Here is a 243,793-nt window from a genome sequence, read left to right on the forward strand (position 1 = left end):
CCAAGAGACTCTTGTCTCCAGTTAACCAGCAAAATGGCAGAAGTAGAACTGTGGCTCAAGTGGAAGGAAGAGCACTAGCCTTGAGCAAAGAAGCTGAGGGACAGCGCGGTCAGCAGTTCAAGCCCCAGTAGTGGCACATACACACACACACACACACACACACACACACACACACACACACACACACACACACACACACACACACACACACGCGCGCGCGCGCGCGCGCGCGCACAAAATGTGAAAGAACATTTCAACAGAAAAAGGAGTTTATAAAAGTCACCAAAAGCACATCCTGGAGACTGAAAAAATCAGCACCCGAGTTATAGATAATAGAAATAGCCAAGATAAACCAGACAGCAGCCTATACACAGAGCCCAGTGCAAAGCAATAGGGTGACACGTGTAGACACCACAGGGGCTATGGCAGGGCAGAGAGGGGGAGGAAGAGAGGGGAGGGGAAGGAGGGAGCGAAGCAATGCTTGAAGGAATAACAGCCTCATTTCTCTAAATCTCATTGTTGTGGCTGCTCAAGAGACTAGTGGATTAAGGGCTGGCGGCAGCTGGTAGAAGCGGTCGTCTGGGGGAGCGGAGGCTGGGTTGGCTCTGCGTGGATGAATGCATTTGTCCACTGCTGCATTGGTGATCTGGTGAAATGATCGGAAGGCGATGGAACCTTCAGGGCCGGCTCGGGTGAGGGGCTGCATCGCTGCGGGCTTGTCCTTGGAGGTGTAGCTTGCCCAAGACCCTCGCTCTTGCTTCCTCCATCTCCCTTTAAATCGCTCTCTCAATCTCTGTCCTGTTTCTCTCCATTTCTCTTGTGCTATCTTTCTGTGTTTCTGTCTGTCTGTCTCTGTCTCCTTCCCAGCAGCTATGAGGTGAGCAGCCTCTGCCTCAACTCAGGCCAAAAGTAAAGCCGGCAACCCCGGACGGAAGCTCTGAAACCCGGAGCCCAAACACATCCTTCTCCTTTAAGTCGTCTTTCTCAGACATGCTGACACCGCGATGAAAAGTCAGACACACTTAGGGGAGACCGCGGCCCACAGACCTTAAATCCAAGCTGTAAACAATCATACTTAGGTGCGTTATAGTCAAACTGTAAATGAAGCCACAATTAAACAATTATCATTAGCAAATGATTCTAAGCATTACAGAGGCCTGAGTGAATGGTCATCAGTATCACTAGTATACAGACATTAAACACAATCTTCCACAGAAGCAAGCCTCTGGTAAAGAAAGCACCAGTTCCTGTGTCAGCTATTACCACATGGTGCCGCGTAAGGGACTGTGTGTGTAAGGGAGTGTGTAAGGGGGTATGTGTAAGGGACTTGTGCATAAGGGAATATGTGTGCAAGGAAGTGTGCATATAGGGAGTGTGTGTAAGGGAGTGTGCATGTAAGGGCATGTATAGGGCCCACCAGGTGAACTCAGCTCCCTCTTCAATGATTCCCTACAGAGCAGGGCAAATTTAGTGTTTGTTGAATTTCTTTTCAATATTTGGCATAAAAAACCATTCTGCCATGCTCACCAGTGCAGACCCCATAATCTGAGCAAAAGTGGAAAATAGGTGTGTGTGTGTGTGTGTGTGTGTGTGTGCGTGTGTGTGTGTGTGCGTGCGTGCATGTGTGTGTGTGTGTGCGTGTGTGCGTGTGCATGTGTGTGTGTGCGTGCGTGTGCGTGTGTGCGCGCGTGTGTGTGTGCATGTGTGTGTGTGCGTGCGTGTGTGTGTGTGTGTGTGTGTGTGTGTGTGTGTATGTGCTGGTCCTGGGGCTTGAACTCAGAGCCTGGGCATATCCCTGAGCTTTTGCTAGTGCTCTACCACTTGAGCCACAGCTTTACTTACAGATTTTTGCTGGTTCATTGGAGATAAGAGTCTCACAGACTTTCCTGCCTGGGCTGGCTTTGAACCACGATCCTCAGCTCTCAGCCTTTTGAGTAGCCAGATTGCAGGCGTGAGCCATCTGCATCCAGCAGACAGACTTTTTATACTTGACCACCAGGGACAGAGCAGGCAGCAGGTGCTATTTTATGAGAGGGAAGAGAACTGGCCGAGAGTAACCTCGCTCCTCCCTGCTTCTGAAGAAACAGTTAAATAAGCAATCTGTCACCACGTGGCTGAATCACACTCATCTGAAACGATTTTCCTTGTAGCTCAAGATGGGAAAGCAGAAACGGAACCACTGCTCGTGGTTTGGGGTTGCTTTGCATGTCTGTAGGGGGAAGGTTGGGACTCTGCCGCCCCCCGCCCCAGGATCTCCTTCTCTGTAGGATTGCGCAGTGCTGGAACTCAGAGCAGAGGCTCTTGGTGACAGCAGGCCTCCAGGGTGTGTTTACTCCTGTCTGTGCCTGAATCACTGACAAGAGCTGTTTTAGTAAATATATATGTAGCAGAGAAGAAGTGTAAGCAGCTGGCTGTGGGCCAAGGAAATGAAAGTCAGGAGGACTCATTTTGGGTTTCAACATGGGCGTAAGATCTGCGACTTATAATCAGCCAACAACACACAAGGGGTGCTTCGGAAGACGACACTGGGCACCGCGCCGGGGCTGCTTCAGCACTGCAGCCTCGGTGGCCTCCACAGAGTCTCCGCCTCAGGCCTGGCCAGGCGGGCAGCCGGGATCCATGTGAAAGCGGATGTTCCTACCTCACTGCAGGGCCGAAGTCTCAGCCTGGGCCCGGGGCTCCCCAGAGGAGGGGTGAGCTAGCTAGAGGCACACGGGGGACATGAGTCTCTCATCCTCTGCCCTCTCTCCCCTGTCCCTTTGGGATCCACCCTTCAGGTACATCCTGGGGACGCGATCGCTCAGGCTGGGGCCTCTGGCCACCTCGTCTGATGGTCTCCGCCCGCGGTGGCGCTGCTGCCGCCCCTCTCTTGGACATTGGTTCCAGGTGGCAGGAGTGTGGATCCCAGCTGGGTGCCAGCCCTGGGGATGGCACCTGGGCAGGGGTTCATCTGGGGTCTCAGCGATTGAGTCTACGGGCTAAGGTCTCACCCAGGGCCCTCTGGCTTCCCAGCCTGGGCTGCTTCCAGAGACTTATGTGGGCCAGTGACAATGTCTATGCAAATCTGATGGCCCAAGCATCCGTCGAAGGCGTCTCCCTGGTGAACAGTGATGCTGTCAAGCTGAGCTGGCGGTCCGGGAGTTCCGCGTGTATGTATCCATCCGTGTGTTCCTTGCTGAATGACCTTCAGCACAGAAAGCAAAGCATCGCAAAGCCATTTGTGTGTGGGGGGCGTGGGGTGAGCGGTGAAGCACTGGATGGCAGGAAGGGCGAAGATGAGGATGGGGACGGGCAAGGCTCTCCTCCTCCTCTTCCTCTTCCTCTCCTCTCAGCTGCCAGTAATCTAAATTCCTGCCTTCCTCCTCAGTAGGCACAGGATGCTGTTTTTAGTCCCCCTGGCTGGTAGAGCAAGGCTTTGGGTGAGCAGGGCCTGGCCTGGACCGCACAGTTAGTACAGCCATCTCCTCACCACCCTCTGCAAAGCACACACACAAGTCTGGGGCGGGGAGCAAGGCTTCCTGCCTTCCCTTTGATTGCTTGGGCTTGTGGGCCACCTTCCCCGCCTATTCCCTTACGTAGATTGCCTCTTCTGAGTCATCTGTGGACGGAGGAATGGGCCGCCCTCACTCGACCCAGTTGGCAATTAACCAGAGAGTCGCCAAGACCCCCTTGCTCAGCGGCCCGCTGCTCGGGTCCCAGATGGCCCCATGTCCACCAGCCTGGCTCAGGACTCTCCCATGACGCTTAGACATTCACCTTTGGGATTTGAGGCAAATGGAGAGCCATGCGTGGTTTTTGGAACAAGGTGCATCCTTTCCCCTGTGTCTCCCGTGGTGACCCCTTGCACAACTGAAGCCCAAGGTCCCAACCATAATATTGACATTGGCAAGCAGGGAGACGCAGATCCGAGCCCACAGCTGCCTCCTCTTCCCGGTTACAGCCTCGTCCTCTCCCCTTCCACCCCAGCCTTCCCCCCTCACATGGCCCCGTTTGTGTAACTTCATCATTTCAAGAATGTGACTGCACACAACCCCCAGAGCTTGCTTTTCCAGGAGAATATTCTGGAGATTTGTTCAGGTTGCTGCACATTCTTCACAGTTTTCTTGCTTGCTTGCTAAGTAGTATTCCATGCCACAGATCACAGATTGTTCTAGTTGAAGGCCACCTGGATGTTTCCCAATCTTGGGTTACCACGTGCTTTGGAGCTCCGCGTGCAGGTTGCTGTGGATGGACATCTCTGTGTCTCTGGAATCTGCGCTGTGGAGTGAGTGCTGTGGCAATGCACCGTGGGGTGCTATCCAGGCTGTGCCTTTTATATCTCCAGCCACGTGTGAGAGGTCTGGCTTTTCCACACCCTCACATCTGCTGTTGTGGAACTTGGTGTTGCCACTGTGTTATTATTGTAGCATTTGAGCAGGTGTGTAGTGTTACCTCATTATGCCTTTCATTGGCATTCCTGTACCTGCTAGCCGGATGGGTGTCCTCTGACATGCCTGTTGGTTATCTCAGTGAAATGTTTCTTCATGCTTGGTGCCTCTTTTTTAAGTGAGGTTAACTTTTTTAAAACAGTTATGCTTTGAAAACCTTTCACTGTACCCAGTCCAACATGATGCTGGCATAACACTTTCTCCTGAATAGTATCTGACTTTGTCATCTTCTGAACAGATCCTTCTCAGAGTCAATAGTTTACAGTTTGATGTAGTTCAGTTTATCAATTTTCATTTCATGGATGATGCTTTCTTTAAGAACTTGTCTACCCCTAGATCTTTTTTCTTCTATTTTTTTCAAGACTTACTGCTTGGCTTTTGAACCCATGATCCATTTCTGCATACGCTGTGAGACTAAAGCTCTGAACCCATGATCCATTTCTGCATACGCTGTGAGACTCAGGCTCAGGTTCTTTTTGTCTTTTTTCTTTCCCCTATGGATATCTAATTATTTCAGCACCAGTGCCTTTCATCCAGTGATCTGTCCTTGTACCTTTGTCACAAATCATTTGACAGAGAGCTGGGGCATGACTCAAATGTTAGAGCCCCTGCCTAGCAAGCACACGGCCCTCAGTTCAAACTCCAGTATTGTTTCCCCATTCCCACGGGGAAGAAATCCCATGGGCACATTTGCATGCAAATGACTCGGTTTTTGGTTCTGTTCCATTGATCTTTGTGTCTTTCTTTCTGACAAGATCAAAAAACCTTGACAAAACTTATCAAAAAATGTTAACAAAAGTTATTTCTATAACAAGTTTCAGGGGGAGGTGCCAATCTTGGGGCTTGAACTTTGGGTCTGAGCGCTGTCCCTGAGCTTCTTTTTCTCAAGGCTAGCACTCTACCACTTGAGCCAGAGCTCCACTTCCAGTATTTTTGGTAGTTTTAGTGGAGATAACAGTCTCACAGCCTTTTCTTCCCCAGCTGGCTTTGAACCACGATCCTCAGATCTCAGCCTCCTGAGTAGCTAGGATGACAGGCGTGAGCCACCACCACCTGGCTGAAAAAAAAAATCTTACAAACTAATTTTCCCTTCTTTTCCATTTGCCAAATTTGTCTTAACTACCCCAAGTCCTTTGTCTTTTCTACAATATAGGCTAGTCCAAGAACTAGGACTGCTGTGCCTGGCTTCTTAGCCAGAAGGAAAGAGCCCTCTCTGGGGCCAGGAGGGTCCTGCAGCTCCGAAAGGCGTTGGGGTGTAAGTGCAGAAGCAGCGCGGTGGACGGGAGGCTGGCTGGCTCGTGTGGGATGTGGTCCAGGGGGCTATGTCCAGGAGTCCCGGCCGATTCCCTCTAAGGAAAAGTAGACAGAGCAGCCCGTGGCTACTGTTATTTTCTAAAGTGAACCTTTCATGGAGGTGGCAGGATGGTTTAATTACGTGTGGTAAGGAGGCCTCCAGGAATTTTCCGGTGTCTGTGAATGTCTGAGACATCACCCTAATAGTCAGCTTGAAGGTCATTCATTTGCAGATGGCATTTCCTCTTTCTTCCTTTGAAGACACAGTGAGGAACTCTATCCCAGTCATCCTGGGTTCATGTTAGCAGAGCTCAGCAGAAACGATCTGTTTATGTCACTTCCCTGGTCTCTTCCCAGCTTAGTTTGTGAAATATTGACTTGCTCTTGTTGTTGTTGTTGTTGCTGTTGTTATTGGTCATGGGGCTTGAACTCTGGGCACTGTCCCTCAGCTCTTCAGCTCAAAGCAAACAGTCTATCACTTGAGCCACGGCACCACTTCTGGTTTTCTGGTGGTTTATTGGAGATAAGAGTCCTACAGACTTCCTGCCTGGGCTGGCTTTGAACCATGATCCTCAGATCTCACCCTCCTTCACATTTTTTTTTTCTTTCTGAAAACATTCCTTTGTTAACTGCATCTTCTCATCTCGACCTTCTGGGCTCTTCCCTCTGCTCCCCTCTGTACCTCACAGCCCTGGGCTGCCATCCTGGAAGCCTAACCCTGTGCTGGGGACTGAGGGGAGCCCCCACCCCCCCAGTGCAATGACATGGGGGGCATGCAGTTGTACCCCAATCAAGTTCGGCTCCTGACTGCAGACGGCAGAGCTTTGGGTTGTCAAAGGCCAGAGCCAGGCAAACACCTCTCCAGGCTCTGGAGAAAGAGGCGTTAGACTGCTAGCGCTCCTGTGTCATGCTGCCAACGGCTACCTCAACACTGTCCAGTGCGAACCGCAGACAGAGCAACAGGGGAAGCGAAAAGGGGGGATTCATTTCCCAAAGGAAATTTCGAACACACTACTAGGAGCGGGGGAGAAGGGATAGGGTACAGCACACAGAAGCTCATGGGACAGGCGACGCCCGGCACTGTCAGATCACTTGACTGGTCACACAGAAATCCCCTCTTGCTCTGCATTCTCTGTCTCCTCTCCTGAAGGTGCGGCTTGCCCCTGGAGCAAGTAGGGATTCCTGAGGCTGCCCAGCAGTCGTGTTCCCCAGAGCCATCCTCTCTCCATGAGAAGTCTGGGGATTCAAATCCTCTCTCTAGTCAGCCTTCCTGTCCAGCATGTTCAAGGTTCCCCTGGGCTCCTGGGCCTGACACCAGACAGCAGCTTTCAGAATACAGATTTCCCCCATCGGAGCTAGTTAGTGTAAAACTGGGGTGACCCGTTTTACACCCTCTCCTTCTAACCTCAGAGCACCTGCTTTCCTCTCTTGACTTGAGGGGGCCACTTGGCCACAGTCACCAGCTTGCCAGTGTGCTACCCAGGGACCTGCCCCCTTGGCAGGGGAGAAGACAGACAGACAGAGAGGGGCTCTGTAACCAGGAAGCAGGTGGCAAGGGTGTCTTGTCGCTATGGTTATCAGGACACCGCCACACTTACATATAATGAGGCCTTCTGCAGACGCCAAGCCACCAGATGAGAGAGTTCCCGGGTGTCATCCCTTATATAGCTGTGCTAAAATGCCTTCTGTCTGCAAAAAAAGAGCCTTTCCTTCATTTAGGGAAGGGGGAGGGCTGGGCCGCAAGGGTCCAGCACAGGGCTGCTCGGCCCTGTACTTGAAGCACAGCAGAGCTGCCAGTGGGGTGCTCAGTGTGTGCGTACGTGTCTCCCCAGGCTGGAGGTGGGGTTGGAGCAGGAGGGCAGTGGTGGTGGTGATGGTGGTGATGGTCATGGTGTGCTGGCCCGAGACTGGCCTTCGGCCTGAGCACTGTTCGTTTTCTGTTGCAGTTTTTTCCTGTGTTGTTGCTCAAGGCCGGCTCTCCACCACTGGAGCCACCGTCCCCGCTGGCTTTTCTGGTTAATTGTAGACAAGATTCGCATCGACTTTCTTGCCCAGGCTGGATTAGAACCGTGATCCTCAGCGCTCAGCGGGTGGGGGAGCCACCGTGCCCGAGTCATTAACTTCGATCTGGCCTGCTGGGCCCAACAACCAGGAGGACAAGGAAAAGAGTCCACCTGTTCGACCCCTGCCCTCCCTCTCCGTCCAGCTCCGATTTCAAGGCTGCCCCAAGGCGGGAGCCGCTGTGCTCCAAGCGGGCCGCCCAGCGGCTCGCCAGGCCCTCCCGGACCCGCACCCGCGAGGTCGGGGCGTCCGGCGGTGCGCAGGCCGGTGGCCGCGGGCGGGGTCCGCGGAGCGCGCGGCTCCCGCAGGAGCAAAACAAGAGCACGCGCACCTGCCCGCGCCCCGCCCCGGCCCCGCCCCCTGGGCGCCGGCCAATCGCAGGGCGGGGCGGCCGGGGCGGGGCGGGGCGCGCTCCAGCACATCCTGAGCCGGAGCGCAGTCCGCGCCCGGCACCGCGGCAGAGCCCGCAGCGAACGCAGCCTCGGCCCGCCGCCCGCCGCCCGCCGCCCGCCGCCGCCCGCCGCCCGCCGCCGCCCGCCGCCCGCCGCCGCCGCCCCCGGGGCATGGCCTGTCTGATGGCCGCCTTCTCGGTCGGCACCGCCATGGTCAGTGAGCGCCGCTTCCACCGCGGGGCTGGGCTTTGCGTTCCGGGGGTGCGGGAACGCGCCGAGACCCGCCCGCGGGGCCGCACCGGGGGAGAGCGGCCGGGCTCGGGTCACCTGGCGCTCGGGCGCGGGGCGGGCGCGGGGCCTGGGGAGCGCCGGGCACCGGCGGAGGAACGAGAGGCGGAGCCGGCCCGCGCCCCGGCGGGGTGCGAGGGCTGGAGGGGCGGCGGGTCCCGATGCTCGGGGGTCCGTCCGCCCCGCGCGCCGCCGCCCGCACCATGCGGCGAGTGCCCGTCCGGGCTGGACCCCGGGGCCGGCGGACCCCGGTCCGGCCCCGGGCCCGGCCCGCGCATCGCCGGGTCGGTGCCCCGAGCCCCGCGAGCCCTTCCCGCAGCGCCGGGCGCGCGCGGGGCTCCCCGCCCTCCGCTCGTCTTCATTTTTAGCATCCTGTATCCAGCCAGCGGGGCTCGCGGCGTTTGACCGACAGTTACCTCTTGCCTTGAGCTCAGCTTGGCGCGCATGCGCCGCGGGGACAACTGCATCCTCTGATTCCAAACAGGTTACTGTAGCGCATTCCGCGCGGCCAGCCCTTATGTAATGATCTCGTGTGTAAACCCACAGCGTGTGGCGAACACGCGTGAAGGTGGCTGGCTGCGGGGGGGGCCGGGCCGGGCTGGGAGACCCCGCACCCAACCGCCCCCTCTCCCATGCACGAGAAGCGGGGAGGGTGTCACTCTTCCCTTTCATCTAGTTGGGCATTTGGGTAACAACGCTGCCGGTGGGAAGTGCACATCATGGATGTGTGTGGCAACTAGAGGAAGTGTGGGATCTTCTAGGCACTTGAGTGCTTAGAGGCTAGGTGCTTGGGTACTTAGAGTCTAGGTGCTTGGGTACTGAAGAGTCCTTCAGAGCTGCACAGGTGACCTGTACGTGTGGAGAATGAATCGGGACGTTTTTAGATACAGATATTTTCATACTGATTTTTTAAAATGTCATGTTATGGTTTGACAAAGCCCCAGAGCGCTTGCCTGTCCTCACGTGGAGATTGCTAATGCTCATCCTGGGGTCTGGGGGCAAGGGGGGGGGGAGTGTATTTCTCCCCTCCCTGAAAGCATAGAGCTTTTCATTTAAAATTTTCTGTCTGCAGCCAGACCACCCAGTCCACACCCATCTTGTTTGGTTTGCGGCTGGGCAGGCTGCCCTGCGCTTAGTACCTGATTGTAGCAGGACCGGAGATCAGCCAGGGTGTCAGGTGCTCCTGGCTTCAGAGATAAACAGGGTTTGAGGTTTTGTTTTAGGGCTGGGGGCGTGTGGCTCAAGTGATAGAGTACGTGCCTGGCAAGCTCAGGGTCCTGAGTTCAAACCCCAGTACCATCGATTAAAAATAAAGTTCTATACAAGTTACAAACAAAGAGCTCTTGAGAAAGTCCCAGAATCTCGGGCTTTGCTTTCTCCTCACCTTCCCCATCTGAGGAGTGGCCGGTGCTGGCTGAGTGAGCTGAGCTAGGCTAGGGCCTTGAAAGGGGGATAGAGTGAGGGGTGGCATCTGGAGTCACCAGGCATGAGGAGACACGCGTGTGTCAGGTGCTCTCTGTGAGCTGCGGTGTTTGGAGCCTGGTGTATTCTGAGCAGCCGTTCGAGTGCAGCCTGCCCTCCCAGCTACACTTAGGGCCTGACACTTTGGCCATTTTTCCTGTGAACAGTCACCATGAGAGTTACGGGTCAGCCCCTTGTCCTGGGATGTGTCCAGGAGAGCAGGAGGTGCCATCGATGTGGGCACCAGGGCTGGTAACAGTGAGGCAGAGAAGAGGGAGAGCTGCGTGCCAGGCCACAGCTTCACCCCTTTCCTCCTTCCTCAGAGTGCTGAGAGTAAAACTTTCCTCCCAGAGCCTGCTGCTGCTGGAGAGGGTCTGCAGGCCCGGCACTGTGGAACTCACTGGAAAACATTCTCCTAGGGCCCTAGGCATGGTCCCAACTGGGTTTTCTGATGTATGACTTGCACTTACTAATGTGAAATGCACCAGGAATGAATTTACTGCTATCTGCATGTATTCTGCAGTGTCAAAAGTGTGTGTGTGTGTGTGTGTGTGTGTGTGTGTGTGTGTGTGTGTGTGTGTGTTGAGGGTGAGGGGGAGAGTATGTTAAAGTTAGCACCTCCGGAACCTAGGATAAACTGTGCAGAATAGGTGTTTGTTTCATTTTTAATGAGCTCAGGAGGCCATGCAAAAGCTTGCAGTAACCTACATTGCTGGCTACTCTCACCCAGAGACGTTTCCAGAGGGCTGGTCTACTTTGGAGTGACAGGCCACTGCCCTCATCACACAAGTTTGTGTGATTTTATTTATTGTTATATGTTTTTTATTGTAAAAATGGTGTACAGAAGGGTTACCATTACATGAGCAAGGTAATAAGTACATTTCCTATCAAGCATTGTTACCTCCTCCTTTGTTTTTCCCCTACCATCCCTTCCCTCCTATTCCCACCTCCACATTCCACTCCACCCTAAATTGTAAAGTTCATTTTTCAACATAGTGTCTTGTGCATCTCATTGTTCCAATGGGTCAACTTGAATCCCTATTTAAACATTTTGTTTTTTCCCTTCCCCTCCCCAAATTAGAGAAGTGTTTATACAAGATGCAGGGCACTGACCTCAAATACAGTGAAAACAGGGGTTATACCATGGGGGAGGAACATACAAAGAAACAAAAAATCACATGGTACTTTATAAATACATTAGAAACAATAGCAAGAAAGAAAAAACCACTTGTGTCCCTATCTTAGGGGTCATTTCGCTTAACATCATCTTATCTGGTCATATGTACATAGCTTTTGACCTTTTCTGCTTGTCCTAGACAGATACTAGTTATTGCAAATAAGGGGAACCATGGGACCTGTGTTTCTTTGGGCCTGGTTTACTTCACTTAATATAATTTATTTCGAATCTTTCCATTTCCTAACAAATGGGGTGATGTCATTCTTTCTGATGGAGGCATTTCATTAATTGGGTGAGGCTATGGGACACAGGTGCAGGAGTTGGGTTGTGCACATTGCTGTGTGGAGGGTGTTTGTGGGGGGCTCTGTGTAAGTTCTTCACTCCATTGTGGATTTTTGTACCACCCGTGATCCACGTGTAGCATGTGGAACTAAGCCGTGCTCGGGCTTTGCAGTCCATGGGTCTTGTGCTCCAGGGCAAACCTGGACCTGTCACTTCACGTGGGGGCTGAACCTGCCTGTGCTGTGTTGACATCTGACACAGCGCACATGTGCCGTGCCCACAGCATTCCACGCTGAATTCAGCCGAGTTTTACTCTGCACCTTTATTTTTAGTCACACAGATGAGTCAGGGATGAGGTTTTGATTTGATTAAGGTTTCAGAGGCAGGAGATGCCTAAGAGTTGTGCATGCATCCGTGTGTGGGCGTGTGTGTGTGTGTGTGTGTGTGTGTGTGTGTGTGTGTGTGTGTGTGTGTGGTATATGTTTGTGTGTGTCTTTTTTGGGCAGTACTGGGGTTTGACCTTGAGGCCTTGCCCTTGCTAGACAGGAGTTTTTCCACTTGAGCCATAACCCCCCCCCCAACCCTTTTGCTTTAGTTATTTTTCAGATGGGGCCTTTTCTTTTTGCCCAGGAGTGGCCTTAGACCAGAATCATTCCGCTTCTTCCTCTCACAGAGCTGGGATTACAGGCCAGCGGCCCTCCCCTGTCCCCAGCTCCTGTGTAATTTCTTTTTTCTTTTTTTTGGGGGGGTCCAGTTCATGGGGCCTGAATTCTGGGCCTGGGCGCTGTCCCTCAGCTCTTCAGCTCAAGGCTAGCGCTCTACCACTTGAGCCACAGCGCCACTTCCGGCTTTTTTTCTTTTTGCTTATGTGGTGCTGAGGAATCGAACTCAGGGCCTCATGCATGCAAGGCAAGCGCTCTACCACTGAGCCATCTTCCCAGCCCCTCCTGTATAATTTCTTAAATGCAAAACTACCTTTTCCATTACCAAGCCATCCAGAATTCCTCTTCCAACCTCATATTTGTATTTGAAGTCCCCAAGCTTAGATAGGTTTTGGAATCCTTAAATACCCCCAATGGAATACATGCCAGCTCTCCTTTAATTTCCTTCCATGCCATCTAGAGGACCTTCAAATCAGGGGAGTTGCTGGGGGTTGTGGGAATGTTTTTTGGCTATCCACTCTTTTATTTTTTTTATTTTTTATTTTTTTGGGTCCGGTCTGGGCCTGTGTGCTGTCCCTCAGTTCTTCAGCTCAAGGCTAGCGCTCTACCACTTGAGATACAGCACCACTTCCGTTTTTTTTTCTTTTTTGCTTATGTGGTGCTGAGGAATCAAACCCAGGGCCTCAGGCATGCAAGGCAAGCGCTCTACCACTGAGCCACCTTCCCAGCCCAATCCACTCTGTTTTAATTTGGGAGTTTTCAAGAAAAGAACAATAACTATAAATATCAAGCAAATACCTAGGTGACAAACCTTGAAGAACAAATGGCAGAAGCAGTGGCCGGCCCTGCGGTGGTCTGAGGGCCCCGGTGGTCTGGCATGGCGAGGTTAGGTTTCTCCAGTGCTGCGGGCTCTCAGCGTCCTGGCAGGGTGCCGCGGAAGGCCTGCACTTTGGCCACCTCAGGAAGCCCTCTTGCTTCTAGAGATGGCTAGAAAACTTCAGAATAGCGTTTGTCCCTCGGGCTCCTGCTGTGTTTAGAGGCCCCTGAGTTTATTGATTGGGTTAGGGTTGCCAAGCTATTAGAAAAACATATTCCTTTCTTTGCATAAATGAGTTTGGGTCTTGGCCCAACTGCTATCATTTGAGTCCCGGTGGAAGCTGTAAAAAGCCGAGGCTTGGGGCACAGGGTGTGGCTTAATGGTAGAAAGCTTGCTGGGCCTGCTTCTGGCCCCAGTAACTGCAAAAGAAAAAGAAAAATATGCTAGCTACAAACATTAGGTGCGCCTTGCTGAGCTGGGAATCTCAAGGTTTTTGTCATTTATTGTTTGAATGTTGGCTTTGGAAATTGTGCCTCAATTTCCTTGTCTGCATAGTAGGAAAAAATGAAACTTTTCAACTCCTCAGTGCTGTAATGAAGCTGAGGTTAGGGACTTGGGGAAAGTGGCAAAGATGAAGACCAATACCCGGGATGGGTGTTACTGTCTTGTGACATTGTAGAGGAAGTCCACAGGGACTACACAGAGAGCCCGTCTTACACAGGACATTGTCAGTTATCCATGCCGTAGCCTTGTCTCTCTTTATGATCGATTTTATGAGTGGACCATACAGAGAGGTAACTTTCCATGGTGACCAAGTGACTCATTTATTATGGTCTCGTGATTTGATTTTATGATTTCAAAGTAAGTCCTATAGGCCAGTGTATCATTTTGTCTCTGGTATCTTCTTTACTAGAGGAAAAAGTGGCCATTGGACATGACCAGCCCCACAGGGGCCAGGCTCCTCCCCTTCACGGCTCCAGTCTTCTGTAGCAAGTGTCCCTATTAATAATCGATGATTGAGTCAAATGGCAAGTTTCTGATGTTCTTTTCTCTCCACGTAACAATAACACATCTTGTTTTCTAGAATGCCAGCAGTTACTCTGCAGCGATGACGGAGCCCAAGTCGGTGTGCGTCTCGGTGGACGAGGTTGTCTCCAGTGGCATGGAGGAGGCCGAGACGGACCTTCTGAATGGACATTTAAAGAAAGTGGACAACAACCTCACGGAGGCCCAGCGCTTCTCCTCCCTGCCTCGGAGAGCAGCTGTGAACATTGAATTCAAGGACCTTTCCTACTCGGTTCCGGAAGGCCCGTGGTGGAGGAAGAAAGGTAGGTGGGAGGTTGCCTTGGTGGTTGAGCTAGGAGAAGCTAGCGAAGGAAGTGGAAGCGTTGTCTGGGGAAAATCTGGGTCTGGAAGTTGGGTTTCAGTGCTGTTGCTGTCTCAGCCAATGGGTTTAGTCCTTTGTATCTGACTTCTCCCCTCTGAAGTGGGCAGGGGGCATGGGATGAGCTCTGAAATTCCGGACTCTTATTGCACGGCCAGTATTCTGCCTTGGAAATAATCAGGGCCATCCATAGTTCAGATTTTGGATTTTTTATTTTTTAGATTTTTGGAATATTTGCACACCCATCATGTAGTATCTTGGAGATAGGACCCAAGTATAAACATAACTTACATCTGTGTTTCATGTTTATCTAACTTATAAACATGGTCTGCAGGTAAATGTATGCAGTGTTTTTAGTGTACCTGAATTTTGATTGTGGTGGATCACATGAGGTCAGGTAGAAGTTCCACTTGTGCAGAGATTTTGTATTTACCATTTCCAGTCAAGGGCTGGTGTTCAGGCAGTACAAACAGTTTCATGCAGATCATCCACAGGTCCGGCTTCTGGCCTGAACTCAGAGGTCCTCATTGGTGGATGCTGTGTGTTAGTTGATGTCAATCTTTCAAGATGCAACCATTTTCCAGCCAAAAGGAAGGCAGGTGCTGCCTCCCAAGTTTGAAGTGCTGAAAACCCAGCCAGGGTCCTGGTGCGGCCCTGTCATTTTTATGTGATCATAATGTAAGGACTCTTGGGAGAGTGGTGCTGGTGACCTGTTACAAAGAAGCTGTGTGACTTTAAGAATGGCGAAAGCGGAGGGGTGGAGCCTAAGGCACCACTAGAAAACCACGGGCTGCAGGCTTTGCACCCAGCCTGGAGTGTGTTGAAGGGGGCTGAGGACTGAGGACGGGCAGATTGAGTCGCTGAACAACTGTCTCTAGCTCTAGACTTTGCAGGCATGGAGCATCCATGCCTCCCTTGGCCAGGACTCATTCTTAGCCTCTTCTGCTTCTTTCTTTCTTTCCTCCCTCCCTTCCTTCCTCCCTCCCTCCCTCCCTCCCTCCCTTCCTTCTTTCCTTCCTTCCTTCCTCCCTCCCTCCCTCCCTCCCTCTTCCCTCCCTCCCTCCTTTTCTCTCTTCCTTCCTTCCTTCCTTCCTTCCTTCCTTCCCTCTTTCTTTCTTTCTTTCTTTCTTTCTTTCTTTCTTTCTTTCTTTCTTTCTTTCTTTCTTTCTCTTTCTTTCTTTTTTTCTTTCTTTCTCTCTTCCTTTCTCTCTTTCTCTCTTTCTGTCTCTCTTTCTCTCTTTCTCTCTTTCTCTTTTTTGTCAGTCAAGGGGCTTGAACTCTAGACCTGGGTGCTGTCCCTGAGCTCTTCAGCTCAAGGGTAGTGCTCTACCACTTGAGCTACAGGGCCACTTCCAGCTTTTTCTGTGATTAATTGGAGATAAGAGTCTCACAGACTTTCCTGCCTGGGCTGGCTTTGAACCTCTATCCTCAGCTCTCAGCCTCCTGAGTAGCTGGGATTATAGGCATGAGCCACTGGTGCCTGGCTTTTGTCTGCTTCTTTTGAGAACATTATTCTCTATCTCCCTCTGCTCCACGAGCATTCACTTAGTCCCGAGTGGAGGAGCTGGAGAGCATGGCAGACATCACCAAGAAATGCTGGGCTCTGAGAGGAATTAGTGACAGCCAAAGTGACAAGTGCCACTGGAAGACTGTCATTTTTGTTTTAGGTCTCTCAACTTAAATCCAGACTTGACTCTTCTTTCTTTTGTTGAAGAAAGCCATTGAAGATTCTTTTCATTTTTATCTCTTCTCTTCTTACTTTTTTTCTGTCTTCCTGAAGCAAGCAAAGCCTCTGAGATTGTTGGCTAAGTAGTCAGGTGTTGGTTGTAAACATACTTTTGTCACCTTGATAGTCTGATTCCTGGGACCTGGGGGCCAGGGCTTGTTGGGTGATTCTGCCTGTGTGTTTGCACAAGCAGGAACTGATCTGCCACTCTCAAGGGCTGATTGTGTAGCCCTGTTATCTGATACTTGGATTTTCAGAGCATGCCAACCTGTTTTGTTAAGAAAGAAATTCTGCACCAGGCTCAGGTTTGGGCCCATTCTCTGAACCCTGTTGGAATTTCAACCTAAGGACACAGCCTTTTCCTTCTCAACTGGAAAGAAGATTTTTACAGAAAAAGGTATCAAGTGGGTTTTATGTAGGCAAATTATGGCAAGCTGCGAGAGGCAGAGAGTGATGCGTGTCCTTCTGCCATGTGGCCTTAGAGCTGTCACGCGGGCCTCTGGGAGGAACATGGCTGCCGTGCTTGAAAACCTGGGCGCATCTACATGTGAAGCCGGGCACAGGAGGGGCTCTGCCAGTGTTGGCCAGCAGGAAGCATCACCGTGGTTCTCTAAGTGTTAAATGGGTCACCTTCACCACCAAACTCAGCCAGTAGGAGATGACTGTTTTGCTTTTGTTTTTGGTGCTGGCGATGAAACCCAGGGCCTCAGAACAGGGTAGGCCAGCCTCCACCACTGAGCTACCTCCCCAGCCCAGGCGATGGCTTCCTAGTGAGACCGGGCCACAAGTGTTCATTCTCATGTCTTCATGGACACTCGGCCAGGTAGCCACCAAGTAGACACTTGCCCTGTAGTAACCTCTCAGGCGGGAGAGGAATGGGAAACGGCCCTGCGGGACTGGCTTGTGACTCAGAGATGGTAGAGGATGACAGAGATGCTCAGCCTGGCGTGTCTCAGTTGTTAGTGTTCAGCCAGCGGGGCGTGATTTGCTGCCTGACTTCTTCCCCAGTTCTCTTCTTCCTCCACCACAAAGCTTCCTCCTGTGCCTTCTTCTCTTTCCGGGTCCTCCCATGTACCCTTTGTTCCTCGGTCCTATAGTTCAGAATCAACATGGCTTACCACTCCAGCATGAATGTAAGGTTGGAAAGAATTGTCACCTTCCTCTCAGTGAGTAGAAAGGAAACTGAGGCCGGGGGCCTGCTCAGGCTCCTGGCCTTGGGAGAGGCAGGCTGGGGAAAAGAGCAGCAAGTCTACCTCTGTGTGGCCTAACGCTGTGGCCAGGCTTTGCTTAGCACGCAGCCCCATGGGACTGCCTGGCGCAAGCAGCCGGCCGGAAACAGGGCTCTCGCCTGCGAGCTCCAGGGCCTGAGGCACTGTCTTAGCTGGCCACAGCCGGGGAAGCCTAGAGTTCCCCTGCGGAAGGGGTCTCCTACAGAGCCCTTCCCAACGCCCGCGGCTCTGTCATCAGCCGTGTGCTCAGTGCTGCATCCTGTTGACTCTGAACCTGCAGACCCATTTCCCGAATGAGAAATAAAGAATACATTAGGCCTGGACTCAGTCACAGGTCTCGGGCCTCCACCTCGGCCTCTACTCATGCTTGTCCACAAAGTCTCTTTCCTTTGCCACCCCCACATGGTCCCTTCCTTTTCCTGTTTTTGTTCTCTCCGTGGCTGGTGACGGTTTCAGGCCCTCTGCCGCCACCCCCCGCCCTGCACCGCTGGGCAGGGACTTGCTGAGCCAGAGGCCAAATCCCAGCGCCTCCTGGGTTTGTTTTTGCTCACGGTGATGATTTTAGTTCGGCTTCACATCCATGCGGTTCCAAGGTGACCTTCAGCGCAGGAGCGGCTCCTCTCATGCCTGATGTGTTTCGTTGTATCACGTTGTTTTCAGCTTGAGGTGTGGCGCTCACTGTGACCGTCACCGGGGCTGGACGCTGCCGCCCTGCCGGAAGGGAGCATGGAGTCAGCGAGGGAGGGAAGGGGTTTTCAGAGCACATGGTCCAACCGCTTCAGATTTTGGTGAAGGAAAAAGGAATCCAGGAGCCGAAGATTTGCTCAAGGACAAAGTCAACGCCAAGACCCAGCCACCACTTGCCATTATGAAGGCGCTGGCCTACCCCGGAAGGCTTTCCGCAGTTTCTCCCAGAACACACTGTGTGATCTTGACACTGTGCTGGGCTTTGTGAGATGATCCCATTATGAACACCTGTGTAATGATCTTAAGAAAGCAGACAAAAAACAACTTCACTGTCCTTAAAAGAAAGGAGATGAGGTGCTCAGAGTAGAAGTTTTAAGGAGATACGAGACGGATGCTTTAACCTTGATTGGAGTTACATCTTCACCATATGATTAATGATGTCTTTGGAGGAAAAACCAGATCATATAATAGATTCCTGGTAGAGAACATAATTGTGAAAGGAGCCGTTCTCTGGAGGAAAAGACACACCCCAAGGAAAATGTCACCGGCTTCTGATACAGTAATTACGCTCCCTCAAGGAATCCACTCACGTAGCCAGGTTGATGGACTCACGACTCAGAACAGTATCATTGCCCGTGACACAACAGAGCCTGTTGTGCCAGTGGGCTTCCTTGATTGCTTCCCGTCACCCCTCTCTTATTTGTGCCAGTGCTAGGGCTTGAACTCAGGGCCTGGGATGCTCTCGTTTAGCTGTTTATTTATTTATTGCTAACGTCTGGTGTTCTACCACGTGAGCCATAATTTCACTTCCAGCTTTTTAGTAGTTAACTGGAGATGAGTTTCATGGACTTTCCTGCTCAGACTGGCTTTGAACTGTGATCTTCAGCTCTTAGCCTCCTGAGTAGCTAGGATTATCGGTGTGAGCCGCTTGCTGCCTGGCTTCCGCAGCCCTCATCAAGGCAGCCCGTGTGCTCTATAAGGCAGATGTTGTGTTGGCACCGTGTTAGGACTTTGTTAAGAAGAGGGTCCGCAGCACAGAACTGATAGCGAGAGGAGGGTGAGGCGGGGTTTGTGCGGAGGCGGTGCTGGGCCCGCAGACATCCCGCGCCCTGGGCCCCTGTCAGCACTTGGGGGACTCCGTGCTTGTCCCGTCCCTAGCTCACTGGAGCCTTTTCCACTAATTTTCCAAGGTAAATGAGCCCATTGGCTCAGTTTCCTTGGCTCCTGGGGCTGATTCAGAAGAGATTCTGCCCACACGACCCGCAGAACCTCATGGCTTGAAGTTTGAAGACACTCCCTGGTCGTCGCAGTAGGGAAGTGGGGGCTGGGAACCAGGCCAGCCATGGTCAGTCACCAAGCCCCGAGGGGACACACACTGCACTGCCACACGGGTGCAGTAACTGCAGGTGGCCTTGGTCACTCTTCTCTCTCCCACCGGCCGGCTTCACACGCTTACCCTCACCTCAGGATGCACAGCGGAATTCCACACTCCTTTGCAGAGATGCTCCTGTCTCCTCAGTGGTGAAGGGAGCCTGGGGGTCAGGCCTGCCACCCACAGGTGACGCTGAGAAGTCAGATACACCGCCCCAAATGACCTGGTGGTGCCGTTCAAGTTGGCAGCAAAGGGTGATGCACCTGGAGCTTGCGAGCTGTTTCTTGACCGCTCTCAGTCAGTGCCCCACATGGCCGCAGGGATGGACGCATCACCCAGCCCTCCGGCCTCACCCGCCCAGAGCCAGGAAGGAGGTAAGCCCTCTGAGGAGAGGAGCTCCTGCCTCCAGTCATCTGACTGGTTTGTTTCTGGGCTCTAAAGAATGCCTTTGAACACCGTTCGCACCACGAGTGCTTTCTCTTCATTTCCATCACTGTTTCACCAAGCTGGTTCTCACAGGCGGGCTAAAGCGAATGGAATGTGCCGTTAGTAAATCCCTTTCAGGAAATCCACCAGGAGGACTGGATTCCAACCAAGTGCTGGGGCTTGATCCAGTCCACCGCAGTAGGGTCAGGAAGCCCAGAGAAGGCAGGTCACCGGTCTCCGCAGCACAGCGGTAGGCTCTCTGAGGGGCAGGCCGCTCAGCTTCGAAGGGGGAATTGTGATGCCCTAGAATGAAGCCTCACTTCCGAGCTCCTTGGGGACTGTCTTGCTAAGATGGCTTTCTTGTGGATCCAAAATGAAATTGCTTGCATTGCTTTAGCCTTGAGAGGAGTGTGGTGGCTCCTGTCTACTTGAAAAGGTTTCCTCTTCGGGGCTGGGGTGTTTCTAAGTGGGGCCCATGGTGAATTCAAAGGACTAGAGAGTTCCTTTCTTTCCTTAGAGCCAGTTCTTAGCTCCTTGGTATCTGGTCACCCTCAGGCACAGATGGGGCCTGAGAGTAGCACCGTGGGTGCTAAGGTCTGAGCCTCTGCCTCAGTGACCCCAGAAAAGGCTTTGAAACCACATGGTTCATCAACTCTCACAGGCTCAGGGGAGACAGGGCATGGGGCTCAGCGCTTGCTGGTTTACAGGGGACCTTTGCATCCGGGGCTCTGGCTCAGTTGGCACCTCTCCCTGGAGCCCACTGAATGGGAAGCCAATGCCATTACCCAGATCAGAGGTGTGTGTTTCTAATGCATCAGGTCCCCAGGTGGACAGCTTCTGCTGCCATGGGGTTGGTTGTGGGATCGCCTCTTCTCTTTCGTCCCCTCTGATTGGCAGGCCCTTTCTTCAGCATGCCGTCATGTTGCTGGCAGTGCTCGGTTCTTGGCCTCTGTTGCGCCACTCTGAGGGCTCGGTGTGTGTGTGTGTGTGTGTGTGTGTGTGTGTGTGTGCGTGTGTGTGCTCAGGGTGTGTGTGTGTGCGCGTGTGTGCGTGCTCGGGGTGTGTGTGTTTGTGTGTGTGTGCTCGGGGTGTGTGTGTGTGTGTGCATGTGTGCTCGGGGTGTGTGTGTGTGCGTGTGTGCTCGGGGTGTGTGTGTGTGTGCATGTGTGCGTGCTCGGGGTGTGTGTGTGTGTGTGTGTACTCGGGGTGTGTGTGTTTGTGTGTGTGTGCTCGGGGTGTGTGTGTTTGTGTGTGTGTGCTCGGGGTGTGTGTGTGTGTGTGTGTGTGTGTGTGTGCATGGCTGGCGTGCACCTGCCAGCCTACCTTTAGCACTTCAAAAGCAGGTTTGTATCTGGAAAACTGCACATTCTCCAACTGAAATCCTCCCTTTAAACCAGAACCTGATCCTTAAGTTCAAGAAATAAATACAGGTGACACTTTATTGAACATGAAACCATTTCTTTTGTTTATCACCTGGCAGGAAAAACATGTTAATAACCACACACCTGTTCCTTGTGAGTTCAGTTCTAGAATCAACAGATGGGCTTATTTAAGGAACAAAGGTGACCGTGTGGGTCAGCTGCGATGTGTTTAGAAAGACCATGCTGTCCACCATCCAGCTTTGTCACAAGGCCATAATGTCTGGCGGCTGCATGCTGGTGAGGCCTGTAAAGTGCTAGAGTGCTTGCCCTTGAATCAAGCATATCTGACGCTGGCATTTTTGCTCACGCACCTGCTAGACTCCTCACTGATCTCACCAGTAGCTTCACTGCGCACAGTACCAGCTCTGTTGTAGTCACCTTTATACATTTGAGAGGATGGCGTCCGTGTCAGATATAAGACATGCAGATTGACTTCAAGGCTTTGATTAGGACAAGGTGAGACCTCTATTTAGAGTTCAGATCTTGGAGCCAGCAGGAGCCTTAGCTGCCCAAGTGACTCCCACGCAGAGAGCAAGCCCTCTTGCTCCAGTCTCGGCTGTAGAGTACTTCAGCCTCCAGGAACCAAGACTCCTGGAAACAGGGCTTGCACAATACTTCTTAGAAAATGCTTGTGAGCTGCAATCTGAACTTAAGTAGTGTTCCTTAGCGGGCCTTAGTTTTACTTTCAGGACCTGGGCAGACGAGTAATCTTGGTGTAGAAATGAGCTCATAACTTGAGGGGTATTGAGGTAAAACCTAAGAACAACACAATAACCAAGTGCAGGAGAATCCGGGGCTGCTTTGAAAGGAGCGTGGAGTCAGTCATGCTTTGAATGGCACTGGGTGGGGAAGGCAGGGAGTGAGACTCCCTTCCAGCAGATTCTTCCTCTTCGGTTGTAAATGGGTAGGGGTGGAGCTCGATGGAAGAGCAGCCCATGAGTCACCTCCTCTGTTCCTGTACTGTCTTAAGGCAGCTTGGTACCACACCATGCCTCCAAAAGTCGCTTGCCCCCAGTACTTTTGGCAGGATTTCCATGGGGTTTCTCTGTTATACATCTTTCCTTCAACTTCTTTGGAGAGAAGTGTTTGGGTGTGTTTTTATTTGGGGGGGGGGTAATTAAAGCGGATGCTTACTGATCAGAGCTATTGCTTTAGCGCCCTGTCTGGATAAGCACTCAGGGGGCCCGTCTGCCCGCAGCCACCTTATCCAGGAGGAGGCCGCTGGCTCAGAGCCACTTTCTGGTCAAGGGCTTAGCTAGGAGCTTAGCTCTGTCTCTATGAAGCCCCCACGGAGGACTGGCCTCTGTAGTATTTCAGACCCATGTACAATGAGCTATGTTTAATTTTCCTTGTCCAGTTGATAAACCCAGGCTCTGATGGGGGAGGGAGGATGGGGGGAGAGGGGCCGGGGCTGCGGTGGAAGAAGCTGACACAAAGGTCTGTGTGTGCAGTGGAACTCTCTCATGAGCTTGGTCAGGGGACAGGTTTGGCTTCTGTCCGACGCTCAGAACCGCCTCCTCCACCTGGCTGGAGGCCGGCCTGCCTCTGCTCCCCTTGCGATGGTTATAGGGTCACAGGAGTCACTGCAGGCGCCATTCTCGACGGTGATCAGCACAGCTCCGGCAGGGGTTGCGGCTGCCGTCCCACTGGCAGCCCTCACCCGGCTTTAAATATTAAGTGGAAACCTTCTCAACCTCCCCTGGGCGGCCAGGTGCTGACGGATGTGTGCACAGCCGCCGGCCGCCCGGACGCACCTGCTCCGCCGCGGGTTCAGTTTGCTCTGACTTGGATCCGGCCGCAGGCTTAGCGGGGAAGCTGCCCGGGAAACTTCCCAAGCCTGGGGAACTCTAAATTCTGAATGACTGGAAGGGAGACCCAGCAACGGGCGGCGGGCGGCCCGCGCGCACGCGCTGCGCGATGCTCGCTAGCGCACCGCTCTCACCGAGGTTACTACCGGTCAATGCTCGCGAGTAACCTCGGGAGCGGGCGGCGCGCCGGGGCGGCGGCGCGCGCGACGCCATTGGCCGATCCTGCCGGGTTCTGTTGCTGAGGCTTTCGGAGGCGGATGCTGAGCTAGGAGCGGCTGGCCTGGTCCCGATGCGTGGCCCCCGGGCCTGCGGGTCCTGGGCCGAGCCCCTGCCTTCCCGGCAGCGGCCGCCCGCCTCGGGGGAGCGTCCGGGTGTGCCACGGCCCCTGCTCGGTGCGCGCTCCGGGAGTCCGGGTGTGCCAAGGCCCCTGCTCGGTGCGCGCTCACTTCCTCCACCCCAGGTCCAGCGTGCCCGGAAGGCGCGAGGACTGTGCTAAAATGGATCGGTGCATGGGGCGGCGGCCTCTCCATGCTGATGGCGATGCCGATGGCGATGCCCGGGCGCTCCTGGTCTCCGGTCCGCTCGGGAATGGCAGGATAGCAGGAGGCCCTGGAACGGCCATCGCACCGCCCTGGGCCCGTGGATCACGGGGTGGGGGACCCCGATGTCTCCTGAGATCGACTGAGAGGCAAAATGCAGTTCCACAGGACGGCTGCTCTCTGCCTCCTGGAGGAGCAGATCCAGGATGGGTTTGGGGGGACCCCGGTCCTAGCAGGCCCAGGACCCCGGGTGGCTGTGCAGGGCACAGCGGCCCGGGTTCTCGGGGGTCTTCGAGGAGCAGGCTCTAGGGCCGGCTCTGGAACCATGAGGTTTCTCTTTGAAACTAGTGCATGGCTCACAAGGCCGCCCTGAATCCAGACAGTGTCCCTGGGCTGCTGAGTCACCTCCGTCCGGGGCAAGGTCGAGTTGCCTCGGGACTGGAGATGTGTTTCTGCCCCGTGAGGTGTTGTGTGTAACAGTCGTAATAAATACCAAGCAGGGTTCCTATCCACTGGGCTCCTTCGGAATCTGTGGAAAGCCTGGGAGAAAGTGGGTCCTTACTGGGCCTTCCTGGGGACTGGGTCCCCCCCCCCACTGGCCCACTGCTGCCTTGCGTCCTTGCAGGCTCTGCCCAGCCTTTTTGAGTTCTGGACCAAATGCAGGGGGACCGCTTGGGGTTCATGATGTTCCCTGTTTGGGGTCTCAGTCGCCTTGGGAGACTGTCTCGTTTTCTGATCCTAGAGTTGGCACTTTTGCTAGCCTACAGAGATGACAGTTTTACAGTTCTCAAGTATAAACAGACTGAGCTGACACAGGACACATAGAGCCCCCTGGGGAGAGGGTGACTAGGATGCACTGAATCTTCTCATGTTTTCCTGAGGTTTTGCCAGGATGATGGGTGAGAATCCTCATGGCAAGAGGAAGTATTCATTTGGGACCACTTTCTGGTATTCCATCACTAAAGATGACACGATGCATATTGTTAACCTGGGAACCCTCCCTGTACAAGAGTCTCAGGGGAAGCGCAGCCTTTGCATTGATGTTCATATTTTAGCAGACTGCCCGGCCTCAATGGCTCAAGCCTGTAATTCTAGCTACTTGAGAGGAGATTGGGGGATCACAGTTTGGGCCAGATCAGGCAAAAAGGTCTCTAGACTGTATCTCAACTTAATGGCTGAATTCAGTGTGGTGTTGCTGTTACCCTCGCTGTGGGGCGGGGGAGAGCACAGTGGCTGGTTGTGGTGGCACACATCTGTCGCCTGGCAATGTGGAAAGCACAATCGGGACCACAGTCCCACTTGCCAGCGTCTGAAGTGAGACCCTACCTCAAAAAATAACCAGTAAGAGCGAGGCACTGGGCTGGCACTTGCAGTCCTCGACACTTAGGAGGTTGAGTTAAGAGGTTGTGTTTCAAGCTAGCTGGGGCAGAAAAGTCCTCAAGATTCAGCAAAATGCTGAAATGAGACATGGCTCAAGTGGTAGAGTGCCAACCGTGAGCAAGCAAGCTTTATGTGGGAGAGGGAGGTTCTGAGTTCAAGCTTTTGTACCAGGAAAAAAAATGCCACAGGACCTGTCAGAGTGGCTCACACAGTGCAGAACTTTCCTGGCTATTCCAGGGTCCTGGGTTCAAACCTCAGTACTGTTAAAAAAAAAAAAAAGGCGCCGGGTGCTGGTGGCTCACGCCTGTAATCTTAGCTACTCAGGAGGCTGAGATCTGAGGATCGCGGTTCAAAGCCAGCCCGGGCAGGAAAGACCGTGAGACTCCTATCTCCAATAAACCACCAGAAAACCGGAAGTGGCGCTGTAGCTCAAGTGGTAGAGCGCTCGCCTTGAGCTGAAGAGCTGAGGGACAGCGCCCAGGCCCAGAGTTCAAGCCCCACGACCAACAAAAAAAAAAAAAAAAAAAAAAAAAGGCAATAGAAGCTTACCGATTTCCTCTCTCTACAGAGCCACAAATGAGTCTGTCCAGAGAACAGCAGAATGAGCAGGGAGCCATCTAGCCTTGACTTACAGTTCTCTGTGTGCTCTGGGCCACACTCTGTGCTGAGCTGTTTGAGAGACAGGGGAGGAGTCTGTTGCCATCTCATCATCTTCTCTTTTCCTAGAAGCTTCCGTGCTTCTTAAGAACCATACCTACCTCTGCTCTGGATTGATAGGATCCTATTCTGGAAAGTTCCAGGGACTGAACCTGGCCAGCAGGGCTCTCCTGAGCTCTCCTTGCTGCTTTTTGAGGCCAAGTTTCTCCCCCCCCCCACTTCCCATGACTGAACCATCTGTTGCCAAAAGGGTTCATCTTCTCCCTCGAGTTTTCTTAACCTGTGCTCGGCCGCTTCCAGGAATGCAGCCTCCCACACTGGGGAAGGCTCTCCTACTTCTACCCTGACCCCACGGCCAGGAGGCTCCCAGAGCCCTTCCTGCTCCTCTGTCCCTATAACCAGCGCGTTGTCCTGTGCTGTTCTGGGCTTCTGCACATGCACTGTCAATTCTCCAGGCCCCCCATGCCTGGGCATCGCTGCCGGGGAGCCCAGCGGATAGCTCAGGAGACGCCTAGGAAAAGCAAGCTCCTGGGGACACAGGTTTCCATGATCATGCTGCCGTGTTGGTCCCATGAACCTTCTCTGATTCATCACCGTGGAGATGATTTTCAGGTGCCATTCTAATCAATGGCCAGACCCCTTCCTTCCAAGACCGTGTTGGGACATTAGGTGTGGAGGGGAGCCGGGATGGTTCTGGCTCAGTTGAGCTGCTTTTAGTGTGCATGTGTGGCAGCACTGGGGATTGAACTCAGTGCCTTATGTTTACTAGGCAGGTGCTCTACCATTTGAGCCATGCCTCCGGCCTCTGTTTACGTTGGGTTTTTTTTTTTACCATTTTTTTAAATTGTGAAAATACTGTACAGAGGGGTTACAATTATATGGGCAAGATACTGAGTACATTTCTTATCAAGCATTGTAGCCTCCTCCTTTGTTTCCCCTTCCCATCCCTTCGTATCCTCCCCCCCCCACCCCCTGTCCTCCCCACCAAAGTTGTAAAGTTCGTTTTTCGACTTGTTTACGTTGGGTATTTTTGAGGTAGGGTTTTGTGTCCTGGTCTGCGTGGACTGAGATTTCTCCTCTTTGTGCTCTCCCATGTCATTGAAGATGACAGACTTACCACCATGCCTAGTCATTGCTTGGAATGGAGTCTTGCGGAGCTTTTTGCCTGGGTCCCCTAGGTAGCTTGGGTTACAGGCCTGAGCTACCTGGCCCAGTTTGCCACCTGCATTTGAGTCCTGTCCCCACCAATAAACCTTGTGACCTTGGGCCTCCGTGTCTGCAGGGCAGCAGCGCTCGTAAGCATGCCAGTCCCAGAGGGTGCTGTGGGACAGCCAGGCCACCATTTACAAGGGTCACAGTAGTGACTACTGCGCGTCAGCGGTGTGGCTCAGATTTTGCTAAAGTGTTCCTGTTTACATTCTTAGCTTCCTTAAGGATTTTTCCTCTGACCATTACTGATAATGAGCAAATCAGCTCACTATTGATTAGCTGTGCACAGGGACTTGCTCTGCCTTCCCAGCAGTTCTGGGGTGAGGGGGTCCTCTCTGCTATTCTCTTGGGAGGGGTGGAGATAACGTGGCTGGGAATGGTGGGGTAACAACCCCCTGGCATTGGTTTCTAATCCTGATGCCCTGAGTTCTCTGTTCTCCCCAGCAAACATGGAACAGTTTTGCTGGAGTTGTTCTCTGAGATTTTCTAAGACCTATGCTGGTTTCTTTCTCATGGCTTTTATGAGGACTAAGCCAAGCCCCATTTCAGACATGCTGATAAACATCTTATGCCCTGACATGTACGACATGACACGGGTAACACCTTAGAACTTCTTGGAAGCCTTTGGAGAGCTTTTGGGTCACTGGATGATAAGTTTTGCCTCTTTAAGACTATTTATATTTCAGCATCGACATTAGTGAGTGGCTGGGTGGAAATTTCCACCATTGAAACCGAGCTCTGTTAGCAACTTTACACTTCAGAATTTGCCTCATGAGAGAGGTTAATGTAGGTCATTTTAGGAGGATGTGCGATTTTATCTGGCGCTGGGTATTTTAGTCTTGTGGCTGGATTTTCATGACGGATCATGAAGGGGGTTGTGCCCACAGCTCACTGGCGGCCTGTGGCAGGGACGGTGGCAGTCAGTCCCGGCGCTGGTGACCCTGGCTCAGCCTGGAGCAGAGGCCATGCGTGAATGCTCTTTCTGAACTTGCAAATGTTTACAGTAAATCCTGCATTCTCATGCATTTCCTTTGCAGTAATTCTAGATTAACATATAACAGAAAAAGGTCAAGATGAATTAATCTATACGCTGAGCTTTAAGTTCTCCTCCTCCTTCTCTTCTCTTTACCTACCTCCTTCTCTCCCCTCCTTTCTTCTTTTTCTTCCCCTCCTCTTTTCTTCCCTTTTCTCTTACCTCCCTCCTCCCTTCCCTTACTTTCCTTCTCTCCCTCTCTCTTTCTCAAATGGTACCAGGTACCGTTTAATAAAACCTGTCCAGGCAGAGGCAGCCAGGCATGGTACGGTGGGGGGGACATGAGCTCCAGAGTCCGGGTGCGGTTCGGCTTTCCACAAGCTAGCCCAGCACCTGAAGAGTCTCTGCCCTCCCTACGCACTTCATGTTGTTGGGTAGAATAGCTTGATGCCTGTGAAGCACTGAAGCATAGGTAGTGTTTAATAGCAGTAGCCACACTTCGTATGAGTACTGTATATAATAAAGTAATAATAATAGAATCACTACAATGGATGAAAGTGCTTTTGGTATCACTCTGAAAGCAAGTATGGAGCACGGTGTTGGTCTGAGAGGAAAGCAGAAAGGGCCAGGACAGAATGGACAGTGCATGTTGGCTCATTGTTCCCGGGACTTCGCAGGCCCTCATGTGTGCAGCCCCTGTGAGCATCCTATGGGAGGAGAGGAGTTTGGGACTTGCCCAGGGCCACAGATCTATGTGTGGCAGAGTCCTGAGTGACCCAGATGCTGCCTCCAGGGCCCCAAGCTGTCAGCCCCTAGGGCTGTGTCTTACCTTTGTGCATCTCTGTGTACAGACAGCATGCTCTTGGGATGGATCCCAGCTTGGATGAGACCTCCACCAGGCCTGGCTGCCCCTGCTGGCCCAGGGTGTCTGTCCTCCCTCCTCCTCTTCCCCCACCCTCCAATGTGGGCCTCCACAGCGAGCAGTTTACAGCGCTTAGCTGTATGCCTTTGTTGAGTGAAGTCTTCAGATCCTGGGGGCTGGGTGTGGCCTAAGGTCTAGATGAAAGCTCTTCTGGTCATTTGTGGGGGAAATGCCACAAATTCTGTACTCCAAATCAGAGTCACAGAGGGAGTGTGCTGTCATTTCATCTTCTGTCCTGGGGCCTGGCAGACTGCTGTACCCCTCCTAGCACTGGGACTCCGCGTGTGCTCAGCCTTGGCTTTGGGGCGCTTGGGTTAGGCAGTGGGTACAGCTGAGCCAGGACACCTGCAGTTCATGCCCCTCGTCCCATGTGAGCTACTTCCTTGTGATCACCGAAGAAACCTGACTTGGAGTTCAGAGTACCAAGGACCCCGAGGACCAAGCCCAGCCCAAGTGACCCCCACGTACCTCCTATCAGAGGTCATGAAGGATTCCCAGCGACCACCCCGGTCGACGGCCATCTTCAGTGATTGTGAAACAGGAATGTGCTGGATACCTTTGTGCCAGTGACTCAGAGTAGCTCCAGCAGGAAGAAAGCAGTGTCTCTGGGGACCATCTGGTGAGCGTGGGAGGCTGGCCATGGGTGGAGGCCCATGCTCGGGCGAGTACACACCTGCCACGGGCCCTGCCTTACTTGCTCACACTGGCAGGTGTGACCTTCAGCACCACCCACAGGAGCCAGGGCCCTGGCAGCAGGTCGGAGGTCCCCAGGGCGTGGACGGGTTCTAGGAGGAGTTCCGTTGTGGTGGATGGCTGCGATGGCAGCTCCAGCCTGGTGGTCTTCAGTCCTCTGGAGGGACTGCCCCCTGGGGCCAGGTGGTGTGACTGCCTCTCAGGACACTGGCTGAGGACTCGGTCAGCACCCGGCGGGCCGCCGCTCCCACAGCCCTTCCTCAGGACCACCACGCACAAGCGGAAACCCTTCTCCCCAAGACCACAGCAGGCTTGCCATGGCCAGAAGAGGGAAAACGCCCAGTGTGTTTCTGTTGGCAGTTAAAAACCCGAGGGGTTCATCATCTTCTAGGGCTTCTGTTAGAAATCCCGTGTGGTGCTGCTGCTACAGAGAGTCCAGAACAAGGACCTGGTTCTGAGACACATGGTGCATTTTAGTTAAAGCAAAGTTTTACAGGTGTGTGTGTCTTACCTTTTCCTATTTGTGTTTATGTGGTTGTACTGGACTTGAACCTGGGGCCTCAGCTTGCTAAGTAGACCTCTATCATTGAGCCATGCCTCCAGCACTCTTTCACACTGTTATTGAGATACAGTCTCCCTCTCTGCCTTGAGCAAATGCTGAGCAGGGGTAATGGAGATAAGTCTAGATGTGGTAGACGGGAGTCCTTGAGCCTCAGGTTGGGGCGTGCAGAGTTTGTCCTGAAAGGAGACCGTGGGTCCTGTCCAGAGAGAGCCAGGAGATGCTCACAGTCCACCACGGAGCCGCGGGGACGGATGGGCCAGGCAGAACCCTTCCACAGCGAGCCAGCCTGCAGGCTGACGCTCGTGCGCCAGGTAAACACAGGACCTGTGTATGTCCTTACGCCGTCTGTCTCAGGACATCGCGGGGGCCCAGGATGCGGGCTGGCCTGTGCGTCCCTCATCTCCTCGCAACCATGAGGCTGGGTTGTTGGAAATAGAACAGCCTTCAAGTGGCTGTCCCCACCCGACATGAAAGCGGTGACTCCACACCACGGCAGGGCTGCGTCCGGCCCTCATGTGGATGAGAAGAGCTGCTCGCTGCCCTTTTCCAGCTGGGAAAGCTTCTTAGTGTAAATCTGCAGGGAGAGTGATAAAGGCGCGCGCACGTGCGCACGGTCCGTCTGCCTCTGGGCACTCGCCAAAGCTGCACCTCCACGGGTGCCCATGCCGGATTTCTGTTTGCATTTCCTTTTTCTTCCAGAGTTTCAATTTGGGGTCACAACTGCTGCCACTGAACAGCAGTCCTGGCTTTCATTAACGAGAGCCAGGTTCTTGTCTGTCCGAGCGTGGGTGTATCAAGTGAGAATCAGCCAGACGGGCCAGCAGCCTGAAGGCACCGGCCAGCTCGGAGCTCAGCCTCCTGCAAGGTGTGCCGTGTGCCCGTCAGTGAGCCTTTGTGGGGATGGGACATGGGAGGGCTAGGAGTGACACCAGTGACACTGCCTGGCTCCCAGGAAGCCAGAAAGGAGATGCTCTGAGAGGTGACGCCATCTGTCCTGCTCCTCCACGGCCCTGGGAAAACTGGGAAACGGGGTCGTAACTGAGGCTCATGTGCTCTTTTCTCCCTGGGTTCCCTGGAAGCCATTTTTCTCTGGCTCTCTTGCAGCTATAAAGATGGTCAGAGCTCGCTGACCGCTGAAACCTTGCTGTTGGTGGGTAGGGCAGTGTGTGTGTGGGGGGAGAGGGGTATGGTCCGGCTGATGGCTTCCTGAGCAAAAACTCATGATGCGGAGAAGGGTCTCAGCCACCAGCACTGCTCCGGCCCCTGCAAATCGTCTGGTCACCTTGGAGAGGCAGGTAGAGTCCTCGTCCCTCCTCTTCATTCCAGTGCACAAGCGCACCCCTCACACCACAAAGGCTGGGAAGTGGCTGTCCGCAGGAAGGACACGTGGGATCCCTCAGACTGAACACAGACCAGAAAACCAACCCCCATCCTGCTTCTTCCTACACCTATGCCCTGCTTCCCTTCTGAATGCTGCCAGCGCTCCTCAGGAGAGGAAGGCCACGCATAGCCCACCTGGGCAGCCAGTCACTGTGGCCGTGTGTTCACTCAAGGGGATTCCAGACATCCCCTAGTGCCCACATGTCCTGGAATGTACAGGCCCGGTGAGCAGGCTTGATTTTCGTCGTGGGAAAGCTGACCTCACAGACATGGAGTGCTGGGAGCGGGGCTGGTGGGAATGGCACCGTATGCCCAATCGCCTCCCACGGGAGATGGTGGCAGGTCTACAGAAGGAGCCTTGGGCCGCTCCGAATTCCCTTCTCTACATCCAGGCAAACTTGAGTGCCAACACACCTCGCTGGGAAGCTTGGAAGAGGCCCATTTCAAACCTGGTCAACTCGCAGGCAGCTCAAGATGAAGGAAGAAAGGGGTGATAATCTCATCGCCCTGGGGCCTCCACTGGGGGCCACAGGGTTACTTGTGGTCACAGGTCCCTCTTGTTTGCTCACAATTATGTTTATGGCCTATTTAACTTACCCCCCCCCCCCCACAGGTTAGAGTCCTGAGCTGTCCCTGAGGCATTTGACATTTGCACAATCCTAAACAAAGGCCAGTTTCTCAGTGCCCAGATATCACCTGGTCCCCACCCAGCTTGCTGTGGGAGATAACACACCTTTCCTATGCAGCTAAAAAAACAAAACTCAAACCCTCCAGCGGGGCGCCAGTGGCTCATACTATAATCCTAGCTACTCAGGAGGCTGAGATCAGAGGATTGCGGTTCAAAGCCAGCCTGGGCAGGAAAGTCTGTGAGACTCTGATCTCCAATAAACAGGAAGTGGTTCTGTGGCTCAAGTGGTAGAGCGCTCGCCTTGAGCTGAAGAGCTGAGGGACAGCGCCCAGGCCCAGAGTTTAGGCCCCATGACCAACAACAAAAAATAAAAAATAAAAAAAACCCTCAATGTCCCACCTCCCCCAGATCTCTCCAGAAACATCTGCCCCTTCTTAGACCACTGGTTAATGACACCCAAGTGAGTGAGTCACTCGTGTTATTTCTGTAGGTACCCAGGATGGTTCTCTGGGCCTCAGCTGACTTTCCACTGATGGCAGAGCAACACACCTGCTCTTGTTCCTTTGTTGCTGGGTGCCAGTCGAATCTGATTGTGTGGACCTGCTGGGTAGAGGGAGCCAGGGAAGGTTTGGCTGCTCTGTCTGGTCTGGCCTAGGTGCTTACCTCTCTGGGTAGTAGAGCCGCCTGGGGTGGCTGAAGTGATGGGAATCTTGGTTCCTCTGCTGGCCTGCTGTGTGGTCTTGGGCAGGCGTTCACTTTCTTTGGACCCTTGTGTTTTGTCTGCAAGGTAAGGGGAAGGGCACATCAGCGTGCCTGCTGAGAAGCACGCCCAGAGTGCCGTGAGCAGAGTTGTCATGAGCCACCCATTCGGTGGCTCGCAGGACACCACATTTCCATGACAGGATGCGCTCTGCCGTCACTTGCCGGAGAGCCTTTGCAGCGTTGGCAGGGATGGCACGCGCAGTGAGCTAGCTGGGAAGTGGACGCTGTAGAAGCACTCCACCTCCATCGGCTTCTGGAACTGTTTTCTGGCCGAGGTCAGCTCACCGAATGACCATAGCCCAGCCTGGCAGGGGTCCTGGGCCAGCAAGCAGGGCTTTAAGAGGCTCTTAGGGAACAACTTCCTGTCTAAAAAGGAAGTGCTCTCATTTTTTTCCCCCATGGGCAAAAGGATGCTGTGTTGATTTCCAAGGAAGGAAACAATCTTTTTCCCCCCTCTTTCGGGGGAAAATGCTTCTATCTGTGTGAAAACCAGCGGTACTGGGGTCTACTCAAGACCCCAGAATAGCCTTCAGGGACCAGAGGCCATGAGTGCTTCTGGGGCGGGGCACATTCCCGCTGCTGCTCCAGGACTGGGGATCCAGCCGTGAACAGTGCAGGTCTTTTCTGCACGTGTTCCATGCTTTGGGAGAACTTGCATCTGAAAGCCACTGAGGCTGAAATAACACACTAGGCCCACTGATCACTGTCACCCAAGGACTGACTGGTGGTTTCGGCGCCATTCACCTGGGCTAGCTCTGAAACTCCAGGAAGCATAGGCAGCTGTATCCAAAGAGGCTTCTGGATCCTTCTTGCTAGTCTTAGCACATGCTGCCTCGTTCCCCACTGAGGTCTGTCTTGCTAGGAGAAATGAGAGGTGACAACCAATATGGTGGCTGTCACTCTGAGTTCGCTTGTGCAGTGAACCCGTTCTGCTCATTAGCTCCACAGACACCCATTTAGTAGCCACATATGCCAGGCCTGGTTCAGAGACACAGGGTCTGGTGATGAAGCCAGCCAGTCCTGGTCACAGTCTCACAGAGCTGGCGTTCTCTCAGCTCCACAGAGCAACACTGAGCCAGGATGCAAACTGGAGCATGTGCACGAGCATGTCACCCTGTGCTCAGACTGGGTGCTCAGGGTGGTCAGGCGTGCATTTAGGGGAAACAGTCTTGTTCTAATGTCTCCTCCTCTTCCTCCTGATCACTGCAACTCGGATGTGCATGGCTTTCCGGATAGCTAATGGCCGGGGTGGGACTCATCCTCAAGGCATCACTGAGAAACCTCTTAGCACCCACGTGCTGGTACATGTTGCTAAGCGGCTGTTAGACCCCCTAGACCCTCATCCACCCAGGTGTGAGAGGGTGCAGGGTGCAGTGATCAGAGCTGGAAAGCAGAGATTCCTGCTTCTCAAAGAGAAAGAGGGAGAGAAAAGGGAGGGGTAGGGAGGGAAAAGGAAGAAAAGGAAAACGAGAGGATCAGAGGGAGAAAAGTAGAAGGAAGAGAAGTAGATGGAGTAATGTGGAAGAGAAAGAAAGAGCAGAGAAGGATGGGGGACTCAGGGAAGCTGTGGGGGGGGGGGCACCCAGCTGGCGATAGGCATGGGCCAGGGGAGGGGAATGCTGGGAATGCTGGGAAGGGTGGAAGGCCAGTCCCATCTTTGACCCGCGCCTGTGGCCCTCAAGCATTTCTGCCTCCAGTGGTGGGTAATGAGCAGAGGCCGTGTCCTGCTTCTCAGGCTGCAGGCTGATGCGAGGACCCTGGCAGGAATATAACCTGTCTGTCGTCCACTGGCTGGTTCCCGATGTCCCTCCGCTTTGAGTTGTCAGGGGCCAACGGGACATATTGGTTCAAGAACTGGTTTTGTTGGCTCTTGAAGAATCTATGACCCTTCTAAGGGTGTTAAGCTGCCTGGGTTTTGTTTTGATCTGTTTTGTTTTGTGGGTTGTGGGGCCTAAACCCTGGGCCTGGGCGCTGTTCCTCAGCTCTTCAGCTCAAGGCTAGCATTCTACTGCTTGAGCCACAGTACCACTTCTGGCTTTTTCTGCTTATATGGTGCTGAGACTCGAACCCAGGGCCCAATGCATGCAAGGCAAGCACTCTACCACTGAGCCACCTTCCCAGCCCTGCCTGATTTCTTCTTTGTAGATGACACTCACATAAAACACCGTGCCAGCCCCCTTCCCACCCTTCTCTGTCTCTGAGTTCTGGTCTCTCATCTTCTTTGATTGTGGGTTTTGCATTCTGGTCTCTGACTGGGTTCTGGGTTCTGAATTATTACTTGATGGTCTGGATCTGGATTCTTGGTTCCAAGTTCTGGTCCGGGTTTGGGTTCTGGGTTCTGGGTTCTGGGTTCAGGTCTAGTTCTGGTTTCTGATCTGAGTTTCTGGGTTCTGAGTTCTGGTCTGGCTTCGAAATTCTGGTCTGGTCTCTGGATTCTGAGCTCTGATCTGTGGTTTTGGGTTCTGAATTCTGGTCTACTCTCTCTTTGGACTCTGGGTTCCAAGTTCTGCTTTGGTCTCTGTCTGGGCTCCGGTGTGGCTGTTTTAAAGACTGCATCTGCCCCTCACAGTTCTGATGGGTGGATGTGAGTAACCCTGTTCTCGGTGGTCTTTGTACCACCCTGGGCACACACCACCCCAGCCCGAGATGGGAACGGCACTTGGGGGCAGGAAGGTGCTGGCGCAGCCCTTCCGGCTCCACACAGCAGTGGTCAGCCCAGCGACCTGGCCTCTGGCCTCTGGCTCTCAGGGTCCAGCTGTGATCAGCTCTGAACTTGGGGAGGAAACAGCCCCAAGGAAAATGTGCTCGCGAGTAACCCCGACTCCAGCTTGACGCAGTAATGAGAGGGTGCCTGGTATTTAGCGCTCACTCCCTGGGTGATGTCACTCAGAACCCCTGGGAGCCTCTTGCCCAGCTACTCAGCCCCGAGCCGCGCAGTAGTTCCATCTGAGGAAGCTCTGGGACCAGTCTTGTTCAGGGTCTCTGCCTCCCCAGCTCTTCCGTCTGTCCATCCTCTGCGTGACACCAGCTCTTCGGGCTCCGGGCCCCACTCAAACAATTCCCCCTCGGCCCACCCGTGCTTCTTGTCGCTAGCCAGCCCTTGCCAATGGAACTGGGTCCGTGTGCAGCTCTGAGCTGCTCTCTGCACCCTGCATTTGTTTCTGGGCCCCCTTTCCCACTGGGATGACTCTGTACTCCTGGGGCCCACAGCTTCTCTTCTTAATGAGTCAGAGTGCGGGGACACAGGCTTCCTTCCCTTCCCTTCCCTTCCCTTCCCTTCCTTTCCGCCTCGCTCAAACAAGGCCTCAGGGACTCCCCTGGTGGCAGGTTGGAAGGTTCAGATTCCTATCTGTGCAAGATGGGAAGGCAGCAGGGAGAAAGCTCCCTGGGGCCCAAATGCTAGCAGACATACAGGCTTGGGTGCCCAGCAGAGCCGGGGGAGAGAGACAGGACAGGGGCCCCCAAGGCAAGCCCCCCAAGAGTCCCCGTCTCACAAACTGCCTCTCAGCATTCTGTGCAGGGGCTGAAGTTGTAAAGGCTCCCTTCCCGTTGGCAAGGGTGAGGAAGGCTGCCTCCCCACCCAACGCCGTCCTGCACCCCGTCGCTCAGCTGGAAGTCTTAGCTGTGAACCCCACTGCTTCGATTTATCTTTTACAGCCCACTTGAAAATACAGAGTGTGGCTTTGGTTGGGATGTGCAGATCTCTTCCTCTTTTGTAGAGCTTTCAGATGAGAGACTTGGCAGAAATTCTAAAGCCATTTGATGTGATTGCATGATGATGGCCAACTTTCAATTATTAATTAAGGAATTAATAATGTATTGATTAATTATAAAGTGATTCCAGACAAATGGATCCCGTATCAATAATTGATATATAAAGTAGAAGTAAATAACTTGTAAATGAAATGTGAAGCGAGTTGCTTAATTAATTCAGGCACATGCACAGCACCCCAGGCTAGAAGCAGCCCTGCAGAAGGTGCTGTGCTGAGTCAGGCTCTGCTTACACCCCAGGGCCTCCTCACTCTGAAATGGGGATGGCGGATCCTCGTGGACTAAATAATACAGAGGAAAGTGCCTCGTCCACTCCGAAGCAGCGTGCCTGCACTGTAGTGATCATCATGATAACCTGTTCAGTGCAACCCAGGACTTAGACAAGGGAAGGGGGGAGACCCAGTACTCGGGGTCTGCTTTGTAGCCTCAGATGCAGGGTTTTAAAGTGCAGATGGAGAGTGATGCTTTTGGCACCACTTCTGAGTCAAATGTGTGTATTGGCATGTTTTGCACGGGAGGGGGGTTCGAATGTGATGATCCATGTGATAGAAATGGATGTGATCTGCTTCTGCAGGATACAAGACCCTTCTGAAAGGAATCTCGGGAAAATTCAACAGTGGAGAGCTGGTGGCCATCATGGGCCCCTCGGGGGCCGGGAAGTCCACGCTCATGAACATCCTGGCTGGGTACAGGTGAGCAAGCCCTGCCAGGCCCAGCGTTCCCCCGGTTCGGGGCCCGCACTACAAGGGTACCGCTGCACCCGTCGCCACAGCTTGCTGCCTGCATAGAGTGGCAGCTGCTCCAGGCTCCGCTCACGCGGCTCCGGTGGAGGTCGGTGTGTGTCCGCATCCAGGAATCCCTGAAGGAGACAAGGCTCAGAGCTAAAGGGCCTTCCCTGCCCATAGCCACACGTGGACGGGAGTCGGGCCTTCCCTGCCCATAGCCACACGTGGACGGGAGTCGGGGCCACAGGCGGGTGGACAAGGCAGCGTCCCACGTGAGCTCAGTTCTCCGGGGGCAGGAAGACGTAGGGAGACTTTGTGACAGTTGAATGCATTGAATGCATAAAGCAAGGCACAGGGGAAGAGGACCAGGCCGGCTGAGGCTTCTGCTTTCTGTGAGTTGTTTGGAACTCTACAGGCCAGATTCCCCGGTGTTGTCTGTTTATTATAAACGGGATCTTGAAAAGTATTTGAAAATGCCTTCTGGTTCTTTAGAGTGCTCATAGGTTCCATGTGATAACTTTGGTAAATACATACACTGGGTCTTGAATCCAATCCCGTGTCTGTCCCTCTGTCCCTTGGTTATCTCCATGGTACATGAGTCTGCGGAGAAGAGCCGGGAGGGGGTCCTCCAAGCCCCGGAGGGGGGCTGCGGCAGGATGAGGGCTGACATCCCCCCTCTGCTTGGGTTTGCAGAGAGACCGGCATGAAGGGCGCAGTCCTCATCAACGGCATGCCCCGGGACCTGCGCTGCTTCCGGAAGGTGTCCTGCTACATCATGCAGGATGACATGCTTCTGCCACACCTCACCGTGCAGGAGGCCATGATGGTGAGCCTCCCGCTCTGCTGGGCTGTGCCCCTCCCCTCCCCTCCCCCCTCCCCACTCCTCTCCTGTCCTTCCCCTCCCCCTCCTCTCCTCTCCTCTCCTTTTCTTCCTATCCCTCTCTTCCTGTCCCCTCCCCTCCCCCCTCTCCTCTCCCCTCTCCCATTTCCTCTCCCTTCTCTTCTCTCCTCTCCCTGACATTGCTCTGACAGGGCTGCTCCTGGCTGTCTTCCAGGCCCTGCACAGATGTTCCTACTAGCAGAGTTGTAGCCCCAGGCTCCATATTTGAACAATGACATGGAAAATAAGCCCCAAGACCATGGTTTTTAATGAACCTTATCTGGCGAAGTTCTGGTTGAGTTTCTAAGACTGTAGAGCCCTGAGGGGAGACCACTTCCGCCAGCCACAGTCTCCCCACATGCCACGCGGCGCCGCTCCGCCCGCGGTCCCTGAGTTACTCTGGGGCTCTGGCCAAGCCCCAGTGCTCCCAACACCCTGACTCATCGGGGCTGCCAGGTGAGGGTCCGGAGTCAGCGCTAGCCGAGCGCCACCTTGTCCGGGCGCCGCGTTCACAGGGGCCCCCAGCACCGGCCGCGGTGTGAGCTCGTGTGAGCTCGGGGCAGATGTGAAACAGAACCTCCACAACTGCCGCCCCAGCCGAGCCGTGCCGTGCAGGCGGAGCTCTGCATTCCAAAAGGCCTCCTCAGGTCACCGCTGCCGCCGTGCCTGCCACTTCCTCCTCAGCCTCAGCTCTGAAGCCTCGGTTTCCTCCTCCGAGAGACTGTGCAGGGCTGGCTGGATTGGTGGCTGGGAGGGGGGCAGGGGGGACCCACAGACCTCATAAAAACCCATCACTGCTCTTCCACTCCCGGCATGTCGTCTGAGGGTAAATCCTGACGTGGATAAAAACCTGCATGGTGTTCAGACGTACCTTTCCTCTTGAGCCTCAGAAGTAGCCTGGTGGTACCCGTACAATGGGCCTCTCTCCACAGACCGTGACCCCCACCAACTCCTGGGACTCTGGGCTGCTAGGGCCATTTATGAGAAGGCCAGCCTGCAATGGGAGCTTCCAGTTCAAAGGGGATTTGATCTGAGCGCAGAGGCTCATGCTGCTGTGCCAGGCAGAGCTGTGAACGTCGTGCCTCACGCCTGTAATCCCAGCTCTTTGAGAGGCAGAGATTGAGAAAGGTTGGAGGTCAACCTGAACAAACCCCATCACAACCAGCAAGCTGGCACCGTGGTCCGCCTGTCATTCCAGGTGTACCACAGGAGGCATAGAGAGGAGGGTCAGGGCGAGAGGCCCACCCTGGGAAGAAATTTGAGGTGCTTCCTGGAGAAGGAAAGGAAAAAGGGCTGAGGGCATGGCCCAAGCGGGAGGGCACCAGCCTAGGGGTGTGAGGCACCGCGGCCAGTCCCCGGGATGCCAGAAAGTAAACACGAGGGAGCTGGAACCTCCGTCCTGGGCACTGCTTGATTCTCAAGGTCCTGGGATTCTGCAGCGTTCTCCTGCCTCCCGGCCCCGTCGCTCTGCGTTGTGGTCAGCAGAGGCTGCGCTCCCTTGGTGTCACCCCGGAGCTGTCCTGTCCTGTGCTCCTGACGTGGATGAGCTGAGCTCTGGGCTGGGTGGCTGCGGGACAGCGTTTCATGGGAATCCCAGGGATTCTCAGTTCAGCAAAGGGCAGCGGTTAGGATTTCAGATACGCGATCTGCTCCCCGGCCTGCTGGTGGGCAGCAGCATGGCCGGGCTGTCCCCGCTCCCTCCCCGAGGGTGGCGCGTTCTGTAGGTAGGGGGACAGCTTGCCTCCCGCACGCTCTGTGCTGGGAGCCTGCTCACTTGTCTGGCCTCTGCTGGGCTTTCCGGTGGACACAGAGGACTTAGGACCAGCCTGCTGTGAAGTGCGGGAAATTTGCGTCCAGTACATCCCTCTTTACACCCCCGCGTTGCACACGTGTGTTGCGTTCTCTGCAAGTCATTGATTGGGTGGGACGTGAAGGTTCTTGTGGAAAGAACCCTCACTTTGATTTCCTGGCTGCCTCTGAGGCAGGGCATTTCCTGACGCTTTCTGGGAAATGCGTCAACCTTGAACCTGCCACAGCTCTTCCCTTTCCTCACGAGGAATGACCCGGTCGCCAGTAGTTGGTCCCATGTCAGCCAGACTGAGACGCAACACTCAGGGTCACAGCACACAGCTGGGTCTGCAGAGGTGGCCGTGGCCTGGCCTCGTCCCAGGCCGGAGACCTCATCTCCACTCTTCTCTGATTCCGGATCTCTCACCTAACCCCTTCAGCTTCCCTGGTTAAGGAGGTGGCAGGATTAACCTTACCGGCAAGCTGTTGAGGAAACTGAGGCTGACAGGGGGCCCAGGACACAGACCCTGGGAGCCGAGCAGGCTCCGTGACCCCTTCCCAGAGTTTCAGCCCTCAGGGCCAAGACTCTGGTTCTGTACAGTAACGGCATCTCTACAAACAAAACAACCAGAAGCAGCATCCTGGTAGTAGCGCTCGCCAGTTCCTTTGGTGTGCATACCACCTAGGTCCTTTCAAGTGATCAGAGGTTTAACAAGTGGTGCAAGGAATGCCTCCATCACAGCGCAGGGCCGCCCAGCAGGCTCAGGGCCCGGGGGCCCCCGTCGAGTGCCTTTTATGGGCACAGTAGAGAACTCCTGAGATACCGGGGAACATCACACACACGCACTGCCCTCCTACAAGGCCACCTTTACTAGGCCACGGGCAGCGGGAAGGTGAGGCTTCTGAGGGTTTCCTGGAGCCATCAAGTGTCTCAGAAAGCTGCGGGGGGTCTGGGCCCTCGTTGAGGCTCGCCCTGAAACAGCCGCCTTCACCGTGTTGTCCTTGCCCCCTGCAGGTGTCTGCTCATCTGAAGCTGCAGGAGAAGGACGAAGGCAGAAGGGAGATGGTAAGTGTGCTGCGGCCGCGGCCAGCCCCGCCAGAGGGCGGCCGGCGTCCCCTGAGGGTGTGTGGCGGGGCGTCCTGTGCACGGCTTCTGTCGCTGACTTGGTATGTGGTGGAGGGCAGCATCTTAGGTCTTGGGTCCACCGTGACGCTTTAGAGTCACCTCGTGGACTCTTAGACCCAGCAGGCAAGGAGCTCAGCGCCCCCCAGGCCGGGGCATGTTCCCTTCAAGGTTGCGTCAAGGGCTCTGCCTCCTTCCACTTTTAAAATAGATGGGACAGTTTTTCATAGCGCATAGACAATGAAGATTGCTAGTCATTGGTTTAAAAATAACCACCCTCTACCCACGTACTTCACAAGAAGAAATTTAGTTCTTCCTTGTTATTAACCAGCTCTTTTTTTAAGAGAGAGAGAGAGAGAGAGAGAGAAAGTAAACACGTTTCCAGCATGCCTGGGAAGTCCTCCTCCTGTTCACCACTCTTTTTGGTTCCTGACGCCTGCAGAGGGCCGAGGGGGTACAGGGCAGCGGCTGCCGTGAAGGCCCCAGAAAGCATCAGAGGGTGGGCAGCTGGCCCAGGTTCACTGGAAGCAAGCCCGGCCTCCTCTGCTCCACACGGTGCTCCTGGGTGGGGGCGGGGGGGGATGGGAGGGGGGGATGTCCACCTGGTGAGGTCTCACGTATCACAGACCGCATCTCCCCCCCCCCACCCTCTCCGAGCTCCCGTCTGGCTGCTCAGCGGGCTTGGCTGGGGCCTGGCTGGCGGCACGCCGAGGCTGTTGTTGGTTTGGGGTGAGAGGGGGGAGTCTTTCAGTCGCCACCAAACATGGGAAGGAAACACACGTGGTGATGTTATTCATGTTTCCCCCTTCCTGGATGGGCAAAAGGCTTCATTGATGCTAGGTACATTCAAACTGCCTTGCTAGGGAAAAACAGCAGCAAGCCACCTCGGGCTCCTTCCTCCTGCTTCCCTGCTGCGCCCTGAGAACTTGTGGGGTCCGGCCACCGGGAATGGGAGGAACGGCTCCAGTTCTGAGAAGCGAACACCTGTGCGCACAGAATGCGCTTCACGGGGAGCTGAGACTGAAGGGAAGAAAGTGAACACGTGTATGCACACACTCTGTGGGTGTGGTCTGTCTGTCTTAGGCAGAAGGGCTGGGCGCGCGGCCCTGGCTATAGGCTGAGAGTTGACTCCAGGCTATAGCCTGGAGTCTGCGGCTTTTCCTGACCTCATGGTATAGACACGCAGACATCACAGACACGGTGCTCGCAGCCCTCTCCATAGCCCGGCCCAAGAGGGAAGATGAGGGCTCTGAGGTGGTGCTGGAGTTCCGACTCGTGTACTTTGTGAAGCACGCTCGGTCCGGTCTGGGTCGTTATGAGAACAGATCCACAGAGACGCAGAGGACCGCACGGCCGGCCACGTGGAACAGACGCCATCTGCCAGCCGGGGAGCGGCTCGGGGCCAGCCCTGCCACACTCTGTTCTTAGACTCCAGCCACGCTGAGAAAGTCGTGTCCCGTGTTCAAAGCCCCAGCTTGCGGCCCTCACGGGGGATGTGGGCCCCGAACGGACACCACAGAGGCCTTGGCTGCCTACGCACCGGCGGGGCTAAGGGAACTGTCAGGCGTGGTGTGCCCCCGGTGGGCGCTGGAAATCCCGCAGGAGAATGACCCCGCCTCTCCGAGATCAGCAGATCCCCAGCTCTCTTCCCTCGTGAGGAGTCCCACCTTATCCGCTGAGGGGCCAGGGGTTTGAATGGTGAGAGCCGGAGGTGCCGTGGGGCCGACGCCTTTCCCACCCGCTGGAGGGGTGGCTCCGCCACGGAGCTCCTGCCTAACAAGCACGAGGCCCCAGGACTGCCAAAAAGTGGGTCCCACAAGCGCCCAGAGGACTGTGGTCACCCGGAGGTGCCTCCCACGCTCGGCTGTCCTCACCCTCCAACCTCCCAGGCTCCACGGGGCCGAGGCGCAAGCTGGTGTCTGTGAGGCCCGCACCCACCAGGGCCCTGCGGACACGCGGCAGTTACAAACACTCCCTGGGGCTGCTTCCAAAATGGCCACTGACTCCTGACTCTCCAGAGGGGGGGCAGCTGGGAGAGGGAATTCTGTTCATCAAAGGCCCAACTTCGGAGCTGACCCTCCCCTCACAAGGGGGTTGGGGGGGCTGGCAGGCCAGAGGGGAGGAGCCAAGTCCCTGCGCGTGCTTTCCACCCTGCCCTGCCCCTGTCCGCCGGAAACCAAACCTCTGCCCTCGGCATTGAGCTTCCGTCCTCTGCTCTCGGGACATTGAGCTTCTGTCTGCAGCTCCGGACAGGAGGCCAGGCCCCGTCGCCTCTCTGTAGTCTGCCGACCGCGTCTTTGCAGTCTAGTTCTGGGACCGGTGTGAGTTGTGGGAAGGAAACTGGGAACCATCTCCCCACACCTGTGCTTCACGGCGGCCTTCCCCCAGCGGAGCCGAGGGAGTCCCGCACACAGCACTGGGGTGGGTGAGCGAGCAGAGACCCATGGCAGACGCCGCCCTGGCCTCCCACAGGGAGGCCATCTGTGCCTCTGTCCCCTCAGAGTTCAGACTGGCCACGGCCTCTGGGAGAGTCCGGAGACCTGCTCTGCCTGGTGGAGTGGGAGATGGCTTCTTGTTGAGGATCGGAAGGGACTCTGGGAGAAGCCACGGCCAGGCCACAGGCAGAGAGGACTCCAGGACTGCGTGGCTGAGGATACTGTGCCAAGGGCCCTTGAGCCCTTGTCAGTGGCCGAGAGGCCCTTCTAACTAGATGCCCATTGAGCTGGGCGACACAATGAGACAGGTCTGCAGGGCCACGGCAGTCACGGTGGGCTGCCCATATACTGCATCACCGAGGCCCCGCGTGCATGGGCCTCTCTTCCCTGGCCAGGCCTAGCTTCCTCCTTCCTCTCCCTGTCCCTCAGGAACCCATAACGGGATTATTTCAGGACAAACAGCGGCTGGTTCTTTACCCTGACTCATTTCCCACCAGCCCCTTGGTGCCCAGGTGGAAGTGGTTTATAGTTTATGGAAGCACAATGGAATGGAATGTTCTAGCAGGTAGTGGAATGTGTTGTTCACGGCCTGCCTTGTTTCTCAGAAAAGTCACCTCAGCCATGGGGAGCCCTTCAATGAGGCCGCTTCCTCAGAAGGAGGTCACCTTGGGCCAGTCTGTGGACAACGAGGCCCCAGGAAGACTTTTGTTTGCTTAGAATGTGTGTGTGTATATATATATATATATATATATATATATATATATATATATATATATATATATATACACATATATATATACATACATACACATATACATATATAAATACACACACGTGTGTGTGTGTGTGTGTGTGTGTGTGTGTGTGTGTGTGTGTGTGTGTGTATACATATGGCTTATTCTCTGTGCCTGTTTTTAAAACAAAACCAGCGTGTGCAGCATCACGTCTGAGACATCCCGGAAGCTCCAGGCTGGGCGTGGCAGGGGCTGCAGGCAGGAAGAAGGCCGGCCACCAACCTTGGCAACTGTGACCTGTTTCCAGTTTCCCCTCCTTGAGGATGGATGGGAAAAGGAGGTGTGCCGTGCAGATGGAATTTCCCCACAGTGAATTCAGTCATGCTGCAGTACCAGCCGACTGTTCTGGAAGGCCCCGGAACCTCCACATGTGGGGAAAGCCCCTAGATAACTGTGTGAAAAGAGGAACGGCCAGGAACTCTTCCAATCACGGTCTTGCCATTCTGAAGCTCTTTGGGGGCTGGTCTCCCCCAGGAGCAAGGTGCTCCAGAGCGGAAGAGGGCGGAGGCTGAGGAGATCAGCTGGAGAGGCAGAGGCGGACTGGAGCTCAAGGCTCTGCCTCCTCACACTGCCGACTGTCCAGCCGGCTGCCATGGTTCTTTCTGTCCCCAGCGATGCGCTTGGTACAGACCATGCATCAATAATTCAAAAGTTCAGAGTGGAAATTTTCTTCTTCGTGGAGGCCACATCCTCCTGGATGGCCTCATCTCCCTGGAGAAGCTGCTGGCCTGAGTCCCCCTTGCTGTGGCCACCTGGGGCTCTCCACAGGGGAGCTCCCTGGGGCTCCCCAGCCAGGGGTGGGATGAATTCTGCAGGGAGTACCGAGGTGGTGGCTCCCTTCCCAGGGGACCTTCCCTGGGTGCAGAAGCTGACCCCGCCTCTAACTCCTGAGAAGACACTGAGCTAGACCTGGTCACTCAGCAGTGTCCCCAAACCTGCTGGCCACCTGTGCCTGAGTAGACACTAGCACCATCCCCACCTGAGGGGGAGGATTGTGTGCTAGTGGCCTGTTTGTAGACACCAGTGGCCTAGTGCTAGTGGCCTGTTTGTGGCCTAGTGGCCTAGTGCTAGTGGCCTGTTCTGTTTGTGTGTCATCACTCAGCGCTCTTCCCAGGGACCCCGGGGCCTGGGCCTTGCGTCAGACCACAGGTCTGTTTACCGCCCTGCACACTTCCCTGTGCATGCGGACAGAGCCCCGCGAGTGCAACCGGAGGCTCCACAGGAAGTGCAGCGGCATGTGACGGTGACAGTAGCTGGTGATCACACACTCCTGGCAGGCATGTGTTACATCAGCCTCCGCGCGATTATTCTGTTTAATGACCAAGCGGCCCTTTGTGCCGGTCAGAAATTCCATCATCCACTTCTGTGTCCATTAGTCCATCTGTCGATCAAATACTGGACACCTCTGTAGAAGGCACTAGGCTAGAGGCCGAGTGAGGAACTCTAGCCCCTGAGTTTGACTCCCATGCTGCTGGTCTCGCGGGACTCAGAACCACGGCGTTGGAGCAGCGCCCATGCTTGCATGGACCAACCTACCCAGATCTGCAGCCCCGTGAGGCCGGAGATGCGTGTCCAGCCGGACTCGCATGCAGGCCCTGGTAGCAACGGGGTTAGGAGGGATGGTGGCTAACGGGCACTCTTGTTCTCCTGTTCCCTAGGTGAAGGAGATCCTGACAGCCCTGGGCTTGCTGTCCTGTGCCAACACACGCACGGGGAGCCTGTCTGGTGGCCAGCGGAAACGCCTGGCCATTGCCCTGGAGCTGGTCAACAACCCCCCGGTCATGTTCTTTGATGAGCCCACCAGGTGAGCCAGGATTGTCGGCTGAGGCTGGGGAGGGCTCGCTCAGAGGTCCTCACTGGTGGTCCCGGAGAGGAGGTGCAAATGTCCCATATTCTTGAGATTGCAAGGCACAGAGACTGGCTTACACCTCTCTTCCCCAGACTCACAGACACCTGTGCCCCGGCTGCGGGGTACACGTTGTCTTTGGGGATATGTGTCAAGGGAACACTTTCCTCTCAGTCCCCATCTCTCCCAGGATGCCCCACTAGCTAGCTCCCTGAGACACGGCTACCCTGAGGGCCAGGGAAGCAGTCCAGAGTGGGCAGCACCTCTGTTGCATGTGTAAAGGTATTCTAGAGCAGGGAACGGGACCAGTCATTAAAGTGGCCTCTTGCAGGCTGGCTGCCTGGGAGGAGTGAGAGGGAGGGGCTGCCTGGCTCCTCATGTCTGTGACTGCGCAGCGCAGGGACAGAAGCAGGCGTAGGGCTGCAGTGCTAAGGAGAGAGAGGAGAGAAGAGGTCACAGGGCTGCCAGGGTACTGGCAACTTCCCCCAGCAATCCTCAGGACACCTCATCCTGGGAAATGCACCGGTGGATTTGGTAACAAACCCTCATCAGGTGGTCCCACTTTGGGGTGCCCTCGCTGGGGCCAGTAGCTCATCACTCACCCCCCAAACGGGGAGGGGATTGAGGCTGCCGGCCACCAAGCCAGACCCCCGGGCCTCTCTGGGAGGCCTTTGGGAGGCCTGGCTGCCCGCCCGGGCGGCTCTGGAGCACCGCCGGCAGGGCCTGTCCCGTGAGGAGAGCCAGCAGCATGCGCACCGTGCTCTCTCACGGCGGTGAGCACCCAGTTCACCCAGGACCTGGGCCCTGCAGCCTACACAGGCTCATGGTGTTCTTGGTTTACAGCGGCCTGGACAGCGCCTCCTGCTTCCAGGTAGTGTCCCTGATGAAAGGCCTGGCCCAGGGGGGGCGGTCCATCGTGTGCACCATCCACCAGCCCAGTGCCAAGCTCTTTGAGCTCTTCGACCAGGTATGTGGGCTCTAAACCTCTCCCAACCCCTCTCCGGGATCCCCACCCTAGATCCTCACCAAGACCCCCACCCCAGACTCTCCAATCCAGACTCCGTACCCCAGACCCCCAGCAGGCTGGCGCTGGCCTGGGAAAACCAGACCCTAGCTACTCATGACTTCTAGACACTGGGGTGTCCGGCTGGCCGAGCGAGCGACCGAATGATGGGTGGTTTGGGAGTTCCCGTTCCCTTGCACGAGAAGGTTGGGGTTGATGTCTTTTTTTTCCCCTTCCTTCTCCCAGCTGTATGTCCTAAGTCAAGGACAGTGTGTGTACCGCGGGAAGGTCTCGAACCTTGTGCCATATTTGAGGGACTTAGGACTTAACTGCCCCACCTACCACAACCCGGCCGACTTTGGTGAGTAGACAGCCTTCCCACTCAGGTGGGCGCCGGCACGCTGCTCCACGACTCCATATCCTCTGCTACACCAAGGCACAGCTCCTGGGGGACTGGAAGCCAGAGAGAGAGAGAGGGAGGGAAGGAGGGAGAGTGAGAGAGAGCAAGAGAGAGAAACCCTCTGAAGGTCAGAGGTGAGGGAGAGCTCCCCCTAGAGGGCAAACGAGCCTACTGAAAAGCCACAGAAGGTCCTGGACTTTAGAGCTGCGGGAGAGAAAGACAGGTGCTGCAGAAGAGGGGACAGGAGGTGAGAACAGGGGAGAAAGGACAGAGAAAAACAAAGGCGGTGCCCAGGAGGCAGGGCGGTCCTGGAGGGACCCAGCGAGTCTGCAGGCCGGGCAGCGGCTTGGATTTGAGGGGTACGGGCTGTGGTTTCTCTGGGTGCTGTGAGCTATGTGGTAGTCAGACCATCCTCCTCTTGGGTCCTTGGGGCCACTTCCACACCTGTCACGTGTCACGTGCTCTGAGCCCTTCAGAGAGGAACCTGCTTCCCCCCCCCAGTCCCGGGTCCGTGGGGTGCCATCCGCAGCAGGCGCACAGCCAGGGCCGGGCGAGAGCGTTGGCAGCCAGGCGCATGAGCTCATCGCTTCCCAGCGTGATCCGTGTGTCTGCTCCCCCACGCGGGGACGGGCTTCGCTGAGGGTTTGGCTGATTAATGGCTGGAATCCAGCCTCGCAGTCATCTGCATTGGGGTATAAGTCACTTAGCAAGCATTCCCCGCCGGAGCGATGGTGGCTCCCGGCTTCCCAGGCGCCCCGGCTGACCCTGCGTTCCGTGTCCCCCACAGTCATGGAGGTGGCCTCTGGGGAGTATGGTGACCAGAACAGCCGCCTGGTGAGAGCCGTGCGGGAGGGCATGTGCGACTCTGACTACAAGAGAGACCTCGGGGGCGATGCCGAGGTGAACCCTTTCCTCTGGCACCGGTCCTCTGAAGAGGTAAAGCAGACAAAACGATTGAAGGGGTTGAGAAAGGTAATGAGAATCTCCCAGCCCCCGTGAGCCACGTGCGCTCTGTCCCGGCTGCACGCTGGCTCTGTCCTGCCGGTCGGCCGGCGGTCGGCCGGAGCCTCACCACGCCCTTCTTGGTGTGTGTGCAGGACTCCGCCTCCATGGAGGGCTGCCACAGCTTCTCGGCCAGCTGCCTCACCCAGTTCTGCATCCTCTTCAAAAGAACCTTCCTCAGCATCATGCGGGACTCGGTAAGGGGGGTCCTTGTGTCTCACAAGGCCCTTCTTTCCTCTGCTCTTCCTGAGCACTCTCCTCTGTTTGCACGAGTCAGTGGTTACTGCTAAGCTGCGTAACAAGTGGTCCCAAGATGTCAGCGTTCACGGTAGAGTCCACGCAGCCAGTGTGGATCTTGCTTGTGCTGGGGGTAGGCCCAGATGCTAGAGCAAACCCTTTTTTTCTACTACATGGCAAAGCAAAAGAGGAAGAGATGACACATAGCCCAAAGGCAGCAAACGGTCACGTGCATTCACGTGGCATTGGCCAAAGCAGGCCAGGTGCGGTCAGGGGAGAGGAGGCCTTTCTGCTTCGAAAGAGCATAGCCAGGTGCAGAGTGGGGCCAGGCCACCCCTGCGTGGATGGAGGCGGTGGCTGAGGGGCCCTGGTCACAGCGGTGGACGCTCCAGCTGCCTGCCCGGGGAAGGCTGTGTGGGGCCTCGGGGACCCACACTGGGAGAGTCACAGCTCAGGACAGGAGGCTCATAGTCACCCATGCCGGGCTCTGCAGCGCAGGCCCCTTAGATCATTCTCCACCATGCCTGAGCTCCCTGCTGCAGCGCTTAGATCCTACCTCCCAGCATCCCTCGCTTCTCTCTAGATAAACATGTGCCCCTCGTCTGTCAGTTTTGAAGATCAGTGTAACCAAGGCTAGTGATCACTTGGGTTTTAACAACAGCAAATGTATACTCTGTGTGTGTGTGTGTGTGCGTGCACTCCGCGGGGACGGGGGTGGGGGGGATGCAGGCTGCGGCTTGTTTCTTTGGGGAAGGAGACAGTGGACTGAGAGCCACCACGACGGGAATCAGAGTCCGAGGCTTGCTGAGGCCCTGGCCTCGTTCCCTCCCTTCCCTGAGCACTGGGTAAGGAGCCCTTCTGCCCCCAGGTCCTGACGCACCTGCGCATCACCTCACACATCGGCATTGGCCTGCTCATCGGCCTGCTCTACTTGGGAATCGGGAACGAAGCCAAGAAAGTCTTGAGCAACTCCGGCTTTCTTTTCTTCTCCATGTTGTTCCTCATGTTTGCTGCCCTCATGCCCACCGTTCTGACCTGTGAGTGACGGGCCCAGCCCTGCCCTGTTTGCTGGGATTCCCACTCAATCACCGGGGCTGACAGGAGTGTTCTGAGCCCTCCCTCCCTCCCTTTCTCCTTTCCTTCCCTCCTGCCTTTCTTCCCTCTCTCTTTCTTGCTTCCCTCCCTCTTTCCCCAACCTCCTCCTTCCTTCCCTCCCATTTTCATCCAGCCAGCCTCCAACTGCAGGCCTCCTACCTGTCCCTCCCATGTAGCTAGGGTTTACAGGCTTGCACCAATACGCCCAACTCTGGTATTAGATTTTCCAGATTCCATCTTAGGTGCTGACAAAGAGGTTTTATGACATAGGATAAGAAAATACCATGTTTAAGCCCTGGGATGGACTCTCTCCTGAGGCGGGGGGGGGGGGGGGGGGGGGGGGGGAGTCCATCGCGTGTCCCATGTGGGCACGGCAAGGTCAGCTGCTGGGGTGGCCCTCGCTGGCCCTGGGCGCTGCCCAGCTCATCCACATGGGCTTCCACACAGCTCCGGTGTGTGCAGAGCCGACCCCGGGCCCCGGGGCTGCTGGGTACAAAGCTGCTGCCTGTAGGACTCTGGCATGAACACCTCCTCCAAGACCCTGCCGCCAGGGCTGGTGGCAGAGCCGGGGAACCCAGCGGGACCAGAACTGGCCGTGGGGAGGGGGGGCATGCTTGTGCTCCACCCGCGTTCTCCTCATGGCCTGTAGAAGCAACCAGCCATTTCCCCAGCCCGCGGATCCCTCTTCGTAAACCGAACCAAACCAAACCCCCGCTGGTGGACAGCACACAGCTCAGCCCCGGGCCACCTGTGAGAGCGCTGGGCTTTCTAGCGGTGCCCACCTGACATTTCTTTTCTTCCCCTATGTCTTCCCCCACTTTCTGGGTCCCAGTCCCCCTGGAGATGGGCGTCTTCCTGCGGGAACACCTGAATTACTGGTACAGCCTGAAGGCATACTACCTAGCCAAGACCATGGCCGATGTCCCCTTCCAGGTGCGTGAGCTGGCGACTCTGTAGGGAGGCAGGTGTGCCCTGCCAGGCGGGCGGCGGCCCGTCCCTGAAAGAATGGGGGGTGGGAAGGGAGGAGGGAGGCATGCCTGCCCCGGGGCTGCCGCTGGGCTCCGGGTGAAGGGCAGGTGGCCGGGCCTGAGCGGCTCCCAGCATGACGGGGGCTCCGGTCCGCAGATCATGTTCCCGGTGGCTTACTGCAGTATCGTGTACTGGATGACGTCACAGCCGTCTGACGCCGTGCGCTTCGTTCTGTTCGCTGCGCTGGGCACCATGACATCGCTGGTGGCCCAGTCCCTGGGGCTGCTGATCGGGGCTGCCTCCACATCGCTGCAGGTGCCAGCCAGGAAGCCATGGGCCGGGCTCCCCTGGTCGGGGGGAGCTGGGGGGGGCTGCCCCTGGCTGCTCCCCCGGGGCACAGCCCCACCCTACCCCACCGCCCTTCTCCTTAGCTCTGCCCTGAGTCTGCCCGGCAGCTCAGCCCGGCCCGCTTCAGGGAGGAGGGGCGCTGTCCTGGTCAGGACTGCTGACCTCACAGCAGAGAGTGGGGGTATGGGGGGTATTTTGAGCATCTTGTGGCAGAAACGCTGTTTTACAAGAGAGGATCAGAGAGGCAAGGCAATTTCTCAGGGTCCCCCAGCCCGTGGGTGTGGGGTGCTGCTTCTGGAGGTCTCTCCCAGCCCCACACAGCGTGCCCTTGCTCCCACCCACCCCCAGCCTCTCCTCCTCCTCTTCCTCCTCCTCCTCCTCTTCCTCTCCCCCCCCCCTCCTCCGGAACCCTGCTCTACCCCATCCCAACCTTCAGCCCCACAGCCTCTGCAGCTGGTTTCCCTCTGCCATGCCCAGGGCCACTCAGCCTGACCTCACCCCCCCCAAGAACATGGTTCCTCCGTGTCCCCCAAATGTGAGGGCTCCCCAGGTCCCATGCTGGGCACCATGAGCATCTGGGTTCATCTCTGGAGCCCACTAGTGGCCAGTAAGGGCCTGGGGTCTGCCACAGGGGGAAAGAGGGTGCTCCAAAGGAGTTTCTGGAACTCACCTGCCCGCAGTCCTCGCCCCTCTCCACACCGCGGTCCCCTGTCGCTGGTCTGGAGCCCACAGCGCCAGCCACCTTGTGACGCATCAGATCTTCCCTCCTCTGAGCCCACTGTGCTGCCCCCACATGGGGTGCAGCCCTGGGTCCCTCACAGCCCCTCGGGTGCTACCCTATTCTTGACCTTCCCACTGCCCCCAGCCCGCCCTCCCTCCCTCCCTCCCTTCTCTCCCTCTCTCCTTCCTCTCCCTATCCCTCTCTCTTCTGGGAGGCTGAAGCTTTTGGGTTCTATGCTTCACCTGTTCCCAGCACAGAGCCTGGCCCAGCCTGCTACCTCAGAGGCTGCTGGTATGGGAACTGGTGGCTCCTTCTGCCTGGTACACACACACACACACACACACACACACACACACACACACACACACACACACACACACACACACACACACACACACACACACACACACACACACACACACACACACACACACACACACACACACACACACACACACACACACACACACACCCCCTCCCCAAGGACCCGGGGCAGGGCTCCACCATGCAGCCCAGATGCTGGGTACCAGACACAGGTGCTCTGTGCTGTCAGAAGTGGCTGAGCCCAGGGTCTGCGCCACCTCCCCCACCCAGACCCATCCCAGATGCTGCCTGAGGAGTGTCGCTGCATACCATACAAACACACAGAGAAAACATACTGCCTCTGTGCACAACACACACCTACACACGCCACCCACATGTATTATACACACCACACAGTACATGCGATCCAGGCATCACACATACATACACAGCACGTCACACACGTGTGCATTGAAGACACAGGTACCATACACTGTGCGCTATCTACACATCACATACATACACACACCAAACAGCCATAGTGAGCCACCCGCATAGGACATGCACAACACTGTGCACACATTACACAGCACTGCGCAATGCACAATACCACACACAGGCCCCACCCCTCACTGATGCAGCCAGTCACTGGTGGTGATTCGTTCCCAGGTCCTCTGGGCCTCGTGCTCTGGCGGTGTCCATACCAGCTGCTAGGCCTGGCCGCAGGCAGGAGGTGCCCACTGAGGCTGGCACCCCTGGAGGGCGCTGTGGGGAGACCACAGGTGGCTGGAGGAGGGGTCTGGAGGCCTGCCAGCCGTCCTGGCACCTGGCGGCAGCACGGGGGTCCCTTGGGGCCTCGTTCCAGCTGACGACTCCACAGGGTCCCCGGGTGGACGTGGTGAGCTCCCTTGTGAGTTTGCTGTGTCTGCCCTGCTCTAGGTGGCGACGTTTGTGGGTCCCGTGACAGCCATTCCTGTCCTGCTCTTCTCGGGCTTCTTCGTCAGCTTTGACACCATCCCAACCTACTTGCAGTGGATGTCCTACATCTCCTACGTCAGGTAGCATGCGGGAGGGGGTGGTGGGGAGGCAGGGAGAGGGGGTCCTACCTCTATGTCAGGAAGCAAGCGGGAGGTGGGGAGGGAGGTCCTACATCTCCCACGTCAGGTGGGAAGGAGGTTGGGATGGCTCAGGAACTTAGGGCTGACACACGAGACCACCGTAGGGAACAGGTATTCACAGAAGCCAGGTCTTAGCTGTCTTCCAAGTGTGACGCTGACGCTGATGGTCGCAATCCTGCATGTTTTAGTGTGACCTGCCCTCACCCACACACACTTTTGAGTCACACCTAAAGCCGTAGTGTACCCTCACATTCTAGGTGTTTGAGAGCTGCCTTGGTGGTGGTGGTGGTGGTGGTGATGGTGGTTGTGTGTGTGTGTGTGTGTGTGTGTGTGTGTGTGTGTGTGTGTGTGTGTGTGTGTGTGTGTGTGTGTGTGCATGTGTCCATAGTTTATGTGAAGAGCACTTTGCACAAGCCCTGGTTGCAAAACCAGTGGAACGCAGGTAAGAAACACAGTGGAACACAGGTCTTTTGAAAGTATAATTTCATGGCTATTATCAAGGTGTTGTACTTGATGAGTCCATGTCTTTTTGGACAATGTCACCCCCTTCTCTGCTTTCCCCCAGTTTCCCTCCCATTCCTGCCTACAAGTCACTTGCACAGGTCATTTTCCACACAATGCATGCTGAGTAGCTTGACTGCATTTGCTCACCCTTCCCCCCTCCCTTTCTGTATCCACTTCCCCCCCCCCTCAAAGGGAAAAATACCAAAGCAAAAACAAACTTCACCACCACCACCAATACAGAAAACAAACCACCACCACCACCAATACAGAAAACAAACCACCACCACCACCAATACAGAAAACAAACCACCACGACCACCAATACAGAAAAATGCTGCCATTTCCGGGAATTTGTTTGGATACATAGCATTTCAAATGTAACAGGTCATCCTTGAAACATCCGGGATCTGCCAAGTGGCAGCTGAGGCCCAGCCCTGGTGTCTTCCCTCGCTGAGCGCCCCTGAACCCTGCCCCTAGCCCCCTGCGGGCAGTGCCCATCTCCAGAGCTTTACCCACCACCTTCGTCCCAAGCCTCAGCCATTCCACGTGACACACAGTCTTCACAAGTGCTACTTTTCTAGAATGTCAGTTCAGACCCAAGTGTATTGTTCAGGAAAATAAGATCCACACAAAGTCCTTTGTACCAAGTTTCAACAATTAGACTGCTGGCCACTGACAGGAAACGAGAGAGCCATGTCTTTCAGGTGAAAATCAGTGCTTTTGTTCTGCCCAGGCCAGGCTGAGGCCAGACAGGGGAGTGGGGGTGCGGGGCTGTTGGATCACCATTGCACACAAAGCAGCCCGGCCCGAAGAGACCACATCCCCTCTGAATGAACACCTTCGGGTGGGGCTTTTGCTGGGGGCTCCCAGGAAAGGCGTCCTGTATCGGGGAGCTGGAAAGGAGTTGGGGAGCACTGGGGCTGGGGGGCCAGTTCGGAGCCAGCGGACAGCAGCATGGTGGGCTTCCGCGATGGCTGTGAGCCGGTGAGTTCCTCCCCTCATGCCCGTGCTCACCTGCTCAGGTATGGCTTTGAGGGCGTCATCCTGTCCATCTATGGCCTGGACCGGGAAGATCTGCACTGTGACATCGACGACACGTGCCACTTCCAGAAGTCGGAGGCCATTCTGCGGGAGCTGGACGTGGAGAATGCCAAGCTCTACCTGGACTTCATCGTGCTGGGCATCTTCTTCATCTCCCTGCGCCTCATCGCCTACTTTGTCCTGAGGTACAAAATCCGGGCGGAGAGGTAAAGCACGCCGATGCCACCAGGAGGCAAACCAGACACTGCAGCCACGGGACTGCTGAGCGGCGGCGTGCGCCGCGCCCGGGGACTCAGAGACCATCCACCCAGCCTGGAAGCCATGCGGCGTGGTGGCGACCAGGGCTCATTGCTCTGCCCGACTGGGCTGAGTCTTCTCTCCTTTACCTTTTCTAGCTTGAACTAGGAAGATGTAGGAAGGTTGGGATTTTTGTTCTATTCTGTTTTGTTTTGTTTTTACGTGCAGAATTCAGAAGACTGCCCCTGGGGCAGGACTTCATACTGCAACACTGCTGGTGACAAGAGGCTTCCTTGGGAAGTCTCTCCTGGCGCCCAGGCCCCCACAGTCAGTCCCGCGTGGATGGAGGGCCGTGGGCTGCTCCCGGGAGCTCGCGGGGGTGGGAGGGCCGGTCCTGGAGCAGACGTGACCGTGTAGAGACGCCTTCCAGTGACTTTGCTTCTCGCGATTTCTTCTCAATTTCACCTCTTTTCTGAGGAAGTCACTTTCTGAGCCAAAGTCGATAAATTTCACTTGTTTTTAAAAAGTTCTATCTTTTTAGTAATTGTTGAGGAGTAATTCAGGGTAAATAACACTTCGCTTAAAGCTAGACGGGGTTCAACCTAGCCACAGGGTGGTGCGCACTTTCAGGCAGCACTTGTGCACGGTTGGTGCCGGCTCCGGTGGAGAGGTAGATGCCATCACGCGAGCCATGCTCAGATGGAGTCGATTGAGAGTCTTAAGAGGATGTTGGCCAACTCTTTCAGGCGCTTTCCTTTTTCACGTGCTTCTTTGGTTAGGCAAAATCGCCTCCTTCTTCCTAGCTTTCTGACCACCTTCCTTTTGCTCAGAATGTGCAGGAGATCAGCCCCAGTGACTTAGGGGACCATTAACCCTCCATTCTGTCACATTAACTACCTCCACTGAGCCTGTGTCTGAGCGCTGGGCCACGGGGTGGCCGGGGCAGCGTGAGCCGCAGTGGCCGGGAGGCGGGCAGGCCGGTGGAGGTCACCTTTAGGAAAATGCTGCCATCCTCTACCACAACACCGTTGTCCCAGAGTCGAGGTCTCTGGTGACAGAATGCATTTGTTTGTGAGACGATCGGTTGGCCTCTCCGTCTCAGCACTGGGTCACGTTCAAGGTGGCTCTAGCTTGGAGGTGTCCTTCTGGGAGTGCTTGGCTGTGTCCTGAGCAAGGGAAAGCTCTGCATTTTCCTTCCATGTGGACTTGGTTTGAAAATGCTCAGAGCTTCTTTTTTATTTTGTTCATTTTCAGATTTTTTTTTTTAGTAATCACAATTGAAATGCACATTACAGAGTCATGCTAAGTTCACACGCTCTCTACAAACATGGGGTTGGTCTTCTAGCTTCAGTTTTAACCAGGGACAAACTTAGCCTTTATAAAACAGTCGGCGCAGAGGTGGGCTGTGCGGTGACGGCTGTGAGCTAGGGAGCTGGGAGGAGAACATGGCAGTGACCCCACCTCGGGGCCCCACGCGTGGGCCCGCACCGAACTGTCCACGTGTCCAGGCCCGGGCTGGCAGCTTTGGTCACAGCTCTGATCAGGGCGGATTGTAAGCCAGGATCTACTAGGACTGTGATGTGCGGGCCACCATCCCTACTCCAAAGACGGCTTCCCTGGCCCCTGAGAGCGAGGGCTGCTTCTCAGCCTTTTCAGAAAAACCTAGAGATGCTTCTAGGTATAAACTCTGGTGTCTGAGGGCACCGGGTCCTCGGGAGCTCTGTCCTCAGGCCTTCATGCTTCCATGGGTCCTGTTCTACTCCAGATGCAGTGTAGTTACCCTTGCACAGACAAGAATGTGATCAGAGGGGCGGAACCTGGGGACAATAGGCCAAAGGCCGCTGGCAGACACAGGACCCAGGACTGTTCTTAAAGCATGCTGACCAAAGCAGATTGGGGTGGGGGCTGGAGGTTCCCCCCAGTTCACCCCCCATGGGGCAGTGTGGCTCGCCGGCTCTGGTGGGCTAGGGAAGGGCCAGGGCTCTGCTGGGGGAGCTGCGTCCCGGCCCCGCTCCCCGCACGGGTGCCCACTGCATCTCCCCGGGCAGGGTGGACGGGACGCCAGTGTCGGCACCTTTACGTCCGTCATTCCCTCTGCTTTCTAGTTTTTGGAGTTGTTAAAATGCCTTACTCAGTGCCCCAAGGGAGCAATCCTCGCTTGCTGCTTTTTCCCAACCTGGGGTCCAACCCCAAACCAACCCTTCAAACCCCCCCAGTTCCTCCTAGGGAACTTCCTATTGTGAGGCTCTCCGCCCACAGGCAGGATTCAGCCTTGGTGGAGGCTGCATGGTCTCCAGGGTGGTTGGCACAGGGGCATGGAGATCCCCAAATGCGGCTACGCGGCAGGAGAGAGCTCGACGCTCGGGGCTGCCCCTCGGCCTGCACCCAAGGCTCTGACTGCCTCTCCATCTTCTGCTCCCCCTCAAGTCCATGGGGGAATTGAGTGGCCAGTGGTCCCTCGGGGGGGCAGTCCAGGACAGGGATGGCCAGTGAACACTGCTTTTGTCCCCTTGAGTGGCAATCAGGACCAGGGAATGGAACATAAAGCTTTGAGGGGAAGGTCACCCCAGAAACCTGGAGCCTCCTTCGGAGCAGAAGCTGCCTCTGGGTGTCTCCAAAGGAAGGAAAAAACCCTACAGGATTCAGCACCTTGTGCATAGTTCCTTGTGGAAGGTTCCAGATGCTGTGCTAGATACCCTACAGGCTCCTCTGTTCATTTACCCGCTCACCAGACCTCCACTGACCCACCCAAGCCTGGCTCGCGGCCCATGCTCAGCCTTCGCTCCCTGCATCTCACGGATGGACATGCGGCTCTGGTGGCGGGGCTCCACAGCCCACCAGGGGCCCCGAGCCGGGGAAGGGCACAGGGGACCCCATTCCAAGCTCCACTGCAGTCCCTGAACTTTGGCTTGGCTGAGCTGCCAGTGTCCATCACACACACACATGTTCTAGAAAATTCTTTGGCAGGTATGGAATGCACACAACTTTGGCAGCTGTCCCGTTCCTTTCTCTGCCACCAGACACGGAGGGGTGAGGAGGCGTCCTACCTCTGCCCCCAGCTCCTCAGCGCCTGCGCTGGGTGTCACTGGCTGGCCTAGTGGCCCAGGGCTGGACTCACTCCTGTGTTGGTGGAGAAGGGCTGAGGTGCCTGGCTGGTGTGAGCTTCCTGGGGACACTCTAGTAGGGCAGCGTGGCTCCAGGGAGATGCGCATCTGTGCATGTGTGAATCTCTATCCATACATCTGTCCACATGGGCACAAGGCCGCTCTGGGCATGCGTGCTCGTGGTGTTATTCATCTCAGAAGCGTACCAGCGTCAACCTTCATTGTCCTTCTCTCCAAGAAGGACAGAGAATGTTCTTTCATTTTGTGCCTGTGGTGCAGACCATAGAAATTGGGATGGGCGCCTTTTGTCAAATGCCAGCTGAAGTAGAACGTGACGCGACGTAAGACAATATCCAGCGGGGCAGAGGGGGGTGCAGAATGCGTATTCGAAGCTAGAGACTTTTAAGAAATAAAGACTGCTAATAAAGTATTTTGTATAAACCTTTTCCCCTGTGCTGCAAGGATTGGCTTCCGTTTCGCTGTGTTGGCTACATTTGAAAGACAGACATGGTCCTCCACTGGGGAGTGTTCTGTTCCCCACGTGGCCTGGCCCCCGCCTCGTCTCCAGGCCTCGTGGGCTGTGTGTTCTGCTGTCTTCAGGCTGGGTCAGCCCCGTTCACCCACACTCCACCCACACCCACACCCAGCGGCCCCCAGCCCCCAGGCTCCCAGGCAGCTCCTTCTCGGCAGCCTGTCCAGCACCGCCGCGGGAGGCCTGGGATCTGGGTGGCAGCAGGCCTGGACAGAGTGACGTCAGGTGCTGCTCCAGCGCCAGGCTTCCACCAGGCAGCACACCAGCCATGGTCACTTTTGGAGGGCCAGGCTTTCTCGCTGGGCTCTGTCCCTACCTTGGGGACAGAGGGCTGCTGGGCCTGGTCACAGAAGGCACAGACCAGCAGCCCCTTCAGTCCTTGTGGCATGGAATGGATGGCAGGCAGGCTGGTACCATGAACAGGTGCCCTGCGCGTGGACATCCGTTCACTGTGCTTGTGTCACCTCCCCCTGCCCCGCCTCTCTGAACCACATGTCCCCTTTAGCCACACCTCAGGGGTCCCAGAAGCAGGGATCAATAGTGCTCCACCCCTCACTGGAGTCCTGGGTCTCCAGGAGCCACCTGAACCTACAGTAAGAAAGTTTAATGAACAAATTAGGCACAGCAGAGAACAACAACAATAACAATAATGCGGGTCAACAGTAACAATATGATAATAAAAGTCCAGGGAACGTCTGCTATTTTCAGGTCTCGGCATCACAATGACTGAGATTTCCTCTGCTAGGGAGCAGAATCTTCGAGCTCCTCTTGCCACGTAAGACTAAATCTGATGACCCTTCCGTGTCCTTCCCCTAATCATGTCTTCTTGGAGCAGATGGGCTTTTGCCTTCACCCCTGTTGTCTCTGTGCATGCACATCTGCAACCCGGCTGGCCCGGAAGCCTGCTCTGTCCAAGGGGTGTGTGAATGGTTCTGGGAGCCCAGGCCGGGGTCCGGATGGACAGGAGGACTTGCTGGCCCCAGAACAGGCCCCAGACATCCAGAGGAGACAGTAGCCAGGCACACGACCTCCACTCCTGGCTGTGCGGCAGATGCCTGTAGGCAGAGCCCGGACCCTAAAAATCTCCGGAAGGGAAGCACAGCCGTGTTGGGTCTGTCTTGTGTGTAGCTCACGCCGGGCCCCGGCTGGCGGGCACCCCGCTCTGGGGTCGGTGTCCACAGAGGCGGAGCTGCTCTCTGGAGCCCTCTGAAGACTCCACGCTGCTCTGTTGTCCTAGAACCCCTCCCCCCCATACCAGCGCCACCGTGGCTCAGATGTGGCTTCAGGGACGTGGCACCGGCACAGGGCGTGTGGTTTGGGGGCAGCAGAGCACAGAACAATCCCCGTGGCGGCTCTCACCTGTGTCTGTGCCGAGAGAAGCCCTCAGCACCTTGCCCTGGAGGACACAACACGGAGTGGCGTCGTTCTCTGTTCTGGTCTCTGTGAGCCCGTGTGGTCGCAGAGCACCACCGAGGCACAGCTGGTAAGGCAACGGAGGCCGAGGCAGGGTCACCAAGCAGAGCCACGAGGGACTCTGGCCAGTTAGCTCCCCACGCGTTCCCGTAGTGTTCTTGGAGCCTGGCTCCATGAAGCCCTTGCAGCTGATGCTCAGTTGACCTTTCACCCTTCACCTGCCCACCCCAGGGCACCCCAAGCCCCCGCCCGCCAGAGCCCCGTGTGCCCGGCAGTTCACGGCGCCGGGGAAGGCTTAGCCCCCGGTGTGGTGAGCAGTGGGAGAGCAGGATCTCCCTGCTTGGGGACACAGCTGGTGTGTGCCCTTCCTGGGGTACCCTCAGCCTGCCATTTCCTGCTGGCGGAAACGCATCCGGTGTTGAACAGGCACGTCAGGAAGTCACAGCGTGTGGGTTCGGAGCCTCTGCTCTCCAGGAGACCCAGGATGCCGCGGGATCCCACGGGGCCGTGGTTTGGCGTTTCTGAACATTCTTCCGTGAGCTCTCTGGCCTTTACTCTCTCACAGCCTCCCACTCCAGCTCTACACGCCTCGAGCCTGTTTCCTGCCAGCTCCAGTTTAACCACAGATGTCTCGTCGTTAAGAAATTAGGAAATGGCAGCAACACTTCCTAGCAACAACATTACTCACGAAATAGACCCTGCTTCCTTGGGAAAAAGGAGCGGGGCTCAGAGTCTCAAGGGAGCACGGGTGCTCCCGAGTTAGCCTGTGCTGACGTGTCCGTCTCTAGTCAGCCGTGCACAGATCAGTGCAGCGCAGGCATAGCCGCACCTGGGGAACTGTCACACTCCCACCCGTCCACGAGGAGCTGTTTACCACCGTCTCCTCCCAGAGCAACTGCGTCCGCAGCGAGCAAGGATGCCTGTGCTTACCCAACCTGTTCTTGTGTGTCTGTTCTTATAATGCCATCTGGATACCTAGGCACAGTTAGCTGTGTCATCCCAGTGGGAAATACTGACGCTACAGGCTGTGGAAGATTCAGCCCGGTAGAGAAAACTAAGATAGATGCACGTGTGTGTGTGTGTGTGTGTGTGTGTGTGTGTGTGTGAGAGAGAGAGAGAGAGACAGAGACAGAGACAGAGAGACAGACAGAGACAGACAGAGAGAGACAGAGAGAGAGAGAGATTTCCATAATACAGAACTCTTCAAGTTCCTTGTTCCCTTACCTGCTCCACTCTGCTGGAACCAATCAGGGCATCATGGGAATTTCTAACAACTTACAGACCATGCGTCTGCTTGTGTATTTCTGTAAGGATCTCAGTAGTACATGCACCGTTTGAACTTGGCCTCTGAAACTAGATGGCATTTATGCAAATATGACATCAATGGAATAAAGCATCATTATTTCCAGATCTCTAATTCTCCTTCCTCTTTTGTTTCCAGCCATTCAGCTGTCAGACTTGCCGGGAGCACAAGGCTGGGATGTGTGTGTGGGGGGCAGTGTGTATATGTGTGTGCCTGTATGTATATATGCCTGTATGTGTGTGTGTGGTGAGTCTGTGTGTATATGTGTGTGTTTGTGAATGTGTGTATGTGTATGTGTCTGGTGAGTCTGTCTGTATGTGTGTCTGTGTATGCATGTATGTGTGTGTGGTAAGTCTGTGTATCTGTGTATCTCTGTATGTCTGTATATCTGTATGTGTGTGGTTTTGTGTGTGATGAGTCTGTGAGTATCTGTGTGTGTGTGTTTGCATACATGTGGTGGCTCTGTGTGTATGTGTGTATATTTGTGAATGTGTGCATGTATATATATGTGTATATATGTATCTGTGGTGAGTCTGTGTATGTAGATGTATGTGTGTTTATGTATGTGTGTTTGTGTATGTGGTGAGTCTGTGTATCTGTGTGTGTCTCTATGTGTACGTATGAGTGTGTGTGTGTCTGTGTGTCTGTGTGTTTGTATGAGCGTGTGTATGTGTGTTCTCTTTGGGTGTAGGGTCGGTCCTGGATCAGCTGAGTGGAAACTTGGGGTCCCCACTGAGCTGCTGTTACAAGGCCCCAGGGGGTCAGCATGTTCCTCAGGACCAGCCCTGCTCCCCACTCAGAGGCTGAGAGACGATGAGCTGGGCACGCAGAGCGGGGCAGGGCGGATGCACAGGCCACACCCCGGCTGTCCAGCTCCGAGGGCTCCGTCCGCATCACCGCTTTGGTGTCCTGGGAAGAAGACACCGTAGAACTGGCAGCCGACCCGGCCCTGTGACGGGGCGGGTGGGGGGTGGGGGGTGGGACTTCTCCCCAACACGTCCCGAAGGGTCAGACAACGTGCTGCTGTCTCTGAGGTCCTGCTGCTGCCCAGCCCCCTGTGGTCAGCTCTCGGTTCTGGGCCATGTTGACAAGGATTGTGACACCCTGTGGAGCTGGGGGAAGGTGTGCGTGTGTGCGGGGGACAGGGAGGCCAGTGCTGCGTGGACACCTGGTGCAGGGATGGCCAAGCCCCCGCACGGCTTCCCCACACTGCCCCCCCCAGCCACGACACGGCCCATGCTGGGGCTGCTGCTCGCAAAGTACCCATGCAGCCACGCCCAGGTGGCCGGCCCGAGCCTCGGCCTGGCCTCCCGCTGGCACTGGGACCTTGTTCCTCCTAATTGTCCCAGAAGGGAAGCGAATCTCCCTCACCCAAGACAGCTGTTCTGGGTGAGTGGGGCCATTGGTGGGCTGTGGCAGGGTAGGGTGCGGCGGCTCAGCAGTGCCCTCCGGCCGGCAGGAGCAGGCCGGCGCTCAGGTGGACGGAGCCCTGCAGGACACGGGTCTGCACCTGGCCAGACCCACTGGATGCAGTCAGGAGGCGGGGTGGCTCTGAGGTGGGGTTTTGTGGAAGGAAGCCAGTTAGGACCAAGGCTGCTGAGGGTCAGGAGCAGCAGGAGCCCATGGCTGCCAGCAGGGAGCGGTGTGCAGCCACTTTTGAGCATGTGGTCAGCATTCTGTCTGTCCCGTTAGGGCCAGATGTGGGCTGTTAAGATGGGGCAGCTGTGTGTGTGTGGGTGGAGATGGAGCTGCTATGGGGGAACCGCTGTGTGTGGGGAGTGGAGATGGAGCTGCTATGGGGGAACCGCTGTGTGTGTGTGGAGATGGAGCTGCTATGGGGGAACCGCTGTGTGTGGGTGGAGATGGAGCTGCTATGGGGGAACCGCTGTGTGTGTGGGGGGAGATGGAGCTGCTATGGGGGAACCGCTGTGTGTGTGGGTGGAGATGGAGCTGCTATGGGGGAACCGCTGTGTGTGTGGGGGGAGATGGAGCTGCTATGGGGGAACCGCTGTGTGTGTGTGGGGGGTGGAGATGGAGCTGCTATGGGGGAACCGCTGTGTGTGTGTGGGGGGGGGTGGAGATGGAGCTGCTATGGGGGGACCGCTGTCTGGGGGTGGAGATGGAGCTGCTATGGGGGAACCGCTGTGTGTGTGTGGGTGGAGATGGAGCTGCTATGGGGGACCGCTGTGTGTGTGGGGGGTGGAGATGGAGCTGCTATGGGGGAACCGCTGTGTGTGGGTGGAGATGGAGCTGCTATGGGGGACCGCTGTGTGTGTGGGGGGGGTGGAGATGGAGCTGCCATGGGGGAACCGCTGTGTGTGGGTGGAGATGGAGCTGCTATGGGGGAACCGCTGTGTGTGTGGGTGTGGAGATGGAGCTGCTATGGGGGAACCGCTGTGTGTGGGGGGGGGAGATGGAGCTGCTATGGGGGAACCGCTGTGTGTGGGGGTGGAGATGGAGCTGCTATGGGGGAACCGCTGTGTGTGTGGGTGGAGATGGAGCTGCTATGGGGGACCGCTGTGTGTGGGTGGAGATGGAGCTGCTATGGGGGGACCGCTGTGTGTGTGGGTGGAGATGGAGCTGCTATGGGGGAACCGCTGTGTGTGTGGGGGGGGGGTGGAGATGGAGCTGCTATGGGGGAACCGCTGTGTGTGTGTGGGGGTGGAGATGGAGCTGCTATGGGGGAACCGCTGTGTGTGTGGGGTGGAGATGGAGCTGCCATGGGGGAACCGCTGTGTGTGTGGGGGGGGTGGAGATGGAGCTGCTATGGGGGAACCGCTGTGTGTGGGGGGTGGAGATGGAGCTGCTATGGGGGAACCGCTGTGTGTGGGGGGTGGAGATGGAGCTGCTATGGGGGAACCGCTGTGTGTGGGGGTGGAGATGGAGCTGCCATGGGGGAACCGCTGTGTGTGGGTGGAGATGGAGCTGCTATGGGGGAACCGCTGTGTGTGTGGGGGGTGGAGATGGAGCTGCCATGGGGGACCGCTGTGTGTGTGGGGGGTGGAGATGGAGCTGCTATGGGGGAACCGCTGTGTGTGTGGGGGGTGGAGATGGAGCTGCTATGGGGGAACCGCTGTGTGTGAGGGGAGATGGAGCTGCTATGGGGGAACCGCTGTGTGGGGGGTGGAGATGGAGCTGCTATGGGGGAACCGCTGTGTGTGTGGGGTGGAGATGGAGCTGCTATGGGGGAACCGCTGTGTGTGTGTGTGGGTGGAGATGGAGCTGCCATGGGGGAACCGCTGTGTGTGGGGGTGGGGGGAGATGGAGCTGCTATGGGGGAACCGCTGTGTGTGGGGGGGTGGAGATGGAGCTGCTATGGGGGAACCGCTGTGTGGGGGGGGGAGATGGAGCTGCTATGGGGGAACCGCTGTGTGTGGGGGTGGAGATGGAGCTGCTATGGGGGAACCGCTGTGTGTGTGTGGGGGTGGAGATGGAGCTGCTATGGGGGAACCGCTGTGGGGGGGGTGTGGAGATGGAGCTGCCATGGGGGAACCGCTGTGTGTGGGGTGGAGATGGAGCTGCTATGGGGGGACCGCTGTGTGTGGGGGGTGGAGATGGAGCTGCTATGGGGGGACCGCTGTGTGTGGGAGGGTGGAGATGGAGCTGCTATGGGGGAACCGCTGTGTGTGGGGGTGGAGATGGAGCTGCTATGGGGGGACCGCTGTGTGTGGGAGGGTGGAGATGGAGCTGCTATGGGGGAACCGCTGTGTGTGGGGGTGGGGGGAGATGGAGCTGCTATGGGGGAACCGCTGTGGGGGGGTGGAGATGGAGCTGCTATGGGGGAACCGCTGTGTGTGGGGGGGGAGATGGAGCTGCTATGGGGGGACCGCTGTGGGGGGGGTGTGGAGGAGGAAGAGGGGCCCCAGCTGCAGGACCTGTAGGGGACAGGGGTGGACAGATTGGGGAGAGATGGGAGCGAAGGAAGCATCTAGAGTCGGCAGCAAGGTGGACTTCTCGGGCCACCCGTGTAGGGTGGGTCCCGTGCCAGGGTCCTGCTGGAGGGAGGCGGCTGGACTGGCCAGAGAGGATGCCAGGAAGGTCAGGAGAACGCTGTGGCCACGTCAGGGCTGCTGTGGCAATGTCAGGGCTGCTCAGGCCCCGGGCCCTGGGGCCCTTGATCCCGCCAGCAGAGGTCAGGCCTGGCTTGGAAGGCTGGATGGGTCAGAGCCCGCAGCTGAGTTAGCACTGCCTGGCACAGGGTCCCTCCCTAAGTGGAGGCCAGGCTGTCTGAGGTGTGCCTCAGTGTTCCTCCCAGACCAGCAGGTGGCGCAGAGAGAAGGACTATCCCAGGCTCTGGGTCATGAGACCTGAGCATCCTGACATTGTCCTCTGGGTCAGGCTGCAGCCCCACCTGCACAAAGAGGGCAGAGCTCTAAGGCCAGGGCCCCCCCACACACCTCCAACACAAGGCTGATAGCTGGGTGCTGGTGGCCTACATCTGTAATGCTAGACACTCAGGCTGAGATCTGAGGATCCCAGCTGAAAGTCACCCGGCAGGGAAGTCCATGAAACTGTGTTCTCTCATTAACCAGCACAAAACTGGAAATGGAGTTATGGCTCCAGTGGTAGAGTGCTAGCCTTGAGTAAAAAAGCTAACGGACAATGCCCAGGCTCAAAGTTCAAGCCCCAGAATGGACATTAAAAAATAACAGCAATAATAAATAAAAACAAGCCTGTTCCAGGAGTTGTTGTCTCTTTCCCTTTTCAGGGGGAGGGGAGAGACCAAGAAACCCACCTTTATGATCCGGAAACAGCACACAGTGGGGTGGTAGGTGTGGCCTTGGGTGGTAGGTGTGGCTTTAGGGTGGTAGGTGTGGCCTTGGGTGGTAGGTGTGGCCTTGGGTAGTAGGTGTGGCTTTAGGATGGTGGGTGTGGCTTTGGGGTGGTAGGTGGGGCTTTAGGATGGTAGGTGTGGCCTTAGAAGGGTCCCTGTGGGAGCAGAGGAAACTCAGCAGATTGCACAAGTGGGCAGAGAACCCAAGCTTCCCTGGTGTGAGTGCGGAGCCCAGCGGCCCAGGGAGGCTGGGCCAGTGGGGACCCAGCAGCCTCAGCCCTGGTGGCTGTGGATGCTTTGGAGACTCGATGGACTCCATGGACCACCAGGTCAGCGGTGTGTACCGCGGCCTCCTGGTTCATAACAAGAGAAGAAAGCTGCTGAGCTCAGCGGAGCACAAATCTGAACGTGTGGCCTGTGGGTGGCTTTGTTGACACGCTCCCTCACCCAGAAAGGCCTGAGGCACACGTGACTCGCGTGCAGAATGCTTCCCCTGGGCTTAGGAGAAGAGGGTCGGAGCAGGGTCCTTGTTTGTCCTGTGGAGTGGGCACCTGGCCTAAGCAAACTCACACCGTGCCAGGACGTTAGCCAGGGGGAGCTGGGGACCCCTCTTCCGGGGGCCTCAGGACCCTCGGTCACGCACAGCCTTCCGCTTCCCCGCCCGAGAGCCCGCTCACAGAAATAAAGACAGGCCACAGCTCCGCAGGGGGAGCATCCTCATGCTGGTGGGGTCTTTATTCCTGAGGACTTCTGGCCGGGGCGCGTGCGGTCAGCAGACTCGCTGGCCAGGGCGGGAGGAGCGCAGAGACCAGCGGGGCCCGGCCAGCCGGCCGCGTGGGGCCGGAGCCAGGGCGGCTTCAGAAGGTGCATTCTGGGGAGGAAGCGAAGGAGTTGCCAGCGTCATCGCCTGCCGGGCTTCCTTCGCCAGCTCTCCAGGGACATGCAGGGTCCCCCCAGCCGGAGAACCACCCGAGCCCCCACAGTAGCTGAGGGTTGGAGCAGGGAGTTCGGGAGATGGCTGTGGTGTTGGGGTGTGGCCCCCAATGTGTGGATGGACATGAGTGGCAATGGCCAGCTTCGCCCAGGCCCAGCCCTGGACCTTCACCCTCGGTCAGGGACCAGAGCTGCAGGAACCCAGCCTGCTCCTATTATCTGGGTCAGCAGGCCAGACTGCTGCTTCTAGAAGGTACCTCAGACCCTCTTAGAAGGTGAGCTGGCACTTGGGCAGGCCGTGGCTCATCTCAGCCAGCCTGGCCCGGGAGGAGGTGGGTGGGCCTCGCGGGAGGCAGCTGGCAGCCTCCCTGCACACAGCCACCTGCTGCCCCAGGGCACACCCCACCCCCACCGGGGAGGGGCGGCTCCGGGAGGCGGGGCCGAGGCACCTGACGGCCAGCAAGGCCACCCGGCAGCTGACCCCTGAGTGTGTCAGAGACAGCAAGGGACCCGGGAGTTCCCATTCTCCCCACGGCAGGGCTTCACATCACCCCTCTGCGTCGTGCCTTAACGTGGACACATTTTCAGAGCTCTAGAGAAAGGGGACACGCGGGTCCAGCCCCAGCCCCTGGCCACTCGCTGTTCGGATGGGAACCCTCCGCCGTTGCCCAGGGACAGGGACACTGCTGGGCTGATGTCCTGCCGAAGCCCGACATGCAAGGATTCCTGGGGATCTCACATGACCAGCTCCTGCTGGGGGGGGGGGAGCTGTACCCTTACCTGTCTCCTGCAGCGGCTTGAAGCACCAGGGCACGTTCCGGATGCTGGAGTCGAAGCAGCAGCCCCTGTTATTGCACTGCTCCTTGGTAACCTGGGGGTACCCGCAGTCCACCCGTTCCTTGGCTGGGACTTGGCACTGGCTTTCAGCTGTCCAAACGAAACCCAGCTGGCCATCAGAGCCCCACCAGTTTGGGGTTCACTCGCTTGTTTCATTTTGCAAGTTCACATCCCTTCCCCTGCTCCTGAGCCCCAGGGAGATGGGCTTGCGTAGAGACACGGTCACCTGCCCTGCAATCTGTCACGGGCATGTTCACCTGGTCAGGAAACCCAGCTGGCAGGACCCATGGGAATCTGGGGTCCTTGAACCCAGAAACCAAGCCCTTATTCCTTGTTTGTCATTGAAACCTGTCCCACCCATTGTGTGTGTGTGTGTGTGTGTGTGTGTGTGTGTGTGTGTGTGTGTGTGTGTGTGTGTGTGTGTGCGCCAGTGCTGGGTCTTGAATTCAGGGCCTTGGCTCTGTCCCTTAGCTTTGTTACTTAAGACTAATGTCCTACCACCTGAGCCACAGTTTTCTGGTGGTTCATTGGAGATAAAGAGTCTCACAGACTTTCCTGCCTGGGCTGGCTTCAAACTATGATCCTCAGATCTCAGCCTCCTGAGTAGCTGGGGTTACAGATGTGGGCCACTGATGCCTGACTACTTTTCCCTTTTGTAAAAATGCAAATGTAAGCCAGGCACCCAGTGGCTCACGCCTGTCATCCTAGCTACTCAGGAGGCTGAGATCTGAGGCTTAGAGTTCAAAGTCTATGTGAGCCTATCGCCAATTAACCACCAGGAAACCAGAAGTGGAGCTGTGTTTTAAACCGGTAAAGCTCTAGCCTTGAGTGGAAAAAGCTCAGGGACAGCACCCAGGCCCTGCGTTCAAGCCTCGGGACAGACAAAAAGAAAAAAGAAAAGAAACTGCAAATGTAGCAGAAGAATGGCTCTCACCTGCCTTGGGCTGGAGGCAAAGGCCAGGCGCTAAATTCTTCAGCCTGGCCACCTCCCACCTGCTCTGTATAAAAATGTTATGGAGCCAGGCACCGTGGCTCACACCTGTCATCATTAGCTACTCAGGAGGCTGAGATCTGAAGATTGCAGTTCAAAGCCAACCCAGGCAGGAAACTCCGTGAGACTCTTATCTCCAATAAACCACCAGAAAACCAGAAGTGGCGCTGTGGCTCAAGCGGTAGAGTGCTTGCCTTGAGCTGAAGGGCTGAGGGACAGCGCCCAGGCCCAGAGTTCAAGCCCCACGACCAAAAAAAAAAAAAAAAAAGTTATGGAAGCTGGGAGCCAGTGGCTCATGCCTGTAATCCTAGCTACTCAGGAGGCTGAGATCTGAAGATCTTGGTTCAAAGCCAGCCTGGGCAGCAAAGTCTGGGAGACTCATCTCCAATAAACCAGCAGAAAACCTGAAGTGGCGCTGCGGCTCAAGTGGTAGAGCACTAGCCTTGAGCTGAAGAGATGAGGGACAGAGTTCAAGCCCCACAACTGACAAAAACAAAAGTTGTGGAGCCAGGCATGGTAGTACACACCTGTAATTCCAACTTGGCAGGTGGAGACAGGAGGATGGCAAGTTCTCGGCTAGCCTGGGCTATACAGTAAGACGCTGCCTCATGAAACCCCAAACCACACAAACCAGGGTCTAGAACTAACCCCTTTCACCTACCTCCCCTTTTGGTCTTGTAAGTGTGCCAAAATGAGGTCTAAAGACTTGTTTTATGAACCAGAAATATCTGCCAAAAAGAGGTGTGGGATAGAAGATGAGCTTCCAGACCCCTGCCTAGCCTGCTCCAAGCCCCAGGTTTGACTTGAGATGGGAGGGTTGCTTTAGGTTCCATAGCAACCTTCTCTGAGCCTCAGTTTCCCCATCTGCCTAATGGGGACAGTGAGACGCCATCTGTGGGACTAGCAAGAAAAAGTGTCTGTGTGACAAATGACAATTTGTAAAAGGACACAGAGACGCTTGCCAATGTTCCAGCTGGAGCCCAGCAGAGAGAGGCCCCCCCCGCCCCCCCGCCCCGCTCAGAGGAAGTACTCACACAAGCCCACGTACTCCCCGGCCGAGCCGGTGGACATCAAGAGCAGGCCAAGCAGCAGCCACCACAGCGCTCTGGGCTCCATGACAACCAGCGAGCTTGAGAGCTGGCACAGGAGGCTGTGACCAGCCCCAGGAGTGCGCCTTTATACCCCCGGTTGGCACGGCCTCCCGGATTACGTTTGTTCGGGGGGGGGGGGGGCCAGCTCCGCCTGCTTCTCTCCTGCCTGGAAGGATCGCCTGGGCCACGCCCCCCCCCCAGTGGAGCGGCAGGGTAGAGTCACAGGCCCCTGGCAGGGTCAGCACGCCTGCCGTGACCTTAGGCGTCAGCCCAGGAGCCCTGCAGACCTGAGCTCACCATCGCTCATCCCAGAGGAGACCCAGCACCGGAAAGCCCAGCAGCAGCTGGGGCAGGGTCTACCTGGAACTTTCACTATCGGGGCGTGAACTCAGGGCCTCGTGCTGGCTGGCAGGCGCACACCCACCTCCCCCAGAACTTTTTCCTCCGATTATTTTTCAAATAGGGTCCTTTGCTTGGCCTCTTGATCTCTGCTTCTCATCCCACTGAGATGATAGCTTTGTACCACTGTGCCTGGTCCTGTTGTTTTGCTGTAATTATTATTTAATGTGTCATTTTATTGTGCGTACTTGGACAAAGGAGTTGCAATTTAACAAATCACGTGATAAGTACAGTGCCTCTTGCTCCGCCCCACCCCTGCCTGCCCCCCCTCCCCCCGCGTACACGGTTCCCTGTTCTCATCGGGACATTGAGTACATATGACTGTGCATCCGCTCTTTCCTCTCCCTTTGTCTGCCTCCTCGTAGCTCTTCAAATGGAATTCTTTTTGGATTTAGTTTTTGTTCAGCAAAACCATTTTTATTATAAGCTAGATTGGACAAAAGGGACACGCCCTTGGTTTTTTATTTACCTTTTCTTTTTTTGGTATTGGGGATTGAACCCAGGATGTTGAACTTGCTAGGCAAGTGCTTTGCCAACGAGGTACAAGCCAGCCCCCACACGGCGTTTAAATAAATAACACAAACCTTCTTCCTCTTTGTCCCCCAGAGGACACATTTTAAGGCAAATAGCGCCCCTTTACCCAGCTTGCCTTTTGTCTTTCTTTGTTTTCTTTTGTTTCCAGTTAACACTGTTATCTTGGGAAGCAAGAATAATTACCTGTCTCCGGGAGGGGGCAATCAGGCTGCCATCGACGGTGCCCAGCCCGCATTTGCAGGGCACCAAGGCCCCTCACCCCACTCCCCATCTGCCCATCCCAGCAGGCAGCGGCGTGGGGAGACAAGGGCCCTGGTGATGTCTGCGCACTTCTAGCGTCTTCGCTGCCGTAGGTCTGTGCTATTGGCAGGTTTTCACAGAAAATAGTCACTTGTAAATCTCCAGGCACAGATCGAGCCCTGGCATCTCATGCCCGCAATCCCAGCTACTCAGGAGGCTGAGACCTGAGGATCGTGGTTCAAAGCCAGCCCGGGCAGGAAAGTCCAAGGCTGACCTCCAGTTAACTACCAATGAAAATAAGCCAGAAGTGGAGCTGTGGCTCAAGCGGTAGAGAATGAGCCTTGAGTGCAAAAAGTCAAGCAAACACTCCAAGTCCTGAGTTCGAGCTCCCGTGCTGGCATAAGGAAAACACAAGTCTTCAGGGGCCTTTTCTATCACATTGGGGCTCCGCACTGAGTGTGTGTGAGTCAGCCTTGAGCCACCACCGTGAGGACCTGGAGCCGTCCCTCAGCGCCCACCCTGGGCCCTCCCGAGCTGCAGCGTGGCCATGCCCTGTCCCCCCTCCGCCCTCCTCCCAGCAGGCGCTGCCCCAGCTCCCCAGGAGCCAGGCTACCACCACTCACTGCGCCTTGCTGCCACGTAAGAACCCTACTGCTGCTCCCTGAGCCCCCGCCATCACGCCCGGGACTGGGGCTTGGGAGGGACCCCAAGAACGTCCAGTGGAGCCAGGTGCCGGTGGCACACGCCTGTCATCCTAGCTACTCAGGAGGCTGAGATCTAGGGATCACAGTTCAAAACCAGCTCGGGCGGCAAAGTTCCTGGGCCTCTCATCTCCAATAAACCACTCAGAACACTGGAAATGGCGCTGTGGCTCAAGCGGTAGAGTGCTGGCCTTGAGCTGAAGAGCTGAGGGACAGCGCCCAGGCCCATATTTCAAGACCCATGACTGAAAAACAAAGTGTCCAGTGGGGAGACAGGTCATGGCGTGTGAGATGGCGAAGCGGAGGGTCTGGCTCCCACGCTCTGATCGCGGCACTGTGCATGCCACTTTCCCGCCTGCCTCAGTTTCCTCTCGTGTGCCTGGCCTTTGGCCCTTGGTGAGCTGCTGGTACACGGCGGGTGCCCAGGGGCTCCGCCGCAGCCAGGTGGTGGACAGGCCAGACCCTGGGCGCCCGGCTTGGTGGGGAGGAGGCGCTGTCGGGAGGGGCAGGCGGCCTGGCGCGGGCGAGCTCACACCGGGGTCTGGGGCTCGGCTGGTGTTTGGAGACAGAGCTGCTGCATGTGCGGCGCCCTCCTCTGTGAACCGCGGCACCCTTCCAGGGACCCGCGCTCCGCAAAGCAGACCGGGATGGGGGCCAGGAGGGCCCCCCCCCGCCTTCCCCACCCCCCTTAGCTCCTCAGGGCAGGTCAAGTTCCAGGGTGGAGCAGAGCTGGGGCCAGAGCCAGGTCCCGGCCCGGCTTGAGCCACACCCTGACAGGTGGTGACCAGGCTCCCGTTCCTCCCTCCTCCAATCCGGGCAGCCACCTCCCCGCCTGTGTGCAGGTGCACGGTCCCGGGAACAGCCTCACGCCTCGGGTGGAGCTTCACACCGAGCTCACCGCCCGAGAGAAAGAGCAGCCCTGAACACGAACTGGGGTGTGACACAAGTGCTGGCTGGATGGGTGAATTCTCACTGGGTCTTGAGGGATGAGTAGGAGCTGGCCAGGTGGGTGGCGGTCAGAAAGCATTCCAGGAAGGACTTGGCTCCGCCTGCTCGGCGCTCCACACAGAGATGCAGGAGGGTCGGACGCAGAGTCCTCTCTTTCTGTTCTCGGCCCCAGCCAGCAGCCAGGCCCAGGAAGAAGCACAAAGGTCAGAGGGCCCCGCCCGGGAGCGCCGCGGACCAGCTGCTGCCCGGGGCAGGGCCCCCATCTCCACACGGCCCCTCCCCAGACCTTTCCTGAGCCTCTAGCCAGCTGCTGCCCGGGGCAGGGCCCCCATCACTGCATAGCCCCTCTCCAGACCCTTCCTGAGCCTCCAGGACCCGGATGTGGGTGTGGTGGGGGTTCGGGATTCATGGTCCACAAGGGGGTCTGTGGGCCCTGTTGAGGGGCACACAAAAATGGTACCCCACCTACAGAAAGGGGGTCCCCACAAGGGCCCGGAGTTCCTGTCCCAAATCCCAGGCCTGCACCCATCCACCTCCCACAGGAAGACACCAGGGTGAGCCACGCCCAGCGCAGGGAGTGGGGGGGGTCTCCCACCCCCTTCCCGGAGAGCCCTGGGGCGGGGTGCAGGGGGAGGGGCGGGGAGCAGCGGGCAGAGCTCCGCTGTGCGGACGCTGCCTGTCCCGGGCAGGACATTTGCCCAGCGGGCTCCATCTCCACCTCTGGGTAGGGCAGCGCTGCACACCTGTGCAGCAGGGAGACGGCTCCCGACCGCCCTGCCCAGCCCGAACTCCTTCCCTCACTCCCCCCTCTGCAGGAGGGCCCCCTCGCCCCTCCCACGGACCACGGCCGCCACACGCACAGGTTCTCACACAGCCACGGTGTGGGCGTGGCAGCCGGGGGCCGCACCTGCAGCGTCCACACAGCCCCGCCAGACCACCCCGGTGCCGCACGCCGGGTGGTGACTAAGTACCCACCCTCCTGTGGCCGGGCTCTGGGGCACGCCTCATCTGCCCGCAGCCGTGACCACCACGGGCGTGACCACCACACGCGTGATCACCACGCGGTGCCTGGCACAAACCCGGCCGGGGCCGCAGCTCGGCGGATGCCGACACCGGCTGCGGCTGTGGAGCGTGCGCGCTGCTCCACTGTTCTTTCTTTGTGTCTGGGAAGCAGAGCATGTATTACAATCTCATTTATTAGAAGTTCTGATTGAGCCGGGCACTGGAGGCTCACGCCTGTCATCCTAGCTACTCAGGAGGCTGGGGTTTGAAGGTCACGGTTCAAAGCCAGCCTGGGCAGGAAAACCCATGAGACTCTTATCTCCAAGGAACCACCAGAAAACCGGAAGTGGCGCTGTGGCCCAAAGTGATAGAGACAACTCCCACGCCCTAAGTTCAAGCTCGGACCAACAAAAACACAGCTATTACCTAATTTATATTAAAAAAATCCATCTTCATGGTTTATTAGTTATCCCAATAATGTTCTTTGTAACTGATTTCTTTGCCCAGAACCAAGGCTTCCTTGGTGTGTTTGGACTCATTTCCATTTAGGCATAGAGGGCTTTTTTGTACATTTTTTTTAATTTAATTTAATTTTATTTGAGAACATACTGTACAGAGGGGCTACAATTACATGGGCAGGATAATGCATACATTTCTTACCAAGCATTGCAGCCTCCTCCTTTGTTTACCCTTCACCTCCCTTCCCAGCCTCCCCCCTCCCCCCACCCAATTATACCCCCCTCCCCCCCCACACCGACATTGTAAAGTTGGTTTTGACATGACTTTTTGTACTTCTCATTGTTGCAACAGGTCCACCTGAATCCTTAAACGACTTGTTTGTCCCCATCTCCTCCACATGTTATACTGACATCAAATATAGTGAAAGCGGGGGTTACACTGTGGGGGAGGGACATACAAAGCAACAAAGAAATAATCTTATAAATGCATTAGAAACACATGCATGAAAGAACTTTTTTGTACATTTTAATGAGTTCTATTATGACACACCTTGATCATATTCTGCTCTCTCTGCTTCCTCCCCTCCCCCCCCCCCCCCCCCCGCTGGTCTCCTGCCTTTTTTCAAATAGTTCCCTTCTTCTGTCAAGTTGTTTTTGGGTTTTTTTTTAACTTTAGATTCTGCAAATGTCTGCCTTTCTGAGTCTGGCTTATTTCCTGAAGCTTCCTAGTGAATGAGTAGAAGGGGTACACGGTACAATGGCGCTTACAAAAGTACAGCATGCTAATAACGTAAGCCAGTACCATCGGCTCAGTATCCACCTCATGTTGGATGTCCTGCGCACCGCGGTGAGGGCTGGGCTGTTGTCTGACTGCTGCACAGCGTCTGCCCACACAGGGTCACACCAACGCCTGGGACTGACTTGCGCCATCACGTGACGAAGCCCCGGGAATTTTCAGCTGCAGTAACCTCATGGGACACCGAGTCCTGTGCCGTGTGTCACTGAGTGTACGAGAGCTGGCAGAGGCCAGCTAACATCCCTGAATCAAAACAAGAAAACCTGAAATGACCTAAGATGTGTGTGTGTGTGTGTGTGTGTGTGTGTGTGTGTGTGTGTGTGTGAGTGTGTCGGTCGTGGGGCTTGAACTCTGGGCCTGGGCACTGTCCCTCAGTTCTTCAGCTCAAGGCCAGCGCTCTACCACTTGAGCCACAACACCACTTCTGGCTTTCTAGTGATTTATTGGAGATAAGAGTCTCATGGACTGAGACCAGCTGTGCAGCTTAGATCCACAGAGCATCGATCACACCTGACCGGCTGTGCAGCTCAGGTCTGCGGAGTGTCGATCACACCTGACCAGCTATGCAGCTCAGGTCTGAGGAGCATCGATCACACCTGACCAGCTGTGCCGCTCAGGTCCATGGAACATCGATCACACCTGACCAGCTGTGCAGCTCAGGTCCATGGAGCATGGATCACACCTGACCAGCTGTGCAGCTCAGGTCTGCAGAGCATCGATCACACCTGACCAGCTGTGCAGCTCAGGTCCATGGAGCATCGATCACACCTGACTGGCTGTGCTGCTCAGGTCCATGGAGCATCGATCACACCTGACCAGCTGTGCAGCTCAGGTCCATGGAGCGTGGATCACACCTGACCAGCTGTGCAGCTCAGGTCCATGGAGCGTGGATCACACCTGACCAGCTGTGCAGCTCAGGTCCATGGAGCGTGGATCACACCTGACCAGCTGTGCAGCTCAGGTCCATGGAGCATCGATCACACCTGACCAGCTGTGCCGCTCATGTCTGAGGAGCATCGATCACACCTGACCAGCTGTGCAGCTTAGGTCCATGGAGCGTGGATCACACCTGACCGGCTGTGCCGCTCAGGTCTGAGGAGCATCGATCACACCTGACCAGCTGTGCCGCTCAGGTCTGAGGAGCATCGATCACACCTGACCAGCTGTGCTGCTCATGTCTGAGGAGCATCGATCACACCTGACCAGCTGTGCCGCTCAGGTCTGAGGAGCATGGATCACACCTGACCAGCTGTGCTGCTCAGGTCCATGGAGTGTGGATCACACCTGACCAGCCGTGCCGCTCAGGTCTGAGGAGCATGGATCACACCTGACCAGCTGTGCTGCTCAGGTCCATGGAGCGTGGATCACACCTGACCAGCTGTGCCGCTCAGGTCTGAGGAGCATGGATCACACCTGACCAGCTGTGCTGCTCAGGTCCATGGAGCGTGGATCACACCTGACCAGCTGTGCAGCTCAGGTCTGAGGAGCATCGATCACCCCTGACCAGCTGTGCAGCTCAGGCCTCCTCAACCTGTAGTAAATATTGACCCAAACCAATGTGAGCGAAATGACATTTTCATGTCAGTTTATCTTTCAGTCCCTCAGCCTCCAGTCAGGTTGAGACATTTTCCGATCTTTATCGACTATGCTGGTTTCCTTTACGACGGATTTCCTCCTCGTAGATTTTTTTAATCAGCTAGCAATCATGGGTTCTTTATCTATCCTGGGTAGCAATTCCTGATCAGTTGTATGGGCTTTCAAATATTTTCCAGTTTCATGGCTTGGATTATTTTTTACTCATCTATTGTGATAGCTTTAAGATTTATGAACTGTAGCTTCACAAAGTGTGCTGCTATAGGTGATCCTAAGAAGTCTTTAAAATCCGTGTGACTGGAAGCAAGGCTCCTACACTTGTGCCGTGAGGAGGGGGCCGCCTCTCTCTTCTTCTCCTGCGTCTTCATAAACAAGGCCGTGTCTGCCTCCCGCTGTGCTGCGCCACCCCTTCCGGAGAGGAAGCAGGTGGGATTTGATTCTGCTCTCTCCCACTGTCCCTCACACAATCTGCCCGCCGCAAACCCTCAGCACCGCGGTTAGCTCTTCAGTCTGCGTTTCACTCCGCGGTGCACGTCTGTGAGTACACGCATCTTCACTGCTCCTCTGTTGGCTTCCCACCCTCCTCCATGTCACCCGCGGCTCAGACGGGACTCGCTAAGTGGCCGGACCCCAGGAGGGGCCACGGAAGCCATCTGGACAAATGCTCTTTGTCCCTGTTCTCCCAGGTCAACTCCACCCCTCACGACGTGTCCCAGCACCGTTGTCAAGAATGCCATGACACTGTCTGCAAAGTGGCCTTGTGTTGACTGCCACTCTGCCCACCGTGCCCTGTGCGTTCCCCAGACACGCATTGCTGCGTGTGCTGCCAGGCCCCGTCACCCAGGGGAGCCTTGTCACCTGGCGGAGCCCTGGTACCCAGCAGAGCCCTGCCCCAGTCCTCTGGCTGAGTCAAAGAAGCTGGGACCGGAGGCCCCGTGGGTCTGGGGCTGGAGAGCTGTGTGGGCTGTGGGTCACCCAGCACGCGTTGGTGTCGGGCCTGGTTCACAGAGACCAGCAGCCACGTGGCGGCAGGAAGAACACCTGGTCTTGGAGGGGCCACGGCCAGCACTCCGCAGAGAGAACGGAGAGGCCATCACAGTGGACGGGGAGCCGGCGGCTGCAGTGTGTGGCTGCGCCCCCAGGGAGCACACCACGAGCCGAAGGCTGACCTCGCCGCTGGCCGTGCGTCCAGGACCCAGGAGTGACAGGTCCTTGCTCCGCCCTGTCTCCCCTCTCCCACTCCTGGCTGGTGGAGCTTGACAACACATCACTCCACTCCCTGGCTCCCTTGTCACACAGCCACCTTCTCCCTGGGGACCCATTCCACCCAACTGTGTGCTTTTGAGCCTGTGTGCCTGTGTGCCTGAGAACCTGTGTGACTGTGTGTCTGTGTGTCTGTGTGTGTCTGTGTGTCTATATGCACTGTGTGTCTGTGTGCCTGTGTGTCTGTGTGCCTGTGTGCCTGTGTGCCTGTGTGTCTGTGTGCCTGTCTGTCTGTGTGTCTGTGTGCCTGTGTGTCTGTGTGCCTGTGTGTCTGTATGCACTGTGTGCCTGTGTGCCTGTGTGCCTGTGTCTGTGTACCTGTGTGTCTGTATGCACTGTGTGCCTGTGTGCCTGTGTGTCTGTGTACCTGTGTGTCTGTGTGTCTGTGTGCCTGTGTGTCTGTGTGTCTGTGTGTCTGTGTGTCTGTATGCCTGTGTGTCTGTGTGCCTGTGTGCCTTTGCACCTGTCTGTCTGTGTGCCTGTGTACACCTGTGTGTCTGTGTGTCTGTGTGCCTGTGTGTCTGTGTGCCTGTGTGTCTGTGTGTCTGTGTGCCTGTGTGTCTGTGTGTCTCTGTGCCTGTGTGTCTGTGTGTCTGTGTGCCAGTGTGCCTGTGTGTGTGTGCCTGTATGTCTCTGTGTGCCTGTGTACCTGTGTGTCTATGTGTCTGTGTGTCTGTGTGCACCTGTGTGTCTGTGTGCATCTGTGTGTCTGTGTGCCTATGTGTCTGTGCACCTGTGTGTCTGTGTGTCTGTGTGCGCCTGTGTGTCTGTGTGCCTGTGTGTCTTTGTGCCTGTGTGCCTGTGTGTCTGTGTGTCTGTGTACCTGTGTGTCTGTGTGTCTGTGTGCCTGTGTGTCTGTGTGTCTGTGTGTCTGTGTGCCTGTATGTCTGTGTGCCTGTGTGTCTGTGTGCCTGTGTGTCTGTGTGCCTGTGTGCCTTTGCACCTGTCTGTCTGTGTGCCTGTGTACACCTGTGTGTCTGTGTGTCTGTGTGCCTGTGTGTCTGTGTGCCTGTGTGTCTGTGTGTCTGTGTGTGCCTGTGTGTCTGTGTGTCTGTGTGCCAGTGTGCCTGTGTGCACCTGTGTGCCTGTATGTCTCTGTGTGCCTGTGTACCTGTGTGTCTGTGTGTCTGTGTGCACCTGTGTGTCTGTGTGCATCTGTGTGTCTGTGTGCCTATGTGTCTGTGCACCTGTGTGTCTGTGTGTCTGTGTGCACCTGTGTGTCTGTGTGCCTGTGTGTCTTTGTGCCTGTGTGCCTGTGTGTCTGTGTGCCTGTGTGTCTTTGTGTATGTGTGTCTGTGCACCTGTGTGCCTGTGTGCCTGTGTGCATCTGTGTACACCTGTGTGTCTGTGTGTCTGTGTGTCTGTGTGCCTGTGTGTCTCTGTGTGTCTGTGTGTCTGTGTGTCTGTGTGTCTGTGTTTCTGTGTGTCTGTGTGTCTGTGTGCCTGTGTGTCTGTGTACACCTGTGTGCCTGTCTGTCTGTGTGCCTGTGTATCTGTGTGCCTGTGTGCCTGTGTGCCTGTGTGTGTGTGCCTGTGTCTGTGTGCCTGTGTGCCTGTGTGTGTGTGCCTGTGTGTCTGTGTGTCTGTGTGCCTGTGTGCCTGTGTGTGTGTGCCTGTGTGTCTGTATGCACAGTGTGTCTGTGTGTCTGTGTGTCTGTGTGCCTGTGTGTCTGTGTGCCTGTGTGCCTGTGTGTCTGTGTGCGTGTGTGTCTCTGTGTGTCTGTGTGTCTGTGTACACCTGTGTGCCTGTGTGTCTGTGTGCCTGTGTGTCTGTGTGCCTGTGTGTCTGTGTGCCTGTGTGTGTGTGCCTGTGTGCCTGTGTGCCTGTGTGCCTGTATGTCTGTGTGTCTGTGTGCCTGTGTGTGTGTGCCTGTGTGTCTGTATGCACCGTGTGTCTGTGTGTCTGTGTGTCTGTGTGCCTGTGTGTCTCTGTGTCTGTGTGCCTGTGTGTCTGTGTGCCTGTGTGTCTGTGTGTCTGTGTGCACCTGTGTGCCTGTGTGCCTGTGTGTCTGTGTGTCTGTGTGCACCTGTGTGCCTGTGTGTCTGTGTGTCTGTGTGTCTGTGTGCCTGTGTGCCTGTGTGCCTGTGTGCCTGTGTGTCTGTGTGTCTGTGTGTCTGTGTGCCTGTGTGCCTGTGTGCCTGTGTGTCTGTGTGCCTGTGTGTCTGTGTGCTTGTGTGCCTCTGTCTGTGTGCACCTGTGTGTCTGTGTACCTGTGTGTCTGTATGCACTGTGTGCCTGTCTGTCTGTGTGCCTGGGTGTCTGTGTGTCTGTATGCCTGTGTGCCTGTGTGCCTGTGTGCCTGTGTGTCTGTCTGTCTGTGTGCACCTGTGTGCCTGTGTGTCTGTGTGCCTGTGTGTCTTTGTGCCTGTGTGCCTGTGTGTCTGTGTGCCTGTGTGTCTTTGTGTCTGTGTGTCTGTGTGTCTGTGTGCCTGTGTGCCTGTGTGCATCTGTGTGCCTGTGTGTCTGTGTGCATCTGTGTACACCTGTGTGTCTGTGTGCCTGTGTGTCTGTGTGCCTGTGTGTCTTTGTGCCTGTGTGCCTGTGCACCTGTGTGCCTGTGTGCCTGTGTGCATCTGTGTGCCTGTGTGTCTGTGTGCATCTGTGTATACCTGTGTGTCTGTGTGTCTGTGTGCCTGTGTGTCTGTGTGCATCTGTGTACACCTGTGTGTCTGTGTGTCTGTGTGCCTGTGTGCCTGTGTGTCTCTGTGTGTGTCTGTGTGCCCGTGTGCCTATGTGGCTTTTCCTCTTTTTGTAGGATGTCCATCAGATCAGTTTAGGACCAGCTCTACTCCAATTGGACCTTATGACAGTTTAATCATTTCTAAACATGTGCTATTATATTTAATGCCACTATTGTGTCTCCACCGCTTCTCCGTGTGCCTGTGCTCTGTCTCTAAGTATGTGTGCGGAAGAAAACCCAGGATGAGGGGTGAGGGGCACGGGACACCACGCAGCGGCCCTGGACGTGGCCGTGGGAGCTGCTGATGGAGGCCGGCGGTCCGCTTGGGTGGCTCTCCTCATTTCCACTGTGTCGTGTCTCAAAGGATGCTTTCCTTTCTACCACATACGCACATCGTCCACGTCTAGCCCCCAGGGTGGACGGTGCACTGTGAGGTCTGAGGACCCACAGCACCACTCGGCTCGGGTTCCCAAGGCCTCCCGGGGCTCTGTGTCTCAAGGTCACCTGGTGCCATTGCCTGGAAACACAATAACAGCTCTGCTTTGGACGTCGGGGCCATCGATGGTCACCATGCTCACACAGTACCTTGTTTGAAAGCCTCTTCAGGGGTTCTACCTGAGAGCTAATATTTGCTCAGCTCTGACAGGCAGATTTTATCGAATAAGAAAGATAGTCGATATTTATTAGGCATCATTGTGTGCGCAGCTCCGGCCAGGTGTCCGGGGAGGCCGCAAACAAGGAACTCGGGCGGCCACGGTGATAAGAAAGGCAGGACGTGGTAAACTCCAACCCCAGACACCATTTTAATCTACGTGCTCACTGCCCTCTAGCGGCTGGCATGGTCAGAACACTGGAGCAGGGAGTAGGATAATTCCTAAAAACAGATTTGGTCTGGACATTCAGTGGTCTGGGAGAAAAAGACCGTGTGTGTGTGTGTGTGTGTGTGTGTGTGTGTGTGTGTGTGTGTGTGTGTGTGTGTAGGTGGGATGGGGCTGGGATGGTGGGGAGGGAGAAGGGGGGGGGCTTCTCACTGTCCATCAGCCTCAAAAACGCCAAGACAAAGGTGTACGGGTGAAACGTCACCAACCAGAGCCCAGATGCCAAAACCCCGGTGACTACTCACCCTAATGGCAAACCAAGAGACGGCGTGCAGGGCCGAGGAAGGAAGTGATCGTGTGGCCTGGGCAGCCGCAGGCAGACAGTGCCTCCGCCCATCCTCAGCCAGCCTCACGGTGCCCAGGGCGGGACAGGGAGGGAGAGGGAACCATGATTCCGCAGCCCCACACGATGCCGGTGCATCTTTATCACCGTCGGCCCTCGGGCGGCTTCTGGACAGGGGCTGGTATCGCTGTCCATCCCTTGTTGGGATGAAGACGTCCTCCGGCCCCGGGGTCTGTCTGAGGAGGCCCTGGGGACAGCTCCTGTCTCCGATCGTGAAGATGTGATCGATAGGTCCTGTCTCCGTGGGAACCCAAGGAGACTACAGTACCACTGCCGAGAGAGCGGCCGGGAGCGAGGCCGGCTGTGGCTGCGGCAGCGGTGCCAGCGGCTCCCCTGCCCTCAGTTAACTGGCACAGGCCACAGGAAACGCTCCCTCCAGGGAACCGGGGAATCAGGCCAACAGCTCCGCAAGTGCCCCCCTGTGCCTGGCCCCCACAGGGCAGCTGCCGGAGCCCGGGGGCACACACAGCCCCGGAGGCCGCCGCCCTCGCACAGGTGTGCGGTGTTTCACGATGTGGGGAGCAGGCGGCTTGTGAGTTCAGCAGGCAGGAAAGAAGATTAGCAAGAGACAGGTGTGAAGACGTGATCTGATTTTTTTTTTTTTTGTCATGGGGCTTGCACTCTAGGCCTGGGCGCTGTCCCTCCGCATTTCAGCTCAAGGCTAGCATCCTACCACTGGAGCCACAGCGCCACTTCTGGCTTTTTCTGCCTCTATGGTCCTGAGGAATCGAACCCAGGGCCTCATGCATGCGAGGCAAGCGCACTACCACGGAGCCACCTTCCCAGCCCTGATATTCATATTTGATGTTCACATGCACTGAGGGAGACCCCAGGAAGCGGTGAGAGCTAGGAGTCCCTGTGCTACTTTAGCGAATGTGGATCCATTGTGGAGAAGAAGATGGCCAAGGATAGGAAATCCGGCTTCTTGGGGTGGCCAAGGGTGGAGGGTAAACACATAGGGCAAACCAGTGAAGCTAGAGCAGGCTGTGGTGGGAATTCACCTGTGCAGCACCATCTCTGTGCTGGCCCTCCCTCCCCTTTGACCTTCCCCAAGCTGGGGGAGGGGCGCTGTCGTCCAGGATCAGACTTCTGGCTTTTGGGCAGATGTAGTATGTGTGCGCTGGCGTGGCTGTGGGCACAGCAGCGAGAGGAGACCCAGGCCGCGGTCACCTGATCCACGGATGGCCCCTTCCTCCAGCCACTGCCCAAGTCCGAGAGTGGGAGGAAACCCGTGTGAAGGCCGAGCCTTCCCAGATCCCTCCATGCAGACCACGCAGGCAGGCAGGGTCTGGCCCTCACTCCATTGGCTGCACACTGGGGATCGTCTGGGTCATTATCAGTACCCTGTGTGCCAAGTACACCCTGCAAACAATATAGCCATAAAGCAGTAAGGGCCGGAGGGGCGGGAGCTAATAAATAACTCTTGGGTCATTAGGAAGCTCATTAATGATAAGCAAGGAGGCACCGCCCTCCCGGCCTGTGAACGCCTTTCACATAAAAATGAAGCTCAATACCCTCCAGATCCGTGTAGGGGTTAGAAAGATACCTTTTGCAGTTATGTGGTGTAAAATAAAACGGCATAAGTGAATTTTGGGAGTCCCGTTAACATACAGTTCGCAGCAGGTCACACAGCAAGCACTGAGCCATGTCACCCAACTTTTTTTGCTTTAGTGATTATTTTTCCAAATAGGATCTAGTGCTCTTTTCCAGGGCCAGCCTCAGACTTCAGTCCTTCTGGCTCTGCCTCTTCTGGAACCGGAATTAGCGATGCGTGCGTCAGGACAGCAACAGTGAGATGAGTCCCTTCCCATCGCTTAGCGCACCCCTTCCCCTCTCCACAGCTTGGCATGCTCCCTTCCTAGGCAGCACTAGGCCCATGTAGTAAATAAGGCAGTAAATAATCAGCCTCCAGCCCCCTTCACCTTGGGATGGCACTTCTCTGGGGCAGCTACCCCCATAGAAGGCAACAGGAGCCCCTTGGCGTGACCTTCAGGTCTGGGCAGCTGCAGGACCCTTATCTACTATTTGGACAGCAGCCATCAATCCTAGTCTGCCATGATGAAGCCCCTGGCCCACATGCCCACACCGGGGTCTCCACCTCCTAGCCCCTTCCAGCCCCTCCTAAACCTCCTAGGTTATATAGGTCACCTCAGACAATAGCCGGTGCTGTTTCTCACTTCTCCCTTGTGAGAAGGAGTCTTGCCGGCCCCTTCCCCGGCAATAAGCTTTTCTTTGTTCTCTGTACCTGGATGTCTGCGTGGTTCTCTAGCCAAGTCTATTAATTTTTTTTAAGCTTAAGACAGTGTGTTGACAAACGGTCTGGCGAAGACTTTGCACGAATCGGCGGCTTCAAAGTGTGATCCTCCTCTCCCTGCCTCCCGCACAGCTGGGGTTAGAAGCGAGCCCCTGCTCCCGGCAGGCTGCGATATCAGACAGAATAGAATTGAGTCGATGCAGGGTTCAGCTCTAGGAAGGAGGAGAGTTAGTGAGCCACAACCCACAACACAGGTGACGCTTAGGGAGACCCTCACAAAGGTGCCAGATGGTGGAAGAAGTCAAGTTGTTCCTGTTTGCAGGTGATCTGATCTCATACTTAAAAGACCCTCAAGAGTGCACCCTAAACTGCCTAGAGGTGAAAATACCTCATCAGTTAGCAGAATGCAAAGCCAACATTCAAAACTCAGCTGCTTTTTTAATATGCCCATAATGTGTGGATTGAGAAGGAATTCAGGAGCACAATTCAATTTACAGTAACCTCAAAATAAATAAAATGAAATGCCTAGGAATAAACTTAACCAAGGAGGTAGAAAAACTTCTATAATAAAATTGTAAAAACCTTTAAGAAGGAAATTGAAGAAAACACCAGATTGTGGAAAGACCTTCTATGCTCATATATTGCAGAATCTATCTTGCAAAAAATGCCCACACTGCCAAAAGCAGCTTACAGACTCAATGCAATGCCTGTCAAAATCACAGTGCCATTCTTCACAGAAACAGAAGAATCAATCCTAACACGTGTCAGGAATGCAAAAGATTCCTAATAGCCAAAGCAATCTTAAGGTGGGAAAAGGCAGTACTAAAGGTATCACAATGCTAGACTTCAAACTGTGAGACAGAGCCATAGTGTTTGTTACTTACGAACATGTAACCTGGTACTGGTTCAAAAACATACGAGGACTGACAGAACAGAATAGAAGACACAGGAAATAACCCCATGCAGATCCATTCATCTGACTTTTGACATCAGAGCCAAAAACATTCCTTGGAAAAAGAGCCTTTTCAACAAATGGTGCTGGGAAAACCAACTGGTAGAGGACTGGAACTAGTTCCCCATCTCTTGGTCCTGTGCAAAAATTAGCTCAAGCCAGACACCAGTGGCTCACACCTATAATCCTAGCTACTCAGGAGGCTGAGATCTGAGGATTGTGGTTCAAAGCCAGCTCAGGCAAGAAAGTCCATGAGCCTCTTAACTCCAATTAACCACCAGAAAACCAGAAGTGGTGCTGTGGCTCAAGTGGTAGAGCCCTTGCCTTGAGCTAGAGCTGAGGGACAGCACCCAGGCCTAGAGTTCAAGATCCACTCCGACCAAAAAAAAAAAAAGGTTCAAATTGAATTAAAGTCTTAATGTTAGATCTGAGCCCTTGAAACTCCTAGGGGAAGACATAATGGAAATGTTTCATGATATAGCATAGGTAAAACCTTTCTGAATAGGATTCCAACTGGTTAGACAGAGCATGATCTAGTAAATGGAATTGCATCAAATATAAAAGCAAAAGAAATGGAGAACAATGGGACACTTTTGCTAGCTATTCTTAGAATAAAGGCTTAATATGCACAATAAATAGTTTCCAAAAGTAAACACTACAAAACCAAATAATCCAATTAGTCAATGGGCAAATGACAAAGTACAAACCCTAGTAAATACATGAAGAGATGCTCACCCTCAGCCTTAAAGAAAATGCAAATCAAGCCTACATTGAGATCCCTCCTCATCCCCCTCAGATGGGCAATCACTACAGAAACAAACAACAACAAATGCTGGCAGGATGTGAGGGAGAAGGATCCCTCATCCACTGTTGGTGGGAGTGTAAACTGGTGCAACCACTATGGAAATCGGTATGGAGGCTCTTCAAAAGACTTACAAGTGATGCAAGCTACCATGTGAGTTAGATGTAGACACCATGTGCTCTAGCTGTGCCAGCTCCGGACCATACATGGAAGGAATGTAAGCCAACCTGCACACCTTCGTTCACGGCAGCTGCTCACCATGGCCAAGCTGTGGAATCAGCTTAGGGATACAGCCACCGACAAAAAGATAGAGAAAACGTGGTCTGTATGCACCCAGTGTTAGTCATGAAGGAGAACGAAATTGTGTTGTTTGCGGGAAATGGATGGAAGTGGAGCTCTCCTGCTGAGTGAGATAAGCCAAGTTCACACAGGACACCGGCAGAGTCCTCATGAGCGCTCCAGGCTGCACAACTGAAGTTACAGGAAATTCTGGACAAGGGGAATGGACGCCACCTTGGGTCCTGGGGTGGAGGGTCAGGGAGCGTGGCACTGAGCGCAAGAGGCAGGAAGGATGTTGCTGGAGGGTGGAGGGGGCGATGAAGAGGTTCTAGATCTGGACAGTAAAAGCATTCACATGTTGTCAACATTTGGTTCACTTAAATCAGATGAGCTTTATTGTGTGTGAACCATATCCCAATAAGGACTCTCTGGGCGTCATAAGCACGGCTGGCATGCAGGCAGTGAACTGAAAAGTGTCGCTGGCAGCTGAGACCACATCGGGATATCAGCAGGTGGTGGATGGCCAGGCTGCCCAAAGACAGGCCTTCCTTGTCAGGAAACCCCTTGTCACCAGCTGCCACAGGAGGCTGGGTGTCCACCCCCGGGGCGGCCAGCAGAGGGCGTGGAAACAGAGAGTTGGGAGCCGGCAGGGCTGACCAGCCTGGCACTCAGGAGCCCCGCATCCTGAGTGGGTTAAACATCTCTCCTCAGGGTCACATTCCTGGTCCTGCTACATGAAGGCCCTTCTGTGGGGAAAGTCGGTCTTCTTGTCCCTAGCTGGAGCCGGGGCCAGAGTGTTTGCCTGAGCCAGGGCAGCCCCAGGTGGGGGCTGGGGCGCCTCTGTGCTTGTCCAGCTGCTGTGGTTCCCAGGGCGACGTCCACAGGCAGACAAGCCTGGGAGAGGTGGAGGCGGTGAACAGCAGGAAGGGCACACGGCCATGGAGGGAACTGACCGCTGGGGACGTCAGGCCGCTGTGCAGGACATCCCGAGGTCTGGGGGGGCCTCTGCCGGTATGCAGGGGGTTCACAGTCACAGGCCACCCCTCCCCACACTCTGCCAGACACCAGCCAAGGGAGGAAGGGCAGCTCTGCGCTCAAAGGAATGCAGACCCAGGGAAGCCTGGGCTCCCGACTCCGGCGTCCAGCTGAGGCAGAGGCCTGGGGTGCCCGGGATGGGGGGCGTGGCGGGAACTGGCCTCCTGGACGGGCAGCAGAGGCCTCATCACTGAGGACCGCCCGATGGGACGGTGCCTGTGGCGAGCAGGGCCATGGTGCCTGCTCACACTCCCCGCCCTGCACGCCGGGAGGGGCCCGTGTCCCCTTTGTGAGAACTGGCCGTGTAAGCACTCTGCGTGCAGACAGCTCCTCCACCACCCCACCACCCCACCGCACCCCGACTCCTTTCTGTAAAGACGCAGGCACCACCACGCGTGGCCAGGGCTGGTGGGCTGGGCACGGCCGCCGGAGGACCAGCTCAGCGTGAGGTTCTTCACCATCCGTCCGTGAAGAACAGACTCACAGCCGCCGCAGGGGCTCCGCCGGCCTGGCTGCCATCTTCCCTCCTAAGAGACCCGCTGGCAACTCCGGCCCCGAGTTCAGTCCCCAGAGGGACACAGGCCCGATCTGTCGCTTGACGGAGCTCAGGTTTAACACATCCTCCAGGGCAAAGCGGGGTGAGGCCTTGTACCACTCTGAAAGGCAGAGATTGCAGGGGGGTCCCCAGATTTTTTTCTAAGGTACCAGGGATGAATAAGATGGTGATTCACTACGATGGTGACTTGGCAGGGAGAGGGGACAGCTGCAGAGCCTGGCCTGTGTCCCGCTCCTCTGTCCCAGCCCCGGCTTTGCCTCTGCACCCCGACAGCAGGCCGGGCAGGAAGCACGGTGCCCGGCTTGTCCGGGCTGGAATGGCAGCAGCACTGGGGCACGCTGGACTTCCTCCAACGCCAGCGACCCGGCGTGTGTGACGGAGGCTGCTCCCGTGTGAGGGGAAAGCAGGAAGTCAGGGGGAGAGCAGCTGTCTCGCCCTGCCCCTGGCTGCTCCCATCAGAAAGAACGGGCGATCGGCGCCAGGGACCCGGCTCAAAACCAAGGGGCAGAACAGAAGCTGCGTTCGTCAGGGTCCAGCAAGCGCTCTTGCTAGAGAGCATTGGAGCCCAAGTCCCCTGGGCATTTCAAAAGCCCTCAGCACACAGAGTTAGAAGTGACAATGGCTAGCACAAGCACATGCATAATGCCCACACATGCATATACACACCTGCACACATGCACACCCAGGTGCGCCCCCACACACGCACACATGTGTGCACACACTCATGGACCTAGTTGCACACACTCATGTGGCACAGGCCACCTCTGTGACGATGAAAAGGGACACGTTCTAGAAGGTCTAAGGATTTTCTTTAATTAAACGTATTTGTCCAACCACTGAAGCAGATCAGAAGACAGAGAGAAGCCAGGGGTGGATGAACTCTGCAGCCAATCACATCTGGAACTTTCTCCCTTGGTTTCCAAGCAGGTGGTGAGGGGGTCCCTGTGGCCGGCACCTCTCAGTAGTGACAGTCTAGAGGGGAGGCAGACACCGGTTAGCGCGTCACAAACGCCGGCGTGGGCTGCGCTCACGTGTGTGTGCTCAGCCTCCTCCCGAGGGGGGCAGCCCTTGTGCCAGGGCATTCTTGGGGGGGTGTCCTCCCACACTGTTGGACAGCTTCTCACGGGACCCTTAAGTGGCACAGCAACCACTAGAAGGTTCTGAGAGTGAAAGGCAGTGCTCTGGGGAGCACGGAGGTTGCTCTACCTGGAGGAACCACACAGGAGAGGGGAGAGCCTGGAAACCATTTGCTCTCGTCTCCCAAGGCAACTGCAGGTGGGTCAAGAACCCTGGGAGCGTTTCCGTAGCCGCGTACACTCTCATCACGTGAATCGCAGTCATCACGTGAAAGGTGAGGGGCAAGCCAGGTACGCCCGGAGGAAGGTCCCCGCGAGTGGAAGGCCACAAAGCCCTCGTGCCACCCTGTCTGCCTGTGTCCCGGGGGGTGGGGTCGCGTGTGGAGATGGCACCCGTGGGACCCGCGCCACATGGGTGAGTGTGAGGCCCTGGAGGTGGCAGCTTCCCCCCCTCCCCCCCCCCCCCGCCCAGCACACAGCATGGCACAGCTGCAGTAGATACAACACCACCGTCCAACCGGGCCCAGACGGGGCTGAGACAGGGCACGCCCCACTCCAGAGCACTCAGGAATGGACTTCTGGGGGGCTTGGAGGCCCGGCAGCGGGCATGCGTGCATCTCCCTTCCTGGACTCAGGGCCCAGCTCAGAGGGGCTGAGGTGCTGGGGCGGCTGACACCCCTGCCCCGCCCCCACAGCCGCTGTACCTGTCACAGGCTTCGGGAAGAAGCACCAGGGCACCTGCGGGATGATGTTGGAGAAGCAACAATGGCGAATGGCGCACTCCTCAGGGCTGATGCCCGGGAAGCCACAGTTCTTGCGCTCCGAGACCTCCATGACACACTGCTCCATCTCTGCTCACCAGAAACAACAGACAGCACAAGGCTCCGTCAGGGGACAACTGGTATACCCCAGGAGCTGCCTGGAGGGGCATCTCTCAGGATTGTGACGTCCAGGGACTGTCCCTCGCCACTGCAGGAGTGACGCAGGGTGCGGTGACCATCCCAAGTCAGAAGGGCTGGGGCAGCATCGTGGGAGGGTCACTCTACCCTCTCTGGAATCAGTGTCCTCTGAAACGGGGTGACCCACTCTAGGGCCTTCTATGGCCTGAGCGAGGGCTCTGCTCACAGCCACCGGTTTCCCAGGGAAATAAAGTGTTTACTGTGAAGGCAGGTGAGCATCGAAGCCCACAGTGAGGGAAGGGGGGCTCTAAATACACACAGGGGCACGCAAATACACACGGGGGCCATGGCATGGGGGGGCTACACACACACACACAGGATCTGGCATGAAAAGCTGGTCTCTTGACAATAAGCAATGGCTTGAAGCTAATTCCAGAAAGTTCCTAGAAATCTCAAACCTCCTCCTTAACCTTTGAAGCCTGTGAGCCAGGACACGACCAATACCACGTTGAATGCTTTCACCCCCTGGAAGCTTCTTTGGAACTCATGGTTCAAGCAAAAGGACTCTGAGATGTTTGTGGTCCAGATAATGCAAATCTGATAAGTTCACACACATCTGTTGTTATGTTCACTCATGCCTCTGCTGATATGCTTACACACCTCTGCTGAGAGAGCGTGAGGCCACTGAGGCATTTGGAGCTCCTTTTAGGTTGACCTGGACTAGTTCCAGATTAACCAGCATGGTGGCCAGCTCCAGACTGAGCAATGTGGTGGGCTGGCTCTAGAGAAATCCACACAGGTTAGCCCTGGACTAACCAGCATGGGCTAGCTCTGAGCTAAGCAACGTGAACTAGGTCTGGACTAAGTAGTGAGGGCCAGCTCTGACTAACCAAGTGTAAGCTAGCTCTGGACTGAGAACCATGGACTAGCTCTGAACTGACCAGTGTGGGCTATCTCTGAACTGACCAGTGTGGGCTAGCTCTGAACTAACCAGTGTGGGCTAGCTCTGAACTAACCAGTGTAGGCTGGCTCTGAACTGACCAGTGTGGGCTATCTCTGAACTGACCAGTGTGGGCTAGCTCTGAAGAAACCAGTGTTGTCTAGCTCTGAACTGACCAGTGTGGGCTAGTTCTGGACAGAGCAGCATGGGCTGGCTCTGAACTGACGAGTGTGGTCTAGCTCTGAATTAACCAGTGTGGGCTAGCTCTGAACTGACCAGTGTGGTCTGGCTCTGAACTGACCAGTGTGGGCTAGCTCTGAACTGACCAGTGTGGACTAGCTCTGAACTGACCAGTGTGGGCTAGCTCTGGACAGAGCAGTGTGGGCTAGCTCTGAACTGACCAGTGTGGGCTAGCTCTGAACTGACTAGTGTGGACTAGCTCTGAACTAATCAGTGTGGGCTAGCTCTGGACAGAGCAGTGTGGGCTAGCTCTGAACTGACCAGTGTGGGCTAGCTCTGAACTGACCAGTGTGGTCTAGCTCTGACCTGACCAGTGTGGTCTAGCTCTGAACTGACCAGTGTGGTCTAGCTCTGAACTGACCAGTGTGGTCTAGCTCTGAACTGACCAGTGTGGGCTAGCTCTGAACTGACCAGTGTAAGCTAGCTCTGAACTGACCAGTGTGGGCTGGCTCTGGACAGAGCAGTGTGGTCTAGCTCTGAACTAACCAGTGTGGGCTAGCTCTGGACAGAGCAGCATGGGCTGGCTCTGAACTGACCAGTGTGGTCTGGCTCTGAACTGACCAGTGTGGGCTAGCTCTGAACAGAGCAGCATGGGCTGGCTCTGAACTGACCAGTGTGGTCTAGCTCTGAACTGACTAGTGTGGGCTATCTCTGAACTAACCAGTGTGAGCTAGCTCTGGACTAACCAGTGTGGGCTAGCTCTGGACAGAGAAGCATGGGCTGGCTCTGAACTGACCAGTGTGGTCTAGCTCTGAACTGACCAGTGTGGTCTAGCTCTGAACTGACCAGTGTGGGCTAGCTCTGAACTGACCAGTATGACAAAGCAGCTGGACAAACAGCATGGGCTGGCTCTGGACTAACAGCCAAGCCTCTGTGCACCTGCTCTGGAGTCTGCCAGTCCAGAGGCCAGGTCCTGGCCCTGCCCTCTGCAGATTACCTTGCATCGGCAGGGGTTCAAAGCACCAGGGCACCTCGGGAACGCTGGAGTCGAAGCAGCAGCCTTGTGCAAAGCACTGTTCACTGGTGATCCCAGGATAGCCACAGTTCTTCCTGTTGTGGGGGCTCAGCCTCGAGCACTGGCAGGGGGCTGCGGGCAGATGCAAGGTCAGCACCCCCCTCCCAGGGCATCGGCCTTCCCCCAAAACAAGGTCTACTAGGGGACTTCCTGAGCTCTCCATCGCTCCACGGCGGCCCAGAGCACCCGGGCTCATCTGGCTCCCCTTTGAGCTGGTTCCCCCCAGGAATCCCACAGGACTTGGTGGAAACTGATGAATTAAAAAAGATTCAACAATAAATCCTGTAAAAAGGTTCACCGGGTAGACGTAGGCAGAAATCAAAGTGGGCAGTGGGCAGGATGACCAGGGTGGAGCCGGCCTGCTGACTCTCCTCACCCTGGCCAGCCCAGGGGCATCAGCCTTTCTGGGAGAAAATCAGCTGGACTAGGAGAACCCCAGGTGAGCAGCACGGGCCAGACCCCAGACCTCAGGGCACCTCTCAAGCCAACTGGCAATCGATTCCTTTCCTGCCAGGGACTAGAGCAAGAAAGTTCCTTATATGCAGCCCCACCGAGGCCCTGAAGGAGGTCGGGGACTCACTGTGTTCCCAGCCCCCTGGCCACTGGCGATGAGCCCTCAGGCTCCCCCAGGGCCGTCACTTACAAGGCTTCTGGCAGTCCACCAGGGTGCACAGACCCAGAATGACCACCATGACCAGGAACGGGACACCACGAGAGACCATGTCTGCTACACTGCACCCTGGGCAATCTGCAGCATGCATGGTTCCCACCGCCAGGGTTTTTATCATCTCCCGTCTGTTTGCTCAGGACGTGTTGATAACCTCCACCCGTCACCCATGGCCCCAGCCCTTCAGATCCTTTGAAAAAGGAGAAGAGGAAGCCATGCCCTGTACAGGGAAGGTTTCCAGGCCAGGCCCCCTGCCCTGGGCAGGAAGCTGCATCTTGCCAGGCTGCTGACGTGGAAGACAAGCCATGTGTGCCTCTGGAGCTGGGCACACATGTGTCACACCCAGGAAGGGATTAACCATGTGAGGTTCCAGATAAAGTGTGTAGTGACCACAGGAACTTTGTAAAATATCGGGACCAGGTGTGGCACAGAGGACAGCCTAGAGGAGGGCCCTGCTGCATTATGGGAGAATCCCACGAAAATCAGGAGATACCTGCATGGCGCCCCCATCAGCAGCCCCCACCTGTTCCTTGGACCTATCCCAGCCCTGGGGCAGCTGACCAGGTACAAGGAGCAGCCTAGGACAGACAGTTCAATAAGATCAATGCCACAAGCCCATGAGCAGGCCAAGCTGCCCTCCAGAGGACTCCTAGAGGACAGCACCAGGTCCCCAGCCCACACAGAGGGGTGAGACGTCCCAGAGAAGGAATCCGTGGGGCTGGACAAGGAGAAGGACAGCCACGGGATGACTCTGCAGAAGGAAGAGAGGAAAGCATGCAAGTGGGTCAGGAGAGAGGGACACACAGTTTCTCAGCCCTGGAGAAAACACAGGAGGCTGCCAATCTGTGGACAATGGGCCAGGAAGCCAGTGAGTGATCTATAAGACACTGGAAACCAAAAACCCTGGTCTAAGAGCGAGCCCTGCCTTGGGTATAGAAAGCAGCTGCTCCCTTTTGTAGGTTCCAGCTTTTGAGCTGAACCCCTGTAGACTGCGCCTCTCATTCATCCAGGGAGCAAGAGGAATCTGTTCTATTTTTCATTTTCTCTTTAAATGGTTTCACAGAATCCATTCTTGACTCTGGAAGGCTCCCTTTCTCCGTCCCATATCTCCATCTCTCTTAGTTATAAAACCACAAGTGCCATGAGGTCCCATTCCCTCCTGTATTCTCACCTCCTCTCTGCCTCCCATTTGACCCTAAAATGTGTCACAAGAGGGTGGTAGATACAGAATGACAGCAGAGCTGGATAGCCATCCCAGGGGAAGGGGAGCAAAGAGATGGGTCCCAACACTACCCTCTTCCTTGTCTGGAAAGCAGGAGACCATGCAGAGCGTAGCTCACTGGGGTGAGGAAAAAGGGGCAGACCTGGGATCCAACATGGCAGCTGGAATTTCAAGATAAGATAAGGAAGAAAAGGGACCCCTAAAATGTGAATAGGTATCCTCAGACAAACACTCCTCTACCAGGGCCCTCAGGGTTAGGGAAAACAGCTGTGCAGGCTGAGATCTCACAGGCTCTGAGCAGCATGAGTACCCACAGCATTTGGTAGAGATACAAGGACATGCTGAAGAAGTATGCCAGTCTACCCCCGAGCAAATGTTCTCAGAGACACTTAGCAAATCTTGAAAGCAAGGTCTGGAAGAACCAAGTGAATATGAAAGCATAGTGACTGCCTAAATTAGATTGCTAAGGTTACCATGACAACATCAAAGACTAGGGGTTTCTATCACAGGAGGCCAGAAGCCCAAGACGGAGGTACTGCAGGACTGGATCCTTCTGAGGTCAGCCCCTAACCTGAGGGTGGCATGTTCTCCTATGTCCTGGCAGGGCTGTCCCTCTCTCTCTCTCTCTCTCTCTCTCTCTCTCTCTCTCTCTCTCTCTCTCTCTCTGGGTGTGCAAGTGACTGGCCTCTTGTCTTATAAAGACACCTTTCGTTCAGATTGGAACAAAGTTCACCCTTGGCCACATTTTATCATAACCACTCCTCCTAAGGCCCTATTTCCAAATCAAGTCACATTCTGAGGATCTGAAGATGGGACTTCAACATAGGCATTTGAGGGGACAGAGTTCAACCTGAGTGAACAAAGCCCAACACCTTACTAAGGAAGCCAACAAAACCTAGGTGCACAACATGGCATCTCTGACATATAACTCACAAACCAACGTTTCACAGACACTCGAGGAAGAAAGGAAAGTACTCAACATCTATCATAAAGATCAGAAGTTCAGAAGTAGCATAAAACCACCACATATGGTGGTACAAATGGCTCATGGTTCCAGCACATGGGAGTCTGATGAAGGAAGATTACAAGTTTAAGGCCACATGGTTTATGCTATATAGGAAAACCTTGTCTAGGAAGGAAGGAAGGAAGGAAGAAGAAAGGGAGAAAGGGAGGAAGGGATGGAAGGAAGAAGGAAGGGGGGAAGGATAGAGAGGAAATAAGTAAAGAAAAGGTACAAAAATGTTGAAACATTTTTTTCAAACAAAAATAAATCTCAAGAGACAAATGGAAAGTAAAAGTTAACGAAAGAAAAATCTTAGAAATAAAAAGAAATGTAAAATGAAAATTCAGTATATGGCTTCAGATCCAATGCTGAATAACAGATACTACAGGAGCAATGTCCACTTGACTTGAAGCTGGCACAGTACAAACTATCCCAACTAAAGCACACAGGAAAAAAAGGAGCTGGGGAAAAAAATGAACAGAATTTCAGTGACTTCTGAGGTAGTGTCAGACTGTCTCACATACCTGCCATTAGAGGACCAGAAGGAAAAAGAGAAAAAGTATCTGAAGAAACACTGGTCAGTCTCTGAACCTTGATGAAAGATATAAACAGACAAATCCTAGAAACTCAAATAGCTTCAAGGAAGAAAATGCAAAGAAAACCATTCCAAGGCACAGTGTGACCAAACTGTTGAAAGCCAGTGATTAAGAAAACTTATAGCCAGGCATGGTGTGTGCGTCTGAAAACCCAGCTACTCAGGACACAGACAGAAGTATCTCATGTTGGACCAGCCTGGGCAAAGGCAGGGGTGAGATCCTGTGTCAAAAACAAAATAAAGGAGGAGGCTGCAATGCTTGATAAGAAATGTACTCATTATCCTGTCCATGTAATTGTAACCCCTGTGTACAGTATGTTCACAATAAAAAAAATAAAATAAATAAAAACCAAAGGGCTAAAAGCCTAAGTTACATGATAGAGCACTTGCCTAGCAGGCCTTGGGTTCAGTCCTCAGTAACTAAAAGGAAAGAATACTCTTAAAGCAGCTGTGGAAAACGCATACTGCACACATCCTGTGACTATAGGATTAACAGCCGACTTTTATCTAAAGCAATGCAAACCAAGGGTGATGGAATGACATATTTAAAGCACTGGGGGAAATGTGAATGCTATTCTCCATGAGCTTATCCCTCCAAATAGGATACAATATACAGAAGAAGAAAAAGAAGAGCTGTTCCTTGCAAACCTGTTCCCCAAGGTACTGAAAAAGACGTTCCAGCTGAAGCTATGGCCAAGCCACAACACAGGGTGTGAATTCTCCAGGTTGTCCCAGCCGTTCCCTGCTGGCTGGATTGCATCACTATGGCACCTGCCCCTCCATCAGCATTTGTATCTACAAGTCCACTGACTCCATAGAGTTCTCACCTGCTACAGCCACGTCCTACCTGGCCACTCACATACATCTGTGGCCCCGTCTAGACAAAAACCTGCATTAATTATCATCATAAAATGAGTCAGCGTCACTGCTCTTCCACTCCTTGGCTCCCCACGGCCTTTGGGGACAGACCAGACTCCTGGGGATGACAAGTAATGTAGCCCACAGGCCCCTCTCCCTCCCAGCACTTGATGATATTAGCAGCTGGCCCTTCTAGAAATACTGCTTCACCTCTGGGCCTTTGCTTTGGGCCTTTCTCACCCCTGGGCTTTCCCGTCTTTCCTCAGTGGGTAACAATTGAGTCACTTCTTCCGGGAAAGTGGTGGCCTCCCCCAGAGTGAAGAGGAACCCTCCCACTCCCGTGGCACCATTGGTGTCCCACTTAGCCACTCACATCACCAGTGCGAATGTTATTTCTCTGTCTCTTGCATTAATTGCACCACAGCTTTAGGCTTGCCGACACCAGACAATATTCCAGGGACCCGCGAGGCTGTATTTATTTCCCTTACTCTTTACAACAATACAGGAAGCCAGTTTCCCCAACTAACACAGCAGGCTAGCAGAGCGCCAGGCCAAACTTACTCCTCTTTCACAGAGCAGGATCTCCCAGTACCTACCTGGTAGACATCTCAGGTGTTTGGGGAAAAGAACTGACCACCCTAGGATAGCCAACTCTCTTTATGAACTCATGAACTAATATTGAGATATGGATGACTGGAGATATACAACTAATAAGGCAAACCTGATACTTGCCTCATCTGATCTCCTCGCCGAGGACTTACCGACACTGCCCGTGTCTCCTGGCCTTCTGAACTGAAGTCTAAGGCTCTGTCCTCCGTCCTCCCTCTGTCATCAGAGGAGAGCATTTTACCACCCAAGCCCACACGTTCAATGTCCCTAAACGCAGAAGGGAAGACTAAATGATGCATATGGCATAGACTCAAACTCTGTTCCCAGCCTCCCAAGCTCCTGAAGTTTTGTCATGCTGGTCAATACCAGGGGCCAACAATGGAATTCTATGTAATAGAGAACTTGCCCAATGCTAGGGGAGACATGGGCGCAGGCGCTGGGGCTGATGTGGGAGACATGGGCGCAGGAGCTGGGGCTGATGTGGGAGACATGGGCGCAGGAGCTGGGGCTGATGTGGGAGACATGGGCGCAGGAGCTGGGGCTGATGTGGGCTGTGGCTCAGGGCTGGGAGGCAATGACCTTGGTGGTAGACGATTTGGACTCTGGGCTGAAGCTGGATGACCATTGATGCCAGCCCATCTTCAACAGACTCCGTGCATACCTTCTAGAGACTTCACTCAAAATCTGAATTGCGTGTGAAGCTGATCTGGTACTTGAGTGTGGGGGGGGGGGTGAGTTGGGGGTTTTGGTTTGGTTTGGGTTTGATACCACATGGAGACCAGCAATTCTAAAACTCAAAATATTTAACCTATTTAAACCACATGTCAAAGGAAAACAATGTGTTATGATGGGAACTGGAAAAGTGGGGCTCACAGGCTGTCTGTCTGTACAGAAAGCTTGATGGACACACAGCCATGGGTCTCAGCTATGTATCACCTAAGGCTTTGTTATAGTCACATTGGAAGAGTTGGTTAGTTGTGACAGAGACCATATGACCAATAAACCTTAAACACTGACTATCTGCCCTTACCAATCTGGTTAACTCCACAGTATGGGCGCAAAGTTATCTAAAAGTGGATTTAAAGAATAAAGATGGAGTAATTGCATTTTGCTTTTTTCACTCCTTCTGCAGTCCTGTCTCCAAGCGGATACATGCAGTGTCCCGTGTCTCCTCACGCTGGTTGTGAGAGGTCCGTCCCGTGCCTCTGACACGGCCACACATCTTCAGGCAAAGCAGAACCACCCTCACAGTGTGAACCTTAAGGCTGGGTGTGAAGTGATCTGTGACACCTGGTGGGACCGAGGGTCCTGAGGGGCTCTTTCTTCCGCTGCACCCACGGAAGGGACAGGCAGGCCGCCTGTCCACCCAGGAGCAACGAGGGAGCCGGGCCGGCATCCCTGCCAACCCACAGGGCTGTGTAAGCCCACGCACCCCTCCTCCTGCAGGGACGGCACCCCTCCTCTTGATGCCACATGGCTGCTTTCCACAGCCTGGCTGTCCACTCCGTCCCCGAGTGCCCAGGCTCCTCTGGGATGCGCTGCGTCTGCTCCTGATTCAAATGCTGCAACTGCTTTCCTTGGTCCAGCTCGAGGAACAGTGCTCGGCCAGCCCCAGGGAGCCCTCGGCCAGCCCCAGGGAGCCCTCGGCCAGCCCCAGGGAGCCCTGCAGAAGGCAGGCAAGGCTGTCCTAGTGTCAGACTGTCTCCTTGAGGATGCTGTATAGTAAAATACGCAGTATCTCCTCCAAGGGTGGGAGCCCTGGGTCCCTCAGGCTGAGTCTCGCCTCTCATAATGCAGCTGATGACGTATGGTCGCCCCCTGAGCCCTTCCCTACCACCCCAGAGGTTCACGGGGGAGTAGAGCACCACACCACAGGGACCTGGGAACCACCCGTCTTCTGCCAGAAGTCCTGGAACTGCGTCAGCCTGCAAGCAGTGCACAAGAAGAGCCCTTCCCGCGTCTTGACCCCGACCAACTAGACAAGAAGGGACACACCGGGTCCTGGCAATGCTGTAGCGCGTGAGGGGAGGTGCGTGGCTTTGCCTAACTTGACGTCTGCTACTCAGAAAAACACAACTCCATGCAATGCTAGGAACTGCAAAGATCAGCTTTTAAAAAGCTTTGAAGTCATCCTCCTTGTCCCTGGGCACTCATGGAGTCGGCTTTGACCCCCGGCCCTTCCCAAGGCTACACCCTCCCAGGGCCTCCACGCTCCGGCCCTGTCAGGTAGAGAGGTGTCTCCCTCATTAGCCTGTGTTTGCCAGGAGGCTTCCAAGCATCAAGTAGTTCAACATGGTCCCTCCCCAAGCCCACAAAGACCAGGAAGTTTTCTTAAGCTAACCTTATCTCTCTACGATACTGTTAATGACCCTACAAATATGATCTAAAGCCACAACTTGGCTTAGAGAAGTAGTTCCTGGTCTGGCCCTTAGTTCAACACCCTCAGAACAGAACCCTGTTGTGTGGGAAGTTATCTAGAAGCCATGGCACCTGCACATGTGTGCCAGCTACCGCACAGAAGGGGGAGTCGAGGCACACAAGCCACACAGGGTGTGAGGCCGCCCGTAGCATAGGGGATGTGGAGGAAGGAAGGGCCAGCTCGCCTGACAGGTGCAGTCACGGCGGCCTCTGCCCTCAGCCGCCTGAGTGAAGGCTTGAGCCAGAAGCCCAGACAGGAAGCTGCCTGGGTTTGACCCGGGTTCTTGGTTTTGTCAATGTTGTGATTGATAGGGAATTTTGTCTTTTTCTTGTAGCACTGAGGTTTGAATTCAGCCCCTTGCACTTGCTACAAAGGCGCTTTACCACTTGGACCACACTCCCAGCCATTATTTTCTAGATAGAGGCTTGTGCTTTGGTCGAGGGTGAGTCTCAGTTGAACCCTTCTACAAATGCCTCCCCTTTTCACAGCTGGAATTACAGGCACGTGCCACTCAACAAACAGCTTATTTGCTGAGATGAGGGACCTGATAAGTTTTGCCCAAGCTGGGCTCAAGCCAAGCTTCAATCCTTCCCATCTCTGCTCCCTGCAGAGAAGGGATTACAGGTGTTCACACTACTACCAAGGCGCAGCACCCAGGAGGCTGGCCCTCGCTGTCAGCAACGTGATTGTACCGCGGCCATGATGCCACTTCGCACGACTGTGGCCGAGCACACGGAGCCCAGACAGGGCTGATTCCGGGGTGACAGAGCTACAGCCCCATGCGGTGGCTGCTCCCTCCACCCTCTTCTAGTTGTGCTTCCATTCTGGTGTGCTCCGGTCCTTCTTGGCATGACACAAGTCTCATGCGAGTCACCGCGTCTCGTGAGGCTCCCATCCGCCCCGTCCATGCTGGACACAGATCCACAAAGCCCCGCGTTCCTTGTGTCTACAGCAGGGTCTCGAACAACAGCGAGCAATGCTGACACTGGCTCGGATGACTGCATTGCTAAGCATCCTGGGCTTCAAGGGGCAGAAGCAAACCGGTCCCCTAAACTGTGTCCCTCCCTCAAACCCAAGGGAAGCCCCGGCCTGCAAGGCCCAGAGCCATTTGTTTACTATAAATCAATAGTTCTCCTGTGTGAGCTGGACTGGCCAGTCGTCACGGGGTGGAGTGAAGTTCAGCGCTGAGGAGGTCTGACTGTTTTCACTGCTTCCCACTGCCCAGGATAGCCGGTTACAACAGAAGCCTTTTTGCTAACAGGCCTCAGTTTACACTCAGCTTACACACGATCGGGGAACGGCAACTGAACTCCTTTGGTGCGGCCTGCAGGCACCGGCCTCCTTGCAGAAGGAAGGCTGTGGAGAGGGAGAAGGCGTGGGGACGGAGCCGCGTGCCGAAGGGGAGGGGCCGTTTCCTGACGGGCGAGGACGGTCTGGTCCACCTGAGGAGATCCACAGAATCCACGGGAGCTGCACACTGCCTTATCCACCTTAATCATACTCGCTTAAGCAGCACGGGAGTACCAATTGCTTTTTAAAGCCCAAAGCCTGTTTGTGCTGCCTCCTGGAGGAGGTGGCCTGTGTGCGCGGCCTTGTCACCCTGTGCTCGGGGCTGAACACACTGGAAAAAGTGCCATTTCCATGCGTGTTGGCAGGACAAGCAGGCTTTAATTAAGTGTACATCAACCTGGCCTGGTCTACGAGATCTTTTCTCTAGTTAACCACCAAAAAGCCAGAAGTGGAGCTGTGGTTCAAGTGGTAGCATTACCAGTCTTGATCAAAAAAAGCTAAGGGACAGTGCCAAGGCCCTGAGTTCAAGCCCCAGGACCAGCAGAAATAAAAAAGTATTCACCATATTAATGGTTTATACTGAATTTTAAAAGGAGCAATTATCTACTTACTCCTCAATGGCAAAACCATCCTGGTAAACAATCTCAACACCAACATTAGAGTTGTTTGCTAAAGAAATAAGAAATCAAAAACCAAATAATGTTCTTGGAAACTGATATTGTAACTAACAAATGTCACTCATTAAATCCATAAGTGAGGCTAAGTATGGTGACTCACACCTTCACGCCTAGCTACTGGAAAGGCTGGGAACAGGAGGATCACAGTACAAGGCCAGCCCAGGGAAGAAAGTCCAGCAGCTCTCCTATCAAGTAATAGCTGGCCAAAGTAGTGGGCACCTGTCATCCTACCTGTGTAAGAAGCCAAGATTGGAAGAATCACAGGTCCAGGCCAGCTGGGGTAAAAAAAAAAAAAAAAAAAAAAAAAGTTTAGGAGACCATCTCTACAAAAAAAAAAAAAAAAATCTGAGCACTGTGGCATACACCTGCCATCCCGGCTATGCAGGGAGCATGAAGGGGGGACTGTGGTCCGTGTTGACCTGGGAAAAAAGTGACACCTTTTCTCAAAAACAACGAAAGCAAAAAGAACTTAGAGGCGTGACTCCAGATATCGTGTGCCTGCTAGCATGTCTGAAGTCTTGAGTTCACACCCAAGTACCACCACAAACAGGAAGGAGGGGTCCCCACAAACAGCTGTCCCTGTTCACCTCACAGCACTGGAAATACAAAGCGTCTACCTCATGTTGCAATTCCCAACAGACAGTAGCTACTGACATGGCTTTCTTTGCTGGCTTTGTGACTATGTCCTCTGTGAACTTTTTTTTTGGGGGGGGTCCGGTCATGGGTCCTGAACTCTGGGCCTGGGCGCTGTCCCTCAGCTCTTCAGCTCAAGGCTAGCGCTCTACCACTTGAGCCGCAGCACCATTTTCGGCTCTTTTCTTTTTTGCTTATGTGGTGCTGAGGAATCAAACCCAGGGTCTCAGGCATGCAAGGCAAGCGCTCTACCACTGAGCCACCTTCCCAGCCCCCGTGAACTGTTTTTATTAGAAATGCCCTCATAATTAATATTTTATGGTATTAAATAGCCAAACTTAATCCTCATTATTCTTATTAAGAAATGCAATACCAATTAATGAATTTCAAGTAATATTGTATCCGTTGCTTTCTATAGTAGGAATCAATGTCTGGCTATTGAGAGAGGCAAGATTTCCCTTTCTTTTTTTTCCCTCACAATTTAAATTTTTTTAAAATTTATTGTAAAGGTGATGTACAGAGGGTACAGTAACATAGGTACGGAAAAGAGCACATTTCTTTTTGAATAGTGTTGCCCCCTCCCTTATTTTCTCCCACTCCCCCCCCCACTCCCCTCCTCCCCAAGTTGTAAAGTTCATTTCCAACGTAGTGTCTAGTGAGTGTCACTGTTGCATTAGTTCATCCTTTGTCCCACCATTTCTGTGATTCTAAATCAGACAAGACAATGGGAACAGAAATTCAAAAAACAGTGTCAACAGGGCATGAACCAAAGGGGGGGGGAATGAATAACTTTAAATAGTACAATTAAAAAAAACCTCTTGTTTCCATTTCTTGGAGTTTATTTCAATAAGCACCATTTTTCTGGTTATTTGCACAGAGCTATGAGCCATTGTGACCCCTCTGCTAAGAATATTCTAGATATTACAAATGAGGGAAACCACGCAGCCTGTGTTTCTTTGGGGCCTGCTTACTTCACTTGATTTGACTTTTTTCCTTACGAAGGCGGCGGTGTCATTCTTCTGAGGGGAGCACAGAACCCCACTGAGGATATAAACCCCATTTTCGGGACCCTTTCCTTCACTGAGGGCATCTGGGCTGATCCCATAGCTTAGCTGTGGTAAGGCTGGTGACGCTTTTTGCTTCTTTATCTCTTCAGGCTCCTGAACTCTGAAGGAACATGCCAAGCCTTCCTCTGCACTCACTGTGGACCTGTTCTGTGGAGCTCACCACACAAACAGCAGAGGAGACAGTGAACGTTCACACCCAACGCCCCCCACCCCCCACGCTGGCTGGTCACGTGACCCACAGATCTGCCCTGTGCTCGGGCTCCGGTAGCCAGCCTCCGTGGGGGCAGATGTTTCCTTACCAGTGGCAGCTGCAGTAAACATGGTGTGAAAATGGTCCACAGGCAAAGGTTGGCTCTTTCTTTATGTTCTCTATGAAAGCCGTGCGTTCTCCTGGTGTCCTCTGAGGAGAAAGCGGCTCTCGGGGTAGCTGATATTTTTGCATCTGCTTCCCTCACCTTTGTCCACATAGACCCCGAGAAACAACTGTTCTCTGGCAGAAAAGTCTCTGTGTCCAAGAAGTCACAGCAGCCTGCTGCCAGTGGCTCATGCCTATAATGCTTTCTCCTTGGGAGGCTGTGAGCTGGAGAATAAAAATTAGAGGCCAACCCCAGACAAAAGGGATCACCAGATGCCACCTCCAGCCACAGATGGAAGCGGGTGCGTGCCGGTTACCCCAGAGCAGGGTACGAGGCTGAGATTCTGTCTCAAGAATAACCTGTGAAAAAACAGGCTAGAGGCATGGCACAAGTACTGCAGCGCCAGCCTAGCAAGTGGGAAGCCTTGGGTGAAAACCCAGTATTTAAGAGAGAGAAAAAAAGGAGTTGAAGCAAATGGTAGACTTGGTGGAATGGTGCTTCGGGTTCTATAGGCAAGTCTGGCTGGTCTCACGGCTTCCTCCTCCTCCCCCTCGTCCTCCCCTTCTTCCTCCCCCTCCTCCTCCTCCTCCTCCTCCCCCTCCTCCTCCTCTTCCTCCTCTTCCTCCTCCTCCTCCTCTTCCTCCTCCTCCTCCTCTTCCTCATCCTCTTCCTCCTCCTCCCCCTCCTCCTCTCCCTCCTCCTCCTCCTCCTCCCCCTCCTCCTCCTCCTCCTCTTCCTCTCCTCTTCATCATCCTCCTCCTCCTGTCACTACTACCCACCCTCAGCCGGTAGGGCCCCTCCCTGTTCGCTCCCTACGCCTCCCTCTCTTCCCTTGAGAACTTCTGAGGTGGGGTCTTCACTGGAGACTAGAGCAAAATAAAAGGAGATCTTTAGGGTGGGCCTTGGCTCAATCTGACCCCAGACCTTCTAAGAAGAGCTATTGGGACACCCAGATAGCTAAAAGGAGCAGGACATCGGAGAAACCAACCCTGACATGGCCTCAATCTTGGACTTCCGGCTTCCAGGACTTGGGGGAAACAAATGTCTATTGCGGTACTTGGTCTTTGGCAGTTCCTTATGATGGCTGCTGACTTCAGGCTGGCGCCAGCCGCCCTCCACCAGGCCCGGCTCCAGGACCCACGGGAACCTGAGGATGCCCAGATATAAAACATCGCATTTGCGGAACATATGCGCAATAACTCCCACATTCAACCCATCTCTAGGTGACTTACAATGGATGCCTGAAACACTGTAAATGCCATAACACGGAATGCCTGAAGCCATGCAAATACGACCACAATGAGCGCCTGTTTCAATGTCAATACTATTGCAGTGAATGCTGATTCAGTGTCAATACTGCGGAACAGCCCCTGCACGCGGCCCTCGTGGGATGAGGGAAAGGTCTGCACGTGTCTCCTGCCTTTGCCGCTTTCCCTACGGATTTTGGCGTGAGGCTGGCCGAGTGCACAGATGTAGGAAGCGTGCATTCGGGGCCTCACTGTGAGACTCAGCCTCACTGTGAGAAAAGCTATTCTTTTCTGTCAAACTAAAGTGTATCTGGTATTGGTTATTGGTATTTCCTGGAATTATTTGCTTCATTTACTTCAATTGTCACTATTATCTGCCATGCTTGTTACCACCGTGCCATGCTAGGGAGATAACTCTTGCATTAAAGAAGTTAAAATAATAAACTGTAATTGTTTCCATCTCAGTGGATGCCAAATAGGGTATGCAGGCTGTGCCCAGCCCCAGGGAGCCCAGGATTAGGTTAGAGGGGAAGGAAGGGCCCCGGGGCAGGCTTAGTTGAGCTCTCTTAATACCCGTAACATCCTGCAAAGACGTTTCAGACCAGAGGCTCCTGTGTCCCCTCCCCCCACCCCCAGCGGGGTTGGAGAAGAGCTGGCAGCTCCACCACTGGCCCCAAGCCCCTCACCTGCCCTTCCTGCTTGCATGGCCCAGAGGCTTCTGGCTCCCGTACCCCTCATCCTTCCAACTTAGTTTCTCCAGTTCATCCAGGTGGGGAAGGTATGCCTGGCGTGCGCTCACCCGGTCCTATGCGCTCGTATTAGTCACCCTTTCAGGCGTGTTGCAGGGGGTTTGTGCCCTAAACCAGTGTGTACCGGGGGGAAGTTCAGGAACTCTGGGGGTAGTCGAACAGCCACAATGAATGTTTAAGGAGCATGCACAGAGTCTGGTTCCTGTTTTCCTGGCTTGACAAGGCTACGATTCAGGCTTACTTTGTGTGTGTGTGTGTGTGTGTGTGTGTGTGTGTGTGTGTGTGTGTGTGTGTGTGTGTGTGTGTGTGTGTGTCTGTGTCTGTGTCTGTGTCTGTGTCTGTGTCTGTGTGTCTGTGTGTATGTTGTTTTATCTTTCGGTTTTTTGAGACAGGCTCTCACTACATGGCCCAAGCTGGCCTCAACCTCAAGATCCTCCTGCTTCAGCCTCCTTGAGTGCTGGGATTACAGGCATGCACCACCACAGCCAGCTCAGGCTTACTCTTCAAGCCTCTGAGGTCTCCCGGGCTGACCTGAAAGCTTGGTCTTCAGCCTCAGTGATGTTTGCTTCCAACAACCAAGCCAGCCACACAGCACTGTGCAGCGGCCTTGTCCTCCGCCACCCACTCTGATTCCCGGGGGATGGTCCCAGCCAGAGTGTGAGGTCTGAGACCAGGACCCAGCCGTGAAGACACCGCACCTGGTTCCCAAATAAAGACAACACGTCATGCATTTCAAAAGAATGAAGAACACAGAGCAACATTCATCTCTTTTAATCTGCAGGCCCATTTTGAGTACTGGAAGTCAGAGCTGTCAGGCGGCACCTGGAGGTGGGACTGAGCTGCAGAAAGAAGGCTTTTTGTCTGTCCGGTGGGTGGCCCGGTCCACCAGTGCGAGGATGGTGCCTAGCCATTTCTCAAGCGGGTCACCGTGAAAGACTCTAGAAGGGACACTCCTCTAAAAGGGAGAGGGTCAGAGAAGAGAAGCATCGGTGAGCAGAGGAATAGCCTCCCACTGTCACACGGCAGTTGAGAGCACTCTCCAGGGAGCACCAAGAAAATCCTTCAAAAACGCAGCCTGTGTTTGTCCTTCCGCTCGCTCCGCACCTACCCCACGCCCACCAGCATCGCCCAAGGTGGAGCCTGAGGCTGGCGGTGAGGGGAAGACGGAGCCCCTGGCCTCTCGAGATCCTTCAGCCCTGATGCTCCATCCCAGGACCACAGCCTAGAGCCGCGTCCCAGATCCCGGGGTCCACTGACCAGGCAGCCAGGCCCGTCAGCCCCTCACACCGCGGCCCACATGTCCTGACCCCGCTGTGCCGCGTACCTTCCAAAGGCTCGGTGCCTTCTGAGGAGCTCGGGACGTCCACCGGGTAGAAGCACCACGGAAAGCCCAGGACTCTGTTGTCGAAGCAGCAGCCCCTGTTCTTGCACTCCTGCTCTGTGACGCCGGGGTAGCCACAGTTGACCCTTTCCCTGAGGGACATGGTGCAAGTCTCTACAAAGCAAGGGAATGCAGCAGGGGTTAGCTGTGCCCGGGGTCCCCGAGACTGTCACCCACACTCCTGTCCATCTCCCGTCTCCAAGGTCAGCAGTGAGGCGTAAGGGAGCCAGGCTTAGTACTCGAGATGGAGGCCTGGTCTCCATTTCCTCAGGGTAAGAGCCGGGCCTGTGCCAGCCTTCATTGATTAAAATTCTGGTACAATCCACCCAGGAAGCAAGAATCTATTAAGAAGCAGAGGTGTCGTGGCACTGAACAGACTCCTCAGATGGGGAAACCCTCCCCCCATTAAAAATAGAATAGAGGAGCCATTTGCTCAGAGGCTCCAGGCTCATAGAGAAACAGAACAGCACAGTGCAGTGATGTCCGTGTTCCCTAGGGGACGGGTGGGGCAGTAGGATCCCCGGGAGGACTGAGGACCCTGGGGACAGGTCAGGGAGGGCCTCCTCCTTGAAAACAAGCAGTAGACAGCGCTAGGACCGCGTGAGCTGGGAGGGCGGACGGGGTTTCCACTGGGCTGCTCGCCTGTATGGTAAGGGAACTGCCCAAAGCTGTGGTCAGTACCTTCATTCCGGCCCTGTAGGAAAGATCCGTGGACCTGGCCTTTTTGACCTTGCTGGGAAGATCGGCATGCAAGGCCCCCATCAGCCAAGTGACCACTGTCTACCCCACAGGTGGTCAGAGATGAGCGGAGCCTCCCCGCCAGGGAGAACCCTCCTGGGTTCTGTTTCACTTGCCGTGATCACACAGAAGCCTCAATGAAGTGACTGACCTCCCTGGACACAGGTGCGGTCACCGCCCTGTGGGAGGGGCCGCTGGGGGCGGGGCCAGGTAGGAGGGACTGCCAGAGGGGCAGGGCCAGGTAGGAGGGGCCTTCTGAGGGGCAGGGCCGTGTGGGAGGGGCCTCCAGAGGGGCGGGGCCAAGTGGGAGGGGCCTCCAGAGGGGTGGGGCCAGGTGGAGGGGCCTCCAGAGGGGCGGGGCCACGTGGGAGGGGCCTCCAGAGGGGCGGGGCCATGTGGGAGGGGCCTCCAGAGGGGCGGGGCCATGTGGGAGGGGCCTCCAGAGGGGCGGGGCCATGTGGGAGGGGCCTCCAGAGGGGCGGGGCCATGTGGGAGGGGCCTCCAGAGGGGCGGGGCCCGGGGAGGGCCCGCCTCAGTCCCGGTCGGCTCCACGCCCAGCCGGTTCCTCCCTCAGGTTCCGAAGCCCCAGGGCCGCCCTTCTCTTCCCTCAGCAGCAACTTCCGGCCTGGCCCCAGCCCACGGCCCGCGGGAGGGACCTGGCGGTGACAGGAGGTGAGGCGAGCACCCCTGAGCCCGATCTGTCCGAGTCCCGGGCTTTCTCCTCCCAGCCGAGCGGTGGCCGGCCCCGGGCTGGGGAAGCGGCTCCACCGCACGGCACCCACCGCACCGGCCGCCTCGCCCGGGTCCCCAGCACCCCACCGCCTGCAGACAGGGCTGACACAGGCAAGGACCCCACGCGCGCCCATTGCCCGTCCACGGCCTGGGAGCAGCGCAGGGGGCGGGAGCTGCGGGGCACCAGTGCAGGGGAATGGAGCCGGGGACCCCGTGCAGAGGCCCGGCAGGGTGGAGGCCCGGGACCCCGTGCAGAGGCCTCCTGGAGGCCCGGGACCCCAGTGCAGTGGCCTGGGCATGCCCGTGTGGACTTGAACAGTTCTACCTGCTAGGGTAGAGCTTGGCGGGGACACTTGGCTCACCAATCTCACACCCAACACCAAACATCACAGTCCTGTTGGAACCACAGCCAGGAGCACGTGTCAAGCCTGGAAGCTGGGACACTGGGCCCACCCGGAAGCCCTGCCCCCACCCCCACGCACAGGCATTCCCTTCCAAGTCCTGTATGCGCCACGTCCTTCCAGGGCCTCCAGCAGCGTCTGCGCACACAGGGGCAGAAGGTGAGCGCTCTGTCACTCCCCATCCTGTCAGCCCTCAGGACAGCCGCCATGCCAGGCAGGAAGCCGGGAGGCCGCCTCACCTTTCTGGTCCTGGGCCAAGGCGCTGAGGGCCAGCAGGAGGACCATGAGCAGGACACAGGTTGCCTTGTGCTCCATGGCAGCCTCTCTTCCTCTCCAGTCTCCAGGAGACCTCCAGGCGGGGTGAGAGTCCATGCGAGCTCTCAGCTTTATACTGCTGGCCCTGTTTGCACAAAGATCGCCAGCCAACATTTGCTTAAGGAGGTCCACGCACAGTAATCTCCACTGATTGCAGGTGGTTCGAGGCAGGGCCACCAGGCGCCCTGTGCTCCGAGGGGACGTGCTTGGTCAAGTAGTCATCTCCACTCAGGGTGCGAGATTCCCCAAGTCTCTCTCTGACGCCCTGGCCTCTTCCAGGCTGACTTTGATCCAGGTCCCAGTGGGATCTGTGGAGCCCCCGCCAGAGGAAACCTGGCCTCCTGGGATGGAGAACGCTCCGGGCAAGAGATGATCCCAGAGACCGGGTTCTGTTATCACTGCCCCTTCTGCCCAGCCGGCCTATCCCCTGGGGGAGGCCTTGTGCTGGAATCTGAGCCACTCGGAGTTAATCGTTCCCGGCCTGGGAATGAAATGGCCAAACCCTATGATGTTTAATGTAAACCTCTCTTCCCCAAACAAGGTAAATCAAACAAAATCCACAAAGCACTGTTCTTCAAGGGAGAGTCATTAGTACTGTCAGTGTGACAGACGGCGCGGATGATCCCCCAGAACACCAGCAGATGAACCATAGGTGAGCCCGCAGTGCAACGCATGGCGTATGTCCACACACAACGACGTTACTGTGCGGAGGAGACACGGATCATCCGTGGTCACTGCAGGGTCTGTCATGCCAGCCAGGCCTGGACAGAACCTCAGTGTCCACCCACTGATGAGTGGACAAAGAAAGCCCAGCATGCAGTGCAAGAGGCAGCTGAGCCATAGAAATCATGAAGCTCCGGCAGAAGTAGACTCAAGGTCATCCCGTTAAGAGAAATAAGAGAAATAAGCACTGTATGTTCTTGATTCCTATGGAAACTAAACAGTGGATATAGTTGTAGAGCTCTGGGAAGGGTGGGGAGGGAGGAAGAGAGGGAGAGACAATGGTTAATGACAATGGGACCCATTGGACAACAGCAATGACTGCTAATGTGCTACACACCAGTAGACCACCACAGCTGACCACAACTGACCAATGTTTCACAATAGCTAGTCAAGGATCTCCAAGGTTTCCAGCACAAAACAATGACACGTCCAAGATCATGAGTGTGCCGGCTCCCTGAGCTGCACCGCAGCCTCACGCCACACATGCACGTGTCGGAGAGTCCCTGTGCATCGCGAAGATACAAATACATGCCAAACACCCCAGACTCTCCCCGGTCATCGTGTGAGTGTGCCAGTGCCTTCTGCGTTTGGGGAGCTCCCTGTTGCCAGCCTGGGACCCCTCCCCCTTCTCACTCCATATGACTTGGCCGGGACTGACGGCCCCAGCCACCATGGGGAGAGGAGGCCGAAGGAGGGGCAGCCGGCCCTGCTCCCTGCCGCCCTGCCCACTGGCCCCCAGGAAGGCAGATGGTGCTCCTGGGCCTCCGGCGGGTGCTGTGCGCCCCTCTCTGGGGCCTCGCTTTCCTGTTCATCTCACTTGGTGGTTGTTGTTTTTATTTTTTCAGTCGTAGAATTTGAATTCAGGGTCTTGGGTTTCCTAGGCAGGTCGTCCGAGCCAGGTCTTTGGCACTGACCCTACTTTTTATTTATGTATTTCTAAATGAACAAGTAAAAATGTATATGTGTGTGTGTGCGCGCATTTGCGTTTATATGTATGTACCATGTATGACATATATGTATATATGGTATATAACATGATGTCCAAATATGCATGTACACTAAGGGATGGAAAGAGCAAGCTATTTTACCCACATGCTCCTTTTGTGTGTGTGTGTGGTGGGACATTTCAAATCCAATCAGAATTTTTTTTTATATAGTATGTCACCATAGACGCTTGGCAGTCTGATGGACGGCGGGTCTCTTGAACTCATTCCCTTTGTCTAACTGAAGCTTTTTGAGCTTTAACCGGCATCTCTTCACCTCCACAGATCTCGCACCTAGCGCTGTTCCACTCCGCTTCCTCGAATGCAGCACTTGTAGGTTTCATGGGTAAGGTGTGAGATTTCAGTGAAGAGGAAGTCTTCTGGGGTCAGCCAAGTTGTCCTAGAACTTACTGTAGACCCCAAGAAGCTAGGACAAGAGGGGTCCCAGGGAAAGGGAAATCACCAGGCTTTCTGGGTGTCATCAAACATTGGCTCTGAGTTGATCCTAGTTCCCAGAACCCCAGAGCCACCGTGGTCCACAAAGCATCACTTGCTGACATCGGGGGCATGGGTAGATGGGGGAGACCTGGGCTGATATTACTCTCCCCCCCATTTGTGGGGGCTGATATTACCCTCTCCCCCCATGAGCACCCCTGCGATCCATCATAGACACCTTTCTGCTTGTAATCACATTACATTACAGTGTTAAAGCAAGAAGAACTAGACAAAAAAGTTCACAAGCAACTTAAGAACAGCATAAGAGCCAAAGTCACCAGTGGGTACCACGCACGGAAGAGCGCAGAGGAGGGTAGGGCTGTGACTTTTCTGAGATTCTGCTTTCCAATTCACTCGATTCTTTCTGTAATGTACGTAGCTCATTTTTAATCATTGAAAACTCTGTGTTTTAAAATGCAATGTAGTAATCTTGCTCTTTCCAGAAAGAAAGGAGGGCAGTCAGTTCCCTCATACACACACACACACACACACACACACACACACACACACACACACACACACACACACACACATACACACACACACACACACACACACACACACACACACACACACACGGCTGCTGAGTCAGGGGTAGGATCCAGAGGCAGTGATTGTGAGTGCTCTGCAGGCCACACCCCACGGGCGCCTGTCGTGATCTGTCTGCACACCTTCCCTGAAGTTAAACACAGAGCTGAGGTTAGGCTTTAGGCTGCCTGCAGTATCTTAGATCCCAGGCAAGGGCAGCCACCCATCTGTGCACATCGGTTCCACCTCACCCCACCCAGCAAATCCCGGAAGCCCACTCGGCACTTGCCAGTGAACTCAGCTTGGCCCGGGGAGTGGATGGCACACATCTGAACCGTGTCACATGGAGACTCCACTCCTGAGCCTCCTGTCCTCCCTTCTCCCAGCCTTGCACAGAGCCGGCTTGCACCATGCTTCTGCTCCAGAGAGGAAGACTATGGCAGCACAGAAACACCTTCCAGCCATCAAGACTCCAAAAAAGACCAAGGCCTGACTGTGGCCTCCAAGGGAACAAGAGGACTCTAGACTCTGAGGCCTACATGCTACTCCTGTCGTGGCCATGAGCACTGTTTGTTCTAGCCCACGGTTCCCCTGTCCCCCTCATCCCCTGCCATCCTCCCCCCACCTTTCCAGTAGAGCCTCAGCGTGGTTCCCTCCCCGCCTGGTGTATCTCTCCCCCCCCCCGCCCCCCGCCCCAGACTGTCTGTCTGTCTCTGCTGAGGATCTTTGTGGCACTTCGTACACACCGGCAATGCGTTTCGGTGTTCATCCTTCATCTTTGCCCTCCCCACGTCCCCTCTTCTCCTCCTAAATAGCAGTTCGATTCATTTCTGTGTTTTTTAATGTATAAAACTGTGTCTGTTCACATGTATGCACACATTTGTACACGTCCGTGAATGTGTAGGTCTTTAGGTCTAACTTTCACATGTGAATGAAAACATGGGATATTTTGTTTTTGTCTTTTGAGCTTGGCTTTTCTCACTTAATATGATGTCCTGTAATTACATCTTGAAATAACATGATTCTATTTTTCTTCATGGCTGTGCAATATTTCATGGTATGTATGTATCTATCTATCCTCCGTAGATGAATGTGTAGGCCACGCATTCAAGGAAGGGCTTAGGTCAGGTTCTGTGAAGCCTTTATTAAGTTACGGCACTTCCCTCTATTCCTAGGTTCTTCAGGCATATATCATTAAAGAATCTTGAATTTATTTTTTTTTGTCAGTCGTGGGGCTTGAACTCTGGGCCTGAGCGCTGTCCCTCAGCTCTTCAGCTCAAAGCTAGTGCTCTATCACTTGAGCTACAGCGCCACTTGTGGTTTTCTGGTGGTTTATTGGAGATAAGAGTTTCATGGACTTTCCTGCCCAGACTGACTTTGCACCACGATCCTCAGAGCTCAGCCTCCTGAGTAGCTAGGATTACAGGCGTGAGCCACCGGCTAGAATCTTGAATTTTTGTCAATGACTTTTACTTCATCATTTGTGATGATCATGTAATTTTTACCCTTGGTCCTATTTATGTGATGTATGACATTATTTGACTTACGTATACTTAACTGTCCTGCATCCCTGAGATAAAACCAATTTGATTGCTGTTTATGGTCATTCCTTTCATTACTATAGAGTAGTTCCCTTCCTTGCCTCTTGACTAAGTTTTAGCTTGTAGTATATTTTATCAGATATCAATATGGCTACTCCTGCTTGTTTTCAAAATCCATTTGCTTGGAAGAACTTTTTCCATCCTTTCTCGCTCAGCCTGTGTTTGGCTTTGTCAGTGAAATGTGTATGCTGGAGACATCAAATGATTGGGTCCACTCTTGAGAAGCAATGCCATTCTGTCTTCCGCTGGGGGAGTTGAGCCTGCTGATTCTCAAGAACTAAGCCGTATTTTCGGTAAGCGTTTTGTGATGCTTGCTTCTTTTCTCTTTCTGATTTACTAATCTACTTTTCCAGTAGGGTTTATTCTTGCCTGTACTTTTCTGTTTTGATTGTTTTTCATCCATATGTAGGTTGCTCTTAAATATGTTTTGCAGTGTTGATTTCGTAGTCACGGATTCCTTTAGCTCTTGTTTATCCTGGAATATTTTTATTTTCTCCATGAATTGAGGAGGTTCGCTTCACTGGGTGCGGTAGTCTGCTTAGCATGTGCTGTCGTTCACGCTTGAAATACATTCTATCATTACCCCTGTTGTTGTTTGTGTTTGTGTTGAGAGAAATCTGCGGAGTCTTTGCCACTGTATCCTTCCTTCCTGGTATCCTTCCTTCATTCTGCATGTTCATAGAGTGTTTGCTATAAACATGTGTCCCAGATAGTTTCTTTTCTCATCTTGTCTGTTTGGCTTTCTGTAAGCCTCCATCCTGTGCATGATCCTCTCTTCTGCAAGGCAGAAGTTTTCTGCATTATTTTGTTGAGTGTGTGCCTTTAGTTTATATTTCTTCTTCCTCATTCGTCCTCATCATTTATAAGTTTGGGTACTTTTTTTGTTTTGTTTTGCTTTGTTTTGTTTTTGGTCAGGGGGCTTGAACTCTGGGCCTAGGCACAGTCCCTGAGCTCTGCAGCTCAAAGTGAGCACTCTACCACTTGAGCCACAGTGCCACTTCTGATTTTCTGGTAGATCATTGGAGATAAGAGTCTCATGGACTTTCCTGACCAGGCTGGCTTTGAACAGCGATCCTCAGATCTCAGCTTTCTGAGTAGCTAGGATCACAGGTGTGAGCTACTGATACCCTGCTTATTTTGTTTGATTTTGTTTCCCCCCTTACTGAGGCTTGAATTTAAGGTTTCATACTCCAGCTCCGGTTTTTCACTTGTGGCTGTTGCTCATTGCTTGAGCCACCCCCCCCCCACCTCATTTGCAGTTTTCTGATGGTTAATTGGAAGTAAAAATCTCTCCCATTCATCAGTCTGGACTGGTTTCACCTAGATCCTCAGATGTCAGCCTTCTGAGTAACTAGCATGATAGGCATAAGCCACTAGTACCTGGAAGCCCTGTTCTTTTGATGGAGTCAGAAAGATTTAGAAGTCCTTTCATATCTCCTAAGCGTTTCTTGTATGTCTTTAACTGTTTAAGGGAGACTTTTAGAGAAAGAGAAAGAAGGGCCTGCACAGGGAGTTACCTGTGGATAGGGTCTTCATCAACGGAGCTTCTTATTTTCTCCTCTCGCATGAACAAGGCAATAGATCTCTACCTCCTGGGTCTGGTATTTCCTGTATTTCTTTTCAGAGAGACAAACTACTTTTCCACCAGTTAAACTTTGGCGATATCTAAGCCGTGTGTGATCTGGCCAAGGAAGAGTCAGGTGTGGCGAGACACCCTTGGAATTACAGCTACTTGGAGGACAGAGGCAGCCAGCAAAACAAAACAACAAACAACAACAACAAAGCCCTGGGAGTGTGGCTCCAATGGCAGAGTGCTTGGCTGGCTTTGGCCTGGGTTTAATGGCACTAGTGGAGGGGAAGAGGGGAAATGCATCTGTAAATTTGTAAAAGGATCATTTAACAGTTAATATCTTAATCTTATTCTTTTTTTTTTTCTTTTTCTTTGGTCCGTGTGGGGCTTAAAACTCAGGACCTAAGCTCTGTCCCTGAGCTTTTGTGCTCAAGTCTAGTGCTCTACCACTTTGAGCCACAGTGCCACTTCTGGTTTTCTTGTGGTTAATTGGAGATAGGAGTCTCATGGACTTTCCTGCTGCCTACACTGGCTTTGGACCTTGATCCTCAGAGCTTAGCCTCTTGAGTAGCTAGGATTACAGCGTGAGCCACCAGTGCCTGGCTTATCACCTTAATCCTTTAGGCCAGGTTCTTCAGCAGGGACATAATCCTTGTAAAACAATTAGAGGGGAAGCCAACTTGTGAAAGAGCAATGTGAGGCGTGAGAATAACTTCCCAGGGCAGCTGCACTGCGGTCACTGTTTCCACAGGACTCCCGAGACAAGAAAAGCGATGCAGGCAGCCGGTGTACATGCTCTGATCAATGGCAGCTGTGCATATCATCCACAACTGGGGGAAGGAAACGTTGCTTCAGAAGTGTGCACTGCGGTCACTGTTTCCACAGGACTCCCGAGACAAGAAAAGCGATGCAGGCAGCCGGTGTACATGCTCTGATCAATGGCAGCTGTGCATATCATCCACAACTGGGGGAAGGAAACGTTGCTTCAGAAGTGCCGATGCTAACTAGAGAGGGAGAGCGCCGTGGCTAGCCCAGCCGCGTGCTTCACCGCGCAGCCCAGCTCTCCTAAGCGACACATTGGCTAGACAATCTCCTTTCACAAGTTGACGCTATCTTTCATGAACTACCATGACTTTCAAAGAGATCTGCACACATGTATTTGAAAGTTAAAATGAGGGGCTGGGAAGGTGGCTCAGTGGTAGAGTGCTTGCCCCTCATGCCTGAGGCCCTGGGTTTGATTCCTCAGCACCACAGAAAAAGCCGGCAGTGGCGCTGTGGCTCACGTGGTAGAGAGCTAGCCTTGAGCTGAAGAGCTGAGGGACAGCGCCCAGGCCCAGAGTTCAGGCCCCACGACCGACAGAAAAAAAAAAAAAAGTTAAAACGATCCTAACATTTTTCTATTATAATAGTTCCCCTTATCTAAGGTCTCTCTTTCTAAAGTTTTCATCACACAAAGTCAACTGTGGTATGAAGATGTCCCATGGCAAGTTCTAGAAATAATTTGTAAGCTGCTGTAAGTGACGCATCATATGAAGAGAGTGATGAAACCTCCAGCCAGCCAGCTCCATGCCCCGGATGTGAGTCATGGCTTGTCCGTGCACACGCCTGCCCAGGTGGCTGCCCATTAGTCACCCAGAGGTGACCGTGGCTATCAGATTGGCAGCTGGTCCAGCAGTGCTTGTTCAGTGACCCTCATGCTCCTTAACAGTGGCCATTGAGAGGAGCCGTGCTGGCCGTGTAGGTCCTCCAGAGAGGAGCCAGGCAGGCGCAAGTACGCGAGGCCGTTTTCAGAGAGGCCACATTCGCATCGTTTATTACAATACCGTGTCTAATTGTCCTATTTCATTATTAATTACTAATGCTACTCTTCCTGTGCCTAGTTCATAAATTAAACTGTGCCAGCAGTATGCACAAATAAGGAAGTACCTAGTTCATACGCGATCAGTACGGCCCACAGCTCCAGACATCCGCTGAAGGGCTTGCAAAGATTTCCCGGAGAACTAAGATTCTTTTAGATACAGAAATCTGTGGAGTGGCTCTGACGGGGACAGGAGTGGCTACATGGCAGTTTTTCTCTGGTCATCCCAAGTCACACACGCCCAGGCCCCCGGAGCTGCTCCCAACCCAGGGCCACCTGTACCCACCCCTTCTATCTGTTCTAAACCCAAGGGCAGGCGGCTGACTCACACACCGATGACTTGGTCAAGAACAGGCTCCAACCAACAATGACCATTTACTGAGTGATATGGGGCCTGGAGGTGGGGCCGGCTGGGAGTGGACCCCAATCTTGTAGGCAGTGGGAGATTAACTGGGAACATGGAGAGGTGGGCAGGGCAGCCTTTCCCTCGGGGTGACCTGGGACTGTCCTCTCTACTTGCGTTCAAGTATGGGGGGAGCGTGGGGAGCGGAGACACCCTGTCTTTCCCCAGGACTCCATCTCTTCTGACTCTACTTCTGGGTCCTGTGATACAGTGTGAAGTCTCTCAAACCCAATGAGAGAGAAACCTGTTCCACCATGACCCCCAAGCTTGTGGTTCAGATTTCCAGTTCTCATCACCCAAGCCAGAGCAAGAATGAGCTAGGAGATGGTAAGTTATATGGAATCCAGGGCTGGTGATTCACCAAGCACCGACGCCACCAGGCAATGATTGCGATATGCCCTGAAACCATTCGTAGACCAAGATCCCCCTGTGGAAAGAGCTCTCCGAAGTAGCAAGTGTGCATTTTGTCTGGAGCCTAGAGAGAGCCCCTGCAGACGGCTATGCCCCCCATGGCTGCCTGCCTGCCGTCCTGGGCGGGTGAATGCCCCCCTGGGCGGGTGAATGCCCCCCGTGGCTGCCTGCCTGGGGTCCTGGGCGGGTGAATGCCCCCCGTGGCTGCCTGCCTGCAGTCCTGGGCGGGTGAATGCCCCCCTGGGCGGGTGAATGCCCCCCGTGGCTGCCTGCCTGCCGTCCTGGGCCACTGTATCTCACCAAGTGGCAGTTCAGAGTTCTGTGTGTGAGGGAGCCTGTCCCCTGAAGAGAAAAGCCAGTGAGAGGAGAGCGAGGAGTGGGGGAGGGTCTGCGTTTGTGACAGCGCCCATCCCAGAGGAGTTTCGCCGAAGCCTGGGAGCTCTGTGGGTGGGAGGCGGCAGCGCTGGTTCTGCAGGGGGTGTGGCGGGCACTGAGGGCATGTGCCCAGCTCGTGGGCCCACGCAGGAAGAACCCGGGGATAGTGGCTCAGGTGGTGGCTTGTCCTCTACTCTTCAAGTCTTCAGGTCTCTCTAAAAGGGAAGACAAAGCGTCCCCATTGGAGTTCTGCCAGCCATCTCCTAGGACGTGGTGACAAGGGCACGCCCACAATGCCCCCTTCCCCAGACCCCCCCCCGCCCTCCGTATCCACCCAATCACTGACCTCAGAGAGGAGGCTGTGCACCCCTGACGGAGGCAGGAAGGTGTGACAAAGCTCCCACCCTGTTTTCACTACTGCCGTAAGAGGGTCCCTAACTTCCACAAGAATATTCTGGGTCTCAACCTCCCGAGGCCCAGCAGCAGCCCACGTCCCTCCCACGGCACCCTTGGTGACCGTACCACGCGGAGGTTACCTGCTCAGATGTCTAGCCTGCTGTTTTCTAAGGGGCTGGCCAGTGTTGGCTGAACTCTATGCTGAAGGGCTCTCCCTGGTGCTCGGTGCCTAGGCCCGGGTGAGTCTTGCCCTTTCAGCCAATTTCCCCTGGGCCTGTTACTAGCACCCAGCCCCTCCCCCGTGCCCCGAGCAGCCTTGTAAGCCTCGCCCAGGAGCGCGCTACACTGCTGTCCGTCACCTCTGTGCCTCAGAATTTCTGGGAACAAGAGGGTCCGCGGGCCTCGCTCTGAGCGCCCGGATCCACGCTGAGCATCCTTTCTCGTTGAAGGCAAAAATCAGCAGAAGGAAACCAGAATTCGCACCCGTGGCACGCTGGTAGCGAGACCCTTTGCTAGGTAACGGCTTCCACTTACAGAAGCTTTTTAAAAGGTCTTTGAACCCCAGGGACAGAAGGTGGGGGTGCTGGGAGCAGCAGGGAGGGACCTCTGGGGTCCCTCGCGGGGTGACAAGAAGACGGGGTGACAAGAAGGCCTTGGGGTTCACACGTGACAGGTGCCGGCTGAGCCGCACGGACATCGTACCCAGGGCCCAACGATGGTTCGCTTCAAAATGTGCAGCATACATTTGAGCTCAATTAGGAGAAAAGGTCTTTGAAAGCGGTCCAACTAGCAGCATGAGTCCTATTCTGATCAAGTCATCAAATATTTGCCCAGCGCCCTGGCGGCTCTGGCCGGGGCGGCCTGGCTCTTGCTCAGGAGGGCCGTGCTCACTGCGCCAGCCTGCCAGGGCGGGGGAGCCCGCGTTTGCAGAAGTTCCTTCCCTTGGGCATCCGGACCGTCTCTGTGCCTTGGAGGCTCAAGGCCCCTCCTGCCATCTCGGAAGCCCCCACCCCCACCATGCGGGGCCTTCGGGAGCCCCTCTGGCCTTTTCTCCAGGGAGGCTCCCAATAAAGCAGCCCTGCCTGGGCCCGTCCTGCTTGGAGACTGACTTTTACCACGGCTCCCCATAGGGTGCCAATACCCAGGATGCTTGGAGCCCTCCCACCCGACCCCCTCCCTCCCACCATCCCTCCACCCACGTTCCTCCCGCCCCTCAGGGGCGCCTCCCTTTGCGGCTGTGGAGCAGGTGTGCACTTCTAGTCCCAGCCCAGGCCGTGCTGTGTCCCAGGACCCTTCCCACACGACACCCTGCACCGGACCAACTGAGCTAGAGACCCGTGCCCGAGGGTTAGCGCTTGCTAACCAGCGCTCCTCCTAGTCCCTGCTCCTCTCTGGGGCGCCATGGTCTCACCAAACGCGGGGACCCCGTGAGCCGGGGAGCGCCCCACCCACCTCCATCTGCTCGTGAATCCAGTCCAGGAAGGAGGTGATGCGAGTGTAGACCCCGGGCTTGTTCACCTCCGCGCAGCCCATGCCGAAGCTCGTGGCGCCCACCAGCTTCCACAGCCTCCGCTCCTGACACACCAGGGGGCCCCCGCTGTCTCCCTGGAGGGCGACAAGAAGGCAGAAGTCAGGGACGCGGGATCGCCACCACACGAGTCACAGGCCGGAGGCCCTGCGTTCACACACGCCGCCTTCGAGAGCAGGCCGGCATGCCCGAGAGTCAGCTCCCCCTGGTCCCCTCGGGACAGCCTCCAGCTGTGTCTCCAGAGTCCGCTCACTGAGCCTCAGAAGGTCGCCAGCGTAGCCAAGGAGGCCTGCCCAGGCCAGACCTCCAGGTCCCATCAGGTCCCACTCACGGCCCCACACCACCAGCTGCCCCTGCCCTGATTGTCCCCGCACACACTCACAATCAGGCTGGAGGGAGCAGAGACCCGCACCCACCACCAAGACCTGGCAGACGGGAAAGCTGGCAATCACAGGCTGGGACGCCAGGAAAGGGATCGCTAAAGCAAATGTCTCCTTTGCACTGTGTCAATTTGCCACAGGAAAACAGCGTCCGTGGCCTGTTCTGTGGCTGGGTCACCGCTCGGAGGTCTCCCCAGCCTCCGCGACTCCCGCGACCCTCACCTGGCAGCTGTCCACGCCGCCCTTCAGGTACCCGGCGCAGAGCATGGACGGGGAGATGAGACCTCCATACACCTCCCTGTGGTTGCAGAGCTTGTTGGACAGCAAAGGGACAGCCGCGTGGTTCAGGACCGGGGAGGCGTCACCTGCGACGAAGCAAGGGGAGAAACTGAGGCAGAGTGCCGCTCCGAATGCCGAGGGTGCTCGCCAAGAGACGGGGCCACACCACCCCAGCCGGCACGATTTCAGAAAAGGCCCGCCCTGCGGGCAGCACCACGGGCCGGCTGGCTGTGGGGCGTGCCGGGCCGAGCGTTCGTGTAAGTGGGCTTCTTGTTCCCATGTGGAGGAGGAGGAGGGCAACTGCGGCTCCACGCTTCTCTCCAGGGCCGGGCCTGGGCCAGGAGCCTGCACTGGCCGAGTCATGTGACAGAAGGGAAACTGACTCATGAAGGCCTCACAGCGCATCTGGCCCTGGGGTCCCTCCAAAGAAAAGACCCCCTCTGCCCCTGGAACTTGTGACGGTAAGAGGGCTGGGTTTGGGAGTGAACGCTGGGGAATCCTTAAAAGACTCCAACACAGAGATGAGGTCACAGAAGCAGAGGCCGGGGTCAGCGTCAGAGGCCCGAGGACACTGCGCGGCGGGCTCTGAGGATGAGGACGGGAGGAATGAGGAAGAGGAGGCCGAGGAACGGAGTCTCCCCCACGGCCTCCGGGAAGCACCTGCCTGACAGCCCCGACTTCAGCCCCCAAGACTGAGGCTGGCGTCCCTAATGCCCAGGGAACATTCGCGTCGTTTCTAAGCCACCAAGCTGAGGGTCTTTTGTTGTCCTGCTCACGCCGGCACCGAGGGACGGACCCCCATTTGTCTTACAAGGTAGAGGCTGAGGTAGAGACGCGCCACCCTCCATCTGCGCGGCTCAAAACCCTCCCAAGGTGAGTGTCGCCTGTCCCTCCACAGAGGGGCCCCAGACCCTCCCACACACCTGGGCCCTTCCATGGAACCTGCCTGGTCCTGAGGCTGGCCTGGCGGAAGTGCTTGTCCCTGCCCACCCATGGATGTGGGGTCCGCAGTACAGCGACTGGCCCCAGCCCTTGAATTCTTGAACAGCTCTGGCATGAGTGAGACGCGTGAACACGGAAGTACACCTGGCATGTGGTTGTCATGGGAACCATTCGTGGTGCCCACCGCCCTCAGCCTGTGTGCTTGTCTCAACACCAGCACCATAGTAGCACAGGGGTTCTCTGAGAAACGGGATCTCCTAGAGACAGGCAGCTCAGAGCCTGGTGAAAGCACAGCCGTTCCTGGCATGGCTGGACCTTCCTACGGGCAGGAGGAGGCAGCAAGCCACACGGACAGACCAACAGAGGGACAAGGCATCGTGGGCCTTCTGTGGGTCAGAGCAGATCGCTAGCCAGAAGATGAGATCTTCCAAAGAGCACACATGTGCACACACACACATCTGCACACACACACATGCACACACACACAAGCACACACACATGCACACGTGCACACACACGTGCACAGGCACTGAGGAAAGGAACGCAGGCTTTGTGAGCATGAAGTGCTCACATTTCAAGAATAAGACCCTTCCTATGTGATCCGTGTAAGGTTGAATTACACACCTCCAAAGACCCTCAGGCACAAACTCTTCACTGGGTACTGCACAAAACTTGGGGGCCATGGCACGGATCAGATGGAAGAGGGGAGAAGGACGCAAGGAGAGGGGAGGAGGAGTGAGGGGAGGAGGGTGGGGAGGAGGAGCAAGGGAGGGGGAGGAGCAAGGGGAGGAGGAGCCAAAGAGAGGGAGCCCTCTCCCTCATGCTCCATTCTCCTCCTGAGAAGTTCTACCGTTTCACACGGCCCGGGACAAACAGAACCTGGCAAGGCCCCAGGCGTGCAGGGGCGGGGTGGGGGGGTCATCACAGCAAGACACGGGAGGGACCCTCCCTGTCCCCAAGGCTGAGGCAGAGTGTGACTGGAGAGCACTGACCTCCGTCCTCCGTGGCCCCCCATCCTGAGGTCCAGCACACCTTTCCGTCCGGGAAGTGCTCTTCAGAGTTGGGCAGACACACAGGTTGGATCATGTCTGCAGAAGGGGGAGTCGTCACCTCAACCAGTGGCCCAGAGCGCCCCTGCCGTCAGCACGGGCTTCTGGGGAGCACTGACCCCCGTCCCAGACAGACGTCCGGCCTTGGTCATGGAGACCTAGCCCACCCCATCACCCCCAGCTTCCCTAACCCTGAAAGGCAGCCCTGGACAGCGGCAGGGCTCCTGAGACCCACAGCAAGCCCTTGTGTCCACACCAGGCAGGAAACAGCCCAGGCACATGGTCCACGCGGTCGGCCGCGCTGTCACTCGGCTATGCCATCGGCGCCCAATGCCGTGTAAACTGAGGGGTCTGGTTGCATTTTCCAATGGAATTTCACTTGCTGACGAGGGCCGTAGGGCAGGCAGGCCGGCTCGCTCCTGGTCTAGGCCTCGGGCACACCATGCTTCACAGAACAGTGCCTTTACTTCCCGCTGCTCCCAACACCATGCAGCCGGCTGGCCTGGGCATGGGCATCCAGTGCCTGGCTGGCTGGGCTTTCGCAAAGCATTGTGGGTGCCCTGCCCTGGCTAAGGGAATATTGGAAAGTACGGAAGCATGAGAAGACTCTCTGTAACTCTTGCTGGTGTGTGAATACTGGTGCCTTATTTTATATAACCAGATATTAGGCATCACAGCCAGCAAATAGCAGACACCGGCTTGTCTCATTCTTCCAACGTGGTCCCTGTGACCAGAATACATCTGCAAGTCACACTTGCTCATCCGTGTGGAATTGTGCTCAGAAGGTCCTGTCCCCTGGTGGTGACTCTGCCTCTCTCCATGCCCCCGTATCCCTTGGGAAGAGGTGAGGGGGGGCTTTTGTTTATCTAGAAAGAGGTTTTTTTTTTGGAGGGGGGGCTTCATTGCAGTTACAAACGGAGACTCTTATCAGGTGTGACCTCGCTGGGGTTCTGTAATGTCCAGAGGACTGGACTTCTAGACCTTTTGGAGCTGCAGAGCTCAGCCTCTGGTGGGTGGAGAGAGAGAGATGTTAAGAGCCTTCCAGGAGCTTAGAGTGCCCAGTAGCTCCTGGCAGTAAGGAAGCTCTGCTCCTCAGCCAGGCTGGGCTCTGCTGCTCCCGTAGAGACCAGGCAGGGAATCCCCAGTGCCAGGACCGGGAAGTGCTCCCGCTTCTCGCCCACCACCCAGAGGTGCCCGGTGCCTGGCACACTTTCTGCCTGCAGGTGGCACTAACCAACCAAGAAAATCAGAGTCGAAGCAGGAATGTTCTGACGCTCCATCAGCACAGAACCCACAGCTGCACTCTACAACCCCAATCTAGAGGTCACGGGCTGCTAGAACTGATCGTGTGTGTCGCACAGAGTCGTCCTAATAATTCCAGGCCTGAATTGTCCAGGATACACTGGGAACTCACCCAGCACACTGAGAACAGGAAGTCACAGCGGTAACAAAGGTGACCACAGATGCCAGCACCCCAGGAATCAGACACTGGGGTTTTTTGAACAAAGATTGTAAAGCAGCCATCATAGCAAATGCATCAACAAGTAATCAAGAACTTCCTTAAAACACATGAAATGTGGGGCTGGGAAGGTGGCTCAATGGTAGAGCGCTTGCCTCACATGCATGAGGTCCTGGGTTCGATTCCTCAGCACCACATAAGCAGAAAAAGCCGGAAGTGGTGCTGTGGCTAAAGTGGTAGAGCACTAGCGTTGAGCTGAAGAGCTGAGGGACAGCGCCCAGGCCCAGAGTTCAGGCCTCAAGGCTGACAAAAACAAACAAACCATGAAATGTAACAGCCCAGCATAGAACCCCAGACATACCATTGAAGGTGAGTGGCCCGGCCAGCTTCATGAGAGCAATGTCATTGCCCAACCTCTTTGGCTTGTATTTGCTGTGGTAGATGATTTTTTCCACCAAATGGGAAGGTGCTGGACTGTCCAGCAGAGAAACTAGACCTGCTTGGACGGTCCACGACTTGGGGAGGTAGAGGCTGAAATGAGCAGAGCAAGAGGTCAGGCCCAGCACAGAGCCAGCCACGTAACCACCACGGTTGTGTCCCGAGAGCCCAGGGCAGATGGGAATCGGTCATCAGGCACAAGGCTGCCCAGCCCCTGTCCACCCCCACACCCTGCACCACCAGGGCCTTGCTGTGTGTGAGATCCACCTCTCCAAGGCAGCAATCTGAACCACTCTCCTCTGAGCACAACCAGAATGGAAGGGAGGGAAAGCAATAGCAGTATCGGGCTGGTGGTGGGGTTATCTGGTGATTAAGCCAGCGGTTATTGGGTTTGGTAATCTTCTCTATGGCTTTCTTGTCCTCTCAACTCCTGAGTCCATTTTGGGTGGACTCGATGTCCTCCACACACCCTACCCCTCCCCACATCCCCATATTGCAACAACTCACCCTGGCTTAGCTACAGTGTGGGCGGCTACAGTGAGCAGCAGGAAGGAAAGTGCTAGGGCCTCTGTATTTGGTGGGTTTCCTCCTGCACATGAACTTCCTCCTCTTGCTATCTTTTCTGTGTGAGCCACAGGTCCAAACACTTACAGTGAGCTGGAATCGTAGTCACGCCCGGCCATGCAAATAGGGCCTCTCTGCATGGACAGGCTTTGTGGAGATTGCCTTCTAGACCTGCTGCTGGCTTTGTGGAGATCGGTCTGTCTGTCTGTCTACTAGACCTGCTGCTGGCTTTGTGGAGCTCGGTCTGCCTGTCTACTAGACCTGCTGCTGGCATGGTGGAGATTGGTCTGTCTGTCTGTCTTCTGGACCTGCTGCTGGCTTTGTGGTGATCAGTCTGTCTGTCTGTCTTCTGGACCTGCTGCTGGCTTTGTGGAGATCAGTCTGTCTGTCTACTAGACCTGCTGCTGGCTTTGTGGAGATCAGTCTGTCTGTCTACTAGACCTGCTGCTGGCTTTGTGGAAATCAGTCTGTCTGTCTTCTGGACCTCCTAATGGCTTTGTGGTGATCAGTCTGTCTGTCTGTCTTCTGGACCTGCTGCTGGCTTTGTGGAGATTGGTCTGTCTGTCTGTCTTCTGGACCTGCTGCTGGCTTTGTGGAGATAGGTCTGTCTGTCTACTAGACCTGCTGCTGGCTTTGTGGAGATCAGTCTGTCTGTCTGTCTTCTGGACCTGCTGCTGGCTTTGTGGTGATCAGTCTGTCTGTCTGTCTTTTGGACCTGCTGCTGGCTTTGTGGAGATCGGTCTGCCTGTCTTCTGGACCTGCTTCTTCCCACCCAAAATCAGCTCCATCCCTGCCTGACCCCATCCTAGTGAGGAGATGGGGAAGGCAGGGCCACACTGCCAGCCAGGGGCACTTACTCATAGACACAGTGCGCGGCGGTGACGATCCACAAGGGGGTGACCACGGAGCCCCCACACAGGTGGTACCCCTGGAACTGAAGACTGGCCTGCCAGGGCCACTGCGCGAGTGCAGACATGTTTCCCCCAACGATGCGCGGGCTGTAGCCTGCTCTCTGACCACAGACTGGAGAGGGAGAGCAAGGACTTGTGGCCCCAGGGTCCAGACCCCCATGATCATTCCCAAGATGACACTGGCTCCCCCAGGATGCCAGGACCCCTCTGCACCAGCTACAGGTATTTGTGGGTGCTCCTGGGCCTCTAGACCCCTGTGCAATGAGAACTGTCCCTCTGCTAGGAGCCTTTGAGTTTGGAGAACCAAGCCGCCCAGGTATCCTCTGGGACGGGCTGGCCCCCAGAGGGGACCCCACAGTCCTTGGGAGGTGGAGGCTGGAGACCGGACTCAGCCAGTGCTGTCTTCCAGATGGTTCTCTGCCTGTCCAGAGGCTTACCTGTGCACTTTACAGTGACCACGTGACCCGAGGCACATCCCTCCCTGAAAGGAAGAAAGTGTTGTCACAGAAATAGCTGAGGCCGGTGACATGAATATTTCTCTTTTTTTACTTAATGAATGAGAAAAATAAACAACGCTCCCTCATTCAAACAAAAACTTCAAGCCACTTAAGTGAGGCCACACAATCTCCCAGGATGCACTGGGCCAGCTGTGGGGGCTCAGCGGAGGCCGCCATTCCCCCGGCTCCTCGCACCCGGGGCCTGGGGACAGCGTGGCTGGCTACGCAGGGCCCGGGCGGCCGCAGTCACACATCTGGGTTTGGGACTCCTTCTTGCTAGGAGCAGCTTTGCCTGACACCTGCCCCCCCCCACCGTGCTTCTCTCACAGTGCAAGAAAAGGGGTTCCCCAAATCCTGCTAAGCAGTTCTGCCGACAGAGCCCCCGTGTCCTCACACCAGTGAAATCAGGGTCTCCAGGCTGGAGGTAGGACCTCGGGCAGCAGCAGGTCCCGGGTGCCGGTGCACGCCATGGCGGATGGGCTGAGACGCCTCTGATTCCCGGGGAAGAATCCAGGCCTCGGGGTTTGGACCCGGGCACGAGGAATACAACAGGATTCCGAACACCTGCCGACCTCCCCCTGGCTGTCCAACAAGGACCAAGGCAGGTGCACCCTGCCCTTCCCTCCACCCATCCAACCCCAGCACCCGGCTCCACCGCTGCTCCCTGAGGTGAGTTCTCACCTCCCGGGTCGCCGGGGAGCTCCACAAAGCCAGACAGCAGCAGATCTGACCACTCACCTCAGGTACACCGAGTGGTGCAAGGTGGTCACCTTGTCATCCGGCAAGAGGTGATTGATGGACACGAAGTCCACCTGGAACTGCTCCTCCAGCACGTCCACCCTCAGGCTGTCTGAGCTCACGTAACTGCAAGCACACGGAAGTACAGGCCCAGGGACCCCTGTCAGCCCGAGCCCAGTCAGCGTGGGACAGGATGGTCACAGTGGGGGACCTCACAGGGCATACCCACTGCCCCAAGCCATCCAAGGCTCCTTCTGCTAGTATGGTGACGGGCACACGCTGTAGCAAGGCATTCAGCCAGGTGTCTACGATGACGGCACTGCCCAAGCCCCAGGACTGCCCGAGGAAGGACCCTCCTCACATCATTAAGTGGGTCCTGCCCTGGTGCCTTCCATGGAAGTGGCCTTGATGGCTGTATGCAAGCCCCAAGGAGAGGGAGCTGCGGCCCAGCTGGCCATGCTACTGCCAGCTGGGCACCACAGTGGAGACACCTGGGGACCGGGCTTGGAGGAGGGCAGGGCCCTCTCCGCTCTGTCCAGAGCTGGCTGGGGGTTCCCTGGAGAGACCCTGTTGGGCCAGGGGTGTGGGGACAGCACCGGTAAAGGCGGGAAGGCTTGGGGACACGAGGGTGCGGCTCAGTGGAGGAAGCGTCCTGGTCACTGCCGGCGCTCATCCCAGGAAAATTAATAAAACACCAAACTTCCGGTGTCTGAGGATTGCTGGGAGAGGCGGGATAAAGGAAGCCCAGTGCCCAGGCCACAGCTTGCTCAGCCAGCAGCTCATCAGCCCTCGGCTGTGGGAGGGCCACAGGCAGAGGTGCAGCTGGAGAAGCTTAAAGTCCACTTCAGCTTGTGTTTGAAGAAAATTCCAGTGGCTCACACCTGTCATCCTAGCTACTCAGGAGGCTGAGATCTGAGGATCATGGTTCAAAGCCAGCCCAGGCAGGAAAGTCCATGAGACTTTTATCTCCAATAAACCACCAGAAAATCGGAAGTGGCGCTGTAGCTCAAGCAGAAAAGGACTCTCCTTGAGCTGAAGAGCTGAGGGACAGCGCCCAGGTCCAGAGTTCAAGACCCACGACCGACAAAAATAAATAAATAAAATTCCAGGAAGCCCTGGTGATGACCCTCACAGCCAGCCCCATGTCGCTGGCCCACTGCTGGGCAGGCTCTGTACGGAAGAAGCAGCTGTCTGTGGGAGGGAAGGACCTGGGGCAGGCAGCAGCGTGAAGTGTAAGGGACCCAGGGCTCGTGAAGGAGCTCCGAGTAGCACCAGCACCGCACACTCGCACAGCACCGTAAACTCCACAGAAATCAGAGGTCCTCCCAGGCAGGAAACTGAGGTAGCATCAAGTCAGGTGACTTCCCAAGACTACAGCAAGACTGTTGTTTTGTTTTGCTTTGCTTTTAAAAGCATAGGTATTGGCCTTGGTGGGGAAGAGAAGATTGATTCGAGGAGGGTTTTTTGAAGAGAAGGAGGAAGAATGCAAGGTCTGAGAAAGGAAGCAAGGGACAGGGCAGGCAGGAGCACATTTACAGCGTGGGAGAGGGGTGGAGGCTGCTCCCCAGCCTTCCTCTTGGGGGGCATTCTGAAGGTGAAAAGGGGCATGTGTCCAGCAGGCTGGGGCAGGAGAAGAACTGTAGCTGCCAAGCAGCTGGAGGGGGGCTGATTGTTTCCCGGCCGTGGAGCAGAGGCCTAGGATTTGGAGGTGGATGATAGCCCCGGAGCAAGAGCGGCAGACAGGGGGAAGAGGCTGGCAGGGGACAGAAATGCCTGATGGGAAAGTTCTTGGCTCTTGGCAGTGGTGCATCTGTCCATCTGTCTGCCTGCCTATCTGCCTGCTTGCCTGTGTGCCATGGGAAGCAGAGCTGAATTCCCAAACGCCGCTCCGTGAGCACTTGCCACAGCTGTCATTGAACTTGAACTGGTTTCACAGTGGAGGTTCACAGGAGGAGACAGGCTCGGCGGACACTAGCGGGGCCCAGGGGCAGGCTCCCGGGCTGCGCAGGATGGCAGCTAACTATATGAAACCTGGCCTGTGGGCATCAACGTTGAGATCTGGTGGAGAATTCAGGGCCCGTGGGGTTGACGACTCCACTTCCTGGTGCCAACGGGACGCCACTCTACCACGGCCTTGCGCACTTTCTCGGGTGAGCGCAGACCACGGGAGCCTAACGTGCTGTAAATTCTGTGAGTCCCTGGCAAAGAGGAGCTGGGTTCAGTGACGGGCACCCAGGAGCGGGAGGGAGGCCCGTGTTTGACCGCCAGTGCGTGGCCTTGGTGTGGAAAGTCACGTGGCAGATGTGACTCAGCGTGAAGCCTGCTGGGACTGTCGGCCTGCGTCAGCGGCATCTGGAGGGACAGTCTGCTCGGACGCTGGCCTTGCACATGTTCTGGGGCTGGTGGGGGTGTGAGCGTGGGTCTGAGTGTTCCAGGCTTGCCTCACACGCGTGAGGCAGGTGCTCCACCACGTTGGCCACTCGGCCAGACCTTTGACTCCAAAGCTCTTTCTGGCTCTTGGCATCTGCGCTCCAGGCCTGGCCTTGAGAAGCCTTCACACGGCCCTGGCACGGCCCTTTTCTCCCCTGCCTGGGTTTGTTCCCTGCTCGTGGGGCCATGAGGATGGAGGTCAGCAAGACCCCATTTAACTTGCCCCACCACCATTGTCACTGTGGCTGCTCCGTGGGGGCCGGCGAGGCCCAGGACTCACCTGGGAAACCCCAGCTGGACACAGGCGATGGTGGCGTAGTGTCCTTTCCAGTCATCTGCGCACACGGTCCTCCACGAAGCACTCACAAACACCTGGAGCGCGGCGTTCCGGCCGCTCACCCGGACTGGCCGGGCACAGGGAGGGGGCTGTGGTGGCCAGCACAGGCTGGAGGCCAGGGCAGAGGCCGCGCCACGGCTTGGCCCAGCTGGACCCATCCTCACCCCCAGAGCGACCTCAGAGCAACGCTGCTCCTCACTGCCTGCACCCCGAGACCTCGCAGAGGTGTGGCTGATAGCCGGGGATCCCCCCACAGGGCTGGCTGCCTGGAGCCCAGCTCGCGCGGGGTGGAGCCCAGCGGAGGGCAGGATGGGATACGCCTGGCACCCATTTTGCAGGGGGGGAGGTTGGCATTGGTTCTAGAAGCTTCCTGCTGCCGGTGACCTTACCACATCGGAACTCATCCTCCCCGTCTTTGCAGTCCGACACTCCGTCGCAGCGAGCTGTCAGTTCTATGCACTTAAAAGATGAGCGGCACCTGTACTTCCCCGAGCAGTCGAAGTGGACTGAGAAGAGGGAGGAAGCCGCGCGCGTCAGAGCCCAGGGACAGCGACGCCCATGAATAATGAAGCGGTACTGAAATCGCACCCCAGCCGGCTCCCCGCAGCCCCGTCTCTGTGCTGAATTCGCCTCGCTCCTGCTATGCAGCCTGGCCCGTGAACCGTGACTCGAGGGGAACTGAGACTCCTCGGGGCTCGGGGTCAGGAAAGAAACTGCACGGCCGAGCCTGGGAGCCAGGAGCCTGCCTGAGCTCTGCCCAGCCGCCCCAGCGCCTCCTCCTTCTCTGGGCCAGGAGCCAGCGAACTCGGGGACCACACGGCTGAGCAGATGGCAAATTAAACTGACCTGCGATCCCGTTGTGGGAGGAGACAAATGAGAACTTGCTCCCTATTAGAGCCCCTTCTTTCCATGACCCATTTTCTCAAAAGCCACATGCGCCCCACTAGAGACATCGCTGTGTGCCTGGAGAGTGTGAATGGACGCCTTTGTCCCCTCTCCTGGGGCTGGCACTCTGCCCTCCTGCCGCGTGGGATCCTGTTTCATCAGCTGCCTTCAGAAACTTCTAGCTGGGCAGGTACCCCAGTGACAAAGCCCTGGGTATGGCCAATGCCGCCCCCCCCACCCCCTGTGGGCCCCACAATGGCTCATACAACCCCAAGTGAGCAGCCCGAAAAAGACACCAGCTGCCAGTGATTAAGGCCGGACCGCAGCAAGGGCTGATGGGAGGAGAAAGCCCGTCCAAGCTTAAATACCTGAGCCGGCACTCGAGAGACTGCTAAATAATGCCTGTACTCACTGCCCAGCCCGATGGCCAGTGCCAGGATCAGCGCGATGAGCCCCACAACGATGATCGGAAAAAACTTCAGGGGCAGGAGAGACAGGATCTGGGCGGCCACCGCGTCTGCATCTGGAAAACCAACGTCGGGGAGGGAGGCCCAGAACATTCCATTTTGAGTCACACAGAGCAAAGCTTAGCTCTCGGCTCCCTGTCACCTCTCTGCAGACAATGTCCCCCAGCCAAGGAAGCTGGCCTCCTTAGAGAAAGAGCCACCCTCTCTAGAACTCCGGCCCAGCTCCACCTGTCCTGAGTTACAGGATGGGGGTTGTGGCTGTGGACTGGACCATGTCCAGAAAGCAGTGGCTGAGGCACTAACCCCACGGAGCTCTCAAGGTGAATGAGGTCCTCAGGGTGCGCCTGGTTAGGGTGACTCGCGCCCTTCACTAAAGGGGGAAATGGGGCACAGAGCCAGACACACATAGAGGGAAGCGAAAGGAAGGCGCTCAGGGGGACAGCATGCCGTGTGAAGGAGGAGGCCAAGGACAGAGGAGCATCCTGGGCAAGGCCAGGAGAGACCCCAGGGGATTCCAGAGTGCGCAGGGACCTGCAGGCCCCTGGATCTCAGACTTCTGCCCCAGAATCGAGACATCCACCACGGACACCAGCTCAGCACGCATCCCTGCAGAGAAATGCCAGGCAGAGTCTTGGTAGGAGAGGGGGTGCTGGGTCCCCTAGAAGTTCCTCAGACAGGACGCGGGCAGATCCTTCAACCCAGAGACACGGGCAGATTTTGTGCCAAGGCTATGCAGAGATTTCAGGAGACACAGACACAGTGTCCCTCATGGTGGGGTAAATGTAATGTCTCTGGAGGTGTGCCTGCAGCTCCTTCACCCGGGATGCAACTGCGCCTTGCCCCCAGCTACAGACCACCGCACTGCCAGCCACACCCAGGCCTCTGGGGGCTCCGGGGAGGGCAGGACCCCTGGCCCACACCACCTGCTGGCCCGGAGGTAACAAGTCCCTTGTCTCCACCCCCTGCTGCCCATGTCCAATGAAGAACACGCTGTCCTGTGGCTGTCCAGGGCGCTACGGCGTTCACCCGGCCCCGGGGGACACGCCACGATAGAGAAGGCTGTATAACAACTGGTGATGGACGGACACAAAGCACAGGCTGCATAACAACTTTCAGCCTCTCTGAGAATGACCCCTGACTGGGAATCGGGGTCCGAATGACTGCATTAGCGGGCCCACTGCTGTTCAAAGTGACGGGGAATGCGCAGTCCGTAAGGGCGGGGGGTGGTGATCAGGCTGACTATTCAGTTGTGTAAAATTGTAAATGTATAACAGAACACTTAAAAATGGATCGAATTGGCTGGGCACGGGACTCCGTAATTCCAGACTCCTCGGGAGGCTTAAGTCAGGGAGAAGGCAGCATGGGGCCAGCTCAGCCACGGACCTCATCTCAACCAACACACCAGGGGCAGTGGCTCGCATCTATCGGGGGGAGACCGCAGATCAGGTGGCAGTCTGAGGGCGGCCCTGGGCAAAGCTCAAGATGCTGGCAAGGCTCTTTTCTTCATTTGCATATATGTTCGTCCGTGCCATATTCTTACACGCATAGCTTTTCGCTCATGTGAACCTGCTCCTCCCTCGCCCATCCTCTGTCCTCCATTCTTTATTCAAGTTTTCCAGCGGGCTGAAAGGGAGCTATCAGGGCAGCCCTGCTCTCGGCTCTCGGAAGCCCCGGCCCCAGCCTCCACCATGTCCCCTCTCAGCTCTGGGAGTCAGAATCCAGAGGCCCCCAGGTCCCCACACGCAGGACACCAGCCTGGCCCCTGCTTCTCCACACCGGGCGCCCTGGTCACCAAACCAGCTTTCCTCTTTCAGTGGCTGGGAATGGATCGGTGAGCGGCTGCTGGACTTTCATGGGGGCACCGAACCCCTCTGCTGCCCTACAGCTTGTTTGACATGTTCTGCAAGGGAGGGAGGCAGGCGGCCACCACGTTCAGGGCTTCCTGGAGGGCTCTGGGATTTCCTGGCCGGGGTTGGGCCTCTTCCATGACTGACCGTCTGCCGCGGAGCCCCGGTCTCCAAAAACCTCCACACAGAGAGCAAAAAACCTCCCCGGGGCTGGCAACAGCAGAGGGCAACGCTCACTTCCCAAACACCCCCTCCCTCCACAGGTTCTGCAGACCCAAGGAGAAGGGTAGGCATCCAGCTGGCCTGCGAGAGGCCAGGCACACGCCCCCCCCCTCCCCCAGCCGCATCCGCCCCTCCCCAGAAGGACCCCACGGTCCCACCTGCTCCCACCTACCTGGCACAACAGGACTTATTTTCAAGTCATCAAGGCCAAAAAGCGATCGGAAGGAGAAGGGGGCTTCAGCTGCGGGAGGGTCATTCTCCCCCATGGTGACTATTTCAGGGCCTCTCGGGCTGGCCTCCACCTCCACCTCCACCTCCTGCACCCCAGAAAGAACAGAAAGCATTCCTTCTCCGGGAATGGTTTCAGCACCGGTGTGTCTCCGTGGGGGTCTCAGATCCTTGGCATCTGACAACACGCCCACCCAGGACCGATTCCTCACACCTACCTATCTAGTAAGAACACACTTCTAGATAACAGGGCACACAAAGGAGCATTCGTGTCATTCCACACAAATCTTAACTTTCCCATTGTTTAACCCATCTTTTTACCCAAAAAAATGCATTAGTTTTAAGTAGTTGTACAATTCAACGTGTCATTGATAAGCAAGCGCATCCTGATGGACGTCGCTCCTCCATCCCCCCCCTTCCCCCCCCCCCTGTCTTACTAGCTTCACGGGATAGACGTTGGGTATTACGACTCCATTCTCCCCATTCCCTCTCTCCGTCTGTCTTGCTCCTGGCCCTTGACCTTCCTCACAAACACCTGAAGCACTGGCTCCCTTCCACTCAGTGTCAACTCGTACATAGTGAGCCCATCTTAAATCAATCAGAGGTACATCTTCAGAGACCAGCCCCCTGCCACGTAGACATTACTGATCGCCATTCTTCACACGATGACTTACTTGCCACGCACCTAGATTGTTTCTGTCTTCCCCACAGAAGCTCAATTCTTCATCTACCCACAGGCCCCCTACCGTAAACGTAACGACTTGTGATACTCACATGATGTCCCTGTCCCAAAATGTGGAAGGCTGGGAGGAGTGGTATTAGTAGCTTCTCGTAAACACAGCCCTCCCCCCTGGCTCACACAGAGGTGACCCAATTAAGGATGAAAGTATCTGGGCCTCCAGGAGGCCAGCCAGGAGTTACTGACAGCCCCAGAGCCACACTGGGGCTCTGCCAGAGAGAGGAGTCACCCCTCGAAACAGCGAGGAATCCGGGCCTGCCACTTTCTTTCCCCTGAGAGCCGCTGAGGGGACACGGACAAGAAGAGCACTCCCAGGAGAATTCCAGCCCCGAACCTGCTCCCTCCATGGCTGAGATCTACAGAAGCCCCACAGCTTGTGACGCGGACACTTGGGTCTATTTTTATCGCCTTCCTGCCGTCTGTTATAAAGCCTGATGTTCCAGATGGAACCACCGGCCATTTAAAACCAACTTAGCTGAATCTAAGCCAGGGTGAGCGAAATCTATGGATTTCATTTTCATCACGGGAGTAGCTTACAAGTGTATCATGGAAAATGAGCAAGTTCACCTTTGCCTGTTTGGGGTTTTGATGCTTGTGAATGGTCGCCTATTGTGAGCAGGTGGCAAACTAGTTTAGACAAAGAACAAGAATTCCTGGGAAATGTTTCCAGGGAGGCTGGGGGGGGGGGGTGCCCTCGCTTACCATTTCTGGACCGGCCATCCTTCCCGGCGGGAGTAACTTCCTCTCTCATTCTAAACCCCAGCGTGCTGGGAGCCGCTGCCCAACGCTGAGTCTGGTGGGTAAAGAGTTCCCAAGCCACTCAGCCCCGCCGCCGTCTCCGTCCTCGCGGCCCGGCCTATGGCATTGTGGCGGCTCCGTGTAACCCAACCTGGACGTAGCTATCAAGTAGCCCTGGCCGTATGGATGCAGCGGCGGGGGCGGGGAGGGTATGGCCAGCCTGGCGGGGCTCAGCAGAAGAGAGGCGCTGTCTTCGAGCCCGGCCCAGGGCTGAGCGGGCAGCCGCACGGGCAGCGGACGCCTCGCCGGGGTCTTTGAGCCAGCCCCAGGCTCAGTCCCGCAGCCACCCTGCACACACTCACGCTGCGTTCTGCAGCAGCCTCTGTGTCCTGAGAGGAGGCGTTTCTCCACGGGACAGAAGGGCTGAGTGTCTTTGGAAGGCCTGGGCGAGGCACAGAGTCACACGGTACTGAGCTGACCTGGCACAGACTTGAGTATCTGCCAGGAGACAGGCACGGAGACCCGGAGCAGACAGCAGGGCTGGCCATGCTCTCCTGAGGGGTCTCAGATGGCAGGAAGTAGTGGTGGAAAGGGACCCGGGAAGAAGAGGAGGGACACATCAGGACAGGTGGTGAAGACCGACTCCAGGAAGGAGTCTCCCGGTGACAGGATGATGTCAGCCCGGCGAGAGGAGAAGGAGGTTCTTGGGGTGGGAAATGCGGAGACCGCTGGGAGGGGTGACTGCTCAAGGTGTGTCGGAGTCATACACTGGAAGGCTGAATGGTAACCCCTTCGTGCCATGACTTAAAGAGAATATCCTTTAAAAAAAAAAAGTTAACTGGGTATTAATTGCTCACACCTGTCATCCTAGCAACTCGGGATGCTGAGATCTGAGAACTGAGGCTCAAAGTCAGCCCAGGCAGGAAAATACAAAGAGCCCAGAAAAACCCAGCTGCTCTTGAAAAAGGCAAAACACAATTGTAACTAAAGGCACAGAAACGGACACATCATAGACCATAACAGAGCCAGAACAAACGATTACACACACAATGTGTAACATACCATCATCACCCTATGAAACTTGCCGGGGGGAGGGGGGGACATGGAAAGATCCTGTCAGTGGGGAGGTAAGGGCGCGGTCATGGCTGTGAGGTCACCGCAGTGACCTGGTCCACGGAGCGTGAGAGATGCTCTTCACCGGTGCAGGTAAATGACAGTTTCCTGAACAGGATATGGGAAACACTAACTAGCGTGCCCACAAAGAGATACAGAAACCAAACAACCTAACGGGGAAAAGAAATGAGCAAAGATCTGAGCAGCACTTCCCCTGGAGCGTACTAAATGGCCAATAGGCTTTGGAAATGTTGTGAAATATCCTTGCAATTCAGAGAAATGGAAATTAAGCCACGGTGACACATCACTTCATGCCCACCAGGCGGTACAGCCACCGGAAGCTTCCTCCTCTGCTACTGAGGAGACAAATTACCACATTTGCCCAAATATGTATCAACAAGGAAACAGACAAGTGAGTTACACTACTGTTGTTTCATATAACGCTGCACAGAAATGACAGCAACCAATATGCGACCGCGCATGAATTTGCAAATGCATTTGGAGGCAAAGAAACTAGCTGCGAGGGACTGGAGGAGAGGAACTCAGGGTAGAGCATGTGCCTAGTGTAAGCGAGCCCCAGGGCTTGATCCCTACACTGAAAAATAAAAAGATGAAAGAGCACGTGTTCTAGTCATCTGCTCAGCGAGAAAGTAGCGTGGTGATTTCCTTCCTAGGGAACAGAGAATATAAACATGAAGTGGTCATGCTTCTGAGATGCTTAGAAAGTTCTAGAGTAAGCTGGGCACCGGTGGCTCACACCTGTCATCCTAACTACTCAGGAGGCTGAGATCTGAGGATCGAGGTTCCAAGCCAGCCCGGGTAGGAAACTCCATGAGACTCCTATCTCCAATAACCCACCAGAAAAATCAGAAGTGGCGCTGTGGCCCAAGCGGTAGAGCGCTCACCTTGAGCTGAAGAGCTGAGGGACAGCGTCCAGGCCCAGAGTTCAAGCCCCATGACCAACAAAGAAAAAAAAAAAGAAAGAAAGAAAGTTCTAGAGTGAGGCCTGTCAACCTTGCACGATTGCTTTGCCTTTCTTTTTTTTTATTTCCTTTTTATCGTGGAGTGGTTGTACACAGGCGTTGCCACTCGACAAACTTAACAGTTGTCCCTTTCGTCATTCTCCCCGCATCCCTCCCAACCCCACCCCTGCCCTTCAGGCCACCATTCCTTTCTAAGTTTTATCAAGGATTTATTTTAATTAATCCACCAGGATAAAGTGGAGAGAGAGACAGAGAGACAGAGAGACAGAGACAGAGAGAGACAGAGAGAGAGCGTAGCATTTCCCACCCCCCAGGCAGGAAACGGGGGCTGGAGACCCCGTCACTCTGTTGTATAGGTTGAGTGCTGTGCCTAGGGGCACCTGCCCACACCACCCCCACCACAGCGGTCCCCCAACACAAGCACGTGTCTCCCCGGGGGGGGTGCGTCCCCTGGGAAGGGGGCTTCTTGGGCTACAGATTGCTGTGTGTGGGTACTGGCAGATTTTTGGGGTGCACACTCGCTCTCTAAAAAGATCTCAGGCTGTGCGCGTGCACGGTAATGTCTTCAGTTTCTAAGGGAAGCACGTGTCAATGGACAATTGGGAGAAGCAGGAGATTTTTGCAGATGCGGCATGGACGCGTCTCCACACAGGTGTGGGTATCTCTCCACTCCGTGCGGGCCCCCGAGCCCACTGCGGTGACCGGAGGCTGGCAGAAGCCGTGGGCAGCCCCCACGGAGGGAGTTCAGAAGACCCATCATTATGCAAACAGGATAAGAGCTCGCGTCAGCCCTGAAGGGCTTGAGGTTTTCCTTGGCGGCCTCTGCTTTCTCATCGCAGCTAGCAGGTGCCGCTCACGCTGCGGGCAGGAAGAGATGGCAGCTGGGGAGACGCAGCTCTACGCCAAGGTCTCCAACAAGCTCAAGGGCCGCAGCCCCCCCTCGCTCCTGGACCCCCTCCTGGCCATGGGCTTCCCCGCGCACACCGCGTGAGTACTGCGGCCGGCTGAGATCCTGCAGCCCGGCCGGCCAGGCAGAGTCAGAGCCCACCTGGCTCCTTGGACAGAACTACGGACGGGCCCAGGGCGCTGGCGCCGGGGGAGGTTGCCTTACAGTGCAGGCTAGCGTCCCCAGCAGGCCCTTTCTGCTTTGGGTGCACGAGGAGATGATCTTACCTCTGAGAGACCAACTCCACCGCGTGGTGACGGGGACCCCAACACAAGCTGGGCTGTCCGGCTGTCCCCGCCCTGTCCTAGGGGGTTGGAGGAGCTTGAACCTCTTTTTGCAGCCCACTGACTCTGCAGGTGACTAATATTAAGTCATCTCAAACTCTACTATGGTCTCTAATGCTAGGGCCGTTGGAGACACATCAGACCCATCAGTTTCTAATCGGCACAGGAAAAGCCGTTGGTACTGGGATGGTCCAGGATGGAAACGGATAGGGAAGGAATTGTAGAAAGGGCCTGGTGTGGCGGCCTACCATTAAGCCTCAGCACACATACTGAGGACTAAGGCTCAAAGTCAGCCTGGGCAACCTGGGGAGAGCTGTCCTGATAAATAATAGATAGGTTTCAAATGGCTAATAAAAAGAAAGAAAAGGGGGGTCGGAGGCATGGCTCAGTCGTTAGAGCTCTAACCAGTGGGTGAGAGTGGCCAGTACCAAGTTCGAGTCTTTGTCTCAGACCTAAAAAAGAAAAAGAAATAAGAAAGGAAAGGAGAGGAGAGGAGAGGGAAAGAGAGAGCGAAGGGAAGGAGGGAAGGAGGGAGGGCGGGAAGAAGGGAAGGAGGGAGGTGGGAGGGAAGCCAAGGCAAGGCCAGAAGGGTACTGGGCCACTCTGTTCATCCGAAGAGAAACACCTCCACACGAGAACTTTGAGCACTGGGAGTCTCCCATCCGACAGGGATGAAACAATGCTGACCCCGGCTGTAGCTCTCACAGCAAATCTGCTTCTTAACGCTGGTCCCTTGGAGCTAAGAAGTAAATATACATTATAAATACATGTTAGGTGACCTCTGGCTTCAGGGAGGGAGCTCACCTTCAGTGCTGTAATAAAACCCGGCCCGTTCTGGAGGAAGGGCCTCTAAGCTGAAGTGCCTTTTCTCTTTCCCTGTCAGGCCAGCCTCTGCACCATCAGACAGGCCTCTGCACCATCAGACAGGCCTCTGCACCATCAGACAGGCCTCTGCACCATCAGACAGGCCTCTACACCATCAGACAGGCCTCTACACCATCAGACAGGCCTCTACACCATCAGACAGGCCTCTGCACCATCAGACAGGCCTCTGCACCATCAGACAGGCCTCTACACCATCAGACAGGCCTCTGCACCATCAGACAGGCCTCTACACCATCAGACAGGCCTCTGCACCATCAGACAGACCTCTGCACCATCAGACAGGCCTCTACACCATAAGACAGGCTCTACACCATCAGACAGGCCTCTGCACCATCAGACAGGCCTCTATACCATCAGACAGGCTCTGCACCATCAGACAGGCTCTACACCATCAGACAGGCTCTACACCATCAGACAGGCTCTGCACCATCAGACAGGCTCTGCACCATCAGACAGGCCTCTACACCATCAGACAGGCTCTGCACCATCAGACAGGCTCTGCACCATCAGACAGGCTCTGCACCATCAGACAGGCCTCTGTACCATCAGACAGGCCTTTGCACCATCAGACAGGCTCTGCACCATCAGACAGGCTCTGCACCATCAGACAGGCTCTGCACCATCAGACAGGCCTCTATACCATCAGACAGGCCTCTACACCATCAGACAGGCCTCTACACCATCAGACAGGCCTCTACACCATCAGACAGGCTCTGCACCATCAGACAGGCCTCTACACCATCAGACAGGCTCTGCACCATCAGACAGGCCTCTGTACCATCAGACAGGCTCTGCACCATCAGACAGGCCTCTGTACCATCAGACAGGCCTCTATACCAGCAGACAGGCCTCTACACCATCAGACAGGCCTCTACACCATCAGACAGGCTCTGCACCATCAGACAGGCCTCTACACCATCAGACAGGCCTCTGTACCATCAGACAGGCCTCTATACCATCAGACAGGCCCTCTATACCATCAGACAGGCCTCTACACCAGCAGACAGGCCTCTGTACCATCAGACAGGCCTCTACACCATCAGACAGGCCTCTATACCATCAGACAGGCCTCTGCACCATCAGACAGGCCTCTACACCATCAGACAGGCCTCTATACCATCAGACAGGCCTCTACACCATCAGACAGGCCTCTACACCATCAGACAGGCCTCTATACCATCAGACAGGCCTCTACATCATCAGACAGGCTCTACACCATCATACAGGCTCTGCACCATCAGACAGGCTCTGCACCATCAGAAAGGCCTCTGCACCAGCAGACAGCATCTATACCGTCAGACAGGCCTCTATACCATCAGACAGGCTCTGCACCATCAGACAGGCCTCTGCACCATCAGACAGGCTCTACACCATCATACAGGCTCTGCACCATCAGACAGGCTCTGCACCATCAGACAGGCTCTACACCATCATACAGGCTCTGCACCATCAGACAGGCTCTGCACCATCAGACAGGCTCTGCACCATCAGACAGGCTCTACACCATCAGACAGGCTCTGCATCATCAGACAGGCTCTACACCATCAGACAGGCTCTGTACCATCAGACAGGCCTCTACACCATCAGACAGGCCTCTACACCATCAGACAGGCCTCTGCACCATCAGACAGGCTCTGCACCATCAGACAGGCTCTGCACCATCAGACAGGCCTCTACACCATCAGACAGGCTCTGCACCATCAGACAGGCTCTGCACCATCAGACAGGCCTCTACACCATCAGACAGGCTCTGCACCATCAGACAGGCTCTGCACCATCAGACAGGCCTCTACACCATCAGACAGGCTCTGCACCATCAGACAGGCTCTGCACCATCAGACAGGCCTCTACACCATCAGACAGGCTCTGCACCATCAGACAGGCTCTGCACCATCAGACAGGCCTCTACACCATCAGACAGGCTCTGCACCATCAGACAGGCTCTGCACCATCAGACAGGCCTCTACACCATCAGACAGGCTCTGCACCATCAGACAGGCCTCTACACCATCAGACAGGCCTCTACACCATCAGACAGGCCTCTGCACCATCAGACAGGCCTCTGCACCATCAGACAGGCTCTGCATCATCAGACAGGCTCTGCATCATCAGACAGGCTCTACACCATCAGACAGGCTCTGCATCATCAGACAGGCTCTGCACCATCAGACAGGCTCTGCACCATCAGACAGGCCTCTATACCATCAGACAGGCTCTACACCATCAGACAGGCCTCTATACCATCAGACAGGCCTCTACACCATCAGACAGGCTCTATACCATCAGACAGGCCTCTACATCATCAGACAGGCTCTGTACCATCAGACAGGCCTCTGCACCATCAGACAGGCCTCTACACCATCAGACAGGCTCTATACCATCAGACAGGCCTCTACATCATCAGACAGGCTCTGTACCATCAGACAGGCTCTGCACCATCAGACAGGCTCTACACCATCAGACAGGCTCTGCACCATCAGACAGGCTCTGCATCATCAGACAGGCCTCTACATCATCAGACAGGCCTCTACACCATCAGACAGGCTCTACACCATCAGACAGGCCTCTACACCATCAGACAGGCCTCTATACCATCAGACAGGCTCTGCACCATCAGACAGGCTCTGCACCATCAGACAGGCTCTGCACCATCAGACAGGCTCTGCACCATCAGACAGGCCTCTACACCATCAGACAGGCCTCTACATCATCAGACAGGCTCTGCACCATCAGACAGGCCTCTACATCATCAGACAGGCTCTGCACCAGCAGACAGGCCTCTGTACCATCAGACAGGCCTCTACACCATCAGACAGGCCTCTACACCATCAGACAGGCTCTGCACCATCAGACAGGCCTCTACACCATCAGACAGGCCTCTGCACCAGCAGACAGCATCTATACCGTCAGACAGGCCTCTGCACCATCAGACAGGCCTCTGCACCATCAGACAGGCCTCTACACCATCAGACAGGCCTCTACACCATCAGACAGGCCTCTATACCATCAGACAGGCCTCTACACCATCAGACAGGCTCTACACCATCAGACAGGCTCTACACCATCAGACAGGCCTCTACACCATCAGACAGGCCTCTGCACCATCAGAGAGGGCTCTATACCATCAGACAGGCTCTGCACCATCAGACAGGCCTCTGCATCATCAGACAGGCCTCTGCACCATCCGACAGGCCTCTATACCATCCGACAGGCTTCTACAGCATCAGACAGGCTTCTGCACCATCAGAGAGCCCTTTGTCGTCACTGTGGCCCTCAGCCGATCCCGGGTCAGCTGAGTGTGAATGGAACCAAGCTGGGGGGAAGGGGTGTGCATACAGTCTCACTGATGGGCTGTGGATGAGGACGTGGAGGCCCAGGGGGCAGCTGGAGGCAAGGCCAGGCTCTGTCCTCTAAAGGCCTCTCCTCACCCACTGCTAGAGCCGTCAGTTAGACTCAACACGCCATGTTACTTCTCTTTTAAACTGTCAACACGTGATCTTAGATGTCTCACATGCCGGCTGAAGCCTTCTGCCTAGGTCTGGATCAGGTCCCTGTCAAGTGCCTTCTGGTGGCCATGTCCCGGTCACTCTTCACCGGGACAGCAGCAGGTCTGGGCAGCTCAGGACAGCAGCAGGTCTGGGCAGCTCAGGACAGCAGCAGGTCTGGGCAGCTCAGGACAGCAGCAGGTCCTGGGCAGCTCAGGACAGCAGCAGGTCTGGCAGCTCAGGACAGCAGCAGGTCTGGCAGCTCAGGGCAGCAGCAGGTCTGGCAGCTCAGGACAGCAGCAGGTCTGGCAGCTCAGGACAGCAGCAGGTCCGCCAGCTCGGGCCGGCGTTGTCAGGGTGCCGCTGCACAGGCCTGTGCTCTGACTTGGCTGCAGGCCCAGGCCATGCCACGCCCCTGTCCAGCTCAGCTAGACTCAGTTCAATGTCGGCACACCCTGGGGTCCACTGGGGAAAGCGTGTGGTGCCAGGGAGCTGTGGCCAGGGCCCCGCTGGGCCTGAGAGCTGGGGACAGGCGCGGGCAGACCTGCCGGGGCAGGCGGCTTCCTGTGGGCAGGCATGCCTGGACGACGTGGCTCCTGCGGGGCTGTGTGTGTCTGGAGAGCCCCTTCGGAGCCAGGGCCCGGCCCGGCCACCTCTCCAGCATCTGCCCGCGGGTTTGGTTTTGTGCGGACACACGGGGGATGGAGACACGGAGGACGTTCACACGGGCAGCCTGCCCACGGCCGGGTCCCGGCTGGAGGCCCAGCACCCTCCTGGTCTGTTCCTCGGACCCTCTCTCAAAGCATGGAGGACGCTGGCCTGACCCCTGCCCCCGTCCCTTCAGGCTGAAAGCGCTGGCGGCCACGGGGAGAAAGACGGTGGACGAGGCCTCCGCGTGGTGAGCATGGGGCCGGAGCTGGGCTCTGGGGCGGGCTGGCGGGGGCTGGCTCGGAGGACTGCTTCTCTCCGCCTCTGGGCAGGGCCGGGCCTCCCTGCCCGCCTGATCACGGAGCCCTTCCTAACCACAGAGCGAGAACTTCCAATAGAGATTTCTTTGCCCACAAATCTGACTGAGGGCAGGTGGGTGCTGAATAGTCCAGCCTGTGCTTAGCATTCCGGGTTGGTTCTCGGAACTCAGAACACATACACGTACTCCAAAGTCAAGCCGGGTCTGGTAGCACACACCTGTCATCCAGGATAGACTCACATTTTGAGTTGCTCTGAATCAAAAGGAAATGCCACAGCCATCTACAGTTTGCCTAGCTATCTTTGTGGTCTTTATTTTTCTATTTAATCTGAACATTGAAAGGAATAAAAATGTGAGCACCCACACACACACACACACACACCCCAGTTTCCAACACTGCAGAGCTGCTGGGTTCCCAGGGGTTGTGTGGAGACCGGGTGTTGAGTCAGCCGGTTCGTCTCCCTTTGTTTCTCTCCGACGCCATGGGAGTTGGCAGCTGGGTCTACAGCAGGCGCTCCGGGGCCAGGCCTGGGTCTGCGCACAGCCCAGCTGTCACACAGTCTGCTCTCAGCACCCCCGTGACTTTGGGACGCCGTCCCCGGTGGAGACCGGTGCGGGGCACTCAGTAGAGGTGGCTGCTCTCTGTCATAGGCTGCACGCCCATCGCCACGACCCCTCCCTGGACGACCCCATCCCCCAGGAGTACACCCTCTTCCTCTGCCCCACGGGGCCCCTGCTGGAGAGACTGGAGGAGTTCTGGAGAGACAGCCGGCGCCAGTGCGCCCGGAACAGAGCTCACGAGGTCTTTCCCCACGTGACGCTCTGCGACTTCTTCACGGTGAGTCCACTGAGGGCCGCCAGACCCCTCGTCCTGGAGCTGACGTCGGGCTTCTGTGGTCAGGAGGCAACGGAGTCCACCATGCTCTGAGATCCAGTCAGCTCCTCTTCATGCTTCAGGACCCAACCTATTTATCCCCTTCTTTTGTTTAAAAAAAAAAAAGTCTCCAGCAGAAGATTCAAAAGAGCAGGAGCCGTGTGCCCCCCCCTTAGTTTTGTATCCGTCCTTTGGGGTTCTGTGCATCCTGCCCCAGCCTCCGCTCCTCCCTGGAGGCAGAGGCTGCCCTGGTTCTCGTCCACCCAGAGACCAGAACAGGGCCTGGAACCGAAGAGGGGATTCTGACTCCTGTGGGATCTGCTGCAGAGCAAATGGCCAGGGCTGCTCAGGACCCTGACTCAGGCAGCTTGCCGGAGCCATGGAAGGGGGGGATGGGGAGTCCCACCCCTCACCTCCCTCCTAAGGAAGCTGGGGAAGGACCCGCTGGCCAGCAAGCCATCCGGCCGAGCCGGGCTGGCCTGTCCCAGGCCTCTCGGCAGGCTCTGAGAGGGTCTCCCCTGACCCCCCGGCTGTCTCAGAAGCCCGGGGGACCCCCACGGGCCGCCCGGGGCCGCGTGAGCAGAGCTGTGAGTGCGGGACGGGGTCTAGGGGAGGCGACACAGCGAGACACGTGGACGCAGCCCACAGCCCGCAGCACCCGGGGCAGATGCGGGAGAGGAGGGCGCCCTGCCTGCCCCCTCCGCTCAGACACGCGCGTGCTGAGAACGCGTTCTCTTCTCCCTCAGTGTGAAGACCAGAAGGTGGAATTCCTATATGAGGCTCTAAAGAAAGCAGGGGACAGGGTCCTGGGGTCCTTCCCTGCCGTCATCCCTCTGGCTCTCCATTCCTCTATCAGCTACCTGGGCTTCTTCATCGACGACGGCCCTGCCGAAGTCATCCAGAAACTCGCTGTGGAGTTCGCCACGGAGGCCTCCATCTTGGCAGGTAGGCCCACGCAGATGACCCCGGCAGCCCCGGGCCGGCTCCGCCTCCCCCGGCGTACTCCGCCTGGTCCTGGCCCCAGCCCCCGCCTGGGTGAGCTAGCTTCTCTGCCCGCGAGGGTAAGGGACCGCGGGTCTTGGGCAGCTGCTGGCGGCCTCCGTCGGGTTGGGCACCTCCTCCACCGTCTGTGGCCCCCGGGGACCTCACAGAGCAGGGGACAGAGCATGGGGACGCACCCAAAATCCTCTGCCCCCCAGTGGTTGTGGGTCCTCCGGACAATGGTGGTGACTGTCCCAGCGAGGAGCACATGGCCCGCCGGCCCTGGCCCTGGCCCAGCCCCCACCCAGCCTTGAGTTCACCCACCCGCTGCCTGAGAGCCGCGGGCAGGGCTCACATCCACCCCAGGCCCCGAGCAGGCTCAGCCCTCCGCCTGAGCCCAGAGCCCCAAGGGGTGGCCCCGGGGGACACAGGGCTTGGCCAGTGGCAGTTTTGGGGGGGGCCACTGCTGCATCACCCAGCTCAGACATCCGGTCCTGAGTGGATGTGTTCCGGGCATGGGTCACAGAAAGAAGACAGAGACCCATTCAGAAACCAGTTCCCCCCCACCCCCTCCCGCCCCCGTGGGGTGGCGGCCAGCCGGGCGGTCTTTCCCGGCCATGCGATTCTGCCCCTCACCACGGGAAGCTGTCAGGGAAGGACTTTCCCACCTCCCACACGTGCCTGCGGCTGCGTGGGACCCAGCACCGCCCCCGCCCCGCCCCCAGCTGCCTTGAGAAAACAATAGGTTCAGTTCTCTCCTGAGCGATTGCAGGGGAGCGGCGGCCGCAGCTGCTTGGCCTGGAACACGGAGTGGGCTCGTGGCCGCCCCTCCCACCTCCGCCACGGGAGCAGCCGGCCCCATGTTGGTGTCAAAACCAAAGCGGAGTGAGGACCAGCCGCGGGCTGAGAGGGGCAGAGGCGGCCCAGGCCGGGCCCCTCCCCAGCAGAGTCTGGGCTCCTTCCAGATGCGGACGGCTCTCGGCCTAGCCGACAGCAGAAGGGCCGCTGCGGGGGCCGGCCGCCCCGCTCACGGGCCGGCAGGGCCCAGGAGCACCTGGGGTCTCCAGAGAGAGCTCCCTTCGCCCCAGCCTGGGCCCAGGGCGCCAGCTGCCAGGCTCTCATGCAAACCTGAGCGTGGCCCAGAGCCTCTGCACGCAGTGCGCCCTTCCTCCACCTTGAAAAGCCTGCCGCAGTCCAACCACTTCCTTTGTGGCGTGAGACTCGGGTGCAGGAGGGCCCGGGCCTCCACCGGTAGAGTGGGCACCAGGGCACACAGGGACGGGAGTGAGGGCCTCAGCAAGTCCAGACGGGGGCACGGACATGCTGGTACTGGTGCTCAGTACTCCCTGTGCATCTGACACTCAGGTATGAGTGCTGAGTACCCATGCTCATCTGACACGCAGGCACAGGTGCTTGGCATCCGTGTGCTTCCCTGGCATTCAGATACAAGGGTTCAGTCCCCCAGCGCTCATCTGACACTCGGGTACTGGTGCTCAGTACTAACAGTGCCCACCTGAGATTCAAGTACTGGTACTCAGTACCCTGCTGCTCATGCGGTTACAGGGACACAGTGCTCACCCAGCACTCAGGTGTACGTGCCTCACACCCCTACGCTCACCCGCCATTCAGGCACTAGTGCTGACATTCAGGCACTCGTATTCAGCTCCTCTGTGCTTACTGACCACAGACTGCACAGTGAAGCCCTGCACCAAGCAGCTGCACCTGACCCTGGCCCACAGATTCTACCCTCACCACCAGAGGACCCTGGAGCAGCTGGCCAGGGCCATCCAGCCCAGCCACGACTGCCAGTGGACAGCGGCCCTGTACTCGCGAGACATGCGCTTCGTGCACTACCAGGTGAGGCCGCCCGGCCCTTCCCGGGGGTGGCCTCGTGCGCCCCGGCGACCCTCCCCCAACCACAGGACCCTTCCCCCTGCAACCTGGAACTAGAGTTCTTTTGTACATGAGTTGCACGTGGATAGAAATTTCACCACAAAATGGCGCCCCCCCCCCTCCGGTGGCATTCACAGAGTTCCTGCAAAGACATAGACACCCATGTTCTGCTTGTGGATGCATTTCACCTTGTGAGTGTGGCAGGGCCTCGTGGCAGGGGCCCCCCGCCCGAGTGAACTGACAGGTTCCAAAAGAAAGCATGTGGTAATCCTTCTAGACCCAGGGACCGGGCAGGAGGGCCCACCGTGGCCCAGGCACAGGACCAGCAAGTTCAGAGCAGCCTCACGTCAAGCAAGCAGACAGGTGAAGATCTTTCCATAAGAAGGAAGCAAATGGGGGCTGGGAAGGTGACTCAGTGGTAGAGTGCTTGCCTCGCATGCATGAGGCCCTGGGTTCGATTCCTCAGCACCACATAAGCAGAAAAAGCCAGAAGTGGTGCTGTGGCTCAAGTGGTAGAGCGCTAGCCTTAAGCTGAAGAGCTGAGGGACAGCGCCCAGGCCCAGAGTTCAGGCCCCACAACTGACAAAAAGGAGAAAGAAGGAAGCAAATGTATCGGTGGGAAGAGAGATGAAAGGGTGGAAGACAGACAGACATGAAATGTATTTTGAAACCTACCTGGAGAATTCCATCCTGCTGCCCCTGACCATATTTATGCTAAGTGTCCATCAGTAAGCGCACCGTGGGGCCTTGGAACCCATCCGCACTGCCAGAAACCCGGCTGCAGACTCAGACTGGCCTCTTGCGGCTTCCCAGCCGGGGCTGCGGCTGAAACCTGCTGTCCCTTCTAGACGCTGAGGACCCTGTTCCAGTACCAGCCCCAGAATGAGGACGAGCTGGAGCTCAGCCCGGGCGACCATGTCTTCGTGGACCCCACGCAGCAGGCAGAGGCCAGCGAGGGCTGGGTCATCGGGACCTCAGCGCGGACCGGCTGCCGCGGCTTCCTGCCAGAGAACTACACAGAGAGGGCCCGAGAGGCCGACACCTGGGTCAAGCACCGGTGAGCGCTGCCCTGGCCACAGGCCACACCCCTCTGATCGGTTACCACCCAGCCACAGTGGTGTGCTTCTAGACCATGCCACCGCTGGGACCGCTTGCAGTCCTCATGCTGGCAGAGTGACCCCCGCAGGTACCCAGGGCACATCGTGAGTCCTTCATGGCTGGTTCTGGCTGATAACACTCGGGAAACACAGAATCCTTCCCATTACTTTTTGGACAGCAAAGGTCAAATGTGAACCACTTCCTCCTCCTGAGCACCGTAAGAGACTCCCCGGGGTCTGGAGCTCAGGTTTTTATGCTTCTCCCAGCAGAAGGTTTCCACAGGACCGGTGCCGGAGAGGGAAAGGCAGAGAAACCCACTGTACACGGCTGCCTGTGGCCATTAGTGCTGTCTGGGACAAGCCTGGGAAAGCCCAACATGGCTGCCTATCTGTTCCCAGGAGGGGGGGTTCCCCAAAACTGCTTTGTTTTCTGGCTTACATCCTTCCCTAAAACTGTGCACAGCCTTCCTTAGAACTTTCCCCACAAAATGAACAAATAATGATACACAGATGATATATTATACAGATTTTCAGACCCATCCTGGGCATTTTCTATGAATGATCTTTTCTGGTATCTGTACAGACAGGTGACTTTTTCCCGTACTTCTTCCTATCAAGGTTTACATGTGAGACAAAGTTACAAAACCATGCAGTTTTATTAGCGTGAACACAGGAAACTACTTTAAAAGTGTCAGAGAGCCAGGTGCTGTGGCTCATGCCTGTAGTCCTAGCTACTCAGAAGTCTGAGACCTGAGGATCCCAGTTCATCGCCAGCCTGGACAGAAACGTCCGTGAGATTCTTATCTCCCATTAACCAGGAAAAAAAGCCTCAAGTGGAGATGTGGTGCAAGTGGTAGAGTGCCAGCCTTGAGCAAGAAAGCAAGAACAAGAGGCCCTAGTTCAAGACCCAGGACCAGCGCACGCGCACGCACGCACGCACGCACACACACACACACACACACACACACACACAGTGTCAGAGAATCTGTGCTGCCCAGAAGGCGAGACACGTGATTATGTGAATGTGTTCCTCCCAGGACGAGGCCTACGCACAGCAATCCAGTCTCTCCAAATGTCCCTGCTGCCCCCCGCAAGCTCCCCACTCAAGGGAAACCCAACTGCTAACTTGCAGCCCTCGAGGCCTGCATTCCCGTCTGTTCTACTACAACAAAAGAGCGTCAGAGAATCGATGTAACTAGTGAGACTCTGGTTTTGTATAAGTGGAGGAACAAAGCCTCGTGAAGAGGTGAGGCGGCCAGCGCCACACGAGGAGGGGCGTCTGGACGCCAGGAGCCCCACGTCCCTCACGGCCCACCCAGAAGAGACTCCTCCTCACAGAGGAACCAGGCGGACCGCAGGCCCGGAGGCCCTGGGACCTGCAGCCAAGACTGCAGCCTGTGGCTCTCCTAGTTTCTACTTCACGGTTCAAGTGCCAGGCACCGGCTCAGCACAACCATGCCAGCTCGTGCGCCCGAACTGCCGGGGTCCACTCCAGAGAAGACAGTCGCTGAGGAATGTATAACTATCAACACAACGCGCAGAAGAAGGGAAAAGACCAAGTACAGCGGGGTGCAGTCAGGGAGCCCAGGGCCTGCTTCAGAAGGAGAGCGGCCAGATCCGCTGGCCAGCGTGGCCGCGGCGGTGGCCAGGCAGGCTGGGGCGGCTGGCTGAGCCCTTGAGAGCCCTTGGAAGCCCACGTTGGTGTGCAAAGGTTTTTCGATCCGCCGTGCCCGCGTCAGGTCGCCCATCACGATCGCACGGGCAGCGGGAGGCCGCCCATCACGATCGCACGTGCCCGCGTCAGGCCGCCCATCACGATCGCACGGGCCCGCGTCAGGTCGCCCATCACGATCGCACGGGCAGCGGGAGGCGATGTCCCCACCGGGCTGAGCCCTCAGCCAGCCAGCACACTGCCCCAGGGATGTGGCAAGGGGCGGGCACCTCCCCATGCCACAGTTCTCAGCTTCAGCTGGAGCCACACCAGCCGGGGAACCGCTGTCCCGCCCGAGGGCCCCACCCCCTTCTGGCCCGGGGAGGAATTGCACTTTGCAGTTCCTCAGTCCTTCTGGGCCGTCTTTCAGCCGGTGGTCCTGAGATCTCTTGGACTTGTTAGTCGCTCCCAGGGGAAGGTCGGAGGTTATCCGCAGGTGACCGAAGTGGAGGAGCCCACGCCCGCATCCCTGCAGAGAGCCCTGAGGGGAAAGGTACAGCCACACCAGGGAACAGAAGGACAGGGCCCCGGGCCAAGCTGAGGGCTGCACACACGGGCATTGCCAACGCCCAAGGCTTTCCAACCCACAGGGCGAATTGGAGACAATTAGCGGAGGACTGTTACAGCCGGAGTTGTGTCTCTCTGGGATTCATATGCTGAAGTCCTGACCTCTTTTGGAGATTGGCCTGTAAGCAGTCAGTAGGTCAAGTTGGACATGTTTTATGAGATGCTTTTGTGAGGTCACGGGGCGGACCCCACCCTGACTTGAACGGTGTTGGAGGTGGTAGGACCAGAGGGGTGACTCGGAGCCACAGGAGGGACGCCCCGTCTGCCAGCCCAGGAGAGAGGCCTTGGGAGGAACGGCCCTCACCCCATACGCCCAGCCTCCAGAGCTGGGGACCACAAAGGTCTGTCATTGTATGTTGGGAACATCAGGACGGTGACGCCGGCTGTGAAATGCTGTAGACGGCAGCTGCATCCTAGAAGAACCAGTGAGAACTTGAACCTGTTTCTATCATGGAAGTTAACCACTCTGAAGTCAGAAACAGAAACGCCACAATGCTGAGCCCTGCCATCCGCCCCTCACAACCCCACTTCAATGAAAGCCTGGCCAAAAATAAATAACTAAGTAAGCGCTCCCACGGCTCTCTGCTGTGAAGTTCACAGATGGCACTTGCAGATAACAAGGCTCTACTGTCTTGAGCTCCGGCCACAAGTGGCGTACGGTGCCCCTGTGCCTTGCCTTCAGCAAGAAGCAACCGACCGACATTTCCTGTGTTAACAAGAGTCGTCAGCACCACGTCCGCCGCTGTGTGCGAGGAAGGGCGGAGGCTCCATGTCAGCAGCAGCATCCACCGAAGTCTGCATTTCCTCCCTCCGCACCTGGCAACGGGAGAACTCATCAAACGTGAAGCTGTGGGGCCTGGACCCCTCCCTTCAAGACGAGTCTGCAGATCAAGACGTGGCAGGCCACGAGGAAGTGGACAGAGACACACAACTCTGAGGGCAAACTGAGAAATGCATGGGCTAAACCCAAACACCCCATGGACAACTGGCGGTCCCAGCTTGTCCGCCATGTCAGGCTGGCCACGGGGTGAGGCGCAAACGCTGGAGTCAGCCTCCGGACAGGGCCTCGAGGGATGCTGGGAACTCAACCTGGGGGCTTGAAGGAGGTCCCCTAGCAAACATGTATATATGAGCTGGACACATGAAAACATACCATCACCGTGACCGAGAAAAGCCACTCACTCAGAATGGTTCTCAAGTTTTGTTCGACTCCCAAGGGAAATATCATAGGGTCATTTGTGTTCGTTGGATGAATGGAAAGTTTATCTGGAAGGCCTCTCACAAGGAAGAGAGGGCACAAAATAAATGAGGCTTACCATCACACGCCATTCACCAGAATAAGTTCCCAGTAAAGAAGTTAATAGAATGAAATTGGTTTTGAAAGAGCAGGCAGGTCCCACTCGCGTTGTTTTTGGGCTGGGAAGAGCATTAAAAGCTCAGAGGCCAGGGAAGAGCTTCAAAGCTGGGCTCCACGAGTCTGTCTTCACCCATGACCATGAAATACAAGGTTTCTGTGTGCTTTACATCATAACCAATGCTACCATGCAAAGAGCACAGCGAGAAAAGGCTTTTCAGAAGGCATGATAAGTTGGTGTTTGTTCCCCCAGGGCCGCCCCCGGCGGATGGCCTGTCTGCCCACCCTGGCTCTGCACTTGAGCCTGACATTACCTCACTCACCAAGAGGCCTTTTTATGTTCTGGTCTCTAACACAGCTTGAACTTAGGGCCTTGTAATCTTGCTTAGCTTTCTTGTTCACAGCTGACATTCTTCCACTGAAGCCGTGTCTCCCATCCGGCTTTAGTTGGAGACGGAGTTTCATGGACTTTTTCTGCACGGGCTGGCTTTGAACAGTGATCCCACCAGGTCTCAGCCTCCTGAGTAGCTAGGATTACTGGTGTGAGTCACCGATGGCCTGCTACCATAATCTTCACATATCAAGATTTCATTCCAGAATTGCTAGGAAAAAAAGCACCAAGGCTCTGAGGGAAGGAAAATGACCATCAACGTGGAGATGAGTCAGAGCAGGACCAAGCACCTGCTCCTGCAGTACAAGAGCCTCCCACCTGCAGTGCTGCTTCTAGCTCTCAAAGCCAAAACCGTTTCTGATTTGGGGTTTTTGTCATTTACTGACATTATTAACCCAGGTGAGCACACCACGAGCAAACTCGCTACCTTCCTGCAATGCTGGTAGAAAAACCTTCCCAGGAAGCAAGTCAACCCTGTGTTCCAGACACCCTGGAAATCACCTCATCCCTTCTGAGACTCTCCTGAGATCCCCCAGGAGGGTGCAATTAGGAAAAAGGCTATTCAAAGTGTGGTTCATGGCCATGTGCACCTTAGGCAGCCGTTTGAATAACTTCAGATAACTCTCACCTGGGCCGGTGTACCTGTGTACACGCCCTATGCAGCAGCCATGTGCGTGGCTGCGTGCCAGCTCCCCCAAAGAGCAGCCATCCTACCCAGCCCCCACCCCCGCCTCTTCCTCCCTCTCCCCCACCCCTCCCCCTCCTCATCCAAGGGGATTTCCAGCTTTGCCGCTTTAGCCCCTCCCTCTCCTGCGCGCCATCCCCTGCCAGATTCCCTGGCACAGCCAGAGCCGGCACCACTGTTCACCCTCTCTGGGTCCCAAGCACCCTCCACACGTCCCGTGTCCCTGCCTGCAGAGGACGCGCTCCTGGCAAGTGCATCTGTGGCCAGCCTCTCTGTTCCTAGCCTCTCCTCTCCTCCGCAGGACATACACTTTCAACCTAGCCATAGACCTGAACTCCAGGAAGGATGGGGAAGCCAGTGGCAGTCGAAACAGAGACTGTCAGCCTCCATCTGTGTCCAGGTGCCTCAGCAGTGTGCAGGCTTTGCAGGTAACAGTACCCCGCTTTATAAATACACTGAGCAAAATCACAGCCACACTGTGGGATAGATAGGTGGATGGATGGATGGATGGATGGAAGGATGGAGGGAGGGAGGGATGGATGGATGGATGGGTGGGTGGGTGGGTGGATGGATGGATGGATGGATGGATGGATGGATGGGTGGGTGGATGCATGGATACATGGATGGATAGATAGATAGATGGGTAGATGTATGTATGTATGTATGGATGGATGGATGGATGGATGGATGGATGGTGGGCAGATGGATGGATGTGTGGATGGATAGATAGATAGATGGGTAGATAGATGGATGGATGAGTAGGTGGATGGATGCAGGGATGGGTGGATGCATGGATAGATGGATGTGTGGGTGGATGGGTAAATGGGTGGATGGATGCATGGATGGATGGGTGGATGGATGGATGAGTAGGTAGATGGATAGATGGATAGATGGATGGATAGATGGATGGATGAATGGATGAATGGATGGATGGATGGATGGGTGGAAGGTTGGATGGATGCATAGGTGGATGGATGCATGGATGGATAAATGGATGGATGTGTGGATGGATGGACAGATAGATCATACAGTAATATATAGTATATAGTATAATATATAGTATAAGGAGAGACAGAGACAGGGAGAAAGATAGAGACACAGAGAGACCATCCTGTCTCTCTGGAGTGATGAGGACTTGGAAGAAACAGAGAGAAGCACTTGGCAGGCTGTGGGAGGAGACAGTCTCCATTTCACTTCTCCACGTTGGCATAGTGCCCAGGAGATTCAAGGTTGGAAAAAAAACCACCCCAGATTGTTCCTGGTAAAGCCTTGGGTATCATGGCTGCCGCTGCTGCCCGTAGGGAGCAGTCGCGCTGCAGGCCAGCCGTGGTGGCCGGAGGGAAGCTGCTGAGAGTGACTAACAGTTCTGCATCCGCCCATGCTCCCAGGCCGCCATCTTGAGGAGGAGCGTGCTGGTGGTCCGGCATGGGGAGCGACTAGACCAGATCTTCGGGAAGTCCTGGCTCCAGCAGTGCTGCACGCCGGACGGTAGGCGGACCCCACGGGACGCAGACAGACATGGGCAGAGCCAACACAGGAGGGCCCCACTCGATGCCTGGAGGTAGCGCCACATCTCTACAGCACCGCCCTAGCATGGCCGCCCCGCGGGGGCTGCCGGAGGGCATCCCCCCCCCCCCCCCCGTGCGAGCCTGACACTGGCTCTGACATCAGCTCACCACCTCCACCCCGACATCCTCAGTTTCCCTTCTCACGGGTGAGAGAGGTCAAATCACTGGCCTCTAGTTGCACGTCAAGCAGATGGTAGTGTCAGGATTTGAACCAGGCTGACAGAGCTTAGAACTCACGGACAGACTGGAGTGGAACCATGTGCTGTGCAGCCTTGGGGGAAGGGGCCTCAGAAACACGCCTGACTCTTCGTCCGGCATTCAACCAATGGGCCAAATGATACTTGATGAGAATCACTCCAGCCAGACATATACTACCCCTGTTAGCCCTTAACGCTATGAGAAATTGCTGGGCACCAGTGGCTCACGCCTGTCATCCTACCTACTCAGGAGGCTGAGATCTGAGGATGGTGGTTCGAAGCCAGCCAGGGCAGAAAAGTCCCCATGAGACTCTTATCTCCAGTTAACCACTCAAAAATGGGAAGTGGTTCTGTGGCTCAAAGTGATAGAACGCTAGCCTTGAGCAGAGGAGCTCCGGGACAGTGCCCAGGCCCTGAGTTCATCCCCCATGACCAACAAAAAAAACAAAAAGAAAGGAAGAGAAAGCATGGGATGTCACCTAATTACTTGATGCCAACCTGTGAGTGCTCCCGAGCTGGGCGAGATCAGCCGTGGAGACGCGGCTTCTCACTGTCTGTCTGAGTGGCCCTTCACTGTCTGAGTGGCCCTTCACTGTCTGAGTGGCCCTTTACCGGGTGCTGTGGGGACACAGGCCCAGCCGTGGCCCCTGGGATTGAACCCCCCTCGCACCCCGCCCACCGTGTTGGTGGAAAGCGATGTTTTCTGCTCGAGTTGAAGCCACATGCAGAGCACGAGAAACAACATGGGTAACATAGCTGACCCTGGGCGTGGGGGACGTGTGTGTGATGCCCTGGGGTGAGCATGCACTCTGACACTTGTTTCTGCTTTAGGAAGGTACCACAGGCCAGACCTGAACTTCCCCCAAAGCCTGCCCCGGAGGAGCAGCAGCGTCAAAGACTTTGAAAATGATCCACCATTATCATCTTGCGGGATTTTCCAGGCCAGACTGGCAGGTAGGTCGGCAGGCGGGAAAGTGACGGCGGTGGTGGTGATGATGGTGGTGGTGGTGGTGGTGGTAATGGTGATGGTGGTGATGGTGATGATGATGGCGGTGGTGATGGTGGTGATGATGGTGGTGATGATGGTGGTAATGGTGATGGTGGTGATGGTGGTGATTTTGGTGATGGTGATGATGGTGGTGGTGGTGATGATGGTGGTGATGGTGATGGTGGTGATGGTGGTGGTGGTGGTGGTGATGGTGGTGGTGGTGGTGATGACGGTGATGGTGGTGATGGTGGTGGTGATGGTGATGGTGGTAGTGGTGATGGTGGTGGTGGTGGTGGTGATGGTGGTGGTGGTGGTAGTGATGGTGATGATGGTGGTGGTGATGGTGGTGATGGTGGTGGTGGTGGTGGTGATGGTGGGGGTGGGGGTGGTGATGACGGTGATGGTGGTGATGACGGTGATGGTGGTGATGGTGGTGGTGATGGTGGTGGTGATGGTGATGGTGGTAGTGGTGATGGTGGTGGTGGTGGTGGTGATGGTGGTGGTGGTGGTAGTGATGGTGATGATGGTGGTGGTGATGGTGGTGATGGTGGTGGTGGTGGTGGTGATGGTGGTGGTGGGGGTGGTGATGACGGTGATGGTGGTGATGGTGGTGGTGGTGGTGGTGGTGGTGGTGGTGATGGTGGTGATGGTGGTGGTGATGGTGGTGGTGATGGTGGTGGTGATGGTGGTGGTGATGGTGGTGGTGATGGTGGTGGTGGTGATGGTGGTGGTGGTGGTGATGGTGGTGGTAGTGGTAGTGATGGTGATGATGGTGGTGGTGATGGTGGTGGTGATGATGAAAACAAATGGTAAAGTAGGAGGGAATGGAAGACAGATACAGAGAAGAAGGGAGAAGAGGAAAAATGCCAACCACTGTGTGTACCAGGATGTCATTGTTTTTTGTTGGTCATGGGGCTTAAACTCTGGGCCTGGGTGTCCTGTGGGAGTGGGCAGCATGGTGGGCGGTGGGGCGGGGCGGCCCAGGGGTGAGAACGCAGCTCACGGTCCATGTCTCCCAGGGGACGCGCTCCGGGACAGCGGCCTCAGGGTGGCGGCTGCCTTCGCCTCCCCAGCCCTGCGCTGCGTGCAGACGGCCAGGCACATCCTGGAAGGTAGGTGGCACCCCATGGGCTGGAGGACCCCCAGGCTGCAGCCCGAGGGGAGCGGAGGGGGAGGAAGGGGAGGAGTCACAGGGGAGCCACGTCTACACAGCCCCCCACAGCCCCAGCGCCGACAGAACACGGGGGACCGAGCGCCACGCTGTTCACGCTGTCACGCTGGCCACCTCGCCCTCTCCCTGCCGGACGCCGACACCCAGGAAGAGGCATTCACACCCAGAGCTGGCAACCGAGGTCCCTTCAAAGTCCAAAATGTGCAGGCCTCTTCCCTGGCAAGGCCGGCGTCTGCCAGGCTGGAGTGTGTCTGGAAGCCATCAGCCAGCCCTTCGGCAGCTTCTACCCCAGGAAGAAAGCCCCCAGTGTGGACGGCCACCGACAGGCACCTGTCCCCACGGCGGGAGGGGCCGTGCTCTGCTGTTCCAGCACACGGACTAAATGTCAGAAACAGAAGCAGCAGAACTTCACAGCAGGAGCAACTGGAATGAGGAGAAAGACCAACACACGCACCAGCCCCAGCTCCTGCTCCGCCCCTAGCCCCACACAGGGAAAGAGCCAAAGAGCCTTCCAGAGCCAGCGGGCGGGCAGAGGCCTGGCCAGGGCTCGGCTGACATCGCCGGACCTGCAGGTCCCCCTTCTTGTGTGGTCAGGACGCAGTTCCATGAGCCAGAGTCCAGCCGTGGGGAACAAAACCGCTTTATCAGGAATCCACCGGCACGTGTGGAGCAGCGAGCGGCTTTGTGCCAGCCTCCAGCCGGGCCTTCGGGACGGCGTCACTAAGAAAGATGCCAACCGTTTTACCTCCTGAAGTGGAGGGGTGTGTGGAGATCGCACACCCCCTTCCTCTCGGGGTTCTCTGCTAGATGAGTCAGATGGAGCTTCACGACAGTTTTTTAAACCAAACCAGAGAGGGTCAATGACCCCCAAAGGCAGGCAGGGGTCATGTGATGGCAAGCACACGCTAACCTGGAAACGGAACAAAGCTTGCTTAGAGCATCCTCATCCCCCCCACCAACTCACACATGCATGCACGTCCCACATGCGAACACATACCACACACACACACACACACACACACCAGTAGTACACACACACACACACACACACACACACACACACACACACACACACACACACACACACACGCCAGTAGTCCATTCAACTGCCAAGCCACACACTGCACTGGACAGACTCTGAGAAGTGGCGGGATAGTTTGATTCTGCCGAGTGCTGACCTCAACCCAGGTTTGCCCAGCTTCTGTTGGCAACAGAGGACCCAGACCTGGCCATTCAGGAAGGATGGAGACAACGCGGGGTGGAATTAGAGAGAGAATAGCACACGCTAGCCTTATAACAGGACAAATCTTCCTTGGCTGTTTGTCCTAAGCCCTTCCATTTGAAGACAACATCGATGACTACGAAGAAACTCATCAGAACGAGAAGTCCTATTATTCCTGATGGTGTAGGGTAGATGTATCTATCAGTAATTCAACAGCTATAGTAATAAGATGCAAACTAAGTGTGAAACACATGCAGAAATGTGTGAGAAAAGGCCACACATCGGTCAGGCATGCTTTGTTCTTTTTCCTGTATCCTTCAGAACTGCTTTGGTTTCGGTCCCAGCAGGCTGTCCATGGCAGCCCAGAACACCACGAGTGGACTGCGCTGGCTGGAACGGCCGCCGGTGGGCTCCTCCCGGTGGCTTCTGTCTTCTCAAACCCGCAGCCCTTTTCCAGCAGGACCGCAACCCTCCTTTACCTGCTGGTCTCTGACCCATGGGGCCCCCTGCAAACAGAAAGATAAGGAAGACTCTGCGAACCACTTTTTGTTCTCAAAGAATATGGTGGAGAGTCTTGAAAATGTTTTTTCACAATTTTTATCTGTTTGTCACTGTTAAGTCATTATTCACATAGTCCAGTTTTTTTTTAATTTTTAGCAATTTTTGTTACTTTGATCTCTGGCACACAAATGAAGAGTTCCCCAGACACGTTTTTGGACAATGATAATGTTCGTGTTTCTAACACCATCTCTTGCCAGCTATTAGTGCATATACAGATGGTGGTGGTGGTGGTGGTGAGGATGATGAAACTTGTCCAAAGGACACAGTGTGTGAATCCTGCGTTGACTCAGAAATACAAGGATTCCTCTGTCTTCCTCATAAGTCTTTCAATGTGGTTGGCCTGTTTGTCAGACACACATGAGACGCTAACACACAAAGGTTTATCTGGATGGATTTGCTCAGTGTGTCCACCCCAGAAAGAGACCCTGGCCACACCCCTGGGAATGCTCCAATCCAACTTTCTTAGTATTGTCACAAGCTGGGGGAAAGGCAGGTGCTGGTCACTGGGTCTAATGTTCTCGTTTCTAAAGGAGCTTGATCAAAGCACCCATCCCATGAGGCCCACAGAAACATTCCCACGCGTGTACACTGGAGTCACAGTCACTCTCACCCCCTTCTTCAATGATTTCAAGAGGTTCACTGTTCTCACTGCATTCATTCTTAAGCACACTCTTCCTGCTGTTCCCCTCCCCCTCTCTGCACATGCCTCCCCCCCCCCACCATGACAGAGCCTGCTTTACAGTCCTGTTCCCCTTCTTTCTTAGTATCTAGTGTCATGCACATCCTTGTCGTGAATGGCTGGGTTGTCCACGCCCTCCAGGTGTGTTCCTAGTCTCGGCCCAAGGATGGAGCTGCCATGCTGGTTTTGGTCGACAAGGATGCGCCCCAGGGAGGCCTCTGCCTGCGGCCATGGCAGAAGCCATCTCCCAACACACCCCGTGTTCCCAATCCCTGTAACCGGGCAGCTTCAGAAATAGCATGGCTGAGCTTCATCCCAGCATACCATTTGCCAAGAAGAAAAGTCACAGTGCCGGAAGCTCCTATTTAGACTCCCGCATAGTCAGAGCTACTTGGGAAGAGCTAGCGTACGTATGTAACACCAAAGAAGACGCCATCTGTGGCCGACACTTCATTCTGTTAAACCTAGCACTCAAGCTGGAGACGACACTGAAGATCAGAGTGGAGCCCGGGATCTTTGAGTGGACCAAGTGGGAAGCCAGTAAGACCACCCCGGCCTTCATGACCCTGGAGGAGCTGAGAGATGCGAACTTCTATGTCGACGCTGACTACAGGTATGCGTTATGTAGGGCTCCGCTCCTGGGTTCATCTAGTTCTTGGGGAAGAAAATCGACCGTGACACTTGCAGAAGATGTCGAGAGGTTTTGCTCAAGAGGCCCACCCGTTCAGTAAGGAGAAGGATGGGGCCAAACTCCACATGCAGCCCGGGAGGTGGCGTGGAAAGTGGAGACAGGCAGGCATGGTGGAGGGCATTCAGCAGTCAGGGAAGCCTTGCAAAGCCAGTCTAGTAAATGTCTCACCCCGGTCTGGCAAGGGGAAGGTAGGTCTAACAAGAACCCCAAAGAAAGTGGGCCTCAGCCTGTGGCCCCAGAGGGTTTTGTCTTTTTTAACACAGAGAATAAATTCAGGCTGAGGCACAGGGTCGGATGAGCGGCTGACAGAATGATCTGGCAAAGTAAGAGAAGGACAGCAACTAAAGGCAGTGAGACAGGAAGAAGAGGGCACCCCGCCTTCTAACATCGGGGGGCCGGTGCTGAAAATCGGGGCAGGGCGTGCTGTGGAACACTCCTTAGGATCAGTGTTCTCCTTTGGGTTGAGCACGTTTCCGTCTTCTTGTTATAGTATTTCAGTGTTATCATTGGCCCAAAGACAGTAAGCCTCGGGCGGATTTTTAAATCCAGGTTGTTGTGGCATTGGATATTGGGTTTCTTTTTCCTTTACGGATATTTCTGTGGTCAAAGGAGTCCTTTTACCAAGTGCCCTCCTTAAGAGAAGTGCATTTCTTAAGGAACATGGTCAGAGTTAGGTCGCTTTTCTACTATAAGCTACAAAGAGAAAAGCGTGCACTTAATCAAGCTATTTCCTTAAAATAGTGTTCATTATGAATAGTGTTTGTTCTTTTCTGTGTGTCAGTCCTGGGGCTTGAACTCAGGACCTGGGCGCTGTCCCTGAGCTTCTTTTGTTCAAGGCTAGCACTCTGCCCCTTGAGCCACAACGCTGCTTCCGGCTTTTTCTCTTTCATGCTTACTAGAGATGAGTCTCACAGACTTTCTTGCCTTGGCTGGCCTCAACCCACATTCCTCAGAGCTCAGCCTCGGGAAGGGGGTCTGGAAAATGCATCCCAGGTCTGTTTGTCCTCTCCCCTGCCAGCTGTGCTGCCCAGCCGTGGTGTGCAGGAGAGGGCTGGAGGCTCAGCACCAGCCAGCCTGGCACCAGCATGGCACACACCACTGGCTGTCCTGTTGACCGGGCATGGGCAGTGCCAGTTGGAAGACCAACCCCCTCCCAGACACTTCAGTGTGCAATGCTGGGCTCCCAGAGGACCCCAGGGCAGCCGCCACGCCCTCTCCCCTCCTTTCAGGCCTGCGGTCCCCCGCAGCTCCCTCCTGCCGGCTGAGAGCTACGAGGAGTATGTGGACAGGTGCACCTTGAGTATGGGGAGGATCTTGGCCGCCTGCCCCCCAGAGGGTAAGTGCCTCCCTGGAAGGCCAGGGCCTGGCCTCTGGCAAAGAAACTAGCCCCTCTCCTAACCTACTGAGTTCCCCACCTCCCAGCCCCTACACACACACAGCAGGGCATCCTGGCTCTACCTTGTGGTCACTCCAGTTCAGCTAGATCGGTGCAAACCACTCACACCCACATGCCTCAAGCCAGCCTGCAGGTAACAACGCAGGCCAGGAAGAGAGAGGCAGAGCAACAGACTTCCAGGGAGAGAGGGGGTCGGGTCCCCTTCCCTGGGTCCCCGGCGGCTCTCCCAACTCTCCCAGCTCGCGTAGTCCAGAACGAAGCGCACCCAGAGGGCTTCCTGCGCCCTCCCAGCTGGCGGGGCACCTGCGTCCCCGAAAGGAGAGTCCCTTTAGCCTCCGCTCCCTGGCCGGCCTTATCGCAAGCAGAAGGCATCTCAGCTATTGTGGAAGCCGGCAGATAGAAACGTCTAGAGCAGTTAGATCCGCCTGACAGGCGGCCATCGCCCCGCAGGGTCCCGGCACCCGGCCAGGGAGGGCGGAGGCCCAGACCCCTGGAACCTGCCCTGAAGCTGCCCCGCACCGCCCCAGGCCGTGCAGGCCGTGCATGCAGCGGTAATGCGTCTGCAATCATGCACAGGTGGAGGCTAAGGTGCTCCTGAGCCCCGACCAGCCATGCCCACTTCCTGCCCGGGGGTCTTGCAGGACTTGGGTATTCAGAGGTAGCTCCTCCCCGCAATGTCTGGGCCCCCTCGCTGTGCCTGCCTTGATGCGGGTGTCTCTTCACAGCGGGCATCATCCTCGTGGTCGGTCACGGCTCCTCACTGGACTCCTGCACCAGGCCGCTCCTCGGGCTGCCGCCCCGGGAGTATGGCGATTTTGCCCAGCTGGTGAGAAAGGTACGTCTCTTTCATGTCTCTCTGGGAGGTAGTTAAGCACCTGAAGGCACTGGCTCACCTTCCCTCCGAGAGGACAGGACACAGCCCTGGGCAGGGATGCCTGCTCCTGGGGGAGGGGCTGCCCAACGGGTAGATTGGCACCGACCCGTGTCCATTGTTGCCATCAGTGTGAAGAACAAGAGGCAGGACTTTTTTTAAAGTCAGTTTGCCATATAATCTCTTACAACTGTAGTAGCAACACGATTGGTCCAGTAAGGAGTGAGCACTTTCAGGAAGGAAAAGACAAATGTTGGATTGGCTCTGGCTTCCTCTGCGGCCTGGGAGGGGCGCTGGTGGACAGGAAGGACCTCCCACTCAGACCCTGGGGCCTGGGAGGGGCGCTGGTGGACAGGAAGGACCTCCCACTCAGACCCTGGGGCCTGGGAGGGGCGCTGGTGGACAGGAAGGACCTCCCACTCAGACCCTGGGGCCTGGGAGGGGCGCTGGTGGACAGGAAGGACCTCCCACCCACACCTCCCACCCACACCTCTGGAGTTACCGGTCCCAAGACAAATGGAGCTTGTTGCAGCTGGACGGTTGGCTGGAATGATGTTATTTCTGAACGATGGATGGCAGACAACCATCGTAAGGAGGACAGTGGTACTGTGGATGACCTGGAAAGTCACCCAACAAAGCGGCATGGCAAAGCCATGAGAAACGGATGAGAAAGTCAGTCCGGCAGCTCAGGCCACCCCTTTCCCCGCCCCTGGAGACCTGTTTGGGAGCAGAGTTGCCCTCCATTCTTATCCCTGTTATTTTTAATCAAATTTATCAGTGGTCCAGTGCCATGAAACTGGTGATAGAGACGTCTAGGGGTGATGATTAGAGAAGAGAGGATGATGGGAATGAGTGCTCAAACAACACACCTTTGAAAGTAGACTAACAAACCCCATTAAAAATTGTTTTTAAGAAAGAACAAGGGGGGAGTAAGAAAGAATAGTAGATGAGTAGAATAGTAGGTGACCAAAATACATTGTATGCATGCAAAATAAAAAGTAAACTGATGTCAGGCACCAGTGGCTCACGCCTGTAATCCCAGCTACTCAGGAGGCTGAGATCTGAGGATTGCAGTTCAAAGCCAGCCCAAGAAGAAAAGTCCCAGAAAGCAAAAAGTGGTGCTGTAGCTCAAATGGTAGAACACTAGCCTTGAGTGGAAAAAGCTCAGGGACAGCACCCAGGCCCTGAGTTCAAGCTCTATGACCACCAACAACAACAATAACAAAAGTAAACTGATGAGTCTTTGAAAATAATACACATTTAAAAAATAAGTGGTATCAATGTCTTAAGCCACAGGCTTGTTGTCAGTCGGGTCCTCCTCCACCCTTGCCACAGGAGACCTAGCCGTCTCTCCTCTCATACAACACTGATGAATTCTTATAAGGAAAAATGCTGGCCGTGGTGGTACATTCCTGTGTCCCAGCTACTCAGAAGGCTGAGACAGGGCAATCACTTGAAATCATACTTCAGACTAGCCTAGACATAGAATCTCAGCCTCTTGGAGGACAGCAGAGATAGGAGGATAATGGTTCAAGATCAGCCTGGGCAAAAGCAAGAGACCTTTTATTTGAAAGACTAGGGCCTAAGGGCTGAAGGCATGGCTTGGGTGGTAAAGTACTTGCCTAATAAACAGGAGGCCCTGAGTTCAAGCCCCAGTACTCTCGGAACTATCAGAAACAAGAAGAGAATGTATAGATGATGCCTGTAGGTCACTGACCCGGCTCCTTCACAACAATCTCCACAGGACTGTGCTGCTTTCCGCTTGCTTCCCACAGGTGTGGATCTCGGGGTTTAGGGCTCTGGAGGGGGCAGACACCCAGGCCTGGTCAGAGGCCCTGGCTTCAAACCGCAACCACTTCCCCCCCCCCAAAAAAAGTCTCCACAGGAATCCATTCCATTCATTTCACAGAGGAGAAATTGAGTCCGAAAGTCTGGCCTGTACTTTTTTCTGTGGTCTGAGAACTCGGGAGGGCACCCTCTGCGGAGCCCCTTCTTGGGTGGTATCAGGGCCCCCGCCGGCACAGACGCGGGTGGTGAGGGCTGCCCTGTGTATTCTACGATGAGTATTATCTCCACCTGACCTGCACTGGGCCCCCACTGCGGCAGACATCACCCAGCACCATGACAGCCCAGGACCATTGCGCCCTCCAGGGCCTGCCGATGGTGGGGAGCTACTCCGAAGTTGATTGGCTTGGTCTAGGATGACTTTCACACTCTATTCCAGATCCCTTCTCTGGGAATGTGCTTCTGCGAAGAAAACCAGGAGCAGGGCCGATGGGAGCTGGTGAACCCGCCGGTGAAGACGCTGACACATGGGGCCAACTCGGCCTTCAACTGGAGGAACTGGATCTCAGCCCACTGAGCCCCCCGTGGGGCTTCGGTGATGACTTTGGGCAGAGCCACCCGGCCCCGCCGCTGGTGTGCAGTGGACGCGGAGACCTGGAGAAGCACGAACCCGTCTGGATATCCCGTCTGGATATGCGCCGCCCAGGGCGTGTGGTGCTGGGGCTGAGCGCAGGAGTGCAGAGCAGCGCCCCACGCCGTGCTCGCCCAGCTCACCACGGCAACCTGCACCCTGGCGGGCAGCAAGGAGGACTGGACTCTGCTTCCCAGGTTCTGCAGACCAGGGTGCAGGCGCTTGATTTTCTAAGCACTTCGTGAGGCACAGCCCGGTCGCTTTTCCTTTTTCTATTTCGGTCACTCTAGGCGAGTCCGCGCCCACTGAAAGAGCTGTAATGTCAATAAAGTGGTACACGCGGGGTCTGCGGCTGGTGCTTTCATGTCTACTTGTAATGCTGGGTGCTTTAGCCTGAAGAGGTCAGAGCACAGGTGCACAGCTTACGGTGCTTGCAGGACCACATGTCTAGGAATGCAACCCATGCTGCAACGTATGGCCCACTCCAACGCTGGCCTGGAGGGAGCAGGGACTCACACCGGGCTGGAGGAGGGGAGGCGAAGCGGGGGCTCACACCAGGCCAGGGGAGGCGAAGCGGGGGCTCACACCAGGCCGGGGGAGGGGAGGCGAAGCGGGGGCTCACACCGGGCCAGGGGAGTGAAGCAGGGGCTCACACCGGGCCAAGGGAGTGAAGCAGGGGCTCACACCAGGCCAGGGGAGGCGAAGTGGGGGCTCACACCGGGCTGGGGGAGTGAAGCGGGGGCTCACACCGGGCTGGGGGAGGGGAGGCGAAGCGGGGGCTCACACCGGGCCGGGGGAGGGGAGGCGAAGCGGGGGCTCACACCGGGCCGGGGGAGGGGAGGCGAAGGGGGGGCTCACACCGGGCCGGGGGAGGGGAGACGAAGGGGGGGGCTCACACCAGGCATCAGAGGAGCCAAGAGGCAGGGGAAGGTGGATGGGCGATGGGCTGCAGGGTTGCAGGGGAGGGTGTAAGACCTCTCCAGGAGCTTTTGGCTTGGCACGCACCCCGGGAACAGCAGGGGTGCACAGGGCTCTGGGGAGAGAAAGCAGAGGCTGGGTGTGAGCACACAGCAGCACGTGACACGCTGGGACGGGAGGGAGGCTGAGGCTGGGTGCACAGCCCACGCCGGCCTGTGGGCAGCCCTGTCCCTTGGCAGTGGCAGGAGGCCCGTGGGGGGCACTGGAGTTCCTGGCGAGGGGGAGGCAGAGCCCCGCAAGGCTCCCCGCAGGCCCCGCCCCGGGACCTGCACACACGCCCGGCGCTGGCCCGTGAGCAGGGCACAGGGTACCACTCATCTGGCGGGGGGACGGGGGACAGTATCTCATAGCTTAGCCGGAAGCCCACATCCCATAACCCCCACCACAGAGTGGCCACCACGTCCCAGACAAAGTCCAGCCAGCAGCGGAGCCCTGAGGAGCGGCAGGGGCTCCACCAGAACCAAAGGACAACGGGAGATTTATTTACAACTATAAACAAACAACTGAACATCTGCGGGCACCTGCCCTGGGGGGAGGAGGCGGGGGGGGGGGGGTAAATCAGGCTGGCTTCTGGCGTGTGCCACCTGCGGGCTCTCAGTCTTGCAGGTCCGAGAATCGACCTTCGTCCTCAAAGCTCATGTTTCCTGAGAAGAAAACAGACGCACCAGTGTAAGCCGTGGTAACCTTGATTGATTTTTAAGATTCTCAATCCACTAATAGATGTTCGCGGCAGAGCTACTGTAACGATGGGGCATAACAGGAAAATCTGGAAAGTTAAATTTATCCAGACTCCTCTTTTGGAACCAGTGGGAAAAAATCAGCAAAAGGCTTGTTTCACTCCAGGGGAATCCTAAGCCAAGAACACGTGTGAGGTAGTAATGATTCCTTCCTACCTGAATATGCTATCCATCAAAGCAACCACTTGATGGGTAAACATTGTCATCATTTCGCTTTTATATTTCATTTCGTGAAATTCAGAACTTTCTAAGTAGGGGCTATAACTCTCACTAGTGAACAACTTGTGGATAGACAGACGTCACATGGGAATCATGATGAACAGATCTTGAATTTCTATTATGTTGATGGAAGTGATCTATTGCTTTTTTTTTTGGTTGGTCGTGGGTCTTGAACTCTGGGCCTGGGCACTGTCCCTCATCTCTTCAGCTCAAGGCGAGTGCTCTACCATTGAGTCACAGCACCACTTCCGGCTTTTTCTGCTTATGTGGTGCTGAGGAATCGAACCCAGGGCCTCATGCATGCAAGGCAAGCGCTCTACCACTGAGCCACCTTCCCAGCCCTGATGAAAGTGATCTATTGTTATCATTGCAGGTCAGTGCGTGCTGCCACCACGCCGCTTCTTGATCTGTGTTTGGCCGGAGGTAACCCTGGGCTAGACTGAGCTGAGTGGCGGGCACCGCCCTCCTTGGTGCTCCCCCTGCCGCGCAGCCTCGCGTCCCGGTGCAAGCCCCACACGTGTCCCCCAGGACGATCCCTGCATGGAAGCCACGTGCCTGTGGTCTCAGGCGGTCCTCACACCTGCAGTCTTGGACGCCGGCGGGAACTAGACAGCTCTGGAGGGTGACCGCCACACCTCCGCGCCACACACCCAGCCCCTCACACCGAGGACCGACAGCGTGGATGAGGGAAGACAGTCCCCACGGAACCCTGGGGGCGTCTACCTGGGATGGGCCAAGATACCCACTGTCTACGAAAAGCAGACAGGATACAGCCAGCACAGCACTTAGCCAAAGAATGCCTCTTTTGTGCATCGTTGTGATATTTAAGCTAAGTGTTGCTAGAAAAGTCTGTGTGTGTTTACACAGGAGACTATTTTGTCCAACTTAAATCATTTCAGATATAGGGCTGGGATGTAGCTCAGTGGCAAAGCGCTTGCCTAGCAAGTGCAACGTCCTGGGTTCGATCCCCAGTACCAAAAAAGAAAAGACAAAAAATACAGTTAAAAAAATTATTTCAGATATATTTTAAAGAATAGAAAATCAATTCACTTATTTTTGCAATACCGATGTTTGAACACAGGGCCTTGTGCTCTACCACTTGGCTCATGCCTCCAGCCCTGTTTTTTATTGACATTTTTGGAGACGGCATCTCATGGGCTTTTCTGCCCAGGCTGGCATTGAACTGTGATCTCCAGATCTCAATCTCTGAAGTAGCTAGGATCACAGGTGTGAGCCACCAGTTCCCAGCTTATTCATTCACTCGTAATTTACAAGAGGCCAAACCGGAACATGCCCCGGATCCAACGGTGTGGCCTAGAGCCAGGGGAAGCAGGCAGTGTCCTTCGTACACCACGCCACCTGCCTTAGGGCTTCGGGCCCTCTTGCGCTCTCGGCCGTGCTAGCAAGCACAGGAGCAAGAGTTTTGAATATTGACGCATCTCCGGTCCCGGTCAGACTCTGACCTAGGGCTTGTGGAGACAGACACTACCAGATAACTGCAGATCCAGATCTCAAAGAACGCGCCAGTGCCCGGCACTGCTGGCCACGTGCCCCCTTCCCGCGACAGCCATGGAACAAATCACAGTGTAAGATGGAGCCCCATCCCAAGTCTAGGCACAGGGCATCCTCCTCCCTGGGACACACGCAGGCCGGTCCCCGCGTGCCCCCCTACACAGGAGACGGAGAGGGGTAACAGCATCCCCACAGCGGTCAGTCCTTGGGGCCTGGACCAGGGAGGGCCTGGCGAGGGAGGAGAGGCCGCGCTCCCCCTCCCCCGGTCTGTGCCCTGCGGGGCGCGCGTCCTCACCCTGGTCCCCGTCGTAACTGTACTCGCGGCTCTCCTGCTGGAAGACATCTGCGTCCTCGTCGCCAGACCTCAGGTCTATCTCCCCCTCGAAGCCTTCTGAAGCCAGCGGGGGTTCCTCCACGGTCTCCCCGGCCCCTGGCACAGAGCAAAGGGTGGAGTGAGGACGGAGGGCAGAGGGGGCGCAGCCCTGAGGCTCGGGTGGCTGGCCCTCACCTTTTCTGGCACCCCCACTCTTCTGTGCTTGCTTTCCTTCAGGGTACCCCTGACTCTGCCTGCACCCCCCCCCAACCCTGGCCTGCCCAGCAGAGGCCCTGCCACGCTGCGGTGAAGCACCGGCAGAGATGCCTTGGGTCTGAGACCCTGCACAGAGAACTCGTCTCACACACTGAACATGGAGAACGAGGCCTCTGGCCTTAGGGCTCCTGAGCTGGCTGTGGACGTGGCAAGGGTGATGGCCACTCCTGTCCCAAGGGAGACAATGCCCGCAGAGAGCAGAGACCAGCTCTCTGTCTCCGAACCCCCCAGTTACGGACAGCAGCAGGCTCCTGGGAGTGCCCGTGTGACTCGCCCTCAGCCAACAGCTGGCCTCTGGCCACAGCTGCAGCAGGAGCGTCACTCTGTCTGGACAAGCAGCGGCTCCGGGGGTCCTTCTTCTATGAAGGACCTGCCGCTTCCGTGGCTGTCGGCCACCCCCAGAGCCCCACCACGCCCTGGCTCTGAGCAGAGGCACCCCGCTTCCCCGGGAGTTCCCCAAGATCACAGCCACCTGCGCCCTGTGTCCAGTCCTGTGTCACTGCCCTCCTGTCCCCATCCTCAAACCAGATCCTGAGCTTGCCTCGTGACACCCTGCCCACCTCGCCTCCCACAGACACGCGTGGGGGCGGGCTGCCGCAGCCCAGAGCATGGTGCATGGGGACGGGCAGCCGCAGCCCAGAGCGTGGCACGTGGGGATGGGCAGCCGCAGCCCAGAGCATGGCACGTGGGGATGGGCAGCCGCAGCCCAGAGCGTGGCGCGTGGGGTCAGGCAGCCGCAGCTCAGAGCGTGGCGCGTGGGGATGGGCTGCCGCAGCTCAGAGCGTGGCGCATGGGGACAGGCTGCCGCAGCCCAGAGCGTGGCGCATGGGGATGGGCAGCCGCAGCCCAGAGCGTGGCGCGTGGGGTCAGGCAGCCGCAGCTCAGAGCGTGGCGCGTGGGGATGGGCTGAGCGTGGCGCGTGGGGATGGGCTGAGTGTGGCGCATGGGGATGGGCAGCCGCAGCTCAGAGCGTGGCGCGTGGGGATGGGCAGCCGCAGCTCAGAGCGTGGCGCGTGGGGATGGGCAGCCGCAGCTCAGAGCGTGGCGCGTGGGGACAGGCAGCCGCAGCCCAGAGCGTGACACGTGGGGATGGGCAGTCGCAGCCCAGAGCGTGGCGCATGGGGATGGGCAGCCGCAGCCCAGAGCGTGGTGCATGGGGATAGGCAGCCGCAGCCCAGAGCATGGCGCGTGGGGTCAGGCTGCCACAGCCCAGAGCGTGGCGCATGGGGATGGGCAGCCACAGCCCAGAGTGTGGTGCGTGGGGATGGGCAGCCGCAGCTCAGAGCGTGGCGCATGGGGATGGGCAGCCACAGCCCAGAGCGTGGCGCGTGGGGACAGGCTGCCGCAGCCCAGAGCGTGGCGCGTGGGGTCAGGTTGCCGCAGCTCAGAGCGTGGTGCGTGGGGATGGGCAGCCGCAGCCCAGAGCGTGGCGCATGGGGTCGGGCAGCCGCAGCTCAGAGCATGGCACGTGGGGATGGGCTGCCGCAGCCCAGAGCGTGGCGCATGGGGTCGGGCAGCCGCAGCCCAGAGCGTGCCGCGTGGGGTCAGGCAGCCGCAGCTCAGAGCGTGGCATGTGGGGATGGGCTGCCGCAGCTCAGAGTGTGGCGCGTGGGGATGGGCAGCCGCAGCCCAGAGCGTGGTGCATGGGGATGGGCAGCCGCAGCCCAGAGCGTGGCGCGTGGGGTCAGGCAGCCGCAGCTCAGAGCGTGGCGCGTGGGGATGGGCTGAGCGTGGCGCATGGGGATGGGCAGCCACAGCTCAGAGCGTGGTGCGTGGGGACGGGCAGCTGCAGCCCAGAGCATGGCGCGTGGGGTCGGGCTGCCGCAGCCCAGAGCGTGGCGCGTGGGGACGGGCTCCACAGCCCAGAGCGTGGGCATCCATGTCCTCAACTGGGGCATCCATATCCCCAGACCCAGAGCGTCCATGCCCACAGATCGGGGGCCCGCACCCCGGGCCCGGCATCCGTACCCTCGGGTCCTGCGGTCTCCTCCAGGACATTTTTCTCTACGACAGGCTTCTCCTCGGGGAGAGTCGGCGTCCACAGGGCCAATTCTGTGATTTTTATAGCTTTCCACTTGGGAACAATATTTACTGATGTTTCCTCCTCCTCCTCCTCTTCTCCTCTTTCCTAAGGGCAAAAACAAATATAAATTTACCCTAAATTGACCTTGGTCTAGAATAGTAAAAGCCAAGAATGACGAGACCGGCTCTGAACTGCTCGCGCTTTCTCGTGGCACTATCCAGCCATCGGAACACGCTGCCCGTCCCCCACAGCGTTGTCGAGGGGCTGAGCACAGATCTTGGGAGAACTGGATGAGGAAGATGCCACAGAGCAGAATGGTGCCCGGCTTTGGGGCTCAGCATGCCCCAGCTGCGGGTATATATCCCTGCAGTGGCCCCGGCACGTCTCTAGATCTGACAGCCAAAGGACCACCAAGTCCCTAGCTGTCCACATAATGCCACCGAGTGCACGTGCAGACTCCATCCACATCAAGGACTGCAGGTAAGAAAAACAAAAGCAACTCGGGAGGTCAGGCCTACACGTGGCAGGTTTTATAGTTACATGCAATCTCAACAGTGCTTGCCGGGCATATGTTTTCTACTCTTAGTTCTGCAACGATCCCAAAATTCCAAACAGGTGGACAGACGGAAAACACAGAAATACGGACCATTCCAACGGGCCACCCATGATCCCTGCGCAAGAGTGCCACCAGCCTGCCTGTTGCTTCTTGGAGTTACTCTGAGAGAAACCCCTCTAGTTGGCTTTACGTTTTCTGGGTTTTGTCCCCCACACAGTAACACCCCAGCTGTGGGACTTGGAATCACTGAGACGGCTCCTTCCACGCCGATGGCTCATCCCCTCACAGAACTTCTGACGCATCATCGAGGACTTGACTGTGGCCGGTAACTCTGCCTTCCTGACGGATTCCCAGGTGACACTGCACCAGCATCTCCTTCCTCGGCTGTGGGGCCGGCTCACAGCTGGGCGCCCCCAAAGAGAGTCAGTCCCTCACCCCACGGATCTCGGAAAGGCCACCCTCTGCAAAGCTGCTCAGAAGGTCACGTCACGCACGCCGACCACTGCAGGCCGACCGCTGCGTCTGTCCGGTCCTGTCCAGTGTTTCCCCCTCTTTTTCACAGCCATTGGCCCAAACACTTCCCCATCCCCACAATAAACCGCACATGCCCAGCTCCATTTCAGAGTCGGCTTCCTCAGTGTTAAAAAAAGACATGGTGAAGGATTAACTTTCCAATACCTTAGAATATGACCTTATTTGCAGATAGGGTCTTTCCAGAAGCTACCCAGTAAAAACGGAGTCATTAAGATTGGCCCTAATCCATATAATGAGTGTCTACTGAAAAGGAGAATCAGACCTAGAGTCGGATACATACAGAGGCAAAATGATCGAGGGCGTGCAGCTCAACCATCAGCTCAGGATGCGGAGGTATAAACTCATCTGCAGGACTGGCCTGAGCGCCCCGGAGCCGGCCCACACAGCGCCCCCTGCAGGGTTAGGCCTCCAGGGCCGGGGGCTGCTCACCTTGGGTGGAGGTGCTGGAGTATGTCAGTGTGCGGTTTTACAGGGGCTGGCAGCTAACAGCAGTCTGGAGTCTCAGGTTTGGTCTCCCGGACAATGCTGTTAGGGGGCAGGCCTGGGGAGCTCTTGGAGATGGACTGGATGCATTTAGCATGATGAAGAGGCCATGAATCTTTGGGGACCAGTGGTAGCCCATTATAGCTTGGATAGGCAGTGTCCCCCAAAAGTTCATGTGTTAAAGACTTGGCTCCCAGCTAATGGCACTGTTGGAAGGTGGTGGAGTTTAGTTGGAGACGTGGGTCAGTGAGGCTTGAACCTGAACTGGAGGGGGCTGGGCCGGGACCCCTGCTTCTCCTTCCCCTCTCCTCTTCGAGTACTGACCAGCCTCTCCATCTGTCTCTGTCTCGCTGTCTCTTTCTCTATCTCTGTCTGTCCCTCTCTCTCCCTTTCTCTTCACCTGCCTGTCTGTCTGTCTTCCTCCCTCTCTCTCTCTGGTTCTCCATTGTCATGAGGTGAGCGGCACTGTTCTATCACACACTTCCTTTGAAACTATTTCATTGTTTTGGATCAGGGCCAAGTGACCATGAACTGAAGCTCTGAAGTTATAAGTAAAATACACCTTTCCTCCTTTTAAATGGTTTTTCGCGGGTGTTTTTGAACAGTGCTAGACAGCTAAGGCAAAGGCCATCTGCAAAACAAGGGGAGAGCCGGGCGCCGGAGGTTCACCCCTGAAATCCTAGCTACTCAGGAGGCTGAGATCTGAGGATCGCAGTTCAAAGCCAGCCCGGGCATGAAGTCTGTCAGACTCTTATCTCCAATAAACCACTCAGAAAACCAGAAGTGGCGCTGTGGCTCAAGTGGTTGAACGCTTTTCTTGAGCTGAAGAGCTGAGGGACAGCACCCAGGCCCAGAGTTCAAGCCCCACAACAGACAAAAAAATAAAAGCAAAGCAAGAGAGAAGTTCTGCCTTGCTGAGCTTCAGGAGGAAGAGCCCTGCCGCCCCGTGAGCGTCGACTTCCGGACTCCAGCGTGTACAAGAGACGCTGTGGGTAAGCTGTGGGTCTGGACTTGAGTGTGACAGCCCAGGAACACAGGAAAGGCATATCATTTTATGTAAGAGGAGAAAGACTATCATTTAGCAGGCCCACTCAAATACAGGGATGTGGTATAGCTGTGTGTGCACGCGCACGCACACATGTGTCTATGTGTTTAGTAGTAGTCCTGGCCATGATAAAAATGATCCAAACTTCAAAGCTTATAACCATTTCCCGACAAGGGCTGAGGAAGCAGCCGGGCCTGTCTGCCTGTGACTGGGCAGGTGACACTCAGCATGTGCACACCAGAAACACAATTCAGGCATCTGTTGCTCCAATAAAATGCCCTCAGGATTTCTATTCTGGTTTCTATTCCAGTGTGTATCCTATTTTTTAACTATTGCTCATAATCCGCTAAGCTGCTGTTCTGACACATGGATGAATTGCAACATGCTCTTTGAAAAACAGGGCTCTGGTGCCAACTTTTGGTCATCTGTCTGAGGCGAGAGCTCACGGCACTGCGGGAACAGCTCAGGCGATGACAAATTGTGGTGAGCCCAGTGACGGGCCTCGCTGCACGTCTGGGAGCTGTGTTTCCGCCCAGCATGGGCAGTCGCTGTGCCCAGGCATGAAGGAAGGGTTAGTCCTTGAAACTGGGTCCCGCTCAAGCACAGGCCGATGAGGGACAATGACCCGGGCGTGTTCCCAGTCAGCTTCGCCTGGGGCTCACGGAGCCTGAGCAGCTCGCTGGCTGCGGCTGCGGGGAGCAGCGTCGCTCCAGCTTACCACGTCTGTGAGGCGGTACTCTCCGTGCTGCTCACATCCAATGTCAAACACGTACTTCCCAGGGCCGACGGGCTGTGGGCAGAGAAAGCCGAAGCACGTCACTCTGAGGGCTCGAGACCCAAGAGAACACAGCGCCCGCTTGCCCAATATCTCCACCAAGAGGCTCGTCCCCACCCCACCACGGGGTAAGAGTGACAGGGATTAACCAGACACTGGCTAGCTGTCATCCTCGCTGCTCGGGAGGCTGATATCTGAGGATCAAGGTTCAAAGCCAGCCTGGGCAGGAAACTCCATAGAGACTCCTATCTCTAATTAACCAGCAAAAAGCTGGAAGTATGGCTCAAGTGGTAGAGTGCCAGTGCCCGGGCCCTGAGTTCAAGTTCCATTATTGGTACATGCACATGAGTACACACGCATGCACGCACACGCACGCACGCACGCACGCACACACACACACACACACACACACACACACACACACACACACACACACACACACACACACACAGAGTAACAGGGACCAAAAATGCTTTGTGAAGTAAGGGCCCAGGGAGTCACAGACTACATGTCCTGTCTTATTTTTTTAAGACCTTAACCACATTTTTACTACATTTGAAAAGGTAAATTACATTCTTCACAACTCTGCTTCTAGAACATAGAGGTTTTTAAGAAAAACAAAAACTGGGTCATAATTGCACATATAGACTCTACTTTTTCTTAGAAGCAGGCCTAACTGGCTGCCCACATTTACAAGTGTCCCCACACGGTATTTTGTTTCATCTAAGAATGGCAATCTTTCCTCATTCCCTATTGTTATTTACAATGTCAGTGTTTGTCTTTGACAAAGAATGCTAAAGTAAGTACATGTTGGTTATACTTAAGTATTTCTGTAGGCTCTTGATGAGGAAAAACTAATTATACCAGGAATTAATTATACAAGGAAACACACAAGTACAATCCTTGGGCACAATATGCACTCTGACCAGAAAGAGGCTTTAACAGTTTCATTTTAACAACAACGTTTATGAGCTCCCACGACTTCAAAGTCCTGTTGTTCTTGGGTATTAACGTTTTGTTCTCTCTTTACATGGCTTTTGTGTTTAAACTTCCCAGTTTAAACTTCTTCATTTTCAATTGGGTCTGTTATGCTACTTGTGAGACTGAATTTAAGATTTTTAAATACCTTTTTAAAGAATTGTTTTAATTGTACAACTTTCTGAGCTCAAGTGTGGTAATTTCATACAGATATATATTGCACAATAATGAAATCAGAGTAGTAACCATTTCTACTAAACAGTAAACACTGTTAGTTAACATAAGAATGGACACCTCTTCATAGAAATCACTTAAACCATGATGATAAATGCAAGGCTTTAAATATTAAATATCGCTTTATATACCAAATATCCTCATTTCCAGCTGTCAATCATCTCATACATTTTTATAGTGTTTTCTAACCTACAAAGAGTTCATTTTGTTGTTGGTGGTCGTGGGGCTTGAACTCTGGGCCTGGGCGCTGTCCCTCAGCTCAAGGCTAGTGCTCTACCACTTGAGCCACAGTGCCACTTCCGGCTTTTTCTGTTTATGTGGTGCTGAGGAATCGAACCCAGGGCCTCATGCATGCAAGGCAAGCGCTCTACCACTGAGCCATCTTCCCAGCCCCTAAAGGGTTCTTTTTATGAAGCTAAATCTATTAGCTTTTGCTTATCTGTTTAGAAGTTGCCCTCTCCCCATTTCAAAGTTAATTAATATTCACCTATTTTTCCCACAGGTGATTTTCTTGGTTATCTTTAAATTGTTATATCTTCTAGAAAGTTCCTTCATCTATGTGAGACAAAATTGTTTTATTCCTCCCCCCTCGATTCCCAAGGGCCCCAGGACACACTTCCTGGCCACCATTGCTACCTTTTCACCCAAACTGAGAGCTCCCACATGTTCAATTTGTGTGTGTGTGTGTGTGTGTGTGTGTGTGTGTGTGTGTGTGTGTGTGTGTGTGTGTGTGTGTGTTTCTGGAGCTTGAACTCAAGGTTTCTTGCTCTCCCTTGGCTTTTTCACCCAAAGCTGGTGCTCTGCCACTTGAGCCACAGCTCCACTCCCAGCTTTTTGGTGGTTAATTGGAGGTAAGACTTTCCCGGCTGGGCTGGCTTCACACTGAGACCCTGAGATTCCAGCTCTGTGAGTAATCAGGTTCACACCTGTGAGGCGTCCATGCCCTGCCCAAGCCTCAACTCTTCTCTCCGCTTGGACCTGTCTTCGCGCTGTCTAACCTTCCCCCCTCCTCTCTGCCTCTCTGCCCTGCTCCACACTTCTTGAACGACTCATCAGCAAACACAGAAACCAGTCATCTAGGAAGAAAACAGAAACCAGCGCAGCGAGCGTGAAACTGTCCGACTTCGCTGGTACCCGTGAACCGCCCCGGCCGGGGCAAGGCTCTGAGCCGTCAGACCTCTCGGTGCTCATGACTGGCGCTGGCCCCGTGGAGGAGGAGGTGGGGTGACTGTCCCTGTCTTGTGGCTTTAACATAGCACTTGTACATCAGCAAGTCTCTTCTCTAATCTGCAGAAATGCTCTTGTTAAAAAGACAAAATAGGGGCTGGGAAGGTGGCTGGCTCAGTGTAGAGCATTTGCCTTGCATGCATGAGGCCCTGGGTTCGATTCCTCAGCACCACATAAGCACAATGAAAAAAGCCGGAAGTGGTGCTGTGGCTCCAGTGGTAGAGCGCTAGCCTTGAGCTGAAGAGCTGAGGGACAGCGCCCAGGCCCAGAGTTCAGCCCCATGACAAGATCAAAAAAAAAAAAAAAAGACAAAATAATCGACCTGTAGGGGTCGTTCAACTGGTGGAGAGCCAGCCTTGAGTGAAAAAGCCAAGCAAAGGATCAAGGCCTGGAGTTCAAGAAATAAAAGGAAAAAGGGGTAGTGATAGAAAGCTGGGACTCAGTAGGATGTTCTGTCCACATGAGCTGATGTGTTGAGATGAGACCTTTGTATAACTATTTAAAGATCTGTTTACATATCTTATTGCTCTATATTGATAAACCCGGCGCTGGGGAGCACCTCTTTCTACCAAACAGAAGGATTTTTGTGATGAGCCGAGCCGAGGCGGCCGGTCTAATCTCAGAGGGGCTGAATGACACAGAATGGGAGGGGACATGGTCATTTCTAAGCTCGCTCGCCACCTGGCCCACACTGGCCTGTTGGGGATGGGCTATGCTCTCTCTCAAGCGGAACTGCAGCACACGGGCCTCTCCCAGCCTGGGGGAAGGATGCAGGGCGCCGTGCAGGCCAGGCCTCTGCTCAGCCTCCGCTGGGCCTCTGCAGCACCCTCAAGCATGCAAAAGGAGGACAATGCATCCTTGTGTCCAATTTGTGTGATTCAGATCTCCACCTGACCATTGTGCACAAGCTCTGTGCGTGTGCATGTGTGTGTATGTGGTACACACTCAAGGAGGAGGAGGATACACACTCGAGAAGGGGGACGGGGCTCAGAGGAGGGGAAGGAAAGAGGGAGGAAGGAGGGGAAGAAGGAGGAAGGAAGACGGGACTGGAAGGGGCCAATGCTAGCGCCTGGGCTTTACGATCGGAATGTCCTCATGCGCTGTGTGTAGAATTGTAAATCGTTTCCTAACTAGCAGGACGAAGCCTCCAGCTTCGATCTCAGATGCGTCTAGTCTGGCTTCCATGTTAACGAAGAGAGTGAGCGCTCTGTGTAGGGAAAGCTGGGCAACTTCATTCAGTTGCACGTTCCCCCGATAAGCGTCTAAGGCCAACAAACCTCCCTTCAGGGATTTTCCACTCAAGATCCCTCAAAGCCCCCACAAATGCCCTCAGGTGGGTTCTGGGTTATTCAGGGTCTCTCAGCATCCAGGAGTGCTCTGTATGAGGTGGGAAAACCAGAGTCCCCCAAACACAAATGGCCAGTGGTTGGCACAGCACCAGGGAAGCTTCCAGACCCGGGCAGGCACTCTGGACTCCCCACGCCCCTCCAGAGCAGCAGCGCGGGCCGGCCTGCAGCTGCAGAGGCGCCTCACACTGCTCCCAGGGAAAGCAAGCCCGACACCTACACACTGAGCTGCAGGAGATGAAGACCGGGGGCTGCTTTACCTGCGAACGGGAGCGCAGGAGAGGCTAAGATGTCCCGTAACTTAGCAACGCCGCACAGCACCGCTGGGGCTGGCAGCGGCTCCCCACCATGCCCCGCCCCCCGCCCGCTGTCCTCTGTGGGCATCGGAGGCTCAGGAAGGCCTCCTGCCCACGGTGGGGGGAGAGGCGGCTGCTCTGGTGTTTTCGTTCCCCAGTAGCACAGGGGCGCACCAGCTAGTAAAGGGGGTCGCACAGGACTTACGTTTTTGTTCAGGAACTTGCCCTGGTACCTGTGGTTCAGATGGATGAGCTCGGCGGCACCCTCCTGCTGCCCGTTCACCCAGGTTCCGACATACTTACTCCCCGTCTCTGCATAGAAGTAGGTGCCTTGCCCGTGCCTGGGAAGACAGGGACACGCTGTGTTCTGCCCTGGCATTCCAGAAACCTCCGGTGACAGCCCAGGTGTGGGGACCGCGGGGGCCGGGGGAGGCCAGCTCACAAGCCACCTGGTTTCTCTATCTGTGTCTGCCAGCCAGGAGCCGGTGGCTCACGCCTGTAATCCCAGCTGCTCAGGAGGCCGAGTGCTGAGGAGTGCGGCGCAAAGCCGGACCAGGCAGACAAATCCGAGAGATCCTTATTTCCAATTAACCCTCAGAAAGCTTCAAGTGGAGCTGGGACTCAAGTGGTAGAGTGCCAGCTTTGATCCTAAAAGCTGAAGGACAGTGCTCAGGCCCTGAATTCAAGCTCCAGTACACACACATACACGCACACATGTGCATACACACATGCACACACACGCATGCACACACGTACATGCACGCACATGCACACATGCATGCACACTGCACACACGCACACACGTGCATACCTGCATGCATGCACATATACACACATACATGCGCGCACACACACAGCACTGGGATGGGTGGCTCTGGCCTGTCCTGCATTGGGTCCTCTGTGCCCACGCTCCCTGGGGCTTCTTGGGGAAGAACCCCAGGTCCTGCGCCGCGAGACCGCGGTTCCTCCACTAGGGGGAGACAGTTGCCATCCCCAGCACTGTCGTGCACCCAGGGACAGGTCAGCAGTGGAGGCGAGGGGGCACAGGGGCTTTGGTGGTGATTGGCTCCCGGTGCGTGTGGACCACCTGAAGGCGGCACCCTAGCTCATTCCACAGGAAGCCTGCGCGGGCCGAGGCAGAGCCGAACCTTTGGTGGTTGAACCACTCCCCGGTGTAGGTGTCGTTATTGACGTAGTAGTACACGCCATGGCCGTGCCGCTGGTCATCCGCCCACTCGCCTGGAAGGCACAATGCAAGCAAGCCAGTGAGAGGCAGGGTCATGCACAGCTCCTTCCCGGCTCCCTGGGGGAGGGCCCTAGCAGAGGAGCTGCTATTCGTGGCTCCTGCCGTGATCTGGGGACCAGGTAGACAAATCCCAAAGACTCATCCCCAGTTAACTAACAAAAAGCTGGAAGGGGTCAGTGGCTCAAGTGGAAGAGCACCCCCAGCCTGGAGAAAAAGCTAAGGGACAACAACCAGACCCTGAGTTCCAGCCCCAGTGAGGCACAGACACACCAAACAATCTGCAGAAGAGGGAGCAATCACTGCAGGGGTGAGGCTCCTGACCCTCCCCCCGATGCCTTCCTGTCCCCTGACATAGGTGTTGGCCAGCTAAGGAGCACTGGCTATGGAGTCAGGGCTTCGCTGGGCATGGGTCGGGGGAGGTAGGCCTCAGCCCTCTGCATGTACCAACATGGCCACGGGTTGCTCAGGGAGTAGTTAGGATCCAAACAAGCTTGTCTGACCCATTTCCAGAGATCCTAGTTTGCTTCTTTGGCCTTGCAAGGATTTGGCTACCCAGCGGCAAAGCCATGGTGTCCGTCCAGGGGCCCAGCCTCGGTGTCCGTCGGCACCCCACGCTCTCTCTCTCCTGGGCTCCTGGCTCCAGCACCCCCCTTCTGTGCCATGGCCCGTGGCTGCCCAGCTGAGCGCATGCTCCACATCTGCACCAGCCTTGCCCGAGTGCTCCCCACCCCTGGGGTCCTGGTCAGTGCCGAAGCCAGCAAAGACATCAAACTCCTCACCTAACCTCAGCAGTGAGGATGGCGGCGAGCTTGCCAAGTGCAGAGCAAAAACTCAAAGGCCGTTCGTACCACCGCCCTAGAAAGTGCAGAAACCCAGCCGGGCTGCCCAACGCAGACAAGTTCTCTACCATTCCACATCACCCGTAAGTCAGCATGCTGAACAACACTTCTCAGAACTTGAATAATTAAACCTAATTTTGATCAATGCATTTGTCAAAATGGAAAAAAAAATAGCCTATTCTCTCTAGAGAAAACATGGGGAGTTATTTTATTGCAGAGATGTAATGAGAAGTGTTAGCGTGCAGGAAGCAATCCTGAAGTGTGGCAGGCTTTAATTTAAAAGAACCTCAAGACCAAACACCAGTGGCTCACACTTGTAATCCTAGCAAATCAGGAGTCTGAGATAGGAGGATGAAAGTTTGAAGTCAGTCTAGGCAGAAAAGTCTGAAATTAATCATCCAAAATCCAGAAGTGGAGGTGTGGTTCAGGTGGTAGAGTGTTATCCTTAAGTGGAAAAAGCTAAGGGACAGTTCCCAGGCTGAGTTCAAGCCCCGGTATGGACATACACACATACACACACATACACACATACACACACATACACACACACACACACACACACGTTAATTACCCAAGCAGTGTGTGTTCCTATGAATAAACTCCAAAGTTTATCTACAAAATGAATGTCTACCTGCTTCTTCAACCACTCCATATTTACTCAGCATCTACCACACCCTATGCACTTGACCAGCCAGAAGAGCCCTGGTATGAGGGCAGCATCCGACTTCTGCTTGCATTGTGCTCAGGGACAGAGGCCTGCGTGAACGGCCGGCAGAGGGTGAGGCTGCAGGAAGTGCCCACCACAGGACATGGCAGTAGGCAACGGATCGGAAAGGAAGGTTATCAAAAATCCACCAAAAGAAGGGGACACGGCTCACAGCTAAGAAAGCGAGCTGGCCCATGAAGGGACAGAGCCACCGTGCCAGGGGAGGTGGCATCCACTCCCACACCAGGGGGCCCAACCTGGGCAGGCCACCCCCACCACGAGGCCCAGAGTGTGGACAGAGGCTGCGGCCATTTTCCCGACCTTAAGCTGGGGCACGGCGCCTGCATTTGCAGCGCTCGCCAGTTTGGTGGAAATGGTCTCGCCGCCACAAATTCCAAACTACATGTGGAGTGGGGGTTTGCTCCATGTTGGCTTTTGTGAGCGGTTCTGAGCCAGCCCCACACAGCCACGGGGCAGAGAGCTCGGCTCGACAGTCCTGTCATTTGGGTTCTTCCCGAAAAGGCTGTGACAAAAGTACTAGACGCTTCTCAGCCCACCCGAGCCGGTTCCCGGGCAGTATGACAAGGTGATCACTACGCGTTGTGCAGAAACTTTTAAAAAACGAAAGGCCAATTAAATTTCAAAACACACGTAAACTTCATGCCAGCCAGGGCTGGTGAACACATTGAAAACAATAAAAGGCTTTAGAGACTTCACCCAGTACAGCGAGTCTTGCCTGAGGTGACGCAGAGAAAGGTCACCTTCTGGGCAGCTCTTCAGTGACTGAGTTCAAAGCTCCTTTACTGAAGTCAATGGTGTGGGTGTGGGTGTGGGTGTGGGTGCGGGTGCACCCATTGGCATGCACGCACGTTTGCCAGTCCTGGGGCTTGAACTCAAGACCTGGGCGTTGTCCCTGAGTACTTTTGCTCAAGGTTAGTGCTCTCCTACTTGAGCCAGAGACTCCACTTTCAGCTTTTTAGTGGTTAATTGGCAATCAGAGTCTCCCGGACTTTCCTGCCCAACTGGCTTCAAACCTGCGATCCTCAGATCTCAGACTCTTGAGTAGCTAGGATTACGGGCATGAGCCACCAGCTCCCAGCTGAAGTGATCATTTAGAACAGTGTTACTATTGCTCTAACTTTGCACTTTTCTTTTTTCCAGTACTAGGGTTTGAACTCAGGGCTTTGAGCATGACAGGCAGACACTCTGCCACTTGAGCCACATGCTGGGCCCTCTATTTCATACTCTTTTGATAGGGTCTCAGGTCCCCCTTCTCCCCCACCCCTCCTGGCCAGCCTCAGACTGTGGTCCTCTTACTTGAGCTTCCCAACTAGCTTGAATTACAGGTGTGAACCATTATGCCCAGCTCATTGCTTGAGACAGGGTCTCATTAACTCCTCCAAGCTACCTCAAATGGAGATCCTCCGGATCTCTGCCTCCCAAGTAGCTGGGATTGCAGGCATGAGCCACCATACCAAAAGCTACATTCCGTTTTTTTAAAAAGTCTTTCTACACCTACTCGTGTACTTTCTCACGAATCTTGATCTTGTCCTTGGAAGATTAGTTTCTACTGTTTTGCAGTCCTGGGACCTCAAGCCTGTTGGATGAGCATATCTCTTCTCAGGATCAGCCTGCACTAAATTGGGGAGTTGGGGAGAGGCCTTCCTCTGGGAGAGCAGAGGTCCTAGATGCCAAGTCCTGCCACTGTGACCTTTGGCTCGAAGCTGGCTCTCAGGATTAGCCCTTCTCCTGAGAGGTGCTGCTTAGTCACTGTGTTCTGGGCGGGGAACAGCACCCCTGACGCCAGGCTGGGCTCTCCGCTCAGAACAGTCTCTTGGAATGTGCCCTAGGGGCCATGTGCTCTGAAGACGGGGAGGGGACACAGTCCAGGAGCACACCGCTGGAACGCGGCTGGGCTGGACGGCCGACTCCAGAGTCCCGAGCTCCTCTCCGCACGCCCTGCACATCCACGCCCATCTCTCCTCCGGCTCCCGCTTCTCCATGCCATGCTGCTGACCTTCTCTATCTGCCTTAGTCCCGTGAGGTGGGCCGCATGGCCAGACCCTTCCCATCCCCAAAGCCCTCACCTGGCCTCCATCTGCATCAGATTTCCAGATCTGAAGTGGCCAAGGCCTCACCAGCATCTGGCACCCGACCCTGCAACCAACCCCACTGCTCGCCACCTGTGAGCACCGCCACCTTCCTGCCCCTGTTCAAGGCCCCCACCCATCCAGGAATGCCTGCCAGCTCTTCCCCTGCCGTTCTGGGGGCCGGTGCCTCCGTGGGCTCCTGGGTTGGACCTATCCGAGCCTCCAAAAGACTAGTCCTGGGCCTCACACCTGGGGGTCCTGAGGCTGGACATATCCGCCCCACAGAAAACCACTCCACCCATCATGATGGCCGCCAGCCCAAACCACGGTGATCAATTACTCGGCCATGCCTTGGGCTGTGTGGCTAGAAGACTGACCTGCTGGGCTGGTGTTAATACTGCAGCTTCTGAACTGTTTCCATCACTGCCTAGCGAAAACAAGCCACTTACTTTAACTTTAGTCAGAGAAGAATCTCTGAGCAGTGCCTGCACCTTACTAAGAATCCATCAGGAGAGACAGTGGCTCACACCTGTAGCTACTCAGGAGGCTGAGATCTAAGGATCAAGGTTCGAAGCCAGCCCAGGCAGGAAAGTCCATGAGACGCTTATCTTCAATTAATCACAGAAAAAGCTGGAAGTGGTGCCGCGGTTCAAGTAGTAGAGTGCCAGCACTAAGCAAAAGGAGCTCAGGGACAGCGCCCAGGCCCAGAGTTCAAGCCCCATCAGGAAAACTTCAGGTGATGGGAGAGCAGTTGGGAGAGATGGGGAGAACAGAGGAAGGGGTGGCATTGACCAAGAAGCTCGGTACTTCTAGACTGAGACCCCTTTGTACATCTACTTAAAGATCATTTTAAACACTCATAACGAAAAAAAATTGAGTCTGTCAGAAGAAACATGCTTTGCATAGCCTCCAAATTAATTTTATATCTAACTAGCAAGATCCTTGAAAAACAGAACACAATGTTCATTGGCAGGAAGGAGTCAGAGCAGAGATGGAAAAATCCAGCTTCACAGGCAATACCTCCCAGACAGACCTTCCCTGAAGGAAGGCCAGGCCTAAAGAAACACATGGGCATGAGAAGAGGGGACGGTGGGGAACAGAAACAGAGGAGAGAACTTCAGGGAGATGACCGGGATGCAGGGCCCTGGCGACAGGAGCCCAGGCCACAGCGCAACACAGAAGCCTGGGCTCCCTGGCAGCCACCATTCACCGCTTCCCGTCCCCAGGCCACAGGAGGGCACGCGCCGCCCACGGGGACAGTGACATTTCCACTGTAGGCTGGTTAGTTTGTTAGTCAGCCAGTTACCAGGGCCTACGTCAACCATGGGGACCATAGGGACGTAGGAACACAATCTCTGCCTCCTGAATGACAGTGATCTGGAGAACTTGAACCTTTTCTTGTACAGTTTACTATCCACAGTCAAGTTCAAGCACAAGAAAAGAAGAACTTCCACAACCAAAAGCTGCTTTGATCCCTTTTTACCTTCATATCTGGATCCGTCTGGATATATGAAAGTGCCTTGACCATGCTTTTTATTTTTAACATATTCTCCAATGTATCGGGCGCCATTTTTAAATATGTAGGTTCCCTGAAATACATGGAATTTCACATTCACTAATGGAATATTAAACCCCAAGGCCCACCCTCGTACGCCACCAGCTCTGACCTGGCCGTGTCTTCTACCGAATTCGTAGTTCCCTTCGTAGGTGTCCCCGTTGGGCAGTCTAGCTCTCCCGTGCCCGTGCCGTTCCCCAGCTTCATTCCGGTCCCCTTCATATTCCTGGGTCAAAGAAATGAAGGTCGTGCTGGCTACCACTCAGGAAGCGCTGCCCTCATGACAGCGTTTGACAAATACTGTTCCCCTGTCCCCCCAGTTCTCAGGACAGGCAGTGGTCCCACTCTACAGGTGAGGTAATCATCAAACACTGGTCCAAGGTGGCACAGGTGGTGCCGGTGTCCACCATGGGAGCCCCGCTTCCTTCAACATCTGAGCATGCAGTTCAGTATGGGAATCCTCCACACCATAACACAATCAGCCCGAGTGTGGACAGTGATAGGGATACCGCATTCTTCACGGGAATATGCTTGAAGTCTCCACCTGTGCAGAACGGGTCTCCAGCCTGCCCAAACACCTCCCCACTCACTTTCTCCCAATACGCAGCACTTACAAATTCCCGGGAAAAGGTAACTTTTCCTTCAAATGATCCCTGGGATGGCTGTGGCCTGTAAAGGCTTTTGGCTCGGTGAGGAGGGATAGTAGGGGCTGGGGGCCCTGGGGGCGGCACTGACTCCTAATTCAGCTTCCTAAAGAGCCAAGTGAGGTCCTGAGTGCAATCCCCAGTACTGAGCAACAAGAAAGTAAAACTGGAGTGTGTTTAGACTTATTACAAGGCACATTATATTGAAGAAAAAGCTCAAACAACTGTACAGTTCCGTCCCTTTTCTAACACTGCTCACATCTTACCCATTTGTTCCAGGTTTATTCTAAATGGAGGTGTACCAGAGGCCTCTCCTCCAATCCTAGAGTGCTCCCAACATGCCCAGTAGTCAGCCACCTGGATAGGTGACCAGGGAAGGGAGAACTCCTGTGTCTAGTTGTTTGAACTCGGGGCCCTGTGCCCGCTAGGCCAACACTCTGCCCCTTGAGCCACCCCAGTGAAGAATCCTTCAAAGTGACTCAGATACGAACTTGACTTCCACGTTATGGGGCCATCAAAATGTCACTGTAAGTGGAGTCCCAGGAGGGAGGAGACAGCTGGGAGGCTTGCTGGGGGGGGGAATAAGCGGGGGGCACTTCCGGCTCCTCGCCCTGCCCCGGGGACTCCCCCGGAGGAGATCAAAACCGGGAGAGGCCGCGGGACCTGAGCCCCGGGCTGGCACGACGGTCTGCGCAGGCGTCGGCAGCGCGCTAGGGGCGGGGCTAGAGGGCTCGGTGGATTCTGAGACTAGCTGGACTGTCCTTGCGCACGCGCACACTCACGCTCTGCGCACAGGCGCACGCGCGCACGCGCACACGGCCGGTCGGCCGGGGAGTGTGAGGGAGGCGTGTCGGAGCTCACGGGGTTCCAGCCCGAGGCCTCTCCGCTGCCCGAGCCCAGAGCGAGCCTTGGGTGGGGAGGGCCGCGTGCACAGGCCGCGCGGCCGCGGGGCGGCGGCGGGGGCCGGCCGGGGGCGGCGGGAGGCTGCGGGCCGCGGCGGGGCCGCCGGGGACGAGGAGGGGCCGCCGGCCCAGCTTCGCCTTCCGCGGGAACGAACGCGAGCGCGGCGCCGGGCCGCTCCGATCCGCGCTCCGGACGCGGCCGGCGGGGCCTCGGGAGCCGGGCTCGGTCCCCGCCGGGCTGGGCCCGCCCGCGCCGCCCTCCCCGCTCCGCCGCCGCCGCGCCCCGTCCTGGCCTGGAGCCCTCACCCCGAGATCATTCTCTCCCTCCTCCTCCAACTCCTCGGAGCCCAGGTCCGACATGGTCTCCCCTCGGCCCGGATCCCGGCCGCGGCGTCGCTAACCAGCGGGTTCCGCCACCTACACCGGCGCGTCCGCGGTCGCCATGGAGACAGCGACCGGAAAGGTGGAGGGAAGGGGCGGGTCGAAAGGCAGCCCTCGGGAACTCCCCTAGCAACGGGAAGGGCGCCTGGACCAATAGCCGTCCAGGAAGAGGGAGGGGGCGTGATTAGAGGCGGGGCATGGGGTGCGGAGACGAACCAGGGACATCCCTGAGAGACGGTCCCAGCAACGTAGAGCGCACCTCGACCAATCATCATCCAGGACTAGGGAGGGGCGGAGCCTGGAGGAATTGGTACCTCTGGGTGCCCCGGGTCTGTGCGGTTATTTTGCCCTTCGCTCCTGGACCAACTCAGGCTGCTGCCTGAACTGGACCCTAAGAGGAAGGGCGCAAGCAGAAGGTGCACCCCACATTCTGTCCTGCCTCCTGGGGATGCTGCCCAACCCTCTGACCCGACGTGTGGACGGTTCTGGTGTTTGTACTCTGTCTCAGCTGGAGGAACCGGCCACGCGCGCTTTACGTGGGTGAGGGTTTGAGCCCTCCCGACCCGGGATCGAGTCCCCACCTCCCCCTCGTCCTTGGCTGAAGGCCCGGCCCTCTCAGCAAGCCCACAGCTTACTGGTGCATTTGCTTCTAGTACTCTACTGCTGGGCTGCTGGCCCCACCCCGCCCACCGCGGCCCTCTGGGGCGGGAGCTGTGGCTTGGTGGTCAGCACCAACCTAGCAGGCCCCAGTGCCTGAGTTCAAACTCCAAGACCACCAAAAATATATACGCATGCAAGGGAGGAAGAGAGGGAGGGAGGGAGGGAGAGAGGGAGGGGAGGGAGGGAAAGAAGGAAGGAAGGAAGGAAGATAGATCACTCATTCCTCGGAGATTGGATGATAAATTGCTGCTTCTCTAAAAAAAAAAATGCTTGGGGGGCGGGGGGGGGGGGAGGCTGGGAAGGGGAGGCTGGGAAGGGATGGGAAGGGTAAACAAAGGAGGAGGCTACAATGCTTGATAAGAAATGTACTCATTATCTTGCCTGTGTAATTGTAACCCCTCTGTACAGTATTTTCACAATAAAAAATATTTTTTAAAAAAGCTCTATATTCATAATGAGGGGCCTTTGAAGAGGAAGAGGGGAGCAGGGTCTAGAAGAGGGGGGCTTCATCCCCACCCTTCATCCATTGTAAACAGTACTGCAATGAGATGGGTGGGCAGACATCTCCTTGGCAGAGTTCTTATTCCTCTGGAAATACGCCCACAAGTAGGACCGCTAGGTTGTGTGACATTTCTAGTTTGAATTTTCTAGGAACATCTACAGTGTTTTCTGCAGTGAGTTTAATTACTATATACTATGAGAAGCCCACTATTTTTCAGTGCTTCATTCTAAATATTTGACACCTCCAGCATGTGGCTTCCACTGATCCTTTCAATTGGACGCAATCACTGTCTGTTAACCCCATAGTGCCTTAACCCGTCTCCCTCATAGGTACCAGGTTCTGGCTTCCTGTGGTAGGCATCTGGTTGGTTGTCTTTGGTCTTTTGCAGAAGAGTAAGAGAGCTTGCTACAAAAGGAAGGAATGACTTCAGGTATGCCCAGATTGGGGGCTGTTGACCTGGAGATGCTGCAGGTCCGCTAACTAGAAGCAAGGCCTCATAGGATTGTCTAGAGTACATACTTAGCTCTGGTCGGTCCTAAGTTGAAAATGGGGCCAAAAATGAGGAAACATGCATTACTCAAGTGGCAGTCATTTTGGTTGTTACAAGGATTATTGGTTGGCTTCCTGAATTTTTGTTTTTGGTGGCCCAAGCTAGCCTTAGCCTTGTGAAAGCTGGGATTACAGACGTTCACCAACATGACTGGCTGTGCTTCCTAGATTTCTGAGTCAGCTGGTTTCCAGTGACCCTGTCTCAGAGAGCAGGCTAGATGATATGGTTTCCTTGGATGCCTTGCGGGACTGCTGCAGGTGTGTGTCACAGCTTTGTTGTGACACATGGTCTGGCCGTTGCCCATTTGCATAGTCAGCCTCTCATCTATTTTTGCAAATATATACTATGTTTTAGCTTAAATCTAAATATGACATGGCACATTCTTGGTTGCTTCCAAGGGTAGAGAACATTTATTCTGTCAAGGCCCATTGGGATATTTATAGCATCATTCACAGGCCATATAAGATTATCAGTAAAGGCATATGGCTGTGGGCAGTGAGTTAGAAGTTATTCAGGAAGCATATGTGTCTCCTGTCAGGCACCAAGTGATTTTACAGGCCTTACACAGCTCATGCACTGGACATTCCCTACTCCTGCAACAATAACACAATCATGTCAATGTATTTAACCTAAAAGTAAAAATAACCTAAACAGCCACTGTTTGGTGAAAACACTGCTTTCAGACAGCCAGAAAGCCCAAGCTCTAAGTCTGGATTCCCAGTGCGTTTTCACTTTGGTGATGTCAAGCAACTCACCTGCCTTCCAGCCTCAGTTTTGCTTTTCTAAACTCAGAAGAATAAACTCTTCAAGTCTCAAAGGGTTGCTGAGAGGATCAAAGATGATATTTTCTTCATATACTGTAAGTTATTGTTATAGCTACAATATTAACAAGGAGCACATATTAAAAGGAATCTCCTATCAGCATAGAAAGTTCCCCCTCACAACGACCCACTGTGGTTACAGTCCTAAGCTGCAGGACTGGGGTATAAGTCTGAGTAAACACAGGCTTTGATCTTGCTGACAGCATCATAGGTGCTAAACCCATGGAAAACAATGTATAACCCTCCAAGCATACGTACACTCCAAGTCCTTTCTCTCACCTGCTCTGCTATAAGGAGGACTTATTTTAACCAAATTCTCAGATCGAAATACACTGCTTGCCTAATAAGATAGGAGCAGCTCCACACATGTAAGACCCTAAAAATTGTATTTTAGCTACAAGATAAAAAAGATTGTAAACACCCAAATTTAACAGCTTTCCTGGGGCACAGTGGGAAATTAGGGATAGCAGATGATTGTTTTTTCAGTATTGTTGGCAATTTCCACATTTGCTACAATTGAGCATATCTTATTATTGTAACAATGTCCAAAGGTATTATAAAGGTTAGAAATCTGAGATGGGTTCAGAAAAACACCTGTGCCTGTGGATTGTAGAAAGGGCAGCGACTTCCAGCAAGGCGGATTCAGGTTCCTGTCAATCACCTACAAGGTGATTAAACATCATTGTGCGCTTATAAACTTTACCATTTACATAGCTACCAACATACCTTGCCGGGGGTGCAGCTGGAGTGGTAGAGTGCCTGAGTAGCAAATATGAAGCCCTTCCAGTTACTTCTGTGTAACCATATGCATGGAGAGAGGAACTTGCATAGAGTTGAAATGGAAAATTTCCTTAAAAAAAAACTCACTTTGGGAGCTGCAAGCAGTGGGCACCTGCCCAGCATGCCCGGAAGCCTGGGCTCAATCTCCACATTGGCATTTAGTAGGTAGAGGCCAGACCCACGATTAGAAGAGCCTCTCTGAAGTCAGCTTAGCACTGTACAATTGTGTAACCACTCTCTAGCACATCTGTGAGCAATAAAATGCGAGGCTTATAAGGAGTGTAGCAGTGCCTTGTACACTGTGTAAAGTACTCACTAAATTCCAGTAATGACACTGTTGTTACATTATTTGAGTGCAGGTTGGAGGGGTTGGACCTAGGTCCTCACAAACACACATTCTAGGCAAGTGCTCTGTCACCGCACCTCACCTCCAGCTGACTGTTCCCGTTCTAGGCAACCTCAGGATGTTTGTGTATCACAGGACTTGGGGAATTGTATGACATTTAGGGAGTTTGATGAAGAGAAAATGCCAGTTTCTCTTCATTGTTTTCAACCATGTTTCTTCCATGTAGAGGCTCAGCCTCCCCAAGATACTAGAGCCAGAGAATTCTGACCTTCCAAAGTTGGTATATGAAGAGATTACTTTTTTTGTTTGTTTGTTTGTTTGTTTTTGGATCCGGTCGTGGGGCCTGAACTCTGGGCCTGGGCACTGTCCTCAGCTCTTCAGGTCAAGGCTAGTGCTCTACCACTTGAGCCACAGTGCCACTTCCGGCTTTTTTCTTTTTTGCTTATGTGGTGCTGAGGCATTGAACCCAGAGCCTCATGCATGCAAGGCAAGCACTCTACCACTGAGCCACCTTCCCAGCCCCATGAAGAGATTACTTTTTATACTCAATATATCCACATGAATGTACAGAAAAGTGGTAGATTGAAATTTCTAGAATTTAGATGTGTGGCTTCTTTAAGTGCAAGGTATTTCGCTGTTTGAGAATAGTTTCTCTACTAGAATTGGCAACCAACAAGAAAAAATAACCAGATACATGTACTCACACGCACACACACACACACACACACACACACACACACCTACTTTCCTACTTTGGTACTGGAATCAGACAGCCTGACTCTTGCCAGCAATGGTGTTGAGAAATCATTTAATACATAGAGCCATACCTTTCCATGGCCTAGGAATACAACATGTTCCTTGAGAAGGGCAGGGAGGAGCAGCAAGCTGAGTGAGCTGTCCGTAGTCTCCCAGAATAAGGACCACTCTGCCCAACTTTTAGGAAGATCATAAGGTTCAAACTAGATAAGGGGGGGGGGGATAAGAATAAGAGTTTCCATGGAAACTTAATGTGCTTCTATAGAAACTTAATGTGTATTTAGCTCAAGTTTTAAACTCATTTTACTTGCTGCAGACAAAGGAACACATGCATGTTCGATATACCAGATAGGTGGCGGAGTGATGCAGTGGACAGCTGTGAATGCACTTCCCCGAACAGATGTGTGGCCAAGTGAAATTACGTCAAGCACCTGCCCTGGTGAGCTTTGTCCATGGCTCAAGGTTAGCTCTCTGGAATTCAAGCTTATAGAATGGGGGGCCCCTGGGCCAGGAGGAGGAACTGTAGGACTGCCTACTATTACCAAATGGGGCGTGCTAGGGGGCATGCCCTCCCCCTCCCACCGACACGGAAGCGTGAGGCCCCCTGTCCCAGAGCTAGCTCTAGCCACTTTTCTCCTTTGCTACCCCGGTGGGTAACCGAGCATCTCATAGTGACGTTTGCATGTAGTTCCTTGACTTTTGTGATCAGCATTCTCCCCAACACCGATTCTTCATCTGTAGTTACTACTGGGAATTATGTAGGTCAGTTTTCAACAGCTCACCTTAAACAAGAACACTTGTGTTCCCTCTGCCTGCCATGCCACTGCTCATTTTCTCTACCAGAGAAGAGTTCCCTGCAGTGCCCTCCCAGGATGTAAGCTCCCAGAGCGCTGCTCCCGCCCCTCTCCACCCTTTGGCTTATGTGCCTGTCTGTCAAGCCACCTGCACGGCCAGCTTCCCTCTCTGCCCTCCAGCTCTGCACCACACTTCACACAGAACCGGAAGAACAGCAGACATTCGGTGTACTAAATACCTCTGAATGTCCTCAGGAAACTGGGAGTGCAGAAGTATAGAAGATGGTAAAGATGCTGGGTGCTGGTGGCTCACTCCTGTAATCCTAGCTACTCAGAAGGCTGAGATCTAAGGATCACAGTTCAAAGCCTATTGGGAGCCAAAAGTTGAGTCTCTCAACATAATAGGCTTAACTATCTCACTGGAACATCTTGAGGCTGAGTTTACAGAATCCCACCTTTTCACTATGCCCTAAGTAAACACCCTGCAGCTGCTAAAGACCACCTTTTCACCTTGCCCCAAGCAAACATCCTACAGCTGCTTCAGCCAATGAAAAAGCTTCCTTATTCCAAGCATATAAATAGCTGTGTGAAAAATAAAATGCAGCAGCAGCTTGATCAGAACCCTTGTCTTGCTGTCATTCTTCGTGTCTCTTGTCCCTTCATTCCTTCTAGCTTAGGTTTACTGCGTGTCTCTTGTCCCTTCATTCCTTCTAGCTTAGGTTCACTGCCCTCGTTGACGTCCTACGGGTCGGGACAAAAGCCAGCCCAGGCAGGTAAGTCCATGAGACTCTTACCTCCAATTAATCACTCACAAACCAGAAGTAGAGCTGTGGCTCAAAGTGGTGGAGTGCTAGTCATGAGTGAAAAAGCTCAGGGACAGCACCCAGCCCCTGAGTTCAAGTCCCACCACTGATCAAAAGGGGGAAAAAGGACAATAAAAATGACCAGTAACCTCACCCCCAAACTAATCACTACATACTGGCACTTTGGCATGAATCCTTCCAGGATTTCTAAGTACATTTTTACCAATTGGGAGAAATGGATTCTATTTATGGTTTACCGAGTGTGTCAATATGTCATCACCACATGTTTTTTGTTTTTTGTTTATCTGGTTGGTTGGCTTTTTGTCAGTTGTGGGGCTTGAACTCTGGGTTTGGAGCTGTCCCTGTGCTCTGCACCTCAAGCCGGTCGTGGCCGTGGGAGAACGGGAGCGTTCGCAGCGTCCCACCAGCCCCACTGGGTCGTGAGGAGATCGCTCCATGAGCACAGAGCTTCACCTGTCCACCTTCATCCTGGTCCAGACTCAGCTCAGCCAGGAAAGGATGGAAGCCCTGGTAAGACCACTGGAGCTTGGGAGAGGGCGTGTGGAATCCCACCCTCCCAGCCTATTAACACACTGGGGAAAATGGAAGTTCCAGCCGGGTGCCGGTCACTCAGGCCTGTGATCCCAGCTACTCAGGAGGCTGAGAGATCTGAGGATAGAGGTTCAAAGCCAGCCCAGGCAGGAAAGTCTATGACTCTTACCTCCAATAAACTACTCAGGAAAAAAAAAGTGGTGCTGTGGTTCAAATGGTAGAGCGCTAGCCTTGAAAAAAACAAAGTTTTCTCTCTTCCCAAGTCATCAGACAGGTCGGGAGGGAACTTTGAAAGTTTAACCCTTGATTTCACATAGTTGCCTGACCACAACTAGACTGAAGAGAACAGAGCATTTTGTAAACATAAAAATTGTCCCATGAGCTTCGCCCATTGGTCTGCAGAGACTCAGCTGCAGAACTGACTCTGTAGTTGGGGAGTAAGTTTTCTGTGTCTGGAAACTCTGAATGCAGCAGAACATACTGCCCACAGGAACAGGGACAAAGCTAGCTCGGTGGTAGAACCCAGCCTCAGAGGAGCACTTCACCCAAAGCAGCATAAGGCGATGGCAGAGAACTGGAGCCCAGACCAGACCAGATCCCGTCATTCCCCACACACTCAAGTGCTGGCTTGGAGACTCCCCACCTCCCCACACGCACAGAAGGAAGGCAAGAACGATACTCTACTAAAAAATACTACCCCCAAGCCTGAGAAACAAGAATAGGTGCCCAGCCTACTTTATACTGGTAGCTATAGCAACCCTGGTCACTGGGTGAGTGCCTTGCTATTTCAGGATGCTTGCAGAACTCCCCTCCAAAGATAACCAAGACATCAGTGTCTAAAATTCTATCACTGGAAAGTTACTAGCTCAGGCGCAGCCTTCTTTCTTTGTTAATACTGATGTTTCCTTTTTTGCTTGCCTGATTAAAAAATGCATGAAGCTCACCTCTACCATTACAAGGCTCTGGAATTCAATCCCAGTATCACACACACACACACACACACACACACACACACACACACACACACACACACAGAGCTAGTGTGGTAGCACACACTTGTAGTCTCAACAATTGGAGGCTGAGGTAGGAGGACTGGGAGCTCAAGGCAAGCCCGAGTTACATTGTGAGGTCCATGCCAATTTGGGCTACATAGTGAGACTGTGTCTCAAAAAGCCAGGAGCTGTAATTCTAGCTATTCAGGAGGCTGAGATCTGAAGATCGAAATTTGAAGCCAGCCTGGGCTTATCTCTAATAAACTTCTCAGAAAAAGCCAGAAATGGCTCAAGTGATCGAGCACTAACCTTGAGCACACAGAGGCTCAGGGATAGCACCCTCGCCTTGAGTTCGAGCTCCAGGTCTGGCAATATATACATATCTATCACTATAATTTTAAAGTTAAAAGGTATATAACCAAGAAATGGCCCAGCTGGGCTTGGTCCTTTCCACTCTTCCATCTCGTTTCCCAACCATTCTTGTAGCCTTTTCTGGAAGTTTTCTATATGTTTCTGAGCAGTAAGAACATTCTAAAATTTTCATGTGCTGTTTTCAGCCTCCTCTGTGGACTTGTTTGGGGAATACGATCTCTCTTTCCCTGGCCAGATGGAACTAATAGGCATGTCCCCCTGGGGAGGGCTGTAAATGACGTGTGCAGCCTCCACTTGACAGAGCAAGGGGATGCTTTGGGGAAAATGGCATTTTATTCACGGTCAGAGTGAACTACGAGTGCTGCAACTGAGACAGAGGAGGAAAACCATGTGCCACGCGCACAGGAAGCCCGTAACACTAGCTGCTCCAGTCATCCCAGTTACCCTGAGAAACAACTAGGAATAGCATGGTCCCGGGCCAGCAGGGCAAAAGGAAGACTCCATCTTTAAAAGAACCCGTGTTAAAAGCCGCAGCGGGGCTGAGACCGTAGCAATCCTGCCTGGGCAGGTGCTGAAGTTCGAATCCCCATACCTCACAAAAAGTGTTAATGTGTCAACGCGCATGTTGGATAAAACACATTTTACATCTGTGCAGAGCGCTCAGACCAGGCCGTCCCGCAAACATTGTGGAAAGCAGCCAGGTCCCCTCTGCTTCCCCTCCAGCAAGCCACGCAGATGCGGTCACACCTAAGAGAGGAATCGCACAAGATCCAGGAAGAGCTGGGCCCGGCCCGGCCGAGGCCAGGAGGTAGGCCCGACCCCCGAGGACCCACGGACGCGCCCCGCGGAGGGGGCACCGGCCGGGGCGGGGGCCGAGCGCTCACACCCGGCCCCGCTCCTCCCGGCCCGGGGCCCGAGGGGTGAGCCGGTGACCGGGTGCCGACCCAGCCAAAGGAAGATGGGAGACAAGCCGGGCGCCGGCGGCTACCCCTGCATCGGCCTCGGAGCCAAACCAGCCGGGCAGGGAAGTCCCGGGAGACTCAGCTAGTGGCCACAAAAGGCCAGGCGCGGAGCGGCGGCGCCCGAGGTGAGCGCCGGCCTGGAAAGAGCAGGCCAGGGGCCGCGCCGGCCTCGCGCTCGGGTCTCCCACAGGTGCACGCGCGCGCACGCGGACACACATCAGCCAACCAGCGGCGGCGTCAGAGCGGCCCAGGAGGGGCGGGGCCGGCCTGTGTGTGTGTGTGTGGGAGGGGGGGTCGCCCTGGGCCGGGAGGGCGGGGGTCCGGCCTAGGGGGGGGATCAGGCCTGGGGAGGGAGGCCAGCCTGGGCCGGGAGGGCGGGGGGGGGGGGTGAGTCCGGCCTGGGAGGGGGGGTGCCTTGGGCGGGGCCTGGGGGGGTCCGGCCTGGGGGGGGTATGAGTCGGCCTGGGAGGGGGGTGGCTTGGGCGGGGGGGGCGGCCTGGGCGGGGGGTATGAGTCGGCCTGGGAGGGGGGTGGCTTGGGCGGGGGGGGGCGACCTGGGAGGGGGTGGCTTGGGCGGGGGGGCGGCCTGGGCGGGGGGGGGCGGCCTGGGAGGGGGTGGCTTGGGCGGGGGGGCGGCCTGGGCGGGGGGTCGGCCTGGGCGGGGCCTGGGCGCAAGCCCTGCCCGCGCACACCTGTTCGCCCTGCCGCCAGGCCTCCGCGGGGCTGGGCCGGCCGCGCGCTCGGGCCGCGGCGCGCGGGCTCCGAGCTCCCCCGGCAGGGCTCTCCGGGCGGCGCGGGCTCGCGAGGCGGAGCAGGTGCCTCGGGGACGCGGGCGGGAAAGGTACGGGGCTCGGGCGATCGTTGCCAGTGGAGTGGGGGCCGCGCGCCCGGGCGGCTGCTCGGCTCGGCGCGGCCCGTCTCTCGGTGACTGGCCTCCGAGAGCTGCGGGAGCCGGGGCCGCGCAAGGCCGTGCCCGGTGCGGAGCGGCGCGGGAGTGGATCCCGGCCGGCGGGACTGAGCCCCGGAGGCGCGCGCCGCCCCGGCGTTCCGGGGCCCGGGTGGGGGCCGGGCGGGCGCGGGCGCAGCTGCGCGGCCCCGCCGCCTGCGGTGCCCGGCGCCCCGCGGCCCGGGAAAGTGAAAGAGCGGCGGGGGCCGCGCGGCTCCAGTATGTAGCGGGCAGGAAGCGCCGGGGCGCAGATGAGACACGGCCGGGGCCGGGGGCGCGGAGACCCGGGGTCCCCGCCCGGCCCCGCCGCACCTGTCGGGCCCCGGCCCCGCGCGCCCGGCCTCTCCGGTTTCTTCTTTCTTCGCTCTGGTTCCTTGCGCGGGCGGGGCGGCCCCGAGCTCGGCTGCCAGGGGGGCTGGGGCGACCGCGCCGGGGGCTCGGGATGCGGAGCAGCGAGGGCGGGGAACGCGGGGTGGAGCGGGCCGGGGTGTCCCCCTTCTACGACCCCCGCTTCCGCCTCCCCCGCGTGGCTCCGGGCGCCCCCCCCCCACCGGCCGCGGTGACAGCCGGAGGCGCCCGCGCATGGTCAGCGCGGCGGGGACGTGGCGCGCCCGGCCCACTCCCGACCCCGCGCCCCGCTCACCCCCGACCCCGCGCCCGGCCCGACCCCGCGCCCCGCTCACCCCCGACCCCGCGCCCGGCCCGACCCCGCGCCCGGCCCGACCCCGCGCCCCGCTCATCCCCGACCCCGCGCCCCGCTCACCCCCGGCCCACCCCCGACCCCGCGCCCCTCTCACCCCCGACCCCGCGCCCCGCTCACCCCCGGCCCACCCCCGACCCCGCGCCCCTCTCACCCCCGAGCCCGCACCCGGCCCACCCCGACCCCGCGCCCCTCTCACCCCCGAGCCCGCACCCGGCCCACCCCGACCCCGCGCCCCACTCACCCCCGACCCCCAAGCCTGGCCCACCCGGACCCCGCGCCCCACTCACCCCGAGCCCGTGCCTCGCGCCCGACCTACCCCCGACCCCGCGCCCCGCTCACCCCCGACCCCGCGTCCGCTTCACCCCTGACCCGGAGACCGGTGCACGCCCGGTTCTCCCCCCCCCCCCCGCGTGGAATCGGGGCGGAGCCCGGGAGGCTCGTCCCCGAAGCCGGGGCTCTCATTGCCTCCCGGGCCGACTGAGGTTCAGACGCCGCCGGCAGCCTCCGGCCTCGCTGGGACCCGGACCGAGGTAAGCCCCCGCCCGGCGCTCCCCTCCGGCAGGGCCCCGCCGCCGCCGCCGCCCGCTGGTCCGCAGGTCCCGGCCCGGCCCGTGGACCCGCATTTCCTCGCCGGCTCCGTCAGAGGCGGGAGACCCCGGCTGCCCGAGCGCCGGGCCCGCGGTGTCCGGCCGAGTTCGGACGTCTTCCTGGACCCGAGAAGGGACCGCGTTCATTCATCCACTGTAGACTAGAGCCGGAAGCTAGAAAGCTAGAAAGCGCCGCGTCTTAGGAGGAAGTAGGAGTCCGTCCCTGCAGTCCAAGGAAACTGCTGGAAGCTCTGGGGAGGCGACTCTGCCCTTCAGAGCGGTTCAGAGCCTGTCCTAGCTGCAGAGGATCCGTTCAAAGCCGGCCAGGCCAGGCCAGGGCATGAGACCCGAAGAAAGCCCAGCGTAGAGCTGTGGCCATGGGGTAGAGTGGCAGCCTTGAGCAGGATCCCTGGATTCGAACCTCGGGACTCACACACACCATGTAATCCAGTGGGAAAAAAAATCGCCTTATTAAGTAGATTGTTTGAAATATCCGAGGCTGCTTTGTGTGTAATGGAGCCTTCTTGCTGCTGTCTCTGCCAGCCTCATTAGCTGAGGAGCTGCCCTGGAGGGAAATGTCCTGGAAGGGGAGAGGGGGACGAAGCCCCCACTGGGAGGGGGGAGGGGGCTCATCCAAGTGTGCTTCCCTCAGCTCAGGTCTTGTGCCAGAAGTGCCACCCCTGTCCCCAGGGGGTTAGTGCTGGTGTCTGCTGGGCTGGGCCCCAAGCTGCTGATGGTAACTGTGGAGACACTACCTCCTGATCCCTTTCCAGGGAGCCTCTAAACTGAGACACCTCCTCCTGGTGTTTAAGCCTTGCACCAAAACCAAGTAGCTCAAGTGAGCTGTCCTGTGAGGTCCTTGTCCCCAGGGCGGAGGAAGTGTGGGGAACTGGAGGAGCTGCCTGGGGCACTGGACAACACGGGATTTGCTCCTGGGTGGAGTCCCACCGGCCTCCTTGGAGGTCTCTCCTGTGTACTGAAGGTTGGGGCCAGTTCCTCCTGGTAGTCAGGATCTGGCAGGGCTCTTCATCACTGTCCCTGACCTGGGCCTTGAGCCGTTCGGGTTCAGGGTCAGGTGCTGCCAGGCCTGGAGGAAAAGGGACCTGGCAGAGCAGAGCTCTGTATAGACTGCGTTGTGAAACCAGTGTGCCCATGTTTTGTTTTGTTTTCCCAGTCCTGGGGCTTGAGTTCTGGGCGTGGGCACTATCTCTGAGCCCTTTTACCACTTGTCCCTCAGCACCACTTCCGGCTTTTTCTGATTAGTTTATTGGTGATAAGAGTCTCACAGACTTTCCTGCCCAGGCCAGTGTCAAACTGATCCTCAGCTCTCAGCCTGACAAGTTCATTCGTTCCTTCGTTCATTCGTTCGATCCTTCCTTCCTTCCTTTCTCTCTTTCTTTCTTTTTTTCATATTGATAGCTTACAGCAATCTTTCTTCTGTCTCCTGGCTTTCTCTTATCCTCAGATCTCAGCCTCTCGAGTAGCTAGGATTACAGGCATGAGCCACCAGCACCCGGCAGTGTGTCCATCTTTACTTTCCCTGAGAATTTACAGCACCGTACTTCTGTTTTACTGAGAAGTGCTGTCATGTTGCAGCTTTGTTAGACAAAGAAATTTGACTCTGAATATTTGGGTGTTGGTTTTTTTCAGGCTTTGCGCAATTGAATCCAAACCCTTCAACCAAAGTCATTGCCACTAAATTGTTCCATTTTGAACATTCTTTTAGCCAAAACGTCATTTAAATGAAGAGATTTGAGCCAAAGTGGTTCTGGAGATTAGTAATGATTTATTTAATCAAGTTTTTCCGTGTTTGCTTAGGACTGGGAAGGGCAGGGCCAGTCACCTGCAGCCCTGCCCACTGTCCAGTTTCTAGGCTGACAGCCCAGTCCGGCTAGTACTGACGGAACTTTTGTTTGGTGTGGGCTTTTCGGGGATCCTGTTTCTATAACAATGTTGGTGTCATCAGACCATCGTGATGTCATCTAGAGGACTGTACTCATTTTTCTCCACCTATCAAAGGATTAAAAGACAGGAAAGTATTTAAACAGTAAGGTTATTTGAAAGTGAAAGGCAAGTCATGAAAGAAAAGCCAAACCTCCTGTCCAGGTGGAGGGCACAGAGAAGCCTGGCTCCTCTGGAGGGTGGCTGATCTAGTGCAGGTTCCTCCCACTTTTCCCCTACCTTTGCTCTGATTGCTTGATGGCTTGTGCATGCCCCACCCTGGCTCTTTCCATTGGCTGAGCAGGCACCCAGGGCATTATGGGAAGGAGCATTTGAACAGGAGCTCCAGGCACTATGGGAACAAGAAGTACTGTGATGTGCCACGCGGTGTCTGCCACCCAGAAAGTCCCCTTTCTCTCTCATTCAGGTTCTATTTTTTAGCCAGGGAAGGTAAGGGAGCAGTTGCGCAATTGGCCTGGACTTAACCTAGCCCTGGGTCAGCATGGGGGGTAGGGAAAGAGCTGAGGCTTTTGGGGTAGAACCAATTTCACTTGCTTAAGTGGTCTCACGGTGGCTGGGGCAGTGAATGAACATTCAGTGAGAATTTTAACTGCTCCATACAGTGTAGTATATGGAACAAGAACAAACAGCCAGACAGAGAGAGAGAGAGAGAGAGAGAGAGAGAGAGAGAGAGAGAGAGTGTGTGTGTGTGTGTGTGTGTGTGTGTGTGTGTGTGTGTGTGTGTGTGTGTGTGTGTGTGTGTGTGTGTGTGTGTGTGTGTGTGTGTGTGTGTGTGTGTTGCTGGGGCTTGCTAAGCGACTCACTAAGCTATAGCCCCAAATATAAGCCATGGCGTTGGGATTGGAGACTGAGTGTCTGGGTGCTTAGGTCCTTTATCAATCCCAGGCCTTGCTCCACCCCTCCCTGTACTGCTCTCCTTCAGCTCAGACCTTATAATGAGGTCATTTTCCTCAAACCTGAGGCACCCACAGGAGATGAGAGAGACCGAGACAGACAGGGGACGCTCATCCCAAAGCATGCTGTGTGTTGTACCATAAATCAGACACAAGTCCAGTCATGAGAAAACTCAGAAGCCACAGTTTGCGAGGTTGGATATGGAGCCTTTATTAAAAAGCCAGCAACTTCATGGTGGACTTCTGTCTCCAAGACCAGCAGCCAGAAAATACACTTAACACTGTTAGGAAACTGACCTAGGAAGGCCAGAGAGGAAAGAAAGAACAAAATACCAACAAACCAGTTTAGCTGCACTGGAGAGCTGCAGTGGGGCACTGTGGTAAGACAGGAGACAGGACAGGAACAGGGAGACATGTCACTCATTGGTGCCTGAGCAGGTCTTGGCCTAAACAGTGTGAGGGCCAGGGGGCTGGATCAGGAGGATCAGGAGGATCAGGACTTGAGTCCCAGGCACTGGACTGACAGGTTTAGTAACCTATCAGCGTTGTACCCACCCCTGCCTCCCCTGGGAGGTGAGGGCTTCACCTTTCCCCCACTGAAAACTAGAGACCAGATCCTACCATCTACCATGGGGCCGAGATGGCGCCGGCCAGACCCACTCACCCCACTTCGTATTGAACTTGCAAAGCCACAGCTGAGTGACTGGACTCAAGTGGCCTCATCCAGTGGGCAGAGCTGTGCCCGGCATGCTCTAACAGCTGGGCATCTAGTAGGACATTACGGTCCATTTAAGCATCAGCCACTGGCATAGAAAGTGCTCATCTGATCTCTAGAAACCTTCCAAATGAAGGTGAGAGCCACTTCCGCTTTATGTATCAGCAGAGTATCCTATGAAATTCATTTCAATGAGCTTTGGACAAATGGCACCAGGGCAGTACGTGGGTGAGAGTCCTCCTCCCCCCTGCCAGGTCTCAGAAGTTCAGCTTTGGTCTGGACTGGATGGTACTGCTTCATGGCTGTGGAGTCACTTTCAGTGTTGGTGTCTTGGAAGATGTCTTGGCAGACTTTCCAATGCTTCTTTCCCCCTAGAGCGTGGCCGCTGCCCGAGGGAACAGGAACACGATCCAGCCACACCCCTGCCTTCCCAGCAAGTTGGCGGGGAACCAGTACCCCGTGGACGGAGCGTCTGATTCTGTGACTCAAGCTCCCAAGTTGGTGGAAACGTAAATGGCTCTCCTCCCCCCTGGCATCCGCTTCCTTACCTCTTTCTCCCGAGATCAGTGGTGAGTCTGGGGGTCCTGTCTCTGGCATGGTGCCGTTGGGTGCCAGCGGAACTCTCTCTGCCCATCAGTGGTGGAAACTGTGGATTGGAGTGGGGCGCATATGTCTTTCTCTTTGGTCCGGTCATGCCAACATGGTTCTTGGACTCCTGGGTGCTCCTTAGGGGTGCTGACATCATCCTTGTCGCTACAGAAAAATAGCCAAGGATTATAAAGTGGTTATTGGTAAAATAAATAAATAATAAAAATAAATAAACTGATAAATGGTCTTACCAGGCCCAGGTTTCAAAGAGAACTTGAGCTTGAGCCAGTTCCGTGAGACCAGAGCCCCACTTTGTGTCCAGAGCCTCCCTCCCGACCTGCGTGTTCTGAGACTCCAGCTGCGGGGCCCAGGATTCCACCCCCATGGTGGAAGGGAGCAATGGCGGCACAGAGGCCAGACCTCCGTCTTGTGAGTTAAACTGACCAAAGACAGATGAGGAAGAGACAAGATTTAATCACATGTGGACGGAAGGTCTTCTAGAAGCTGGACTCCAGGAAGTTTTGAGTTGGGGCCTCATTATCATCTTTAATAAGGGAAAGGGGAGAGAGAAAGCACTTGGGAGAGAGCGGAGAGATAAATGGGCCTTAGAGCAGAAGGAGCAGATGATCAAGCCTGTCTCCCGCGGTGGGGCTGGTCTCTCCTGTGATAAGAGTTAATGTTTGCCGTTACTTCCTGGAAGAGGACTGCAGAGGAATCTGTGGAGCTCTTCCTGGGAGGTGGCTTCCTTCCCGGAGGCTCCTGCTCCCAGGAGATGGAGTCTGGCTGTGGTGCAGATCTGAGCATCTCCGGACCACAGGGAGGGCCAGCTTGAGGACAGCCATCTCCATCATCTCCGAGCGAGGGTCCCTCCGCTGCCTTTCCCGTTATTAGTGGGACAGAGAGAGCCCCCTGTTCACCCGCAGCCCTGCGTGTCCCCGTGTCTCAGTCCCCCGAGCAAGCGCACCCCCCCACTGGGTTTTCGTGGATATTTTGTGTATCAGTTGCATTGCTGAATCAGTCTCCAGAGCATCTATAGACTCGTGTGTACGTGTGACTGTGGGGAATGATGGAGCAGTGGCCACCTCTGGCCCTTTGAGGCCCTGGAGGTGCACCCCGGTCCTGGAGTAACATCACTGGGACTTGGATTTTTACTAGAAACGTGGGATTCGTTTAAAACAAAAGCTGCCCCCTACTGTGGTTTGAACTCTGGCCTCGTGCTTGTTGGTGAGGTGATCTACCACTTGAGCCATACCCCTAGCCCCCAAACATGTTCTTGTGTTGACTTGGCTATAGTTAACCTTCATGGCTCCTGGTTGGAACGCTGTGGATGACTCACATCTCCCTGTATCTGCTTTAATCTTAAGGATATATTGCAAAAAAACAAGCAAAAATAAGGGGCTGGAAAGGTGGCTCAGTGGTAGAGCGCTTGCCTTGCATGCATGAGGCCCTGGGTTCAATTCCTCAGCACCACATAAGCAAAAAGAAAAAAGCCGGAAGTGGCGCTGTGGCTCAAGTGGTAGAGCGCTAGCCTTGAGCTGAAGAGCTGAGGGACAGCGCCCAGGCCCAGAGTTCAGGCCCCACGACCGGACCCAAAAAAAAAAAAAAAAAAAGCAAAAATAAAAAAGATTTGGACTTGTTTAGTTCCCGAGAAATTGCCCAACAAAGTACCATGGCCTGTGTGTCTCCAGCAACAGATGTGGAGTCTCTCAGAGTTCCAGAAGAATAGAACCCAAGTGACGTCAGGTCTGTGGTCCGCCTGCCTTGTGCAGCGCTGTGCTGCCGCAGGGCCCCGCCCCGGTACCCGACCCCAGGCCTCGGCCCGCCGCTGCCTCCCTCCATCTCAGCTCTGCAGTCACAGGGCCTCTCCTGTGTCGTGGTGTGTCACTGCCCTCAGCTACCGAAACCTCACCTCCACCACGTTTAAAGATGCTATTTGCAAATAAGATCGCCTTCTGCAGTTGTGGTAGACATGAGTTTCTGGAGGACTCTGTTCAACCCAGTGCAGCACTGGGTGCAAGAAAGCCACTCCCCCAGACTCGCATTTCCTAACGGTTGAGGATGAGGATGATGGCCCCACTAGGGCGGAGGGGGGGGGTGCTTGGACGTCAGTCGCCGGGTTCTGGACAGAGCCGTGGAAGTAAGGCATCTGCTTGCCAAAGGCCGGGCTGAGAGCAGCCGTGTTAGTCGGCCTTTCTGGAGCGGGGGTGCCAGGCCCCCAGCACCGGCCGCTTTGTCTCCCCCGCATCCTGAGGAAGAGAGAGGGGAAGGACAAATTTGGCATGGAGGAAGTAGCCTGGGCCTGAGACCAGCTAGGTGAAGATAAGGTTCCCTCTTCTATCTGTAGGCAAGTCCAGCCTGTGTGCGTGCCGACCCTGACCCCTGACCCCTGCTGACCTGCGGGTCACTCTGCCTCCCAGGCTCATCCGGTGCCCCATCTCCACACAGAGGAACCCGGGATGCCCCGCCCCGCCCTCCCTGTGTGGAAGGGAGTTGGGTGTATGGGGCTGGCCAGCCGGGGGCTGTCCTGAGAGCCATTCAGCCCGCAGGCTCAGGGCCTGTGGGGCAGGCGGGCCCAGCCAGGGCCCCCACCTCTTGTCCCCCCAGACAGCTTTGGCGTTCGAGGAATGCCACCTGTCAGGCTCTGGCCCTTCCACAGCCCTTGTCCTGTCCTGACAAGGCAGCCTGCCATTTCTGGGCCCTGGAGGAGAGGCTGGAGAGCGGAGCCCAAGACCGCTGAGTCACACTCCATTAGCAGTCAACAATGAGCGGGCAGAGGCCTCCTCTCCACCAGGGATGGGAGGCCCTGGCGTCATTCACGCTTCTGTGGCTGGTGGAGCAGGGGACCCCGCACCCCACAGGGCAGAAGGGCCACTCACAGGCTGCGTGGTCTGTCCACCTAGCTGTGGCTGGACACTTGGGTCTTAGGGCTGATGGAGCTGAGGTAGCAGAAGCTCCCGGTACTGCCTTGTCAGGCGCAGAGCAGTGTGTGCCCTTCTGCCCTCAGACAGAGCCCCTCCCCGACTCTCACCCCCTCCCCACCCACCCCATTCTCCCCCCCACCCCCCGGGCCATGGACGACGTCAGGAGTGCAAGCATATGACAAGGACCTGGGCTCCGCAGCTGGCAAGGCCCTGTGCGGAGGCCCAGCCTTTGCCATCGGCCCCCGCTCCTCAGAACTTGTCTTCCTGTCTGCCCATTGGCCTGCTGGGAAAGAGAGTGCCGGGGACCTCATGTTTCTCAGAGAGAAGGGTGGGTGTCTTCTCTCCCAGCCCGCCTGCTGCTCTGTTTGCTTTTGCTTCCCCAGAGGCTGTAGTTTCAGTATCAATTCTTTCTCCTCACCTGAAGTGTCCTTTGTGGCCAAGTCCTGGAATTTCAGGTCTCTACTATTGCTGGTGGTCAGAGAAGCAGGGAGCCCTAAAATTGTGGGATTCTGGGTGTCGACCACAGAGAGCTTCCTGAAGGGGAGCAAGCTGCACTGCGAATGAGGACGTGTGGAGATGACTCGGGCCAGGCGGCCTGGGCAGGCAAAGAGCTGCCACTCCTTCCTGGTCTCTGCCTTGAATAACGATTCACAGCTGTCTCAAGCCAGAAACAGGGTGGCCGGTGGCTCAAGTACCGGTTCCCTCTGGCTGGTGTGTTCCTCTGTAGGGGCTCCTGGATTTTATTTCCATTTTGTATTTGTTGACATTCATGGGGCTTGAACTCAAGGCCTGGGTGCTATCCCTGAGCTTGTTTTTGTTTTTGTTTCGTTTTTGCAAAGATAAACGTACACTTACGGAATCCCAGATTTCTCCTTAGAGTCACCCCTCCAAATGGACATCTGTGATCTTGTGATATAATAGTAGATGTATGTTTGGTCTCTGCTTCCGGTCCCTGCATGTAGCTCTTCTTCAAACCCTTGGAATCTGTGAAGTTGTAGGTGTCTTTTGTGTGTGTGTGTGTGTGTGTGTGTGTGTGTGTGTGTGTGTCAGTCCTGGGTCTTGAACTCTGGGCCTGGCGCTGTCGCTCAGCTCTTCAGCTTGAGGTAAGCGCTCTACCACTTTTGAGCCATAGCGCCACTTCTGGTTTTCTGGTGGTTAATTGGAGATCAGGGACTTTCCTGCCCAGGCTGGTTTTGAACTATGATCCTCAGATCTGAGCCTCCTGAGTAGCTAGGATTACAGGCATGAGCCCCCGTACCCAGTGTATGTGTCTGAGATGACCGCCTCCCCCCTCCGGAAGGCGGTTCCGGGTTCCCCTCAGAATGGGGCAGGTTACCCAGGGAACTCACCTGTGATTAGAGGTTTGGTTCCAACCACAGCTCTGCTCCCTGGGAGGAGGGGCGGGAGCTGAGTGGACCCCCCCAGTGGCCAGTGATGGGTCAGTCGCTGATGCTCTAGGAAGCCCCCAGGCCAGGCTCAGAAGCTTCTCGGTTCCTGAACACATGGAGGTGGCCGTGTTGGGTGTAGAAGGCCTTCATCCTTGCTGCGTCCCTCCCTGTGCCGTCTCTTCCCCTACCAGGGGACCCATCTGGGTTCTTGGTAGTCTTTATAATCTGCATTCAGTACAAGGAAGGTGACCTTGAGCGCTGTGCGTATAGCCAGATCACCCAACTGGAGGAGGTGGGTGGGAAGTCCAGTTTGTGGTCAGCTGTCAGAAGCTCAGGCCGCACCCTGGGCCTTGTGATGGGCATTGAGGACAGAGGCCTCAGCCCTGGGTCCTGGCCCATTCTCTGTCCCCGTGTCAGAACTGACCCGAACCGTAGGGCGGAGTGTGGTGACCCCACACATCGGCGTCAGCAGTGCTGAGTGAGCACAGGGCAGAATAAAAGCTGGTTCTTCTGTCTCTTACACCATTATAAGAGTTTCGATTTGGTCACGCGCTGGTGGCTTGTGACTCTAACCCTAGCTCCCCAAGGGGCTGAGATCCAAGGAGTGGTCAAAGGCAGTTCAGGCAGAAAGGACCGTGAGACCCTTATCTCCAGCTAATCAGGCAAGGCCCAAAGTGGAGGTGTGGCTCACAGGGTACAGTGCCAGCCTTGAATGGAAAAAGCCAAGTGAGAGCACAGGCCTTGAGTTCAAACCCCAGTACCAGCACGTGCACACATGTGCACGTGCACACACACACACACACACACACACACACACACAGAGTTCAAACCCCAGTACCAGCACATGCACACATGTGCACGTGCGTTCACACACACACATACACAGAGTTCAAACCCCAGTACCAGCACATGCACACATGTGCACGTGTGTTCACACACACACACACACACACACACACACACACACACAGAGTGCAGCGTTTCTTTAATACCGGAGTGTTACATGCAGGAGGTTTGGCTGGTAATGGAAGCGGCCAGCATGGAGGAGCACTGAGCACTCAGCTCACCTCTCTGCCCGGCTGTGTTCCAGGTACAGAGCCTTCATTCTCGCCCTGACGTTTCTGCTGTACGCAAGCTTCCACCTATCCCGGAAGCCCATCAGCATAGTTAAGGTAAGGAATCCTGAAACCACGCGTTTGCTATCTTCCCTGCCCCTGCGGAAGAAACCAGCTAATCTCTGACTGGGGAGGCTGAAAGGTAAGTAGGTGGAGAGGAGAGATTGTGAGAGACAAACTGTTTCATTGGATTTTTTTTTTGTTTCCCTTTTCATAAACTGAACTCTTTGAAATGGTTTAGGCCCCCCCCCAGTTTCAGGGGTCTGCTTCCACCTGTTGGCGGCCCCCTCTTTTGCTTAGGCCCCCCCAGTTTCAGGTTGGCGGCCCCCTCTTTTGTTTAGGCCCCCCCAGTTTCAGGGGCTGATTCCACTTGCTGGCGGCCCCCTCTTTTGCTTAGGCCCCCCTAGTTTCGGGGGCTGCTTCCACTTGCTGGCGGCCCCCTCTTTTGCTTAGGCCCCCCCAGTTTCAGGGGGCTGCTTCCACTTGCTGGCGGTCCCCTCTTTTTCCGTGTGTGTCCTCTGCAGTCGCTCCCCACCATGCTCAGACTCTCAGTAGGACTGGGCCCGGAGTGCAGCCGTGGAGGTGGGCTCTGGGCTGGCTCTGGTCAGGGAGATGAGCAGGCAGGGGAAGGGAAGACCACAGCGGACAGTCTGCCATCGTGACCACTCAGAGAAGGAAGCGACGTTCTCCTTACCTCCAGTGTGGAAGATGGGCTGGCATCGTCTGGCCTGGGGGCTGGCAGCAGGCTCAAATGGCCTTTGGCGATCATAGGAAGCACAAGGAAGCTGCCCCGTGCCAACACCAGCCCATTATAGCTATCCTGCCCCTCCCCTCCCTTGGCAGCAGCTGCAGGCAGGGCCAGGCCCACTGTCCTGTGACCCCTGAGGCTTGGCACGCACAGCTGCCCTCCACCTCCTCCAGGCAGCAGAGACAACGCCAGGGCTACTGGCCCGGGAGGGGGGGGGACAGAAGGGGGAATGGGGAGTGGGGGGCTGCTCCCTCTCCAGCCACCCCTAGGCTATAGGAAACATTTACTTACTCTGAAGAGTCTAAATTTCCTTCTTGGCTCTCAGTGCCCTTAAACTCGCTGACTGTAGGAATGTGTGTGGTCCTTTAGGAATTTGGTTTTCCGATGTATGTTTTCTCTCGTATGTGGAAGTGAGATCTAAAATACCCTGGGCCATAATAAACAATCTAGGATACTAGACACACAGGGAGAGCAGGACACTAGGGAGAGGAACACAGAGGCGCAATGCCTGCGAGCCTCCGATCCCACAAAATCACATTCATCAAAAGGAGCTCCGGACATGGACACAAGAGGTTTTTTTCTTTGTTGCTATTCTTTTCTTTACCTTTTATCTTGTTCTTTCCTTTGGGAGGGTAAGGGGAGACACAGAAACAAAGGACAAAGGGTGAATGAATGTAGCCATGGTACTTTTTAGGCCCTATATTGAAAATGAGCTATACAATTTGTGGGTGGGGATAGGAGGGAAAAAATTGGGAGAGAGCGAGGGAGGGTCCAAAAAGAAATGTACTCTTTACCTGACTTATGTAACTGTCACCCCTCTGTACTTCACCTTTATAATAACATCTTTTAAATGCTGTTTTCAAAAGAGATAGGGATAGACAAAGAGGCGGTAGCCTTAGCAAGCTCATTACTAAGCACACTTAGTAAACTCACACTAGGTTGACAGCCTTAGTGAACAGGGATACACTCGCATCTTACCCGGGCTTTCTGTAACACCCAGAATTTTCAACTTGGCACTGTAGATATACCTGGCTATAGATTAACCTTGTGCTGAATCCCTTGGGCTTCTTTGCCTTTTAAGATAATGGGTAAAAAAGTCAGACCAGTGGCTCACACATAATCCTGCTACTACTGAGGAGGCGAAAGAGACTGCTGTTGAAAGACAGCCTGAGCAGACAAATCCAAGAGACTCTTACCTTCATTTAACCACCAAGAAGTTGGAGGTAGCTGAGTGCAGCTTTGAGCAAGAATACAAGGTCCCCAGTACACACACACATACACACACACACACACACACACACACACACACACACACACACACACACACGTGTGCCAGGTACTGATAGCTCACCCCTGTAATTCTAGCTACTCATAAGGGTGAGATCTAAGGATCTCCATTTGAAGTCAGTCCCTGCAGGAAAGTCCATGAGCCTCTTATTTCCAGTTAACCACCAAAAAGCTGGGGCTGGGGCTCCAATGGTAGAGTGTTAGTCTTGAGCAAAAGAGCTCAGGGACAGTACACAAGCCCTGAGTTCAAGCCCCAGGACCAACACACACACACATAAAAAAAAAGACAACAGAGGAAGAGAAGGAGGAAGTGGAGGGTGATTATTTCTAACCTATTCTTCTCCGTGGATATTCACAGAAGAAGTAAGTGTTGTTTCAGGCAGTGGTCTGCAGAATTCCCTTTCTCTTACTTGCATTTGTGTGAGGCTAACATTGGAAACCAGTCTAGACCGACAGATGATGTCTGTCCATGAGTCTGGTCCGCCCTGCCCTGGGTCCTCCTGGATGAGCAGGGACCGGAGCCTGTGGTTGACCCGGTGGGAAGTAGACGCGCTGGGTTCTGAGGGAGCACCGTCGATGCTGCCAGGTGGCAGGGAAGGGACGGCGGCACCCTGCCCGTGTCTCACCTGACCCCACGGTGCAGGGGGTGGGCCCGCGGGAGCAGCCAGCACCTGAGCTGTGGGGGCAGAGGGTGGCACTCGGCAGAGCGGGGAGGGGGGGCCTGGCACCTGCGAGGAACACGGACGCTGCTGGGGAAAGTTGTGTGCGAGATAATTACTTTGAGTTTGTCAAGTGAAGCTGTGGCTGGCTTTTGGGACATTTGCATCTGTGTAGAACAGCCCAGGGGTGGTAAGAAGCTGTGTGGCAGAGAGCATCTGGGCCCATGGGTGCCGGGCAGCACCTACACCCAAGGGCAGCACCTACCGTCTGATGCCCTCCCCCACCCAAGGTTGATCCCGGCCATTGGGGTGACCTGCCCCGGGGCGGCTCCCTCCTGAATGATGCCCTCCCCCACCCAAGGCTGATCCTGGCCATGGGGGTGACCTGCCCCGCGGCGGCTCCCTCCTGAAGGAGGTGAACAGGACATCAGCTGCCACCTACCTGTGACAGGAGCAGGTTGGCCCCGTGCCCACCCCTGGTCCCCAGGCCAGCGTTCCCCACCACCCCAGGTACTCCGCCTTTCCCAGGTTCCTCTGGTCTGAGGACACTTGAGGACCTCTGGTCCCTGACCTGGGGCGCCCTGACAGCCTCTGCTCACACCTGGGGCTGCTCCCCTCACGCGCTCGCGCCCTGTCACTGTTTGCCGGTCCTCGGGCCAGCCAGGTGGCCGGTGGTCCCCAATCTCAGGAAGTTCCAATTGGCTTATCTTTTTTGGGGGGGAGGGTGGTCACAGGTCTTGAACTCTGGGTCTGGGCGCTGTCCCTCAGCTCTTCAGCTCAAGGCAAGCGCTCTACCACTTGAGCCACAGCACCACTTCTGGTTTTCTGAGCCGTTTATTGGAGATAAGAGTCTCACAGAGTTTCCTGCCCTGGCTGGCTTTGAACTGCGATCCTCAGATCTCAGCCTCCTAAGTAGCTAGGAGCCACCTATGCCGGGCTTTTTTTTTTTTTTTTTTAATGGGTACTGTTTATACGTCATAAATCGCACCAGTCCGAGGTGTCAGGCTTGGCCAGTCCTTACCTGGACACCTCAGACCCCAGCACCTAGGTAAAGGTAGGGCCCTAGGTAAAGGTAGGGCCCTTCCTAACTCCAGCAGACTTCCCGCGCCCTGCCCAGCCCTCGCCCTCTCCTCCAGGAAGCCAGCAGTCTCGGACCCCCTCACCTGTTCTTGAACTTCGTGGGAACAGAAGCAAACCCTTTAACTTGTACCTAGCTTAGCGCTTCTCTTTATGAGACGCACCGGCCAGGCCTGTGGCCTGGTCTTTTGAAACATAGATGTTTGTTTTCTGCGTCTTGTGTCGCGTCCCCAGCTGAGCCCCACCTCCATCTTCACCTCCTTTAGGGTGAGCTCCACAAGCAGTGCGCTTCCCAGGATGAGGCTGAGCCCGGATCCAGCGGCCAAAGCCTCGGAGATGCACACAGGCCTGCCGGCCAGCTCCTGGGCAACGAGACGGACTGCGGCTGGGCCCCCTTCGGTGAGTGTGAGCCGGGCCAGCCTCCCACCCGCAGCCCCGCATGCCTGCCTTGCCCGCGTTAGCCGGCTACTTGATGGCCATGGTGCCAAGCAGACGAGTAAATGCTTTTCCGTGCACTCCTTCCTGGCAACCCTGTTCCTCCTGGCTGGCAGGCATACCGTGCATGGTGCAGGGGTCACCGCCGGAGGGAGAGCCTGGGGCTGGGGACAGACCTGCGGTGTGTGTCTGTCCCAGATGGGGAGTGAGAGCTGGCAGAGCGCAAAGCGGAGAGGAGGGCAAAGCGGAGAGGAGGGCAAAGCGGAGAGGAGGGCAAAGCGGAGAGGAGGGTAAAGGAAGGCTGCAGCAGCCCGGCGGGGTGCTCAGACATGAGGAAGTCTGCCCTGAGAGCTTTGGGATGGCGTCGGATCCCAGCGTCTCCTGAAAACGTGATGGTTCCGCTGCCTGTGATCAGGCCGACCTGGGCACGCTCCAGGCCCCCCGCGTGGAAAGAACACAAGTTTTGTGTCTTATAGCTCAGCTCCAGAACTAAACTAAACCGGACTGAGCCTCTGCTGTGGGTCTTCTCCATGCAGGAAAGAGCAATTACCAGCAGTTGCTCGGAGCTCTGGACTATGCCTTCCTGTGTGCCTACGCCATCGGGATGTACCTGAGGTAGGTCTGCTTGAGCTTCCAGATCGTTCCCTGTCCTCTGGTAGTACAGAAAGTGATCGAGGGACACGGAGGCCCTCAGGAGTGTGCAGCAGCAGCTATTACTTGCAGGTGCTTCCGTCCTGGGCCAGGTGAGAGCAAGCGGGCGGTTGCGTCTGCAGGAGGCAGGGCCTGAACCGATGATGTCAGCCACCCTCAGCCTTACAGCCCAGTGGTCGGGATGCTCTGTGAGGCTTGCCCACGCCAGGGCCGGGGCACTGGGAAGCAGGGACTGCAGCTTCCTCTCCATAGCTCCACTCCTGTGCACATCTCCCAGAGCTCACTTCCCCTGCTGCCTCCGCCCAGCCGGCATGAGGCAGATTATTGTCCCAAGGGCTATTAGTCCAAGGGTGACCGTGGGAACTGGGCTGAGATTCTCTGGGCCTTAGTGTGTCCGTTGAAAAACAAGCTGTAGGACTGACTGACTAAACACGTGGAAACTCTCCGGCTGTTCCCACTCCTGTACCTGGATAAAGGGATGGCCCTGGGTGGCTGGCCCGTGCTCTGGGGTGAGGGGACAACGCTGGCTGATTAAAAACCGGTCCAGCCCAGGTCTTCATGTTCATTCAGTAAGCTTTTTTTCTTCTTTTCTTGTCGGTCGTGGGGCTTAAACTCTGGGCCTGGGCGCTGTCCCTGAGCTCGTAAGCTCAAGGTGAGCGCTCTACCACTTGAGCCACAGCACCACTTCTGGTTTTCTGGTGGTTCATTGGAGATAAGAGCCTCATAGGCATGCCTGCTATGGCTGGCTTTGAACCACGATCCTCAGGACTCAGCCTCCTGCGTAGCTAGGATGACAGGCGTCAGCGCCCAGCGCCCAGCTCATCATTTGGTTAGTTTTTTTAATCATCACAGGCACTAACGCTTTAATCTCAAGAGGCTTTTGTTCAGAGACAGATCATTCGAGCTTTGAGGGTCCCTGGGATTCCTATAAATGCTACCTTCTTCCCCGAAACCCTCAGCCTGGGGGACCAAGGCTGGGGTCCTCTTGACTCCACCCCACCCTGTAGGAGGCCCTGGGACGTGGTCCCTGCACATGACGCACACAGTCCGTCATCAGACGTTCCTGGGCACAGGCCTGGGCGCCGGTGTGAGTGGGTGAATGGGTCCAGAGTGGCCTGGCAGCCCCAGCGGGGGGCACAGTGGAACAGGAGCCCAGCCGAAGAGCAGCACAGCCCAGGCCGCCTCAGGACTGAGCTTTAGCCATCCTGCTGGCCGCGTGCCTGCCCAGCCCCCGTGACCGCGAGCTTACGGGACGCACGTCGGAGATAGAATAAAAGGCCCCATGCAAAAATGTTTTCTGTTACTAGAAAGCAACGTTTAACGCTGGCTGTCATCTGAGGGCCATTTGCTCCCCTAGAGGGCATTTAGGGGTGCCTGGAGACACTGTCTGTCACAGGTAAGGGAGGGCAGCCTTTGGCAGCGAACGGGTAGAGACCGGAAACAGAGTCCCCTACAGCACATAGGAGCACCACGCACTCTGAAGAAGTTTCCATAGTGCTGAGGTCGGAAACCGAACTTAGTACAGGAAGTGAGGTTAAGCTTGCGTATGTATTGCTAAAGACAGTTTTTCACACAAGTCACCATGAGTTTATGGGAGTCAAATTCTGTCTCCCCCGACAGTCTCACAACGTGTGGCTGGCTGAGGCTCGGCCCGCCAAGAACCCGCGGGGCTGGCGGCAGCCACGGTGAGGGCTGCGCCGCGGTGGTGCTTGGCTGTGGTTACCAGGGGAACCACAGGTGGCGGGCACGTCCACCAGCCAGGCACGGGAGCCCATGCATGTCCGATGCAATGCGAAGCGCTCTGTTCCCCTAGACGGTTCTCCAAGAGCTTTCAAGTGGTGATTGGTCCCAGCACTGTGTAGCAACACTACAGAACAGGAGCGTGTTGAGGTAGAGAACTCTTAGCTCTAGAATGCTCTCAAGCCCGCGTGGTCAAGTCCTGCCAGGGTGCACCTCTGACTGCCTAGTTGTCACCTCAGATTCTGTTTCGGGGGTGGAAGGGTTCCTCGTGTGTCCCAGGCGGGGCCGCCTGACTGGGTTACCTGTGGGAAAAGCTCCCTGCTTCTAAGCCTCGCGATGAAATGCAAGAACAGGGCGGCCAGTTCCCGAGAGTGCGGGCCGACCGCTGCTTCTCCGCACCCTGTGCCACGCTTATCAGACCTCTGCGGTGACTATGAGGGAGATGAGACCCACGGATCTTTCCGAGGATGCAGAGGGCTTGCAGTGTGGGACTCACTTTGTTCACGGAAGTCACGCTGGCTGCCTGGCCCATCTCTCTTTAGACCAGGCAAGGGTGGACGGGGCCCATGCCAGAGGTGGCTGGCACGGGCGCCGCGCGCCGGGTTCACCCGACCAATGGAGGCCACGTCAGGGTCATAGCGGCTGATGGGACGCCCGTCTGTAGTTCGACAGTTGGAATTTAAAGAACTATAGGCGTTGACCGGGTACTGTTTGTTTAAAAACAGGATTAACTAGCTTCAGGAGAGCTGCTCTCGTGCCTGGGCAGCCATCACAATGGGTCCGCTTGTCCTGTGACTGTTGGCACCTTTTATGAGGAATCAGGCGTCCAAGACACCGCCGTGGCCATCGGGGTGAAGGGAGCAGGGCTGTGGAGCTGTGGACGCTCGGAGCACAGGGCGGCAGCGGGGCCGGGGCTGGCCGCTGAGCGGGGTTCGGTTTCTCTCTCCCTCCCTCCACCCGCAGTGGCATCATCGGGGAGCGGCTGCCAATCCGATACTACCTGACTTTCGGGATGCTCTCCAGTGGGGCCTGCACCGCCCTGTTTGGGCTCGGGTACTTCTACGACATCCACAGCCTGGCCTTCTACGTGGTGGCTCAGGTGAGGGTCTGGGCCCGGGGCTCTCCGGGAGGAATAGAGTGAGGTGTTTGGGTCACAGAGCCCCACGTCTGCTGGTACACAGCCCCTTCTCTGGCACGGCTTCTGTACTCTGTTTCTCACCTTCCCAGCAGTCCTGTGAATAGGGACTAGTAACAGAAACAATACGGCCCGGTGCCGAGTGGGTGACGCTTGCGAACCTCTCCAAATAATCTAGCGTGAAACCAAAGCAAATGGCATATTAATCCTGTTTTTCTGGGTTTGCTACAAGTCTCCTCCCCCTTTTTTTTGGCCAGTACTGAGGCTTAAACCCAGGGCCTGGGCGCTGTCCTGCAGGTTTCTCTCTGTGCCATGGCTCTACTTCTGGCCTTTCGCTGGTGAATTTGAGATAAGAGTCTCGCAGACATTCCTGTCTGGGCTGGCTTCGGGCTGCGCTCCTCGGATCTCAGCCTCCTGAGTAGCTGGGATTGCAGGTGTGAGCCACAGGTGCCTGGCTTGTACTTGCAAGCAGGTATTCCTCAGCGACTGTGGGGGATGGGTTCCAAGACCTGGGGTCCCCTACACATGGCACAGGGTGTGCGTGGGGCCTTTCTTGTGTCCTCTAGACACGTCATACATTTGCAACGCTGCTTATTTAGGGAACAGAAGAGCGCCAGGAGGGAAGTCTGCGGTGTTCTGTGCACACCGCCGGGGCGGGCCTGCCTGCCGTTGTGGTCATGGTTGTTGGATAGCCAGGATGCAGGAGCCTCAGGCTGTGGTGGTGTAGAGAATTAGAAGGGAGGGGAAGCAGCTTCCCAGGGCGGAGGCCCAGCCTGCCCAGCCTGCCCACCGCACGGCCTGCAGCAGGCGGGAACCCTGAGGCCCCGCAGGACCAGCAGGCACCGGCTGCGGCTGGTTCCTGTGGCTTCTGGGAGCAGCCCCACTCCCCAGAGCCCGCAGGGACCCGTCCCAGCCCTGCCCCGCAGGGTGCAGCTCAGGCTGGGCCCACAAGGGCCCGGGCACCGGACTGAGGCTGATCTGATTTTGGAGAACCACAACCTTCCTGTGTGTAGGCCAGGAAGGCATGCTCCCCAGCCCTGTTTTCCTGAACTTTCTAACCCATTCTACAAAAGGAGGCGAAAAATGTCTTTCTGTAGAATATCCACATTTGAAAGAGCCTGGAAGAGTCCAGCCAGATCTGCTAGTGGTGACACCCCTGCCTCTGAGTCCTGGCTAGCTTGGCTTTTCTCCACCTAGTCCAATGTGTACACACACACACACACACATACACACATACACACACACATACACACACACTGCACACATGTGCACACACACACAGAGTTTTGTTATATTGTGTTATCTTGTGTAGATGAAATCTTATTATGTTACTCAGGACAGTCTCAAACTCCTGTGTCCCAGTGATCCTCCAGCCTCAGCCTCCTGAGTAGCCGGGACTACAGGTGCCTGCCATATGCCCCATTCATGTGTATATCATTACACTAGGCCAAGGTGCATCTTTATGTATGTAAGCGACATAGGTAGTTATTGTTTTCATCTGAAGCATTAAGTGCATCCTGTCGGTCGTGGCTCACATGAAGTGGTGTTTCTGTGGGGCCCAGAGGCACCCAAGCCCAGGAGGACGGGGAGCCGTCTGGGGTCCACCCTGGGGTCGTTGGTGAGCCTCTGCTCTTCTCCCCCCTCCCCCCCCCCGCAGGTCATGAACGGACTGGTGCAGACCACCGGCTGGCCCAGCGTTGTGGCCTGCCTGGGCAACTGGTTTGGAAAAGGAAGGTGAGGAAAGGCCCTTCTGTCTCTGCGTGGTTTGTTGTCATCATTGTTGGTTCGTTTTGGTTTGTTAAGATTCTGATAAAAACTAGACGATGCTACTTTGTTTTCTTCTCAGCTAATGTCAGAAAGAGACTCTAATTAGGTTCCTGTTAGAAGAAAGATGCTGAAGCCTCGGGCTGGAGGGTCAAAAGCTGGCACAGGGCTGCACCCCAGGGGTGGCGTGGGCTGGGTGCGTGTGGCCTTGGAAGGCACACCAGACAGCTGGGCAGCTGCGGGAGCCTCGCACCCAGGGCTCCTGGAGGCTGACTCTGTACTTACAGGAGAGTGTGAGATGGCCTGACCCAAGTCACAGGGCCCGGGTGAGGCCCGGAGGCTGGGCCGCAGCCTGGGCCAGCCAAGAGCTGAGCGCCTGACTGGGCCGGGCACCGCGCACACACACGCATGCATGCACTCACACACATGCATGCATGCATGCACATACACGCATGCACGCACACACATGCACACGGCGAGCGGGTTCCCAGCAGCCCCTGCGCGACCATTACTCCCATGACTGGGTTGCGGCTGCAGAGACACATGAAGTCCTGAGCCTTCTAAGAATTTCAGAAAAGAAAAACCCTTCCTGGCTCCTTTCAATTACGCAAAATAAGCTCTGAGCAAGAACTTGAAGGTGTAATTATACAGCCCGAGGCAACATAGCCCTCGTCCTCTCCAGAGCGGGATCTGCCCCTCCTCCGGGGTCAGCCTCCCAGCTCCACGGCCCTCCTCCTCCGGGGTCAGCCTTGACCCTCCTCCTGCATGTCAGCCTCCGGGCTCCCCGGGCTCCCCTCCTCCGGGGTCAGCCTTGCCCCTCCCTCCGGGGTGTCATCCTCCCAGCTCCGCTAGCCCCCTCCTTGGGGGTCAGCCTTGTCCCTCCTCCAGGGTGTCAGCCTCCTGAATCCGCGGGCCCCCCTCCTCTGGGGTCAGCCTCGCCCCTCCTCCAGGGTGTCAGCCTCCGGGCTCCCCTGGCCCCCCTCCTCTCAGGTGTCAGCCTCCCAGCTGGGCGGGCGCCCCTCCTCCGGGGTCAGCCTCGCCCCTCCTCCCACGTGTCAGCCTCCCGGCCTCTTGTGTTGCAGGCGGGGCCTCATCATGGGAGCCTGGAACTCGCACACCTCCGTGGGGAACATCCTGGGCTCGCTGGTGGCCGGCTGCTGGGTGTCCACCTGCTGGGGGCTGTCCTTCGTCGTGCCCGGGGCCATCGTGGCGGCCATGGGGGTCGTGTGCTTCCTCTTCCTCATCGAGCGTGAGTACACGGGCTCCGGGCTGCCTCGCCGGGGCCCCGGGGTGAGCCAGGACCAGACGCGTCCACACAGTGCTGTGTGCGCGTGGAGTCACTCTGGCCTGCACGGATTTCCCCGCAGCTCGCCCCCCCACCCATGCGTTTGTGTGGGGGGCTTCGTGCCTCCCTGGGCCAGGGCACCGGCCCTGCCCGCGTGGCTTTCCCGCTCCCCCCACCCCAGTCCACCCCCCACCTCCCCCAGGCAGACCTGCCAGCTTGTTTGCTTTCTGATAAAACTATGTCGTGGCTTAGGGCCGTATATCTTAATTGGGGTAACATGGCTACGGGAAGATCAAGTTCCTTGTTGCACTCCAGGGTTAATACCTAACTTGATTTGATTGACTTTGAAAACAGTGTTTGAAGAAATGGTCTTGGGAGCACAGGCCTTGAGCCACCTCCCACAGAGAGTCTGGGCTGTTGCATTCCCGGTGTTGAGGCTTTTGGTGTGGCTCGTAGCAAAATACAGTCCCCCATTCCTGGTGTGGCAAGAGGCGGCCACCACCGTGAGCTCTGGGCCTCCAGCTGAGCCAGGCCTGGCCGAGCCCCGCCTGGCTGGCACAGCCATGGGGACCTCTCCTAGGAAGCGAATGCTGTTGGGCTGGGAAGGTGGCTCAGTGGTAGGTGCCTCGCATGCATGAAGCCCGGGTTCAATTTCAGCACCACATATAGAAAAAGCCGGAAGTGGCTCTGTGGCTCACTGAAGTGGTCGAGTGCTCGCCTTGAGCTAAAGAGCTGAGGGACAGCGCCCAGGCCCAGAGTTCAGGCCCCACAACGGACAAGAAAAAAAAGCAGCTGTTGCTGTTGCTTCTCCTCCTCTCTTCTTCTCCTTCTCCTCCTCTTCTTCCTTTTCCTCTTCTTCCTGTCCTGGGGCTTGAACTCAGGGCCTAGGCTGTCCCTCAGCTCTGTGCTCAAGGTTGGCATTCTACCACTTGAACCGTGGCTCCACTTTTCTGCTTTTTTTTTTTGTATGTGTTTTTTATTGGCGATAAGAGTCTCACAGACTTTCCTCCCCAAGCTGGCTTTGAACCATGATCCTTGGATCTTAGCCTCCTGAGTAGCTAGGATGGCAGGCCTGAGCCTCTGGGGTCCGGCTGGCAGCTTTCCTCTTACTGCTCGATCCAACCTTCTGACGCAGCCCGGCCGAGTGTACGCCTCTCAGGCCACCCTCAGGCAGCCTTGGGTGTGGTGGACACTGAGCGTCTCAGACGCAGGATTTACAGACACACTGGCTGCCTGAGCCGGCCCTGCCCATTTCCCTGTGTTCTCAGCGGCCTAAGAAGCTTCCAGTACCCAGGGTGGCATTCTGGCTGGAGCAGGTGCACCGTGGGTCAGGCAGGGGTCCGGCCGCACTGGGACTGGCACCGGGTTCTGTCTCCTCTGCTCTGGGGCATTCTTCCCTCACCAGGCTCCAGGAAGCAGCATGCTTCCTCTTCACAGGTCCAGGGGCTGCTGGGAAGTGCTGCCCCAGCTGGATGTCCCCGGGCCCTGCCCCTGTCCTCCTCAGAGATGAAGGGAGCGTGTCCTGGGACAGGAGGAGCTGCGGTGGGGTATAGAGACCAGCTGGGCGCGGGGCGCGGGTTGGGCGCTGTCCCCTGGACCAGGTCGGGCCCAGCCAGACAGGATGGCCCAGGACAGTAAAACTCTCATTTGATCTTTTCATGATCAAACCAGTCTCCTTCCCACAAGCCCCTGTGGCTGGTGGGAGGCCCAGCAGGTGTGCTGTGGACCTGTCTCCCGGCAGCCACCAGGCACGGGCTCCAGGCGCTGGTCTTCCTGGGCCACTCCAGTCAGGAGAGCAGCGCGGCCAGGCGCCAGGCCTCGAGTTTGGCAGGCCAGGTCTCAGCCGCAGAGCCGGGCTTGGAGGCAGCAGACCCGCTCTGCAGGTTCCCCGCGCAGTGAGGCTGCCTTCCGTGCCTCCTGCCCCCCACCACACACACCAGGAAGGGAACAGGAACAGAGCAGGGTGCTGTGTGTGGAGAGCCCTCCCTCCCCCTCCCTCCCCTCCGTCCCGCGGTTCCTGGGTGTTTTCACACACAGTATTAGCCTTCAGCCATCACAACTAAATCACACTGCGAATGGTCCGAGAGCTATTTAAACCTCGCTATTTCTGCTCCTCGTGACACCACCAAGAACATCGTCCTTCCTGCCCCGCCCGTCCCTGACCTCCTGCGCATCGATGGTTTGGGGTCAGGGTCCCTGGTGCGCATCAGTCTGTCTGTCTCCCGGGTCCCGGCTGGGTCCCTGCTTCGTGTAACTACTCATGGAAGGTGGGCTGTGAGACTCCGGCCACGTGTCCCTGGTCGGGGTGCGGGCCCTTGGGCCATGCCTGGCAGAGCACCCGTGCAGCGCCAGCATAGCCCGCTTTGCAGTGTGCAGGGCGCAGGCCCTGACCTGACCACCCCCCTCCCGCCAGAGCCACACCCCTGCAGTAGAGAAAGTACAACAGGGAAAGAACGCAGCCCGGAAACTTCCAGCCCTGTCACTGTGTTTAAACAGTCCGCTTATCCAAGCGTCTACGAAGGCAGGACTCCAGGTGGGGGAGAAAGGAGCAGAGCTGTGGGCAGAAGTGCTGCCCGAGCCGCCGAGAGCGACGAGGCTGCGTGCCACCAGCCCAGGCTCCACGCCCCTCACAGATCTCGCTAAGCTGAAGGGAACAGCCCTGAGCCTGGCTTCTGGGACATTCCTTTCTATGCTTCCTCCCTTCCATATTTCTACCGACACTTTATTCTCTATTAAGGGAGATATTCGCTGATAGGGCGGCACCTGCCTGTAATCCCAGCACTTGGGAAGCTGAGGCATAGGCCTGTCCCAAGAACAGCAACAAAGAAGATGGGGTGAGGAACAGCAACATCTTATCTCTAGTAATTTTCTTTTTCTTTTTTCTTTTTTGTCAGTCCTGTGGCTTTGAACTCAGGGCCTGAACTTCTTCAACTCAAGGCTAGCACTCTACCACTTGAGCCACAGCCACTTCCAGCCTTTTTTGTTAATGTGCCGAGGAATGGAACCCAGAGCTTCATGCATGCTAGGCCAGCGCTCTACCCCTGAGCCACCTTCCCAGCCCCCTCTCCACTCATTTTTATTAGTGACAGATTCCACCAGCCATTGTGCTACTGTGCTGTCACCGCACTGCTCTGAAACACATTTTGTGCACATGCTCTTTACGCGCGTACGCATGTGTGTGTGTGAGCGTGTGTGTATGAGCATGTGTGTGTGTGTGTGTGTGTGTGTGACACATTGCATCCTGTTGGTGCTGTGCCCACTCGACTGCATTCCATAGTCCAGGCTGTGCCCCTGTCCGTGGTGTCTGACCCTCGCTGGAGGTGATCCACCCTGACCTCAGCGTGTGGGGAGGTGGGGCGGTCTGGGGGAGGGAGTTCCCCACCCCACCCTCACCTCGCCAGCCACACAGCCTCCAAAATCATGTTTTCCTTAAATTTACGCTCACATCTGTCATCCTAGCTACTCGGGAGACCAATATCTGAGGATCCTGGTTAAAAGCCAGCCTGGGCAGGAAACTCTGTGAGGCTCTTAACCAGTTAATCACAGAGAAGCAGGAAGAGAAGCCGGGGCTCAAATTTGAGTGGTAGAATGCTCAGCTTGAGTAAAACGCTCGAGGATGGCGCCCAGGCCCTGAGATCAAGCCCAGGACAGGCACAGAAGCAGCTCAGGTGGCATCGTGGTTTTGTTTTGTTTTTTTAAGTAAGCAGTCCCGAGTGTGTTCAAGGTGTGCCACACGGGGTATGGGAGCCTGTGGGTAGAACCACCTTCCCCATGAAGCCGGCCACCGTCACACGCCCGGCCTCCGTGCCCCACGCGGCGTTCCTGTGAGAGGGAAGAGCCGCTGGAATTCCTCAGCAGTTGTGAGGCTTGGGTCCTGCCACCTGTGTGTGTGCCGGTGTGCGTGTGCACTGCGCCTCCCCGCCCGGCATAGGTGTGTGGTGGGTGTGAGTGCGTGTGTACCCAGCCCTGCTCTCCTGTGCTCTTTCAGATCCCAAGGACATCCGGTGCTCCTCCACGCTGTCCACGGTAAGGGCTCCCCTGGTCCTGCCCCTTCTAGAGCAGGGTGCAATGAGGCGGGACTCCCTCCTCCCCATCTCCAAGGCCAGGCAGGCCTGCTGACTGGCTCCGCCCCTGAGGCCCCGTGGTCCACCCAATGGAGGGGTCCCACACGGATGCAGCGGGAGCCCTGCGGAGCTGCGCTGGGCAATGCCTGCACCCAGCAGCAGAGGGCGCCAGAGCCCTTCCGGCCGCCCCTCAGTAGTCTGAGGGCCTCCGCATGCAGCTCACCTGGGGAGTGAGACGTCTTATTAAACACGAACAAACATGAGAAAATCGCTGCATTCTAGGTCAAGCACAGTCACTTTTTAAACTGAACTTTCAAATGTTTGTACAAAGGGTTAACCATTTAAGATGTCAGCGCATGTGTCCAGTGCATCTTGATGGAAACGCTCCTCCAGCGTGCTTTCCCGCCCCCCTCCCGCCCCCAGCCCTGTCACATAGCCCACGTCCATTTCACGTGTGCACCTTGAGCAGCGTACACACTGCTGCAGCGTGGTCACGTGTACACGCATGTACGCCCGTGTATGCTTATGTGGAAGCCATTTTGAGTCTAAGGTCTTCATATGAGAGAAAGCACGTGCCCTTTATCTTTCTGGGTCTGGATTATACTCAGTATGATCCCCCCCCCCCCCATCCATCTGTTTCCCTGTAAATGACATAATTTCATTCTTCCTGTTGGCCGAATAAACTTCTCTTGATTGTATGTCACATTTTTTTGTGTGTTGGTACTGAGGCTTGAACTCAGGGGCTGGGCTTTTTTGGCTCAAGGCTGACAGTCCGCCACTTAGGGTCTTACCTCCTCCCCTGGCCTTGTGCTGGACAATTGGAGATAATTCTTAAGGATTTGTGTTCCTGGGCTGGCTTCTAATGGGCATCCTCCCGATCTCAGACTCCTAAGATTATAGGCGTGGGTCACTAGCATGTGTTCTGGTTTCATTCTATTTTCTGAGTGTTGAGCATATTTTTCATATGGCTATGTATATGTCGCTTGAAATATATCTCTTGGGTCCCTTCACCCATGTGTTGACTGGACTCTGTTGTGTCAGTGTTTCGCTTTCTCAGCTCCTTGTCTGGATTTGAGCTCCCCGCGGGGGAAGAGCTGTCAGGTCTCCTCTGTTCTCTGTCTTGTTCCCTGTGCCATGCGGAGGCTTGTTAATTCGATGTCATCTCTCCTGTCAGTTCTTGCTGTAATTTCCTGAGCTATTAAAGTCCCATCCAGAAAGTACATGCCAGTGCCTGGATCTTAAAGGGTTTCCCTTGTTTTTCTGTAATTCCTCCAAAGTTTCAGGTTTTAACACTCCGGTTTTTGACCTGCTTTGAACTGAGTTTTGTACAGGAAGAGAGGCAGGGATCTAGTTTGTCTTCTCCATGTGGAGATCCAGCTCTCCCAGCACCGTCTGCTGAAGAGACTGTCTCTTTTCCAATGAATGCTTGCAGCACCGTGCTTGAATAGCAGTGAGCTGTGGCTGTGGCTTCTTGCTAGATCCTCTGTGCTGTTCCATTGGCCTTTGTGCCCATACTGTTTTTGTTACCATGGTTCTTCAGTGTCATCTGAGGTCAAGAATTGTGATACCTCCCACATTACTCTTTTTGCTCAAGACTGTTTTTGGCTACTTGGGGTGTTTTGTGCTTCCGTGTGAATTTGGAGGGGTTTCTCTCCTGTAAAGAGTGTCATGGGATTTGGGTGAGGGTTGCTTTGCATCTGTAGATCACCGTCTGTCCTGTGGGCCTGCACTGCCTCTCGGGCCTTTTCAAAATGTCCCCTGCCATCAGAGACGGCCAGAGCCGAGCCAGATTCCCCTGGTTCTTGTCACATTCTGTTACCCAAGGGCCTAGAGCCTAGAGATGAAGCGGACGGGCCATTGTTGTAACCATTTGTCAACATTAGGCTTGACCCCTGCCTGTGCATGCAGCCTGGTTCTGATGAAGCTTCTCTCTCCCAGCAGCCAAAGGGCTACGAGAATGGCGCGAACCGATTTAGAGTGCAGAAGCAAATCCTACACAGCGAAAAGAGCAGGCCTCTGGTAAGTGAGGCGCGGCCGGATCCTGAGAGCGGCAGGGGCTCCCTTGGCCGCGCCAGCTCCGGCCACGCGGCCTGGCTTCCCCCAGTGGCTCCCTCGGCTCCGGCACACGGCCTGGCTTCCCTCCGCCTCCGAGACAGGCGTGAGACATCATTCCTCCCCTGGAACCCTCTGGATAGTAAGCCATCCCTATAATGGTTTTAATCGGAGGAGAAAGCTATCTAGGAGCTGTGAGGACTGGGGAGCCCTGGGCCTTGCCGGCAGGCAGGTGACACTGACCCCTGGGAGCGGGCGGCCCCCAGCAGGTGGCGCTGGAGTAGGGCGGGGCGGAGGGATGAGGTACACAGTGCTCAGTTCCTGCCCTGATTTCTGCAGCCGGGGCCTGAGGCCGGGCAGACCCAGACCCGGCAGCTCCTGCCTCGGGGTGGCGTCCTCTCAGCACAGAGGCTCTGAGCCTGATTTGCTTTTAATCGTTTAGATGATGAGCTGTTTTCTTATTTTCTTTCCTTTGCAATCAGATTGCTTCAAGGACGCATGTGCTAACCATGCTGTAACTTCTTTTTCTTTCTCCGTGGGGAGGAGCAGTCGACGACCTCTCTTGGGTCCTGCCCACGGGTCCTTGGGCCTTGGGGAGCGTGCACGCTGTGACTCGCTCAGGCTCTAGAACCCTCTCCTCTCTTGGGAATGGACACACTTTAAAGAATCATGTCTTCCAGCCCCCAGAGCTGCAGTCGCTGCTCTGGCGACTTCAAAGGCTGACCTCTGACCTCTGCCTCCGAACATGGACCAGGGGCTCTTTGTTCTGGTCTAGCTATTGACCCATGAACCTAGCCCTGCCTCCTCGCTAGCGCTCCCCTCTTCCCTCAGCTGTCCCCTCCATGAAAGTCCCTTTCCTGACCTTTGGCTGAAGAGCCAGAGACCTGTGCGGAAGCCCAGCGGGCCTTGTTCCTGGTGACCCGGTGGGGACGGTGCCGGGCAGGTGCTGGCCCTGCTTCCTCAGTGTCTGCCTTCAGCAGGCCCTGCCCCGGCCTCGGCCCTCAGCTGAGCATGTGCAGCCAGGGTTCCCACGAGGTTGGCAGGATACCACGATTGTCCAGTGCCCAGAATGACCCTACTCGGTTTCCTAATGCCGCATGGCTTTTGTTTTTTTATTTTTGAGTGGCACTGGAACTCGGGGCCCAGTGCTAGCGAGGCAGATGCCAGGCTAAGCCAGACCTTCAGCCCTTTCCTGTGTGGTTACTTTGAGGCTGTGTCTGGTTTTTGCCTGAGCTTGAGCCTGGGCTATGATCTCCCTATGTTATTTCTCCCCCCATAGCTGGGATGCAGGTGCACACCACCATGCCCGGCTCTCCCATCGAGGTCGGGGGAGAGGCCCTCATGAACTTCTCCCTAGCCTGGCTGAGGCTGGTGCCCAGGCTGCGTGGCTGGACGTGAAGATGCTGACCACAGACCAGCCCTGGCGCTGAGGCCCTGGCCACCCAGCCTGGCCTCCGGGGTGCAGGTCTGGCTCCACCTGGGCCACCACCAGGGCACTGTGCCCTGTAGACTGTGGGCACTGCGCCGCCTCCCTGCCCCCCAGCTCCTGTGTTTCCATGGAGATCAGGGTGGGATGAGGAGATCATTGGTATATTTATTTATCTTTTTTAAATTTTTTATTTTTTGGGTCCAGTTGTGGGGCCTGAACTCTGGGCCTGGGCGCTGCCCCTCAGCTCTTCAGCTCAAGGCTAGCGCTCTATCACTTGAGCCACAGCGCCACTTCCAGCTTTTTTTTCTTTTTGCTTATGTGGTGCTGAGGAATCGAACCCAGGGCCTCAGGCATGCAAGACAAGCACTCTACCACTGAGCCACCTTCCTAGCCCCTTTATTTATCTTTTAAAATAATACAACCACCAGGAATGGGTCACTCAGGAGGCTGAGACCTGAGGATAGCCATTCAGAGCTAGCCCAGGCAAGAGAAGGAAAGGAGAGAGGGAGGGAGGAAGGGAGGGATAGACAATTACTGTACTTTGAATCTAGCTTACGTAGGTTCTAGGGAGATGGAAATAATAAAGCCTTCTGGGTTTCCTGGAAGGTCTGAAATGCTGGACTTGATAGCTCACTCATAAAGAACATTTTTGGTCACTCCCTTTGTTTTATAACCACAAACTTGATCCCATAGGGGTGCCCAAAGGGTCAGAGGACACCAAAAGTGAGAACTGGATGACACATTTTAATGCTTGTAATGCTCCGTGGTGACCTACTTGGAAGCACAGGAGGAAGTGGCACTGTGGCTCAGCGGTAGAGCGCTCACCTTGAGCTGAAGAGTGCAGGGACAGCGCCCAGACCCAGAGCTCAAGCCCCACGAGGTTTTAAATAACCTTGGATGTGAGGCGATCTGGCTGCGACATTTGTCACCCCATTGATCGCCAGGGTTGATTCGGCTGAAAGCACAGGAACGCGTAAAGAATTCTTCATTAGCCAGGGGTTGGTTAGTAGCTCATGCCTATAATCCTAGCTACTCAGGAGGGTGACATCTAAGAATCAAAGTCAGGTGAGGCAGACAAATCCAAGGGACTCTTATCTCCAGTTTACTAGAAAAATAAATAAGTGGAGGCGTGGCTCAAGTGGTAAAACAACAGCCAAGCCGAAAAGGCCAAGCAAGAATACAAGGCCCTGAGCTCCAGCCCTGGGACTGGCGCCCCTCCCCACACCCCACAATAAGCCTCTGTTGGCCTGCCCGTCATAATCAACACGTAATGCCAGCAGCTCAGGCTGAGACTTTGGTTTCTTTCAGAAAAAGGTCCTGTAGCTGCCTGTGTATGTGGGTGGACATTTGATGTTCTTTGCAGAAAGTCCAGTTTGGAATGCTATATTATTTAATGATGGAAAGGTGATGACATTTTGATAGTTTAATTTTTAAATCAACTAGGAAGATCCTAACTGTCTTCCAGACTTTGTCAGCAGCTACAAGACTTGTCACTGATGTGGAAGACTGTCACTGGACCATTTTCTCCACAATGACGTGACGACCGTTCTCCTGCTTAATTATTATTATTTTTACTTTTCAACTTATTTTTCACAAGAGCTCTCTGGGATTATCTGGCCCGGGGCTTGGTGTGCCCAGCGTGTTTCAGAGCGCCAGAGAGAGCTGGCGTTGTGCAGAGATGACCACGGTGGCCGCCGCGTGGTACTTCTCTCGTGGGAAACAAGCCCCAAGCCACTTGGAAGACGTTGTGACGGTGGGAGAGCCCCCCCCCCCCCCCCCCGCCGACCTGGTGACACCGCTGCCTTCTTTCTTTCCTGCGACCGGTATCAGGACCCCGAGATGCAGTGCTTGCTGCTGTCAGATGGGAAGATCCCTGTCCACCCCAGCCACGTGGTTGTCTTCCCGGGCGACAGTGGGAGTGGCGTGGCCGCCATCAGCTTCACGGGGGCCCTGCGCATCCCGGTGAGTGCCCCGCTCGTGTGAGAGGAGGAGGAGGGCCGGTCCTCGCGGGACCCCAGCTGAGCCAGACCGAGCGGTCAGGCCTGGCGCGGGACCCCAGCTGAGCCAGACCGAGCGGTCAGGCCTCGCGTGGGACCCCAGCTGAGCCAGACCGAGTGGTTGGGCCTCGCGTGGGACCCCAGCTGAGCCAGACCGAGCGGTCAGGCCTCGTGTGGGACCCCAGCTGAGCCAGACCGAGCCGTCGGGACCCTAGCTGAGCCAGACCGAGCGATCGGGCCTGGCGGGACCCCAGCTGAGCCAGACCGAGCGGTCAGGCCTCGCGCGAGACCCCAGCTGAGCCAGGTTGTGTGCAGCAACCGTCTCACAGTTGGTGACGTTGTTTTCCACAGCTAGAAGTTCGGAAACTTTATAGACAGGGCTTGCTATACAAAAATATTACTTTTCTGGCTGGGAAGGTGGCTTAGTGGTAGAGTGCTCGCCCAGCATGCATGAAGCGCTGGGTTCCATTCCTCACTACCACACACACAGAAAAAGCAGGAAGTGGTGCTGTGGCTCAAGTGGTAGAGCACAAGCCTTGAGAACAGAGAGGCTCGGGGACAGGGCTCAGGCCCTGAGTTCAAGCCCCCGTCTGAAGAATAATTCAGACTTCCTATTCAGAAAACAGGAAGTCTGACTACACCCAGAGGGCCCCTTCCGTCTTGGTGGCCCCCGTGAGCCTCCCATTTCCTCTTCCGGGAGGAGCGGTCAGCAGTGGTCAGCAGCCCAGCCGTGGTCTGAGGCTGTGTGCGCCCTGTGGGCCTGGCCAGCGGGGAGGCCTGGAGCGAAGCTGGCAGACGTAGAGCAGCACCCTGCAGGGAGAGGGGAGCCGCAGCGCCCTCCAGCCACACCTGGCCTCTGCCTCCGTGGGCTTGGCACTGGCCCTCGGGGCCAGCTGGCACACAGACCCCCAGTGTGTCAATAGGTACATAAAGGAGACTGGAGAGGAAGGGCTGGGGCAGGGAAGAGGGCACTGGCCAGGGAAGGGTGGTATTCTGCCAGGCAGGTGGCTCACACCTGTCATCCTAGCTACTCAGGAGGCTGAGATCTGAGGATCAAGATTCAAAATCAGCCTGGGCAGGAAAGCAGCACTGTGGCTCAAGTGGTAGAGCCCTTGCCTTGAGCTGAAGAGCTCAGGTACAGCGCCCAGGCCCAGAGTTCAAGCCCCATGACCGACAATAAAAACAAAAAACTTTGTCCCCCATGCATCGAGGGTGATGGAGGCTGAGCGGAGGAGGCAGCCGCGCCTGGCCGTGGCAAGGGCGAGCCCGCAGCTCTCCTCTGTGCCCCATGCACACCCTCACCCATGGGAGAGAGGGGCCTGCCCCCCCGCCCGCACGGGTGGAGGCAACACGGAGCAGAGCCCCCGCACTGTGAACAAATCCCGGGTGTCTGTTCCCGGCAGGGTCCCACCAGGGTACCCCAGAGGAAGCTGCACCCCGAAATCTGAGCCGATCTCCACAGGCGGACACGGGCCTGGGAACCAGGCTGCCCGAAGGCCTGTGCAGACCGGCTGGTGGAAGATGCCAGGTGCGGGTAGAAATTGTTTCTGGAACTTTGCTTTGATACCTGCTGGCAAGCCTGCTGCTGTGCTCAGCCGTGGAGCTGCCCCGACTCCCACCCCCACCCCGCCCAGAGTGAGCCCCAGTCTGGACTCTGAGGTGTCCCGGCCACGTGCTGATCTTCGCCAACTATGGTCTTGTGGAAAGACACTAGGTTTCCATATTCTTTTTTTGTTGGTCGTGGGTCTTGAACTCGGCCTGGGTGCTGTCCCTCAGCTCTTCAGCTCAAGGCTAGCGCTCTACGGCCTGAGCCACAGCGCCACTTTGGATTTTCTGAGTAGTTTATTGGAGATACAGAGTCTCACAGGCTTTCCTGTCTGGGCTGGCTTTGAACCTTGATCCTCAGATCTCAGCCTCCTGAGTCACTAGGATGACAGGCGTGAGCCACCGGCGCTGGGCTGGATTTCCATCTTAAAAGGCAGTGAGGTAGGCAAGGCTCTGGCTGGGTCTCCCCTGCCCTGAGCAGGACAGTCAGGCGCCCCGCAGACCTGGGGCCCGCGTCCCAGGCCTCACCTGATGCACGGCGAAGGCCTGGGGAGGGGGGACCGTGGATGGCAGCAGACTGCTTTCCCCCAGGGCGTGATCGAGTTCTCCCTGTGCTTGCTGTTCGCCAAGTTGGTCAGCTACACCTTCCTGTTCTGGCTGCCGCTGTACATCACCAGCGTGGGTGAGTGTGTGTGCCGCTGAGGCGCGGCCTTCCGCCCGGCCGGGCCCTGAGAACCGGGGAGGTGCACCGCATGGCCTCGCGCAGCAGGAGAGCCCTCCGGAACGTGCAGGGGCCCAGGTCTGGACCTTCCCGGGGCTCATCTCCCCGGCCGCCCCATCGCAGCTTCCTGTTCCCGCAGCCCACATTTAATTGGGGCCGTTTTAGATCTTGGAACACAAGTATGGCCGCCGGGGATCACGATGATAAGCTCTTAATCATCTCACACTCCCTGGGGGTGTGAGCTGATCTGAAGGACGGCTGGCAGTTTGTCTAAGGTTTCTGGAATCTAGCAGTGGGTTATGATGGAATGTTCCAGTAAAATAGGCCCTGCTTTGGGTATGACCCAGAGCAGCCAGGGCTTGGTGGGAGGGGGAGTCGGGGACGGTGGGCAGCTCCTGGGGACACTGCTGCTTCTCAGCGGGGGGGGGGGGGCGGCGGAGGGGGGGAGGGTAAAAGAAGCAGCCAGCCCCCGGGGGGCATGGGAGGTGAGGGGACACTGGGGGGGCCGGTTCAGGAGGACAGCGCAGAACCCAGGAGGTGCCATAGGCTGTGCAGAGGTGGACGAGGCCCAGGATGGAGGCCGGTGCCAGGGCCAGGGAGGCCGAGCAGGCGGTGAGGACTGGCCGGGACACCCTGAGCAAGGCCAGAGCCGCGGCGGGAGGGCGGGCAGGTGGGGAGGCCGCAGAGCGCTCCTGGAGCTGGAGCCTGAGGTTCCTTCCCCGCCCAGCAGCGCACGGTGGGCGGGGGGGGGGGCAGGGGAGGCCCTGCTCTGTCCTCCTCCTGCCTCACCCCCAGCTGCTCCAAGGCCGCCCTGCTGTCCCTCAAGAGTGCGTGTTTGAGACAGAGCCAGTACGCACATTCAGGACTGGGAGGCGGGTCTGACCCACCTTCCCAAGTTCTTCCTGAACCCACCTTCCCTACTGTACTGAGGGCTGGATAAACAAGTCTGGTGTCTCAGGACCCTGGCTTGGCCCCCCTCTGGGGCACACAAGGCTGTCTCCCTCCATAGGACAGGCAGCTGGAGGCTCCCGGCCCTCCCTCCCTCCCTCCCGAGCCGTGCCCTGGGAGCTGCAGGGCGGCCAGGCCCGTGTCAGGATGGCCTCGAGGCTGGGCCTGAGGTGAGGGTCATCTGCCGCTCTGCACGGCCGTTCTGTTCTCACTCCAAGCGGGCCCATCGTTTCTCTTGGTGCAAACCACACTTAGGGAATGAAGTCCTGTGTGTGGGCGCCCCTCGGTGCCCCCCGGGCCTGGTCCTCACCAGCCGGGCGCCCCTCCATGCTCCCCGAAGCCTGCGTCCTCACCAGCCACTCTGTCATTCTTTAGATCACCTGGATGCCAAAAAGGCAGGCGAGCTCTCCACCCTGTTCGATGTGGGCGGTATCTTCGGTGAGTTCAAAGCCAGTCTGAGCTGATTTGCTGCAGGCAGGGACTGACTGCAGACCCGGCTCCCTGCCCTGTCTGGGCAGGTGCAGGGTAGTGGCCTTCATACCCCGGCAGGGGAAAGGGCCTGGATGCTGGCATAAAACCTGACCCCCCGTGGTTTTATGGGCATCTCCTGGGGTCTCACATGGAAGCCCACCTGAGGCCCGCTGGGAGCCAGCCCCCGGCCCAGGGTGGACGGGCGTGGGAGGGGGCCTGCCCCACGGGGCGACTCCGACCCTCCGGAGAGCGCGTGCCGGTTCAGCTCCTGACGCGACCCTCTGGGGCAGGTGGGATCCTGGCAGGTGTGATCTCCGACCGCCTGGAGAAACGGGCCTCCACCTGCGGCCTCATGCTGCTCCTCGCGGCTCCCACGGTCAGTGGTCCCTCCACCCTCTGCGGGCACCTCCATGGTCCTTCCACCATCCTTCACCCTTATGCGCGGCGCTCCCCGGGGCCAGGCCGCTTCCCAGGTCCCTGCTCCCGGCTCCCCCTCACTGTGTTCTCCCACAGGCTGCTCCTTTCCTTGGGGTGCTTCTGAGGGTCCACTCCCGGCCCCCCTTGCCCAGGTCCAGCTCTTGCCCATCTTTAAGATTCCCAGACCCAGCTAGACACCGGTGGCTCATGCCTGTCATCCTAGCCACTCAGGAGACTGAGATCTAAGGATCAGTTTGAAACCAACACAGGCAGGAAAGCCCGTGAGACTCATCCCAATTAACCAGCAAAAAAAACAAAAGTGGAGCTGTGGCTCAAGTGGTAGAGCGCCAGCCTTGAGTGGAAAAGCTAAAAAACAAAAAATCAGTGTCCCAGGCCCTGAGTACACCAGATTAGATAGATAGATAGATAGATAGATAGATAGATAGATAGATAGATAGATAGATAGATACGTACGTACATACACAATAGATTAGCTAGATAGACAGATGGTAGGTAGATAGATAGATAGATACATACATACATAGATGATAGATTAGCTAGATAGATAGATGGTAGGTAGGTAGGTAGGTAGATAGATAGATGGATGATAACTAGGTAGGTGGTAGTTAGGAAGAGCTCCCCAGACCTTCCCCAGGCTCATTGTTCCCCATCAGACCGGGCTCATACTACTTTTCAAGCCTGTTGTAGCAGATTACTTCCCCTCTCCATGCCTCAGTTTCCTCATCTGAGAACTGGGGTGACCTTGGTGCCTCCCTCCCATGGTGTGTGGTGCAGACCCCTCATCTGACTGCAGGAGAGGCCCGGCCTTCCTCACCCCTGCACCACAGTGGCCCTGTCCACCTGTCTCCAGAATGGACCTGGCTCTGCTGGCCCGGCACTGTCGACACGCACCCAGCCTTGAGGCGGTGGGGACTGGGGTGACCCCCGTGCCAGGCCTTTGGGTGCCTGCCCCACCGGGCGTCGGCCTCAAACCTCCAGCCCAGGAAGGTGTCCAGTGCCAGGCCCAGGGCACTCCCTGCAAGGGGCCTCCCCTCCTAGGACCTCCTCACCTGGGGCCTGAGAACCCCTGCCTGGCTTTCTGGGCTGAAGACCCCAGGCAGCGGCATGCCCAGAGAGGACAGGGCTCAGGCAGCACCACAGCCAGGGAGGGCGGGGCCAGGCAGCACCACAGCCAGGGAGGGCGGGGCCAGGCAGCACCACAGCCAGGGAGGGCGGGGCCAGGCAGCACCACAGCCAGGGAGGGCGGGGCCAGGCAGCACCACAGACAGGGAGGAGCCCAGGCAGTGCCACGCCCAAGGAGGGCGGGGCCCAGGCAGAGAAGACGGGCCCAGGCAGTGCCAGGCTGGTCTGGTCATGTTTAGCCCCATCTCCACCTCCCTCTTGTCCACAGCTCTACGTCTTCTCCTCCGTCAGCAAAATGGGCCTGGAGGCCACCGTGGGTGAGTGCCTGAGTTTGCTGCTGCCACTCTGGGTGCATGTTTGGGCCTGGCAGCTGGTGGTATAGAAGGTAAAGGTGACCTGGAGCAGCCCTGGCACAGCCCCTGGTGGGTGGTGCTCCGGGGAGGAGCCCAGTGCCCCTCCTCCAGCCTGGCATCTGCCAGCCCTGAAGGGGCCGCTTCTGCCCCTAGGCAGTGTGCTTTGTGTCCTCACAGCCACAGTGGAGGCTGGAGGGAGGTGGGGGGCAGGGGGAGCTTCCCGTGGCCCCCGAGGCTGGATGGGGAAAGCGAGCCAGGGCAGACCCTGGGGTCCGAGGGCGGCCGTGCCCGTTGGTGGTGACAGAGGAGCCCCTTCCGCAGCACGTGGCTCTGTTACGCAGACCCCATCTCCACCTGGGCTGGCTCAGCAGGGTTCTCACATCGCACCTGTCAGTTGCTCTCCCAGGGCTCTGGGGAAGTAGCCATGGCTAGACCTGGAAATGCGTTTCTGGGCACGTTGAGAGGAAAGCTCCTTCTGCGGTGACCCTGGTGGTCCTGCCCATCCCCCTCCTCCACCCCAGTCGCCTGCTCTCACAGACGCCGGCCTCCAGGTGCCCGCCTAGCCTGTGGAGCTGGCAGGCCCCGCAGAGGCCCCGCTGTGCTCTGACCCCCCCCACCTCTCCACAGCCATGCTGCTCCTCAGCGGCGCGCTGGTCAGCGGGCCCTACGCGCTCATCACCACCGCTGTCTCCGCAGACCTGGTGAGTCGCCCCAGGCTCGGCCTCCATCACGGCAGAGCCGCGTGGCTCGAGCCTTCTGCCCGTGTGGGAGACCGAGCCTGAAGCCACACAGACCCAGCGGGGAGAGGAGGTCCCGTCCCCGGGGGTCCCCGGGGAGGCGGAGGGGGCGGGCCTTCCTCATCTTCCTGTGCCACCACCCGAGCCAACGGGCCAGCTCTGCCCACTGGATCACGCGTGCTCCTGAAGCTGCCCTAGGGAGCCTGCCCTTGGGTCTGAATGCATGTGTGGGCTCACAGCCGTGTGCCCAGGGAAAGTTCTAGAAGGATCCACAACAGACCACAGCAAGGGTCAGCTCATGTGGGCAGGGCCTTTCAGTAGACTAAAGTGGCTGTGATGACTTTGGCGTTGGGTCCGTGCCCCGACAGGCAGCAGTGGCTCCTCAAGCCCTGGTGACCTCGCGTGCTGCGGGCCCCGGACACTGCGTCTGGCTGGCCCCGCCGTGCCCTTCTCCCCACCTCTGTATGTGCGGCCGTTGAGGACATCTCCCCTCTCTCTTCTCCTCCTCCCCAGGGGACTCATAAAAGCCTGAAAGGAAACGCCCACGCCCTGTCCACTGTCACGGCCATCATCGACGGCACGGGTTCTGTAGGTGTGTGGGGAACGGCAGGGAGCTGGGGGTGGGGGCGGCATTGTCTCATCCTAATTACCAGCTGCGGGGCTCCGGGTGCCGGCGCCAGCATCGGCCGCGCTGGGAGATCGGGGTGGGGGTGTGCTGAGTGGGCAGCGGGCAGGTGCCAGGCAGATAGACAGGCGCCTGGCGGGGCCTGGCACCGCTCCGTGTGGGAGAGCCTGCCTCCAGGCTCCCGTCTGAGCCAGCAGCCAGCAGCCCGCGGCCTCCAGCCCTGTCTCCTCTGTTGATTCTTCCTCAGCAGCCTCCGGGAAGCCCAGAATCCTAATTCAGTTTAAGTGTCTAGAAATCTAACCAATCCAGAGACACCCACAGCCTGACCCCGCCCACCTGGGGGGTGCCTGGGGGGAGCCCAGTAGCGTGTCCTCCACAGAAGGTGGCGAGTCCGCACCGCGTTCCCTGTGTGGGCCAGCTCTCCACTGCCACGTCCCGGCTCCTCAGACCATCGCGCAAATGGAGGGGAGCTCTGTCGTGGTCACGGTTTTGAAAGTTCCAGACCACCGTGGTCAGTTGACCCAGGAGGGAGGCGCTCATGGTGGTGAGCATGTGGATGGAGCAGAGCTGTTCACCTCATGGTGGCCAGGAACAGAGAGAAAAAGAGGAAGGAGCTGGGTTCCGATGTCCCCGGAAAGGCCAGAGCCCAGTGACCCCTTCCTCCTGCTTCCCTCACCTCCCAGGAGTGCCACGGGCTGGGACCAGGTCCTAGGCATGAGGTCTTCCAGGGACACTCCAGCTCCAAGCCCCCGGGCCTCAGGAAGGGGCGGGCGCCGGGCCCGGCCAGAGAGGCCACCCCGGGCCTTCCCACCTGTTCTAGGTACCTCTGGGCTTTGGTCCTGGGTACCCGACAGCCCAGCCCGGTCCTCAGCATCGCCTCCATGATTTTGTTGGATCCAGAAATAGCTGACTTGCTGGGTGATCTTAGGGTCCCTCCAGTGTAGCCTTTTAAGGACTGTGCTGGCAGCAGCAGATCGGGGTAAAGAAGACCAGGAAGTTGCAAGTGAGGTTGAAAGGCACATTCTAGTTTACTAGTCTACACCTGTCAGTGAAGGGAAGCAGAGGCCGGGGGAGCCCAGCAGCCGCCCCTGCGCTCCATGCTGCACCTTTGCTGGAAGGAAGGAGGCTGGGGGGGGGAGGGAAGGGGCAGATTCCGGTTGAGCCCCTCAGCCACGGGCATAGGAGGGGCTGTGGGGCCGTGGTGCTATTCTGCCAGTTCAAGTGCCCGGGGACTGGGTAGCCGGTCACCATGGCAACGGCACACAAGCTCATTAGCGCGTGGTCCTAGAGACAAAGTCAAGGACTGGGGGAGCCACACTGTTGGGGTAGCGCCGCCCCAGTGCACTCCCGAGGTCCCCGCAGTGCACAGGTGCCGGTGGAGGCAGCGCCCGGGGCGGCAGCCTCTCACCAACCACCACAGGATTCTTGTGCGCTCCGGCCGGCGCTTAGAACTGCATCCGGGTGGAACGGGAGGCCAGCCGCCATTGCCCAAGCTCCACACAGACAAAGCAGTGAACAGTGACAGGAGAAGCCAGAACATGGGAGGAGTTGGACAGTGCTTTTGCTCTGTACCCCACCAGCTCGCCCCGAACCCCACCAGCTCGCCCCGACCCCCACCAGCTCGCCCCGTACCCCACCAGCTTGCCCCGACCCCCACCAGCTCCACCTGTGTTGCAGGTGTCCTCAGCCAGCCAGGAGACAGCTGTAGTCCTGGATCTGCAGGCCTGTTGTTCCTCCAGGTCCCGGCTCCCCCATCCAGGGTGGAGCCCCGTTCTTGAGGCCCCCCCCCCCCCCCCGCTCACTGCTCCATGGTAGCAGGTGGCTTCTGGTCACGCGCTGAGCTCTGGAGGTGAACGCTGGGACCAGCACAGCAGTGGCGCCAGAGGTCCAGGCTCACCACACCTTCCTCAGGAACTCTAGATTCTCCCAGCGTCCCTTGGGGCTGTTCCGCCCAACCCTTCCCACGGCCGGTTCCTCCCGGAACCCCTCTGCACCCACAGGAGGCTGGCTGGCCCTGCCCTGTCTTTGCTTCCAGGAATCCGACCCCAGTATTCATTTTTAAGTTTGTTTTGCCAGTTTTTTCCTTGTCCTCGTTTTTTCTCTCTGCTTGGGCCCCGCCTGCCTGTCTCCTTGTTCTTCATGCTCTTTTTTTGGTAGTACTTGGATTTGAACTCAGTGCTTTGCATTTGCTAAGTAGGCACTCTACCTCCTGAGCGACCACTCCAGACTAGGGTTTTTTTTGGTCATGGGCCTTGAACTCTGGGCCTGGGCACTTTCCCTCAGCTCTTCAGCTCAAGGCTAGCACTCAACCGCTTGAGCCACAGTACCACTTCCGGTTTTCTGGTGGTTTATTGGAGTTAAGAGTCTCACAGACTTTCCTGCTGGCTTTGAACTGTGATCCTCAGATCTCAGCCTCCTGAGTAGCTGGGATGACAGGCGTGAGCCACCGGCACCCGGCTCAGACTAGTTTTTTTTAAACAGTAGGGTCCTGCATCTATGCCCGTGGCAGCTGGACTTAGCGAGGATAACAGGCTTCCACGGCCGCACCAGCTTGTATTGCTTGAGATACATCACAGAAACTACCTGGACTGGCCTCAGTTTCTGTCTTTCCAATCTCCTCTTCCTGAGGAGCTAGATTACAGCCAGGAGCCTTTCCTGGCTTGTCAAGGGTGTCCTTGACTTTATCTCCCCACCGCTGTATTTAACCTTTTAGCTTTACCTGTTATGTTTCAGCATCTGTTGAGTGCTTTCTGCTTTTTAATGCATCTCATAGGTGCAGTGGGTGTGTTGGATCAAATCAGGTGAAATTGCTATAATGAACTGATCTTCAGCTACAAAAGTGAGGTTGTGGGTTGGGCTTACTTTTCTGTTAGCTGTCCGGGGCTTTATTGTTTCTGGGAATTTTCTTCTCCCTGTTGTTTCTCTTGCTTGGACTGCCCTCCTCCCATTTGCTTTCTCTTGTGGCGTTCGGGGGCATCCTGGGACAGGGCTGGTTCTTGGCCACGCTCTGTCTTCCTGAGTCTCCGGCACCTTTCCAGTGGAGAGCATGTTGGGAGCTGGTCTTCACTCACAGGTCCAGCTGGGGTGGGGGAGGGGGGAGGGGGCTCCCCACTGGCGTTCACTTCAGAGTGGGCTGTGGGTGGTGGTCCCGGGTACCCTGTGCTCCGTCGGCACCCCTGGACTGCCCTGTCAGGGGCCTGGCGCTCCCAAGGGTAGCGGTGCCCTTCTGTGGAGGGCTCCGAGGGGTGCTTGCAGTGTCCCCTTTCTCCCGCCACCCTTCCCCCTGCACCGCGTGCTTGGACGGACTGATATTGCCTGTTGGTGGGGAGTCCTGGGTCACAGCCCCCCAGGAGCTCAGCAATGCAGGGGACACAGACTCCCTGCTCATCCCCAGAAGCAGGGCCATCCCCTCATCTGCCCCCACTCCATGGTGTCTGGGAGGCGTAGAGAGAAACGCCTGGAGCGGCCAGCCGTGTTCCTCGGGAGTTTTCCTTTCTCCTAACCACCTCTCAGATTAGAGAGTAGTCAGTGTGCTTTGTAAACAGCTGGAACTATATAAACTCTCCATACGGCAATGATCTCTTCCAGGAGATGAATCTCAGCTCAGAACTTGGGGGACATCCTTTCTACTTCCCCCAGGCACCTACCAAAACAAGCCGCCCTGTGTGCCAGAACTCGAGTCTGACAGGAAGACACTGGGAGCTGTGTCCTCTGGCATTGGGGGGATGCTCGCCTTCTTTCATTTATGTTTTAAAATGTTGCCTTATGTGGAAAATCACACCTAGTTCAAAGATTCACAGACATTGTGGTACAGTTGCATTATCCTCCATCTCTCCTATTTACACACATACCCACATTCACATATGCTCACACTCCTACACACGTGCCCACCTGTGCACACACGTGCACACACGTGCACAGGCACACACACCGGAAGGTATTGCCTGTACCCAGCAACTCTTCATAGCATGAGGATATCTGAAGTATTCATCGGATTCAGATTTCATCACACAAATTCAACGATCAGGATGACGATGTTGGATCAGACCAACAGAGTGGACATTTCAAATGTCAGGGCATGCTTTTACAACTGTTCCCAGAAGAACGTTAGGACCTTGCTTGTCTCCCGCTGAGAGGTGCAGACCCCTCTGATGGTCCCTTCACGGTCACGGGAGTCTTCCCTACTCACCCCCACGTGGGGCCTGTGTCCTTCCAGGGGCAGCGCTGGGACCCCTGCTGGCCGGGCTCATCTCCCCTTCTGGGTGGAGCAACGTGTTCTACATGCTGATGTTTGCAGACACCTGTGCCTTACTGGTGAGTCCTCGTGGTTTGCGGCCATTACAGAGGGGTTGCCGTTTCATAAGTCACGCTTGAGTTGGCTTGTTCCCTCGCGCTCTCCCAGTTTTTCCCTCCCATTCCTACCCGCAAGTCACGTAGCTCATGTTTAACGTAGTGTCTAGTGAGGACACTTACATTTGGTCACCCTTTGTCCCTTCAATTCTGCGCCCTTCCCCTCCCCCCACAAGACAGATAAATGGACAAACAAGACAAAAAGGGGAAAAAAACCCTTTTGTTTCCATTTCCTGGAGTTCTTGTCTATAAATATCGGTTTATATGATCGTAGGCACCAAGGCCTTTGTGCTCCTCGCCTGAGCGTCCTCCTTTGGCCTCGCTGTGTGAGTGCTTGGAGACCTGCATAACTTACCACGTCCTGGTGTATTTTAGATCTAGCTTCCATACATGAGAGAAAACGTGTCGTTTGTTTCTCTGAGCTTGACTTACCTCACAAGATTTGTTCTGGCTCCATCCATTTCCCTGCAAATGACATATTATGATTTCTAATGGTTGTGTTAAATTCCATTCTGTATAGGTACCACATGTTTTGGATCCACTCATCTATCATAGGGCATCTGGGCTGCTTCTATAACTTGGCTATGGTGAATAGTGCAGTAGTAAACACGGGTGTGCAGGTGTCTTTGTGATAGTTATCTTGTTTTAATCCAGGCAGCTCCGGGGAGCTTCCCTGTGGCTGGAGGCCAGACTCGAAAACTGGCCTCCCGCAGGCCCCACCACTACTGAGTGCATGGGAGCTGAGGACTCTCTCTCTCTCTCTCTCTTAGAAAAATAGGAATCAGCAACAGAAGCAAGGGAATCTTTTGTTCTGTGATTTTAGCAGGATGGATTAGAGCCAAGAGGGGGGAGCTCTGAGACTTTGTGATTGGATAGTTACTGAGCCTCTGCTTCTAGCAGTGTGTGTGTGTGTGTGTGTATGTGTGTGTGTGTGTGTGTGTGTGTGTGTGTGTGTGTGCGCGCGGCGCCGGGACGCTGAAGGGTGTGTGTGTGTGTGTGTGTGTACAACACTAGGGCTTTGAACCCAGAGCCTCTAGTTCTCACTTGGTTTTTTCACTCAAGGCTTAGAGTCTACCACTTGAGCCACACTTCTACTTCTAGCTTTTTGCTGCTTAATTGGAGACGAGTCTCTTGGGCATTTCTGTCCATGAATGCTTTTGGACTGTGATCCTCCACTCTCAGCCCTCCTGAGTAGCTATGATTACAGGCATGAGCCACCAGCGCCCAACTACCACTTGGGTTTAACACGGCTTGAACCCAGAAGTCATTCAGCCTGATGTCTGTCACGAACGAGGACTTGGGGGACAGGGTGGGGGGTGGGGAGGCCTGTGCGCAGGCCCAAGCCCTGGGGCCAGGCGCCGAGTGCCCGGGGCTCTCAGGAGAGGCTCTCCCTACAGGTGTCTGCGGGCTGTGGGAGGGCCGGGCCCTTGGCGTCTACACGCACCTCACAGAACAGCACCGTCTCTTTTGTTTTGGGCACAGTGCTTGCTTCGCCTGATCCACAAGGAGCTGAGCTGCCCGGGCCCCGCGGCAGGGGACCAAGCCATGTGAGTGCCCAGGGCCCCCGCGCCTCCACCCTTCCTCCCAGGGGACGCACCTGCCACGTGTCCACATGTGTCCCCCCGCTCCCCTCATCCCTACCTTCCCAACGGATGCCTCTTCACGGGGGGGGGGGGGATGGTGGTGTCGTTCCCCAAAGCCCCTGAAGAACGTGTGGGAGCTCAGCCTCCAGTGCCGAGCCTCCCAAGCTGCTGCGGCCCATGCAAGCTGCCCCCCACAGATGCCCCCCACAGCTGACCCCCCACAGCTGCCCCCCGAAAGCCGCCCTCCCACAGCAGCCATCCCCCCACAGATGCCCCCCCACAGATGCCCCCCCACAGCCGCCCCCCCACAGCCGCCCTCCCACAGATGCCCCCCCAAAGATGCCCCCCCAAAGATGCCCCCCCACAGCCACCCTCCCGCAGCCGCCCTCCCACAGCTCCCCCCTCCCCATGCCGCAAGACATCCCAGCAAGGCAGACCCACGTGGGGTTGGCCCATCTGCGAGTTGAGCGTCCGTGTGCGCCCCGCCATCTCCACCCTCGTCGTCTTTTCTTTCAGGCTGAAGGAGCACTGACCCCCGTCAGGGAGGAAGCCGCACTCCCCCGGCCTTCAGGAAGAAGCTGAAATAAAGGATCCGGGGAACGAACACCCGCCCTTGCCTTTTGCACGCACTCCCGGAGAAGAGGCCGAAGCCAGCCCGAAGCCGGCGTACACCGAGACTGCGGGGCTCGGACGGCCGCACCTCTGTGGCTGCCACCACTGCCTTAACTGAGCCAGAGGCCAGAGCGCGCACGTGTGTGTGTGTGTGTGTGTGTGTACGTGTGTGTGTGTACATGTGTGTGTGCGTGTGCGTGTGTGTGTGTCACAGGCAGCGTGGGCCCGCAGCCCTTCCCCCTCAGAGCGTGTGTGTGCGTGTGCGTGTGTGTGTGTGTGCGCATGCGTGTGTGTATGTGTGTGTGTCACAGGCAGCGTGGGCCCGCAGCCCTTCCCCCTCAGAGCGTGTGTGTGTGTGTGTGTGTGTGTACGTGTGTGTACGTGTGTGCGTGTGTGTGTGTCACAGGCAGCGTGGGCCCGCAGCCCTTCCCCCTCAGAGCGTGTGTGTGCGTGTGCGTGTGTGTGTGTGCGCATGCGTGTGTGTGTGTGTGTGTGTCACAGGCAGCGTGGGCCCGCAGCCCTTCCCCCTCAGGTATCCCCGTGTGGAATGTTACTGTGTAAGAGTTCCCCCCCCACCCCCCGCGGTGGCCAGAGCTCAGGCCACTTCCTGCTGTCATTTGTCAACACCCCGAATGAGGACAGGGAGCCCTCCAGGGTCCCCAGAGCCACGCACCAGCACACATGAGAAGCAGAGACCGAGCCAAGACCCAGCAGTCCCCGGAAGAAGCGTCCGAGGCTCGGTCCAGGCTTGTCTACGCCCTGGGCAGGACGGGGCACGCTGCAGGCCCCACAGGGAGCGGAGGATTGCTGGGACGAGGCCGGCGGCGGCACCCAGCCTGAGCCGTGCTCACCTGGCCGCGGGATTAACTAACTGCGACCCCCACACGCATCTGGTTATTTCTAGATCTGTAGCAGCGGGAGATTATTTATTTAAAATGTCCAATGAATTATATATGTAAGAGGTAGAGATGGCATTGTGTTATTTATTAAGACAAACTGCAGTCCTCTGGCCATTTGTTTTCTGGGTTCTATTGGCAGCATACTTTATTTGCCCTTTGAAATAAATACATTTTTAAGAAAACTCAAGCAGGATGCTCTGAACCTTGTTTCTGCGCATGCTCCCATTATTCTCAGCAAACACGACTTCTGAACAGACTCCTGTGTCTGGGTTTTCTTAGGTTTGGAAACAGGAGAGGTGACCTGCAGGTCAGCTGGACATGGAGGCGTTTCTTACCAAAAAGTCTCCCTTGCTGGGCATGGTGCTGATGCCTGTAGTCCCAGCACTTGGGAGATAGAGGTAGGAGGACATGAAGACCTGACTCAAGAAAAAGAAGAAAGAAAAGCTGAGGGGCCCCTGGCAGCGTAGAGGGGCCCGCCGCAGCCCAGCAAGCACAGCAACTGGCCATGCGGTAAACTAGGCAATTGACAGGCACCCCAAGGTCCATCCTTGCAGGGTGGAGATGGGTCTGGGGGGAGGGGAGGGCAGGCAGGGGGCGGGCTTTCAGACCGTGGGATCTGATTGGAGCAAGCGCGCATGGTGCGTCGTGCTCACAGACGGGCGCTGTCTTGGGAAGGGAGTGGGGGGGGACCCCGCAGGCAGCAGCAGAGTTGGGGTGGGGGCTCCCGGGGGTCTCCGTCCTCCTGCAGGACGGCCGCCCTCCTAGCACATCTTTATTTTTTCTTGTTTTTAACGCCTTCTTTACAGCTGCACTTTCTTGTCATTCCTGCAAGGGAAATTTGCATAAACAAGCCAGCTTGTCCGTCTGTTTCCTCCGCAGTCCTGCCGGTGTCCCCCCCCCCCCCCGCCTCTGCACCTCTGTGCCTGGTACCCGCATCTCCCCAGCCAGCGCCGGGGCCGCGTGGAGACGGACACGGCTTGTCCTTCCAGGTGCTCGGCGTGGATATTAAACTGCGTGAACAAAGGAAGGAGCCACTTAGCCATGAACAGAGAAACGTGATACACACCACCTGCTCGCCCCAGGGCTCCCGTCCTCACGGTGCCTCTGGACGGTGCCACGCCAGGGCTGCCCCTCCCTCCCAGCCTCTGCGTGGCAGAGGAAGCTGTAGGGGGGACGGCTGTGTCTCCCCAACTGCACAGACAAAGTTGTAGCAGAAAAATCTTAACGCCCACAAAGAAAGCCATTTCCAATTCCTGAGTCTTCCGGCTGAGCCCTGATAAATGCCTTCGGAAATGGATCATTGATGCTCTTCGAAAATGAGGTGTACAGGCAGCTATTTTTAAAAAGCAGTTAACAAATGCAGTTCATGAATGAAGATTTCATCATGACTTTTTAAGAGGAAAAAACAGTGCATGACTTTGGTATAAAAATAGGTCTTCCTTTCACCCTGCCAAAGCTGACTTCGCCTGAGGCCCACACCCCAGTCATAGGGAAACGGGTGTATGTTCCCGAGACGTTCCTATTAAAGTCTGCCAGCAGCAGAGCACCGTCACTCATGCCTGTAATCCTGGCAACTCAGGAGGTTGGAATCTGAGGATCAAACTTGGAAGCAGGCCTGTGCAGGAAAGTTTGTGAGACTCTGATCTCCAATTAAACGCTGTAAAAGCTGGAAGTGGAACTGTGGCTC

General features: G+C 56.0%; 8 protein-coding genes and 1 pseudogene across 16 annotated transcripts; 3 read left to right on the forward strand and 6 right to left on the reverse strand.

Moving 5' to 3' along the window:
- The first annotated feature begins 8,305 nt into the window (after positions 1–8,305).
- Abcg1 (ATP binding cassette subfamily G member 1) lies at positions 8,306–58,508 on the forward strand. 2 transcript variants are annotated; one of them, XM_070030759.1, is made up of 15 exons: positions 8,306–8,386; positions 13,945–14,188; positions 36,964–37,081; positions 37,808–37,940; positions 40,798–40,848; positions 45,793–45,938; positions 46,824–46,947; positions 47,230–47,344; positions 48,171–48,355; positions 48,481–48,582; positions 49,491–49,659; positions 50,550–50,650; positions 50,843–51,001; positions 52,998–53,116; positions 54,703–58,508. In XM_070030759.1, exons 1-15 carry the CDS (start codon positions 8,345–8,347, stop codon positions 54,929–54,931), a joined length of 2,037 nt encoding a protein of 678 aa, XP_069886860.1. In that variant the 5' UTR covers positions 8,306–8,344; the 3' UTR covers positions 54,932–58,508. The 2 variants fall into 2 exon arrangements, with proteins under 2 accessions (XP_069886860.1, XP_069886861.1); XM_070030760.1 differs by having other exon boundaries at positions 48,171–48,319.
- Positions 58,509–66,801: 8,293 nt separating this feature from the next.
- On the reverse strand, positions 66,802–70,007 carry Tff3 (trefoil factor 3). Its single transcript, XM_070028824.1, has 3 exons — positions 69,880–70,007; positions 67,798–67,944; positions 66,802–66,955 (listed from the first exon to the last, which is right to left on the reverse strand). The coding sequence occupies exons 1-3, from the start codon at positions 69,959–69,961 to the stop codon at positions 66,942–66,944; spliced, it is 243 nt and encodes an 80-aa protein (XP_069884925.1). The 5' UTR covers positions 69,962–70,007; the 3' UTR covers positions 66,802–66,941.
- Positions 70,008–88,459: 18,452 nt separating this feature from the next.
- On the reverse strand, positions 88,460–92,543 carry Tff2 (trefoil factor 2). Its single transcript, XM_070028825.1, has 4 exons — positions 92,464–92,543; positions 91,743–91,892; positions 89,431–89,577; positions 88,460–88,622 (listed from the first exon to the last, which is right to left on the reverse strand). The coding sequence occupies exons 1-4, from the start codon at positions 92,540–92,542 to the stop codon at positions 88,609–88,611; spliced, it is 390 nt and encodes a 129-aa protein (XP_069884926.1). The 5' UTR covers position 92,543; the 3' UTR covers positions 88,460–88,608.
- Positions 92,544–106,000: 13,457 nt separating this feature from the next.
- On the reverse strand, positions 106,001–108,786 carry Tff1 (trefoil factor 1). Its single transcript, XM_070028826.1, has 3 exons — positions 108,704–108,786; positions 106,537–106,707; positions 106,001–106,167 (listed from the first exon to the last, which is right to left on the reverse strand). Exons 1-3 carry the CDS (start codon positions 108,777–108,779, stop codon positions 106,151–106,153), a joined length of 264 nt encoding a protein of 87 aa, XP_069884927.1. The 5' UTR covers positions 108,780–108,786; the 3' UTR covers positions 106,001–106,150.
- A 7,646-nt stretch (positions 108,787–116,432) lies between these two features.
- On the reverse strand, positions 116,433–133,361 carry Tmprss3 (transmembrane serine protease 3). Its single transcript, XM_070030761.1, has 12 exons — positions 133,268–133,361; positions 130,972–131,082; positions 130,064–130,180; positions 129,618–129,741; positions 126,908–127,033; positions 126,110–126,153; positions 125,619–125,784; positions 124,121–124,290; positions 122,244–122,339; positions 120,253–120,395; positions 119,575–119,727; positions 116,433–117,941 (listed from the first exon to the last, which is right to left on the reverse strand). The coding sequence occupies exons 1-12, from the start codon at positions 133,359–133,361 to the stop codon at positions 117,924–117,926; spliced, it is 1,362 nt and encodes a 453-aa protein (XP_069886862.1). The 3' UTR covers positions 116,433–117,923.
- Positions 133,362–137,766: 4,405 nt separating this feature from the next.
- Ubash3a (ubiquitin associated and SH3 domain containing A) lies at positions 137,767–165,111 on the forward strand. 4 transcript variants are annotated; one of them, XM_070030762.1, is made up of 14 exons: positions 137,767–137,883; positions 143,341–143,394; positions 144,115–144,301; positions 145,084–145,282; positions 147,006–147,175; positions 148,060–148,268; positions 153,318–153,444; positions 154,405–154,504; positions 155,613–155,735; positions 156,789–156,881; positions 159,871–160,015; positions 161,323–161,429; positions 162,215–162,324; positions 164,585–165,111. In XM_070030762.1, the coding sequence occupies exons 1-14, from the start codon at positions 137,771–137,773 to the stop codon at positions 164,720–164,722; spliced, it is 1,875 nt and encodes a 624-aa protein (XP_069886863.1). In that variant the 5' UTR covers positions 137,767–137,770; the 3' UTR covers positions 164,723–165,111. The 4 variants fall into 4 exon arrangements, with proteins under 4 accessions (XP_069886863.1, XP_069886864.1, XP_069886866.1 ...); XM_070030763.1 differs by lacking the exon at positions 164,585–165,111 and adding an exon at positions 163,994–164,135; XM_070030765.1 differs by lacking the exons at positions 161,323–161,429; positions 162,215–162,324.
- Positions 163,624–163,727, reverse strand: LOC138832722 (U6atac minor spliceosomal RNA; annotated as a pseudogene).
- Positions 165,112–166,162: 1,051 nt separating the features above from the next.
- Positions 166,163–186,737, reverse strand: Rsph1 (radial spoke head component 1). Its single transcript, XM_070028827.1, has 9 exons — positions 186,597–186,737; positions 184,857–184,970; positions 184,673–184,778; positions 179,457–179,547; positions 178,514–178,649; positions 174,171–174,242; positions 170,780–170,939; positions 168,518–168,652; positions 166,163–166,398 (listed from the first exon to the last, which is right to left on the reverse strand). The coding sequence occupies exons 1-9, from the start codon at positions 186,648–186,650 to the stop codon at positions 166,349–166,351; spliced, it is 918 nt and encodes a 305-aa protein (XP_069884928.1). The 5' UTR covers positions 186,651–186,737; the 3' UTR covers positions 166,163–166,348.
- Positions 186,738–196,285: 9,548 nt separating this feature from the next.
- Positions 196,286–242,288, forward strand: Slc37a1 (solute carrier family 37 member 1). 5 transcript variants are annotated; one of them, XM_070030769.1, is made up of 20 exons: positions 196,286–196,376; positions 201,743–201,936; positions 207,355–207,436; positions 211,417–211,549; positions 212,122–212,200; positions 214,940–215,075; positions 216,769–216,845; positions 217,958–218,124; positions 222,149–222,186; positions 224,163–224,243; positions 227,536–227,667; positions 229,839–229,929; positions 231,292–231,354; positions 231,678–231,763; positions 233,216–233,264; positions 233,928–234,001; positions 234,551–234,629; positions 238,879–238,976; positions 240,495–240,559; positions 241,112–242,288. In XM_070030769.1, exons 2-20 carry the CDS (start codon positions 201,881–201,883, stop codon positions 241,125–241,127), a joined length of 1,602 nt encoding a protein of 533 aa, XP_069886870.1. In that variant the 5' UTR covers positions 196,286–196,376; positions 201,743–201,880; the 3' UTR covers positions 241,128–242,288. The 5 variants fall into 5 exon arrangements, with proteins under 5 accessions (XP_069886870.1, XP_069886869.1, XP_069886867.1 ...); XM_070030768.1 differs by having other exon boundaries at positions 196,302–196,402; XM_070030766.1 differs by lacking the exon at positions 196,286–196,376 and adding an exon at positions 197,647–197,740.
- Positions 242,289–243,793: the final 1,505 nt, after the last annotated feature.

The sequence above is a fragment of the Dipodomys merriami genome, unplaced genomic scaffold (assembly GCF_024711535.1).
Source record: "Dipodomys merriami isolate MVZ:Mamm:240054 unplaced genomic scaffold, mDipMer1.0.p SCAF_2, whole genome shotgun sequence".
Classification (NCBI taxonomy): Eukaryota; Metazoa; Chordata; class Mammalia; order Rodentia; family Heteromyidae; genus Dipodomys; species Dipodomys merriami.

Bases quoted from the DNA above. Each gene is read 5' to 3' on its own strand.
- Abcg1 (XM_070030759.1), top strand. From the start codon at position 8,345: ATGGCCTGTCTGATGGCCGCCTTCTCGGTCGGCACCGCCATG. The intron at 45,939-46,823 runs GTGAGCCAGGAT...CTTGGTTTACAG, and splicing joins TTCTTTGATGAGCCCACCAG to CGGCCTGGACAGCGCCTCCT. The intron at 50,651-50,842 runs GTGCGTGAGCTG...TCCGGTCCGCAG, and splicing joins TGGCCGATGTCCCCTTCCAG to ATCATGTTCCCGGTGGCTTA.
- Tff3 (XM_070028824.1), bottom strand. From the start codon at position 69,961: ATGGAGCCCAGAGCGCTGTGGTGGCTGCTGCTTGGCCTGCTCTTGATG. The intron at 67,945-69,879 runs GTGAGTACTTCC...TCGTTTGGACAG, and splicing joins CGGGGAGTACGTGGGCTTGT to CTGAAAGCCAGTGCCAAGTC.
- Tff2 (XM_070028825.1), bottom strand. From the start codon at position 92,542: ATGGTCTCTCGTGGTGTCCCGTTCCTGGTCATGGTGGTCATTCTGGGT. The intron at 91,893-92,463 runs GTAAGTGACGGC...ATCTGCCCGCAG, and splicing joins GGTGGACTGCCAGAAGCCTT to CCCCCTGCCAGTGCTCGAGG. The intron at 89,578-91,742 runs GTAATCTGCAGA...TCTGGTGAGCAG, and splicing joins TGAACCCCTGCCGATGCAAG to AGATGGAGCAGTGTGTCATG.
- Tff1 (XM_070028826.1), bottom strand. From the start codon at position 108,779: ATGGAGCACAAGGCAACCTGTGTCCTGCTCATGGTCCTCCTGCTGGCC. The intron at 106,708-108,703 runs GTGAGGCGGCCT...CTTGCTTTGTAG, and splicing joins CTTGGCCCAGGACCAGAAAG to AGACTTGCACCATGTCCCTC.
- Tmprss3 (XM_070030761.1), bottom strand. From the start codon at position 133,361: ATGGGGGAGAATGACCCTCCCGCAGCTGAAGCCCCCTTCTCCTTCCGA. The intron at 129,742-130,063 runs GTAAGGTCACCG...GTGCCCGGCCAG, and splicing joins GGAGGATGAGTTCCGATGTG to TCCGGGTGAGCGGCCGGAAC. The intron at 124,291-125,618 runs GTAAGTGCCCCT...TGCTCATTTCAG, and splicing joins GCCGCGCACTGTGTCTATGA to CCTCTACCTCCCCAAGTCGT.
- Ubash3a (XM_070030762.1), top strand. From the start codon at position 137,771: ATGGCAGCTGGGGAGACGCAGCTCTACGCCAAGGTCTCCAACAAGCTC. The intron at 155,736-156,788 runs GTAGGTCGGCAG...CATGTCTCCCAG, and splicing joins TTTCCAGGCCAGACTGGCAG to GGGACGCGCTCCGGGACAGC. The intron at 161,430-162,214 runs GTAAGTGCCTCC...GTCTCTTCACAG, and splicing joins GGCCGCCTGCCCCCCAGAGG to CGGGCATCATCCTCGTGGTC.
- Rsph1 (XM_070028827.1), bottom strand. From the start codon at position 186,650: ATGTCGGACCTGGGCTCCGAGGAGTTGGAGGAGGAGGGAGAGAATGAT. The intron at 184,779-184,856 runs GTCAGAGCTGGT...CATGTATTTCAG, and splicing joins TCGGTAGAAGACACGGCCAG to GGAACCTACATATTTAAAAA. The intron at 170,940-174,170 runs GTAAGCTGGAGC...TTTTGCCCTTAG, and splicing joins AGTACCGCCTCACAGACGTG to GAAAGAGGAGAAGAGGAGGA.
- Slc37a1 (XM_070030769.1), top strand. From the start codon at position 201,881: ATGGCTCTCCTCCCCCCTGGCATCCGCTTCCTTACCTCTTTCTCCCGA. The intron at 215,076-216,768 runs GTGAGGGTCTGG...CCCCCCCCGCAG, and splicing joins CCTTCTACGTGGTGGCTCAG to GTCATGAACGGACTGGTGCA. The intron at 231,764-233,215 runs GTCAGTGGTCCC...TCTTGTCCACAG, and splicing joins TGCTCCTCGCGGCTCCCACG to CTCTACGTCTTCTCCTCCGT.